Source organism: Physella acuta, unplaced genomic scaffold (assembly GCF_028476545.2).
Source record: "Physella acuta isolate Inbredline_101_S28 unplaced genomic scaffold, ASM2847654v3 ptg000694l, whole genome shotgun sequence".
In the NCBI taxonomy this organism is placed as follows: Eukaryota; Metazoa; Mollusca; class Gastropoda; family Physidae; genus Physella; species Physella acuta.
In genome coordinates this window covers 140,001-419,602 of record NW_026732213.1, presented here as the reverse complement: position 1 = coordinate 419,602, position 279,602 = coordinate 140,001, and the positions used below count along the sequence as shown (strand labels likewise).

Sequence of the window (279,602 nt, the reverse complement as noted above, 5' to 3'; positions counted from 1 at the left end):
ATACTATATATATATATATATATATATATATATATATATATATATATATATATATATATATATATATATATATATATATATATATATATATACATATATATATACATATATATATATATATATATATATATATATATATATATATATATATATATATATATATATATATATATATATATGCATGTATATATATATATGTATGTATATATATATATATGTATGTATATATATATATATGTATGTATATATAATGTATATATATATATATATATGTATGTATATATATATATATATATATGCGTATGTATATATATATATGTATATGTATATATATATATATATGTATATATATATATGTATATGTATATATATATATATGTATATATATATATATATGTATATATATGTGTATATATATATGTGTATATATATATATGTGTATATATATATATATATATATATATATATATATATATATATATATATATATATATATATATATATATATATATATTTATACTCTCTCTATGGTGCTCTGGAAAAAAGAGGGAATGCTACATGAAGTTGACACTGAATAATTGATGAGATGTGGTGTGAAACACAAACCTCGACGGCACAAGACTAAAAGATATCTAAATAATTTAGGTCCCAAGTAGATGCTGGCAGAAGACATAAGTATATAATTGTGTACATGTGTTTTTAACATATAAGTATATAATTGTGTACATGTGTTTTTAACCGTCTACATTTCTTACAATATGCCCCCAAAGCTTACACTTTTTTGAAGTTTTTTAAATTTTTTTTTTAAATAAGGAAAATTAGTACCTTGTGCGTTACTAGATCCAAAGTAAATAACTGCAGCTGGAGCTAGATGATTCTGAAGAGAAAAAATAATTAACAAATACGTGTGTGAGTTAATGTGTGTGTATGTTTATATATGTATAAAAATATATGTATGTTTGACGTTTATGCATAACAATATCATTTTTCTAATTACATAAAACTTAAGAAAGTTGTTGAATACAAGTCAGTAGAGTTTTTTTACATGGAAATTATTTAACTACTGCAAGTGCTGAGCATCTTGCACAGGGGTCAGAGGTGCTTCTTTAATCAATGTTCAAACTGCTATTGAGGTGTTCTCTGGAGTGCAAGTTCAAGTAACCTTGAATGTTCAGGGTATAGTTTCCCTGATAAGCCGTGAAATTATTTTATGGTTTACTATTTAGTAACTAATAAGTATTTATTATTTAAATTAAATGGATTGTTGCTATGGATGCTAAGAGCTTTTCTGTCTGATTAATTAACTACATTCTCAAGCATCCCACTTTGTATTTCTAATCTAAACACTAAATTTACATTCAGCAAAATACAAAGATAGGGAGGGTGACAATAGTTCTTTTGCACATTTTGTGGAAAAGTGATGTTTATTTTCCCTGTGCAATTTTGCTGCTATTCTTCAGTGATCGTTTTAATTGTTGGCTTTTAGTGTAAGATGAATAATTTTATTTGATCGCTTATAATATAATACTACAATAAGCAGATGTTAGCACAAAAAGAGAACCCTCCCCATTGAAATGACAACAGTTTCTTAATTATTAAATGAGCTGAGGCACAATTAGGTATGTTATATTAATCAAATTTTTAACACTGTTGAAAACAGTCTTTAGAATGTGCAAAACAACCAAAGTTTGTTTCAAAAATTTTTTTAAATGCATAAATGTGATGTCACACTTTCAGAACTACTATTCACACACACCTGCAGAAAACCCAGTTTCCCCTTGACTAGCAGTCTATCAGCTGCAATGCACAATACAAAGCAATAGCCCACTACACCCACCCTAACCTATTAAACCTCTTCACCCCTAACCACTCCCTCATCTTAGCCCCAAATTATCTTATTTTCATCAGGTTATCCATTTGTGACATTCATGCAGGTGTTCATAAAGAAGTTGATTTCTGTGAGGGGTTGAGGATGACTTAGTACTACCTTCACATACAAAATTATGAAACAACAATCCTAATATATACATTTTATTCAACAAAACACCATTTTAAATTCCTTAACCGATTCATTATCTTAAATAATTTGGTTGAAAACCTGGTTACTTTTGGATTTTTATTTCTTTTAGACTAATAGCTCTCTTCTTTTTGCCTGATGAGAAAAATGTATTCTGGGTGGTCTGAGACCTCATAAGTAAATAATATAAGGAACACAGACATTAATTTCTTTGACCTCATAAGTAAATAATATAAGGAACACAGACACTAATTTTTTGACCTCATAAGTAAATATTATATGGAACACAGACATTAATTTTTTGACCTCTTAAGTAAATAGTATAAGGAACACAGACATTAATCTTTTGACCTCATAAGTAAATAATATAAGGAACACAGACATTAATTTCTTTGACCTTATAAGTAAATAATATAAGGAACACAGACATTAATTTTTTGATCTCATAATTAAATAATATAAGTATAACAGTGAAATATTGGTGGATTGTATCTTGGGAGTGTGTTTTGTTGAGAGGGGCGAGATTGCATCAGGGAGACAGTGGCTGTGCGCATGCGCGAAAGGAACAAGTGAGAAAGGAGGCAAGAATATGGCGTAGCTTGAGTGAACATGCTGCCTGTGTGAAAACAAAATAAATATGAAAAACTGCAAAAGAAGGCTTGTCTTTTGATTCTGTATATGTAATGTAAAAGGTAGGAGAAAGGCCTGTGACATTTTGGTGTCAGAAGTGGTCGGTGCTCTACACCGTACAAGAAAGAATTAAATCTAGATTTAGTATTGTAACTGAATAACTGTTCTTGCATCATTATGATTGAGTTCGAGTTAGATCTATATGCCAAATACATTAAGTTGGCTGATTCGTTAGGATACACTGGGGCAGAGAAGGCAAATTGGATAGAAAAGAAGGTAGCTGATGAAATGGAAAGGGTAGACAGAGCGTTAGAGAGGGAATTCACTGAATTTATAATGGAGATTGAGAAGAAAAGAGTTAAAAGGGAGGCTGAGATGGATAAAATTAAAATGGAGGCTGAGCAAGAAATAGTTGAAATAAAGGCTGAGGTGAAAGAACTTAAAATTGAGGCTGAGAAAGAAAAAGTTACAAGGGAGGCTGAGAAGGATAAAATTAAAATGGAGGTTGAGCAGGAAATAGTTAAAATAAAGGCTGCGGTGAAAAAACTTAACATGGAGGCTGAGAAGGACAGAGTTAAAATGGAGGCTGAGAAAGAAAAAGTTACAAGGGAGGCTGATAGGGAACTAGATCTAGCAGAAGTTAAAATTGAGGACAAAGACAAACAGAGACAGCATGAGTTAGAGTTAGAAAAAAGTAAAAGTAACCAATCTCAAGCAATGTTCCCTCTAAGGACCAAGAATGTGTGTGCAAAAAATATGTTGTGTGCGCGGTGCTAAAAATGACTTGGGCAAGTTAATATGTATGTTTAAGCTTGCAATTAAGCAGAGTAATGAAAAGGCATGCATTTTGATAAATTAATAGTATAATGTGTAGGACTAATGAAACGTATGCTATTAAAAGAAGATACAAATCCCATCTAAATAAAATAAAATACACAACAGAAACTTTTAGAGTTATACTTAGACAACAGGTTATATGGTCGACGTACTATGTTAGTGTAATGCAATCGTATGTTAAAAATGTTAATACCATAACGGTAATACAAATACAACAGTTTAACATGTAAACCATTTTAAAGAGCTGACTTGAAAACAAAATTAGCTAACCTTTCAGTGGCATTTATTGCAATTTCTCGCGTCTAACCTTGCCTTGCTTCCACACCTTATATGATTTGTTTAAATCCATATTATTATCCTCTCCAGCATTTAGATATATCCAAATGTGTGGCTTCAAGTCTATTTCGTGCTTGTACTTTAATGCTGTTCATAAGACTAAAACCTCGCTCGGATACTTGAAAAGTACAGCATATATCAATTAACTTTGCCAATGAGCTAATTTGTTCATCATTTAAAGCAACTCCTGCGTTTTCAGTTAGTGCATTTACTGAACCTGATTTGAGTTTTTCACTGATCTGAAATTTGAAGTCATTTATTGTGTGATAATTGACTCTTCATTTGTTGTTTGTAACACGTCTTTGTACTTTACGCACAGTTCTTTGATATCTTTGACGCCAAACTCAAATGCGCAATTTCTAAAACCAGTAGGATCCAAAGCTGAAGAAAACTGCAGTTCATCTCCTGGAAACCTTACATTTAAATGATCGCAGACCGATCGTATAAACTGTGTGATTTGTCTTGTGTCGATTCCTACGTTTTCATTCAAAATTTTCTTGGCTTTATCATTCCAATAAACATCTTCACTCAGGTATTGTGCTTCTAAATTGCGTATTTTAGAAATGCAAAATTGATGTGCTTCAATCGATGATAAATTATTTCGCTGTAACAACATTGATAGATTAGCTAATTCATTAACGGTATAAAGCGCAATTTGATACAGTGGATCTTTTAATGATTTCAAAACATAACAACAAACAAGATCATTGTAGTATTGGACTTGTTCTTCACAGTAAGCAGCTAAAGCATCAATATTTCTAACAAAAGCACTGACAGCAAAGTGACGTGACAACCATCGAACTTCATAAATTGGTCGAAAAGAAATTACATCCATATCATGCACCTTTGCCAATTCTTCAAATGCGCCCTTTTTAACTGAAGATCGAACTCAGTGCTGTTCAACAAGATGGGGGACCTTAGCCTTCAATAAAGCAGCTAATCCCTTCCTACGGCCTAACATAACCGATGCCCCGTCTGATGTTATCATTACCATGCAGTTTCATTTCAAGTTGATGTTCAGTGTAGTACTGTGTTATGGCTGCCTCCAGAGCTGAGGCATCACATGCGGTAAGCTGAATTATTCCACCAAAAACGGTTTTGTAGAATAAAGAATTGACTGAACGAAATTTAAGATAAAGGATTAGCATTTTATGTACAATTATGTCAGTACTTTCATCAACTATAAGCGTGTGGAACGATGCTACTCGAAGTTCTGTCAGTGTGTTCTTTACAACCACCTCGTTGATTGGTTCAACAAACTCAAAGGCGTAATTCTTAATTCGCCAACTGTCTGATATAGAAACATACTTCCCCATGTTGTTATGAATCAGTTGTACCGACAGCATCGAGGCGTGTATTCTAATGTTCAAATAGCAACGAGTAGTAAACTTTTATTCCTATTTACCAAACCAGTCTGTGAACACTGAAACAGTTCGATCCAGGTGCACGTAATAATCCCAAGAATTGGATATATAGTATATGAATCCTTAAACCAAACAGCAAAAACACATGCACCTTTAGTAAAGTAGATTTTGCATCTGACTTGGGTAAACCGTCATAGTATCAAGGTGATGGGTGGGGGTTGGGAGATGGGGAGGGGCAGTGGCTATAGAAAATAAAACCTTGCATGGTCAGCTAGTAGCCACAATCCCTTTCAGGTATTAGGTCAGTTTTGGGGTAAACCATTAAATCAAGCAGAGGGAGTGTCACGCAGACATCCCATCTGTACCCGCCCCGCTCAGTTGAGAGTTTCCATTAACTAGATCTGTGGTATGACAACCGAGGTCACCCCCTCCCCCAAGTCAATGATACCCCTTGGTTTCTGCACCAAAACACAAAGACTGTTCGTTTAACAAAACAGGTACTAAAAATGTCGCTTCATTCAAGCCACTGGCCACAATTGTTTAGTGAATTAGGCTTGCCCGACGTTCTGATAATCTGTGCGCGGCATCAGAAAATGTCTGCGCGGCATATTTGTAAGTGCTGCGCGGCCGCGCAGCCGCGCAGCTTAGAGGGAACACTGATCTCAAGTACTATTCGCAAACAGAGAGACTAAACATGAGTCAACAGGTTTTTCTCCTTTTGAACTTGAATTATTAAAAAAACAGGAAGAGGAATTTTATCCTCATGAACTAGTAAACCAGACTAGAGAGATAATTTTTTATGGTGTCCAGCCAGCCCAAGAGAATGCACAGTTGGCCAGTGAAAGGCACAGAAATATAAAAAACAAACATAGCTATTTAAGAACTTGTGAAAGAAGAGATTTAGTTTTTGTCAAACTGCCAGACAAAGAAAACATAGAAGCATTTCAAGGACCTTTTGAAGTAATCAAGAAACTATCTGATGTAAATTATGAAATAAACATAAAAGGAAATAACACTCCTATACACATAGACAGAATGAAGAAATTATATGTAGAGCCAGAGAAACTGATAGAAGAGGAACATATGGCCTGTACTATAATAAGTGAAAGCTGTAATACACAAGAAATTAAGACTTATCATATCCCAGTGAATGAGAAAAACATAATGGACAAAATAATAAATGACTACAAGGATATGATTACAACAGAAATGGGTTTTACTGAAACAATTCAACACAAAATAGAATTGACTGATTATATTGCTATGAAAGGGAAGCATTACCAAGTACCAGTTGCTTATAGAGAAGCTGTTGAAGCAGAACTGGATTTTCCACTTGAGTCTGGGCAAATAGAAAGAACAGAATCAGCATACTCATCACCCATGGTATCAGTAAGAAAAAAGAACAACAAAGTAAGAATATGTTGTGACTATCGAGAGTTGAATAAAAGGACTAAGATAGATGCTGAACCCATGAATGATCCTAAAGACATTTTGGAAACTATCGGTAAATCCTCACTTTTCACCACTTGTGATTTGAACAGAGGCTTCTGGCAAACAGGACTGGAAAAGGAGTCAAGACAATACACCGCCTTTACATCAAGCAAGGGTCTATGTCAATGGAAGGTGATGCCATTCGGACTGGTGAACAGTACCGCCACATTCCAAAAATTCATGAATAAAATGACAGAGGGAATGAAACACCTGGTCTTCTTTGTTGATGATATATGTATACATAATAACACATGGGCAGAACACATAGAAACACTAAAAGAACTATTAGAAAGACTTAGAAAACATGTGTTTACCATAGCACCAGAGAAACTGCATGTGGGAGTGGATACAGTAGAATTCCTAGGATTTAAGGTTGGAAATAAAGAAATTAGACCTACTGAAGGAAATAAGGACAAAATATTAAATATCAAAACTCCTAGTACAAAGAAAGAAGTGAAATCATTGTTTGGACTATGCAATTTTGATAATATTTTGTGGATAAATATGCTGAACTTACTATTCCTTTAAGATTTTACTTTCAAGCTTTAATATATAACATCAGTTATCATGCATATAGAACCTGGTTTGGTGGATGTAACAATATAATTTTTAACCACTTTAGTGTATCACCAACCTCAACAGTTTAAAAAATTTATTTCATTGATTAGTTCTACACATTCCTTTTTGGCTAACAAAATCTGTTACTCTATATGTTGTGTGCAGTGGTACTTAAGCATCAGTGATATAAAGTATAGCTACCAACACTGAGGACTACTAACATACATTATTTTACATGTTATTGACTTTAGGAAAATTTATAAGTTAGAAAACCATTTAAATTAAAGCATGGAGTTTGTTATCATAATTTGTTAACAAATGTTTAGTTTGTTATTGAGCCTTGTATTTTGTTAACTGATGTTTATGAACATAACAGTTGTGTATTTCTTTTACACTTTATATGGTAATGCTGATGGATTCTATTGTGGTTTCAAGTTGTATTCAATTAACAGAGCTTAACTATGTGTTTGGAGTTTTGACTTTAACATATTGCTTTCATAAGGAAAATGGATTTGTCTAGGAAAATTATGTCAAGGAAAGCTAATCTGTAAAGGGACAGCACAACACACTAGCTGATTTCTTATCAAGACATATTGAAGATGGAAAAACAAACATGGAACTGACTAAAGAAAATAATGACCTGAGACATATCAGCCAATTCTTATAAGGAAATTTTGAATAATGTAGTATGTGTTGTGTACTTCCAGAGAACATTAACATTTTACAAATGTGAGCAAGATAGGAATAAGTCATAATATGACTTGTATAAATATGTTTTACCACTATTTTAATTTAGTAATGAAAATGAACATACATTTTGTTGTATTTTTATGATTTGTATATCTTGTTAAGTAATGAACATGATTAGGGCAGTATGACCTGACAGATGTGGTAATTTACATGTTATGATGAGGAGTGTACCTCAGCCATTGAAGTAGGGAAATCAAGGATATGATTTGCCCATAGGAGCTATTGCATAGCTATGATTTTGTTCTACTAAGAGAGAGTTTTCCTTAGTTAGATTTATTTTGAGATACACTAAGAGGTAATATTCCTTAGTGAGGTTTAATGATTTCTTTTTTTGTTACACTAAGAGGAGATGTTCCTTAGTTAGAGTCATTTGTTCTTACTAAACTAAGAAGGTTTACCTAAGTTACAATTTTCCTTAATGGCGATACTTGTTAGATAAGTGAAACTTTACACTTTGCCATGTATTTTATGAATATCATTGTTTTAATTTAAAAAGTGTACATATAAAATAATTTAGGATGTTCATTAGCAAGGTTCTTTTTCAACATGATTTTCATTTCACTGTTACATGTATCATGAAGATTTTATAGTGAATGTGATCTATATAACAAAAAAAATTAATAAATTATTTTTTTTTCAACTGGAGAAAGGGCGTATAACAGTGAAATATTGGTGGATTGTATCTTGGGAGTGTGTTTTGTTGAGAGGGGCGAGATTGCATCAGGGAGACAGTGGATGTGCGCATGTGGGAAAGGAACAAGTGAGAAAGGAGGCAAGAATATGGCGTAGCTTGAGTGAACATGCCTGTGTGAAAACAAAATAAATATGAAAAACTGCAAAAGAAGGCTTGTCTTTTGATTCTGTATATGTAATGTAAAAGGTAGGAGAAAGGCCTGTGACAATAAGGAACACAGACATTAATTTCTTTGACCAAATAAGTAAATAATATAAGGAATATGAACATTAATTTCTTAATATTCTTGAAATTGAAAATCTGTCAAATGTGTCCTATCAAAAATTGATAGTATTATTGGCACCTAATAAGAATAACACATAAATAAATCATCAAAGCTGATGTTGAAATAATAACAATACATTACAACCATAGGCATGCATTGAAATTTGCGACAGTAGACCATCATTCTAGTTTGTACCCATGTATGCACTAATATTAAACACATTTTTTAATCTTCCCAATTATGATGGTCTACTGTCGCAAATCTCAATGCATGCCAATGGTTGTAATTCACTGTTATTATTTCTGAAATTTCAACATCACGGGGCGCCAAATTGCACGTTGCTGGGGGGCTGCTATTATTATTGAGAATAAAAATAGGAGTCGATCTAGAATAAAGAGTATGGCACTTTTTTTTAAACCTAATATTTCTAAGACTATTGAAACAATCTTTAGAACGTGCAAAACTACCAAAGTTTGTTTCATACATTTTTTAAAATGGATAAGTGTGATGTCACACTTTCAGAACTACTTTTATCACACACATCTTCAGACAACCCAGTTTCCCCTTGATTTTAGGCATAAAAATTAATTTTTCATTCAAATAAGTTTGAGTTTTAAATAAAGGAATAATAAGTAATTATAAAAAAAATATTTTTATTAGTATAGAGTAGTTTTTTAAAACGGTGTGGTAAAAAACTCAAGATTAAGTTAAAAAGTTTAAGTAATTAAAAATGGATTCAAAATAATGTCTATATCCCGAGTTGCCATCCCCCGTAGTGTTATATAAGAATATTCGTGAAAGTTTAGGGGAGATCACTCCCAGTTTATTTTATAAAGTTTAAGTCATTCATGTAGTATATCTCACAATAATTATGTGTAAAAAAAGGAAATAAAATCCATAATATGACATTCAGTTCAAAAATGTTAAAATTGACTAAAAATAACCCTAAATACTATAAATATTTGTCTGTGAGATATTTTGTCTGAGATCATTTGTCCAATTTATCGCTTGTCCTCATCTATTTTGTCCGTGAGATCATATGTCCTTGTGATCAGTTATCCTGAGATCATTAGTCTGTGAGATATTTTGTCTGGGATATTTTGTGTGAGATCATATGTCCTGTCACCGTTCCATTTACCCATAATATTAATATCACGATTACACTTGTGATAAAAAAACTTACTAAAGGTTAAAGTTATGTGAAAAATTTTCCCACAGAATATGTATACTTGCTGTGAGTTTTTTTTTCTAGTATACATGTAGCAAGAGTAAATGGGGTATAACATGTATAGATACCAGTAGGCGAAGTTCTTCAAATAGTCATAAAAGTTAACAGTGTTTAAACATATAATAATAATATAAAGATATTTATACCATTTAAAAAAAAAATTAATGTAGAGTCTAAATAGTCAAAATAATATGTACAATAGCAGATAAAAATACTTACAGAAGCCAATGATGTGTTTTTATCTTTAATTATCTCTTTTGGTGGAGATGTGTCTAAAAAAACAGATAATACATCCATATATATATACATATAAATGAAGGTATGTCTGTCTGTCCTGTTTGCATTACTACACCATTCATCTGATCATAATAAAACTTTGAAAGGTTGTTGAGTACAACAGAAAAGTGTGGCCTTTAAAAAAACTTTTAATACCTGAGCGTAGGGTGTTGCCTAAAATTTTAAACTTCAATTTTGTTCAAGATAACTTAATTAAAAACTGCATTTATTTACCTTTAATTTGATACCAATTTTAATTATCAAATTTAATTGGTAGCCTAGAAAATAATTTGTGAAAAAACGCGTTTTAACTGGCTATGATAATATGACTGATACGGTGCATTAGTTTTTAAGGAGTGTTGTTGTGGCGCCATTGACCGCTCACTGTAGTTCAGCAGAACTGTGTTGTCTGCTAGATTTCTCCCCATTCAAATACACGGTAGGCTTAATTAGCTGTTGTCTTGATCAATTTATTTTTTGAAGATTTTGATTTTACCCTTCATGATTTTAAAAAAATTAATGAAATTAATTTAGTAGGACGCAATATATAATAATTTTCTATAGTTGACAGTATTTTTGAGTATGTTTACAACAATATTAAATAAAGCAATTCATGTTTTGCTTACTTTTATTATGTTCTGCTTGATATTCTAAGTGATTAGACAAAAAAAAGTACAAATGGCAAATTTGCATCAAACACTAATTGTCCATTGTTAAAACTAGATCAGTATGGTTGAATAATAATATGCAAAAATAATGATTATAAGTATATATTTCTGAAATGACCATGGAACATTGTTAAAAAACGGAATAACTGTATCGTCCATTTCATCAGCCATCATTACCATGACGACAGTAAAAACAAGTAGGTCAAAAGACAGGATACCTGAGGAGCATTACCCCATCAGTATTGCGCCGTTGGCATCCTCTACAAAAGCAACTTCACAGTAATAATATTTTTATTTCACATCAATTATTCATGGAACATTACTAATTTTTCAAGTAACGAGCCCTGACTCATGTCTAGACTGTATAGTGACCTATTTTAATATCACTGTGATTACTAGATGACGGAGTTTCCCATCAGAAAACTGTCAGCTGCACTGTGCAACACAAACCCATTAGGACCCACCCCTATTACACATAACACATATTCCATCCAAATGGCTCTCTCATTTCACAACCGAAGTCCTGCCTATTCCTTCCTGGTTATCCATTTATGACATCCACGCAGAAGGAGTGGTGTGTGAGTGGTAAAGAATTAGAATTTTGTGAACAAATATGGAAGAGAAACGGTTGCTACGTGTTAACTTCACACATAAAATAGACAATCCAAACAAGAAAAATAAAAAAACATTATTAGATTTAGAGCTAGATTCTAGATCTAAATATTAAATAAATCTTACAATTAAATTTTATTATTACTTTTGACTTTGGTCTATTGCTATTAATATCTATGAAGACCAAGCATATTTGTTTTATTAACAGTATTAAAAAAAACAGTGTCATATGCAAGGACTCTCTCTCTCTATATATATATGTATATATAGGCCCTATATATATATATATATATATATATATATATATATATATATATATATATATATATATATATATATATATATATATATATATACACATATATATATATATCGATGGTCTCGGTCGCAAACCGTCTAACTCAAAAAAATTCGATTTTCTTTTTTTTACATAAATCAAAAGCCAATATGATTTCCCATAATGCCTGAAAATATTAGAGAAATCTGTAGAATGATTATTGAGATATAATCATTTGAACAAACCGCCTATTATTTCTAGCGCTAAAAATCTCGGCGCAAAACGAATATCGCTATATTTGTCAGTACACTTTTGATCGGGAACGCAGTCGCACGCCGCAATCACACAATTTTACAGCACAGCAGTCACAGTACTTATAGGTAAGGCTATTTGATTAATTATGTTAAGCTATTCTATTACATTTTATAATTTTAAAGAATAATAAACAAATAGTATTTGTTTAATATAGCCTATTTCCAGATTGTTAATAACCAAACTGATTTGTTTACAATTGTTTAGGCTAACACAATGCTTTGAAACTAGATCTTCATTCTAGAATCTAAATATCAATCAAAACATTATAATTCGAATTATATTTCCACAAGAATATGCAATAAATTTAATAATTGTTAATTCACTACTAGCTTTAGATTGAGGGCTTAGATACGTGTTAAGAAATGTTTATATGGTAGGTTACAAAATGTTTGGCTTACATGTTCAACGACATGGTTAGTTGTCTTTAGTAAATGCTTTTATGATTAATTTTTCAACAGACAAGCCTATCTCAACACACCAGCCTCTCCCAACAGACCAGCCTCTCTTAACAGACCAGCCTCTCTCAACATACCAGCCTCACCCGACATACCAGCCTCTCTCAACACACCAGTCTTACCACATAACAGACCGGCCTCTCTAAAACAGACCAGCCTCTCTAAACAGATCAGCCTCTCTCAAAATACCAGCCTCTCTCAACAGACCAGCCTCTCTTAACAGATCAGCCTCTCTTAACAGACCAGCCTCTCTTAACAGACCAGCCTCTCTCAACAGACCAGATTCTCTCAACATACCAGCCTCTCTCAACACAACAGTCTTACCACATAACAGACCAGCCTCTCTCAACAGACCAGCCTCTCTCAACAGATCAGCCTCTCTCGACAGACCAGCCTCTCTCAACAGACCAGCCTCTCTCAACAGACAAGCCTCTCTCAACATATCAGCCTCTCTCAACAGACTAGATTCTCTCAACATACCAGCCTCTCACAACCGATCAGCCTCTCTCAAAAGACCAACCTCTCAACAGACCAGCCTCTCTCAACAGACCAGATTCTCTCAACATACCAGCCTCTCTCAACACAACAGTCTTACCACATAACAGACCAGCCTCTCTCAACAGACCAAATTTTCTCAACATACCAGTCTCTCTCAACAGACCAGCCTCTCTCAACAGATCAGCCTCTCTCAACAGACCAGCCTCTCTCAACAGACCAGCCTCTCGACATACCAGCCTCTCTTAACAGATCAGCTTCTCTTAACATACCAGCCTCTCTCAACATATCAGCCTCTCTCAACAGACCAGCCTCTCAACATATCAGTCTCTCTCAACAGACCAGTCTTACCATACAAGACACCAGCATCTGTCAACTGACAAATCGTAAAGGCACCAGCATCTCACAACAGACCAGCCTTTCAAAACAGACCAGTCGTAACATTAAGGCACCAGTAACTCACAAGAGACCAGTCTCTCTCAGCAGACCAGTCGTAATATACAAAACACCAATCTCTCTCAACTGACCAATCTTACCCTCCAAGATACCAGCCTCTCTCAACAGACCATTCTTACCATACAAGAGACCAGCCTCTCTCAAAAGATTAGTCTTATCTTACAATAGACAAGCCTCTCTCAACACACCAGTCTTACCATACAAGACACCAGCCTTTCTCATCAGATCAGTCGTAACATACAATAGACCAGCCACACATAACAGACATTAGACACCAACCACTCTCAAAAAGACCAGCCTTACCATACAAGAGACCAGCCTCTCTCAAAAGACCAGTCAGACCTATCAAGAATTCAAAGCGACAGATATTCGTGCACTTCAGTACAAGCCTGATGCTACTGTCTACTTCAAAGTGAATTAGCAGATAGATCTAGCTGGCAATTGCTAAGCTAGGTTCGTAAGCTTATGATCTCATCTGTAGCCCCTGTCAAGTTGTACAAGAGCAGAAAAAAAAGATAAAAGCTGTCATATTTGAGCACCTAAAAGCAAGTCAAAAACACACCTTTTTATGATGATTTCTCTGATTTTAAAAATATGTTGCCATTTTAATTTTTCTTTATGTGACGTTTATTCAAAGAATAAATTTTAAAAATAAACACATTTTTATGTGTTACATTTTTGTAAAATAATTAAACATTAAGTCATTATTAATGTGATTAATGTGTTATGTCTCATTCATAATATATCTGACAATAAGGTTTCTGTTTTTACTATTATCATTCTATAAACCCAGCACCCACCAGATTTAGTAAAATAAACTGTGAGAATAGAAAGATGTAATAAATAAAGCATAACCTTCAACAGTTAACAAGTCTAGTGCTAAATACAGACATAATGAATACAGTCGAAAGCGATAAAGCCATACTAAAACATCTCTACTAAAAATTAAACTGACCCCATAATGTAGAATAAACTCAAATAATTAAAATATGAGCCCAAAACTAAAATCTAAATATTATGAAGTGTTAATTATAACTTAAAAACATAAATATAACTAAATCACGTTCATTGGACAAAACGAACGAACGCGGCTGAGACCGAAATTCTCGGCTCAAAACAGCTAAGTCTGCGCGCGCACAGATAGACGGTTTGCACCGAGAATTTTAGACCGAGCAAACCGTCTATCTTTTTAAACATGCTATAATTTTGTAAATATCAACAAAACCCATTTTAAAACGCTACAGTATAATCGGTGGAGAGTTTCTTCGGAGATATCTTTAAAAAAAATTTGTATTAGAGCGATCGAGAAGGAAATAATCAGTTTTTTGTCTCTCCTGTAAAATTTACATTTTCGGAGTTAGACGGTTTGCGACCGAGACCATCGATATACATATATATATATATATATATATATATATATATAGGCCCTATATATATATATATATATATATAGGCCCTATATATATATATATATATATATATATATATATATATATATATATATATATATATATATATGTATGTATTTATATATGTACTTATATATATATATATATATGTATTAATATATTTATAGATATATGAGTATTTTTCTTTTTTTCTTACATATATTTATACATTTCTTTATTTTTCAAATTTTGCAAAGAGTATACTGTGCAGAATGGACACTTTTTTTGTTTGTACACTGCCTTTGAAACAGAAGGTAGGGTAAAAATTACCATATAAATAGTGGGTTTTTTGTGGATGTAAAACTGGATAACCCATTTCGTTATTTATTTTGAAAGTTGATTTGTTTACTTTTAGACTAATATATAAATATCATACTTACACAGGTAAAAATTAAGGTCCTTAACTTGAAGATGATCACTCACAAAATCATACAGAGCTGAAACTAAACAAGGGTTGTTGTTTTTTACCTCTGTAATAGGCAGTTTTATAAATACATTCTTTTTATGGGTTCTTAAAAAGTAATACAAGAGAAAAAAATTATTTTAAAATATTCTATAAAGAAAATTTTCTTACATTTTAGTAAAGGTATTCAATAACTAATAAAGTGACCAATGCTTTTCTTTATAGTTATTTATAAAGTGGTGCATTATTATATATTTCAAGAATATCTTTTAAGGAAAATAGTACTTTACATAGCAAATATCAATTAACTAGCGTAACGTCCTTGTGCGATGCTGGGGGGTTAAAAGAAAGTCCCTGGAGAGCCCGGGGCAAATCACATCATGCCAGAGCGCAGTCGGACGCACCTGATTCTGTTTAGTGATGGATTATAATACTACTTCTTATCCATATTCTATCACACTTTTCAAACGAACGTATGCCGGAACAGCCCTGGGCGCCAAATTGCACACCGCCAGGACGTCACCCATGCGAAATTGAAATTTTGTTTTTGCAGAAATCTCCCCAGAAGTATTCTCAACAACTTCCCAAAGTTTCATGGCGATCAGATGAAAGGTATAGCAATGCATAAAAGACAAATAAAATCTGACGAAATATATTAGGAGGGTTTCATCAATGCTTTACCAATCCTATATTCTTAGACTTGCTTTCTAAAACAGAGTTATTTAAATGCAAACAATGCCTGCACTTGGATCATATTTATCGGGGCACTGGTTTACCTACACTACCGCCCAATAAAGCCCAGGGCATCAAATCACACCCTGCAGGGGCGCCAGCGGACGCACCTGATTATGTTTATTGAACCCATTCTTATGCATAGTCTTTCGAAATGTTTAAAACAGACAGAAGCGCCATATCGCTCACGGGATAGCCAGGGGTGCAAAATTGCACCATGCTGGGGCGCCGGCAGACTCGCTTAATTCAATTTATTGAATGACTATAAAGCCCCATTTTATCCATAGTCTATAGCACTGTTTAGAACAAACCCAGGCACCACAGCGCTCACAGGAAAGACCAGGGCGCCAAATCGCACCCTGACGGGGTCGCCCCTGCGAAATTGAAATTTTTCCTCAAGAAACATTCTTGGGAGTATTCTCATCAGCTCCCCAGAGTTTCATGGCAATCGGATGAACAGTGTGCAATTGATTTCTATTTTTATAAACTGTATATAGAGTAAAAACAAATGCCCCTGCCAAAGCGCCACCCCTGCAAAAAAACGCTAGAAGTTTTTTTTTTAAATTTTAGAAAAAAAAAAATTATGGTGAAATACAGTTAAGTTTTTAAGGATCTTTCACCATACCAAATTTTGAAAATTCAAAAGGAATATTTCTAGTGTCTTATGTTTAAAAAAAACTAGCCAGCTGACTCTATTAGCCTTAGTAAAAGATGAATGAATGATTATATGGGCAATTAATATGTTAGTTTGTGAAATTTTAGAACTCCACAAAAGGTTGTTTTTTTCAAATTAGTCCCTGATGCCCGCAAATATTTTCCTTTAAGTACCCTAACTTGGATATACACAAATAAATAAAACATATTAATTAAGAAGTTGGTTTTTTCTGGAGCCTACACCCTTAACATGATACATTACACGTTAAAATAATGTGAGATATTTGTAGTTTAAAAAATAATTTTAGTGTTATAAATGCATGCCTACATTATGAAAATACCTGGTTCTCTGGGTTTAAATAGTCCCTGTAGGGTAAGTTTTTCTGGAAAATGAATACGTATCACAACATGATCATATTGATCATATAATGCTTCAGTTTGGGCCTGTTTCATAGCTTTAGTCATTAACGGCTGGTCTTCAAGTTGTTGGCTATGTAAGTTAATACATAAAAATGAAAACAGATTTTTTAAAATTCAGTTCCACACAGAAGGTGGCAAATATAGAAGCAAATACAGCTTATTTTGGTTCAGCTTACCAAAGCACTGTGTATATTCTTAATGTTTATAGATTTAAGAATTTAAGAAACAAAATACTAACAATCTAAAAAACTAAATTAACAATGCAACAATTAAAAATTTGACATACAGCTGATACTGATACAGTCAAATTAGTGTATTTGTTAATTTATGTTATATAGATCCCTTTTATTAAACATCTACCTAAGTCATTAGTTATGCAAGTTAGCACTTCACAATAATAATGCTATGTACCTGAATAAAAAGGAGAAAGTAATAGTAATTGTAACCTTAGCTTACATATAATACCCAGTTTATATAAGGCTGTATATAGTATATTTTTACTTTCTCGTATACGAAGTATAGAAAAAGTATTGTAATCGTGCAAAAAAAAAAAAAAAGTCGGAAAAACATAGTTTTGCAATCTTGTCCATATGTCTGCGTGTGTGTGTGTGTGTGTATGTTACAGCTAGGTTGATGAAATTTCATATATAAATATTATATCAAATTTGTAGTTCTATATCAACTTTTCAGCAATTTCCGGTAACCAGAAGTGGCACTTATTCTACTTTAAATTTTTCAAAAGCCTTTAACTTGAGTACTGTTTCAGATAGATAAATGAAATTTCACATATAAATAAAAGATCTAATTCTCTGCTTTCTGTCAAATTTTGAATAATCTCCATTGACTGGTAGTAGTAATTTACACTATTTCTGATTTTTCAAAAAAACTCATGTGAATTTATAAAGTACTAATATTCCACACTATTATACACAGATTGTTTTGGCGTTCACTTGGTGCGCATTTTTTTTTCCTAAGAGATTCTATTCTATTTTAAAAAGTTTAAGTAAATAAAAAATGGATTAAAAATCATGTGTATATCCCGAGTTGCTATCCCCCGTAGTGGTATATAAGAATATTCGAGAAAGTTTAGGGGAGATCACTCCCGATTATTTTATATGTTAACTTACACAGCATTCTGTAAATCTCTGTATAGAATTTGAATATCTGACTTTGTTACTTCGAAAAAATCATCTGGAATATCTGTCATGAGATAATAACAATAATTATAGGTAGTAATCACCCCAGAAAGTGATATAAACTTATTTACTTGGAATTTATTCTAAGCTTTTAAATATTAGTCAATTATTATTCATCCAAATAATTTAAAATACTTTGCTATTAAATATTGTTATATGCATGGATATGTTGCTTGCCACTACAACTAAACTCTACTGTTAGCTCAATACTGTATCAAGGTCAAGCTATTTTTAGTCAATGAACTAGAGTAGACTGCCTTGTTGTTTATACCTGTTATGTTATAAGGTGTATACTTGTAACTGTGAAGATGCCAATATAGGAATATTCTAAATTCTTCTAATTAAAAACGATAAACAGAGGAGAAATTTGTGAGATTGGTGGATTGCAGTGGTATTACCCACCAGCTATGTGCCAAGAGGAAATAATTTAAAAAAAAACACATTTAAAATGATAATATGGGTTCCAAATCAGCAACTAACTGGATAGGTATCATCCTCACCACTCAGCCTCATCAAAATTTGCCTCTTAACAGTGTTTTCTTTTATTAATTTCAATTGCAGCTCAAGATATGCATTTGTTCCTTCAGTTGTATGGTTTTCTAATTAATTATTAAAATAAACTAATCATTTATTTGTATTTGGTATTCATGTATTACATCCACTAGAGCAGGGGTTCCCAACCTTTTTTACTCTAGAGCACATTCCAAAATATCGGTAGGGTGGCGGGCACCACCTATTTTAAATCGACAAACTCCTTCCAGAACTTGTCATTTTCCCATATATGTACATGAGTTATGTGCCTTGTGATTTGGCGCCTTCTGCGTTTATCGGATCAGTTCGTGGCGTTCGTTCCATTCGGGTTTTCTGCGTGTACAAGGTGTGATGAGCCAATGGTACTAGCCGTTCCAGGCTAGCGTAAATAGTCCAGTCTGGCTCGCCGCTAGACAAGTTGGGACAAGTATCAAACATATTTTATAAACCTAGCCAGTCAAAAAAAAAAATTAAAACTGTTACAAATGAATAAAAATAAATCATATTTAAAATAATGTTTATGAAAAAAATTCTGTCTCTGTCGAATAGTGAGAGGCGGGCACATATGAATAGTTCAGTGGGCGCCATGGCGCCCGTGGGCACAGGGTTGGGAACCCCCGCACTAGAGTATAGGTGTTCTGTTCCACATTAGTATTACTTAATGAGCATAATTGGTCAACACGCTAAAAGTGACTGACTCCAGCCAATTTGTAAAAATAGTTTTTCTTTAAATCAATTCAGCTTCAAATAACAGAAACAAATGGTACTTACTCTCAGAGGAGCTGTTAGATTGCATTGTTTCATCAGTATGGTATATAATAACTTGTCTGTCACACAGCTGCTAATACGAATATTTTAATGTTGTTTTTTATTGATTTTAAAAAAATAAAGGTAGCAAAATATCTAATTGTTTTATAACATTTAGTTAAAATAATCAAACTTAAAAAAAAAAAAAATTATTTTGAAATAACATAAAACTTACTAAATTTTCAAGTTTTTTACTTTCGCTGTAAAAAAAATAAGAAAGATACATTAAAACACTATGTGATGACACAATGTTATGCAAGTTTAGAAATAGAAATGAGAAAATGTAGAAGCTAAGAAATATCTTAGGTCACCTAAACATTGGCCAAGCAGAACCAATAGCACTATGTGACTCACTGGCCACGTGTGATGGCAGCTGACCAAGCATTAAGAGTTGGTAAGTGGCAGTTGATTAAAGACAATGAAGTTGATCAGTCTATCATTTTAAGAGAAAGTCGAATGTTTGAAAGCAGTTTGAGTTAGAGTAAAGTTAGGAAGTCTGATGTGTGCATATATATATATATATATATATATATATATATATATATATATATATATATATATATATATATATATATATATATATATATATATATATATATATATATATATATATATAAACTAATATGAATCTGTGAACTGGACTTGTGTCACTTATTGTTAATTTCACACATGGTACAACAGTACAAGGGTCGGTGCCCTACACGGATCTAGAACTGATATATACACTACATTGATTTATAATAAATCATCTACTCTCTCCCTCACCACTAGATAGAAATTTGTGATTTTTCTTTAAAGTTAAGTAACTTTTTAAATATTAAGGTGTTAAAACTCCAATTTTACATCAGTTATATTTAAGATAAAAATAAAACTTACAAATTATTGCCAGTTAAATTCATCCCTCTGGTTGCTTCAGGAAACTGAAACATTTAAAATTATTGTAAAATTTAAGACAAATATTTTTCTTTACATGAAACTCTAAAATGATTTTTATAAATCCAATGCCTATTTCATTACTAATTGACTAGAACAATGAAGATAAAAGAAGTATGGGTTAGAAAGAATGAACATAGTATATATGACATTTGAAACAGATGACAACTAACCAATACTCTTGGAGTAACAAAAGAGGTTTTTTATTGTGAACTAATGATAAAGCATTATGAGATTGTAGACAAAAGTCTAAGGGTGCCCAAAAATAGTGTCCCTTCCAGAAAATTTAGCAAAAAGGAATCAAAGCTGACCAACAGCTGATTTTCTTTATCTAAATATAGCAAAATTTTGTGAAAAAATGAGGTGAATTACCAAAACATCATTTAGGGTATTTCTACTCTACACATGGGGCTTAGCTTTTGCTTTGACCTCAGTAATTTACTCGGCCAACTAGGAAAGTAAGGGTCAACCATAATGACCTTGCTGAGAGTTGAAAACTGACAGCAAGAAATCACCTCTATAAATAAATCAATACATTTTTAAAAAATGATAATCACAACACCCCATAAATCTTTGTGAGGTTATGGACAAGAGCCCAGGGATGTCAAAGAAATTGTGTTCCTTCTAGAAAAAAATTGTTAAAGGGAGTTAAAGTTGACCAGAGGCAATATTTAGTAATATAAATATAGCGAAAAGTCTACTCTATATATGGGCTTCAGAAGAAAACTCCCCAACACGGCGCTGAAGTGGACTCCGTCTAGAAAACGAAAGAGAGGAAGACCACTGGGAAATGGAGGAGGGAGATGGAAGGAGAAGTGCAGGCTACTGGCAAGACATGGCATGAAAGTGGCTCTCCCAAGACAGAGTGGAATGGCAGAGATTTGTTGCTGCCCTATACTCCACAGGGAGTGACGAGGATTAATTAAGTAATATACGGGCTTATCTTTTGCATGGATCTTAGTAATTCACTCAACAATATGGGAAAAATGGGGTCAGCCACTATGACATCGCCTAGAATTGATATTTGATGGAGTGTGACCACCTCCTTATAAAAGATAACACTTTTTAAGAATGTCTTGGACTAATTCCCCTGAAACTTTATGTAGTTGTAGACCAAACTATGGCTGTAACAGTCACTCGCTCTAGAATATCTAAGAATGGCAGTTTAGACAACTGGCTGTTTGCAGGGGATGCAACTACCTAAAATAGTTAACTTTTTAAAGGATTTTACACTATTTTAAGTTGAGCAAATGGAATGTTTCTTAATATTTCTTAGTGAAGTAATTACAATACAAGATAAATTAATCATCATTTTTATATCATAGAAATGTATTAAAATAATTAGTTAGACACATTTTTTGCAGTTCTTTTTATGTTTACCACATTAAATTGGTGCACAAATTTCCAATATCTCTCATATGAAAAGCATGCATCTTAATTTTACATGTGGCTTGCAACAATTTAGTAGGCCTGCCTTAAATCAATATTTACTAATTTTTTTCAAATCTTTTAGAATGATTAATTAAAAATAACTTTCAAGAGCTGTTATATATAAAGTATAAGTTTACAGACCAATTAGTTCAGTTACATGATAAGTCACAAAATATCCCGCCTTGTCCAGAATAAAGATATTTTTTTTTTCAGATAAACCTTTTACTGTGCTTTAGTTAAGTTCTGGAGATGGATGTAGAGTTTGTTTCTGTGACCTCGACATATGGGAGTTATAATATAATAAGTTCTATGTTCAGCCATCACTGCTTTCCCTATCGTAAGTTATATAATGATCAGAGATGTCCTACAGACTTGAGTCCATGTTCAGAACTTAGGACTTTCTACCCACAACTATGCCATATTAGATTTATTTAACTGGTTTAATGTAACTGAAAAAGAAGGAGCGATCTTTTGTCAATTAGAAAATATTGATTTTTTATTTAAAAGTTTATTAGCAATTGTGTAAAGATTAGTATTGGTTAGTGTTAGTATTGGGGTTATCTACAGGGTAATATTTTAAGCATAATTTTATCGAAAACCTATGCAAAGTATTAAAACAAATGAAAATGTACAAGAACTTTGGTATTGAAAAAAATTATAAATGCTTCTTTCTATTAACTGGGAGAGCCTACTATTTTGACATAAATACTTTTGTTCGAATCTTACTGAAGTTCTACATGCTCATTTGGTGAGGAATTCTGATTTCTCCCTTTCAATAAAAATTAGACTTTTAAAAAAGTATGAATCTAAAACAGTGGTTCTTAATGTGGGTTCAATGGTGAGTCAGTTTCAGGGGTTCGGCTGAGGTCAAGATCATATGATTTGCAATAGGATTTTGTAAGTAGGGACGATAGAACTAGTGGTAGAGTAATAAAAGGAGCCATATGTACATTTGTGCTGTGATGTTCATACTTTTTAATTCTATATTGTAGCTCAGTAGTTAATTTGTGACTGTTTTGATGGTGTGATTTATATCTTAACCCTTTGAGCCCGCCAGGCCGGTAAACCGGCTTCAACATTAGGCATATATGTCCGAAAAGCCGGTTTTCCGGCCCTATGATCTAGCGTCATATTCCTAGCGGCCGATATACCGTCTAATTAAATATAATTAGCGGAAGACTGACTAAAACTGCGCAAATGTCTTTTTAGTGCGTGATTATGATTCTAAAAATAGATTTTAAGAAAAGTGAAAGTGTTTACATTTCGTAGCAATGCCGCCGAAACGAAAAGTTGAGCCATGGCCATCGACTTCAGCACATAAAGTTGGTGCAAAAGATGAAGCAAAAGACCGAAATATCAAAAAAAGAAGTAGAATGACTGCATCTCAGGCAATACAACTACTTATTGATTCTTATGAAGAAGATAATATTCCTGGTCTATATTATGATGATAGTGACGTTGAATTTGAGACTGAACTCAGTGACATTGAAATTGACAGTGACAATGAAACTGTTCAAGTACGTTATGATGCACGTGGTGCCAAGGACAAAGACTTGCCGAAACGAAAAAAAAACTGTTTACTGGCGCAAAACATGCTAAGTTTTTCTTTGCATCGGGTCCGGCAGTGATAACTGTTTTGAAAGTTATTACACAAAAGTGGACTTCTGGCGATGAACTAGTATGGCCAGGTATCAATAATAACAAAACAATTACTAAATGTAAATTTGTTTCTTCTATGTTCTATCAAAACAATAATTGTGTGTTCGATTTATATACATTGTTCTGTTCATACATTGCAAACATATAAAGAATTTCAGAATCTTTCTGCTTTGGGGTTTGATCCTGAGTCTGGATACCAAATTTGGCTTGATTATCTCAAACGGTTCAAAAGTTATAGGCAAAGTTAGAAGCATATAAGTGAAAATTGGTTTGGCCCTGGGAGCTCAGGAAATGGAAGAAACTAGGCCAGGGAGGCCAGGGCTCAAAGGGTTAATTTCAAGCAAAAAAACAGTGAAATGGTCGGACAAATATGTACAAACTTGGGAGTCAGTGTTCTAACTGGCACACAGAGATGGAAAATATAAGAGCACAAGGCTAAATGAATTCAAGGTAAAGCAGCACATTTCTAAACTGGTGTCTGAAAGGCAACAGCAGAGATCAGTAAATACTGATTATTATGATTTTATGTAAAAAAATTATGTTCTTTAAATACAGTGATGTTGATGTGCAGGACAATTTGTAACCAATAAAATATATACCTACCTGTTTTTTTTTTATTTTTTAAAAACCTTTTTTTTTCCTTCAAGCAAATGGGTGGGATTCAGTAACTTCAAAAAGGTTATGAACCACTGATCTAAATGTGACATGCTGTTTTATACCACTTTGTACTGTGTGTGGCTTCAACAAACAACTGTCTATTTGACATTGTACTGTTTCAATATGTCACATGAGCAATATATAACAAAAATCTTTTTAAAGTTTGGTGTTTTTAGGCAAAATTGTTGTTTCAAACAAAATATCCCACCTGCCAAGCATTGGCTTTATCTACAAATTTTCATTTACAAGCCAATATCAAATAACATTGATCTCTCATTCCCTGACTACACTACAAGCATGTCCACACACTGGGTATTAATTACATGTCACCTCAGCTTGTACTGCTGTCGTGAAAGTCAGAAACTACCCAGAGGTCACATGACAAGGGAAATACTGGTAAAAAATCTCTTGCAAGCAACCAAATCTGATTATGATTAATACCCCTAGGATGGTAACACTATGGTATGTGCTACAAATGTAAATGCTCTGGTTGTATTTAGGGCTAATATACCTTTCTTGAAAGCCTATAAAAAGCTATGCTTTAAGCCTAGTATGGCTATAAGGAAAAATGATTAATGATATACCTTGAAATGAGAAAATAATGATGTGCTCTGTTCTGCAGCAGGAGCTAAATCTAGAGAAGAGCTGGTGGAGAGTAGCTGAGATTGTGGTGTGACTTGAGATGTTGAGTGATGGGCCTTCTGAAATATAAATTACTTCATGATATTTTTGTTTATAACTGATAACTAAAGTTATTAACTGGAATAGCAGGTTTCAATTAAAAATAATTTATCAGGAATGTGACTAGGCCATGAAAAATGTTTTTGAACTAGATTCACTACATTTTTTGCAGCTATTGTTTTCAACAATGTACTCACACCCTATTCTTGTACTACTAAATGGCTTAAATAGTTAATATCTTAAATAAAAGAAGCTACTGTTACTCCAAATAGGAATTTTAGTCACTTTTTGGTTGCAACTTTACCTTTACAAACCTTTTTTTAATTTAACAACTTTAAAAAAAATATATGAAAATATTTTTACGCAGTGGTGTCACTAGGTCAGGTGTCACCCAGTGCGGCAATTCTTGGTGTTTCCCCCCTCCAAACAAGAAACAAGGTGTGTATATATATATATATATATATATATATATATATATGTGTGTGTGTGTGTGTGTTTGTGTCGGTCTACATAGGTCTATAATTTAAATATATGCCGCATACACGTACATGTATGTGTATGCTTTTTTGCCTTGGTGTCACCCCCCCCAAATGGTGTTACCGGGTGCGTTCCGCAGCCCCCGCCCCGCCCTCACTACGCCTCTGTTTTTACGCAATATTAAACTAATTTTAACTGTTTTCAATTAAATGAAAATTGAAAGTGTGAGAAGCATGTTGATTAACTTAATAAAATTATGCAAAATTAATTTAGAACTACTCTACTAAATCCAAGCAATCACTTTTTCAAGTGACTTATCACACCCCTCTTTGCCATACTCCTTCAAAACACCTAAACCATGTCTTATTCTCTAAAGAATCAACATTGTTGTTTCATGAAGTCTTTAACAATAAGCCTACACTACCTAACTTCATTGAAATTTAACTTAGTTAATGGGATGGAAAATGCTGGAATCTGATCAGAAAGCTGAAATAAGACTTTAGCAATTAAAATATAAAACACGAGCCGACCCGCGGCGTATCTTACGCCGCTATTTAGTTGTTTTATTTTCTACTTTTCAGTAATCCATAATTTGTGAATTCGACAGTACCAATGCTGCCATTGAAAATATTTGCTTTAAAACACTATCAGTAGCTCTAGGATTGTAAACATTTAGCGTGAACCACAGCTCACCAGACCATGTAGGGGTAGGGAGCGCGCTTACAGCTTGGTGTTTTCTATCGTCTCCAAGAAGAGAATTATAGATTATATATAGATAGATTTGATCCAAAAATAATCATATCATTCTAATGGTAAGTACATCCATCTTTTAGCATTTAGAATAGTCATAGTTTGCTACTAACAATTGCTAGTATCACATTTACTTTTCCAAAGCAAGGGGTCCCTATGACTTCACATGAACTAGGCCTATCATAGGTCAAGACATAATCAATTATTAAATGAGATGCAGTGCGGACGCCAGTATATATTTTGAGCGGGGCGGGTGGTAGCATGAAGGAAACTCTGCACGCAAACCACTTTAAAGATTAGACAAATGAATTAGGCGGTAATGCCAGTGTTTTTATTATAGAGTATCGATGACGTCAATACTATTGTGTATTTTTTCTGCACTGGCTTTTTAATTCATTGTTTACTCGAGAATCAATGAAGTCATCTTATTGTGTGTACTTTCCCGACTTTAGACTATTTCCAACTATATGTTCCATGTGACGTCACGTTTTGTTTACCGTATTACTGTGAATGTTTTAACTTTGCTTGTGTTTTCTCTATAATAAAAGTAAAAGCGATCCCAACAGAGTGACAGACAGCGAAACTATTATTATAGATTAAATTTTGAATTAAACCATTTAACCCATTTCATTGCAAAGTTTATCCATCATGAGACAACAAACCATACAAAGTTAGGTTCAAACTCATTTCTGGTCTTCCATTCATTTTTTCTTATCTAAACCTTGATTCAATCAAACCTTAGGGGTTCAGTGGGTCAGTCTCAGGGGTTTACCGGAGCTCTAGACACACAACTGACTAGTGTTTCTATCAATTAATAAATCAATAAATTAATTAACGTCTTAATAAATTTGTATTAACAGTTCGGTAAAAAAGATTATTCTCTACAAAAATACATATTTTACAGTTCTACACATAGTGTAGATGCTCTCATGTAACCAAACAGACAAGAAAAAAAAAATACAAACATGTAAGCAGCTTAAATTTTAGTAGAATATAGATTCTTTGGTCTTACTGCATCTCCTTGTATACTCACATCACTGTTATCATTGGTAATATCCTCTTCTTTAGTGTTATCATCAACATGGCTTTCTTCTTGGTGCTCTGTCAGTAAATGTTTTGTAAAACTATATTACTTTTAAATACTTTTTATACAATATTAATTACAGTTATAGATAAATAAACTTACATGAATTGGGCATAACCACTTTGGAAAATTAATTACAATGAAGTAAGGAATGAACATGGATGATGGCCAATTAGCGTTTACTGTCATTTTCTATACAATAGATCCCTATATTACTGTTTTTTAGAATTTAAAACTAGATACACAACTATTCTCTGTAGTAAATTTAAATGTTAATGCTTTCCTAAAAATAATCTTGATAAAAAGAAATGAAATAATTTTTACCTTCAGTAGCATTCACTGTGTTGCCCTCTGTTTCTGCCCACATTGTAACAGCAGAATTGACTGATTCTTTAGTCTCTTCAGTTTCCATTAATTCTTCTGCAAAACCATGAGTTTTTCTAAGTTTTTCTATTTCATCCTTTAGTTGAATTTCATTCTTTTTCATTGCAATTTCTTCTAATTTAGCTTGCTTCAGTCTCTCCTTTTCAATATTGTCTTTTATTTCAAGTAAAGTGGTTTCTTCAACTGGTCTATGAAGGAGCCTTAAATATAAAACATTTTATCAGCTATAAATCTATATTAATTTATACCAAAGATTTGAGCAGTTGAAAAAAGTTTTAGTATATACGCTGAAACTCATTTCAACGTTTTTCAAACTGCTTTGAGTATTAATAGACATTTATTAAAAATCATTGTTTTAGTTAAATGATTTTTTTTTTGCTGTGTTGCATCAGATTGATCGGGTGGGTAAGCATATGGTTGCTAACCCAAAAGTCTATACACCTGGGGAAAGCAACCCATCTAGGAGAGAAACTCCAAAACCAAACAGGAGTGGAGCCCCTTAGGCAATATGATTACCAATTCTGGTTTCCTTTGGGCAGCTCCTGCGATACAGCCGATTCCAAGTTGTACAGGTTACGTACTTTCTGTTGGGTCCATGATCTGGGTGGAAAGATGATACATGGGCAACATCTAGCTCATCTCACCTTAGTGCCCAGGATTTGTGCTTGGATTTCCAATGCACAATCATCCAATGATCTATTAGATTATGGAGCCATACCATTTTTGTTTTATTTTTCATCTACAGAAGGTATCCTCTTAGGAGGATGAGAAGAGGGGAAAGGGATTTGATTCTGAGTTTAGGGATGTGAAAAAGAAGGGGGTTATAGGCAACGTTCCCTCTAAGGGGAATAAAAGTTGTGTGCAATGTGTATTTTGAGTGCATGGTGTTCTAAAAGTTTTATACAATGATATATGTATTTTAAAATGACTGCACGGCAGTTGAAAATTACTGCGTGGCAGCGCAACCACGCAGCTTAGAGGGAACATAGGTTATGGATCCTGTATGTAGGAATAAGATATGGGCAGATACATAAACAGAGTAGTCAAATTAGTATATAAATACAATAAACCTTATAATTGCTTTTCCTGCTGTCAATCCAAGTTTTTTTAATGTAACTGCTTGCAGAGCGAAACTACCAATAATCTGCAAAAGTAAATATATTTGGTTTATTTCATCTATAAAAATATATAGAATGAAGTAAAAATAAAAATTGAGATTCACTGTATTGTATGTGTATTTTTATGTGTGTGCAAGCATGTATGTATGTATGTATGTATGTATGTCTGTCTATCTATCTATCTATCTATCTATCTATCTATCTATCTATCTATCTATCTATCTATCTATCTATCTATCTATCTATCTATCTATCTATCTATCTATCTATCTATCTATCTATCTATCTATCTATCTATCTATCTATCTATCTATCTATCTATCTATCTATCTATCTATCTATCTATCTATCTATCTATCTATCTATCTATCTATCTATCTATCTATCTATCTATCTATCTATCTATCTATCTATCTATCTATCTATCTATCTATCTATCTATCTATCTATCTATCTATCTATCTATCTATCTATCTATCTATCTATCTATCTATCTATCTATCTATCTATCTATCTATCTATCTATCTATCTATCTATCTATCTATCTATCTATCTATCTATCTATCTATCTATCTATCTATCTATCTATCTATCTATCTATCTATCTATCTATCTATCTATCTATCTATCTATCTATCTATCTATCTATCTATCTATCTATCTATCTATCTATCTATCTATCTATCTATCTATCTATCTATCTATCTATCTATCTATCTATCTATCTATCTATCTATCTATCTATCTATCTATCTATCTATCTATCTATCTATCTATCTATCTATCTATCTATCTATCTATCTATCTATCTATCTATCTATCTATCTATCTATCTATCTATCTATCTATCTATCTATCTATCTATCTATCTATCTATCTATCTATCTATCTATCTATCTATCTATCTATCTATCTATCTATCTATCTATCTATCTATCTATCTATCTATCTATCTATCTATCTATCTATCTATCTATCTATCTATCTATCTATCAATCTATTGTTGAATATAAATTTAGTTTGGGGGGGGGGGGGGGGGTAATTACTTTGGGAGGGGGATTCTGTTCCCATATATATATATATATATATATATATATATATATATATATATATATATATATATATATATATATATATATATATATATAAATAATTTCTTTTCCACGCATTAAAGAAAAAATCCAGTTCATTGAATGACGCAATCAGCATCATTGTTTCAGGATGCCATTTGGCGCTCTGGGTTATCCTGTGAGCACCAGGGCGCTTATGTTAGTTTTAAACAGCAAGGGACCGTACACTGCATTCCTGCGGTATTGTAACCCGGGGCTCTCGCGAGCCTCCCTCTACGACCCTGACACCTAGGTGGTCACCGAATTGTGTTCTACCTCACTATTACGGTGAATGATTAAAGTACACTCAAGGCTTTCATGCAGTGGGTAAACCCGTGTCCCGATAAATATGATCTACGCCATTGCTTTCATTTTAATTAAACTCAGTTTTAGAAAAACAGGTCACACGTCTAAGAATACAGGATTGGTAACGCATTGATTAAACGCTTCTTATATATTTTGTCAGACTTTCTTGAGATTGGCACGCAACTATAGATACATATATATGGATCCAGCCCCCAAATCGCCTTCAAAGTTTTTCTTTCTTTTAAAATACATTTTGTTGATTTTTATATAAGAAAAGTGTATTGTGACATGACAAATATCGCTTAGTAACTAAATAAACCGGGAGTGATCTCCCCTAAACTTTCTCGAACAGGAGATGGCAACTAGGGATATAGAAATGGTTTTTAATCCATTTTTAATTACTTAAACTTTTTAAAATAGAATAGAATCTTGTAGAAAAAAGAATTGCACACCAAGGGAACGCCAAACAAAATGTGTATAATAGTGTGGAATATTATTATTGCTTTATAAATTCACATGAGTTTTTTGAGAAATCGGAAATAGCGTAAATTACTACTTCTGGTCAACTGAAATTACTCAAAATTTGATGGAAGGCAGAGAATTAGATCTTTTACACGTGTGAAATTTAATTTATCTATCTGAAATAGTACTCAAGTTATAGACTTTTGAAAAATTGAAAGTAGAAAAAGTTCCACTTCCGGTTATCGGAAATTGCTGAAAAGTTTATACAGATCTACAAATGTGATATAATACTTGTATATGAAATTTCATTAACCTAGCTGTAACGGTACTCAAGTTATCATGTTTACATACACACACACACACACAGACAAGACTGCAAAACTATGTTTTTCCGACTCAGGGAGTTGTAAAACGTTGAGATTTGCAAAAATCTCGATTTTTTTTGGACGATTACAATACTTTCTCTATACTTCGTATACAAGAAAGTAAAAAGTATAAAGAAAAGAAATAAACTAATTTGAAAATCAGCCGAATTGAGCCTACAGAAAATGCTGGTTGTGGTGTAGGCTAAACTTTATCCCTAAACTTAATTAACAGACTTTAAACTTCATTGAACACAAATGAACCTAATTGTTACTATTAATGTTTTGGTACTTAGGCTTAGTTTTTAACCTAATTTCCTTTTCACCTGTCTTTGCTTTCTTCGTCCCCACTTTTCCATGCAGGTGATTGAAATTAACCTGTCCGATGAGCTTCGTTTATTTCCTCTATTTTTAGAATGTTTTAGAAATGAGCTTTTGGGGTGTCTATTTCCACAAACTGTTAAACCCAGTTACTTGTATCTCAATTTTTGTTCGTATGTCAAAGCAAGTTTTCACTCGCTTGACAGCTTTATTACAAAAATTATGTATGCCAGGGTACTCAAATGTTGAGGTACCACTGTATATATTTTATATATTTAAATATATGACCTAAATCTCTCTCTCTCTCTCTCTCTATATATATATATATATATATATATACATAAAATATATAAAAAATATATAAATATGTATTAAAAATATTTATATAAGTTAGAAAACAAAATTGCTATAAACTCGTCTTCACACTTCCCCTCCATACACCAGCCTACTGTGTATGGTTTTAAAATTTAATTCAGTGCATTTATTTTTTTATTGATTTAATTTATTAAAGCTTAGATTTTATATTTTACCTCTTCTCTCATAAAAATGCAAACAGGATGAAGGGCAGGCACTTTACTGTTGTCTATTTGAGTCAGGATATCTTTATAATCACTGAAACAGTTTTATAAAAATCTGGTGTATTGATAAAATATATTTTAGAACACATGGTTTTTTAAAGGAATGTATGATATAAACCATTGATATAAAAGAATCTAAAGTAAAACATACAGCTCTATTAAGCAGAAATTAATTAAGCTATTAATGATATTGAAACAGAAAATATTTTTTTAAAATTGAACTCTCGATGTAACAAATTCCCTATACTTTTACTGAAAAAGCTGAAAGTGCATCCTTTATTTAGAAGCTCTAAAAACAAAATAAATTGAATTTTATATAATGTACTTTAGTTGTTCTTACTACATAATTAACATATTAATTTTGTAAGTTTTAATTTAAAAATATTGCAGTTTTTATTTTGCATTAAGACGAAGTTAGTCGATTCAAGTTCTTAAAATATATTTTTTATAAAAATCTACCAGCATTGAAATGCTTATTCTTCTTGTTTTAAGTGTTGGGAAAATTGAATTAGGTTAAAATAATTATGTCTGACATACATGTCTGCTAAATAGTTACCCAAATTTGGTTTCAAGCTGCTTTAACATATCCCATATTGTAACATTTGGCTTGAATGAACCTTGCAGCCTTTCACCTGAACTCAGCTTTAAAAAATATACAAAGATTAATGATGTAATAATAGTTTAAAAATGCATGTCTCACAAAAGCATATAATCGTAAAATAAATCAACATTTCTTTAAGATAAAGGCAGTTTCCATTGTTTTTTTTTTATTTACACTAGTGTTACACTTTGCAATTGTTTGCTTTTACAGTGTATTAAAACAAATTTAAAAATACCTTTCTAGTATCAAGCTTTTAAATGCACCAAAAAAAAACTAATTTGCTTTCTTTCATAAAAGCTTTGGTTACAAATTTTAGCAACCAAAGTTTTTTATGAAAGAAAGAAAATTGTTTTATTTTCTACTTTTTAGTAATTCAAATCTATACCTTCCAATGTGGCAAATAAAAATATTTGCTTTACAAAACTATCAGTAGCTTGTGGAAGATGATTATCCTCCTCCCCCCCTCCCCCCAGTGAAAACAGTTTACAGCAACCAGATTAAGTAGATCTTGTTACCTCCCCCTAATTTCAAATCATTTAAAAAACTATATTATCTGCCCCTAATAGCCTTCACTAGATCTTCCGGTTCTATGATTGTTAACATTCTCATGAACCACAGCTCACCAGACTGTTAGGGTGATCAAGTCTAGCTATTTATCTCCCCTTGTGTTATTGAATAAATTAATCTATTGAGTGATTTAATTTGGTTATTGACCGTTTAATTAATTTTTAATGACTAATTAATAACATTTAATTAAATTAAAAACTGATAGACTTTTATTGTCATCGAAGTGGAACATATTTGGAAGGTTTAAACAAAATAGCTGCATTGGAAGTGTGACAAAATAGAGTTACAAGATTTGCCACAAACCCGCAAAAAAAAAAAATGTTATGAACTAAATAAAAGCTATATACTCTTACAAGATACTACTTTGATATTTTATTTTTGTATAGGAGAGGAAAATTATTAATAAGGGGTTTTTGTTTAATGGTTTGTCTCTGATGGTTAGTATATTTGTAAGAGCTTAAACTGTAAGCTGTAGTCTTACCTAGAATGAATTTAAAGTTAATTTTGAAATGAATTATAATCTTCCATTAAAAACCTTAAACAATAACTACACTAAAACTTGAATCTAAAAATATACCAAAACCTAATCAAAATCAAATAAACCTACAACCTAATCCACAGATTCACTGGGTCGCATCCACCATGAGAATCAAATTAAGTTTTCTTGGGATCACCAGTTTGTAGACTAAAGAAACAAAACATTCACTAAAAGGCTATTTTTAGCGCAATTTCCATACTGACAATGGCGATTATTAATTCGTTATTTCTGGATGGATGGATGTGTGTCCGCAGCTTTAAGTCGTATCTCCTCCTCAACGAAGCAATATCGAGGACTTGTTCCAAAAGCAAATACGTTAAGCAAGTTCAGAGGATGATTGTGGGCCAAAAGAATTCCCGGAATTCCTTCCTGGATTTCCCGGAAAAGCAAAAAAACCTTGAAAAAATGCAGTTTTTGGCCCATATCTCGGCAACCAGACCACTTAGCGACTTGAAACATTTACCAATCGATTCCTGCCATAATTTAGACCAATATTGCCGAAGAAAGTTTTCAAAAATATCCTTTCGGTCACATAAATTTTTTTTATTAAAACTACTTGTGTTGCATTATTTATTTGCTGAATATATGATTTATCTCGATTTAAAATTGTTATGGATAACATAAGGAAATTGCGCTTAAATTGTCACTAGACTTTTTATTAACTTGTTTTTATATTTCTTAGTGGTGTCTTGAAGTGAAATAATTTCATATATCTAAAAAGAATGTAAGCTATATATGGTGTTGTCCCAGTTCATTTAAAATCCTTACACAACTGGAGAAAAACTTATAAAATCCAACATAATGAAGATGGTGTTATTAATTTTTGGGGATTCTAATGAATTGATTTGGAATTAAATCAAGCTTTCACAATTGATTGCTTTTCAATTTGATGAAAACAGATAAAGTTCTGATAATCTCAGTTCCAACAAAGATTATAACAAAGAAGGTTCCTATTTTGTAGTCACTTTGAATCCACTGTAAATGACTGTAAATAAGAAGATAGTACAAAGATTTTTTGAAAATGTAAAATTAAAATTTTTGTAAATAGTGCACCATTTATTTTAGTTTTTTAGTTCCCTTTTCAAACCTGACGGTCTATAGGGCAAGTGAAGTAGAGTTCACTTGTTTCTGTAACCTCGGCATATGAAGAGATAGTGTGGTCAGCACTATGCCCAGCCGCCTTTTACTTTCCCTAACATGAGTTAGGTACCCATTAGAGTTGGGTGGACTCAGGGACGGTCTAGAGACTTGACCCGGATTTGAACTCGAGACTTACGGGTTAGTAGTCCAGCTCTCTACCGCAAGACCACTCCGTCACCATTTATGCTTGGGCCAAAATCATTTTTTCAGAAAGAAAAAAAAAAGATGTAGCTCCTAAATTAAGGTTTATCGACTACATGATTCACCAGATGCACATGACAAGATTAAACAGGTCATTACAGAGACGTAAGGGGAGATGTTGAAGCTGAGTCCCTTGACAATGCTAGTGGATTATCACCACCACCTAAATTGGGGCTGGTCATAACTTGATATGAGGTAGAACCAGTTGCCTGGCTGTTAACCGGAGTTCCACCCAACTGACCTGATATGTAAATGCGAGGAAACACTTAATGATATAGCCTGTTGTATGCAAGGTTAAGTCAAGATATAGACCTCAGGCTGGGTGGTAACGGCGAGAGAGATACGTAAGTCAGTCGAGGCTGAATGGTAGAACAGAAAGGATGGAGACCAGAGTAGAGTAGGAATCATTTGTGTAGGGCCAATAGTTAAAGTTAACATTGAACTGTGGTAGACCTAAGCCAGACAGTTACTGTGTAGTGAATTCTAATTTCAATGTTGTATGAAGAAATATTGTTATATAATTATTCATCAAGCATATCATCATTAAATGTTGAGTGTAAAAAGCTTATCTTCGAGTTTCATCCAAGGAAATAAGTCTGATCTCATCCTCATCACAGATAAAGTCTGTACGTTTGGAGACTGCTAGTGTTTGTTCATATTTGTGAAAATAAATAAATATAGAGAAAGAATCCCCGCAACATATTGGGTGAACCTGCCTTTCATCCCCCCACAACTATCCTCAAGACTCTTTCAACTCTTTTGCAAGAGGTACTTGATTCTATGATAAAAATCATTAATTACATCAATTTGGAGCTCAACGAAAGGAAACGTTAAACATTACGTTGAATTGAAAGATAAAATCATGTTGTTCCTGCAAGAGAAACTTGACTTTTTTGTTTTACTTTTAAATGACAGAGGATTTTTGGAGAGAGTGAACATACCTGGCAGATATATTCGAACAGCAAAATAGGCTAAACCTGAAACTTTAGGGAAAGGAAACAAATATCCCATTTCACAATAAACTCAAGGCATTTATAGCCATGCTGCAAAATTGATGAAGAAAATTAAATAATGGAAACATTGCCATGTTTGAGAAACCCTGCTGTGTGATAGAAGTATATGAAAATTTAAAACTCTGCTGTATACCTCTAATGAATGGGTACTTTGAAGAATTGCTGTCGTGGTTCTACTGCACTACACATAAACAGACTTCCTCAATGTGTATAGCCTTAATTGTCCCTGGTTACGCCCTTTTCGTGAATTCCTATTCAACTAATTCAAGGTTAACTAATAACCACACATATTTCTCATTTGACCTATATTTGAAGGGCTCAGTGGAAAAAGTACTTAAGTGTATTTTGAGAGTTTTGAGAAAAATGAGTGCAAAGTTTTTAAATTGAAGCTGAAATTGAAATACCAAAACAGCTGATGCAAAGTATTCGAATTAAGCTACTTCGGTACATTTTCCATGGCCCAAATTTACAGGGATGGTTAAGGGTAGGTAATCAAATAATATACTGGTCTTAACTCATTTTTGAAAAAATGTAACTTAAGTACTTTTTCCACTGAGCCCTTCATTTGCTATACACACACAACACATGAAAAAATACTGTCCTAAATGACAGCCTTCAGCCATTGTATACTCTTCCATGCTAAATGCAGCTGCTGTGGGTACTTAGTTTCACTGCTGTGGGTACTCAGTGCCACTGATGTAGGTACTCACTGCTACTACTGATGGTACCCAATGTTTCTGCTTTTGGTACTACATGCTACTGCTGTTGTACTCAAATAATACTGCTATGGATTACCAATGACAGTGATGTAGCTACATATTGCCACTGCTAAGGGTACTCAGTGCTGAAACAGTGGGTACTAAGTGCTGAAGCTGTGGGTACTCACTGTTGAAGCTGTGGGTACTCAGTGTTACTGCAGTCGGTTCTTGGTGTCACAGAGTGGATACAGTACACAGCACTGGCTCTGTTAGTATATGATAACATTCCTGTGGGTATTCAATACTCAGTATCACTGCTGTGGGTACTTAGTGCTGAATCTTTGGGTGCTAAGTGTCACTGATATTGGTGCTCAGTGCTGAAGATGTGGGTACTCAATAACACTGCTGTCGGTACTGAATGCCAGTTTAATGCCACTGATGTGGGTACTCAATAGCACTGCTGTTGGTACTGAATGCCAGTATAATGCCTCTGATGTGGGTACTCAATAGCACTGCAAAGGGTTTTTTTGTCAGTTTTCAACTTTACTGTATTTATCAAGAGGCTTAGGTCTATGCTCAGTGTTATTATTGTCATGGTCACTGTGAAGACCAATCTTTGGTGGTATCCAGGATAGTGGTCCATCACCTCACTTCCTGTTGTCTATCTATTTTTATTTTTATGTTCTCCTAATATTTTACAATGCTATTTCAAAACTAAATTCATTATATTGTACCCAGCAGCATGATTACAGCATTGCTCTCTCTCCATATGCCAAGGTCAATGAAACAGGGGAACTCTACTCCATCTGCTGCATGGACCATCACGTTCTAAGGTGTACTTTTATACATAGGCGAAGACTATATTGTAAATCCTTTACTTATTTATAATCATACTTGAAGAAATGACAGCTGGGCGAGGCATCTTATTTATTAGCAATGTTATGTCTTGTTGCCTGATGTCATGAAAACGCAACAAACCTTAGTCAGAAGATAACTTTCTTAAGTATTCTCATATGTAATTTACTGTTTTTATACATAAAAGAGTGAATAATATAGCTATTAATATTTTTTGTAGTAAAAACAGACTATCTATTTAGTAATAATAATCAATGTAAGTAGGCCGAATTCACTAAGTCAAAAATTTACGATGCGCATGAGTCATGAGAGTGTGACGTCATAAATTTCGAATTGACAACGTGACCATTGGTACCTATATGACCGTCTGGATGTACCCAATACACAACGACTGACAGCAGTAGGATAAATGTACCTATGCGCATATGCTAAGATAGCGGATTTTTTTCTTCACTTCTCCATTTATAAACAAAAGAAATAAATTAATTCAATGAATTCAAGAATGACATGAGGTTCGCGTTTATAAAACCTCAACTGTGAATTTGAGGCTAGTCAATAGCATGCAATTTCAATCTTCGCACGAAGTTAATTATAAAACAGAATTTTTAAACAAATGATACTAGAAAATAAGGTGTTGGTATTTTTAATTACCTTATTCAAATTGCCTTATATTAATGGTATGGGAGTCGTGGATCCTTTGGCTTTGATAAAAAGGGTTGCCACTCAAACAAGTTAATTAAAAAGTCTAGTGACATTTAAGCGCAATTTCCTTATGTTATCTAAAAATAGCTCTGTCGTAGCGTAAATCAAGAGCAGGGTTAGTAAAACCATTGGTTAGTTATTAAAACGTTTTTTATTAATTTTTTTCTTCAGTATTTTACATGTTTTATTTACAATAGAGTAACATGACTAAAAACCATTGCGCGCCTACTGAACGTGATGACGCAGCCATTGAACGTGATGGCGCAGCTATTGAACGTGATGACGCATGTGGTGTGGTTGGATAAATATGCCTACTGATTCTGTCCAAATTTTAATTAATTCAAAAAAAATTTTGTGACCGAACGAAAGAATATTTTTGAAAACTTTAAAATGAACATAGGCGCCATAGCGCTCACTGGAAAGTCCGGGGCAACAAAAAGCACCCTACGATTTCGTGAACGACTATACTAACACATCGTATCCACAGCATATTGCACTCTTTATAATAAACATATAAACCATAGAGCTCACAGGATAGCCTGGGGTGACAAATTGCACTCTGCTGGAGCGCTGGGCCTGATTCGATATAGTCAATGATTATTGATGACAAAAGTGCATAGCCTTTTTTTTAAACTAGTGTAGGGGAGCACAAGGTTATTTGGATCACACTGAAGCACAGCTGAATTTAGTAGTAACCCTTACCTGCTGTGCATTATGCCCAATTCTCATCTACTCAAAGTTTCATAGCACTCAGATGAAGTGTTGAACCGCATCAGACTTTTATTTTTTATATACAATAAATAGAGAAAAATCGCACCCTCCAAGGGCAGCACCATTGCCGCGGGGAATTTGATCTGATATCTATATGAAAAGTGTATCAGAGGTCCCAAGTTATCTTTATCCACCACTTAAAGTGTTTGTTAAGTTAATAAACACAACAAAAATTAAAATCTTGAATTAAGTAGAAGTGCACAAGTATCTTATGGGACATCATCTATTGTCATATCAGAGTGACCCATTGGAACGACTTACTTTAACTATCCTCTTCAGTCTTTTTACTGTTTATCTTATGTATTAAAAAGATTTAAGTAGGAATTAGAAAACATGGAAATTCTTTTAGATATTCACCTGCAATGCTATAGTAACTTCTTTTTCTACCCTAACTGTATGTGCTTTGATTAACTCCAATTTGGCATTATTTGAAAGACTTGAAAATCTTACTGACAAACTCAGATCAAGCTCTTGTTTTCCATGTCTGTAAAAATAAATGAACATATACTAGACTACCTGTTATCATTAGATAACTGTGGGTTTTGGGGGTCATCCATAAATGACATCACGTCTGTCACTTATCATCACAAAATAACCAGATCCCACATTCAAAAAGACGACACACCTCAGATGTTTTTACATTTAAAAACACAGATTTTGGCTGAGCATGGACCTGACCACACTATCCCTTCATATGCTGATGTCACAGGTGACCTCTACACCTACCCAACTCTACTTCACCTGCCCAGTGTCCCTCCATGTCTCAGACATGTTTTTATCGTTGAAAAAAGATTCCGGCCGAGAATGTCTCTGACCACACTATCCCTTCATATGCTGAGGACACAGAAACAGGTGAACTCTACTTCACCTGCCCAGTATCCCGCCAAGTTCCCATAGACAACTTTATCATTCACATCTTAAAAAAAAATTGTAAAAAAAAAATTAACATTGACATGATGTGTCTCGAACCCTTGCCAACCGCATGGGAACCTAATACACTAACATCTTAGCTATCTAGGCTCATAGAATCAGGGACGTAACTACTGATATATTTTATTTTTATTCTAGACATATAACTTTTCCTTCCTTCTACAGCTGATTTGTAGATTCTAGATCTAGAAAAATTTATTGTATACTAATATAAAAAGAATGTTGAAAATTGTAAATAGTGTTGGAACCTAACAAAAATAGCAAATGGACGTATCGTTAAAGCTTTAGCCGACAGAAAATTAGCTTTATAACGCGTAAACTTTTGAATGGGCACCAAAATCTTCAATGGAAGCCGCCACTATAAGTCACTATAATTATAAGTAAAGTTATTGTTCTGAAATTTTATAATTAATGTGCTTAATCTACTAATGAATATATCAATAAATTAATGTCTTTAAATTAATTTGTTCTTAACAGTTTGTTTAAAAAAGAAAATTGTTCTCTTCCTAATTACGTATTGTACAGCTCTACACATAGTGCAGGTTCTCTCCTATATACAAACGGACAAACAAACAAAAAAAAATATTCAAAAATGTAAACAAAAATGTAGAACTAGAACAGTTTTATTTTTACTTCATTTCAAATTCCCGACCTATATCAAAACCAGTGCCAAAACTAGAGATCTTTAGGTTAGGGTTAAATTTTCTAGACTTTCCACAATGTGTAGGAACACAGGGGGTTAAATGTAATAAGAATCAAGAAGGGAATAAAAAAATTATACATTAAGTTATACATTAAGTTATTACAATGCCAGTTACTTTCAGGTGTTTTAAATAAGATGGAGAAAAAGTAAAAAATCTGGATTTTTAAATATAATTGTCAAGGCCATAAACACTTTTCCGGGAAGCATGATTAAAGATGAGTTTATAAATTCAAATATGCCTTTAATATATCCAACATATTATTTTCAAAAAAATTCTGTATCTTTAAGTACACATTTTATTGTTAAAGATACTGATCTCATAGCCTCGCAGAGAGGAGGTGTTTGTTGTTAAAACAACTGTAACTACACTGGATTTAACAATGTATTTAGTTAACTATTTTAAATTGCACAAAACATTTTTTTAAATATGAGGATACATCAAAATTTTGACTTTTCGACTAAACAGTTTCTTTGGTATCGACTTCTAAATTTTATTATTTTCCCCCATATTTTGCATGAAAGATTTTTATACTTTTAAAGGAAAATAAAAAAGACCGGCCCCATAACAATTGGGAAAAAAAATATCTGATATGTATATATATATATTTATATATATATTATAATATATGAATTTAAATATTTAGGCCTAACTTTTTTATTGGCTTATTGTTGCATTTTCAACATTATTTTGAAATTAACGGTAAAGATCACATAATAAAAGTTAATTCTGTATGTCTATTAAAGCATTTGATTTGGTTAAGGCATAAAATTTTTGGTATTTATCAGTAGCCCCCACCATTTTAACAACATACTATCCTGCCTTCATTTTATTTAATTTACTCACACAAGTTTGTATTCTTCTGGTGGTATGAAGCCTTGCCTCTGACAAACTTCTTCTAATATCTGAAAATAAAAACTTTAAAATGCATCTGATAGAAGCTTTCATAATTTAAAAATCTTCTGCTGAATCCTGATACAACTTATCTTATTACATCTAGAACAAAATTTTTTAAAATATTCACAAAAGTTTCAGCAAAAGCAACATTTTGTAATAACAGTTTGCCAACGTTACTACATCTTTATTCCTTATCCCCATTATTTAATTTTTTTTATTAAAAAAAAAAAACATTCTTTTTTTCTAATTACTTTTTAAAACCCAATTTCTGACACTAACATTAAACTTGAGATTATAATACTTCAATTTTTTGAAGTGTTTAATTTTGGACACTGGTAATAACTTCTTTAATTGATATATGGCAGGAAACAGATTCAACCCTCAAGCATCTACTATTAGGGTCAATTTTCGCCAATTTTCAAAGTAACAAATATTGACATATTATATATCAATTTTGTTGCTTAACAATCGAGGAATTCAAAAATATAAAAATTAATAGCACTAGACATTTACATCACGTTCAAAATGTAGATTAACCACACTCACTCAACTGAGATTTTTTTTTACATCTAAATGTAGTGAGGTCTAAAAATTCTATGGTGTACTCGATCCCTATCCCAAAACGTGCCAGCCATACCGCATGCGTAGTCAGCTACTCGGCCGAAGTAAAAGTTATATTACTATTGATTAGATAATACTATTGACTTTTATTAGGGAGCTAGTAGAGAGTCAACAGTATTAGAAACTGTAAGAAAATCACGGCGCCCCATGTTTTTCATCGCTTATAGTAGAGTGATCGCTTGCATTATTGTGATGTATAGCATTTATTTTCTACTTTTTAGTTCAATCAGAAAACGTGGGTTTTTAAAAACTTTTTTAATGATAATTATTTTCTACTTTTTAGTCTTTGTCTGTTTGTTTGCATTAAAATCTTGCTATTGATTTTATCTTTTCGCATTCACTTTTTTTTTGGGTAAACGAAGACAACTCGTAAAAAACACGTGCCTTGAACCCGTGTCGAGTGGGTTAGCAATCGTGTGCCCCACCACTCGACCATATCGTATCCCCCATACTGGCCACCAGTTGTTCCAGTTGTTTGTACACAAACACCACGTGAACACTACTCAGTAAGCAAAAAGAGGGAGAGTACCGAACCTTGTTTTCATCAAATTACAATTACTGGGTTATGTCCCTTTTCCCCCACGTTTTTTTGTACAATTATATAGCGGTCTAAAATGATCAATAAAATGTTTCAGGGATGTGACCAGACCAGGAAAAAAAATTAGGAAATTTTCTTCGGATAATAACTCAATGTTTTATCTACTTTTTATCGCGGTTAAGCAGATTCATACTGTTACTGTACTAATTAATTGTTTAATGAAGTTAATATTTTAAATAAAAGAAGTTTATGTTACTCTAAAATAACATTGAAAGTCTTGTCTAATTGCAATTTAATGTTTACCTTATAAACAACTTTTAAAAAATTACAATGTAACAAAAGTAGCAATTAAGTTTTATTTTACCATTAAGCTAATTTAAACTGTAGGCCTACTAATCTAGTGTAGATTCTAGATGTACTCCTGTTTTCAATTTTAAATAAGGGGCCTAATACCCTATATTCTTTTACAGATTGGATTGGTAAAAATATTTGTCTTCAACTGTAAAGAGCCTAGATTAGTTATAATATGAACGTTTTAGGTTCATGTGATGGAAAAAATGAAATGGACCAGGTTAGCTAAGATTAGAAATGGTCTGATGTGTGAACCAAAGTTAATCATCGATATTTATGTTTTTTTTGGAATAGCTGTAAATTGTTAGGGGTCATCCACGTTTTTTTGACTATATTTACCTCCCCTCTGTCCTACAAAATCCAGACCCCCCCCCCCCCCCTATAATGACGTCACACCTCAGCCCCCCCCCTCCTCGAATTGAATTGGAATTATTTTTTAAACATCGATTTTTTTTTTCTAAAATATTGACTGAGGTCGACCAACATAGGGTATTTTATTCAATTTCTATGTTTTACAACAGTTTTCCAAAACGCGTAAAAGCGGCTAAAATGCAGTCGTTTCTAACATAACTTTTTTTAATGCTAAAATATGACGTTACACTATCTTACGAGTGTGACGTTATTTATGGAAGACCCCTTATTAAAAATTTAAAAACAGTCTGTACGTATTTTTTCGTCCACAAACAAGACACGGTCCTAGTCACGACGAGTTTAGTATTTTTTTTAATCTGTAGGCCTACGAAGCATACTTATTGCAAGAACAGCTATTTGAAATTGTGACGTCATTTTTTTTTCCCCACAAGCAGTACCGAACACATACTTGGGGTCAAGGTGAGGTCACAAGAGACACCGTTGCTACGAGGTGGGGTGGGTTACTGTTAGTCTAGTCCTCATAGTCAATTTTAGCAAGGATTTCCATATTAATTTTATATTGCGAAATAAAATAGAATCAGAGAGAAACTGTAGATTTAGTCGGGTTAAAATACCGATAGATAAATTAGGCTATATCGATGAGATGTAAGTTTCATTTGAATAACTGCATTATTTTAGATTACCTTTTCCCGTGTTTTTGATAAATAGTTAACTAAAAATATCAGCGGAAAATTTGGACTAAAAAATTGTGCTTTGAAAAATCCGCCGAAATTCCGAATCTTAATCTACATTTAATCTTGATCTAGCACCGTCATACCTAGCGCAATCGACCAATCGAAAAGAAATGCGCATATTCGAGTGTCCGCTTGACCCAAGTACAGTAGTTGTCGATTTAAATTTAAATACGAATAAGTGGAATGAGCATGTCGGCCCTTTCCGTAGAAGACATTTCCGTTTTTTTTTCCTAATTTTTAAAACTTCGTAAAAAATCGACAAAAATTGAAAGTCGGCGAAAAAATTCGGCGAAAATTAAATCAGCGGAGGAAAAACGCAACTGAAACGGAAAAATCGGATTTCCGCTAAAATTCGGAAAAGTCACATCCCTGAATGTTTACATGGATCAATTTAGTAATAATAACAATTGAATATTCTATTGTCATCGGAAACAAAGCTTCCCTGAAAATTTCAGCGCGCTAGCTAACTGGGAAGTGCCCGAAATTTCGATCGCAAGATTTGATTGGAAAGACGCGAAAGCAAGTTAAAGAAAACGTGGTAATTAGTAATGTAAACTTAGACCCAACGCTAAAATTATTTAATTTATCAGGCCTCTAAAATCGTTATAGTATTAACATTATTAAGCCTAATTTATGTATCAACGAAGACCAGTGCAAATAATATTATATTTAGCCTAATCAATAAGAATTAAGCCATTAATTAAGCTATAACAAATTTGAAAACAAATAATTAGGCCTAAATATTTTTACTAAATAAGCACACAAAGACCAATGCTCACTACTAGATCTAATTCCAGGGAACAACAAAAAAAATAAAAAAAATAACAGATCGTTGTGGTTTTAGAGTCATAGTATAATCCAAAAGCAAGGTGAAATATCCATAATTAGGCTTAATTAGTCTAATTACGCTAGCAAAATAAGCTGAAAAAGAGTGTCAAGCGAAAAGAAAACACGATTATATAACAGCTTCCGTAACAATAGCGATGACGTCACAATAAAAAATTACGTGCTTTCAGTGACCTTTTTTGGATGCCGATTTCTTAAAATGGATTCAAAATAATTACAATATTTTTTCACTAAACGATCAATCTAATAATACTCAACCTTACAGTGCCATTTAGACACCTAACAGTCCTTTATTTAAAGTTTTTAAACAACTCAAACTATACCCATGTTTCCGTTTGACCTCCATGGTCGGAAGCAAATTTTTAAAAAAAAATTCTGCCAAAAATAGCTTTGTCATCTTCAGATAGCTTAAAATACGCAAAAAAAAAACGCCATTTTTCGCGTGATAATTATTTTTAAACTTAATGTTAAGGTGGTCTCTCGAACAAAGCAGAAAAAATTGCCCAATCGTAGGCCCAGGTGAGGTAGCCATGTTCTGGTTAGCAACCAAGGACGCTTTCAAGTTAGTGAGCCTCGCTAATATATCCAAGTAGACTGGCAGAGAAATAATATAATTAAAATTAGGAATGTTGGGATATTTTTCCTAATTACCATAGAATGATAAAATGTACACAGATTAATCCTATAATATACCCCATTGATAAAAATACCAAATTTATCATTCTAGGCCTAATAGTTTTTTTTATATGAATTTTTAAAGTTATGTATTAAACCTGTTATATATCACTGTAACATCGGATTTAATTGTGTGATTGGCTTTAGGCTTGCATACCACTGCTGCTATTTGAGATATAATTATAAAATTTTGCACGTTAGTGCTAGAGAGTGTGGGCAATAGAAATATGAAAGTAAAATCAAAATTTGATGAAGGATAATTAGAACTAATCAAGTCAAATTAAAGTGAGGGGTGCTGTTCTATATAGGTCAATATGCAGACTGAAAGTCTATGTTTTTTTTTAATATTAAAATTGAAACTTTGCTAGAGGGTGGGGGCAATAGAAATATAGAAAAAAATTATATTAAGTATGACTGCATATAATTAAAAAGTCCTATGAAAGGGTGTTGCACCCTTTTATAGTTATTATAGTGACTGCAACGGACATATGTCCAGAATGTTACCATAATAGATAGGATACATTTTGGTTATTGATACTGAAGCATGTAATAAGAAGAATGCTGAAAAATAAAACTAGGGATGGTGTGGTAAAGCACTCAACTGCTAACATGCAAGTCTTAAGCTCAGATCTCAGACGAGTCTGTCTGTGCAGCATCCACCAAGCTCAGATGAGTACCTGACCCAAGGAAAAGTAAAGATAGCTTGGCAGAGAGCTAACCACACCATCACTTCATGTGCATGGGTCAAGAAACAGATAAACTCTACTTCAGCTGCTTTATGGATGATGGATTGACAGGTCCAAAAGGGAAACTACTTTAAATTAAATTAATATACTAGGGCCTTTATAAATATAATGCCCTATTGATATTTTGGTACAACTAAATTACTAATCAATAGAAAAACCTTAAATTCTTGTAAAAGTTTATTAAGCTAAGTGTTAATTTGTACCAAATCAGAAGTTACAGCTTCCCTGTCTATCTGCTTATATGAATATATATATTGGCAACATGCAGTGATTTAAATCCGTATTGTTTGTTGTTATTTGATTTTGTTACTTTTTATTATTAAATGTAAAAATTGTATCCTAAATTATTATGAATAATAATTATCATGCCTTTTTCATGTCATTCTAAATTCACTGCCTTATTAATTAGTACCCCCCCCCCAATGTCAATTGCTGCACCTTTTGTTTATTATTTACTAATGTCATAAGCATAATTATTACAAATAATTAAATAAGTTTATCACCAAGTTTCTTTACTTATCATAACCAATAATAGGCCCAGACTTACTTTATCAATCGATACATATAGATCTAGTATATAGCATTAGTTATACTAAGAAATAGGCCTATAACTTATTTAAGTTATTTATAGTATAAAGTATAATAGTATATTAAAGCCTTTAATATACTATTATACTTTATAAAGGCTATTAGTACTAGCCTTAAATCTAAGTAAGTAAATATGTGTGAAATGCTTGACATTAGTTAATGTAAGCCTAAGCTTCTTGCCTGTCGTTTTTAATAGATAACTTGATCAATGTATTTTATCTAGTTTTAACAATGCCACCGACAATTTAAATTCTTTCCAACTTCGAAAACTACGCCATTGGCATTAGTGCGCATATTTTATCGATAATAGGTAATGCGATGCTAAACCGACGCCATGGCGTTGTCAAGGCCGAAGCGCTAGCTTGGGGATTTGACATGTATGATAACTCGTAAGCAGAAGTAGTAAATGCCATAAAACCGTTATTATAATAATATTTGTTTATTTAATGGACACTTAAAACTAATGGCAAGACACTTATAATGTGTTTAATACGTAAACTTATTTAAAATGTGACAGCACCGTACGGGACATGTTCGCGAGATAAACTCATTAGAATCGTGCGATCGATTTTGGCTTAAAGATTGTCATAATGGCGGTAATTTTCTAATTGAAACATATAATACGACTACACTATAGCTAGTCTCATAACGCGAGTTGAAATGGCATTTTATAAATTTATATAAACTATTTACTTTCACCTTGGTGTAAAAAAATGTAGGTATAAGCAAACTGATTTCAATAGTAAGAAAGAATCATGTCTTTTCTTGCTTACTAGCTTTAAAACAAGTGAATTTGACTTTTTACCTGCGTTTTTTGGTCGCGTTTCTATATATTTTATTTGCGACACTAAAAAAATTATATTTAATCAACCGATTATGCTAAATTAATAAAATTGGTACTGCTGGATTGCATTTTTAAAGCTCTACAATTATATGCTATTCTTTTTATAATTTGAAGAAAATTGAATTTATATGAGACTAACTAAAACTATACACTAGAATATCTATATCGAATATTTCTAAAAACTCGATTCCAACAGTGAGATTCTGCATTCTTCGGAAAAGGGCGAGTTTTTATAAAGACTGCATCAAAAAGTCCGGATGTTGAATACCGAATCGAAACAGCGGAGGTCGGAATGCCTAAATTAAAATATAATATAGAATCTAGTACTTTGGGTTTGTTTCTGTGTTAAACGGTTACAAAATAGCGCCCGATAAAAGTCGGGAGTTCGCTATGTCACAGTATGTGTGATCGGCTGAGGAACTTCACTCTAGAATTCTAGATCTAGATCTAGATCTAGATATCTAGATCTAGATTCTAGAGTCTAGATCTCTAGAGTACTATTCTACTTCTAGACTTCTAGACATAGATCTAGTCTGACATAGCAGATGAGATCCCCTTCTATGTGCATTTTAATATTAAAATGTATCATAATGTGATTGTGATAATTATTAATTAATTAGGCTTATGTAAAATTTACCACAATGCCTATTAAAAAGGACAACAACTTACCTGAAGTAATTTTGTGTTAGCATTTACTTTTACGTTTTGTCTTCTTCCATTTGGACAGAGAACCAGAAAAGAGGCAGCCATTTTTGTACTAAAAACTTGTCTAGTTCGCACAGTCATAACAAACACACAGTTTAAGTCAAAAATTAAATCGCATTTTTAAAAAAAAAATTATTATAAACTAGGATTCGCTTTAGTAGTAGTAGCCTATATGTCGTCCATGAATCGTGTCGCATTGATGTGTAACACGACTAGGCAAATGAGCTTTCTATCTATAACTAGACTGGTAGCAATCTTATTCTTAACATTTTTACTTGGCCATGGCTATTCCCAGCCGGTTGGGAATAGCCGTATTGGGGCTATTCCCAGCCGACTGTGAATAGCCCCAATACGGCTATTCACCTTCTGGCATGATAGCCTAACCCTATGACCACTCGACCACACATCTTCTTACCCAATTTGATATTTTTAACATTAAATCTATCAAAAACGGTCACGACTGTGAATAGCCCCAATACGGCTATTCACAGCCGGCTGTGAATAGACACTTCGAATAATAAATGCAGATGTATCAAAATTTCAGAGTTCTATGCGTAATCGAGTCGGAAAAACTATGGAATTAGTATGTGAACACGATAACTTGAGTACCGTTACAGCTAGGTTGATGAAATTTCATAAATAAGTATAAAATCAAATTTGTAGTTCTGAATCAGCTTTTCAGCAATTTCCGGTTACCGGAAGTGGAACTTATTCTACTTTCAATTGTTCAAAAGACTATAAACTATAACTTGAGTACTGTTTCAGGTAGCTTAATGAAATTTTACATGTAAGTAAAAGATCTAATTCTCTGCCTTCTGTCAAATTTTGAGTAATTACCGTTGACCGGAAGTAGTAATTTACGCTATTTCCGATTTCTCAAAAACACACGTTAATTTATAAAGTACTAATAATTTTCCGCACTATTAATTCATATTGTTTGGTGTACTTGGTTCGCAATTCTTTTTACTACGAGATTCTATTCTATTTTGTAAAAGTTTAAGTAAATAAAAATTGATTAAAAATCATATCTATATGTTGCCACTCCCCGTAGTGAATATTCGAGAAAGTTTATAGGCTTGAATGAACAGATATCCAGTGTTTCTTCCAGACTTTTTTCTCCGGGGGGGGGGGGGCACTTGAAATCTTCGGGGGGGGGGGGCGGTAAACTTTCTTCGGGGGGGGCGGACACTGTTAAAAGTATATATTTTCTATATAAATTATATAAATTTCATTTCGTTCGGGGGGGGGGGGGCGGTAAAAATTTTTTCGGGGGGGCTTCGCCTCCCCGAAGAGATGCCTGGAAGAAACTCTGCAGATATCTTTCACCTAACAACCCCCCCCCCCTCCCGCTAGTAGCGTACGCAGGGGGGAGCAGGGGGAGCGGCCGCTCCCCCTCTGGCCATTTTCAGCAAAGTGGCGCCTTTTTGGAAACTTTTTAAACTCAAGGTTTTAAACAATGATATTTGTTAACAAAATATTTTTGGTCGGCACATCTACGTAAATCACAAGATTTCTTTTCATGCAGCAATTAAGCATTATTGTACTAGTCTAGTAGTGTCTACGTTTACAACACGTATTAACAGCTGCATCAGTTTGCCATTCTAAAAATAACCATTACGATTCATTACAATGTTTAAAAAACCTCTACGGTAGTACCACTTGGCAAAATGGGTGTTAGGGTTAAGGCAACTGTATAATGTATTTGCTTACGAATAATTGAATTAGAAAATGTTATACATAAAAAATCACACATAATTACTTTGTAGCCTATATAGGGGGGCCTACAGTTTGAATCGTGTGATTAATTTTAAAAAATTACAATACTTAATATTATTACTTAGTATTCTTACAGTTTGGGCAATAATGATTACGATTACAAATTATATGAAACAGTTACAACCCCCCCTCCCCCATGGACCCCTCTGTACAAAAAAATATTGTCATAATACCACTGCTACTTATTTAAATCTATTTCTGTAATATATATTTGTGTAATATATTTGTGTAATATATATGTATGTTTAGAACATGCATCTAAAAACTGACGTTATGTTCACTCTGAGTTGGTTATCTCCCCCCCCCCCCCCCACACACACACATCTCTCCACCACAATTGTGTAGAGCGACATTAATGTCACACCTAGGTATACACTGGGTTGGATAATTGACCTAAAGTGAACGGACAGTGGTGAATGAAGTTAAAACTACCCCCCCCCCTCCCCCAACCCACCCCAAACTGATCTGTTAAGTATATGTAGAAAAACGCGTAATGATGTACCAAAGTACCATGCCGCCAGAAAATTAGCTTTTTAAACGTAAAACTCTATGAATATTGTTTTTGCAATTACCAGTAAAAAGGTGTGTGAGCAATACAGTAATCTAACCCATACCGATCACTATAATAAAAAATGATCTTTAAAAAACACAAGAAGCAGTACATAATTAAAATATATGATCTCAACTAAAAGACAGATATTTAGTTAAATGTAGGCTGTTATTCCGAATGTTATTCTATTATATCGAAAAGCGTGGTTTTATACCAACTCTGATTTTAAAAAACTTTCATTATGCTGTAATACTTTAGCATTTATGATGACGATATTTTAAATTCTGATTATAAACAAATACATTTTGTAAACACGAATAGTGTTAAACAATTTCATTATATTCTAAAGTAATTATTTATTTGTTTTGACATTTATAATTAAATGTGTAGGTATATAGTATATACATATTTATATTAAGAGAGTGATTATTTCTCCTATTTCACTTGTTAAATAATTTCCCAGGAATTATTATGTAAAAAATTTTTTTTACAATAATTACAAAAAAGATTGTGTTACGTTCATTGTTTTTAGTTGTAGTGTGTTTATATATATATATATATATATATATATATATATATATATATATATATATATATATATATATATATATATATATATATATATATATATATATACTAGCCGTCCCGGCCAGGCCCTGCTCTGGCTTCTGTGAAAAACCCTTCTGTTAAAGACCATCACCTGTGTGTTTAGTAATCATCATAAACCCGGCATTGCCCACCCAAACCACAACCAACCAAAACCAAAACAACAAAACGCAAACATAACGCTAACACAATTACAAATACAAACGAAAACAAAAACAAAAACTTACAACAAACCAACCACAACCACAAACACCAATACGAACACAAAGAAAAAAGCAAACGAAAACAAACCAAATCCAAACACAAAACCAACCACAAACACAAACACAAACCCAAAGAAAAAAAACAAACGAAAAAGCAAACGAAAACAAACCAAATACAAACGCAAAACCAACCACAAACCCAAAGAAAAAAAAACACAAAAGAAAAACAAACGAAAACAAACCAAATCGAAACGCAAAACCAACCTCAAACACAAATACAAACACAAACCCAATGAAAATAAAACACAAACGAAAACGAAAAAAGAAAGAACAAAAACGAACCAAATCAAAACGCAACCGCTAACGCAAACCCAACCTAAACACAAAGAAAACACTAACGCAAATATAAATGCAAAGTGCTCACGGGGCTGAATCGCCTACTTCAACTTAATAAACGACTATAGTACCCCAACTTATTCATAGTCTTTTGCACTCACTTTAATGAACGTAGGCGCGAAACCGAACACGGGAGGCCCGGGACCCCAAAAAGCACCCTGTCTGGGCGCCAGAGGACGCACCATGACGTCACCGCCTGATTGAACTTAGTAAACGCCTATAGTGCATAACTTATTTATAGTCTTTTGAACTCACGCGAACGTAGATACCATAGCGTACACCGGAAGGCCCGGGGCGCCAAATAGCACCCTGTCGGGGTGCCGGAGGACGCCCGGATTTGATTCACTTAAAGACTATAGTAACCTTTCTTATCCATAGTCTATCGCACTGTTTAAAACAAAATTATGCAGCATAGCGCCCACATGATAGCCCAGGGTGCCAAATCAAATCGTGCAGGGGCGCCGGCGGACGCGCCTGTTTCAATTTAGTGAACAAAAATGATAATACTCCAAGCTTATCCGTAAATGGAAAGAAATAAACGTATATGATTTGTAGGACCTGGCTTATTAAATGTTATTGATTTAAAAAAAAATAAATAATTATTGAACAGTATGTTCAGTGTATAGAATAAATAAAAGGCACTGTTAAAAATACCTAACGACATTGCACTTAATCAATCCCCGCTAATTGTGTAATTATTTTTTTTTTCTTAACACCAAAAACAAAGTAATAAAATGTTAATTCTCTCTTCTTAAGGATTTATTTTTCATTAAAGGGAAGTAACTGTGCAGTCAATACATTTCCGAAACAATTTTAGAAATTTTATAAACGTCGATACACTTTTTAAAAATTTTATGTCGCGTTCATAATTGAAAATTATTCTTCTAAGTAAATAGAATGAAAATTGTTTTTAAAGACTTTCAATGGTAATTTTTTGACTCGTAAATTTAGACTTGGAGCACGATAAAAAATCTAACACTTAAATCCGTAGAACTGTCAACGACAAACTTTTTTTTTTGCCACACGTTACAGAACTGAGCTTTATATATTAGATATATATAAATATATATATATATATATATATATTTGTTTAGATTGATACAATTTTTGTTTTGTCTGCCTACATTGTGTGATTTTACTTATTTCTTCAGAGTACTACTTTCAATTTATTTTACATCATAGCGAAGTAATGACATACAGCTAGTAATTATATATATATATATATATATATATATATATATATATATATATATATATATATATATATATATATAATACACGTATATAGAACGTGTTAAAAATTCGGCGCCTGTTTTTGCTCTTTCGCTCCCCCTACAGCGAAAACCTGGATACGCCTCTGCCTCCCGCATACACCACGCCCCCAACCCCACCCCTATACGGTGTCCAAGCGTCCTTCTCACGCGTTTTTTTCTTTTGGATATCGTGGCTAGCAGACAAGACGTGTTTTCACTGTCGAGCTAAGTCAAAAAATGTGTTACTGTTTGTCTTTATTTGTCTAATCTGTAATCACACTGTTGTGTGCTGACGAAGACCTTGGGTCGAAACGTCCATAGTACTTGTAACTGTCTTTAACTTGTGAGGTAACTAATACTATCTGTTTTATATAGGATATCCTCCCGTTTTGTTTTTCTAGGCATATAAGCGAAAATATTATTTGTCGTTGACATTGATGTGGCGTTTACGGTTAAGGTTCCTTAATCTAGTGATGACGGAATGACAGACGGACGGACTGACTAAAGGACACACTGTAACCCTACCACCAGCCTTATTATTAATACTAATAGTTTCGTTGTCTGTGTATCTATCTGTGTATGTAGGTATCTGATAAGAACGCTCTAGAGAAAACACAAGCAATTTAAAAACATGCACAGTAAGACGGAAACGAAATATGACGTCACATTTAGCATGTAGTAAAAAATAATCTCAAGCCGGAGAGTGCACACAGTAATATTACGTCATTGATTCTCGAGTAAACATTGAATAAAAAGGCAATTTTGTCTAATCTAAATGGTTTGCGTGAAGAGTTTCTTTTATACAATTCTTTGGGTAAGAGCGTCTGGGTTCCCCCCCCCCCCCCCCCCCCCCTCCCCAACTCAAAAGAAATTTCTTCATCGATACTCTTGTCTAATCTAAAAAGTGGTTTTCTTGCAGTTTCTTTAATGCAATTCTTCGGGTAGTGGCTAAGCGCGACACCTGTGTTTCTTTCAGACTTTTTCTCCCCGGAGGGAGGAACTTTTTCTAATCTAAAAAGTTTTTAGCGTGCACAGTTTTTTTTATGCATCTCTTCCGGTAGGGGCGAAGCCCCGCCCAGGTTCTTCCTTTAGTTTGTATGATCTACAAATGCGACCAGTGTTTCTTTCAGACTTTTTCCTCCCCGGAGAGGGGTGGGGGGTACTTGAAATTTTCGGGGGCGGGGGTAGAATTTTCTGGGAGGGGGGCGGACACTGGAAAAAGTATATAATTATATTTCGTTGAATGGGACGGTAGACATGTTTTTTTTTGGGGGGGGGGGGGGGTGTGGGGGGGGGGGGGGTGGTTTTAGTTTAGAGAAAATAGACAGCCAGCATTATCAACCTAGCGCCCGTTGTATCCTTCCTCAACAGGCCATTTTTCTCGTGTTAAAATATTTTTGCGGGAGCCTTTTAATTCTATATTTATTTAATTTAAAATAATGGCGTAATTTTACTCTCTTACGGAAACTAAGCAAAAGAAATAAAAATATTTTCACTAATGCTAGGCGACACTTGTAACATTATATTGTCCTAAGACTGGCAGACTAAGGTTTGAAAACGAAATGACGACCCAGTTTCCAGTTCGTAAATGGTCTGTCGGCTGCACTGCACATCACAAACCAATATTTCATTATGCCAAACCACTCTTTAAAGTCTTTAAATCTAATATATACATTTCAACTATGTATGTTTGTGCCAACAAAACGCGGATTCCAAAGAAATATAAGAATTTAATAGACCCCATTCTCATAACGTAGTGAGGTCGGGAGTCATCCGGTGCGACACCTAAGGTGTCACCCCCCATCCCATACATGGATTAACACATAAGTTATTACGATTCTCAACCAAACTGTTTTCCTCAGGCATATTTTGCAATGTTGAGTTGATATAACTACCCCCACCCCCGCTTCACCCCCACGGTGATTGCTTTAAACTGTGCTCATATAATACTAATGATTTATATCTATATTCGGTTATAAAGCTGGATGTAGCGTGTTTTCTCTATCATTAACAGGTTTATGTCATGGTGTCACCCCCCCCCCCCCCCCCCCTTTCCACCCGTGTCGGGATTTGTCAACTTTGCTATTTAATTCACTCTAACAATCATTTAATTACGTGAAATTATCATTTTTCTGTATATATATTGCTATTTTTTTTTGCCTTTGTGTCACCCCCATAAATGTTGTCACCCGGTGCGGTCTTTAGGTGAATCGAATCCTGGCGTTCTCCGGCGCCCGACAGGGTGCTATTTTGCGCCCCGGGCCTTCCCGTGTTCGCTATGGCGCCTACGTTCGTTTAAGTCAGTGCAAAAGACTATGAATAAGTTAGGGTACTATAGTCGTTTACTAAGCTGAAACAGGCGGTTCCGCCCGCGCCCTAGCATGGTGTGATTTGGTGCCTCGCGCTAGACTGTGAGGTTTTTGCGTTTATGTTTGCGTTTGCGTTTTCTATGTGTTTGGGTTGGCGGGTTTTCGTTTGTGGTTGGGTTTGTGTTTGCGTTTGGATTTGGTTTGTTTTCGTTTGTTTGTGTTTGCGTTTGTGTTATGTTTGCGGTTCTTTTTTGTGTTTTGGGTTTGGTTTTGGCCGGGTATATGCTGATTACTAAACACACATGTCATGGTGCTTTACAGATAGGTTTTTCACGGATGCCAGTGCATGGCCTGACCGGCTAGTTCCAAATAAATCCTTGCTCTTATACCCGAACTCCAGTCCGATTCCTTTTGGATATCAATGTAAGAAGTCTATTCGGGATAGAAGAGGGGAGATGGGGACATAGTAAAGTAGAGTTTTTGAGGTTTTTTTTAGGCGGGGGAGGGGGGGGGGGTGGGAGGAATGGGCTTAGCGGTAACTTTCACACGTGTAATAGAGCATTCCGGATTTTAAAAAGTAACCAATATATATATATATATATATATATATATATATATATATATATATATATATATATATATATATATATATATATATATATATATATATATATATATATATGTAACGAGTCCCCGAGTCTATCCTGCCGACAACGCCAAATGTAACGAGTCTCTGGCTACCCTGCCGACAACGCCAAATGTGACCTTCCCGAGTCTAACCACTCATTCCACACAACATTGACCACAGCATAGATACTCGAAGATGCAGGTTCATTATTGATCCTTTTATTACATGAATCAAAGAATGCTTCACAATAATATAATGAATCAAGAGAGATGTTTCACAATAATAGTCTGAATCAACTGACCCCCAACAGTCCTCACTAGGCTTCATATAACTGAATACACATGTCTATCGTCCTTCTTAACACAATACGGCTAACCCGTTCAATAACCAACTTGATACTGCCACACTGACTGACTGATCGAGAGCGGGCGAGAGAGAGAGCGAGAACCAGCGAGCTCAGCCGTCGCCTTCCCATATATATCCCCTTCATAATCGTACTCATATTCGGTCCTATCATAATCGTAATCGTAATCGTTGCATTACGCCGCTTCTGTTGTACAGTCCGATTTAATAAGCCATCTGCATCCTGTCACATCAAAGTTGACAGACCGTTCTTATCGTATCGCTTCCCGAGATACTACGCCTTGGCTTTCTGATCGTTATCAGCCACCACCTGTGTTATTACATCAGTCGTGTCAAAGTTGACAGCGCTGTACCGCTTTCTTATGTCTGGTAACTTCCCCTAGTTACATCCACCCCTGCCTTTTTTTGTGTGTTATCAACCACAAACAACGCTTGGCAGGTGCAGTCCTTCAAAGTCAATCGCACCACCGTAAAAAAATTTATTGTTCCACTCACTGTCAATGTCGTCACATTCGTATAAGATTGACCGTTATCCCTATTTCACATATCAAATGTGTCTACATCATCTTCCTCAGACACAAAACAGTTCTAGAATTCACATCCACCTTTTTTCGTCTGGTGCCTTCACCAGTTCACTTTTATGACTTTTTGAACAGTCTGTTCTCATACCAGCGCGACCATGAAAGAATTGATGGTTGCTGACAAAAAATTTCGTATTCTTTCTGTTTCTCAAACTTCTCCGCGGACCACTTATGTGATGGTCTACTGTCTCTCTGCTTTTGGAGGGACCGGGATCCTCCTTGTTGCCGGTATCCTCCCCTTGTGTGTCGCTGATGTTCTGTTGATGGTGACATGGTTCCGGGATGGGTATGTGAATTTCCGTTATAGTTTCCGGTTCCCTAATTGTCTTGGGTTTCCTTGTGTGTAACTGCTCTTCTTGACTATGACAATATTTCTTTAATTGAGCAATATTCGCCCACCGATCCGGTTTGGTGTGATCGATGGGTCTTATCTTAAAGGGGCCACCTGCTACTTTAGGCATCTCCACGACTTGCCATATCTCCTGTCCCCAGAGGTCGTGGATTTTGTTTCTGCCTAACGGGTGGCTACGCAGTAATACCCTGTCGTTCAGTTTGAGTGGCGGGTCCTTTGTCTGTACCGGCGGTTCCCTTCGCCGTGCTTCATGTTCTAGTCTTTCCTGTACTACCCTGTACATTTCTCTAATTCGTCTCATATGTTCATTCACATATTCCAGTGCAGTGTATGAGCCAGTCATACTCTCCTTTTTTCCTAGGAACAAGTCAAGGGGGAGTCGAGCCTCCCGTCCGAACAGCAACATGTGTGGCGAAAAGCCGGTTGTGGCATGGGGGGTGCAGTTGTATAGATATACCAACTCTGGGAGAAAATCAGGCCAACGTTTTTTCTGTTCAGGTTCTAGGGTACGCAGCAAATCATGCATGCTGCGGTTGAACCGCTCGCACTGTCCGTTTCCTTTCGGATTAAATGTGGTTGTTCTAGATTTGTTGATCCCGTAGTGGCTGCACAGTTGGTTAATTACTTCTGACTCGAAGGCCCTTCCTTGGTCAGAGTGTAATTGTCTTGGTATGCCATATTTGATGAACCAATGTTCTATTAAGACCTTTGCCACTGTTTTGGCAGTCTGATCTCGTGTGGGCACCGCCACAGTCCATTTGGTGAAAACATCAGTCATTACCAACACATGTTCCGTCCCATCCGATGATTGCTCCAACGACGTAAAGTCCATAGCCACAATCTCTAGTGGTTTTGTCGCTAATAGGTGTCCCGATGGCTGTCTCATTTTGACAACTGGCATTTTCGCATGCTGACACCTCACACAAGCCTCACAATGGCGTTTGACCTCCATTTCCATATTGGGCCAGTAACACCTTCGTCGTAATATTTTGTGCGTCCTGTCCTGACCCTGGTGTCCTGCCCTGTCATGTGCCAACCTTAGCACTTCTTCTCGTAATTGTCCAGGCACCACCACCTGGTGTATTGTCCCATCAATTTGGTCATGAATTCTCCGCATGAGAACACCATCCTTTATACTGAGACGGTCCCACTGACTCAGTATTTTCTTTGTTTCTCGACCAAATTGTTCTCTTTCCCTTCTTCCTGGGAATTTTTGTTCCTGTACGTGTTTCAACAGCGGCTGTAAGCCACTATCCGTTCTCTGGGCATCTCTTATCTCTTTGTGATTAAGGCAACTAAAATCACCAATGTCCATATGTCCGGGCTCTGTGGAAATGTGCTCCACCCCGGTCTGTCCGTTCTGCCTCACTTGCACCCCGTGAGGGATATCTGTTGACGCTCTGACCTCACATATTCCTGTCAGCGTTTCTTCCTCATCGCCCGGTCTCTCGTAAGGATTCCTTGATAAGGCGTCCGCATTGCCATTGGACCGCCCCGGGCGATATTTTATCTCTAGGTCAAAGAGTGCCAATTCTGCTGCCCATCGCTGTTCGATGGATCCCAACTTTGCTGTCTTTAGGTGACTCAAGGGGTTATTGTCAGTGTATACCACACATTTAGCACCTAATAAATAGTCCCTGAATTTTTCCGTCACAGCCCATTTTAATGTCAAAAGTTCTAGTTTCATGGCGCTGTAATTTGTCATGTTCTTCTCTGATTCCTTCAGAGCTCGACTGGCATAAGCAATAACCCTGAAGCCTTGCTTTTGTTGTTGTGATAGCACAGCTCCCAGACCTTTAGAGCTGGCGTCAATTTCTAGCCGAAATGATTTGTCAAAGTCTGCGTATCCTAATATCGGCGCCTCTGTCAAAGCCTTTTTCAATAGCTTAAACGAGTTCAGGCATTCCTCAGTCCATAATTCACCTATCAGTTGTGTTTTACCTTTCTTTTTCTCCTTACTGTGTTTCTTTGTCATTTTGTTTACCAAGTCATGCAATGGTGCGGCAATTTTTGCAAAACCAGGCACAAATTTTCTATAATAGGAAGCAAAGCCCAAGAATGATCTGACCTCTACCGTAGTTGTTGGCTGTTTCCATTCTTTAACAGCTGCAATTTTATCTGGGTCAGTGGCGATGCCATCCGACGAAATCACGTAACCCAAAAAATGTACCGATTTCAGACCGAAGCAGCATTTGTCTGGGTTCAGCTTTACTCCTATCTCCCTAAGACGGAGAAACACTTGTTCTAATCTTTCTAGATGGTCCTCCCAAGTTTTTTAATAAACCAGTATATCATCCAAGTACACCAACATTATTTGAAATAGAAAGTCACTCATAGCACTCTGCATTACTCGCTGGAATGTAGCAGGTGCATTAGTTAGACCAAACGGCATACGGGTCCACTCGTACAGTCCCAGTGGAGAAATAAATGCAGTTTTATGTTGATCGTTGGGGTGCATGGCCACTTGGTGGTAGCCACTAGCCAAATCCAAGGTAGAAAAAAATCTTGCTCCCCCCAACGCATCAAGACATTCATCAATACGAGGCAAGGGGAATGCATCCCTTCTTGTGATATTGTTCAATTTCCGGTAATCACAACACAGTCTTATCTCCCCTGACTTCTTTTTTACCACTACTATCGGTGCCGCATACGGGCTCGTGCTGGTTGTAATAATTCCCTTTTTTAGTAGATCGTTCAGGTGTGCCTTCACCGCAGAGTAGTGACTTGGTGGTAATCTTCGATAAGGTTGCGCCACCGGCTTGTCTTGTAGTAAGGGTATCTGGTGTTTTATTACTTCCGTGTAACCCAAATCACCCTCGTACGAGGCAAATATATCCCTGTACTTATTCAACAATTCATTTAGTTTTGGGTCCTCAGTTTCCGGGAATGTGTATGATCGGCCATCCTCTTTCTTCACCTCGGCCGTCACATTGACCGACCTAATTGTTACTTCATTACTGCTGGTATTGCTCAGTTCGATGCACTGTGCCGACCTTTGTACCTCGACGTTCTGTGGTACTCCTACCAGAGTATTAGGCGGTATAAAAATTTCCTCATCCAAAACATTTGCCACTAATCCTTGAACTAGTCCATTTTCCGCTGATGTGTATGTCCGCAGTAACACGACGCCTGCCCTCAGTGCGGCGCCACATGGTTCTATCATCACATCACCATTCACGCTTCTATCACCAATTTGTAATGTGATTGCCTTGACCGTGTTTGCCGGGACTGATATCCTTCCTCTGGTCTTGGCAAACCTGGCCAACTTGGATCCCCGACCTGGTGTGGTCGATCCGACAATATTTGTAAGAAATTCTGGCAACTGGCCAAGAATATTCATGCCCAACAGGCAAGGTATATTTGACACATTTGTCTCTAGGTTGTGTTTCGTAACGAACACCCCAACCTGCTTCAACCTATGTCCCGCCACCACGACATCCGCCAGAAAATAACCACAGTATGGAATGGTTAGTCCATTAGCTGCCGTCAGGCGCATGCATGTGTCAGACCTCAACCTATGGTCTTTTCCTTTCATCCATTTGGTGTAAAAATTTTCCGTAATTGTCGTCACCTGGGAGCCTGTATCCACAATTGCCTTCACCGCGATGTCCCCAATCGTAATCACCATTTCGGGACAGACTCCCATCATTTTGCTTCTTGGGCCATAACCTCGCCCCTCTGTAGCCTGGCCCTGCCTTACAGAGGACGACCGTTTCCCTGGCAGTACCGTGCCATATGTCCGGGTTGTGAACAGGACAAGCAAATTGGTCGACCGTCAGCCGTCCACCAGAGCAATTGACCGGTGGGTCGCGGCCGTCCAACCTGTCTCTGTTTTGTCCCGTTCTTTTCCTGATTCTCAGCTGTTGACCTGCTTTCTAACCTCTCCAATCTTTGGTTAACCTTATCCAGGTGGGCCAACAGTTGAGCCATCATGGTTTCCACCGTGCCGGTCCCCGTGGGTGGGGATTGTTTCTGTTCCGGCACAGAGACTTTGTCCACCGAACAGTTCGATTGGTCCTCATCCTCGGACTTGCGGATCGCTGAGTTCCTGACCTGAAGGAAGGTCAACTGCGGGTCTTTGTGGACCTCCTCTTTCAACTCTCTCCTTAAGATCGGGGTTGCTAGCCCCTCGATGAACTGGTCCCTCAGTAGGCGTACATCAATGTCAGGTGTTTTGCCCTTTACCGAATCAAAGGCCCTGTTTATTCGGTGTGAATACTCCATCACACTCTCCGCCATTCTCTGCTTTAAGCCTACGAACCCCGATAGCAGTTGCGATCCCGACCGTCTCTCCCCAAAGGTCTCCATAATTAGATCCAGCACCTTATCTGGATCTGATTGGACGGTTTTATCGTGGCATTTGACCTCTGCCCTAACCGTCTCTCCTATACTGCCCATCAGCAGTCTTAATCTTTCCTCTGGTGACATGTATCTCGAGGCCCAGGCCGCTTTGACCTCCTCACTGAACCTGTTGGTTAAAGCTGGATCACCGTCCCCGTAAAATTTGTTAATGTGGGACTCTCTGGGCAGGACCACAATATGGGTCTGCTTTTCGTCCAGAGTAGACATTTTATTCCTTTAGTAAAAAAAAAAGAGTTCTTTCTTACCGTGTGTGTATGAAAAAATTTTCCTCGTTCCTCAATTTTCACTGTTCCTGAATGTCCGAATTCACACACACACTAAACACAGTTATGAACTAGGTTGACTATGGGTGCCTCAAGCGGCAAGTCTCGTTGAATTCATCCTGGTCGCAGCGCCAAATGTAACGAGTCCCCGAGTCTATCCTGCCGACAACGCCAAATGTAACGAGTCTCTGGCTACCCTGCCGACAACGCCAAATGTGACCTTCCCGAGTCTAACCACTCATTCCACACAACATTGACCACAGCATAGATACTCGAAGATGCAGGTTCATTATTGATCCTTTTATTACATGAATCAAAGAATGCTTCACAATAATATAATGAATCAAGAGAGATGTTTCACAATAATAGTCTTAATCAACTGACCCCCAACAGTCCTCACTAGGCTTCATATAACTGAATACACATGTCTATCGTCCTTCTTAACACAATACGGCTAACCCGTTCAATAACCAACTTGATACTGCCACACTGACTGACTGATCGAGAGCGGGCGAGAGAGAGCGAGAACCAGCGAGCTCAGCCGTCGCCTTCCCATATATATCCCCTTCATAATCGTACTCATATTCGGTCCTATCATAATCGTAATCGTAATCGTTGCATTACGCCGCTTCTGTTGTACAGTCCGATTTAATAAGCCATCTGCATCCTGTCACATCAAAGTTGACAGACCGTTCTTATCGTATCGCTTCCCGAGATACTACGCCTTGGCTTTCTGATCGTTATCAGCCACCACCTGTGTTATTACATCAGTCGTGTCAAAGTTGACAGCGCTGTACCGCTTTCTTATGTCTGGTAACTTCCCCTAGTTACATATATATATATATATATATATATATATATATATATATATATATATATATATATATATATATATATATATATATATATATATATATATATATATATATGGGTTCATCCATTTATGGTGTCCACAAAAGTTTTGAAATTTTTACCCCCCCCCCCTCCAAACAAGCTGCAAAAACACTGATTCATTAACATGTAATGTGTATATTGCTATATTATAAACTGATAATGTTATATAGGGATTTGATATTTTCGGTAACATCTATTACTAGGCCTAAATAATAATTTTTTTATTTTAGATTTTAATATATGGGAGTTCCAACTTTTCCAAGATGTCCGTAAGTCTACGGCGTGTACATTTACTGTGGTTGTGTGAATGTGCTAAGACCAGGGGCGTAGCGAGGGGAGGGGGCGGGGGTGCGGACCGCACCGGATGACACAATTTAGGGGGTGACACCAAGGAAAAAAAATTAACAGCAAAATATATACAGAAAAATGAAAATGGTAATTCCACTTTGAAAAGTGGTTAATTAGTGTGTTAAATAGTTTTTAAAGAGCACATTTGATAAATCCCAACAAAGGGTGGAAGGGTGGGGTGACACCATGACGTAAACCTGCTAATGATAGAGAAAACATGCTACATCAAGCTGTATTTATAGACTATAGAAAAAATCTTTAGTATTATATCTTAGCACAGTTTAAAGCAATCGCCGTGGGGTGAGTGGGGGGAGTTACATTAACTCAACGTTACAAAATATGCCTGAAGTAAACATTCATATGAGTAAATACATACTTATATTAATTCAAATTTGGCAAGCAATAGAACACGGGGGCCGGTACGGTTGGCTACAAAGTCCACGAAGAAAGGGTCAAAACTGACCTCGACTGACCGGCAGTAGCGTAGCGAGGGGGGGGGGGGGCGGGGGGGGGGGGGGGACATATGTCCCCGGGCGCCGACTTTAGGGGGCGCCAAAATGGGTTGGAAAAATAAATTGAAAGGTTGAGGGGGGTGCAAATTGAAAGTTTGAGGGGGGGGGGGTGTGCAAATCGAAATCTCGAGGGGGGGGGGTGCAAATCGAAAGTTTGAGGGGGGGGGGTGTGCAAATCGAAATCTCGAGGGGGGGGGGGTTGCAAATCGAAAAGTTTGTCCCCGGGCACCGGGAAGGGTCGCTACGCCTCTGCTGACCTGCGCCTTATATGAACTTTTTTCGACCCCCTTGATATTTTGTGAGGTCTTAGGCCGACCCTGGAGGTTAACAAAAAAAACATTATTCCCCATCGGATAAACCCCTTAGGGTTATTAGATTTGTCCAGATACTTTATTGTCTTATATAAACAATAGTTTGTGAAAAAGTATACAAATACTACGTCACTAGGCATGCTGCCCAGCTTCGCTTAGGCTTTCGAAAACATTGAGAATTTGAATGCTTAATTAATTCGCCCGAAGGTCGGTCTACGACCTCAAGAGTTATGAAGAGGTTCCTCCGTGGACATTTTTTTTCGATTTATAGCTCATATAAGGTACCGGTCAGTCGAGGTCAGTTTTGACCCCCACATCGTAGACTTTTCGGCCAACCGGCCCCCGTGTTCTGTCGCACCAAGGCAAGATCATGCCAAATTTGAAGCGCCTGCGGCGCCGGGAAGTGCCCTATCGGACACCCGACAATCTAGATCTAGATTCCTAAAAGAATTTTTTTTTTAAGTTTAGCCCGAGCATAATAAAAAAGAATACATTAACCAAGTTGACTTGCTGTGTCTCGAACCCACACCACCTGCGTGGTTTAATGTACACTAACATCTCCGCTATTTAGAATGAAACACGTATTTTAAAATCTTAACTTACGCGAATATGCCTATTCTTTCAAATTAATTTTTTATCCCAAATTAGCCAGTTCATAACAAAGATTTTGTATAAAATAAATAAGTCTTGAAATAGTTTAGTCCTAATATAGAAATTTATTTTTGGAATTGATTTTAGAGAAGTTAAGAGTCTAAATCTAGATCTTAGCGTCTACGTCTAGATCTAGTTAAAGTAGATTTAGATTTAGATTTAGTCTAGATCTAGAATCTCTAGATCTAGAATCCAAATACATAAAATAAATTTTATGAGTTTAGGCCGGAAAAATTGTATTGTATACATTTCATAGTGTACGTAGATCTAAATCAAATTTGAATGAAATAGTTCATTTCTTTTCATTCAACACAGCAGATGACGTCATTAGTTAATGTATAAGCAATAGCGACGTCACAGTTTTATGCGTTCTTTTTCACATGTATTAATGCTTTTCCGGTTGCATAAATAATACTGTTTCTCTACATTCGAATACGCCTTTAATTTTTATTTTTCTTCTTTAAGTAAAATTGTGGTTATACATTTAAAACATCTAACATATTATTTTCAACAAAAGTCCGTAAAAAGTTCTCCATATATCGCTGCCGATTCTGACGTGATGTCCGGCGAAAATTTTTTGCGGACAGAGAAAGAGAGAGAGAGAGAGAGAGATGTGCGCACATTGGGCTTTTATATATTAGGATTTGGTATGTGTACAGGGGAGGTAACTTTTTAAGTAATAATTTTTAAATAATATTTTTACTATTTTAAAGAAAAAACAAACATCACCAAATATAGCATTCGTTTAAATAAATATTTCGTTATAGATTAAATTATGTATTGTAGTAAAATTGTAAAAGTTAACTTCGAAAGTAAATTTAATATCATATTTGATTTATACTTTGAAGGAAGCCTTTGCAGTTCTAATAACCTAGCGAGTAATAAGTTTGCGAATACTCCACCTTTGGCAGCATGACTTAAAACTACTCTGTTTAAGCATAGGCCCTCAATCACCAATTACTTAATTATTGAATTTCTCAAAAGTTTTTTTGAAAACTTAAGCGAAGCAAGGCAGTATGCCTAATGTGTATATATATATATATATATATATATATATATATATATATATATATATATATATATATATATATATATATATATATAATTTTTTGTACGGGGGGTGACACCATTAAGTGCCGCACCGGGTGACACCCAACCTCGCTACGCCACTGGCTAAGACTATCTAAAAATAAATTGTTCTTAATTGAAAGAATGATGATCGCGCATGTCTCTCGATTTTAAATCTTTGTTATCCACTATTTTTCATAAAGAGTCAGAGATTGCAGGCAGTCATAAAATATTTTTTTTTTCTATTGAAGATGCTGTAGACCAAACTTTTTAATGCTATTTTGTAGCGACTAGATCTATATAGGTTAAGCAGTGCCGGCGCCAAGTTATTTAGCACCCTAGGCGAAACGTATTACCACCCCCCCCCCCCCAGAGGCGTGGCTAGGGTGGGGCGGCCGCGACAGTCGCCGACCCAATGCCATGGGGGCGCCAAATTACATAGTGAATTATATAGCCTATGTCGAAATAAAGAATGGTAACTGCTACTTGGCATTACGGACTGAAATCGATCGCAACGCCATTGAATATTATCCTCTATAGTTTATCTAATATAATCAGTTATTAATTATTAGGTACCCTTTTATAATGTCGATTACACATTTAGCGCCCTAGGGGGGGGGGGGGCCTAGGCGACCGCCTAGTTCGCCTTATAGGTAGCGCCGGCCCTGAGGTTAAGGTAAATCAATATGACTTCATTATATTACTTTTACTCAACTTTACGTGATACGTGTTTCCATAACAAACCACTTCTCCCCCTATTATTGTGAATTCGCTCTACACACCTGAACTCTGAACAAGCGAGCACATTTTTTTATACACCCGCTGATTTTTAAATTAAAAAAAAAATATTTAAAGACATGTTTTCATCAGAGAAGTTACAGCATTCTTAAATAAGATCTATTTAAAATATTTAGAGTTTATTTATTACTCACGGACATGGCAGATGAAATAAGCCAATATTTTTTTATTTTATAGCTCATTTTATTTAGGTAACAGCGCCTTGAACTTTACGCGATCGAAACACTGTGTTTTTGTTTTTCTTGACAACCATTTTCATTGGGCAGTAAAATTTATGTCAACCAATCACTAATCTGAGAATACGGACATGTAGCAAGAATGAGGTGTCGGTTGATATAAAAACAATAGATCTAGGGGTCTAGATCTAGATCTAGATTCTACTACTGAATGATAATGATTCTATATATATAGACCTAAGGTTAATCGATCTCAACGTATGTTTTATTATCCTGTTTAATATAATATAGGCCTTGGAGTTGTAGATCTTCTTAGCTAAAACTCGGGTATGTTTTTGTTTAGTTTATACTTTTTTATAGTTTTATTTTTAGTATATTTTTACTCATTTATTAGATCTAGAAATCTAGAATGTAGAGAGACTACTGTGTAAAGTCATGTGTGGGCCTGTCATGAATCTCAGAAAATGTGCACATATGAATATTGGGATGATTATAGATACCAGTGTCCAATAATGGAATCTTCTTTAAAAAAGGGGTGTTGGGTTGTTAGTAGTATTGTAATCTCGACTAATTTTATGGTTAGAAATTAGGGTTAGACGTATGGTTGGACCAGGGTTGGGGTTAGGGTTAGGCCTTAGGGACACTGGTTAATTAATACTAGCAATAGCATTGACATTGGTCATTAGCCAGCCATGTGTGTATTATTTAGTTAAGTACCAGTAACCTAACACCCCTTTTTTAAAGAAGATTCCATTATCAGACACCGGTGTAAACATTCTCCCGAATATTGAATATTGGGTAATCTATCGTTTTAGGTTCGTAAAATCGACCGAGGCTAGATCTAGAAGGCCTAATCATAATAAATTAATAGGCCTAAGGCCCTACGAAGTAATAAGGCGCCTAAGGCCTAATGTGGAAGAAAAATAGGCTAACTCATTCCATTTAATTTAAATTAATTTTGGAACTTTTCACATTGCTGGGGCACTACAACAGTTACAGTCAGTAGTAGATCTAGTAGGAGGATTATTGTTTTTAAACAATTTTACTAAAACTTTTCAGTAGGCCTATTAAATAAATATTACCGATGTTTTCATCAGATGCAACCAAGCTTGTTTACTTTAACAGCCATCTTGAGTTGTATTTTTTTTGTTAAATTATAGTTCTAGATCTAGGCCTAAGTACTAAGTAGCAAATCTTGCTCTCAAACACTCACACTCACACTGCATTTTAAAGTTGATTTCTGGCCTATAGCTTATAGAATAGATATATTGATAATTGTGTTGATATAATTAATATATTTAGGACTAGACATTGCTTTTGGTTTATTATTCAAGTAGGCCTAGCCTACTTGTATTAAAGCCATATTGATGAGTCACCTTTCTTTCATGTTACTAGCCAATTTTACATACCTAAAACGATAGATTACCAAATATTTTTATATTGTCAATAATAATTTTAGATTTAGAGCATTACCTAATTAAAGGCCGCATTTGCGTGGTTCGCTCCACGTTACGCTTAAGGAGGCACCTGCGCAGTTCCCTCTTCGTTGCGCTAAATCTTTACCCTAGGTGGCACACGATCCAAAAAAATGGATATCAGGACTGCCCGACTTTTTTTCCCGTTTTAGCAATTTAATGTTGACCTAGATCTAGTTTAAGTGTATTTTCAACACCTAAGAATCTAGTCTAGTACTTGTAAAAAAAAACAGTACAGTGTCAGTAGTGGGTCAGATGATAGTCCTAGATCTCGCAGCCATCTAGCTAAATCAAACTGCCCTTTAGTAAATAGTTTTTACAGCTATCTAGCATGCGTGATAGTAGATCTAAGTCTATATTATTAATCCTATGTGAACTTAAAAAACTTTCAATTTGCTTGAGTGGGAGGGGGGGGGGGAAGAGAGAAGTGAAGACATAGACAATCTCGTGAACTTGTGTTCATTCTATGACGTATGCTTTAGGCCTGCTGAACTCACAGTGACCCCGCCGACTGTGGGCCGTGGTGGGATGTTTTACTCACATGATAGTAAACGTAAGCAAGCAATCACACCAGTGACGATGTTTGGAAATTTTATTTAAAAAAAAAGAATAACATGTCATGTTTTCAATATGAAAAAAAAACAAAAATGTAAAAAAGAAACCAGCATCGGTCGTGCAAACACCGGGTTCGAACTCGGTGCTCCTGGTCTATGAACTACTGTCTACAGCTGGCACACTGTTGACTCAACCACACCGGATGTGTTGGAAAAGGAAAAAGTAAGCATTTTCAATCACAAGATGGCAAATCAAACCTGCGAGACGCGTAGTCACTTCGCTAATTATGACCAAGTTGATGAGATTGAGAATCCTTCCTATCATATTAAATTAGTTATTGAAACACTGTTTATCATATTAAATTAGTTATTGAAACATTGTTGAGATGAATAGAAAATAAAAATAATGTTTTTAGATTTTGCAATCAAGGCGAATGTAAAAGAAAAAAGAAAAAACAACTCTTAAGGCCTAAGCATGAAAATGTTTCAGAAATTTAATATTTAGAAGCAAAATGATTCAGAAATGTAACAATTTTAGAATCAATGTTATAGTTTATGGTGTTATAGTTATAGAATTTACACATCCAGAGCACTTAAAAATCATTTTTTAAAAAGTTAATTTAAGGCTACATTTCTATTTATTTATTAGTAACAACTTATTTCATAAGTAATAACCTGAAGTTTCACTTTCATAAGACAAACATTTGTTGGCTCCACAGGAACTCAATCATTGATATTCTGAAAACCCCACTTCATTAAGAGCTCATAGTTATTTGTACTTAAAAATTTGCCGATTTAATCGGAAAATAATAAAAAAGGCTTATTATTTTCTATTAGTCAGTACAGAGATGAATGTAACAAATTTTGCTATCCTATAGATAAATACTCAATACATATTTGCTTTTACCAATATTTGCCTATTTTGCTGTACTGTAATAGTTAAAGTGCGATGGTTAAATTAGATTTCAGAGTAAGATTATGATATTTGCAATAATCAGCCTTAATGTTTTAGTGGCTAAATCATTATGAAAACCACAAAAAAAATTGTGTTTAATGCGTTTAGGTTAAATCTATACTATTCTATTGTAGGTAATTATTCACAATGATAGACAGAATTCTGGCAATTACCTTGATCGTATACCCTGTTTTTATTACTTTATAGGATCAAAACCTGTAACTTAACTGTATTATCCTAACAGTGGTATTTATAAAAGCTTATTGAATATCTAAACAAATCTGAGTATTCAATAAACTGCATCATGGAATGGATATTTTTTTAGGTCTAAATAAACTTTACTGTGCCATCGCAATTGTCTGTATTATTAAATAGTTTTTATTGAATTTTGAAAATGGAACTTGCATCAGATCACACTTTTAAATGCATGTATTGATATGTGAAAAATGTACATTATGGAGCATGCTGGTGTGGAGTTTAGTCTACTCTGTATTGTGTATGTGTGTGAAGGTGCAATAGTATAAAGCGGTCTGTTTGGTGTAAGATAAATTATTGTGTGTGGATCCTAGGGTAAGTTGGTTCCAGTTGCTTGCATTTGGGGTGGAGTGGTGTGGTTAGAATAATGGAGTGTACTGGTGTTGCGTTTTGTTCCGAGTGTTGTTGATGTGTCATGAGAGTTGGATGTGGAGTAGTGTGGTTGGGATGCGTTTTTTTTTTAAATTCCTTCTTTTATTTTCCTGATTCCTTAATTCTTTTAATATCTGATTTTGTGAAACTAACATTTATTTCACAAAAATTTTAAAAGAACAGTAATGTTTACTGCCATATTTTCCTATCCTCCAAATCTGAGTTAAGAGGGTAGTTTGTAGTAGGTGAAAATTAATTTAGTCGTTTTTTATGTTCTATTTGTCTAATATGATAAATTACATAGTTGGATAAAAGTTCGTAATAACAAGCTCTTAAGAATGATGCACAATAGAAAATAATGAGAAACAGTTATAGGACAAATTGGAGTAAGACAAGTGTATTTGGTTGACTTGATAATGAAACTACAGAAAACAAACTGGAGTCCAACAAACTCAACAACAGTGACTGGGATATTGCTGATGTGCTTTGCTTTCTAGCCCATGTTCAACGACATATGCACATCAAATATTACTGGTTAAGAAGGAGAAAAAGCTGTTTAAATTACATATCAAGACTTTCATATTAGAATATGCAACAATAAATACTTTTACTTTCTAAACTAATGTGGAATTCATATACATTGTCAAAAACATAATATTGGGATTAACTAAAATTTGAAAGTCTGTTTTACTGTATGGTAGCTAGTTGCACACAATTTTTTAAAATAATTAAAATGACAAAATAATGACAGGGTTGTATTAAGAGAACTAAATGTTGCAAAATGATACCAAATTTATGTTTATAGGATAAATGGTTCTCTAGATATGACGGTTTTAGTGTAAAAATTGCAGGGACAACTAAGCCTATGGAAAATGAAAACAAAAATAAACCGGGAGTGATCTCCCCTAAACTTTCTCGAATATTCTTATATAAAACAACAGGGGATGGGAACTCGGGATATAGTTATGATTTTTAATCCATTTTGAATACTTAAACTTTTTAAAATAGAATAGAATCTCATAGAAAAAATAATTGTACACCAAGCAAACGCCGAATAAAGATGTGTATAATAGTGCGGAATATTATTAGTACTTTATAAATTCACATGCGTTTTTTGAGAAATCGGAAAGAGTGAAAATTACTACTTCCGGTCAACGGAAATTACTCAAAATTTGACAGAAGTGAGAGAATTAGATCTTTTACTTACATGTGAAATTTCATTTATCTATCTAAAATAGTACTCAAGTTATAGGCTTTTGAAAAATTCATAGTAGAAAAAGTACCACTTCCGGTTATCGGAAATCGCTCAAAAGTTGATATGGATCTACGATTTTGATAAAATACTTATATATGAAATTTCATCAACCTAGCTGTAACGGTACTCAAGTTATCGTGTTTACAGACACACACACACACACAGACATACGGGCAAGATTGCAAAATTATGTTTTTCCATATCAGTGAGGTGTAAAACGTCGAGATTTGTAAAAAAAACTTGATTATTTTTTTTTGCATGATTACAAGACTTTCTCTATACTTCGTATATACAAGAAAGTAATAAAATAAACATTCCTAATTCCTAGGTAAATGGTATCATAGAGACAGCTCAGTACAGTGCAACATATATGAGTGTTTTTGAGTTATTGGAAGCATGTCAGTTAAGAGATAATCTTTGGGTTTCGTTAGATAACTGTACATAGCTAGCGCGAAACAAACAGCAATGTCATCAAGATTCGAGCATTTCACAGAGCTACGCAGATAGACGCTAGCTAGACACGAGGGTTTCTGTCCAACTTTTGCCTCCAGTTTTAAATATGACATCTTACCACCTGGTTTTAAACATGAGGGACAGGTTGGTCGTGGGATGACCTACCTAGAAAAGCAAAAGGTACCCCAGGACTACATAGCTAACTTATCAACCATACTTTACATACTTTCAACTTTGTTTTTAGATGTAGTATTCGAAAAAATCAATTACACTAACTTAACAAAAGCAACTCAATTAGCACCCGACTCAAAGGTCTTTAACTCAGAAAGTCTTCCTCCACCCTATACAATAGTTATTTGAGTGTGAGTGGGTAATAAGCAACTAAATATAGGCCTTTGTTTACAAGGGTATGTTTTATTCTTTAGCAAGATAAACTAATGGGATATGAAATAAATGAAGTCTATCAGTGTACACATTCAGCTTGTTACAATAGAATGAACACACTTGTAAGATGTTGTGTTTTTAACTAATAATTCTTATATTAATAAGATTTTGGATCCCGCACAGTCTACTTGGTGAATTTAATCAACCACTGTTCAATTAATAATTTCCACCTTTGGCTTATAATGCTTAAGACAGCTTAGATACATCTTTATTTTACATTTTAAACAGACCTAATGGCCTAATAATATAATACTAATATAACGGAATACGAAAGCAGAGAAAGGAAGTATCAATATCGCTAATACTTAGGCCTACAGGGTCTATATTGTTAGTCGGGTTTTACAGCTTGTGAATGTCTGAAGTAGAAAGTAAAAACATTTGTGAAAATAACATTAAAAATGTACCGACTCACACTAAATTCAAATTAAGTCTGAATTTTAGTTTTAAATCATTCTATGTATAACTTAATTTCAACTTTGTGTTGAGTTATCGTATGCCTAATTCAATCATTAGTAGCATGCAGTACAGGCTGCAACATGTTAGCTCAACTCATACAATTTTTACTATTTTAAAAAGGTTAATTTATTATCTTTGAATCTACTCATTTACTAGTTTAATTATTAACATTCTTTAAGAAAAAATTGTATAAAATTGTATGCCTAATTCAATCATTAGTAGCATGCAGTACAGGCTGCAACATATTAGCTCAACTCATACTATTTTTACTATTTTAAAAAGGTTAATTTATTATCTTTGAATCTACTCATTTACTAGTTTAATTATTAACATTCTTTAAGAAAAAATTGTATAAAATTCCTATAAAACGAAGGAACATGAAAATGGGGTATCGATACCGCTAATAGGGTACCTAGTTTGTGAGACATTTTGCATTGTCTGCTAAACGGATAAACCTAAAATAAATATGCTAGTTAGAAAGCTTAATAAAAAATGAAGATAATCCACTAAAAACAGTTTATTGTAAATGTCAAAACAGATCAATGTATATATGCGTGTATATATATATATATATATATATATATATATATATATATATATATATATATATATATATATATATATATATATATCTAAATACTAATAGTTTTGCTGTCTGTGTATGTATCTGTCTATCTATCTATCTATCTGACAAGAACGCTCTAGAGAAAACACAAGCAAAATAAAAACATGCATAGTTAAATGAAAATGAAACATGTCGTCACATTAGAGCATATAGTAGAAATTAGTCTACAGCCGGAGAGTGCACACAGTAATATGACGTCATTGATTCTCGAGTAAACATTGAATTAAAAAGCCAATGTTGTCTAATCTTTCAAGTGATTTGCGAGCAGAGTTAATTTCATGCAATTATTCAGGTAGTGGCTAAGCGCAACATCAGTGTTTCTTTCAGACTTTTTCCTCCCCAGAGGGGGGAACTTTTTCTAATGTAAAAAGTGTTTTGCGTGCACAGTTTCTTTCATGCATCTCTTCCGGCAGGTTCTTCCTTTAGTTTGTATGATTTACAAATGCGACCAGTGTTTCTTTCAGACTTTTTCCTCCCCGTAGTGGGTGTGGGTACTTGAAATTTTCGGGGTCGGGGGTGGAATTTTCTGGGAGGGGGCGGACACTGGAAAAAGTATATATATTTCGTTGAATGGGAGGGTAGATGTGTTTTGAGGTGTGTGTGGGGGGAGGGGGGACAAGTAGAGTCGCCTAAAAGAGATTCTAAATGCGACTTTTGTCATGATTGAGATTATTTGGGGTATCTTTTATTTATTTATTTATTCAATAACGGTAACATTAGTATCAATGTGCAGTAACTACGTAGAGATCAAGCTTATATCCTATTAAAGTACCGATTCTGGAAAAATCCGTTTCAATGTTATTTTTCGTTTCGGGTTAAATAGAATTAAGGTGGTGATTTTGGTTTTGGTTTTAGTTTGGAGAAAATAGACAGCACTGTCAACCTAGCGCCTGTTGTATCCTTCCTCAACGGTCCATTTTTCTCGTGTATATATATATATATATAATGCTGAAAAAAATTTGAACCCCCCATGAGACAATCCTGGCTACGCCACTGAACACAATTGTCAAGCTCTTTTATTGATTACCTAATTTTAGCAATAAAGTAATCCTAACGACCACAAAAATTAGGTTTAGCTACATTTTAAACCATTTCTAACTCTAAAAATAACAGTTTAATTATAGTCTTTGAATTTGGTCATGCATTGGTAATTCTTGGTGGTGATTGAGGCCCCAAACTTCTAAATGGGGGTAAGGCACTAGGAGGTTGCCTTTTATCAATAGAAAAATGCAAATCACAACTTCAGGCAGAATTCTAGCTTACTAGGTTTTTAAAATTTAAACGAATTTCTTAACAAAAGTTCATATGAAGGACATAAAATCATCATACATACTATTTATTCTCTAACAGTATCTTCTTGTTTTCAAGTTATTTAGTAAAAATTGCTCAACTACCCTGTATAATTCGAGAATAAAATTTTTTCCATAGCGAGCTATTGGTCCGTATAGCCCCATAATTTAGACAGGAGGTATGGATACACATTCAGGACTTCCAAGTTCAGCAAGTAAGAAAATTGCATTTGAAATTAAAATTAAAGTGATTTGTGATTGTACATGTTGTTAAGATATTTTTTTTCCTTATGTGCTTAAATTAGTTCTATTGACTCTATTTAGATGTATAAAAGAAATAAATTTTGGCTCAAAATATTAAGACTTCTTAATGTTTTTGTACTTTTTGCAGTTTGTTTATTATTTAAACATAAAATCACATTACAGGTGTTGTGAGCTTAGCAAACAATTTACTAGCTGAATTCAACATTCCAAGAATAATAGAAGAAATCAGTGATATTAGTGCCTCTCTGTTTGTTGTGCTGTATGAAAGTTTATTTAGTGATAAACTTCCAGGTAATTATATGTCTGCTATATTTACTAATTGTAAAATATTAATTTGCTGTTATACTATTTTATACATTAAACTTTTTTTAATCAACCAGGTATAATCCGTAATCCAACAACAAAGGAAGATAATATAAAAAATTGTCAAACTGTTATAGATGTTCTTTCTACTGATGTAGTCAAGGACAATCTAAGCCACATTCGTGGATCTGACATCGTCCAAGGTGATGTGACTGCAATTTCAAATCTCTTGGATATTTTTCAGTGCCTTCTTGAATATGTGATAAATAAAATTGAAACTGACTTTGATAACAATGGTAAGTCTGTTCCAGATTATTTAAACGACTAAAATGTTATTAAAAGAATAAAAGATAAATATAGTTGAGATCAGTGGCGTAGCGAGGTCGGGTGTCACCCACACTATATTTTGGATTTATATCGCCTTTTTCTGAAACATACTCGAAACATGCATTCACCTTACTCACCTTACATTTAACTGTTACAGTGGACAAACTTTCAAATGTTCCCCCTCAAACTTTCGATTTGCACCCCCCCCTCAAGTTTTTGATTTGCACCCCCCCCCCCGCCCCCCCGCCCTCTCAAACTTTTGATTTGCAAAAGTTTTTCTCTGTTTTACTATTTTTTGCCTTGGTGTCACCCCCTAAATGGTGTCACCCGGTGCGGTCTGCACCCCCGCCCCCCCCCCCCCCCCCCTCCTCGCTACGCCTCTGGTTGAGATTAACAAAATAACAAAACTCCTTGACCCAAATTTTTTAAAACTAACTTTACAATTACTATTATTATTACATGTCGAATAAATATATTCAAAACTAAAACATAGTTTGAGAAACTCCATTTTTAAAAAAAAGTTCCTTTTTTAGGTGGGTGGTTATACATGATTTAGAAGTAAGATACTGGTCTAGATTACTAATACTAATATTATCGCTGCACATTCTCTTTTTATGGGACGGCATGGCCAGGCAGAAGAGACTGCTAACCTGAGTTTCTCGAGTTCGAATCCAGTGGTACGTCCCTTTAGGGAAAGTAAAGGTATAGTGCTGACCACATTATGCCTCCATGTGCCGAGGTCAAGAAACATGAACTCTACTTCATCTGCCCAATTGGATTGTTATGGCTAAAGAGGAATCTTTTTACTCTTTATGTTCACTTTTGATTTTTAAATCAATGTTTCCGAATTCCAAAAAATGCTAACTATTTAAGTGCAGTGGGTCAAAATCTATGGCTTTCTTGAAGGAGATGGCATTGTGTTGCAAACAGACACTATATCTCAGAGTTACATCAGGGCCTCCTACTTTTATGTGACAATGCCTCAGTGGTGGATGTTATGCAATGGTCACCCACTGAGGTTAAGTGCATTTAGCGGTTGATCCTGAAAGAAAACACAGAACATCTACTCCTCACACTGGTAGACTTGAAAAGTCTATGCAATCATCCTAAATTTTTTTTTAAATCTTTAAAAATATATGGCAAATAATACAATTATAGTTACATTTTTTAAAACTTAAAGCTGTTTGGGAACTATCAATTGCACTCATTTTCAGATTTTTGTATTGAATATAAGCCATAGAAAATAATTTTAGATTTATTTTATCAATTCAAATATTTAAAAAAAACGCCCTCCACCTCTCCTTGATGTCATGTAAAAAACTAAATAAATGTTAAAAAACATTGATGTGTACTTCCAGACACAAGATCTGTTAACTCTGTGGAAGTGAGGACCCTGGCACAAAAAAACAGACAAGACACTCCACACAAAAATCTGCAGACTAAAAGTAAAAAAAAAAGCCATTCTCTTTCCAATAGGTAAACTCATTTTCTAAAAGTATTAAGACTGGATAATTTTCATGTGAAAACTCTTAAAATCTAAAGCTTTCTATCAAATTCTATTAAATCTTTCAATTTGTTGATTAATTGGGTAGATTTTTTTAGAGGGGGCTCAGAAATCCTAATGCTCAAGAGCATTGATCCATTTCAGGTAGAATGCTGTTGGTTTCCATTATGGTTGTTGTTTGTATTTATATATCCAGGGATGTGACTAATTTCATTTTCTGTTAAATTTTCTGCTAATTTTCAACTTCTGCAGATTTTTAAAGAATTTTTAAAAATTCAGAAAAAACCAGGATAAAGACCTCTACAGAAATGGCTGACATGTGAATGCCACACATTCCTATTTAAATTGAGTCTTACACTTGCTCTACCTATACTAGATCTAGGTCAAGATTTTATACACTATTTTTTAATTTTTCAGAATTTGTGAGTTTTCTGTTAGAAATTTCTGCTAATATTTTCATTCAAATATTTTCATAAATTTAAATCAGAAAAACAGATTGTATAATTTGGTCATTCTTTAAATGAAAAGTATATCTCCCGAGCTCAGTTTCTGTAGTATAGCTATAATTTATCTACATGTATTCACCCTCTATTTTTATAGCTACCCCCTCTACCATTTAATTCTGCTTCCCAAACTGATTTCAAAACTTATGTGAACTTAACGCGACATCTCGACAGTGTCTTGTTTGTGGGAGAAAAATGCAATACTGGCTATTATCATGGGGTGAGACTGCTTTAACTGCGATAAAACATTGAGTCTGGTCCTCTTTTTTTATGATTTGGTTACATCTCTGTATATTGATCTAGTAGATCAGCTGAGTGATGAGCTAATGTACTATCATCTTGTCTAGGAACTCTCATATCATATCAATTGGTGAAAATATTTTTTTATTATTTAGCATACTCTCATAAAGTAAATTCTTGTTTTAATTAAAAATCTTAATTTAACCTATTCCAAGGTTAAGGGGATATGCGCATTTTTTCCTCTATTTTTTACAATTTAATATCTAACCCTTTCAGGACCATAAGAATTGTGGGCATAATTTTAATTATCTAGGCACACATTTGGTAGTAAAATGACATGTAGATTCCAAAAATGTTAACGGTTTATTGATATCTTTAATAGTTTTTGAGATACTCAAGGGAAAATTATCGATAATAGGTGAAGATGCGACTTTATCAAAGTTTTTTATTTCAAAAGTTATCAAACGTTAACATAAAGTTTCAGAACATTAGAAATTGACAAATAACAGTTATGATAATGTATTTATGTCTTTTCTGTGTATATTGTCCTCTAGGAATGGAACTTGAGGAAGCAATTACGAGATGTTGTGTAGCATAAGTGACCATGGCAGACCTCACACCTATTGTCCGGTGTTTTCTATCTTGTCTCTTGCACATTGTGCACATCTCTGGCGTCGTTCTACTTTTACCAGGCTTGGCATTAATCTCTTGCTGCTTCTAACAGGTTCTGATGGGATACTCCTTTTCCTGCTTGTATAATTTCCAATAAGATCTCTTGCTCTTATTTGTTTGTATTCTAGTTGGGTTACCCCTTTGCAGCTAGGATTTTATTGTTGTCTCATTTGCGTATAAATGCTTTGAGCTTTGTTTACAGCTATATCCAACAAATCCAAAAATATTCGGAGGTAGTATTTCACGGTTGACTTCCGATCCACTTCATGTTATCTTCTTCTGATCCATAAGATCAACACAGCCCATAAAATTGTTGTAGGCAACGACATTTCAGGACACGGCACTTGAAGCTTCACGGAACTTTTGTTTTGCCTCCTGAACACACTTTTTGATTTGGTGGAGTGCAGAAAGTTTGACAGCATCAGAACTGACCTGTTGTCCATCCACTTGACACAAGTTAATCCATTTGCAGACAACATATGACTTTCTCCACGTTTCATGTCAATGTCTTTTTTAAAGATTTTTTGACATGTATTTCCTATTGGCACGCACAGTTCCTCAAATATAAATGTCATTTTCTAGTGCCTTTATTTGAAGCAATGGTGAATTGAAGAAGTTATCGATGTAAACCTCACAGCACAAATGCTCAAGTGGTTTAGTCAGTAAAACAACTCCCTCTCCCAATCCATATTCAGTTTCAGTTTTCTTCCCTGTGTACAAGTCAAACTGATACAAGTAACCGGTCTTTGAATCACATCTACACCACATCTTGAACCCCCATTTGATTGGTTTTTTTTTTTTTTATGTACTGCTTCATTATGTTGTGTCCTTTGAATTTGATCATATGTTCATCAATTGACTGTTGTTTGTTTGGGGCTGGTGCATTTTGAAAGCAACGATTGAAATGAGTAATCAGTGGCCGACCTTTGAAAGCTCTATCAAATTCTGGATCTGTTCGAGGAAGCATATCTTCATTGTTCGAAAAGTGTAGAGCATTTCTTATCACTTGAAATCTATATCTTGTCATCACATTAGCAACAAACGATACTTGTAGATCAAGTTCGGTAGACCAGTAGTCTTTCAATCTTGGAAGAACATGATATCCCATCACAAAATTCACTCCCAAAAATGCACATATTTCTTGTAAATCAGTTTGGAAAGGAATCCCCTTTTGTTTCATATACAATTCACTTTGGGCGACGATCAGATCTAACAAATTATCAAAATCACTAGAGTTTTTGAAAACTTGAAAAGCATTGGGTTCTTCTTTTCGATCAACATTTATTGTTATTTTTCCATAATCATAGTCAATAATTTTCATTTTAATATGAGTTTTTCTAGGCCCCCAGTCGAAAACAATATCTTTCTCCTGTCCCCTTTTTCCAACCTCACGTCGTTTGGTTGGTCTTGTTTGGTCTATTGATGATAAAGATGCACTATCAGCTTTCTCTGTCTGAGAGTGTTGTGCTAATACAGAAGATGAAACTGATGATATTTGCAAAACAGATTGACCAAAAGAAGGAGTAGGCATTATCACAGTTGTGACCTTCTGTGCAAATATTGGGACAGGAACAGGCCGTTCGATAATGACTTCCTCACCTGTTTTGTCAACATCTTCCTCCAGAAAATTAACATCTTCTTCATCGAGAAGCAAGCTGTTTTCATCGTCACTGTTGTCTGCAAACAGTATTTGTTCAATATTTTTTTCGATGATTGTAAACAAATGATCCGACGCCATCTTTATTCTACTGCGAAAACACGTGGTTAGTGCGAGCAATAAAAAAGTTAGCTCCCTTCCAGGCCGTAGGGATATATGTCCCAAGTTAAAAAATGAACTATTTTTCAAAAACGAGCAAAAATAATCTGAAAGTTAAATATTATTATAATTTCTCAATAGTATACCTTTAAAAAACCACCGACAATTTATCTATGTTGCGCTTATTTTTTTTTATATAAAAATTTAAAATGTAGTTTTACGAGTGGTCTAAAAAGTGAAAGTTTCCATAAATATTACAACAAACGTATCACATACATTATAAAGCCAACTAATTTTCTATGAAGGTTATCATGTAATAAATGTTTTAAAACAAATTCAACAGCTCTAAGTAGTTTCATTTAGTTATGGTGACAATTTGAAATGTTGGGACAAATGTGTCCCTTGGTCCTCAAGGGGCTAAAGCCTTTTGAATACTTTCATCATGTTTGGCACATTACAGTAAGTATTAAACAGAAAAATTCCCTCTTGACATAGTTGTACTTTCACATGAAGAACAGTTACTGAAAATATGGTGGGCATTGTTTAATAAATAAAAAAGTAGTAGGCTTTTTAGTGTTTAAAACCTGCAAACTGAGAAAAACAGCCAAAAGTAACGTAAAGTAGGTCACGAAAATACCATATCTGTGTAAACTGCAAAAACGATTTAAGCTTTGGGTGTTTCCAAGATGATGGAAATTACGATTATCAAATAAATGAGAAATCCAGCGTTCGAATGATGCCAAATACAATATGACGGATATAAAACTTTTCATTGGGAAAAATTGATTATTTTTTAATTAATAGGGTCATCAAAATGGTAATTTAAAGACATACACATTTTTTTTCTCTTTAAAGTAATTATTTTCTTAATACAAAAGTGGACAAAGTATCCAAATTAGGTAATTGATAAGAGTGTTTAAAACTAATAGAAACAACAAACAATTATATCATTAAAGCTATAGCATTAACACTTAAAGCGCGCACCACGTGGCCTTATGCGTTATAAGTTATGTAACAGCAAAGCCACGATCGTGGCTTGGCGTGCTTTCAGGGTTAAGCATTGTAAGTTAGCACATCGGACAGCCATCTTACTTTAAAGCGAAGCAGGCTTGTGCAGTGATGTCACTAAGTTTAATTTGACTTCTTATGGCTTCTTACACACTGTCCTTAAAAATAAGTAGATGCATTCATACTTGTTAACCGTTTAAAGAGCAGTTTTAAAAGTAAAAAACTGCAGTATAACCATTTATTAGTTCCTGATCAATTCAATGTTGAAGTTAATGCTCATTAAAGTTAAATTTAATCAAAATAGGCATGAAAAGTCCTTGTAATCTTACTAATTTTTAAATAAAATCTTTAAAAAAATATGGGAAGCGATAAAATTATAGTCTCTTTGGCTGACCCACTTTTTTTTTGCAATATTATCTTTTTCCCTTCTTAGCGTGTGTCCAATTCATCCCCATTTGCGGGCCTTGATATCTTTATCTATTGGCTGCTATTTTGTATTTTGCCACAGGTCTTTGATATTTTGTCTGGTCATCTTATTTTAAGTTTATTTCATAAGCATTTATTTGTAAACGACTGTAGCCAATTTGTATTTGCCTTTGTAACCCTCCAAATCTCCGAGCCATAGAGCAATACTGCCTTGACATTAGTATTGAAAATTATCTTTCTCTGGAGTGACAGGGCTGTGCACTTCCATATTGGGTGCCGTGAGTTGAAAGCATATCTTGATAGGACATTTTATATCCTCGTCTGCTCCCCCGTCCTTATTGATCATGCTTCCCAGATATGTGAATGTGCTTGTTCCTCGTATATCTCCTCCATTCAGCTGTATGGGCAGGTCCTGGTTGTTATTGATTCTGATTACCTCTGTTTTATTTTTATTGATTTTTAGTCCAACTTAGGAGGATTCTTCAGATAGCCGATTTAGTTTGGCTTGTGCATGTTGCTGCTTGTGAGATCAGATGTCATCAGTAAAATCGAGATCTTCCAGACTTTTGGTGGAACTCTACTGGATTACTGTGTCATTTTTTGTAGTGTGCAGCATGATCCAGTCGATTACCATCAAGAATATCATTGGCGATAGCATGCATTCCTGTCTCACTCCCTGTGAAATTATAGTTATATTTGTAAAATTTAAAGCTGTTTGGGCACCATTAGTTACACTCATTTTTGTATTGAATATAAGCTGTTTTGAATTATTTTATCAATACTGATATTTAAAAAAAACTGCCCTCAACCCCTCCTTGAAGTCAACCGAAAGACAGAATTGTTTTCTCTGATAAAATAGCCTAGCAATTTATTTATATAAAATAATATAACATCCCTTATCACCAAAACACCTTGACTCTACAAATCCAAATTAAAAATAAAATTGTTTGATAAATTACTAGTAATTATTTGTTTGAATATTTCTTCTAGCCTTAATAAAAACCGGAAGTCGTTTTGTACTTATTTTACAAATGTTATAAAATATTCAATTTTTGTCAAAAAATATGCTTTCTGGCAACAACCTTTTGGATCCAGCTTTTCAAGCCGGTTGTTAATAATAAGCTATTTGTATATCATCTATTTTAAAAAGGAAACTAAGCAGATAATTTATTTACAGAAGTTTAAGAAAATTGATATTAATTCATTCAAAAGTCTATTACTTTGTGGTTTCTCTTTATTTTTTTAATGATAATTCAAAGTTGACTTGTGTGAAAGATATGTATTAAAAGAGAAAATTTTCACTGTACATTATTGATTCAACGCCATTGTTTATCTCTTGCAGCAACAACCAGAATAGCAAAAGAGTCTATCCAAGATCAATGTTATTGGATTCATCAAGAGCAGCTAGCTTAAATAAAAATGGTATTTTGCATGTAAAATCATAATTTTTAATACTTTTGTATGTTAATTTCAAGTACCTAAGCCAATGTTGCTGCCAAATTGTGCTCTTTTAAAAAAATTATGCATTACGAATTTTTTATATACATGTTGAGTTTACACACTACAGCAATGAAATTAGGCAGAATAGATTAAATGTAGACATAATTATTATGTTCAGGGTTCATGGTCAAGTTAGACTTTCGGACCACAAAGTCGAATTAAGTTTCCAGGGCTATTTAAGTTTAGATTTTAAATTTAAACTTTGAACTGCATTACTGAAATCTCTGATGTTTATTTATATGCATGATATTTATTATAACACCACCTCCACACCCACACCCCCACCTTAACAAAGCATCTATGCTTTTTAAAATGGACCAAAAATATAAGTTAGTGCAAAGTCTGCTGTCGGCCTGAACAGTTCTGCCATGTTAATCTACACACTTTGTTCCACAGCTGGGTATTTGGTCATGTGATGTTAGCTGGTTGATCCAATTGGATTACACTATAAACTATTTCTATCAATAGATAATGACTAGGCAACTTTTACTGTTTATTTTTTCATAATTTTGTTCTAGGCCTTAGAAAAGGAATAATAAAATAGGTATAAATATTTACAGCTTAAGGTTAATCTTAAGAATTAATCTTCTTTTGAATGAATCCGAATGTTTGCTGTCTGATCAAACAATTTTGATGTGATATGCGTAACATAATTTCAGTATTTATTATTTAGTACTTGCAAAAAATCGAAATCAAGATTTGTCACAACTCTCGACCTTTTACACTCTGTGTGTATGTATACAAGATAACTTGAGTACCATTTTCATCTAGTATAATGAAATGTGATTTATAACTTTTTTTTATCATCATATACAAGATAACTTGAGTACCATTTTCAGTTAGGATAATGAAATGTGATTTATAACTTTTTTATCAAATTTGTAGTTTTCTATCAGCGATTTCTGGTAAACAGAAGTGGCACTTATTCTAATTAACATTTCTCAAAAGCCTATAATATGAGTACCATTTAAGTGGATGAAATTTCATACATAAGATCTTATTCACTGGATTCAAAAAATTTTGAGTGCGATGTTCTGATAAGTTTCTGGACTTTTATAAAAAGCCAAACTCCACTGGAACTTGTTAGGTCATTCACAGATAGTGGTTTTAATAATACAACTCACAATTACTTCAACTTCTTTGCCATTTAATGAAACAACTTAACAACTTGCAATGCGATGATAGGGGGAAAAAAGAATTATTATAGAACAAGGAGCAAATGCTTACAGTTGTTTTTGTCTTTGATTCCACCCATGTGCCATTAACTAAATCATTGAAGTATTTATGTGTGATGATTTGAATTTTAATGTTGTTAGTCTATCATATTACAATGGATTAATCAATGTATTTTCACTTAAAGATAACAGGAAAATATATGAAGACCACACAATTATTGCCCATGAAGACTATTTTGCCATGACCCAAAAAAGCATGAATTTATCAAAGTCTTTGTGCCCACCTTCACCAATCATACCTGATCCAACTTTGTCACTGTTAGAGCGTATGTATAATCATTATTGTTCTTGTAGATTATACCCTCAATAAGATATTATGAAGAATTAGAGATTGGGTAATTTGTTGATAGATACAAAAAATTAAATTTATAGTCAAGCCTGTTTTTTAAAATATCTCTTTATACTCTTATTTTAAGAATTTTTGCTGCTTTGCTAAGTCTGAAAATATAAATGTCTATCCAATGTTTATAATGAATTTGGTAACCAAGCAACATGCTGGGTAAAAAGCCAAAACAGGTTTATTTGTTAATATAACTTAATTTTATGGAAGTTACCCACTAATTTTAACTTTTTATAATAAAGAAAATTATTTTCTTTTGATAAGGTTTATTATCAAAAAGTCATAGATGTACCTTTTCCATTTTTGAAGGAAATCTACCAATCCATCTGAAGCTAATTTTCTGCTTAAAAAAAGATTTGTTTTATCTTTGAAAGAAGTATTAAAGCTTTTCCTCCATTTCTATTTCCTGAAATTAATTCCATTATTTTACTTACAGCTCATTTTTAACTGAAGTTACTTAATTTTTTTTTTTTAAATTGAAGTTACTAATGTTTTCATGCCTCTTTCCTGGATACTTTTACTACATGTGTCTCCACAACCAAATTTAGTAACAGGGTTGTCCATAGTTAATATCATCACAAAATTAATGTTTTTATGAAGTATCTAGCTAAATATACAAATTTTATTCTCATTCAAACAGGTTTCAGCTTTTCTTTAGAAAAAGTCTTTCTCAGTTTTAAGTATTACAATGTTAGTTTTATTTCACTTAGATTTATTAATTTTATTTCAGAAAAGGACATAGATCTTGATAGTGATGCAGAAAAGTTGCTGGAAAACAGTTTTGTGTTACAAAGAGCTCAACCAGATGTATGCCAATCACATAATGATAAATAAATAAAAGAACAAACATATCAAATATAATTTGCTTTAAAAAATTAAGTTTATTATTTTTATAATCCTTTTTTATTTTTAAATAATTACATTTTTTTTAAAACCCAGATAAACATGTAATATGCTAATTAAAAAAAAAATGCTAAAATCATGGAAACATAGGTAATCTTAGCTAGGACAAAGTACTAAGGTTTATAACTTTTACAGCCTGAAGATTTTATTGAAAGAATATTATAGGCACCATAGTTGAAGAGAAATGGTAACATGTATGTAAACACTTAAAAATGTACTTCTCTTTCTAAAATAAGAATGACATATTTTACACACACAACATGCAAACACACACAACATGCAAACACACACACAAAATTTTGAAAAGTAACATTATATTATAGATGACTTGGAGGAACAGCTTAAGTGCAGCAGACTGTCTACACCGTGAACCAATATTGGAAGAAAAACACGCTGGTTTGGAAACTAAGTCTTCATATGAAAATAATACAGAAGCTAATTTTCAAAAGAGTAAAAAGACTGAGCCTTGTACTGAAAGAATACCTAACGGTAGCAATCATTACATTTTTACCCATCATCTTTATCATCATTATGATAAACAACTTTCAGATCACCTCCCAGGTTAGAAAATTTTTATGATACAAATTCTTTGCTATCATTTTTCAACATTTGAAGTTCAACTATTATTACTATTGTTGGAATCTATTTCCCCCCATTAATATCCATGCAAAAATCCAAGCTAGTTTTTGTCTTTGTTTCCAGCCTTTTCCTCATCCTTACCATTAAGACGTGACATAACTGTTTCTAAAAAGCAAAATACGTCAACCATTGTGGGACCTATTAATCATCATAAATACGCCACTGTAGAAAATTCTGCTTTTGAAAAGTGAGTAGGACATTATTTAAATATTACAATGACATTTTATGCTAAAAAAAAGTGTGTTAAGGCAGTATAATTCTAACAATTATGAGCATTTATTTGTTTTTTGTAAATCTCTTTGAATGATATAGACCAGTTGAGATGAAAGATCTGTCCAGTACTTACAAGGATTTACAAAATATGGTTGAAAAAACAGCAGCAATGACAAGATTAGCTGTAAAATCTAACCCTCTGAGGTTCAGCAATGGTTCCAACACTATGTAAGTATTCAATAGGAGCAATTTAATCTTAACTGAACACATCTGTACCACCCATTAAGTCATAATTATGTTGTGGCTTGTAGGTTGTTGAAAACTTACCTCATTGCTTTGTTATTGAAACAAAAAAATAGGCAAAGTGAAGCAAAAATAACAACTATGGATTAGCAAAAGCAATGTTAGTGACCCCACATTTGACATCAAAATACAAAGTGCAGCAAAAGGGTTTAAAAGCAAAATATATTTTTATTTATATTTCAGAATAGTTATAATAGATCTGTTATAGTAAGCATATTTAGACATAACTTTGTGGCATTAAAATACAAAATTCACACAAACAGTGATTGTTTCCATGCTTCTATTTGCTGCTGTTGAAAGTATCAGTTTATCCCATTATCCGGAATCTCTTATTCATCGACACAAACACATCTATTGCTATATTTTGCTTTTTGTGTAGACCTTGAAACCTGAATTTTATTCACATGCTTCAAATGGTTTACTGAAACTAGATATCCTGTTCACATTCATAATCAAATAGTAGAGTTGTTTTGTAATGATTAAGAAAATGTATTACTCACATTCAGAAAGGATTATCAATTATCAGAGGAGATACATGAAAAAATTAACAAGAATCCATGCCAGAAAGATGTAAGTTGAATTTTATATTTATCAAGCAGCTATATATAAATGTCATTCACATTTTAAGAAATCTTTTTTTATTTGAACTTTGTTTGAAATTTAATTTTTTTTCTAAACACATACATTGTCTAAAAGTTAGTTACAAATTATTTAAAAAAAATAAACAGTTGTTTTTTGTTTTTTTTTTTAAATTTTTTTTGTTTGTTTGCTTGTTACAGAAGGATAAACATGTAGTGTTTGCTTCATCTAAGACACGGCTGCCTGATAGGTAATCCATTTATTGTGATGTTATTTTTGTACTTATATTCCCTACTATTTCATTACTCATCTGTCAACTACCCCCAGCCATCTCATTATTTACCCTGTTCCTAAAAACAAGAAAACATTACTCTGTAAATTACTTTCTCTCCCATACACACACAACTATTTCCATGTTTATTATCATTTCCTATTACTTATAATAAAATTAAATTTATATTATTTCCCAGCTTTTTACTTTTTGAAAACCATAATTATATAATTAGACGCAAAAGAAATTTGAAAAAGTTTTTTTTTTTAGTTTCCATTTAAAGTAACAATGTTAACAGTGAATAATACTCTGATTGAACCATGTCTCTTGTTTCATTTATTTATTTTTCTCTAACAAGTCTATTGCAGGATAGTTATTTTTGTTAAGCACTAACATTAATATGGTAAATAAAAAATTGTAGATACAGTGATGAACTAGAGACTGCACAATCAATGTGTACTAAAGTTCCAGACCTAAAAAGCAACATTCTTTTGGACTCCATTTTTAGGCAATTAGAAAATAGGAGGTATCTTTATAAATTTTGAAAGTTCTTAGATAAAAAACATGGACCATCTATTTTTTTCTATTACTTGTTAGTAAAGAACTTTTTAAAATTAAATCATTGCTCATAAAATAGTAAATATTTAATATTTTTTAAGGTGTGTATTTTTGTGTATGCTAGATTTGATTTTTTCAGAGTTTTAGGTTTCATAATTGTTTTATTATACAGAAAATATATCAGTAATAATTTGGTCTAAGTTTTTTCAATGTTGTGTTCAATAAAATGTAAATAGTTCACAATTTAATCACCAGTTTATATTTAAAGTGCAATACCATTAGTTATTTCAAACTGATGTATAAATATATCCTTCAATTTTATTAGTGATTTGTTTAATGTAATTTTTTCTCTTTATAGACAAATTCCTGAAGCCAGTAATGGTAAAGTGAAAAAAGTAACTGACAAACCAAATGGTAAAACCAAAAAACCAGCTAAGAGCTTAATTTGTAAGAGAAAATCAGCATTGGAGACAGTTAGGGTGTGTCTAAATGAAGAAGATCAAGCCATCAGAAAGAAACACAATGTAGGAGTCTAAATTAGGTTCCTGTTGTTTAGTATTCTTTAATAACCAGTATTTTTAAAAGTTTCTCATTGCAACTTTTTATATTTATAACTTGCAGGTTTTGCGCAAGTTTTATGAAAAAGATAATCAGGAATTTACTGATGATGTTGATTATGTAATTGGAAGAGATTTGCAAAATGCTCTTATAACAGTAAGTGAAATTTTTTACTAACAATGGATTGCCTATGAATATGTAGAATTTTTAAGATTCAAATTTTCTTGATAACCATAAAATCTGCAGCTTTTTTCTATTTTACTTTTGATTTTAAGGAGGAAGAATTTATTAAACAGTGTAAAGATAGGTTTACAAAAAAGAACAAGAAAAAGTCTAAAGGTTAGTTTTCAGACTAAAAATTGTGTACTAAACTATCATAGCTAATCCAATATTAATAATCTTATGATGCCATGGCATGACTCTGGCAGGAACTGTAAAAGTTAACAGATATTGGTGGGATTTTTAGTGAGGCCAAACTTGTAAAATTCATTATTGATATTTTAATTAAACCATTTTTTCCAATGCCAAATTCCATTGTGGCAATCCATCAATTTTCATATTAATAATTTAAAATCATCTTCTCTGAGGCTGACCCAGCTCTATAAAGCCCAACTTTTTGATATAAAAATGATTTTTAAGCTACAACTTCTCACTCCTGCATTATCCATGAAAATTAGTCAAACATATTTTTACACCCCTTACAAAAAACTTTAAAAAGTGCCCATTTAGAAACTTGAGCATCTATACCCACCATATTGCTTCATTTGAATGGAGGCATTTTGTGTGTCACTTCATAAAAAGTCATACAAAAAATACATTGTATAATACAAAAATCTAAATTACTTTGACAGGCACTCTTCCATCTTCTACATTCAAGAAGTCAAGAATTACTTTTAAAAGCAAACCAAGGCAAACTTATGGAAAAGAATCAACCTGTAAGATATGCTTAAGAATATGTTAACAGTTTACCAATAATTGGTTAGCTTAATTTTTATAACAGCATGAAATATAAATCTCTTGCTACAAAATGTTACAGTTAAGGTGATAATCTAGATCTGAAATAAGTTTTCACATTTAATTCTCATGCAAGGATTTAAAAATATAAATTAGTACATATCTAATAAAAGACTTCCCTCACTCCCATACACATTTAAACATTTTATATTTCTATAGACCTTTCACCCCTCCTGATAGTAAAAAAATGTGTCTGGAACATTACCCCTCTGTTATTAGCCCCATTGAAAATACCTGTTATTCATGAACTTTTGCAAAAGAGAACCCAGCATTTTATAAAATGACTAGGCATTCTTTAGAAATTGGCTGACATAATGCAAAATAAATTGTACTATCTCTGGGAATTCTATGAGATGTTTTTTGATCACAGCATATAGAGGAGGGGAAAGTGGTCATTTCTGTGGCAAGTGTCTTATACTTTCTTTACACAAGTCTATAGACATCCCATGGACTCTGCCTGGAATCTAAATCTGAGATTTTTCAGCTGGTAGTTATGGCTCTACTACACTGCCACACATCCCATATTTTATTATATCTAAACTTAACTATTTTCTTTTATGATAAAACAGTCTCATTGAAAGATGGGGAGGATATGGTTCCATTCCTGCTTGAAGAGTTTCCTCACCTAAATCTAAGTGAACATACTTGGCATGAACTTTGGAGGAAAGGCTTACAACAGATTGAAACTTTGACAAAAACCTATCAAGAAAGTCAACACAAGAAAAGTAGAGCACAAAATCAGGTGAATTCATGAGTTCATATTCACACCATTTAAACTTCTTCTAGCTGATAATCACCTGAAATTCAACCAACATGAAATACTACATTAAAAAGTATTTACATGAGAAAAGTTCTTTCCTTCTAATTTCTGGTTATTCCAAAAAGAGAGTACCTCTAAACATAACTCAATTTAGTTACATTTTACAGTTTGAAAAAACAATGTATACAGAAGTAAAACCCTTTTTCATGGTCATTAACGTGAAATAATCTTAAAAAAGAGTGTATTGAAGGTGTTAAAAGAAATCACTAAGGTGCATTATTTTAAAAGATATAGACTAACCTTCAACTTCACTTTGATTTTTCAGTTTTTGAATAATATTGCTTCAGAGATCTTTCTATTTCTTGCTAAAAGAAAAATATTAATCAGGACTTATTATTGTCTTAGTCAATCTGATCTTTCTTGTTTAATGCTTGCTCATGAAATATATTTCTCTGTAACCAATGTTTTCAGTTTCATTTTAATGTCATGATCATTTGCAAGTAATAAAAAACATTTTAAATTACATAATTTTTTTAACTTAATTTTTTTTATAGAATAATAATAACTATATCTTAGCAGTAAGCTGTTTTTAAAGCAAAATGTTCTCTAGTCATGACTTGACTTCTCGTTAATGATTTGCAGATTGAAAATGCATCTGCAAGACATCAACTTCTTGTAGATGCCTTGAGAAAGCAAATGGAGCATACTAAACGTTTGGTTAGTTCTGTTTATTATAGTTCTGTTGTATTCTTGCAACCATACTGTAATATTACATTATTAATTAGTTGATTTTTGCAAGGAAAAATTAGATTAATGTGAGAGGTGTAGAAGGAAATATCACATTAAAGTTATCTAATAAAAAAACTAATAAATTTAAGCGAGAAATCAGGGAACAGAAGAAGTTACAAGCTCAGATGAAAAATAGCATCCATGAAAAACGCATTCAATCAGCTAGAGCTCGCAGATATTACAATGAGTATCAAGTAAGAGCTAGAGCAAAGCAGTTGAAAAGAAGAACTAAAGAGGAAGTGGTTAGTGTTTTCTGTTTTTTACAAGCTTTTATTTAACTCACTTCCTAAGTTGTCAGTCTGTCTAGATCAAAACGTCCGAGTGAAACTGCAGGCACTTCTAACTGACAGATACGGTTCGTAGTTAGTATGTGGGTCAAGACATGATGACAATGCAACATGACATTCAATTTGACTTAATTTGTTGTCTAATTAATTTTTTATGAATTAATTAAAATTTTGTCCAAATTAGTAGGCTGTCTCATCAAACTGTTCCGCACTATTAGAAAGCGTCGTTACGTTGTTACATTCATTAGGTGCGCCATGATTTTTAGTCATGCAACGTTATTGCATTAAAAAATTTAAAGTGCGTAAAAAAAATTCATAAAAAATGTTTTAATAACAAGCTTTTATTTACTAATGCACTAAAAAGTAGAAAATAAATGAGTTTCTTTAAATATATTATATATTAATATAATACACTACTATTTATATAACTATAAAGAAAAGCGTGGGTCACTATATTATCTATTGGATACTTTTACTAATAGTAATATTTAGGAAGTGACCCAGGCTTTTCTTGAGCATAACTTGGAGATTGAGGGAGGGGGAGGTTTGGCATGCAAATCTGTCCCGCATGGTCCCTCTATGAAGAGAATTATATATATAGATTACAACCAATAATTATTTATTATTTATCATTTTATACTTATATATATTTATTATTAGTACCCCTCTATTAAATACATCCATATCTAATCTCCACTAGATGTAATTGAAGTATACATTAATAATGCCTAATAACTGGTACTAGTTATACCATGGGTTCCCAAACTGGGGTCGCGAAGGGCTTTCTGGGGGGTCGCCAACTATTAGACTAAACACTAGCAATGAAAAAAAAACAACAAATATTTAGAAGAATATCTGAAATTTGGCTTTACTAAATCACAGGAAATGAAATAGAGATAAACAATGCATACTGTGCAAAGTTGTTCTCGGTCATGAGTCTATAAAACCTTCAAAACTTAAACGTCATTTTGATATGAGTCATTCGGAACACATTAAAAAGATGTTCTTTCCTCTGCATGAAGGTAGTTGGAAACACAACATTATTGCAAGCATCAAATGAAGTCGCATTAGAAATTGCCAAGCAAAAACAACACAATTGGATAAAATCTCATCAACCCCTGCATGTTGAAGATGGTGCAATTAATTATTGGGGATTCCAGTGCAGTAAAGATGCATGCAACATATTTCTGTCTAATAATACTATTCAGTGGCTTATAGCAGAATTTATTTTGAATGAAATTAAGCTTTCACCATGGTTTGCTTTTCAAGTTGATGAACCAACTGAAATTAGTTCGTGTTCGCAGTTGCTTATCTTTGTGAAATATATTCATTCAGTTGATAGCAAAGAAGAGTTGCTATTTTGTGAACTTAATATGGAGAAAATAAATATGTTTTTTGAAATTGGATTATTAAATGGGAAAACGTCTGAGGGGTTTGTACGGATGGTGTGCCATCTATGTTTGGGTTAAAATTGGGCTTTCAGAAAACAGTAAAAGATTTAGCTCCCTAACCAAGGGAAATCTACTGCATGATTCACCGGTATGCCCTCGCCAGCAAGACTCTTCCGACTCCATTGCTTTTAAAAGTCGTAAATTATACTAAATCTGGAGCCCTAAACACTTGTCTGTTTCAAGAACTGTGCTAAGACATGAATAAAGATCACGAGACTTTTGCTTTTCTACACTGCAGTATGCTGGCTGTCAAAAGGAAAAATTGTGTGAATCAATTTTTTTAAATTGAAAGATGAAATCAAGTTGTTCTTGAAAGTGCGAGGGAAACAAGACCTTTTGATATACTTTATCGACATGGTGTTGTTGGAGAGAGTATCATACCTAGCAGATATATTCGAACATCAACATACAAAATGAAAGAATATTATCTCTTTTCAGAGCTGCAAAATTGGTGAATAAAAATAAATCTTGGAAATATTGCCTTGTTTGAGAAACTCTGCAGTGTGGTAAATGCATCTGATTGTGAGATAAATAAAAAAATTGAAACAGATTTCTGAAATAAGAAGAAACTGCCCTGACACGTAATCCATTCTCTGTGTCCCATGATGTCCCAACATTCCCGATGAATTACAAGATAAATTCTTATATTTGCTAAATTACTCAGCGTCAAATGAAAAATTGCTCACATTTTTGGTGTAGTATGCACCATTTATTAAAATTGATTGCCTTTCGAGTTTTATTTTTTTTTTGTGTCTACATATCTTTACAAGAATAGATTATCAACACTTTTCCAATAAAAAACAAACATAGAAATAAATTAAATGTTGAGAATGACATGAGATTGGCGTGTACAAAAACTAAACTGCGAATGTTGAGGCTAGTTAATAGCATGAAATTTTACTCATCACATTAAAACAGTTATCACAAATAATTCATTTTAAAAGTCTACAAGAAAATCTTTATTATTAATTAATTTCCTTATTAATTTTGACTTTTTAATTCGATGGGGGTCACGGGTCACTTACTTTTTTTAAAAGTGGGTCACCACTCGAAAAAGTTTGGGAACCACTGAATTATACATACATAACAATACATTACTTTATTAATATGTAAATGATATTTGAAAATGTAATTCACTAGTTAAATAAAGATGTTGCTCAATAAATTCCTATTTACCACACCGATATACTGCCTTTAGATCTAGATCTAGTATTCCTTTGCATAAATCCAGGTGTTTTCTTAAAACGTTAACACTAATTACAAGTTTGCTGTAAAGATTGGGTTACCTAGGAGGGAATTCTACAGACTACTGACAGCTAAGAAAAGATTAGTCTACCTTTATGTTCTGTTCTAGACTCAATACAGGTGCACATTTGAACTTTGAAGATAGGCTTAAAAATTACTTTATTAAAGATATATTTACACATGATGCATACTTTATTCACACTCAATCATTTGAACTTCAGGTTTTTAAGGAGCTGTTCAATGATGCCTTGAAAATTCAAAAGGAGAGACTCAAAGATATACGCCAGTATGCTAAAGATCAACGCCAACGACAGGAAGAGAACAGACAGAATGAAATAGATTCCATGGAAAATTTGTATCCTATATAATATCAGTCGTACTAGCATTCACTTGCAGTAATTATTAACTCAGAATCTATTACTCTCTCTTCTTTTAATTAATTAAAAACTAAGTCTGTTTACATTTAATTTGATGCAATTAATTAACAAAATAACTAGCGTAACATTTCTTCAGTACCATATTATTTTAGGATCTTAACTATCTCTGCATTTAAAATGTTTATATATATATATATATATATATATATATATATATATATATATATATATATATATATATATATATATATATATATATATATATATATATATACACAGTTATATTTTGATATAGATATAAGGGCTGAAGTTAAATAATTTTTTGTTCCAGTTGGACAAAGTCCATTTCAACTTTTAATATTAGACATTTGATTTATTCATATATTTTATGTGATTTACAATTAAATGGCTCCATAATCAGATAGAAGAATGGATAATTGCACCTTGGAAACCAAAGCACAAAGAGCCATATGTTGCCCATGGATCAGGCTCCCTCTCTCCACACTGTGTCACAGAAGCTACAGTAGGAAACCAGAATTGGTAATCCACTAGCGTATAGGCACTACCCCTATTTTATTTAGAAGCTTTCTTTCTTAGCTGGGCTGCTGTCCCAGCTATTGAGCCTCGTCTACCTGATGGTTAAAACCAGCAAATGGGGCACACCCTGAGAATAGATCAAAGGAACTTTGAGGGAAACAATCCTTGAGAAGGACTGTGGCAGGAGAAGAAAGGATTGCAGGGCTTTTGTGGGCTCAACTAAACAGCTGCTCAAAACAGAGTTAGGTGGAGAAGTGTGGCTACAGCTCTTTGCTCCTAAGGGCTCCAAAGGATTAAGTCAAATTAAGTCAAGTCATTGTATGTATTATAATCTATGTATCTACATAATTGTCACATATAAAGTATAGGGCCTTAACCCTAATTAGCTACCGTGACCAATTTGTTATGCTAGCTGAGAGACTGACTAATGAACAATTTGAAACAGGTGTAAGGGATACAGCACAACAAAGGGTAAGGTCATTGTTCATTTTTTAATACCAAGATACATACACGTGTGTATATAATTAGGTATATTTATGTATTATAATTTCTACAAAGACATAACTTTGAAAGCAAACAGATTTAATTTCCACTTGTGCATTGTATAACTACAATAATTTATTTGCTAATTCACATCCCATGATGAGACAGCATTCATCTTAATCCATTGAATATAGTGATAGGCCAATAAGTTTTGTCAATTCAAACCAAAAACAAAATTGAAAAACTAGGCTTTATTTTAAGTATTTACTGTTAACTTAAAAAAACCATTACAGATGATGGAGAGAATGAAGAAGGAATTGCGTCATAAAATGGAGGAAGAAATAAGGCTGTATCAAGATCAGATTTTTTATGATGATGAGGATGATGTACACTTTCGTCAAATTGATGCAAATAGAGTCAAACAGCAATTACACTTGGCAAGTTAATGCAAATTTTAGTGACTACCACATATGAGTTTAGACATAACCATTTATCAAGTGATTTTTTTTTTTCAGTATAAATGTATAGTTTTTTGGAAGTTTGTATGCCTTTTGCTAAGCTATGATTGATATTAAAGTTGAGTTTTGAAAGAAATATATGATGGAGTTTAGAAATTCGTTAATTTGTAGCAGGCATTAATATGAGAAATGAAAGTCATTGCTTAGCTCTTTTTGTTAATAATTTTTAGCACTTACATTACAATGACATAAATGATAATAATATGTTTTGTAATAGATAAAACTTCACATGTTTAGATTTTTTTATAACAAATTCAGCCACTTTTCTTATACTGGCTATCTGCCACAATATTTGTGATGTCTGTTCAAATATTTTAATTACTTTTTAATCTAATACCTAAAAAATCTATTATAATACAAGAAAGGTCCTACGCCATTTTGTTCCATCAACACCAGCTTTGACTCTTTGGTAGTACAGTTTTTAACCTCATTAGAATTACAAAATCTTTTCAAACTTGTTTCAAGATATATATATATATAAACAACAACTGATGAATACTTAAGAAAGAATCATTATACAATTTTTGAAAACATCATATTAATATGGCTTTACATTTTGCTATATTATAACTAATTATAGAGAATAAATTTACTCAACCGATCTCAAAACATCAATGTTAAGATTGAAAAATCATCTGAAACCTGCATGTACTACCATCTTAACATATTCAGGCAAACTTAAAGTTAACAGCTTTAAAAAAAAAAAGTTTATTTGTTATCATTTTACACAGTTAATTTTTGTGTGTGTAGAGAAATAGTACACTTACAAGTACAATTTTATTACAGGTGTATAACAGACTATAAATTATTAGTTGCTTAGGTAAAAATTTTCATTTAATGTTGAATAATGAGTTATGACTTATATATTAAAACTAATTCTATAAATAGAATTTGTTTTGTACTTTTGTTCCTGAAAACTACAATTTTACAATTCCAGTAAATAATGGGTTTCTATATCATTAACATGTGATCGGTCAGTTCTATGCTAGGCTGCCTCTAGTCTGGCAGCAATTATCGGAAATGGGCATTATATGTGCGCATGTGAATCCAGCTTTAGAAGCATTATATATACACAGCCCTGTGAATCAGGGGCGGACCAGAGGCGTAGCGACCCTTCGGCGCCCGGGGACAAACTTTCGATTTGCACCCTCCCCCTCGAACTTTTCATTTGCACCCCCCTCAAACTTTCGATTTGGCACCCCCTCCCCTCGCTACGCCTCTGGGGCGGACCCACAATCAAAGCTCATGAGGCCGCCGGACATTTAGTGTAGACGACGTCCTGGGGTGTTGGGAAATTGCGGGGCGCGAAAACCGTCGGTCACGTGACATATTTACCTCGCATTTTACCACAACCCGATACTTACGCAGGGTGGTGGTAGGATGCGAAGCTATCTGCGAAAATTTTACCGCGACCGATTTACAGTGATATTTGTTGATGCAGACTTCATCAAAGACGTTTCGTTTACACTGTCGCTAGACATTCTGATGATTTGCCAACTTCACCATATTTTGTGTCGACTTAAAATACCACCTTGTTCGAAACCGTCCGAAATACCACCGACGATAGATCAACTTATTTCTTTTGTGCAGAACATCTTGGCCGCCTGCCGCCACAATCATATATTTTATTGTTGCAAAGTAATTTTGCTTTATTAGGTAGCAGAACGAACCCCCGGTGTGGCCTCAACCAACCGGCGTGTTTATTACATTGAGTAAAATATAATCTCAAAACAATAATATATTTAACGAAGTGTCTACTCGGAATAAGATTTTTCGGCAAAAGATAGTTCTGCGCATGCGCAGTGACCTATGGCTAGGGTTAGGGCTAGAATGAGGGGTAGGGTTAGGGATAGGGTTAAGGATAGGATTAGGGTTGGTATTAGGGTTTATTTTCTTTAGCGATAATTATATTAACTACTAATGAGATTACACATTTTCTGTATAATTTATTTATATTACTATTTAAAAAAATGCGGTGGGAAAAATCAAGGTAGTGTCTTGTCACGATGTAGACTTAAACAACAAGTGAATTAAAGAGACCGAATAAATTGATCATTTACAGTGTAGTGAGTAGGTGAAAGAAGAAAAATTCATCCGCTTATCTCAACCCTATACTTCCGCCAGCATCTTCAGTAAGTGGTCATCCATACATGACGTCGCGCTTTTTTGGACGATTTTTACCTCACCCCCTCCCCTCCGTCACACATCGTCACACAAAGCCAGACCCCCCACCCTAAAATGACGACACATCTCAGCCTACAACCCCCTCAAAATAGCATTTGAATTTTTTTTTTAAACTCGATATTTTTCCAAAATCTGGCCTGAACTCAGACAAAATAGAGTATTTTAATCATTTCCTATTACAATTTATTAAAACAGTTTTCTAAAAAGCGAAATAACGTCAAATATTCGTTTTCTAACATTTTTACTTTCTCGTATATACGAAGTATAGAGAAAGTATTGTAATCATGCAAAAAAAAATCGAGATTTTTACAAATCTCGACGTTTTACACCTCACTGATACGGAAAAACATAATTTTGCAATCTTGTCCGTATGTCTGTGTGTGTGTGTGTCTGTGTGTCTGTCCGTGCGTAAACACGATTACTTGAGTACCGTTACAGTAGGTAGTCCAAACTGGCGAAAAAGTGCGTTTTAGGGTCAGTTTTTGCGGTTTACAAAAAAAAAATTTCACTACTTCTAGTTGTCCTATAAGAATAAAAATTATATGTCAATAAAGGTTAAGTCTTTATCTGTCGTAATCTGGTATTTTTATATCTGTAACACATGTCTGAATGTGTTTTATATTTGTTTGAAAAGTATCAGTTACGTCAACAAATTTCACCGTTTTGCGTGTACCGATCGATCCCACACTGTTTTATTTGGTCGCGGCTTCGCGACGAAGCATCGTAGAAGCATAATCTTAATGTCATTTTAAAGATCGAATTCTAGGCTATCATTTGATGTATAAATTGAAAAAATAACTTGTTTATTTCATTTAAAAAATACAGATTTTAAACTTTAAATGACGATATATACACGGAAACAAACTAATTCTGTTTCAATTTTTACACCGATGTAAAGTTCAGTTTTATAACTACTTTGTGTTGTAAATTCAAGTATTTCTGATTTACGGTCGCGAAGCCGTACCCCCAATAAACATATAACCCTCGAGTCGACTTTCAGCCCCGAGTAAGTTGCTCGCCGAACGGTTTTAAAGGTTGACGACCGATGATGCTAAACGGATTTTACCCTTGCTAGAGCCTTCAAACAAGTTGTAAGTATCATTTTTAAAGTTTCATTTCCATTTTAATAAATGAATTTTAAGTTTGAATATCAGTTTGGTTTAATTAGTACACGTTATTAATGTAAATTTGAACGCTTCAAGTCCACGGTTTTAGCGTGTGAATTACGCTTGTACACAGGGTGTGTTTAGACGTGAAGCTATTTAATTCAGGACATTCTAGGGACTTAAAATATGGATGCACTTAACTATTAGATGCTAGTGTTTACTAATTCTTTAAAATCTATTGACTGGGATCAATGATAGGGTCGTATTACTACAGTTTATCTGGACTATCACGTCAAAATTATGAATCGACAAATTCAAAATGGCCACCAGACTATCTTGGTTACTATGTGGACGAACTCAATTATTTACAGGGAACGAAGGTTAAATACTTATAAAATATTAATGAAACACAAAAGAAATGTATAATTATAATAACTATACATTTTTATCGATTTATTTAAAACAAAAGACACTAAATTTTAAGGACTAATGTGATTAATTTTTTTTTATTTTCTGTTGTGTGCTCTGATTCTGATTCCCCTGCTAAATAATGTGAAATGGTCTGCGCCAGTCTCCGTAATAAAATGTACCAGATCAATTTTTAGATGGTGGTGCAATTTATTAAGATTCTACATGTTGTGACTTAGTTTTAAATGTTATATTAGTTGTAAGTGTAAGTAGTACTAGTAGTATTTCTCATTATTTATTTATTTTATATGCATATAATAGTAACAATGAAGGACAGTTAAGTTGTCCTATAGGATGTTGAGAACCACAGTATGGCATCTTCATTATTGGATATCTCAACCAGTGTGGCACAAGCAACGAATGTTTCAAATTTCATTCAGTAGAATTACTCTTAAAAATATATATAAAGTATAAATTACTTTTAACAAAAAGGTGTTTTCAGGCTTTTTCATATGTTTCCAGTTATAGTCATAGGACAAATAGTAGGCCTACACAATAGGCTGGTAGTAAATTTAATTCTATTTTATTAATCACTAAATCAATTGTTTATTCCATAGCTGGAGACATTTACAGTGGCCTATCCAGAACTTTCCTTACAAGGGAAGGGAAGAAGGCCAAGACCCCACTCCCCCCTACAATTCCCAAAACATATTACTTACTCTTGATGCTCCACAAGATCAAGGTTGAGGGAAACAAGACGTACAAAGATGTAGAGTTGTAGTTTTAAAAACTGTTCCCCCAAAGCAGTTATCAACCGTATAGGTTTGAAAAGAAACCAAAGCATGTGGCATCAACTGCTGCATCACTTGTAGGCATCACGTCTTTATTAAACTACATTACATTACATTTACTCTACTAAATTTTGATTCTGTTTCTCCTGCACTAGATAACTGTGGTATTTTTTAAAATAATATTTTAACTCATGTGATTTTTGAAAATAATTAACACATTTTTCCACGTTGATGTTACCAACACAATAGTTTTAGAGTTATTCCAAAGCAAAAAAAAAAAAAAATTGAATTTTTTTTTAATGAAAATAAAAGTGACCAAAACGCATTTTTGTCATTTTCAATTATTTTTTTACCTTAGAAAGACTCATTTTAGATGACTGAAAAAAATTGGGCATATATATTACAAACTTTGCAGCAACTTTACCAATTTCTACACTTCTATGTTATTTAGTTTAAAAAATATGGGTTCTCAAAAATGGCACTTTTTGAAAATCAGTTTTTTACCAAATTTTGCTTTTTTAAAAATCGCATAACTTTTTTATTTATTGAGATATTTTTATAAAATTTGTGGCATAGACCTTACAATTAAAAGTTCTTTCATGACATACTCACTCCAGAAGTCTGCAATCAATAGTTAATTTCAGTTTGATGAAATTTCATATATAAGTATTATATCAAAATCGTAGATCCGTATCAACTTTTGAGCGATTTCCGACAACCGGAAGTGGTACTTTTTCTACTTTGAATTTTTCAAAAGCCTATAACTTGAGTGCTATTTCAGATAGATAAATGATATTTCACATGTAAGTAAAAGATCTAATTCTCTACCTTCTGTAAAATTTTGAGTAATTTACGTTGACTGGAAGTAGTACTTTACGCTACTTCCGATTTCTCAAAAAACTAATGTAAATTTTAGAAGTACTAATAATATTGCGCACTATTATGCGTTTTTTATTTAGCGTTCACTTGGTGTGCAATTAATTTGTCTACGAGATTTTATTCTATTTTTAAAACTTTAAGTATTTAAAATGGATTAAAAATCATTTCTATTGCCCGAGTTCCCATCCCCTGTTATTTTATATAAGAATAAAGAATATTCGAGAAAGTTTAGGGGAGATCACTCCCGGTTTATTTATAATGCAAAAGTGTGACGTCGCACTCATCACACACCGTCACACAATTACGGACCCCCTCCCCCCTACGAGTGTGACGCCATTTAGTTTATTTCTTTGCACTCTCCTTTATTTTTTATACATCATTGTTATTTATAAATACAATTTTCTTATTAAAAAACAACACGAAAAATAAATAAATAAAATAAACAACTGTGGGTGGCATTTTTGTAAGTGGAACGGATTAATAGCTTTGAGATACGAGCAATCTAACATGCAAGCAATTATACGGAACGTATTAAACTCGTATCTTGAGGTACCACTGTTTGTGATTCTGAATGAGCTACTACCATTTATTCAACACACAATTAAAAAGAATATAGATCTAGTACCAGTAGTTTCGAATTAATCTACGTATATTTGTTTTCGTTTTCACAACAAAAATATTATATTAGACTGGTATACAACTAAACGCTTTAAAATCGGCTTCGAGGTCTTCTGCTAGAGTTCTTCACATTCAAATATTTGGCGAGCAAAATAGTCGGGCTTAGTTGGCTGTTGTCTCGATTAAGTTATTTTAAATAATTTTTTCTTTACCCTGATCAATTTTTGAAGTTAGTTTGGTAGACTATAGATAAAGGTAAACATAGAGGACTTTTAGGAGCTTGCTTCTAAACTGTTATTGATTTAAAAAAAATATTTGTGTTCATCTAATGGAAACTTTGAAGCTTTAAAACATAAACATAGCTCTTAAAAGAAATGTTTTCTTCGATTTTGCCTATACAATCGAGAACGTAGTAAAACTTTACACTGCTAAATGTACTGTTAAAACGTCTGCTTAAAAAAAGGTACGCACTATGGTGAGGTAAAAAAAATTCCTCTTTGTGCGCAAAAAATTGACAGACAAAAACCAATCCCCCCCCCCCTCCCACCCCCAAAAAAGACACAAAAAATAACCTGCGGGAATTCCCGTTCCCGAATAAAAATGTCTTTTGTTACTTCACCTGTCTTTGATTAAAAATAATTAGAAGAAAACAGTACGTTTAGTGCATGGAATAAATAAAAGGCAGTATTAAAAATACCAACAACATTGCTCTTGATCAATCCCCGCTAATTATGTAATTATTTTTTTTCAATACCATATTTATCTTCTTGTAGTTTGGTGCAGGTGTGTATAAAAGAGCTTTCTGGTGCGATCGACAAAAATGAATTCCCATTCGTGCGCAAAAAAGGACAGACAAAACGAATGCGCAAAAAAAGACACAAATAATAACCTGCGGGAATTCCCGTTCCCGAATAAAGATGTCTTTTGTTACTTCACCTGTCTTTGATTAAAAATAATTAGAAGAAAACAGTACGTTTAGTGCATGGAATAAATAAAAGGCAGTATTAAAAATACCAACAACATTGCACTTAATCAATCCCCGCTAATTATGTAATTATTTTTTTCCCAACACCAAAACAAAGTAATATAAAGTAAATTCTTTTCTCCCCGATGGTGGTGTTTTAAAGGGAAGTAACTGTGTTTTCCCAATCAAGGGACGTAATGAGCGCTAAAGGACTAAATGCAAATACTTTTCAGACACAATTAGAAATTTTATAAACGTTGCTACATTTTAAAAAATGAATGTAATGTTCATATTGAAAATTATATATATCCAATATTGCAATTCTCACTTCACGAAAACGACAAAATCAATGGGACCCTCATATGGGTACCACCTACACTTAACAATGCTACACTCATACAAGCACTACGTCCTTATAGTAACAAAGAGCCATCCATAAATACAATCCCACACACTAATAATCGCAGCTTCTCTATCTACACCGATAATCCAACAACTATCCCACGCTACATCCAAATAAACTACAAAAACAAATCACTCACTATCCTCATCGCAATCGCCGGGAGAAGACAAGCGTGTCAAATATGTTCCTCCTCCCTACACTGGACGAACCATTGCCAACAAACGCCTTCAGACACACCACTGCAAGAAGACCCAACAGAACGTTCAACAACGCAAGCAACAACAGGGAATGCAAGCGCTCCATTGCTTGACACCGCAAGTTTCAAACTTAGCAACGGAGCAGCCAACACCAGCACACAACAGCAAAACGCCTTAAATCCCAATGACAAACCACCACAGACCCTTATGGAAACAGAAACAAAAGCCAAAAGTAAGAACGAAGACAGTCCAGCCACACTGCAAGAAAGAAAAACGAAACCGGCCAAAACAACTTTAGAAACAACTGCAACAAGTCCATCAAGCACTATAGAAACCCAGCCGCAACAAGAAACTACCACCGTATCAATTCAAATTTCCAAAACTATAACTCCTGGAAAAGACAAGAGCTGCGGTTATTGCTTTCACAGTTTCAGTACCGCCAGCGAGTGTAAAACTCATATAAAAACTTCCCATCATGAAACGAGTAAATGCCCGCATTGTAACAATCTGATCAAAAGCAGAGAAGCAATAAAGCACCGCATACTAAAACACCCAGACACCTCCGTCTTCCAGTGCGGATACTGCCTAACAAGTCTATACACCAAATACGACATAGAAAAACACCTCAACGACCAGCACCCCGACAACGACCTCTGCCACAATCAAATATTCTACATCCTCAACCCAGACAGATCCATTTCTTACATATATGCAGATGACAGAACATAAACAGACAGACAACTACAATAAAAAAAAGGAAGAGGACAACTCTTCAATTAGGACACGCTGTACTCACCCCATAAAAAAATCTATTTAAATTTGCCATCGTCATTTAGTTTTTGTTTTTAAATTAAAAGTTAAATAAATAAATAAATCGGGTTATAAAATTAATCTTGTTTTCGACTATTTATCCTTATGTCATACCTTTTCACCCACGTTTATTGGCAAAAGTTTCCAAACCAGCCTCTGGCCAGTTTTTGAACCAACATGCTTTAAACCCGATGTATTTTATATACTTATTTAGCTATTTATTTATTATACTCTGTACATCAATGTAACTACCTTGTAAATATCCACCCAAACGGAATGGGATGTTATTGTATTTGTTTTAAAATTGAAAATAAAAGCAAAAAAAAAATATATATATTAGATATATAGGTCTAATTTAAGGATGGTGCGCAAAATTGATAGTTCGTCCAGGGCACCGAAATAGATCGCTACACCATGTCTATAGTTTATATAATATAATCAAAGTTCTTAATTATTAGATCTAGGTACTTTTTACTTTCCCGTATGTACGAAAAATAGAGAAAGTCTTGTAATCGTGCAAAAAAAAATAAATATAAATTAAAAAAAAAATCTCCCTGAATTGGAAAAACATAATTTTGCAATCTTCTCTGTGTGTCGTGTGTGTGTATGAATGTGTGTGTGTGTCTGTAAACACGATAACTTGAGTACCATTACAGCTAGGTTGATGAAATTTCATATATAAGTATTATAACAAAATCGTAGATCCATATCAACTTCCAATAACGGGAAGTGGAACTTTTTCTACTTTCAATTTTGCAAAAGCCTATAACTTGAGTACTGTTTCAGATAGATAAATGCAATTTCACACGTAAGTAAAATATATAATTCTCTGCCTTCTGTCAAATTTTTAGTATTTTCCATTGACCAGTAGTAGTAATTTTCTCTATTTCCTATTTCTCAAAAACGGATGTAAATTTATAAAGTACTAATAATATTCCGCACTATTATACACATTTTGTTTTGCGTCCACTTGGTGTGCAATTCTTATTTCTACGAGATTCTATTCTATTTTAAAAAGTTTAAGTAATTATAAATGGATTAAAAATCATGTCTATTTCCCGAGTTGCCATCCCCTGTTGTTTTATATAAGAATATTTAGAAAATTTAGAGAGATAACTCCCGGTTTATTAATAATGGCGATTACACAGGTGGTTGATCGGGCAGTTTCCAATACATATTGGCCTTTACCACCCGGCTTCATAAATTCTCCATTGGTAGATCCATTCTTCCCCTGTTCCGAGCTGTCTGTAGTTCTCTTTGTCTGCGTTTTCGTAGCGAGTTGTTTTTTACGATATTAGTTTGTCGACCTTATACTCAACCAGTGGCGTAGCTAGGATTTTCGGGCCACTATGCAAAAATTATCATTGGGCCCCTTTATCAACCGTTAGGGTACAACGGAGTGAAACGAAGAAATCAACTGCTACTTCCGATGTAGGGTTTTAAATAATATGGATATTTAAAAAAATATAAATACATTTTGTATTTTATGCAACCTGATTGTTTATGTATACATATTCTTATGTAGGCCTACAACCCCGTAGTTTTGAAAAATGTTACATGCTTACAGTTAATTTGTTTTTGTTTTTCAAGTAACCAAGCACAGTAGGGTCACAAGACGGGGGCAGAGGTGGGTTCCGCATCGACTGACAAGATTAAGGCGTGACACCATAACGAAACATTGTAAAATTTTTAACAAACAAAAAACTGCTCGTGATTCATTTAGATCTGTTTCTTCTCATGCTTTTAATTTTGAAAAATAAATAATAAGTTCCATGAGATATATTTTAGCTACTTCTGTATGTTAGATACTTAGGATGGCTACGTTACTGACCCAATGGGCATATCTATTATTTGATAGCACTCCGTATCCTTAGTGAATGGCGCTCATTAAAACGAATATAGGCGCCGTAGAGCTCACGGGGGGAGCCCGGGTTACACGACCGCCAGGGCGCCGGCTGACGCACCTGTGCAAATTAGACCGCTGCGCCGGACTTTCAATAAACGGACCCTAGGTGCAAAGATAGCCGCTGGGAAACTCTGGGTGGCAAACAGCACCGCCTTACTCCTGGGGCGCCGCCATAAAAAAATAAAATTTAATGCTAGAAACTGTCCCAAATGTCAGAGTTTCTTTCAGGCACGTTTACAGAAAAATGTCTGGAAAAAAACACTACCTGGAGTATTCTCAACGACTTTCCAAAAATTTTCTTGGCAACTGGATTAAAACCAATGGGATTAGTATCGCCATATGAGCCCTGTTCGCCAACCCTCCCCCTCCCCACACACACTGAATGCCAATGCCTGTGCAGTATAGAGGGGACTAGGGGCCTTTTTGGAACTTGTAATTATTTCTACAGTAGAAAAGAAACTGGATTTTCTTTTTCTTTTTGACATTATTTACATAAAACCAGTATTAAAATTCCAAGTTTTAGTAGTTTTAAAGAGGATAAATGGCCCCTATATGCCTTGGGCCCCTATGCCTCGCTGTCGCTAGCTTTACGGTAGCTACGACTCTGTGCTCAACCCCCAACCTGGAGGACCGGGGTGCTAGCTTTCGTCTGACCACTACCCGCGCAGACCTTCCTAGATTGGTTGAACCTGCCAGGAGTTAATACTCCCGCTGCTATAGCTGTGGCGTTAATTAAACGGATGGTTAAATTAGAGAATATGGAAGAGGCTCTCACTCGGCGCGGACGCCAGGAAAGCGTGTTGTTCGGTGTACGTAAGAGCATTTTTATACACGGCCGTTTGTTTCATAAAGCTATTTGATAAAGCGTTTGCCTGTTGCGTTTGCATTTGTGTTTGGGTGATGCATTAGCGTTTGCGTTTGCATTAGTATTTTTTGCGTTTGCTTCCGTGTTTGCGTTTTCTATTGTGTTTGTGTTTGCGTTGTGTTGCTTTGTGTTTGTGTTTGCGCTTGTGTTTGCGTATTGCGTGTTTCGTTTGCTTAGCGTTTGTGTTTTCTTTTGTGTTTTTATTTGTGTTTGTGTTTGCGTTGTTTGAGTTTGTGTTTGCGTTGCATTTGTGTTTGCGTTTCCGTTTATGTTTTCTTTTGTGCTTATGTTTGGTTTTGTTCTGTTCACAAGTTGGTTCACTAAAAAAAAGATTCACCGTAGCTTTTTATGGATAGAAAAGTATCTCACTAAACATAACTCGTGAAATAAATATAACTGTCACAAAATCAGATATTAAAAAGAATTATGGAGAGGGAAAACAGAAAAGGAAATTTAAAAAGAACGCACACCAACCCGCACGACACTGTGACCTACTTAGGTCGAGTCAGGTTCTATTTTTATTTTGAACGTCGTGAGAGAGTGCCTGGTATGTTTTTGCAGCTTTCCCAGTAAGGACAGAGCTCAATAAAGCAGTAATGGAAGTTTCGGGCCATTCACATGTCTTCGCTAAACTCTCAAATGAGTTAAAGAAAACGACCAAATCTGTTTCATCAAACTTAGGAACTAATTTCCCAAATTTGGCAATCACTTGCCCTACCGACAACTTTTTTGGATCTACCGGAGAAGTGACATCACTAACTTGACCAAACTCTAATTCCAACCTCCTCTTATCTAAAGCAATTTTAGCCTCTAACTCCTTTTCTTTTAATGCCTTCTCTAAAGCAATTCTAGCTTCTAATTCTATCTTCTCTAGAGGTTTCTCCTCGCGGAGTAACACACCAGCCAACAAACTTTCATCAAATACCCCTTCATTAATAAAATGAACAACAATTTTATCTCTCAACACCTCTGACTTCTGCGTAACAGAATAATCCAATTTCAATTCCTTAACAACACTAATCAAAACTTTTCTACTCAACTTCTCGACCTCTTCAAAAGTAGGATTAGCCAAAAAAGACTCCATAACACTAACTTTCAAATCACAACAAGCCTAGGTTCACTAACTTAACACGGTGCGTTGAGCCGTGTACTTGACCTCTTCAATCTAGGACGACACGTCTGGCTATTGACCTAGATACCTCTATGCGTTAATCAGCGAACACAGTTGTGGCAAAACTCAAGGTTGAACTAGTTAAAATATTTAATGTATAAAATATCAAAACACAACTTACAAAATGTAGGAAAAACACTATCACAGATTTCTACACTGTCTAAAAAACTACAGGCCACACAACACTGCTATAACTTCTAGAATAACTCAGCGACGAGTAATATTATACTAGAAGCCTAAATCAACTTAAGAAAGCAAGGCACACACAGGACTTAAGTTCTCTCACGTTCAAATGGTCAGAGTCTATAGCCGGACAATATGGACGGCTGCCTGACCAAGGTAAAATCGCCCTGTAGACTGCCTGTAGACTGCCTGCGACAAGTCTCAAATGGAGACTCACAGATCACTCAAGGCCACCTGAGCTACTGTTAACGTGCTGGTTAGTTTGGTCAAGACTGCCATTTTGAAGGCCTACGCACTGACGCCCGAGGCCTATCGGACAAAATTCCGAACACTCCGCAAGTCACCCACTCAATCATATGTGGAATTTCTCTTTGAAAAGGAGAAAATATTCTCAAGGTGGCTACACTCTGAAGAAGTTTCTGAGTTTGAGAAACTCAGGTCTCTTATCCTAAGGGAAGAATTCCTATCGTCCCTGCCTGAAGAGATACGACTACACATACTGGATAACAAGATAACTGACATCCAGAAGGCTGCTGAGTCGGCTGACACATATATGTTGGTGCATAAGAAACCACCAGTGTCAGGAAACCGCCTCAACCCCGTGCTTCCCCTTTTTGGCAGCAATCCTCCTGTTGGCCAACACTTGAAGGCATCACAGTCCAGAGAGAACCCAAGATCAACTCTCAATCGTCGAGCAGTATGCCAGTTCTGCAAAAGACCTGGTCATCTTGTCAAGGACTGTTACAAACGTCGTCAATATAACAGAGAGGTGGTGCGTACTTCCGCGCACTATGCTCTATCCCCTCAAGCAGCCAGTTCAACTATGAACTCTAGAATTCTAAAGGACTCTAACCCTAAGTGTCCTCAAGAAGGTAGTCAAGTCTCCACACATTATGTGCAGTCACATTTTGACTGTTCTCGCCACCATCCAGTTTCTTCCGAGTCTACCGATCTCGAGGGATCGAGAAAAGTTGACTTTTCATCTTTTATTGCCGAAGCCATCATTAGCAAACCAGGTGATCCGTTGTCTCAGCGGAATATCACCGTCCTAAGAGACACAGGAGCGTCACAATCACTTCTTTTGAAAAGTTCAATGGACATTACACCAGAGACGAACACCGGAAATATTTCCATTATCCAGGGAGTGGGGACAAAATCTACTGTAGTCCCTCTACACAAGTTTGCCCTGAAACATCATCTCGTCGAAGGTGAAGTCATTTTAGGTGTGATAGATAGTATTCCAGTCCCAGGAGTACACCTACTTTTAGGGAATGACCTTGCGGGAAGCAAAGTATACCCCTGTACGGTTTCAGACCCTTTGTCAACAGTTCCAGATAATGATAATGAACTGTATCCTGCATGTGCGGTGACAAGAAGCCAGACCAAACAATTGGCTGACACAACGTCTGAACCACACCCGCCATCATCGTCAAGAAATTCGACTCCCAAATTGGAGTCTATGCTTCCAGAAAACACAAGTCTGGGCTTACCCCTGAGGATATCTCAGGAAGACATCATTAAAGCTCAACAAGTCGACGCGGAACTCAAAGCAACGGTCGAAAAATCTCTATCATCTGACGATGGAGAATATTTCTCCGAGAACGGCCTTTTCTTTCGTCGCGCTATACCAGTGAATGCCTCACCAGCCGAACCATGGTTGGGTAAAAACCAGCTGTGGGTCCCTCCACCTTATCGGCATGAAATACTTAAGCTGGCACATGACCATCCAATGTCAGCGCACCCAGGAGTCACTAAAACGACGGCGAAGATCAAAGAACTGTTCTTTTGGCCCAAAATGAGAAAAGATGTGTCGCGTTACTGCAGAAGTTGCTCGAACTGTCAGTTGGCCGGAAAGCCAAACCAGACAATTCCTAGGGCCCCTTTGAGTCCGATTCCTGTATTAGAAGAACCCTTTTCAAAAATCGTCATGGACTGTGTAGGTCCCTTGCCTAAAACCAAGGCGGGCAACGAGTACCTACTTACCTTTATGTGTTCAAGTACCCGTTTTCCCGTGGCGATTCCCTTACGGAACATTAAGGCAAAGACTGTAGTCAGAGCCATGACCCGGTTCTTCACTACCTTTGGATTACCTAGAATCGTGCAAACAGATCAAGGCAGCAACTTCACCAGTCACCATTTTCAGGAAGCACTAGCCAAGCTAGGCGTTACCCACATCACCAGCTCAGCCTACCACCCTCAGTCTCAAGGCGTACTTGAGAGGTTCCACCAAACCCTCAAAACCATGTTAAGAACGTTCGCTAATAGTAACACCCAATGGGATGAGTCTGTTCCTTGGATTATTTTCGCCGCGAGGGACTGTGTCCAGGACTCTTTAGGCTACTCGCCTTTTCAACCTTGAGTTTTGCCACAACTGTGTTCGCTGATTAACGTTGTATGTAGATTGGATGAGTGTTAATTACAATAGTATCACTAGTTTACCCTAGACATTGAATTCGAGCCCTAGTGTGCCGTTGTGTTAGTGTTCATCCACTTAGGCCGTAAGGCATTTGCATATGACCCCGAAAAAAGAATCCGGGGACGTTCACCGTCTATTTGGCTGATAGATAGGGGACGTTACAAAGTGGGGGCTCGCCGAGATTTAATCTGTCGTTCCAGTTGTTGGTTATATCAGTAAACACTAAGTTTAGTTGGATTTAGTTGTTTTTATATCCAGTAGCGCAGTGTTCTGACAACGCGCGCAAGCATAGAGGTATCTAGGTCAATAGCCAGACGTGTCGTCCTAGATTGAAGAGGTCAAGTACACGGCTCAACGCACCGTGTTAAGTTAGTGAACCTAGGCTTGTTGTGATTTGAAAGTTAGTGTTATGGAGTCTTTTTTTGGCTAATCCTACTTTTGAAGAGGTCGAGAAGTTGAGTAGAAAAGTTTTGATTAGTGTTGTTAAGGAATTGAAATTGGATTATTCTGTTACGCAGAAGTCAGAGGTGTTGAGAGATAAAATTGTTGTTCATTTTATTAATGAAGGGGTATTTGATGAAAGTTTGTTGGCTGGTGTGTTACTCCGCGAGGAGAAACCTCTAGAGAAGATAGAATTAGAAGCTAGAATTGCTTTAGAGAAGGCATTAAAAGAAAAGGAGTTAGAGGCTAAAATTGCTTTAGATAAGAGGAGGTTGGAATTAGAGTTTGGTCAAGTTAGTGATGTCACTTCTCCGGTAGATCCAAAAAAGTTGTCGGTAGGGCAAGTGATTGCCAAATTTGGGAAATTAGTTCCTAAGTTTGATGAAACAGATTTGGTCGTTTTCTTTAACTCATTTGAGAGTTTAGCGAAGACATGTGAATGGCCCGAAACTTCCATTACTGCTTTATTGAGCTCTGTCCTTACTGGGAAAGCTGCAAAAACATACCAGGCACTCTCTCACGACGTTCAAAATAAAAATAGAACCTGACTCGACCTAAGTAGGTCACAACACCATGTACCACAAACCAAACAAAACCCCGTCTTTCCCTCCCAGCCTCCTCCCTACACTTTATCAACGCGAGAACATTCCACTACATTACCCTGTGTGCCCATACTAAAAAAACCGAGACTTTCTCATAAAAATTAATTTGAGACTTTTTGTTTTGTTGTAATTACCTTGGATGGTGTCACCTAGTACGGACTACACCCCCGACCCCCGTGACTGTGAAGACCTACAAAATCATGTTAGTTACATTTCATGACATTTTATAATTGCAACTAATTAAAGCAATTAAACAAAAAGTTCGTACATCAAACAAAAGGGAAAAAAGATAACAAAACATTATGTCCGTTTTTTTTTGTTCCTAATGTGTAGGCTTTTAATATTTGTTTAGAACCAGAGGCTTAAAGGTTTACTAAATGAAGCAAATAAACCGCCTAATAGCTTCATTTCCTTTGTTTCTGCAGTACCGATTAGATTGTTTCATCTGTATTTTGCCGTAGTCTGCAGTACTTGGTAATCAACATCGTATGATATGTTCTGGAGCTCACAATATCTTTTGCACAAGAATAAGGTCAGAAATTTAGACTAAATCATTTTTAATTTACAAGTTATATTGGGAAGAATCGATGGTGAAAAATGTAGAAAATACAACATCGATCATTTAAATAAAACTTTAGAATTTATGTCAATATTTTCTAATTGACAAATTAAGAATAAATATCGATTATTGAGGAGTGCTATTGTTAATGGGAGTTATTTACCACTAGTTAGATCACCACCAGTAGTGCTAATCAGAGGCGTAGCGAGGAGGGGGGGGGGGTGTGTGCCGCACCAGGTGACACCATTTAGGGGGTGACACCAAGGCAAAAAATAGTAAAATATATGGAGAAAAATTTGAGGGGGGGGGGTGCAAATCGAAAGTTTGAGGGGGGGGGGGGGCGCAAATAGAAGAAACTGAAAGTTTGACCCCGGGAAGAGTCGCTACGTCTCTGAGGGGGTGACACCATTAAGTGCCACAACGGGTGACACCCGACCTCGCTACGCAACTGGTGCTAATATTAGATCACCACCTGTAGTGCTAATATTAGATCACCACCAGTAGTGCTGTTAGATCACCACCCGTAGTGCTAATGTTAGATCACCACGAGTAGTGCTAATGTTAGATCACCACCAGTAGTGCTAATGTTAGAACACCACCAGTAGTGCTAATGTTAGATCACCAGCAGTAGTGCTAATGTTAGATCACCACCAGTAGTGCTAATGTTAGATCACCATCAGTAGTGCTAATATTAGATCCCCACCAGTAGTGCTAATGTTAGATCACCACCAGTAGTGCTGTTAGATCACCACCAGTAGTGCTGTTAGATCACCACCAGTAGTGCTGTTAGATCACCACCAGTAGTGCTAATGTTAGATCACCACCAGTAGTGCTAATGTTAGATCACCTACAATAGTGCTAATGTTAGATCACCAGCAGTAGTGCTAATGTTAGATCACCACCAGTAGTGCTAATGTTAGATCACCAGCAGAAGTGCTAATGTTAGATCACCACCAGTAGTGCTAATGTTAGATCACCAGCAGTAGTGCTAATGTTAGATCACCAGCAGTAGTGCTAATGTTAGATCACCACCAGTAGTGCTGTTAGATCACCACCAGTAGTGCTGTTAGATCACCACCAGTAGTGCTAATGTTAGATCACCACCAGTAGTGCTGTTAGATCACCACCAGTAGTGCTAATGTTAGATCACCACCTGTAGTGCTGTTAGATCACCACCAGTAGTGCTAATGTTAGATCACCACCAGTAGTGCTAATGTTAGATCACCACCAGTAGTGCTAATGTTAGATCACCACCAGTAGTGCTAATAATAGATCACCACCAGTAGTGCTAATGTTAGATCACCACCCGTAGTGCTAATGTTAGATCACCACCAGTAGTGCTAATGTTAGATCACCACCAGTAGTGCTAATGTTAGATCACCATCAGTAGTGCTAATGTTAGATCACCACCAGTAGTGCTGTTAGATCACCACCAGTTGTGCTGTTAGATCACCACCAGTAGTGCTGTTAGATCACCACCAGTAGTGCTAATGTTAGATCACCACCAGTAGTGCTAATGTTAGATCACCTACAATAGTGCTAATGTTAGATCATCACCCGTAGTGCTAATGTTAGATCACCACCAGTAGTGCTAATGTTAGATCACCACCAGTAGTGCTGTTAGATCACCAACAGTAGTGCTAATGTTAGATCACCACCAGTAGTGCTAATGTTAGATCACCACCAGTAGTGCTAATGTTAGATCACCACCAGTAGTGCTAATGTTAGATCACCAGCAGTAGTGCTAATGTTAGATCACCACCAGTAGTGCTAATGCTAGATCACCACCAGTAGTGCTAATGTTAGATCACCAACAGTAGTGCTAATGTTAGATCACCACCAGTAGTGCTAATGTTAGATCACCAACAGTAGTGCTAATGTTAGATCACCACCAGTAGTGCTAATGTTAGATCACCACCCGTAGTGCTAATGTTAGATCACCACCAGTAGTGCTAATGTTAGATCACCACCAGTAGTGCTAATGTCAGATCACCACAAGTAGTGCTAATGTTAGATCACCACCAGTAGTGCTGTTAGATCACCAGCAGTAGTGCTAATGTTAGATCACCACCAGTAGTGCTGTTAGATCACTACCAGTAGTGCTAATGTTAGATCACCACCAGTGTAGTGCTAATGTTAGATCACCATCAGTAGTGCTAATGTTAGATCACCATCAGTAGTGCTAATGTTAGATCACCACCAGTAGTGCTAATGTTAGATCACCACCAATAGTACTAATGTTAGATCACCTACAATAGTGCTAATGTTAGATCACCACCAGTAGTGCTAATGTTAGATCACTACCAGTAGTGCTAATGTTAGATCACCACCAGTGTAGTGCTAATGTTAGATCACCATCAGTAGTGCTAATGTTAGATCACCATCAGTAGTGCTAATGTTAGATCACCACCAGTAGTGCTAATGTTAGATCACCACCAATAGTACTAATGTTAGATCACCTACAATAGTGCTAATGTTAGATCACCACCAGTAGTGCTAATGTTAGATCACCACCTGTAGTGCTGTTAGATCACCACCAGTAGTGCTAATGTTAGATCACCACCAGTGGTGCTAATGTTAGATCACCACCAGTGGTGCTGTTAGATCACCAACAGTAGTGCTGTTAGATCACCACCAGTATTGCTAATGTTAGATCACCACCAGTAGTGCTAATTTTAGATCACCACCAGTAGTGCTAATGTTAGATCACCACCAGTAGTGCTAATGTTGGATCACCACCAGTAGTGCTGTTAGATCACCACCAGTAGTGCTAATGTTAGATCACCACGAGTAGTGCTAATGTTAGATCACCACCAGTAGTGCTAATGTTAGATCACCACCAGTAGTGCTAATGTTAGATCACCACCCTTAGTGCTAATGTTAGATCACCACCAGTAGTGCTAATGTTAGATCACCACAAGTAGTGCTAATGTTAGATCACCACCAGTAGTGCTAATGTTAGATCACCATCAGTAGTGCTTATGTTAGATCACCACCAGTAGTGCTAATGTTAGATCACCACCAGTAGTGCTAATGTTAGATCACCTACAATAGTGCTAATGTTAGTTCACCAGAAGTAGTGCTAATGTTAGATCACCACCAGTAGTGCTAATGTTAGATCACCATCAGTAGTGCTAATGTTAGATCACCACCAGTAGTGCTGTTAGATCACCACCAGTAGTGCTGTTAGATCACCACCAGTAGTGCTAATGTTAGATCACCACCAGTAGTGCTGTTAGATCACCACCAGTAGTGCTAATGTTAGATCACCACCTGTAGTGCTAATGTTAGATCACCTACAATAGTGCTAATGTTAGATCATCACCCGTAGTGCTAATGTTAGATCACCACCAGTATTGCTAATGTTAGATCACCTACAATAGTGCTAATGTTAGATCACCACCAGTAGTGCTGTTAGATCACCACCAGTAGTGCTAATGTTAGATCACCACCAGTAGTGCTGTTAGATCACCACCAGCAGTGCTAATGTTAGATCACCACCAGTAGTGCTAATGTTAGATCACCACCAGTAGTGCTAATGTTAGATCACCACCAGTAGTGCTAATATTAGATCACCACCAGTAGTGCTAAATTTTAGATCACCATCAGTAGTGCTAATGTTAGATCACCACCAGTAGTGCTAATGTTAGATCACCACCAGTAGTGCTAATGTTAGATCACCACCAGTAGTTCGTTAGATCACCACCAGTAGTGCTAATGTTAGATCACCACAAGTAGTGCTAATGTTAGATCACCACCAGTAGTGCTGTTAGATCACCAGCAGTAGTGCTAATGTTAGATCACCACCAGTAGTGCTGTTAGATCACTACCAGTAGTGCTAATGTTAGATCACCACCAGTGTAGTGCTAATGTTAGATCACCATCAGTAGTGCTAATGTTAGATCACCACCAGTAGTGCTAATGTTAGATCACCACCAGTAGTGCTATTAATAGATCACCACCAGTAGTGCTAATGTTAGATCACCACCAGTAGTGCTAATGTTAGATCACCACGAGTAGTGCTAATGTTAGATCACCACCAGTAGTGCTAATGTTAGATCACCACCAGTAGTGCTAATGTTAGATCACCACGAGTAGTGCTAATGTTAGATCACCACCAGTAGTGCTAATGTTAGATCACCACCAGTAGTGCTAATATTAGATCCCCACCAGTAGTGCTAATGTTAGATCATCACCAGTAGAGCTAATGTTAGATCACCACCAGTAGTGCTAATGTTAGATCACCACGCTAACAAGGAGGTTGTAGGTATTCTAAATGAAATAAGAAATTCAACCAATCACAACCCACTGGTTTGCTTGTAGAGCAGAGTACCATGGGCAAGCGTGGAACAGTCCAGCTTAATTCGATCAAACCGTTAGAGGGACACAGACCAGATTACTCCTCTTTGAGTGACATGGCCTGGATTTATCAGACTCGACCTGAATATTTAGAAAAGATGAAACTTCTACAGGTAATACATATTTTATTAGTAATTTTTACTTCCTGGTAGAATAGAGAATAAAGGATGTATTGTAATGGTGCGAAAAATTTTGAGATTTTGACAATTGTTGACGTTTTACAACCTTCTATAGCCAGCAACACAATTTTTGACGTTTTTCAACCGTCTATCTATAGCCAGCAACACAGTTTTTGACGTTTTACAACCTTCTATAGCCAGCAACACAGTTTTTGACGTTTTTCAACCTTCTATAGCCAGCAACACATTATTTTGCAAATCTGCCCTTCTGTATGTGCATGTAAAAACGATAACTTGAATGCCGTTTCAGTTAGGTTGACGAACTTTCATATTTCTAATCCAAACTAATTTTATATCAAATTTATAGTGTTCGGTCAACTTTGAAGCGATTTCTGTCATTCTTTGAACCGGAAGTCGTAATTTACCAAATATCCGTAAGAACCCGATAGCTTGAGTAATATTTGAGTTAGTAATATTTAAGTTAGACAGAATTTCATATATAAGTACTAGCCGTCCCGGTCAGGCCCTGCTCTGGCTTCTGTGAAAAACCTTTCTGTTAAAGACCATTACCTGTGTGTTTAGTAATCATCATAAACCCGGCACTGCCCACCCAAACCACAATCAACCAAAACCAAAACAACAAAACGCAAACATAACGCTAATACAATTACAAATACAAACGAAAACAAAAACATAACAACAAACCCAACCACAACCACAAACACCAATACAAACACAAAGAAAAAACAAACAAAAAAGCAAACGAAAACAAAAACCTAACAACAAACCCAACCACAACCACAAACACCAATACGAGCACAAAGAAAAAAACAAACGAAAAAGCAAACGAAAACAAACCAAATCCAAACGCAAAACCAACCACAAACACAAACACAAACCCAAAGAAAAAACACAAACAAAAAAGCAAACGAAAACAAACCAAATCCAAACGCAAAACCAACCACAAACACAAATACAAACACAAACCCAAAGAAAAAACACAAACGAAAACGAAAAAAGAAAGAACAAAAGCGAACCAAATCAAAACGCAACCACTAACGCAAACCCAACCTAAACACAAAGAAAGCACAAACGCGAACATAAACGCAAAGTGCTCACAGTCTAGCCCTGGGCAGAATCGCCTGTTTCAGCTTAATAAACGACTATAGTACCCCAACTTATTCATAGTCTTTTCCACTCACTTAAACGTGCCAAACTAAACCAAATGAACAATTATAATACTCCAAGCTTATCCGTAAAATACCTACAACATTTGCACTTGATCAATCCCCGCTAATTATGTAATTATTTTTTTCCCAACACCAAAACAAAGTAATAAAAAGTAAATTCTTTTCCACTAATGCAATGTTTTATAAAGGGAAGTAATTGTGTTTTCCTAATTTATCAAAGGGAAGTAAGTGCTAAAGGACTAAATATAAATAATTTTCAGACATAATTAGAATTTTTGTAAAAGATGATATTTTTTTGAAATTGTGTTTAATGAACATGCCGACAATTATTACTATCAGTTTGAAAAATGAAAATTATTTCCCAACACTTTCAGTATTAATTTTTTTAACTCATAAATTTAGACCTTGAGTACTATGATAATCTAACACTTAAATCCATTGAAGTATCCACGACAAACCCATTACATACAGAATTGAGATTTATGTATTAGATAAAATCTTAAACTATGATTACTCATTTGAGTTACCTTCGAAATCCGGAAGTGTTACTTTACTCTATTTTCCGATTCTAAAATTCTAATAACATAAGTAGGCCTACCGTTTCAGTTAGATGAATGAAACTTCATACCTTTTCTGATTTCTCAAAAAATATGACAGAACCCATTTGTTTCAAACTTTTCACGTAGGTTGCATTCAATGCACTGTGACATAAAATGTAACATAATTAGATGCTTAATAAGCTTTTCAAAGATAAATCAATGTGTCCTTTATAAAATACTAATTTTCCGTTCTATCTACTTTGTAAGCGTTCGTTTTGGTACGTAATTAGTTTTCCTACTCGATTCTATTCTGCCCGTGAAATCATTTGTCCTTGGGATCATTTGTCGTAAGATAATTTGTCCTGTTCAGTTACTTAAAGCTCAGGCTAATTAGTGTTTGATTAAATGATCATTTCTGCATATACCATTTGTTTTCGCATCGTGAAGGTAATAAGAGAAGGCACTACTGCGCAGCTTACGGAGATGATCGAATCTTCCAGCAGACCAGATGAGCTCCTTAACATCCAAGACGACATTGGTGTCGGAGTGCTACACATGGCGGCCAGATTCGACAAGCCGGATATGACAGCAATCCTTCTTAAGCACGGCGCTAGTAAGTTGTGGTCAGACTGACATTTGCTTGTAAGGTAGCTCATAGCATGTCAACGTGTGCACCGTGTCGATATGTCAATGTGTCGATATGTCAATGTATCACTATGTCAATAAGTTCACATGTGACACTGCCCACAATGTCATTTTGCCCACCATGTCAATGTTTCGATATGTCAATAAGTTTACATGTTAAATTGTCGAAAGCTCTATTTATATTTTTTTGCCCGATTATAACGCACCCGTTATATTCCATATATGTTAAAATAGGGAGGCTTAAAGCGGCGAAAACTCCATATAAACTGTATACGAGAAATTAAAAAGCACGATTACAATACTCCTTATAGACTGTGTAGGAGAAGTAAAAAAGCACGAGTGTGGTCGTGTGTTCTAGTGTAAAGCTACCCAGACAACAACATTTACAAACCCGTGTTTCGTCAAGCCGTACTAAAGTTGCCAGTTGTCGGATTATTGGAATAAGTTACCAGTAATATATATTATATAAGGTTTCAAAAAGTTACCAGTTGTAGTGATGCATAAGGTTTTAAAAAGTTACCAGTTGTAGTGATGTATAAGGTTTTAAAATGTTACCAGTTGTAGTGATGTATAAGGTTTTAAAATGTTACCAGTTGTAGTGATGTATAAGGTTTTAAAAAAGCGACCAGTAGTAGTGATGTATAATATAAGGTTTTAAAAAGCTACCGGCTGTAAAAATGTTTGAAATTTAAATCCCCCTCCCCCCTAGATCCTAACGCTTTCTTAAGCGTTCGACACACGCCGTTTGCAGTGGCGTGTCGATTCAGCAGCATCGGCGTCATTAAAGTCTTTCTAAAACATGGGGTGGATCCCCTCTTTCATGTGAAGGACCAAGGGAATGCCTTACACAGCATCGCCCGTTTCAGTTCTGTTGCGGTTGCCGAGGTAAGTAGGCCATAAATCATTCGGTTGCCGAGGTAAGTAGGCCATAAATCATTCGGTTGCCGAGGTAAGTAGGCCATAAATCATTCGGTTGCCGAGGTAAGTAGGCCATAAATCATTCGGTTGCCGAGGTAAGTAGGCCATAAATCATTCGGTTGCCGAGGTTAGTAGGCCATAAATCATTCAGTTGCCGAGGTTAGTAGGCCATAAATCATTCGGTTGCCGAGGTAAGTAGGCCATAAATCATTCGGTTGCCGAGGTTAGTAGGCCATAAATCATTCAGTTGCCGAGGTTAGTAGGCCATAAATCATTCGGTTGCCGAGGTAAGTAGGCCATAAATCATTCGGTTGCCGAGGTTAGTAGGCCATAAATCATTCGGTTGCCGAGGTTAGTAGGCCATAAATCATTCGGTTGCCGAGGTAAGTAGGCCATAAATCATTCAGTTGCCGAGGTTAGTAGGTCATAAATCATTCGGTTGCCGAGGTAAGTAGGCCATAAATCATTCGGTTGCCGAGGTTAGTAGGCCATAAATCATTCGGTTGCCGAGGTTAGTAGGCCATAAATCATTCGGTTGCCGAGGTTAGTAGGCCATAAATCATTCGGTTGCCGAGGTTAGTAGGCCATAAATCATTCGGTTGCCGAGGTTAGTAGGTCATAAATCATTCGGTTGCCGAGGTAAGTAGGCCATAAATCATTCAGTTTCCGAGGTTAGTAGACCATAAATCATTCGGTTGCCGAGGTTAGTAGGTCATAAATCATTCGGTTGCCGAGGTAAGTAGGCCATAAATCATTCAGTTGCCGAGGTTAGTAGGCCATAAATCATTCGGTTGCCGAGGTTAGTAGGTCATAAATCATTCGGTTGCCGAGGTTAGTAGGTCATAAATCATTCGGTTGCCGAGGTTAGTAGACCATAAATCATTCGGTTGCCGAGGTTAGTAGGTCATAAATCATTCGGTTGCCGAGGTTAGTAGACCATAAATCATTCGGTTGCCGAGGTTAGTAGGTCATAAATCATTCGGTTGCCGAGGTTAGTAGGCCATAAATCATTCGGTTGCCGAGGTTAGTAGGTCATAAATCATTCGGTTGCCGAGGTTAGTAGGCCATAAATCATTCGGTTGCCGAGGTTAGTAGGTCATAAATCATTCGGTTGCCGAGGTTAGTAGACCATAAATCATTCGGTTGCCGAGGTTAGTAGGTCATAAATCATTCGGTTGCCGAGGTTAGTAGGCCATAAATCATTCGGTTGCCGAGGTTAGTAGGTCATAAATCATTTGGTTGCCGAGGTAAGTAGATCATAGATCATAAATCATTCGGTTGCCGAGGTAAGTAGATTATAAATCATTCGGTTGCCGAGGTAAGTAGATCATAAATCATTCAGTTGCCGAGGTTAGTAGGTCATAAATCATTCAGTTGCCGAGGTAAGTAGATCATAAATCATTCAGTTGCCGGGGTAAGTAGGCCATAAATCATTCGGTTGCCGAGGTTAGTAGGCCATAAATCATTCGGTTGCCGAGGTTAGTAGGTCATAAATCATTTGGTTGCCGAGGTAAGTAGATCATAGATCATAAATCATTCGGTTGCCGAGGTAAGTATATCATAAATCATTCGGTTGCCGAGGTAAGTAGATCATAAATCATTCGGTTGCCGAGGTAAGTAGATCATAAATCATTCGGTTGCCGAGGTAAGTAGATCATAAATCATTCGGTTGCCGAGGTAAGTAGATCATAAGTCATTCGGTTGTTTAGGTAAGTAGATCATAGATCATAAATCATTCGGTTGCCGAGGTTAGTAGGTCATAAATCATTCGGTTGCCGAGGTTAGTAGACCATAAATCGTTCGGTTGCCGAGGTTAGTAGGTCATAAATCATTCGGTTGCCGAGGTTAGTAGGCCATAAATCATTCGGTTGCCGAGGTTAGTAGGTCATAAATTATTTGGTTGCCGAGGTAAGTAGATCATAAATCATTCGGTTGCCGAGGTAAGTAGATCATAAATCATTCGGTTGCCGAGGTAAGTAGATCATAGATCATAAATCATTTGGTTGCCGAGGTAAGTAGATCATAAATCATTCAGTTGCCGAGGTAAGTAGGTCATAAGTCATTTGGTTGCCGAGGTAAGTAGATCATAAATCAAGTAACGTGTTGATCGAATATTTAAAAGAGATAACGTGTCAATGTTGCTCTAACAACCCAATCCCCAGACGTGTGTTGACTTTAAAAATCGATGCATTTAAACTCATCATATTAGCTCGTAGAATTGAGTTATTTGACAATTTGCCCGTAGAATTAAGTTATTTGACAATTTGCTCATAGAATCGAGTTATTTGACTATTTGCTCGTAGAATTGAGTTCTTTGACAATTTGCCCGTAGAATTAAGTTATTTGACAATTTGCTCATAGAATCGAGTTATTTGACTATTTGCTCGTAGAATTGAGTTATTTGACAATTTGCTCATAGAATCGAGTTGACAATTTGCTCATAGAATTGAGTTCTTTGAACAGCTTGTGTACAAAAAATGCAAGCCACCAGTCGACTCACGAGGTCAGCTAGGAAACACACCTTTACACTACGCCGCCCAGTACGGAAATGACGCGATGTGCCGATGGCTGGTGAATGTGTTTTCTAATATTTTACTCATACACAAGTTTGTCACATACTTTATTCATACACAAGTTTGTCACATACTTTATTCATACACAAATTTGTCACATACTTTATTCATACACATGTTTGTCACATACTTTATTCATACACATGTTTGTCACATACTTTATTCATACACAAATTTGTCACATACTTTATTCATACACATGTTTGTCACATACTTTATTCATACACAATTTTGTCACATACTTTATTCATACACAAGTTTGTCACATACTTTATTCATACACAAATTTGTCACATACTTTATTCATACACAAGTTTGTCACATACTTTATTCATACACAAATTTGTCACATACTTTATTCATACACATGTTTGTCACATACTTTATTCATACACAATTTTGTCACATACTTTATTCATACACAAGTTTGTCACATACTTTATTCATACACAAGTTTGTCAAATACTTTATTCATACACACTGGTGGAAGCATTTATTTTGCATAAATATGTGAAAGGGGGGGGGGGTAGCCTTAGGTTTTTTGGGGTGAGTAAGGGGATAGCCGTGAGTTTTTTTTTTTTTTTTTTTTTTGGGTGGGTGGGGGGTGTGCCACCCCTAAAAGGCTAGCAGACAATACATGACCGGCTAGCAGATAATACATGACAGGCTACTAGCAGATAATATATAGTAGGCTAGCAGATAATACACGACAGGCTACTAGCAGATACTATATAGTAGGCTAGCAGATAATACATGACAGGCTACTAGCAGATAATATATAGTAGGCTAGCAGATAATACATGACAGGCTACTAGCAGATAATATATAGTAGGCTAGCAGATAATACATAGTAGGCTAGCAGATAATACATGACAGGCTACTAGCAGATAATATATAGTAGGCTAGCAGATAATACATAGTAGGCTAGCAGATAATACGAGACAGGCTAGCAGATAATCAATCTTAGAAAGTGTAACATTAAATTGTATTTTAATTTTTTTTATTCAAAATGAATTTTAGCAGCGATTAAGTAATCTTTAGATTATAAAACATTCTGCAACATTTTAATATAAAATCTGCTTAATACACACATTGTTTAATGCTTTAAAAAAATGCTGTTCTAAAAATATAAAATTACAATTGCGCGGGTATATTCTGAAGTTTGACATAAATTAAGGTGAAGGTGGGGGGGGGGGGGGGTGTACGATATGTGACTATAAGTAACGATGGGTAGGGGTGGAGGTTGTCGTAAAAAGCATGCCTTGAATTATGTATTCACTCACCCTAGGGGTGGAGGTTGTCGTAAAAAGCATGCCTTGAATTATGTGTTCACTCACCCTCTACAGCTCCAGCGTGGTGCTGACATCAAGGCTCGATGTACGCGCATGGCGACTCCATTTATGATTGGCTGCAAGCAGGGCCACATCAATGTCATGCACACACTGTTTCTTGCTGGTATCTTTTCACATACTAGTCATACTAGTCTTTCCTTATCAATATATATATATATATATATATATATATATATATATATATATATATATATATATATATATATATATATATATATATATATATATATATATATATATATATGCGGGCGAGTGTATGTGTGCGTGCGTGTGTGGTGAGATACATATGTATGTGCGCGTGTCTATAGAATGTAGACCTCATGAGTTTATGAGATTTGATGACATTAAAATCCTTATCTGTAAATCGAGTCTAAGAGAGTTGATCTAATGTTTGTTTAGACACCGAATCAGGAGAGGTGAGCGCCCTGACTGATGTAGACGATGAATGGATGGGATGTCTACATTACGCTGTCTCAGAGAACCAATATCAGGTCATTCATTCCTTGGCATCTGCTTCAGCCCATTCTTTATTGTATCAACATTTTAGAACGCAATTCTAAAAAATTAACCTAACAAGGCTTACTCAACCAGATAATTAAGTGTTCTTTTAAAATTATCAGTGATTATAATTAAAATTTGTCATTAAATCATTAACCCTGAGTTAAACCATTAGCCCTGTGTGTGTTATTAAAGTAAAATTAGCCCTTTGTGTATGTGGTATAAGTTAAACCATTAGCCCCAGAGCCGGCGTTAGGAATACGCGGGGCCTAGGGCCAACCATCCGCGCGGGGCCTTACCATTATATATATATATATATATATATATATATATATATATATATATATATATATATATATATATATATATGTATAAAGGCCTATATAATGTAATGTACACATAATAACACAAATGTTTTGGAGTTTATAAGCTAATGTCAAACTTTCCACTATAATAACAGATTTTTATCTCTTCCATGTATTAACCCAATGTTCGTAGTTTTTTTTTTTCCTTTGCTAAGATATTAAATCACTTTTAACAGTTATGTAATTCATACCAAATCACTTAAGAAAATTTAATCACGTGCCGAATAATTAGGAAAATAAGGTTTACAATACAGCGAACTCGGCCTGTATAGACTTCAAAATTTGTTTAGAATTCATACAATATTTTAAAACCAAAAACATTATTGTCTTAATTATTGAACGGGTGAATCCTTAAGGTGACACAACATAACAACAGTTTTAACTTTCTTCCAAAAAATAATAATAAATCACTCTGTTTAATGCCGCCTGATATAGATCCTAAGACCCCCCCCCCCTCCTCGTCGCCCTCCTCCCACCCCTCTGCACGCAACTGAATGTTAATTTTGTTATACCAAGACAAGTAGGCCTACATATAGAGTAGCCCCCCCCCACCCTAAAAACGAAATGAAATTTATATAATTTATAGAGAAAATATATACTTTTAACAGTGTCCGCACCCCCCCCCCCCCCGAAGAAAGTCTACCGCCCCCCCCCCCCCCGAAAATTTCAAGTGCCCCTCGCCCCCGGAGAAAAAAGTCTGGAAGAAGCACTGTACATATACGACATTTAATACGACATCTACAACAAGAAAGTCAGGACTAGAGTTCATCAGGTTACTAACTGTCTACTATAGACATCCCGTCTGCCAGAGCCGGCGTTAGGAACACGCGGGGCCTAGTGCTAACCATCCGCGCGGGGCCTGTTTTTTTCCATTATATAAATAGCCTATACATATATATATATATATATATATATATATATATATATATATATATATATATATATATATATATATATATATATATATATATATATATATTATACATGCACACATAATAACAGATAAATGTTTTGGAGTTTATAAGCTAATGCTTAACTTCTCACTATAAAAACAGATGTTTACCTCTCCCGCGTTTTACCCAATGTTCTTAGTTGTTTTTTTCTTGCTAAGATATTAAATCACTTTTGACAGTTATGTAATCCATACCAAAAAATCTCCAGGAAATTCAATGGCATGCCAAAAACTTAGGACAATAAAGTTGTTAAAATTGTTTGTTGATGACCAATAGTTAATATAAAAGTCAAGCGTTTTAGGTGTATTTAAAAAAAAAAAGACTGTACCGCTAGTAACTTAGTAAGCGCAGAATTTTAGACACATTTTAATATCAACAAAACAAGAGTAATTAATTAAAAGTTAAAACAAATAGAAAAATATAGCTTTTGGACTTAGCTCGAATCGTGAATTAACAATTGTTACGAATCGTGAAAACCCACTCTATGTTTATGGATATCCAAAAGAAATCATTCTCAAACGTAATCACTGACGCTCAGTGTAGGGTGGAGCTTTGGGGTGGGTGGCTACTGGATCTCTGACCGAAGAAGGTTTGTGTTTGTAGAGCGTACAAGTATTACATTACCGGTCATGATCGAGGTCTCACAAGAGAAGGTTCGTGACTATAATTAGGGAGAAAACGACGTGACAGCCAGCTACACCTTATTTATGAGTTTCCCGACGGCATGTTCGGGCTGCCGTGAATGCCGGTATTTTAGACGTGTGAGAAATCAGGACAACTTTACAATAAAGCAAACTCGGCCCGAGGTATCAAAACAGTATGGACTTCAAAATTTGTTTAGAATCCATACAATATTTTAAACCAATCATCATTATGCTCCAAACTATTGTAAAGGATATCCTACAATAAAAAAAATGTGCGTTTATTAATGACTACCATATCACTGCCCCTCAACGATGCCCATTCCTACATAAAAGTTGTGCGACGCGGACAATTCGATGACTATATTGTCTCAGCACCATTGGAAACTATTGTATATAACAATTTGAATGAATTCGGTAAATTAATAATTATGTTTGGGAACACATGAATCTTTAAGATGACACAACATAACAACACTTTTACTTTCTTCCAAAAAATAAATAATAAATCACCCTGTTGGATTCCCCCCCCCCCCCCCCCCCGCCCCTATGCCCGCCAGTGAATGTTAATTTTGTTATACCAAGACAAGTAGGCCTACATATACGACACCTATCTACAACAAGAAAGTCGGGACTAGCGTTCACTAACTGTGTACTACAGGCATCCCGTCTGTTCACTACAAATCTTCATCGGCCCGCATACAATAAGGTATCTGATTACGGGGTTTCCAAATTTTCCTCCCTGGTCAGGTCGGGCGCTAATTCGAGTCCACCCATCTCCATCACCTCAGGTCAAATGCGAGGTGACCGTACCCTTCACACAGGGAGGTGTGTGACACTATAATTTACGGCCTGTCCCAGTTTAGGTGGGTGATAACTCACTAACATCAACCAGGGCCTCAGTTACAACAATCAACAACGTCGGCATTCGACCATTTAGTTTTTCACGTGAATTCAGCAACAATTATTTAAGTTTACGAACTAATTCAGATAACTGTGACGATGCTGAAGCGCGGGGCCCCTCCAAGCGCGGGGCCTGGGGCGGCCGCCCCGTTCGCCACCCCCAAACGCCGACTCTGCCGTCTGCTCACTCAAAGGACGTCTTCATCGGTCCGCATACAATAGGGTATCTCTTTACGTCATGGGCTAATTCTCGACCGCCATCTCCAGTCAGCTCAGGTCAAATGCCAGGCGACCGTACCCTACACAAAGGGTAGGTGTGACACTATTTTTGTATCGAATTACGGCCTGTCCCAGTTCAGGTGGGACTCACCATTATCAACCGTGGCCTCAGATATAACAATCAACAACGTCGGCATTCGACCATTTAGTTTTTCCCAATTGAGTTCAGCAACATTCTTTTTTAAGTTTACGAACTAATTCAGATAACAATGACAGTGCTGAAGCGCGGGGCCCCTTCAAGCGCGGGGCCTATGGCGACCGCCCCGTTCGCCACCCCCTAACGCTGGCTCTGATTAGCCCTATGCTGTTGTACAAGTTAAACCATTAGCCATGTGTGTGCTGTACAAGTTAAACCATTAGCCCTGCGTGTTGTACAAGTTAAACCATTAGCCCTGTGTGTGGTACGAATTAAACCATTAGTTAAACCATTGTACAACACAATTAAAAAGAAAGCTCTGTTGAAATGGAATGTAATTGATCCAACAGGCCTCACTAGAACTGCTACAGTGGGGAGCCAATCCCAACACACAGAACGTAAGTTGACACAAGCTGATGACTGATTGCTTTCTTATCGCTGATTGCTGCAACAGATGGCTTAGATTAGTTGCCTCTCTCCAGGTGTACTTGATGACCCCACTCCACATCTGTGCTGTGGACGGCTACAGCCAGCTAGCCACGCTCCTGCTGTCCTATCACGCGGACCCCGAGATCAAAGACAAGGTTGGGAGAACACCGCTCTACAGGTGAGATCTTTGTTGTTTAGGTTGGTAGAACACCGCTCAACAGGTGAGATCTTTGTTGTTTAGGTTGGCAGTACACCTCTCTACAGGTGAGATCTTTGTTGTTTAGGTTGGTAGAACACCGCTCAACAGGTGAGATCTTTGTTGTTTAGGTTGGTAGAACACCGCTCAACAGGTGAGATATTTGTTGTTTAGGTTGGCAGAACACCTTTGTACAGGTGAGATCTTTGTTGCTTAGGTTGGGAGAACACCTCTCTACAGGTGAGATCTTTGTTGTTTAGGTTGGCAGAACACCTCTCTACAGGTGAGATCTTTGTTGTTTAGGTTGGGAGAACACTTCTCTACAGGTGAGATCTTTGTTGCTTAGGTTGGGAGAACACCTCTCTACAGGTGAGATATTTGTTGTTTAGGTTGGTAGAACACCTTTGTACAGGTGAGATCTTTGATGTTTATGTTGGCAGAACACCTTTGTACAGGTGAGATATTTGTTGCTTAGGTTGGGACAACATCTCTCTACAGGTGAGATATTTGTTGCTTATGTTGGCAGAACACCTTTGTACAGGTGAGATCTTTGTTGCTTAGGTTGGGACAACACCTCTCTACAGGTGAGATATTTGTTGCTTAGGTTGGAAGAACACCTCTCTACAGGTGAGATCTTTGTTGCTTAGGTTGGGACAACACCTCTCTACAGGTGAGATATTTGTTGCTTAGGTTGGGAGAACACCTCTCTACAGGTGAGATATTTGTTGCTTAGGTTGGAAGAACACCTCTCTACAGGTGAGATCTTTGTTGTTTAGGTTGGGACAACACCTCTCTACAGGTGAGATATTTGTTGCTTAGGTTGGCAGAACACCTTTGTACAGGTGAGATCTTTGTTGTTTAGGTTGGCAGAACACCTCTCTACAGGTGAGATAATTGTTGTTTAGGTTGGGACAACACCTCTCTACAGGTGAGATATTTGTTGCTTAGGTTGGCAGAACACCTCTCTACAGGTGAGATAATTGTTGTTTAGGTTGGGACAACACCTCTCTACAGGTGAGATATTTGTTGCTTAGGTTGGCAGAACACCTCTCTACTGGTGAGATCTTTGTTGTTTAGGTTGGGACAACACCTCTCTACAGGTGAGATCTTTGTTGTTTAGGTTGGCAGTACACCTCTCTACAGGTGAGATATTTGTTGCTTAGGTTGGGAGAACACTTCTCTACAGGTGAGATCTTTGTTGTTTAGGTTGGGAGAACACCTTTGCACAGGTGAGATATTTGTTGCTTAGGTTGGGACAACACCTCTCTACAGGTGAGATATTTGTTGTTTAGGTTGGCAGAACACCTTTGTACAGGTGAGATCTTTGTTGTTTAGGTTGGCAGAACACCTCTCTACAGGTGAGATATTTGTTGTTTAGGTTGGGAGAACACTTCTCTACAGGTGAGATCTTTGTTGCTTAGGTTGGAAGAACACCTCTCTACAGGTGAGATATTTGTTGTTTAGGTTGGCAGAACACCTTTGTACAGGTGAGATATTTGTTGTTTAGGTTGGGAGAACACCTTTGTATAGGTGAGATATTTGTTGCTTAGGTTGGGACAACACCTCTCTACAGGTGGGATCTTTGTTGTTTAGGTTGGCAGTACACCTCTCTACAGGTGAGATCTTTGTTGCTTAGGTTGGGAGAACACCTTTGTACAGATGAGATATTTGTTGTTTAAGTTGGGAGAACACCTTTGTACAGGTGAGATATTTGTTGTTTAGGTTGGCAGAACACCTCTCTACAGGTGAGATCTTTGTTGTTTAGGTTGGGACAACACCTCTCTACAGGTGAGATCTTTGTTGTTTAAGTTGGCAGAACACCTTTGTACAGGTGAGATCTTTGATGTTTATGTTGGCAGAACACCTTTGTACAGGTGAGATATTTGTTGTTTAGGTTGGCAGTACACCTCTCTACAGGTGAGATCTTTGTTGTTTAGGTTGGGAGAACACCTTTGTACAGGTGAGATCTTTGTTGTTTAGGTTGGCAGTACACCTCTCTACAGGTGAGATATTTGTTGCTTAGGTTGGGAGAACACTTCTCTACAGGTGAGATCTTTGTTGTTTAGGTTGGGAGAACACCTTTGTACAGGTGAGATATTTGTTGCTTAGGTTGGGACAACACCTCTCTACAGGTGGGATCTTTGTTGTTTAGGTTGGCAGAACACCTCTCTACAGGTGAGATCTTTGTTGCTTAGGTTGGGACAACACCTCTCTACAGGTGAGATCTTTGTTGTTTAGGTTGGCAGTACACCTCTCTACAGGTGAGATCTTTGTTGCTTAGGTTGGGAGAACACCTTTGTACAGATGAGATATTTGTTGTTTAGGTTGGCAGTACACCTCTCTACAGGTGAGATCTTTGTTGTTTAAGTTGGGAGAACACCTTTGTACAGGTGAGATATTTGTTGTTTAGGTTGGCAGAACACCTCTCTACAGGTGAGATCTTTGTTGTTTAGGTTGGGACAACACCTCTCTACAGGTGAGATCTTTGTTGTTTAAGTTGGCAGAACACCTTTGTACAGGTGAGATCTTTGATGTTTATGTTGGCAGAACACCTTTGTACAGGTGAGATATTTGTTGTTTAGGTTGGCAGTACACCTCGCTACAGGTGAGATCTTTGTTGTTTAGGTTGGGAGAACACCTTTGTACAGGTGAGATCTTTGTTGTTTAGGTTGGCAGTACACCTCTCTACAGGTGAGATATTTGTTGCTTAGGTTGGGAGAACACTTCTCTACAGGTGAGATCTTTGTTGTTTAGGTTGGGAGAACACCTTTGTACAGGTGAGATATTTGTTGCTTAGGTTGGGACAACACCTCTCTACAGGTGGGATCTTTGTTGTTTAGGTTGGCAGAACACCTCTCTACAGGTGAGATATTTGTTGTTTAGGTTGGCAGAACACCTCTCTACAGGTGAGATCTTTGTTGCTTAGGTTGGGACAACACCTCTCTACAGGTGGGATCTTTGTTGTTTAGGTTGGCAGAACACCTCTCTACAGGTGAGATATTTGTTGTTTAGGTTGGGACAACACCTCTCTACAGGTGAGATATTTGTTGCTTAGGTTGGCAGTACACCTCTCTACAGGTGAGATATTTGTTGCTTAGGTTGGGACAACACCTCTCTACAGGTGAGATATTTGTTGCTTAGGTTGGGACAACACCTCTCTACAGGTGAGATCTTTGTTGTTTAGGTTGGTAGAACACCGCTCTACAGGTGAGATATTTGTTGCTTAGGTTGGGACAACACCTCTCTACAGGTGAGATCTTTGTTGTTTAGGTTGGTAGAACACCGCTCTACAGGTGAGATATTTGTTGTTTAGGTTGGTACAACACCTCTCTACAGGTGAGATCTTTGTTGTTTAGGTTGGCAGTACACCTCTCTACAGATGAGATCTTTGTTGCTTAGGTTGGGAGAACACCTCTCTACAGGTGAGATCTTTGTTGCTTAGGTTGGCAGTACACCTCTCTACAGGTGAGATCTTTGTTGTTTAGGTTGGCAGTACACCTCTCTACAGGTGAGATCTTTGTTGTTTATGTTGGCAGAACACCTTTGTACAGGTGAGATATTTGTTGCTTAGGTTGGCAGTACACCTCTCTACAGATGAGATCTTTGTTGTTAAGTTGGGAGAACACCTCTCTTCAGGTGAGATAATAAGCGTTGAATGATTCGATTATTGGCGCATCAAAATGAAAAAAATCTGACAAATGCTTTAAGTGTACAGTCTTCATCATTGTCGTAGCGAGGTCGGGTGTTACCAGGTGCGGCACATAATGGCGTCACCCCCAGAGGCGTAGCGACCCTTCCCGGCGCCCAGGGACAAACTTTCAATTTACGATTTGCACCCCCCCCCCCTCTCAAACGTTCGATTTGCACCCCCACTCAAACTTTCAATTTCCACCCCCCTCCCTCAAATTTTCGATTTGCACCCCCCCCCCCCCCTCAATCCTTGTCGGGATTTGTCAAATTTGCTCTTAAAAGACTTTTTAACACTCGAAATAACCACTTAATTAAGAGGAATTATCATTTTTCTCTATATATTTTGCTTTTTTTTGCCTTGGTGTCACCCCTCTCCCTGTAAATGGTGTCACCCGGTGCAGTCCGCACCCCCCCCCCCTCGCTACGACACTGGTCTTCATCATTACATATCCGATATGATGTTTGACCAAACCAGATATAATTTAAACACAATTTGATAGAACAAATAACACAATTTGAAAAAACAAATAACACAATTTGATAGAACAAATAACACAATTTGATAGAACAAATAACACAATTTGATAGAACAAATAACACAATTTGATAGAACAAATAACACAATTTGATAGAACAAATAACACAATTTGAAAAAACAAATAACACAATTTGATAGAACAAATAACACAATTTGAAAAAACAAATAACACAATTTGATAGAACAAATAACACAATTTGATAGAACAAATAACACAATTTGATAGAACAAATAACACAATTTGATAGAACAAATAACACAATTTGATAGAACAAATAACACAATTTGATAGAACAAATAACACAATTTGATAGAACAAATAACACAATTTGATAGAACAAATAACACAATTTGAAAAAACAAATAACACAATTTGATAGAACAAATAACACAATTTGATAGAACAAATAACACAATTTGATAGAACAAATAACACAATTTGATAGAACAAATAACACAATTTGAAAAAACAAATAACACAATTTGATAGAACAAATAACACAATTTGAAAAAACAAATAACACAATTTGATAGAACAAATAACACAATTTGATAGAACAAATAACACAATTTGATAGAACAAATAACACAATTTGATAGAACAAATAACACAATTTGATAGAACAAATAACACAATTTGATAGAACAAATAACACAATTTGATAGAACAAATAACACAATTTGATAGAACAAATAACACAATTTGATAGAACAAATAACACAATTTGATAGAACAAATAACACAATTTGAAAAAACAAATAACACAATTTGATAGAACAAATAACACAATTTGAAAAAACAAATAACACAATTTGATAGAACAAATAACACAATTTGATAGAACAAATAACACAATTTGATAGAACAAATAACACAATTTGATAGAACAAATAACACAATTTGATAGAACAAATAACACAATTTGATAGAACAAATAACACAATTTGATAGAACAAATAACACAATTTGATAGAACAAATAACACAATTTGATAGAACAAATAACACAATTTGAAAAAACAAATAACACAATTTGATAGAACAAATAACACAATTTGAAAAAACAAATAACACAATTTGATAGAACAAATAACACAATTTGATAGAACAAATAACACAATTTGATAGAACAAATAACACAGTTTGATAGAACAAATAACACAATTTGATAAAACAAATAACACAATTTGATCAAACAAATACCAGCATCTTTTGTTTATTTTTCAGGGCTGTTGAGCATAGGAAAATAGAAGTTATATTGGCTTTAATTAAAGGGGTAAGTTAATCATTCATTTGGTCTCAGGAAAATAGAAGTTATATTGGCTTTAATTAAAGGGGTAAGTTAATTATTCATTTGGTCACAGGAAAATAGAAGTTATATTGGCTTTAATTAAAGGGGTAAGTTAATTATTCATTTTGGTCACATGAAATTAGTAGAGTTGTTATCTTTAATTGTAAGAGATAATAATTGATTTGAACATAGTTGTGTAAGTAAAAAAGTAAGCTAGTCGTTGATTCTCACACAAGTAAATATTTCCTTTTTATTATTAACACGTTTTTCTTAACTCAGCTTCGCGTTTGTTTGTTTGTGGGTTTGTTGTTAAAATTGACAACAAAAATTAGCCCACTTCTGATTGCTCTAGACATCTGAAATTCGGCATGCAGGCTATTTTCGCCTAACAATTTCAGATGCAATCATAAAAACTAGCAATTAGAGACCTAAATTAGCATAATTAAATTACGCCCCAAGGACCCTAAAATTGAGGACATGATTTCTAAAGATACCGACAAGACTGGAGGCCTATTGACACAGTTACTTCGGCCCCAATCAATGTGAGCGCGCTGGCCGTGATCGTATAGTGGTTAGTACTTCGCGTTGTGGCCGCGACAACCCAGGTTCGAATCCTGGTCACGGCATGTAGGCTGCTGTGGGTCTCGCACTGCCAAGCAAGTTTGCGATATCATTGGGAAGGCGTTTATCTTGAAAGATGCTATTAGAAATCAGTGAAGTTTAAGTTACGAGTTTTAACTTCAAAACACACCCACATAGAATTTATTTTGATAAAAAATACTCAAATTTTTTTGTATTTAAAAACACTTAGTCAAGTCATACTTAATCAAGTAATTAGATAAAGTAGAAAATAAACTATATAAAAAACTTTTTAAAAACCACGTTTTTCATGTGTAGCAACGGACTAAAAAGGAGAAAATAAAATACTTAAAAAAACCTTTTTAAACAACCACGTTTTTCTTGCGGACTAAGAAGTAGAAAATACATTTTTCTTCCTACCCTAAGGGGTCTACCAATGACTGCTCGTAGATTTTGTGCTTCCTCGAGCTGTGCAGGTTCTTGTGATGACTGTTCATACATTTGATGACAAAAAACGTGGGTCGGGCAGATGGGTCGGTAAATTTGATGGTGAACGTACCCACGTTTTTTGTCATCAAATGTATGAACAGCCATCACAAGAACCTGCACAGCTCGAGGTAGCACAAAATCTACGAGCAGTCATTGGTAGACCCCTTAGGGTCGGAAGAAAAATTTATTTTCTACTTTTTAGTCCGCAAGAAAAACGTGGTTGTTTAAAAAGTTTTTTAAAAGTATTTTATTAGTTTATTTTCGTCCAGGGAGACAGCACTCTTTCTTCGGGGGAGGGGGGGGGGTTTGCGGTGCCCTGTTTGGAGAGTAAAGAGGTAGAAACTCTGCTGACATAAAGTCTAGTAGTTGTCAGTTCTCTAGCAGAAAGGTCCAGAAATTATCATTTTCAAATTGATCCAGGCAAGCGGTCGATAACTGTGTTGACGTAATTAGACTTTAGCAAACAGCGCTACCAACCGTTGGTGGTTAACAAGACCGACTGTACCGCCGGCCGTTAACAACTTAAGCTGTATCAGTCGTTAACAAGCCTGACTGTACCTGTCGTTAACAAGCCTGACTGTACCGGTCGTTAACAAGCCTGACTGTACCTGTCGTTAACAAGTAATACTGTACCGGTCGTTAACAAGCCTGACTGTACCTGTCGTTAACAAGCCTGACTGTACCTGTCGTTAACAAGTAGGACTGTACCTGTCGTTTACAAGCCTGACTGTACCTGTCGTTAACAAGTAATACTGTACCGGTCGTTAACAAGCCTGACTGTACCTGTCGTTAACAAGCCTGACTGTACCTGTCGTTAACAAGTAGGACTGTACCGGTCGTTAACAAGCCTGACTGTACCGGTCGTTAACAAGCCTGACTGTACCTGTCGTTAACAAGCCTGACTGTACCTGTTGTTAACAAGCCTGACTGTACCGGTCGTTAACAAGTAGGACTGTACCAGTCGTTAACAAGTAGGACTGTACCGGTCGTTGATGGCAAATGATTCAAACAAAAGTGGCCAGCTATTTGTTTGGCTTCCTACAAGTTAAATGCACTTCAAACCGGTTTAAGTTATTCATTTATTGAACGATGTTTCTGAACAAACACATGAAGAACTGTTTAAATGTTTGAGAGATGGGCCATACTAATATGTTTTTCAAATGACAGTTTAACTAATGGCTTTTCAAGAGATGGGCCAAACTAATATGTTTTTCAAATGACAGTTTAACTAATGGCTTTTCAATGATATCTATTTGCATAATGCCGAATGAGCTCTTTGATTTTTAGATGTTAAACATCAATCATATCAAATTATAAATAAAAAAACAACAACCTCACATATGTTTCAATTCAATTAGAGTAGAACAATTAATGGAGTCACCAAGCACAACATTTCTAACGTTAATTTTAATTTCGAATGTTTTGGACAACTAACATAATAATAAGTAAAGCTAATAGATAAGAGAAGGGTGGTGAATATATTGTGAAAACTAATATGATAACAAGTAAAGTTTATAGATAAGAGAATGATGGCGAATGTATTTGGACTACTAACAAAATAATAAAGTTTATAGATGACGGATGGTAAATGTATTGGGACTACTAACATAATAATAAGTAAAGTTTATAGATGCGAGAAGGATGTTGAATACTAACTTAATAAAAAGTCAAGTTTATAGATAGGAGAAGGATGGTGAAACTACAACCTGACCAGCCATCTGCAACGAGTGGTCTACATGGGAGTGTAAGTTCTTACTGCGATGAAAACTGTGTGCAGTTGATGTAGGCTGTCGGAGTTGCTGGTAGTTCGTTACACTAGACTACCTGTTATCCTTGGATAACTGTGGGTTTCGGGGGTCATCCATACAGGAAGTCACGATTATTTGACGATTTTGATCTTTCACTTCTCCTCCATACTGTCACACATCGTCACAAAAAGCTAGACCCCCACATTCAAAAAGACGTCACACCCAATCATCTTTTGTCTTTTAAAAACACCAAATCGGCTGAGCATGACTCTGACCACACTATCCATGAGGTCACAGAAACAGGTGAACCCTACTTCACCTGCCAGTTTCCCGCCAAGCCTCAAACAACATATTTTTGTCTTTTAAAACACAGATTTCGGCTTTGGTTGCTCATGAGATTGTTTATAAATAAAGTGATTAATTGTTCTGAACTTTTTAAATTAAAGTGGTGTTTCTACCAATGAATATATTAATAAATTAATTAACGTCTTTAAATGAATTTTTGATTAACAGTCTGGTAAAAAAGAACATCATTCTCTACATGAATACATATTTTACAGTTCTACACATAGAGCAGATGCTCTCATGTAACGAAACAAACAAAAAAATAAAATAAATAAAAAATAAATTAATTAATATACAAACTTGTAAACAAAGTCGAGTTTTTGTAGAATATAGATAGAACTGGTGAGTCGTGACATGTTGTGTGGCAGGTGGAGACACATTGTGTGGCAGATGATGAGACATTTGTGTGGCAGGTGGTGACACGTTGTATGGCAGGTGGTGACATGTTGTATGGCAGGTGGTGACACATTATGTGACAGGTGGTGACACGTAGTATGGCAGGTGGTGACACGTTGTATGGCGGGTGGTGACACGTGGTATGGCAGGTGGTGACACATTATGTGGCAGGTGGTGACACGTTGGGTGGCAGATGGTGACACATCGTGTGGCAGGTGGTGACACATTATGTGGCAGGTGGTGACACGTTGTATGGCGGGTGGTGACACGTGGTATGGCAGGTGGTGACACATTATGTGGCAGGTGGTGACACGTTGCTTGGCAGGTGGAGCTAAACGAAAAAAAAAAACTACTAATGTGTCATCACATGATTCCTTAGGGAGCGGACTTGAACACCACAGACCAGAATCAGGAGACGCCGCTGATCATGGCCTGCAGAAAAGGTTTTGAAGATGTTGTCAAGTTTCTGTTAGACAACGGCGCGGACCTTACGGTGAAAAACTTCATCAGCAATAACTGCCTGCACGTCGCCGCTAAAGAAAATCGTCTCGAGGTCTTTAAATTATTACTTGAGGTCAGACCTTTTGTTCACATTAGAAATATTTAAAAAATATTACTTGAGGTCTGACATTTTGTTCACATCTAGAAATATTTAAATATTACTTGAGGTCAGACCTTTCGTTACATCTAGAAATATTTTAAAAATATTACTTTAGGTTGACATTTTGTTCACATCTAGAAATATTTAAATATTACTTGAGGTCAGACCTTTCATTACATCTAGAAATATTAAAAAAAATATTACTTGAGGTCTGACATTTTGTTCACATCTAGAAATATTTAAATATTACTTGAGGTCAGACCTTTCGTTACATCTAGAAATATTTAAAAAATATTACTTGAGGTCTGACATTTTGTTCACATCTAGAAATATTTAAATATTACTTGAGGTCAGACCTTTCGTTACATCTAGAAATATTTTAAAAATATTACTTTAGGTTGACATTTTGTTCACATCTAGAAATATTTAAAATATTATTTGAGGTCAGAACTTTTGTTTACATCTAGAAGTTTATATTATTTGAGATCAGACCTTTCGTTACATCTAGAAATATTTAATGCATTACTGAGGTTTGAAGTATGGTTTATAATGATCTAGAAGAACTTGATAAGCAAAAATGTCTTATAAAAACAATAAGGCCGGATAAATCATCCTGGTATAGACTTATTTTAAAAAAAATTGTCATATATACTGATTAAATATGTTCAAACTTTTAGAATATGCCATTGAATATAGATTTTGATTTGAAATACTTGATTAAAATAAATCAATTACAAATGTTGAAAACGCTGGAAGTGCTTATATCGGTCAACGGTGGACGAAATGACCTGCTTGTTTCGGTCAAAGTTTTTCTATATTTAGCTTCTATTTCTAGGCAAATCTATTTAATACTTTTTGAATAACTAATGTTTATAAAGAGCTGTTTTCAATGGGTTTGAGTATCGACGTGCCAGTATTGTGAGGCGCCAGGTGAAAGAAGGCTACGTGTTCCCAGACCGTTATAGCTACGGTGTTTTTCTTTTGCTTATTGTGCTAATGGCTTTAACAATATAATGTGAACGCTTTACACTGGTACCTCGACATTTGAGTGCTCCGACAAGCCAGAAAAGTTTCAACTGATTGTACCTCGCATCTGTTTAATCTCATCGGCCTCACTTCTATAACATTCTAAAGAAAAAGAGGTGGGGGGGGGGACGACAACCATCCATAAAACATTTTGTTTGAAGCGGCCTGCACGTGAAGCGAGTACAATGAAAAAATACCAGTGTAAAGAAAAGCGGTCAAGAAAATTAAGCAAATGTAATTTTAATTATCAATTAGCATTACAGTTCAACTATGTTCAGTAAATTTCAGTTGTTCCATTAAGTTTAGGGATAAAGTGTGGCATTATGAGAGTAAGGTGTAGGCGAATTAAAGTGGTAGAAAAAGTTGAGCACTAATAGTGTAGAGAGTAGAGAGTAGGTGAACGAAGTCACGTTCCCCCCCCCCCCCCCCCTTCCGTCAGCATCTTCAGTTAACTCAAGTCAGCTGATTTCCAAAAATAAAATACTGTGGAAAAATGTTTGTTTCTTTATATTCTCCTTTATTATGCTTTAATAAAATATTTGTTTTTTTTTATAACTACATTTTGTTATTGAAATACGTTACACAAACAAGTGGGTTGCATTTTAGTGTCTGGAACGGATTATTGAGATTTGACACAATTTCAATAGAGAACGTTGCTTTGAGATACAAACTTGCAAGCGATGGTACGGAGTTCTTTCACTAGATACCAATGTATTTCTATATTAGGGTTAGGTGTTGGGGTGAGGGGTTGGGGTTAAGGTTTTGGTTAGTCTATGAAAATAATCATGATTTTTATCAGAGCAAAGATTCAGAATTTTAATTGAATGAATTAAATTAGCATCTTTCTATCAACTACAGTAAGAGAATGTAAGACAAGGGTTTATTTCTTCAAAAGCCCAGTGTTTATTTCTTCAAAAGCCCACTGTATATTTCTTCAAAAGCCCATCGCCGGAAATGAGTTTATTTCCTTAAAAGCCCATTGGTGGGAAAAAAGAGCGTTTGCTTTTTTCGCATTCCATTGTCCGCTATAAGCACTGCCGAACAAACTAAACAAAAAGTTATTTGTGTATCAGCAGAAAAGTGATAGAAAACTTTTATCAGCGCTGGACATATTTGACCAGACTGTGTTCCATCATGCCGCCAGACAAAAGGACATTCGAGTGAGTTGACACTATGTGGACATTTAGAATTGTAGGAGCATCTCCTTAGCTCGGCGGACTAACGATCAAATTTGATTGATAAACATAAAAGCGCTGAGATTTTTTCGTTTAGCTGTGCTGTGTACGGCTGTTTTGTACTGGGCTGTGTTATCTACAGCACGCTTTTATAATTGTTTTATTTATAAACGCAGTTAATAGACCAGCTCATCTACAGGGGTTGTTGCCCAGAAACACAGGACGCTCTGGGATCTACTCCACTTCATGTGGCAGCTAAGTAGACGGCATTTTCCTTTCAATTCTTTCTTTTAGTCGGATATATTTTCTTTTCAATTCTTTCTTTTAGTCGGATATATTTTCTTTTCAATTCTTTCTTTTAGTCGGATATATTTTCTTTTCAATTCTTTCTTTTAGTCGGATATATTTTCTTTTCAATTCTTTCTTTTAGTCGGATATATTTTCTTTTCAATTCTTTCTTTTAGTCGGATATATTTTCTTTTCAATTCTTTGTTTTAGTCGGATATATTTTCTTTTCAATTCTTTCTTTTAGTCGGAGATATTTTCTTTTCAATTCTTTCTTTTAGTCGGATATATTTTCTTTTCAATTCTTTCTTTTAGTCGGATATATTTTCTTTTCAATTCTTTCTTTTAGTCGGATATATTTTCTTTTCAATTCTTTCTTTTAGTCGGATATATTTTCTTTTCAATTCTTTCTTTTAGTCGGATATATTTTTTTTTCAATTCTTTCTTTTAGTCGGATATATTTTCTTTTCAATTCTTCCTTTTAGTCGGATATATTTTCATTTCAATTCTTTCTTTTAGTCGGAGATATTTTCTTTTCAATTCTTTGTTTTAGTCGGATATATTTTCTTTTCAATTCTTTCTTTTAGTCGGATATATTTTCTTTTCAATTCTTTCTTTTAGTCGGATATATTTTCTTTTCAATTCTTTCTTTTAGTCGGATATATTTTCTTTTCAATTCTTTGTTTTAGTCGGATATATTTTCTTTTCAATTCTTTCTTTTAGTCGGAGATATTTTCTTTTCAATTCTTTCTTTTAGTCGGATATATTTTCTTTTCAATTCTTTCTTTTAGTCGGATATATTTTCTTTTCAATTCTTTCTTTTAGTCGGAGATATTTTCTTTTCAATTCTTTGTTTTAGTCGGATATATTTTCTTTTCAATTCTTTCTTTTAGTCGGAGATATTTTCTTTTCAATTCTTTCTTTTAGTCGGATATATTTTCTTTTCAATTCTTTGTTTTAGTCGGATATATTTTCTTTTCAATTCTTTGTTTTAGTCGGATATATTTTCTTTTCAATTCTTTCTTTTAGTCGGATATATTTTCTTTTCAATTCTTTCTTTTAGTCGGATATATTTTCTTTTCAATTCTTTCTTTTAGTCGGAGATATTTTCTTTTCAATTCTTTCTTTTAGTCGGATATATTTTCTTTTCAATTCTTTGTTTTAGTCGGATATATTTTCTTTTCAATTCTTTGTTTTAGTCGGATATATTTTCTTTTCAATTCTTTCTTTTAGTCGGAGATATTTTCTTTTCAATTCTTTCTTTTAGTCGGATATATTTTCTTTTCAATTCTTTGTTTTAGTCGGATATATTTTCTTTTCAATTCTTTGTTTTAGTCGAATATATTTTCTTTTCAATTCTTTCTTTTAGTCGGATATATTTTCTTTTCAATTCTTTGTTTTAGTCGGATATATTTTCTTTTGAAATCTTTGTTTTAGTAGGATGTGTATTTTTCTTATTAGTTCTTTTAATCAGATGTTTTTACTGTCTCGTGTACGGACTATAAAGGAAGTATTGTATGTAGTCCCTGAGTCGGAAAAAAAACTTTGTCCGTATGTCTGTGTGTGTCTATGTGTCTATGCGTGTATCTGTGAACACGATAACCTGATTACCGTTTCAGTTATGTTGACGAAATTTATATAAAGGTATTATGTCAAAATTATAAACGGAAGTGGTACTTACCCTACTAACGTTTCTCAAATGCCGCTTAATTGAGTACCCTTTATGTTAGGTGAACGAAATTTTAACTAGGTACATGAAATTTCAATTAAAAGTAAACGATTTCACTTTTGAATTACTTTCAATTTTTGATGGACCTCGGGAATGCGGAAGTGGTACTTTACTCTATTTCTGGTTTCTAAAATACAGATAACTCAAGTACCGTTTCAGTTCGGTGGACAGAATTCCATACACAAGTATAAGATCGTATATATTGGTTTCTCTCTAATTCTCAGTGAAAATGGAAGTAGTAATTTTTTTCGATATTTCAGATATCTCAAAAAATATCATCTCTCTACCGGACCAATTTCTTTTAAACTTTTCTTTTTAAACTTTTGACGAAGACTATATGACAAGCAGACATAAAATGTGAGTTAATTAGATGTTTAATTAACTTTTTCAAAATTAGCAATGTTTCTATTATAAAATACTAATTTTCATTGTGTTTATTGGGGCATTATATTATACCTTTGTTTGAATTCAAGAAGCGACCCATGATTTTATTTTTAGCTATTTAAGTAGTAGTCAAGTATTATCTTAATTCTTCCATTTGCAATTACAAATGCGTTTTTAAATAAGAATATTTTCCTGAATTTTATCAATTTCCTTAAAGAGTTTTTGTGTGTGTATATTTGGCATTCTAAACATAGCATAATTAACATTGCTAATTTCAATTTGCTAAATATTGATATTTATAACAGAACTTCCCTATCAGACGTGGATAAGTTGACTTCCCACAAATTGTGTAACACACATGGCTAAATTCACTCCAGCCAGTATAGTGTAACAAACATTGAAGAGTGAACTCGAGTTGTAAAGTTTGTTCAATCAACCCCATCCCTGTCTATTGTGTCAACACAACTGGGTCCCTAATGCAGCTAGCGGACCGATGTGGACAAATACCCAACCAGCCGTTGTCGGTTTCAAACACGTATTCAACAGCACTTAATTTGACGTCAGTTCTCGAATAACAGGAGCTCAGTCATAGAAGCATTCCAATGTTACCGCTCATGAGTAGAATCCATTTGTATCTATGGCAACGTTTTTAGTTTCACCAGCTCTAAGTCAGACATGTTGACAGACTAGAAGCTAGACTACATGTGGGCTAATGATCGACAGACTAGAAACTAGACTAAATGTGGGCTAATGATCGACAGACTAGAAGCTAGACTACATGTGGGCTAATGATCGACAGACTAGAAACTAGACTACATGTGGGCTAATGATCGACAGACTAGAAGCTAGACTACATGTGAGCTAATGATCGACAGACTAGAAACTAGACTACATGTGGGCTAATGATCGACAGACTAGAAACTAGACTACATGTGGGCTAATGATCGACAGACTAGAAACTAGACTACATGTGGGCTAATGATCGACAGACTAGAAACTAGACTACATGTGGGCTAATGATCGACAGACTAGAAACTAGACTACATGTGGGCTAATGATCGACAGACTAGAAACTAGACTACATGTGGGCTAATGATCGACAGACTAGAAACTAGACTACATGTGGGCTAATGATCGACAGACTAGAAACTAGACTACATGTGGGCTAATGATCGACAGACTAGAAACTAGACTACATGTGGGCTAATGATCGACAGACTAGAAACTAGACTACATGTGGGCTAATGATCGACAGACTAGAAGCTAGACTACATGTGGGCTAATGATTGACAGACTAGAAGCTAGACTACATGTGGGCTAATGATCGACAGACTAGAAACTAGACTACATGTGGGCTAATGATCGACAGACTAGAAACTAGACTACATGTGGGCTAATGATCGACAGACTAGAAACTAGACTACATGTGGGCTAATGATCGACAGACTAGAAACTAGACTACATGTGGGCTAATGATCGACAAACTAGAAGCTAGACTACATGTGGGCTTATGATCGGCATTATACGGAAACAAACCAAATATTTACATGACACTGTAGGACCATGTTTTACAGGTACGGCAGCTACGAGACCGTGAAGCGTCTAGCCGGGGTGGTCAGTGACATCAATGTGCAGAATTACGACAGCAAGAGCGCTTTCTTCTGTGCTTGCGAGATAGGGAACAGGGAAACCATCTCAGCTCTGATTAGCTGCGGAGCTAACGTAAAGGATGCGTAAGCTTTACTAGTCATTTTTAAATACAATTTGCGTGATATATATATATATATATATATATATATATATATATATATATATATATATGAAGGAGTGTATGTCTGTGTGCTTGTCTTTCTTTAATTTTAATGCATTGCAACACCTTTCATCCATTTGCCATAAATGTTTGGGAAGTTGACGAGAAATTAAAAGAAAAAAATGTCTGCTATTAAAAAAAAATTCTGATGATTTAAAAAAATGTTTTTTTGCTAATAAACACATTTTCGGAGATGCGGCGCCACAGTGTTAGTTATATTGCAGTTTTGCGCCCAGAGTTCTGTAGCGGCCACCTTAAAACCTAGTATCCGTTGATTTTGGGCTTTCTGCTCATTTGATCAGGGATACTAGTTGATTCAGAGGTCAACCTGCCCCTACTTTCTTTTTAAAAACGCCATACACTATGTATAAGGTGAGCTACTATAACGGATGACTAAACCAGGCGCGTCCATCGGCGCACAGCGGTTGTGTAACCCGGTGCGCCTCTGGCTTTCCGACCAGCATTAAGGCGCCTAAATTCTTTTTTTAAGAATCTTTACATCAATCTTGTGGGAAAATATGTTTTTAGAACAAGGCTCTTTACCAGCTGTAAATAGGTCTCAGAGTAAAGTTGTATGATCTGGCTATATCATCTCGATAGGTCTCAGGGTAAAGTTGTATGATCTGGCTATATCATCTCGATAGGTCTCAGGGTAAAGTTGTATGATCTGGCTATATTATCTCGATGGGTCTCAGAGTAAAGTTGTATGATCTGGCTATATCATCTCGATAGGTCTCAGAGTAAAGTTGTATGATCTGGCTATATCATCTCGATAGGTCTCAGGGTAAAGTTGGATGATCTGGCTATATCATCTCGATAGGTCTCAGGGTAAAGTTGTATGATCTGGCTATATCATCTCGATAGGTCTCAGAGTAAAGTTGTATGATCTGGCTATATCATCTCGATAGGTCTCAGGGTAAAGTTGTATGATCTGGCTATATCATCTCGATAGGTCTCAGGGTAAAGTTGTATGATCTGGCTATATCATCTCGATAGGTCTCAGGGTAAAGTTGTATGATCTGGCTATATCATCTCGATAGGTCTCAGGGTAAAGTTGTATGATCTGGCTATATCATCTCGATAGGTCTCAGAGTAAAGTTGTATGATCTGGCTATATCATCTCGATAGGTCTCAGGGTAAAGTTGTATGATCTGGCTATATCATCTCGATAGGTCTCAGGGTAAAGTTGTATGATCTGGCTATATCATCTCGATAGGTCTCAGGGTAAAGTTGTATGATCTGGCTATATCATCTCGATAGGTCTCAGGGTAAAGTTGTATGATCTGGCTATATCATTTCGATAGGTCTCAGGGTAAAGTTGTATGATCTGGCTATATCATCTCGATAGGTCTCAGGGTAAAGTTGTATGATCTGGCTATATCATCTCGATAGGTCTCAGGGTAAAGTTGTATGATCTGGCTATATCATCTCGATAGGTCTCAGGGTAAAGTTGTATGATCTGGCTATATCATCTCGATAGGTCTCAGGGTAAAGTTGTATGATCTGGCTATATCATCTCGATAGGTCTCAGAGTAAAGTTGTATGATCTGGTTATATCATCTCGATAGGTCTCAGGGTAAAGTTGTATGATCTGGCTATATCATCTCGATAGGTCTCAGGGTAAAGTTGTATGATGTGGCTATATCATCTCGATAGGTCTCAGGGTAAAGTTGTATGATCTGGCTATATTATCTCGATAGGTCTCAGAGTAAAGTTGTATGATCTGGCTATATCATCTCGATAGGTCTCAGGGTAAAGTTGTATGATCTGGCTATATCATCTCGATAGGTCTCAGGGTAAAGTTGGATGATCTGGCTATATCATCTCGATAGGTCTCAGGGTAAAGTTGTATGATCTGGCTATATCATCTCGATAGGTCTCAGAGTAAAGTTGTATGATCTGGCTATATCATCTCGATAGGTCTCAGGGTAAAGTTGTATGATCTGGCTATATCATCTCGATAGGTCTCAGGGTAAAGTTGTATGATCTGGCTATATCATCTCGATAGGTCTCAGGGTAAAGTTGTATGATCTGGCTATATCATCTCGATAGGTCTCAGGGTAAAGTTGTATGATCTGGCTATATCATCTCGATAGGTCTCAGGGTAAAGTTGTATGATCTGGCTATATCATCTCGATAGGTCTCAGGGTAAAGTTGTATGATCTGGCTATATCATCTCGATAGGTCTCAGGGTAAAGTTGTATGTTCTGGCTATATCATCTCGATAGGTCTCAGAGTAAAGTTGTATGATCTGGCTATATCATCTCGATAGGTCTCAGGGTAAAGTTGTATGATCTGGCTATATCATCTCGATAGGTCTCAGGGTAAAGTTGTATGATCTGGATATATCATCTCGATAGGTCTCAGGGTAAAGTTGTATGATCTGGCTATATCATCTCGATAGGTCTCAGGGTAAAGTTGTATGATCTGGATATATCATCTCGATAGGTCTCAGAGTAAAGTTGTATGATCTGGATATATCATCTCGATAGACTCGCAGTAAATTTATACCCACGCCATGCTTCCACAACGGTACAACTTGCTATGGGGAGTAGTATACTGTTACTTGTTGAATCAAGGGAGCTCCGCCCCCCCCCCCCCCCACCCCGAAGAAAGTCTACCACCCCCCCCCCCCGAACAAAATGAAATTTATATAGAAAATATATACTTTTAACAGTGTCCGTCCCCCCGAAAAAAGTCTACCACCCCACCGAAAATTTCTAGTGCCCCCTTGGAGAAAAAAGTCTGGAAGAAACACTGTCCATGGGCTTCATGAACTTTTATTTCCTATTTGGTCGATCCATAGGCTTCATGAACTTTTATTTCCTATTTGGTCGACCCACGGGCTCCGGGTTCTGTAAATCCCTACTTTACCGTTTCTTTGTCTTGTCTTTCCAGAGACATCCAGTTCAGGGATACCATGATTGTTGCCGCTATGGGAGGGTTTACCGATATCGTTCGTGACCTCATTGAACTGGGGGTTCAAGTCAATAGCAGGGACATGGAGAAAGTAAGTCAACTTTAAAGAGAGTTAGCAGAGGAAAAACATGGAGAAAGTAAGTCAACTTTAAAGAGAGTTAGCGGAGGAAAAACATGGAGAAAGTAAGTCAACTTTAAAGAGAGTTAGCAGAGGAAAACAAAGTTTTATACAACAAATAATCTCACAGTTTTAACTTTTAAATATTTGAGCACACATTTAAGTACCCTGCATCTAAGCCAGTTATTTAACTACAGAACACGCCTTTGCATCTAAGCCAGTTATTTAACTACAGAACACGCCTCTACATCTTGCCTGTGACAACGGCCACGCCTCTACAGTCAAGGTCCTGTTGGAGCACCAGGCTAGCGTGACAGCCGTCAACATCCACGGCAAGAGCCCCCTACACGTGGCTGTTGATAAAAAGAAGACTGAGATTGCAGTTCTGATGATGGAGCACGCTAGGTCAGCAGAGTTTCTTCCAGGCATCTCCCCCCCCCCCCGTAGAAAGTCTACCCCCCCCCCACCCCCCCCCCCCCCACCCCCCGAACGAAATGGAATTTGTATAGAAAATTACACTTTTAAAAAATTCCGTCCCAGGGAAATTTTAGTCCGACCCCCGAAAATTTCGAGACCCCCCCCCCCCTCGCGGAGAAAAAAATTCTGGAAGAAACACTGAAACACTAGGTCAGTCAGCTGGTCAGTGAAAGAGTGCACAAAATGGTGGTCAACTTTTGGAATTGTCTGTACACAGTAAGAAAGTACATGGACATCATAATGTGTGGAATTGTGTGTACACAGTAAGAAAGTACATGGACATCATAATGTGTGGAATTGTGTGTACACAGTAAGAAAGTACATGGACATAATGTGTGGAATTGTCTGTACACAGTAAGAAAGTACATGGACATCATAATGTGTGAAATTGTCTGTACACAGTAAGAAAGTACATGGACATCATAATGTGTGGAATTGTCTGTACACAGGTAGAAAGTACATGGACATCATAATGTGTGGAATTGTGTCTGTACACAGTAAGAAAGTACATGGACATCATAATGTGTGGAATTGTGTGTACACAGTAAGAAAGTACATGGACATCATAATGTGTGGAATTGTGTGTACACAGTAAGAAAGTACATGGACATAATGTGTGGAATTGTCTGTACACAGTAAGAAAGTACATGGACATCATAATGTGTGAAATTGTCTGTACACAGTAAGAAAGTACATGGACATCATAATGTTGGAATTGGCTGTACACAGTTAGAAAGTAAATGGACATCATAATGTGTGAAATTGTCTGTACACAGTAAGAAAGTACATGGACATCATAATGTGTGGAATTGTCTGTACACAGTAAGAAAGTACATGGACATAATGTGTGGAATTGTCTGTACACAGTAAGAAAGTACATGGACATCATAATGTGTGAAATTGTCTGTACACAGTTAGAAAGTACATGGACATCATAATGTGTGGAATTGTCTTTACACAGTAAGAAAGTACATGGACATCATAATGTGTGAAATTGTCTGTACACAGTAAGAAAGTACATGGACATCATAATGTGTGAAATTGTCTGTACACAGTAAGAAAGTACATGGACATCATAATGTGTGGAATTGTCTGTACACAGGTAGAAAGTACATGGACATCATAATGTGTGGAATTGTGTCTGTACACAGTAAGAAAGTACATGGACATCATAATGTGTGGAATTGTGTGTACACAGTAAGAAAGTACATGGACATCATAATGTGTGGAATTGTGTGTACACAGTAAGAAAGTACATGGACATAATGTGTGGAATTGTCTGTACACAGTAAGAAAGTACATGGACATCATAATGTGTGAAATTGTCTGTACACAGTAAGAAAGTACATGGACATCATAATGTTGGAATTGGCTGTACACAGTTAGAAAGTAAATGGACATCATAATGTGTGAAATTGTCTGTACACAGTAAGAAAGTACATGGACATCATAATGTGTGGAATTGTCTGTACACAGTAAGAAAGTACATGGACATAATGTGTGGAATTGTCTGTACACAGTAAGAAAGTACATGGACATCATAATGTGTGAAATTGTCTGTACACAGTTAGAAAGTACATGGACATCATAATGTGTGGAATTGTCTTTACACAGTAAGAAAGTACATGGACATCATAATGTGTGAAATTGTCTGTACACAGTAAGAAAGTACATGGACATCATAATGTGTGAAATTGTCTGTACACAGTAAGAAAGTACATGGACATCATAATGTGTGGAATTGTCTGTACACAGTTAGAAAGTACATGGACATCATAATGTGTGGGCCAGTACGGCTGACACTTTGACTCTCTATTAGGACAAGTGTAAATATTTGGTTTCTACTTCACGGAGAAGTGAAATGCTAGAAATTATTTTCTACTTGTGGTCTAGATGTCAGACAGCAGTGGTAGGGGAGGGGGAGGGTATTCGGAATTTTTAGTGGCGAGAGAGAGAGATGTGAGGAAAAGGGGGAGGGGGGTGTCCAGAAAGTCACAACTTTAAAACGGAATAGTTGCAGTGATTTCAATATTTTTAGGTAAACATTTATCTTTATTACCCCTTTACGCTGGTGCCCATGACAGAAAAAAACTTGTAAAGCTTACGTCCCCTTTACGTTAGTTCCACATTTAACCACAACTGAGCTGGTTTCCAATGAAGGAGTAAAAAATGGAAAATAAATATCACTTTTAAAACAATTTTAAGGAAAAAGACTTTTATTATATTCACAAATCACAAACAAATCACAAATGAAAAAAAAGCAGCAAAAGTAAAAAAATAAATAAATGTAGTTTAGACGCCCTCTTATGGAGAATATATTCCCCTACAGACCGAGTTCAATAAAAGATTCACGTTCTATAACATAAGACCTATGTTCGATTATCGACACTGAGCGCCCAGGCTTTTATTTTTTGTCACACCATCATAATTGCATACTTTTGTAAGGTTACGCCAAACTTTATTTAGTTATTTTTTAGTGCATTTTTGCATTTTTGATTTGTTTATTATTTGTGAATAAATGTGAAACAAAAGCCTTTTCCATTCTATTTTTATTCTTCTCCCCATGGACGTCTAATTTAACGCCAAGTTGTTGTTTTATAATTTAAAATAGGAAAATATTTTATTTGGCCCATGTCAACAATATTTGTCGGGTTCCTCAAGACCCTGAATACACTATCATTCAGAACTTGTAGAAATGTACCAATCGCGAAACGTTTTTGTCTTGCTTGTAAATGTCGTGTAAATGTTGCGGTCCAATGTTTAAATTATGGATGTGCAGATTTGTGCACTTAATATAATGAAGAGGAAAGTCTCATGAATTCAACTAACCTTCGCGGAACATATGAAAGTCAAGCGCATCCTTTGTTTGACATTTCAATGTCTTTTAAAACAGAGCAATATGTCCAATATATTATTTGATGTCATGACCGATTATATTTCTAAAGAACCACATTAAAGCAGCGCTCAATATTCAAACTTAACATTATGTGATGTTTTATCCCTCACCTAACGTTTTGTATGTGATGATTTACCCCTCACTTAACGTTTTGCATATGATGTTTTATCCCTCACGTTTTGTATGTGATGTTTTACCCCTCACGTTTTGTATGTGATGTTTTACCCCTCACTTAACGTTTTGTATGTGATGTTTTACCCCTCACTTAACGTTTTGTATGTGATGTTTTACCCCTCACTTAATGTATTGTATGTGATGTTTTACCCCTCACTTAATGTTTTGTATGTGATGTTTTACCCCTCACTTAATGTTTTATATGTGATGTTTTATCCCTCACTTAATGTTTTGTGTGTGATGTTTTATCCCTCACTTAATGTTTTGTATGTGATGTTTTAACTCTCACTTAACGTTTTGTATGTGATGTTTTATCCCTCACTTAATGTTTTATATGTGATGTTTTACCCCTCACGTTTTGTATGTGATGTTTTATCCCTCACTTAATGTTTTGTATGTGATGTTTTATCCCTCACTTAATGTTTTGTATGTGATGTTTTATCCCTCACTTAATGTTTTGTATGTGATATTCTCCCCACAGCTGGGAGGGGAGCCTGTCTGTGAGGGACGGAGATGGGTTTACGTGTATGGACAAGATGATCGCCAACACACCCGAGGCTGTCAAGGTAAACTTCATTATAAAACAGTCGTTATGACGTCGTTCTAATGCTGGCTAAAGTTTCAAATAGTCTAAGTTGTTTCGGGCTTGTTTAAAAGGCACAATTAAAATGTGAACAGATAGTTTTAGAAACATAATTTTAAATCTGCACAAACTGTTTTAAAATTAATTTTTAAACGTGAACAGATAGTTTTAAAATCAAAATTTTACATCGGTACAGATTTTTTTTAAAACTATTTTAATGTGGACAGATAGTTTTAGGAAAACAATTTTAATTTGATCAGATTGTTTTAGAAAGAATTTTAAATATGTAGAGAGTGTTTTAAAAATAAGTCTATGTGAACAGATTGTTCTAGACAAGTGCGTGAAAAGGTCAAAGCATGACCCAACAGAAGAGAATTACACTGTAAGTCTCACGTACAAATATCTTGCTATGAACTTATTTAATACAATTTTAAGTTCTCCTATTTGTCAATTTTTCCTTCAAGTGTTGTCTACAGATTGTTAATGAAACTTTCAGATTGAGTTTAACTACCGCTACATTGACCCTGGACCTAGAGATCCCATGTCCAGAAAAAACAACTATAACGCCATTTTAGTAAGGTGTTTTTGTTATGATTTTTGTAAGGAATTTAAAATGATTTTTGTAAGAAATTATTTATGAAGATATTAAAAACGCCGCTTTGTTTCATAAATACAAGAAATAAAATGCACGCGTACAATTTTTTCTAGAAAATGTTGGCTCATGAGAGGGAGGAGCTGTTGTCACATTTGCTTTGTCAGAGTCTGTTGGCCTACAAATGGTAACTACGTGTTCACTAACTGATAGTTCACGATTTATTCAGAATATGTTGGCCTACAAATGGTAACTACGTGTTCACTAACTGATAGCTCACGATTTATTCAGAATATGTTGGCCTACAAATGGTAACTACGTGTTGACTAACTGATAGCTCACGATTTATTCAGAATATGTTGGCCTACAAATGGTAACTACGTGTTCACTAACTGATAGTTCACGATTTATTCAGAATCTGTTGGCCTACAAATGGTAACTACGTGTTCACTAACTGATAGCTCACGATTTATTCAGAATATGTTGGCCTACAAATGGTAACTACGTGTTCACTAACTGATAGCTCACGATTTATTCAGAATATGTTGGCCTACAAATGGTAACTACGTGTTCACTAACTGATAGTTCACGATTTATTCAGAATATGTTGGCCTACAAATGGTAACTACGTGTTCACTAACTGATAGCTCACGATTTATTCAGAATATGTTGGCCTACAAATGGTAACTACGTGTTGACTAACTGATAGCTCACGATTTATTCAGAATATGTTGGCCTACAAATGGTAACTACGTGTTGACTAACTGATAGCTCACGATTTATTCAGAATATGTTGGCCTACAAATGGTAACTACGTGTTCACTAACTGATAGCTCACGATTTATTCAGAATATGTTGGCCTACAAATGGTAACTACGTGTTCACTAACTGATAGCTCACGATTTATTCAGAATCTGTTGGCCTACAAATGGTAACTACGTGTTCACTAACTGATAGCTCACGATTTATTCAACATTGGCTTATCATATTAATTCAGAAGACAGAGTTAAAACACTGTGTTGATTCAATTTATTTGATACGAACTTTTCACTTGTAACTCTGTTATAAACTGCCCATGACACGAACTTTTCCCAGGGGAGGCACTTGAAACTTCCATGGGGGTGGGGAGGGGGCACTGGTTAAAGGATATATATATATATATATATATATATATATATATATATATATATATATGTATATGTATATGTATATATAATATAATATAATATAATATAATATAATATAATATAATATAATATAATATAATATAATATAATATAATATAATATAATATAATATAATATAATATAATATAATATAATATAATATAATATAATATAATATAATATAATATAATATAATATAATATAATATAATATAATATAATATAATATAATATAATATAATATAATATAATATAATATAATATAATATAATATAATATAATATAATATAATATAATATAATATAATATAATATAATATAATATAATATAATATAATATAATATAATATAATATAATATAATATAATATAATATAATATAATATAATATAATATAATATAATATAATATAATATAATATAATATAATATAATATAATATAATATAATATAATATAATATAATATAATATAATATAATATAATATAATATAATATAATATAATATAATATAATATAATATAATATAATATAATATAATATAATATAATATAATATAATATAATATAATATAATATAATATAATATAATATAATATAATATAATATAATATAATATAATATAATATAATATAATATAATATAATATAATATAATATAATATAATATAATATAATATAATATAATATAATATAATATAATATAATATAATATTAATATAATATAATATAATATAATATAATATAATATAATATATATGATATGATATGATATGATATGATATGATATGATATGATATGATATGATATGATATGATATGATATGATATGATATGATATGATATGATATGATATGATATGATATGATATGATATGATATGATATGATATGATATGATATGATATGATATGATATGATATGATATGATATGATATGATATGATATGATATGATATGATATGATATGATATGATATGATATGATATGATATGATATGATATGATATGATATGATATGATATGATATGATATGATATGATATGATATGATATGATATGATATGATATGATATGATATGATATGATATGATATGATATGATATGATATGATATGATATGATATGATATGATATGATATGATATGAATGATATGATATGATATGATATGATATGATATGATATGATATGATATGATATGATATGATATGATATGATATGATATGATATGATATGATATGATATGATATGATATGATATGATATGATATGATATGATATGATATGATATGATATGATATGATATGATATGATATGATATGATATGATATGATATGATATGATATGATATGATATGATATGATATGATATGATATGATATGATATGATATGATATGATATGATATGATATGATATGATATGATATGATATGATATGATATGATATGATATGATATGATATGATATGATATGATATGATATGATATGATATGATATGATATGATATGATATGATATGATATGATATGATATGATATGATATGATATGATATGATATGATATGATATGATATGATATGATATGATATGATATGATATGATATGATATGATATGATATGATATGATATGATATGATAGGATATGATATGATATGATATGATATGATATGATATGATATGATATGATATGATATGATATGATATGATATGATATGATATGATATGATATGATATGATATGATATGATATGATATGATATGATATGATATGATATGATATGATATGATATGATATGATATGATATGATATGATATGATATGATATGATATGATATGATATGATATGATATGATATGATATGATATGATATGATATGATATGATATGATATGATATGATATGATATGATATGATATGATATGATATGATATGATATGATATGATATGATATGATATGATATGATATGATATGATATGATATGATATGATATGATATGATATGATATGATATGATATGATATGATATGATATGATATGATATGATATGATATGATATGATATGATATGATATGATATGATATGATATGATATGATATGATATGATGATATGATATGATATGATATGATATGATATGATATGATATGATATGATATGATATGATATGATATGATATGATATGATATGATATGATATGATATGATATGATATGATATGATATGATATGATATGATATGATATGATATGATATGATATGATATGATATGATATGATATGATATGATATGATATGATATGATATGATATGATATGATATGATATGATATGATATGATATGATATGATATGATATGATATGATATGATATGATATGATATGATATGATATGATATGATATGATATGATATGATATGATATGATATGATATGATATGATATGATATGATGATATGATATGATATGATATGATATGATATGATATGATATGATATGATATGATATGATATGATATGATATGATATGATATGATATGATATGATATGATATGATATGATATGATATGATATGATATGATATGAATATAATATAATATAATATAATATAATATAATATAATATAATATAATATAATATAATATAATATAATATAATATAATATAATATAATATAATATAATATAATATAATATAATATAATATAATATAATATAATATAATATAATATAATATAATATAATATAATATAATATAATATAATATAATATAATATAATATAATATAATATAATATAATATAATATAATATAATATAATATAATATAAATTGTGTATTTTAAGTTTGTCATGGGGAAGAGAGACGCTGGAAGTACTCTGGGGGCTGGGGGATGCTTAGAGTGATATCTGAAAGAAACTGAGTTTTTCCACCTTCGTGTTGAGTTATCTATATATATATAATTTTCTTCTTGGAGACGCTAGAAAACAAGCCGTCCTTAACGACCTTCTGATAGTGTTTTGAAGCAAACATTTTCAGTGGCAGCATTGGGACTGTCGAATTCACAAATTATGAATCACTGAAAAGTAGAAAAATAAAACAACTAAATAGCGGCGTATGATATGCCGCGGGTCGGCTCGTATAATTGAATTGAAATGTTTGACCGCTCTCATGATGTCACCATGATGTTACCATGATGTCACCATGATGTTACCATGATGTCTCCAGGCGATGTTTTGGGAGATTTACTTTCGCCGTGGACATCTCCATACAGACTGGGTTCGCTTTGTTGCTGACCATTTTTTACGTGGTCATGATCAAACCGAACCAGGAGGATTATACCTGCAGCTGGACTAACGACACTAGCAACAACAGCAATGAGGAGGTGGGTTTGTCTTAAGTAGATTCACGTGACGTTTATGGTCATTGACTCGGTAAAGTTAACAAGTGATGAACACTGAAACGGCTAGCGACAAGGAACATAAATTGTAAGTATGACCTTACTTGAAACGCTCAAAACTAGTTCAGTCAATGTTATATATATATATGCACCATCTCATAGTATATGTATATGTTTCAGGCCTATCCACACGGCCCCCAGTACAGACACAGATTTATGTATGCTTTACAATATGCTATTTATGGCTTCCTTTTGGCCCTTTTCTTCAAGGAGATGAAAAATGCCATATCAGTGGTAAAGTTGTTTTTATTACATACAAAAAGGTTTGTCGTGTCTAGAGATTTTTGTTTTACCAAGACCTTCAATAGATATTTAGTATAGTATAGTATTCATCACTTATTTAGCAGGCCTATATGATACTGGTCTACATTGATATTATAACTTATTTACATCAGCCCTTGAATGTTTTATCTTGGTATGTTGAACACGAATTTAACCTCATGTTTTGTTATTAGCTCTCTTAAGTACATTAAGAGAGAACAAAACGAGAGAACTTCAATACTTACAGCAGATGGATCGCCTCACAAATCAAAATGCATAGATAAATACACAAACCTCACCCACACACACACGTCACACTCTGGTAGATACACAAACCTCACCCACACACGTCACACTCTGGTAGATACACAAACCTCACCCACGTCACACTCTGGTAGACACACAAACCTCACCCACACACGCCCCGCTCTGGTAGATTCACAAACCTCTCCACACACGTCACACTCTGGTAGATACACAAACCTCACCCACACACGACCCGCTCTGGTAGATACACAAACCTCACACACGCACGTCACACTCTGGTAATAACACAAACCTCACCCACGTCACACTCTGGTAGATAAACAAACCTCACCCACACACGCCCCGCTCTGGTAGATTCACAAACCTCACCCACGTCACGCTCCGGTAGATACACAAACCACGTCACGCTCTGGTAGATACACAAACCTCACCCACACACGTCACGCTCTGGTAGATACACAAACCTCACCCACGTCACACTCTGGTAGATAAACAAACCTCACCCACACACGCCCCGCTCTGGTAGATTCACAAACCTCACCCACGTCACGCTCTGGTAGATACACAAACCACGTCACGCTCTGGTAGATACACAAACCTCGTCACGCTCTGGTAGATACACAAACCTCACCCACACACATCACGCTCTGGTAGATACACAAACCTCGTCCACTCTGGTAGATACACAAACCACGTCACGCTCTGGTAGATACACAAACCTCGTCACGCTCTGGTAGATACACAAACCTCACCCACATACATCACGCTCTGGTAGATACACAAACCTCGTCCACTCTGGTAGATACACAAACCACGTCACGCTCTGGTAGATACACAAACCTCACCCACACACATCACGCTCTGGAAGATACACAAACCTCGTCCACTCTGGTAGATACACAAACCTCGTCCACTCTGGTAGATACACAAACCTCGTCCACTCTGGTAGATACACAAACCTCGTCACGCTCTGGTAGATACACAAACCTCACCCACACACGCCAACCTGGGGTTTAGATCATAATGAAAAACATTGCCTGGGTGTGACCAGCTTAAAAAAAATCTCCACTCATGTGACCAGCGACTTTGGTCCCTCTAGACCTAGATCTCAATGTTTCCTTCTGAGTCTAAACAAAACTAAAGTAACCAATTTCCGCGACTTTTATACCGAGTCCTACAGTTGCTTGGATAGTGGGAGATTGTTTATCTGATCCTTTTACAGGGCTGCAGGTACGTTTTATCTCCTCCTTTCTTCATGACCAATATTGCCGTTATACTTGTCGCGTTCAGCATTCTCCCACCGGGGTTTGAACCCTGCGATGCCCAGTGGAGATCGTTTGCCTATGCTACATTGATATTTCTTTTGAGGGAGACAATCATGATACAAAGGTAGTACTTGAAGTTGTTTTTGTGGTAACTCTAAATGGTGTACTTGGGTTGGTCAGTGGTGTGCATTTGTTATTGATAAGTCTGGTTTTTTTATTAATTGCTATATGAATATCACATATCTCAAAAATGAAAACATTACATTATATATATATATATATATATATATATATATATATATATATATATATATATATATATATATATATATATATATATATATATATATATATATATATCAATTGCTATATGAATATCTGTATCTCAAATAATTAAAACATTACATTCTATCTCTCTGTTTTTAGATTCGAGACTGTTGGTTTATACTTTACAATGTTCTTTGAAGTATTTAAAACGATGTTGAAGGTTAGTGAGAGATGTTTTTGTTTCACCTAAATCATTTCTCCACCTGTAGATCGAGTTTGAAGGAATCAGTCACCTAAAGGTATATGTTTAGTACACATCAATATTTAACCTTTATTTTCCAGATCTTTATTTTGATGCTGTTTTTCATCGTTGCCTGGACTGTCCCACTGTCAATAATGTTAAGACAAGTAGGTTTGATACTCTTTTTTTTCTGTAAGGGGGCCTAATCCCTTCTGTATTGTATGGTTATAATGGGGCCTAATCTTTGTTATACACTAATGGGGTCTACTTACTGTTATACAGGATTGCTATAATGGAAAGTACTATCTGTTATACAGGATGGTTATAATTGGAACTACTTACTGCTATACAGGATAGTTATAATGGAACCTAGTTACTGTTATACAGGATGGTAGATATGGGACCTAATTTCTGTTATACAGGATGGTTAAAATGGGGCCTAATTACTGTTATACAGGATGGTTATGATGGGGCCTAATTACTGTTATACAGGATGGTTATAATGGGGCCTAATTACTGTTATACAGGATGGTTATGATGGGGCCTAATTACTGTTATACAGGATGGTTATGATGGGACCTAATTACTGTTATACAGGATGGTTATGATGGGACCTAATTACTGTTATACAGGATGGTTATGATGGGGCCTAATTACTGTTATACAGGATGGTTATGATGGGGCCTAATTACTGTTATACAGGATGGTTATGATGGGACCTAATTACTGTTATACAGGATGGTTATGATGGGGCCTAATTACTGTTATACAGGATGGTTATGATGGGGCCTAATTACTGTTATACAGGATGGTTATGATGGGGCCTAATTACTGTTATACAGGATGGTTATTATGGGGCCTAATTACTGTTATAAAGGATGGTTATGATGGGACCTAATTACTGTTATACAGGATGGTTATGATGGGGCCTAATTACTGTTATACAGGATGGTTATGATGGGACCTAGTTACTGTTATACAGGATGGTTATGATGGGGCCTAATTACTGTTATACAGGATGGTTATGATGGGACCTAATTACTGTTATAAAGGATGGTTATAATGGGGCCTAATTACTGTTATACAGGATGGTTATGATGGGGCCTAATTACTGTTATACAGGATGGTTATGATGGGACCTAATTACTGTTATACAGGATGGTTATGATGGGACCTAATTACTGTTATACAGGATGGTTATGATGGGGCCTAATTACTGTTATACAGGATGGTTATGATGGGGCGTAATTACTGTTATACAGGATGGTTATGATGGGACCTAATTACTGTTATACAGGATGGTTATGATGGGGCCTAATTACTGTTATACAGGATGGTTATAATGGGGCCTAATTACTGTTATACAGGATGGTAATTATGGGACCTAATTACTGTTATACAGGATGGTTATGATGGGGCCTAATTACTGTTATACAGGATGGTTATGATGGGGCCTAATTACTGTTATACAGGATGGTTATAATGGGGCCTAATTACTGTTATACAGGATGGTAATTATGGGACCTAATTACTGTTATACAGGATGGTTATGATGGGGCCTAATTACTGTTATACAGGATGGTTATGATGGGGCCTAATTACTGTTATACAGGATGGTTATAATGGGGCCTAATTACTGTTATACAGGATGGTTATGATGGAGCCTAATTACTGTTATACAGGATGGTAATTATGGGACCTAATTACTGTTATACAGGATGGTTATGATGGGGCCTAATTACTGTTATACAGGATGGTTATGATGGGGCCTAATTACTGTTATACAGGATGGTTATGATGGGGCCTAATTACTGTTATACAGGATGGTTATGATGGGGCCTAATTACTGTTATACAGGATGGTTATGATGGGGCCTAATTACTGTTATACAGGATGGTTATGATGGGGCCTAATTACTGTTATACAGGATGGTTATAATGGGGCCTAATTACTGTTATACAGGATGGTTATGATGGAGCCTAATTACTGTTATACAGGATGGTAATTATGGGACCTAATTACTGTTATACAGGATGGTTATGATGGGGCCTAATTACTGTTATACAGGATGGTTATGATGGGGCCTAATTACTGTTATACAGGATGGTTATGATGGGGCCTAATTACTGTTATACAGGATGGTTATGATGGGGCCTAATTACTGTTATACAGGATGGTTATAATGGGGCCTAATTACTGTTATACAGGATGGTTATGATGGAGCCTAATTACTGTTATACAGGATGGTAATTATGGGACCTAATTACTGTTATACAGGATGGTTATGATGGGGCCTAATTACTGTTATACAGGATGGTTATGATGGGGCCTACGCGCTGTTGTCGACCCTGGCCATGACAGTTGGAGAACTCAATTTCAGGGATAATTTCATCAGGGGAGACAACACACCATTCACTTATGATCTCTATGGGTTGTTTCCCTTCTTCTGTATCCTTATGAATCTGTCTTTGATGAATCTGATGGTACGTTCTATTTAAAAATCTCGAATTCAATATGGCTCTAGATAAACAGCTAACTTTCACAGGCACACTTCCACCCAGCAACATACGGCACAAATAAGCTCAATCGATCATGTACACTCACGCTGCCTGGAAGACCATGAACTAATGTAAAGCCTCAATCCAATAAAAGAACACACACGCTAATGTAAAACCTCAATACAATAAAAGAACACACACGCTAATGTGAAAACTCAATACAATAAAAGAACACACACGCTAATGTAAAACCTCAATTCAATAAAAGAACACACACGCTAATGTAAAACCTCAATCCAATAAAAGAACACACACGCTAATGTAAACCATCAATCCAAGAAAAGAACACACACGCTAATGTAAAACCTCAATCCAATAAAAGAACACACACGCTAATGTAAAGCATGAATACAATAAAAGAACACACACGCTGATGTAAAGCCTAAAAAATAACCCTTTAATTAACCTTTAATTAACGTAAAGGCTAAATAGAATAGCAAAAAATGCCCCCCCCCCCCTGTCAAACACACCAATGTAACTTGTTTTATCCCAAAAAAGGTGGGTGTCGCTGTAGGTGATATCTCAAAGGTAGAGAAAAGAGCTTACCTAACTCGCCTACGTACCCAGGTTAGTGGTTGGTCCGTGTTCTGTAGCTACTTTAGTTGTATAAAGTGGGTTGGTCCGTGTTATGTAGCTACTTTAGTTGTATAAAGTGGGTTGATCCGTGTTCTGTCGCTACTTTAGTTGTATAAAGTGGGTTGGTCCGTGTTCTGTCGCTACTTTAGTTGTATAAAGTGGGTTGGTCCGTGTTCTGTCGCTACTTTAGTTGTATAAAGTGGGTTGGTCCGTGTTCTGTCGCTACTTTAGTTGTATAAAGTGGGTTGGTCCGTGTTCTGTCGCTACTTTAGTTGTATAAAGTGGGTTGGTCCGTGTTCTGTCGCTACTTTAGTTGTATAAAGTGGGTTGGTCCGTGTTCTGTCGCTACTTTAGTTGTATAAAGTGGGTTGGTCCGTGTTCTGTCGCTACTTTAGTTGTATAAAGTGGGTTGGTCCGTGTTCTGTCGCTACTTTAGTTGTATAAAGTGGGTTGGTCCGTGTTATGTAGCTACTTTAGTTGTATAAAGTGGGTTGGTCCGTGTTCTGTCGCTACTTTAGTTGTATAAAGTGGGTTGGTCCGTGTTCTGTCGCTACTTTAGTTGTATAAAGTGGGTTGGTCCGTGTTCTGTCGCTACTTTAGTTGTATAAAGTGGGTTGGTCCGTGTTATGTAGCTACTTTAGTTGTATAAAGTGGGTTGGTCCGTGTTCTGTCGCTACTTTAGTTGTATAAAGTGGGTTGGTCCGTGTTCTGTCGCTACTTTAGTTGTATATAGTGGGTTAGTCCGTGTTCTACTTTAGTTGTTTCTACTTTTTCATTTATATTGTCGTTCTTTTGTTTTTGCAGTATAAGCTTACAATAGAATCACTGCATGTCTCCCTTCCCCAATTCCCTTGTTCCAGGTGTCATAGATATCTGTTCCCCAATTCCCTTGTTCCAGGTGTCATAGATATCTGTTCCCCAATTTCCTTGTTCCAGGTGTCATAAATATCTGTTCCCTAATTCCCTTTTTCCAGGTGTCATAAATATATGTTCCCCAATTCCCATGTTCCAGGTGTCATAGATATCTGTTCCCCAATTCCCTTTTTCCAGGTGTCATAGATATATGTTCCCTAATTCCCTAGTTCAAGGTGTCATAGATATCTGTTCCCCAATTCCCTTGTTCCAGGTGTCATAGATATATGGTCCCCAATTCCCATGTTCCAGGTGTCATAGATATCTGTTCCCCAATTCCCTTTTTCCAGGTGTCATAGATATATGTTCTCTAATTCCCTAGTTCAAGGTGTCATAGATATCTGTTCCCCAATTCCCTTGTTCCAGGTGTCATAGAAATCTGTTCCCCAATTCCCATGTTCCAGGTGTCATAGATATCTGTTCCCCAAGTCCCTAGTTCCAGGTGTTATAGATATTTGTTCCCCAATTCCCTAGTTCAAGGTGTCATAGATATCTGTTCCCCAATTCCCATGTTCCAGGTGTCATAGATATTTATTCCCTAATTCCCTTGTTCCAGGTGTCATAGATATTTATTCCCCAATCCCATGTTCCAGGTGTCCTACCTACTTCACGCAGAGATCCTGCCAACAATGAGACTACGAGAATGGCTCCACAGCAGCAAACTTGTTGTACAACCTAACGCACGGCCTAGCACTAAATGGGACCGGGTACACTTTGTATATTTTAATTTCTTGTACATTCATCAGATCAGGTACACTTGGCTTACGTTATATTGTTGTACATTCATGAGATCAGGTACACTTGGCTTACGTTATATTGCTGTACATTCATCAGAACAGGGGACAAACTTTCAATTTGTTCTTTAACAATCATGTAAAACAAAGATTCCTATCAATATAAGTAAACGTTTCTTTAACAATCATGTAAAACAAAGATTCCTGTCAATATAAGTAAACGTTTCTTTAACAATTAGCTAAAACGAAGATTCCTATTAATATAAGTAAACGTTTCTTTAACAATCAGGTTAAGCGAAGATTTCTAAACGAGGAAAAAATATATTTCATAAAAAATAAAGTAAAAGAGAAGGAACTAGGGGAGACAAGAGTTGACATTCACAAAGAGATGGAGAACCAAAGGAAAAAGTGAGTATGGGAGGCAATTTATGCAAGTCTTTTTTTGAAACAGAGCCATGCGAAAGTTATTGAGGTTTTTTGTGCAGTTAATCAATAGTAGGTTTCTTGCATTTTCATGTATATACATAACTTAGTATTAATGTAGTATAACTGAAAGATTATACTAAACAATGTCCCCACAGAATTGACAACTTGACCGTCATGATGCAGTCAGCCATGGAGGTACTGACCAGGTTAAATCAAGTTGTACTCAATAGGCAGCTCTCCGACTAGTCGCTGAATGTAAAACATGAACACAATGTATTTGAACAGGATTTACTTGTAAAATATAAGAAAACATGAACACAATATATTTGAACATGATTTACTTGTTAACTATCAGAAAACATGAACACAATATATTTGAACATGATTTATTTGTTAAATATCAGAAAACATGAACACAATGTATTTGAACATGATTTACTTGTAAACTATAAGAAAGCATGAACACAATATATTTGAACATGATTTACTTGTTAACTATCAGAAAACATGAACACAATATATTTGAACATGATTTACTTGTTAACTATCAGAAAACATGAACACAATATATTTGAACATGATTTACTTGTTAACTATCAGAAAACATGAACACAATATATTTGAACATGATTTATTTGTTAAATATCAGAAAACATGAACACAATGTATTTGAACATGAATTACTTGTAAAATATCAGAAAACATGAACACAATGTATTTGAACATGATTTACTTGTAAAATATCAGAAAACAATGTATTTGAACATGATTTATTTGTTAACTATCAGAAAACATGAACACAATGTATTTGAACATGAATTACTTGTAAAATATCAGAAAACATGAGCGAAATGTATTTGAACATGATTTACTTGTAAAATATCAGAAAACAATGTATTTGAACATGATTTATTTGTTAACTATCAGAAAACATGAACAAAATGTATTTGAACATGAATTACTTGTAAAATATCAGAAAACATGAACACAATGTATTTGAACATGATTTATTTGTTAACTATCAGAAAACATGAACGAAATGTATTTGAACATGATTTACTTGTAAAATATCAGAAATCTTAAACAGCAACTTGAAAAGCAACAAACAGTGACCCCCCCCCCCCCCCAAACCGCTAACTACTTAGATACAATGTTTAAAAGTCACTGAAACGAATACATTATGAATGTTACTGATATATCACCACTACACATAAAACCCTTGAATGTATAACCAAAACCAGAACATTTAAAACGCTGTTTAACAGTGGCGGAACTAGAAAGATAAGGCCACCCGGAAACTTTTTAATATATAAATAAATAAATAAATATATTGGCCTACATATAATTTACTATACTGCCTCACTTAATTTTAGATTAATCTAGATGAATTATTTAATCCATTTCCAAATTTAGTAATGTAACCTATTTCATTGCAAAGTATATCACGACACAACAAATCACAAAAAAATCTGCGCATTTAAAATATTTCATTTCTCGTTTATACATTAAAACATATATAAAAAAAAATTTCAATACCGCATTTACACACGCATAAATTGCGAACAAATTTCGTATTTGGCAAGCCGGTCAAAAGTATTAAAACACAGAGCTTTGATATGTGTTATGGTTTCTTTTGTTTTTTACTTTTGAATACTTTTTTTTACTGCTGTGTTATTATTAAGTATACCCTGATTAAATAATAATCAAGACAAGAAATAGGTTTATAGGTTGCTTAGTACAAAATTATTAAAGCGAGCTTTTTGGGTCCCCTAATTAGGGTATTTAAAAAAGGGCGATAAGTCATGGAAGAAGTTTGAAGGTTTCCCTGTTTTTCACACTACAGCTCATGCAGTTTTTGGTCTATGAAACAGTTACTGGAGAACAATCACTACTGTAGTATCTCTTTTCTTTTGTTACAAAACAACAAGTCTATCAAGGTACACACAATTTATTTGTTTTTTTAGGCCCCTGAAACGGCCTGACCCCCCCCCACCCCCCCCCCCCACCCCCGTATTGTCTGGCGGTATGGCAGTTCCGCCCCTGCTGTGACAATCAATCGTTAAAATCAATTTTGTTGTAATCCTCCCCCCCTCTCTATGACATGCGAGCGCTCACACATATACACACGTAAAATCATACACACGCACACATATACATCTATAGGCATGCCCTTGGAGATATGGCGGAGAAGAAAAAATCAATTTGAAAGTACGATTTTGAGTTTTGCTTTGTTTTTGTTTTGTTTTTTTTTTAATTAAAAATAAACAACAACAATTATCCCACTTGTCTTAAATGATTGATGACTTAAAGCTCCGTACTTCAGCTTTCAATAAAATAATCAATACTTCACTTCGATTTTTTTTATTATCAGTCATGGTAGGAACGAGTTTTATACCAGTGACTTTTATTGAAAGTATGTGTTTCATTGTAAACAATCCAGCATTGAAAGTATGTGTTTCATTGTAAACAGTCCAGCATTAAAAGTATGTGTTTCATTGTAAACAGTCCAGCATTGAAAGTATGTGTTTCATTGTAAACAGTCCAGCATTGAAAGTATGTGTTTCATTGTAAACAGTCCAGCATTGAAAGTAGGTGTTTCATTGTAAACAGTCCAGCATTGAAAGTATGTGTTTCATTGTAAACAGTCCAGCATTAAAAGTATGTGTTTCATTGTAAACAGTCCAGCATTGAAAGTATGTGTTTCATTGTAAACAGTCCAGCATTGAAAGTATGTGTTTCATTGTAAACAGTCCAGCATTGAAAGTATGTGTTTCATTGTAAACAGTCCAGCATTGAAAGTATGTGTTTCATTGTAAACAGTCCAGCATTGAAAGTATGTGTTTCATTGTAAACAGTCCAGCACTGAAAGTATGTGTTTCATTGTAAACAGTCCAGCATTGAAAGTATGTGTTTCATTGTAAACAGTCCAGCATTTCACAGCAGATTCTCATCAGTCAGCCTGGTCAAGATACAGAAAGAAAAAAGTGCCATTCGAGCCTGATGGTGAGACATAGGCCTACTGGCCTACAAGAGAGATCTAGCCTGGGTGAGACATAGGCCTACTGCCCTACAAGAGAGTCAGACCCAGCCTGGGTGAGACATAGGCCTACTGTCCTACAAGATAGATCTAGCCTGGGTGAGACATAGGCCTACTGCCCTACAAGAGAGATCTAGCCTGGGTGAGACATAGGCCTACTGCCCTACAAGAGAGTCAGACTTAGCCTGGGTGTGACATAGGCCTACTGCCCTACAAGAGAGATCTATGCTGGGTGAGAAAGTCGTTCACGTTTAGCTTTGAAACAACTGGTGTCCGTGATGAGTACCTCGATGAAATCTTTGAAATGCGGTTAAAAGATTCATTGCATAAATATGTTATGTGGAGAACTCCCCCTCCCCTCACAACCTGTTTAATGTGTATATATTGTATAATCTCAAGGACATTTTGCTGCGGATCAACAATGAACTATGTATTAGTCCCCATACAGTATTAACCCCTCTTGGTATGCATAAGTTAATGTATCCGTGTGATGAGCGTGTAACGTGTTTGTTGCTCTGTGTAAAGCTAAACAAACTTTTCCACGTGCGAGCTGCACGAGACGAGAGAGGGCGAGGTTTGGGATGGACTAGTGCTGGGCCCAGTCTAATGTTCACTTCGGCAGAACGGAGAAAAATTGTCAGCGTATAGCGACATCGATGGGAGACAAGCCAGGAGACAAAAGCCGACCTCATACAAACGGCGTGCTGCGCAGTCAAGCGACCTATTTAGGAGCACGCGCTCAGGTAGTTTGATCGGTCCAACTCACCTGGCTTTGTGCGCACACTGGGATAACTGGCAGGGTGTGGTTTCATGGGACGACAGCAGCTTGATTTCTTCTGTCACAAACACACGCTAGAGAAACACATGGTTTTATAACGAGCGGGCAACTAACAGAGGATGAGTAACTTTCTTTAAGGTAAGTGCTTTTTTTTTTATTTCAGCGTGTGTTTTTCTCTTTGTGTCTCATCAGCATTAAACCATTGGATTGTTTTTAAAATGATATCGCGTTTTTCGTGTATCGGCATTTTTTTATAATCAGTCGCACAGAGTTTCACAATAATAATTTTCTAATCACCGTTCTAATTTCCCCACTCTTCAAATTTCCCCACCGTTTAAATTCAATTGTTAAAATTACCAGTCACCCAAAAACTCACTCACACACTAGATCTACATCCCTAAAGAGATGGCTCGCTATATTCTACGCGATATCCCCCCCCCCCCTAAAACTCCGCCTTAGAAAGTACTAGGGGACTATGCTTAACCTGTTGTCAGGTTGTCTTCTCCTGTCATCGATCTAGTGCTGGTTGGTCTAGGCGTTTTGTGACACAGTGTTAAAGATAGATGAGAAATAGGTAATTGGTTAAGGGATATGAGACGATGTATGTGTAGTGGTGCAGGGATATGAGACGATGTATGTGGTGCAGGGATATGAGACGATGTATGTGTAGTGGTGCAGGGATATGAGACGATGTATGTGGTGCAGGGATATGAGACGATGTATGTGTAGTGGTGCAGGGATATGAGACGATGTATGTGGTGCAGGGATATGAGACGATGTATGTGTAGTGGTGCAGGGATATGAGACGATGTATGTGTAGTGGTGCAGGGATATGAGACGATGTATGTGTAGTGGTGCAGGGATATGAGACGATGTATGTGGTGCAGGAATATGAGACGATGTATGTGTAGTGGTGCAGGGATATGAGACGATGTATGTGGTGCAGGGATATGAGACGATGTATGTGTAGTGGTGCAGGGATATGAGACGATGTATGTGTAGTGGTGCAGGGATATGAGACGATGTATGTGTAGTGGTGCAGGGATATGAGACGATGTATGTGGTGCAGGAATATGAGACGATGTATGTGGTGCAGGGATATGAGACGATGTATGTGTAGTGGTGCAGGGATATGAGACGATGTATGTGTAGTGGTGCAGGGATATGAGACGATGTATGTGGTGCAGGAATATGAGACGATGTATGTGTAGTGGTGCAGGGATATGAGACGATGTATGTGGTGCAGGGATATGAGACGATGTATGTGTAGTGGTGCAGGGATATGAGACGATGTATGTGTAGTGGTGCAGGGATATGAGACGATGTATGTGTAGTGGTGCAGGGATATGAGACGATGTATGTGGTGCAGGAATATGAGACGATGTATGTGGTGCAGGGATATGAGACGATGTATGTGTAGTGGTGCAGGGATATGAGACGATGTATGTGTAGTGGTGCAGGGATATGAGACGATGTATGTGTAGTGGTGCAGGGATATGAGACGATGTATGTGGCGCAGGGATATGAGACGATGTATGTGTAGTGGTGCAGGGATATGAGACGATGTATGTGTAGTGGTGCAGGGATATGAGACGATGTATGTGTAGTGGTGCAGGGATATGAGACGATGTATGTGGTGCAGGGATATGAGACGATGTATGTGTAGTGGTGCAGGGATATGAGACGATGTATGTGGTGCAGGGATATGAGACGATGTATGTGTAGTGGTGCAGGGATATGAGACGATGTATGTGTAGTGGTGCAGGAATATGGGACGATGTATGTGTAGTGGTGCAGGGATATGAGACGATGTATGTGTAGTGGTGCAGGGATATGAGACGATGTATGTGGTGCAGGGATATGAGACGATGTATGTGTAGTGGTGCAGGGATATGAGACGATGTATGTGGTGCAGGAATATGAGACGATGTATGTGTAGTGGTGCAGGGATATGAGACGATGTATGTGTAGTGGTGCAGGGATATGAGACGATGTATGTGGTGCAGGGATATGAGACGATGTATGTGGTGCAGGGATATGAGACGATGTATGTGGTGCAGGGATATGAGACGATGTATGTGTAGTGGTGCAGGAATATGAGACGATGTATGTGGTGCAGGGATATGAGACGATGTATGTGTAGTGGTGCAGGAATATGAGACGATGTATGTGGTGCAGGGATATGAGACGATGTATGTGTAGTGTTGCAGGGATATAAGACGATGTATGTGTAGTGGTGCAGGGATATGAGACGATGTATGTGGTGCAGGGATATGAGACGATGTATGTGTAGTGGTGCAGGGATATGAGACGATGTATGTGTAGTGGTGCAGGGATATGAGACGATGTATGTGTAGTGGTGCAGGGATATGAGACGATGTATGTGGTGCATGGATATGAGACGATGTATGTGTAGTGGTGCAGGAATATGAGACGATGTATGTGTAGTGGTGCAGGAATATGAGACGATGTATGTGTAGTGGTGCAGGGATATGAGACAATGTATGTGGTGCAGGGATATGAGACGATGTATGTGGTGCAGGGATATGAGACGATGTATGTGGTGCAGGGATATGAGACGATGTATGTGTAGTGGTGCAGGGATATGAGACGATGTATGTGGTGCAGGGATATGAGACGATGTGTGTGTAGTGGTGCAGGGATATGAGACGATGTATGTGGTGCAGGGATATGAGACGATGTATGTGGTGCAGGGATATGAGACGATGTATGTGGTGCAGGGATATGAGACGATGTATGTGTAGTGGTGCAGGGATATGAGACGATGTATGTGTAGTGGTGCAGGGATATGAGACGATGTATGTGGTGCAGGTATATGAGACGATGTATGTGTAGTGGTGCAGGGATATGAGACGATGTATGTGGTGCAGGGATATGAGAAGATGTATGTGTTGTGGTGCAGGGATATGAGACGATGTATGTGGTGCAGGAATATGAGACGATGTATGTGTAGTGGTGCAGGGATATGAGACAATGTATGTGTAGAGGTGCAGGAATATGAGACGATGTATGTGGTGCAGGGATATGAGACGATGTATGTGTAGTGGTGCAGGGATATGAGACGATGTATGTGTAGTGGTGCAGGAATATGGGACGATGTATGTGTAGTGGTGCAGGGATATGAGACAATGTATGTGGTGCAGGGATATGAGACGATGTATGTGGTGCAGGGATATGAGACGATGTATGTGGTGCAGGGATATGAGACGATGTATGTGTAGTGGTGCAGGGATATGAGACGATGTATGTGGTGCAGGGATATGAGACGATGTATGTGTAGTGGTGCAGGGATATGAGACGATGTATGTGTAGTGGTGATGGGATATGAGACGATGTATGTGGTGCAGGGATATGAGACGATGTATGTGTAGTGGTGCAGGGATATGAGACGATGTATGTGGTGCAGGGATATGAGACGATGTATGTGGTGCAGGGATATGAGACGATGTATGTGGTGCAGGGATATGAGACGATGTATGTGTAGTGGTGCAGGGATATGAGACGATGTATGTGTAGTGGTGCAGGGATATGAGACGATGTATGTGGTGCAGGTATATGAGACGATGTATGTGTAGTGGTGCAGGGATATGAGACGATGTATGTGGTGCAGGGATATGAGAAGATGTATGTGTTGTGGTGCAGGGATATGAGACGATGTATGTGGTGCAGGAATATGAGACGATGTATGTGTAGTGGTGCAGGGATATGAGACAATGTATGTGTAGAGGTGCAGGAATATGAGACGATGTATGTGGTGCAGGGATATGAGACGATGTATGTGTAGTGGTGCAGGGATATGAGACGATGTATGTGTAGTGGTGCAGGAATATGGGACGATGTATGTGTAGTGGTGCAGGGATATGAGACAATGTATGTGGTGCAGGGATATGAGACGATGTATGTGGTGCAGGGATATGAGACGATGTATGTGGTGCAGGGATATGAGACGATGTATGTGTAGTGGTGCAGGGATATGAGACGATGTATGTGGTGCAGGGATATGAGACGATGTATGTGTAGTGGTGCAGGGATATGAGACGATGTATGTGTAGTGGTGATGGGATATGAGACGATGTATGTGGTGCAGGGATATGAGACGATGTATGTGTAGTGGTGCAGGAATATGAGACGATGTATGTGTAGTGGTGCAGGGATATGAGACGATGTATGTGGTGCAGGGATATGAGACGATGTTTGTGGTGCAGGGATATGAGACGATGTATGTGTAGTGGTGCAGGGATATGAGACGATGTATGTGGTGCTGGGATATGAGACGATGTATGTGTAGTGGTGCAGGGATATGAGACGATGTATGTGGTGCAGGGATATGAGACGATGTATGTGGTGCAGGGATATGAGACGATGTATGTGGTGCAGGGATATGAGACGATGTATGTGGTGCAGGGATATGAGACGATGTATGTGTAGTGGTGCAGGGATATGAGACGATGTATGTGGTGCAGGGATATGAGACGATGTATGTGTAGTGGTGCAGGGATATGAGACGATGTATGTGGTGCAGGAATATGGGACGATGTATGTGTAGTGGTGCAGGGATATGAGTCGATGTATGTGGTGCAGGGATATGAGACGATGTATGTGGTGCAGGGATATGAGACGATGTATGTGGTGCAGGGATATGAGACGATGTATGTGTAGTGGTGCAGGGATATGAGACGATGTATGTGGTGCAGGGATATGAGACGATGTATGTGGTGCAGGGATATGAGACGATGTATGTGTAGTGGTGAAGGGATATGAGACGATGTATGTGTAGTGGTGCAGGGATATGAGACGATGTATGTGGTGCAGGGATATGAGACGATGTATGTGGTGCAGGGATATGAGACGATGTATGTGTAGTGGTGCAGGGATATGAGACGATGTATGTGTAGTGGTGCAGGGATATGGGACGATGTATGTGGTGCAGGGATATGAGACGATGTATGTGGTGCAGGGATATGAGACGATGTATGTGGTGCAGGGATATGAGACGATGTATGTGGTGCAGGGATATGAGACGATGTATGTGGTGCAGGGATATGAGACGATGTATGTGTAGTGGTGCAGGGATATGAGACGATGTATGTGGTGCAGGGATATGAGACGATGTATGTGGTGCAGAGATATGAGACGATGTATGTGTAGTGGTGCAGGGATATGAGACGATGTATGTGGTGCAGGAATATGAGACGATGTATGTGTAGTGGTGCAGGGATATGAGACGATGTATGTGGTGCAGGGATATGAGACGATGTATGTGTAGTGGTGCAGGGATATGAGACGATGTATGTGGTGCAGGGATATGAGACGATGTATGTGGTGCAGGGATATGAGACGATGTATGTGTAGTGGTGCAGGGATATGAGACGATGTATGTGTAGTGGTGCAGGGATATGAGACGATGTATGTGGTGCAGGGATATGAGAAGATGTATGTGTAGTGGTGCAGGGATATTAGACGATGTATGTGGTGCAGAGATATGAGACGATGTATGTGGTGCAGGGATATGAGACGATGTATGTGTAGTGGTGCAGGGATATGAGACGATGTATGTGGTGCAGGGATATGAGACGATGTATGTGGTGCAGAGATATGAGACGATGTATGTGTAGTGGTGCAGGGATATGAGACGATGTATGTGGTGCAGGAATATGAGACGATGTATGTGTAGTGGTGCAGGGATATGAGACGATGTATGTGGTGCAGAGATATGAGACGATGTATGTGTAGTGGTGCAGGGATATGAGACGATGTATGTGTAGTGGTGCAGGGATATGAGACGATGTATGTGTAGTGGTGCAGGGATATGAGACGATGTATGTGTAGTGGTGCAGGGATATGAGACGATGTATGTGGTGCAGGGATATGAGACGATGTATGTGGTGCAGGAATATGAGACGATGTATGTGTAGTGGTGCAGGGATATGAGACGATGTATGTGGTGCAGGGATATGAGACGATGTATGTGTAGTGGTGCAGGGATATGAGACGATGTATGTGGTGCAGGGATATGAGACGATGTATGTGGTGCAGGGATATGAGACGATGTATGTGGTGCAGGGATATGAGACGATGTATGTGTAGTGGTGCAGGGATATGAGACGATGTATGTGTAGTGGTGCAGGGATATGAGACGATGTATGTGGTGCAGGTATATGAGACGATGTATGTGTAGTGGTACAGGGATATGAGACGATGTATGTGGTGCAGGGATATGAGAAGATGTATGTGTTGTGGTGCAGGGATATGAGACGATGTATGTGGTGCAGGAATATGAGACGATGTATGTGTAGTGGTGCAGGGATATGAGACAATGTATGTGTAGAGGTGCAGGAATATGAGACGATGTATGTGGTGCAGGGATATGAGACGATGTATGTGTAGTGGTGCAGGGATATGAGACGATGTATGTGTAGTGGTGCAGGAATATGGGACGATGTATGTGTAGTGGTGCAGGGATATGAGACAATGTATGTGGTGCAGGGATATGAGACGATGTATGTGGTGCAGGGATATGAGACGATGTATGTGGTGCAGGGATATGAGACGATGTATGTGTAGTGGTGCAGGGATATGAGACGATGTATGTGGTGCAGGGATATGAGACGATGTATGTGTAGTGGTGCAGGGATATGAGACGATGTATGTGTAGTGGTGATGGGATATGAGACGATGTATGTGGTGCAGGGATATGAGACGATGTATGTGTAGTGGTGCAGGAATATGAGACGATGTATGTGTAGTGGTGCAGGGATATGAGACGATGTATGTGGTGCAGGGATATGAGACGATGTTTGTGGTGCAGGGATATGAGACGATGTATGTGTAGTGGTGCAGGGATATGAGACGATGTATGTGGTGCTGGGATATGAGACGATGTATGTGTAGTGGTGCAGGGATATGAGACGATGTATGTGGTGCAGGGATATGAGACGATGTATGTGGTGCAGGGATATGAGACGATGTATGTGGTGCAGGGATATGAGACGATGTATGTGGTGCAGGGATATGAGACGATGTATGTGTAGTGGTGCAGGGATATGAGACGATGTATGTGGTGCAGGGATATGAGACGATGTATGTGTAGTGGTGCAGGGATATGAGACGATGTATGTGGTGCAGGAATATGGGACGATGTATGTGTAGTGGTGCAGGGATATGAGACGATGTATGTGGTGCAGGGATATGAGACGATGTATGTGGTGCAGGGATATGAGACGATGTATGTGTAGTGGTGAAGGGATATGAGACGATGTATGTGTAGTGGTGCAGGGATATGAGACGATGTATGTGGTGCAGGGATATGAGACGATGTATGTGGTGCAGGGATATGAGACGATGTATGTGTAGTGGTGCAGGGATATGAGACGATGTATGTGTAGTGGTGCAGGGATATGGGACGATGTATGTGGTGCAGGGATATGAGACGATGTATGTGGTGCAGGGATATGAGACGATGTATGTGGTGCAGGGATATGAGACGATGTATGTGGTGCAGGGATATGAGACGATGTATGTGGTGCAGGGATATGAGACGATGTATGTGTAGTGGTGCAGGGATATGAGACGATGTATGTGGTGCAGGGATATGAGACGATGTATGTGGTGCAGAGATATGAGACGATGTATGTGTAGTGGTGCAGGGATATGAGACGATGTATGTGGTGCAGGAATATGAGACGATGTATGTGTAGTGGTGCAGGGATATGAGACGATGTATGTGGTGCAGGGATATGAGACGATGTATGTGTAGTGGTGCAGGGATATGAGACGATGTATGTGGTGCAGGGATATGAGACGATGTATGTGGTGCAGGGATATGAGACGATGTATGTGTAGTGGTGCAGGGATATGAGACGATGTATGTGTAGTGGTGCAGGGATATGAGACGATGTATGTGGTGCAGGGATATGAGAAGATGTATGTGTAGTGGTGCAGGGATATTAGACGATGTATGTGGTGCAGAGATATGAGACGATGTATGTGGTGCAGGGATATGAGACGATGTATGTGTAGTGGTGCAGGGATATGAGACGATGTATGTGGTGCAGGGATATGAGACGATGTATGTGGTGCAGAGATATGAGACGATGTATGTGTAGTGGTGCAGGGATATGAGACGATGTATGTGGTGCAGGAATATGAGACGATGTATGTGTAGTGGTGCAGGGATATGAGACGATGTATGTGGTGCAGAGATATGAGACGATGTATGTGTAGTGGTGCAGGGATATGAGACGATGTATGTGTAGTGGTGCAGGGATATGAGACGATGTATGTGTAGTGGTGCAGGGATATGAGACGATGTATGTGTAGTGGTGCAGGGATATGAGACGATGTATGTGGTGCAGGGATATGAGACGATGTATGTGGTGCAGGAATATGAGACGATGTATGTGTAGTGGTGCAGGGATATGAGACGATGTATGTGGTGCAGGGATATGAGACGATGTATGTGTAGTGGTGCAGGGATATGAGACGATGTATGTGGTGCAGGAATATGAGACGATGTATGTGGTGCAGGAATATGAGACGATGTATGTGGTGCAGGGATATGAGACGATGTATGTGTAGTGGTGCAGGGATATGAGACGATGTATGTGGTGCAGGGATATGAGACGATGTATGTGGTGCAGGGATATGAGACGATGTATGTGTAGTGGTGCAGGGATATGAGACGATGTATGTGTAGAGGTGCAGGAATATGAGACGATGTATGTGTAGTGGTGATGGGATATGAGACGATGTATGTGGTGCAGGGATATGGGACGATGTATGTGTAGAGGTGCAGGAATATGAGACGATGTATGTGTAGTGGTGAAGGGATATGAGACGATGTATGTGGTGCAGGGATATGAGACGATGTATGTGGTGCAGGGATATGAGACGATGTTTGTGCAGTGGTGCAGGGATATGAGACGATGTATGTGGTGCAGGGATATGAGACGATGTATGTGGTGCAGGGATATGAGACGATGTATGTGCAGTGGTGCAGGGATATGAGACGATGTATGTGGTGCAGGCATATGAGACGATGTATGTGTAGTGGTGCAGGGATATGAGACGATGTATGTGGTGCAGGGATATGAGACGATGTATGTGGTGCAGGGATATGAGACGATGCATGTGGTGCAGGGATATGAGACGATGTATGTGTAGTGTTGCAGGGATATGAGACGATGTATGTGTAGTGGTGCAGGGATATGAGACGATGTATGTGTAGTGGTGCAGGGATATGAGACGATGTATGTGGTGCAGGGATATAAGACGATGTATGTGTAGTGGTGCAGGGATATGAGACGATGTATGTGGTGCAGGGATATGAGACGATGTATGTGTAGTGTTGCAGGGATATGAGACGATGTATGTGGTGCAGAGATATGAGACGATGTATGTGGTGCAGGGATATGAGACGATGTATGTGGTGCAGGGATATGAGACGATGTATGTGTAGTGTTGCAGGGATATGAGACGATGTATGTGGTGCAGGGATATGAGACGATGTATGTGTAGTGTTGCAGGGATATGAGACGATGTATGTGGTGCAGGGATATGAGACGATGTATGTGGTGCAGGGATATGAGACGATGTATGTGGTGCAGGGATATGAGACGATGTATGTGTAGTGGTGCAGGGATATGGGACGATGTATGTGTAGTGGTGATGGGATATGAGACGATGTATGTGGTGCAGGAATATGAGACGATGTATGTGTAGTGGTGCAGGGATATGAGACGATGTATGTGTAGTGGTGCAGGGATATGAGACGATGTATGTGGTGCAGGGATATGAGACGATGTATGTGTAGTGGTGCAGGGATATGAGACGATGTATGTGGTGCAGGAATATGAGACGATGTATGTGTAGTGGTGCAGGGATATGAGACGATGTATGTGGTGCAGGGATATGGGACGATGTATGTGTAGTGGTGCAGGGATATGAGACGATGTATGTGGTGCAGGGATATGAGACGATGTATGTGGTGCAGGGATATGAGACGATGTATGTGGTGCAGAGATATGAGACGATGTATGTGTAGTGGTGCAGGGATATGAGACGATGTATGTGTAGTGGTGCAGGGATATGAGACGATGTATGTGGTGCAGGGATATGAGACGATGTATGTGTAGTGGTGCAGGGATATGAGACGATGTATGTGTAGTGGTGCAGGGATATGAGACGATGTATGTGTAGTGGTGCAGGGATATGAGACGATGTATGTGGTGCAGGGATATAAGACGATGTATGTGTAGTGGTGCAGGGATATGAGACGATGTATGTGGTGCAGGGATATGAGACGATGTATGTGTAGTGTTGCAGGGATATGAGACGATGTATGTGTAGTGGTGCAGGGATATGAGACGATGTATGTGGTGCAGAGATATGAGACGATGTATGTGTAGTGGTCTATTTTCTCTAAACTAAAACCAAAACCAAAATCACCACGTTAATTCAATTTAACCGGAAACGAAAAATGACATTGAAAACGGACTTTTATCCAGAATCGGTACTTTAATTTATACAAAATATAGTCATAGGCATATCCCTAAACCATGCACCTAGTCTCATTCATGACAAAAGTCGCATTTAGTTTCTTTCAGCAGGCAACTCTACTTGGGAGGAGGGGGCTCCGCCCCCCCCCCCCCACACACCCCAAAACATGTCTACCGTCCCATTCAACGAAATATAATTATATACTTTTTCCAGTGTCCGCCCCCTCCCAGAAAATTCCACCCCGCCCCCCCCCAAAAAAAAAATTCAAGTACCCCCACCCCTCGCCGGGGAGGAAAAAGTCTGAAAGAAACACTGGTCGCATTTGTAGATCATACAAACTAAAGGAAGAACCTGGGCGGGGCTTCGCCCCTACCGGAAGAGATGTATGAAAAAAACTGTGCACGCTAAACACTTTTTAGATTAGAAAAAGTTCCCCCCTCCGGGGAGGAAAAAGTCTTAAAGAAACACTGGTGTCGCGCTTAGCCACTACCCGAAGAATTGCATGAAAGAAAATGCAAGCAAACCACTTTTTAGATTAGACACATTAATTACGCGGTAATTTTTATTATAGAGTATAGATGAAGAAATTTCTTTTGAGTTGGGGTGGGGGGGGGGCGGCTTAGAGGATGAATTGTATGAATGAAACTCTTCACGCAAACCACTTAGATTAGACAAAATTGCCTTTTTATTCAATGTTTACTCGAGAATCAATGACGTCATATTATTGTGTGCACTCTCCGGCTTGATACTATTTTCTACTATATGCTAAATGTGACGTCATATTTCGTTTCCGTCTTACTGTGCATGTTTTTATTTTGCTTGTGTTTTCTCTAGAGCGTTCTTGTCAGATACATAGATAGATAGATAGATACATAGACAGACAGCGAAACTATTTTGATCCGTTTAATATGTTTTAGCAATGTGCGTGTATTTAATATTTTATTTACGTTATGTGAAAAAGTAAAAACATTGCCCACTACACAATAATTTTTATTCGTTATATAAATAAACCCTACTCATCTTCTTTTTCGTATAATAAGACAATGCGATACAAGTTAAAAGCACGACATGTGGTGTGTTTACTTTTATGTTTCCAAAATCTATAGTGGTGAAGGACTGACGCACTACCAGCAGCGTTATATTACAGAATATAGATATTCTCCTATTTGTATGATATAGGCCTACTACGTCGTCGGAAAGCATGTATTTTTTATTCTAAACAACTTCGTATGTATCTACAGATATGTCATATGTTCATGCCTTTTAGCACATTTAAATAATGTGTTCTGTTTTTACATTTTTATAATGATCAGAACATCTGCGATAAATGCTGATGTGATTTTAATAATTTTGCTCAGTTTTTAGTTTATTGATAAACAAGATATCCTCTGTGCGAAAGTTGACTCTAAGCAAAAATTTAACCAACCAAGGATCAGACCCCAGTTGTAGCTTCATTATTTAACAGAGCCTGTTGCCATGACGCTGCCCACCTTAATGCCAGTGAACGTCTGTACAGTGCAGACAATGGGCTGGGCAAATCTTAAATAAGTTATGGCTAATTAGGGCGCCGGACTGTTGACCCGAACTCCACGGTTGGCTTGCCTTAGCAATCACATCGACACACGCAAAGGGGGTGGTCGAAGGAAGGTTAATCATAGTGATTCATTCTAAAATCAGTCGAAGTGATTGATTCTAAGATTGATCGAATGATTGACTCTAAATCACCCAAGAATTTGACCACTCACACACGTGAAACTGCCGATGTTGCACGCGACAACTCCACCAGCTGTTGTTGCTACAGCTGCACGTGTTGACTCACTGTGACAGCCGCCCAGTGAACACCAGATATATGTTGACCCGCGCAGTTACATACATCATAGATCGTTTGTTGTCCTTGTCACTGGCTTTAGTGCGGAGTTTATCAAGCAGCCATTTATTTAGTTATACCGCAAAGTTTATTGTCGACATACTGTAGAAATTAAATTTCATTTCAAAATACTTGACACATACATTTGTTTAATTCAATATGGTATTTTGTTGATATAACAAGTTCATTGTCAGTAAATGTTAATTCCAATAGTTGATTGTCAGTAAATGTTAACTCCAGTAGTTGATTGTTACTAAATGTTAACTCCAGTAGTTGATTGTCAACTAAGGTAGTGATTGATAACGCGTCTTATTCTTCGCTTTTTATTGCTACCAGAGGCGTGGCGGGGGGGGGGGGGGGGGGGAAGGGGGGGGGGGGGGGGGCGCCGACCTTAGGGGGGCCAAAATGGGTTGGAAAAAAAATCGAAAGTTTGAGGGGGAGTGCAACTCGAAATCTTGAGGGGGGGGGGGGGGGCAAATCGAAAAGTTTGTCCCCGGGCGCCGGGAGGGAAGGGTCGCTACGCCTCTGATTGCTACCATCCATTTTACATGATAGAAACCCTATACCCACCAGTTCAATGTGGTCTAGATAGGAACCCTATACCCACCAGTTCAATGTGGTCTAGATAGGAACCCTATACCCACCAGTTCAATGTGGTCTAGATAGGAACCCTATACCCACCAGTTCAATGTGGTCTAGATAGAAACCCTATACCCACCAGTTCAATGTGGTCTAGATAGGAACCCTATACCCACCAGTTCAATGTGGTCTAGATAGGAACCCTATACCCACCAGTTCAATGTGGTCTAGATAGAAACCCTATACCCACCAGTTCAATGTGGTCTAGATAGGAACCCTATACCCACCAGTTCAATGTGGTCTAGATAGGAACCCTATACCCACCAGTTCAATGTGGTCTAGATAGGAACCCTATACCCACCAGTTCAATGTGGTCTAGATAGAAACCCTATACCCACCAGTTCAATGTGGTCTAGATAGGAACCCTATACCCACCAGTTCAATGTGGTCTAGATAGGAACCCTATACCCACCAGTTCAATGTGGTCTAGATAGAAACCCTATACCCACCAGTTCAATGTGGTCTAGATAGGAACCCTATACCCACCAGTTCAATGTGGTCTAGATAGGAACCCTATACCCACCAGTTCAATGTGGTCTAGATAGGAACCCTATACCCACCAGTTCAATGTGGTCTAGATAGAAACCCTATACCCACCAGTTCAATGTGGTCTAGATAGGAACCCTATACCCACCAGTTCAATGTGGTCTAGATAGGAACCCTATACCCACCAGTTCAATGTGGTCTAGATAGGAACCCTATACCCACCAGTTCAATGTGGTCTAGATAGGAACCCTATACCCACCAGTTCAATGTGGTCTAGATAGAAACCCTATACCCACCAGTTCAATGTGGTCTAGATAGGAACCCTATACCCACCAGTTCAATGTGGTCTAGATAGAAACCCTATACCCACCAGTTCAATGTGGTCTAGATAGGAACCCTATACCCACCAGTTCAATGTGGTCTAGATAGGAACCCTATACCCACCAGTTCAATGTGGTCTAGATAGAAACCCTATACCCACCAGTTCAATGTGGTCTAGATAGGAACCCTATACCCACCAGTTCAATGTGGTCTAGATAGAAACCCTATACCCACCAGTTCAATGTGGTCTAGATAGGAACCCTATACCCACCAGTTCAATGTGGTCTAGATAGGAACCCTATACCCACCAGTTCAATGTGGTCTAGATAGAAACCCTATACCCACCAGTTCAATGTGGTCTAGATAGGAACCCTATACCCACCAGTTCAATGTGGTCTAGATAGAAACCCTATACCCACCAGTTCAATGTGGTCTAGATAGGAACCCTATACCCACCAGTTCAATGTGGTCTAGATAGAAACCCTATACCCACCAGTTCAATGTGGTCTAGATAGGAACCCTATACCCACCAGTTCAATGTGGTCTAGATAGAAACCCTATACCCACCAGTTCAATGTGGTCTAGATAGGAACCCTATACCCACCAGTTCAATGTGGTCTAGATAGGAACCCTATACCCACCAGTTCAATGTGGTCTAGATAGGAACCCTATACCCACCAGTTCAATGTGGTCTAGATAGGAACCCTATACCCACCAGTTCAATGTGGTCTAGATAGGAACCCTATACCCACCAGTTCAATGTGGTCTAGATAGGAACCCTATACCCACCAGTTCAATGTGGTCTAGATAGGAACCCTATACCCACCAGTTCAATGTGGTCTAGATAGGAACCCTATACCCACCAGTTCAATGTGGTCTAGATAGGAACCCTATACCCACCAGTTCAATGTGGTCTAGATAGGAACCCTATACCCACCAGTTCAATGTGGTCTAGATAGGAACCCTATACCCACCAGTTCAATGTGGTCTAGATAGGAACCCTATACCCACCAGTTCAATGTGGTCTAGATAGAAACCCTATACCCACCAGTTCAATGTGGTCTAGATAGGAACCCTATACCCACCAGTTCAATGTGGTCTAGATAGGAACCCTATACCCACCAGTTCAATGTGGTCTAGATAGAAACCCTATACCCACCAGTTCAATGTGGTCTAGATAGGAACCCTATACCCACCAGTTCAATGTGGTCTAGATAGAAACCCTATACCCACCAGTTCAATGTGGTCTAGATAGGAACCCTATACCCACCAGTTCAATGTGGTCTAGATAGGAACCCTATACCCACCAGTTCAATGTGGTCTAGATAGGAACCCTATACCCACCAGTTCAATGTGGTCTAGATAGGAACCCTATACCCACCAGTTCAATGTGGTCTAGATAGAAACCCTATACCCACCAGTTCAATGTGGTCTAGATAGGAACCCTATACCCACCAGTTCAATGTGGTCTAGATAGGAACCCTATACCCACCAGTTCAATGTGGTCTAGATAGAAACCCTATACCCACCAGTTCAATGTGGTCTAGATAGGAACCCTATACCCACCAGTTCAATGTGGTCTAGATAGAAACCCTATACCCACCAGTTCAATGTGGTCTAGATAGGAACCCTATACCCACCAGTTCAATGTGGTCTAGATAGGAACCCTATACCCACCAGTTCAATGTGGTCTAGATAGGAACCCTATACCCACCAGTTCAATGTGGTCTAGATAGGAACCCTATACCCACCAGTTCAATGTGGTCTAGATAGGAACCCTATACCCACCAGTTCAATGTGGTCTAGATAGGAACCCAATACGTGTTGTCCCATCACATTAGGCTACACATGTGTTGTCCCAGCTACACATGTGTTGTCCTAGCTACACACGTGTTGTCCCAGCTACACATGTGTTGTCCCAGCTACACATGTGTTGTCCCAGCTACACATGTGTTGTCCCAGCTACACATGTGTTGTCCCAGCTACAAATGTGTTGTCCCATCACATTAGGCTACACATGTGTTGTCCCAGCTACACATGTGTTGTCCCAGCTACACATGTGTTGTCCCAGCTACACATGTGTTGTCCCAGCTACACATGTGTTGTCCCAGCTACACATGTGTTGTCCCATCACATTAGGCTACATATGCGTTGTCCCAGCTACACATGTGTTGTCCCAGCTACACATGTGTTGTCCCATCACATTAGGCTACACATGTGTTGTCCCAGCTACACATGTTATGTCACAGCTACACATGTGTTGTCCCAGCTACACATGTGTTGTCCCAGCTACACATGTGTTGTCCCAGCCTCAAATGCGTTGTCCCATCACATTAGGCTACACATGTGTTGTCCCAGCTACACATGTGTTGTCCCAGCTACACATGTGTTGTCCCAGCTACACATGTGTTGTCCCATCACATTAGGCTACACATGTGTTGTCCCAGCTACACATGTGTTAACCCAGCACACCAGGCTTTAAGCTATGTAGAACATGTAAGAACGTGTTTTATTGATACCCACTGATCTGATATTTGTATAGTAGTATCCATTGTTGCGGTTTGAATGGCCTACAAATGTAGTTAAGTAAATAATTGATTTTTGTAATTCTGTTTACATTTCCTACAGAAATACTTAAGTGAAATATTGATTGTATGAACGTCCTGTCAAAATTATTGTCTAAAGTATTGTTTATGCATAAGTGTCCTACAATAAATAGTAGAACTAAAAACTGCATCGCCTGTAGTAGTGCACGCTTGAGAACATATTACAATTCAGGCGATATTCCACTTTTTATGTAATCTCTGTATGTGTCATCATAAGAAGATGATATGTTGGGCATTGCAAGTATAAAGTATTTAAATTAACAAGTAATTCATGTAGGAGCAGCATACTCTTTCCTAATATTTGAGTGGAGAAAACATGAGCCAAAACATTGTTTAGAATGGTCTAAAGCAGGGGTCTCCCAACTACGGCCCGCGGGCCGGATTCGGCCCGCGAGGTCCTCTCATCCGGCCCGCGGTGATCTTTTTGTCCACGGAAAAAACGTTTGTCGGAGTTGGCTGAGGAACTTGCTCAGAAAGTCACGACATGCCTGGAAGAAACTGGCCACCGAACTGAAATTTGATAGTTAATGCGGCCCTCGGACTGAAAAGTTTGGAGACCCCTTGTCTAAAGGATCCACCAACAATGTGTTTAAAATGGTCTAAATTAAATTATCCACCAAAAAATTATTATAAATGGTCTAAATGATCCACCAACAAAGGTTTAGCCGATCCGTCAAGATATTGATAAACGTGGTTTAAACTATCTACCAACCAACTCAGTCACGCGTGAAAATGCCCCTCCCTTCCCTCGTATTCATCAGACTAGATGAACTCAGTTAGTGGACCCAAATCTTAATCGCTGCTATATTTAAAGAAAAGGTCTAACTTTGATTTGAAACCCACTGTTGGCCATAAAGCTATAGTCCAAGAAAAGTGACCAACATTCGTTCCATAAAGATAGAGTCCAAGAACTGACCAACATTCGTTCCATAAAGCTAGGGTCCAAGAACTGACCAACATTCGTTCCATAAAGCTAGACTCCGAGAAAAGTGAGCGCCCGTTGGTCCCGTGGGAAAATTGTTCTCTCCCCCTAGCGGTCGTCAGATCGTTGACAAGAGCAGACAAACACGGCATCTAGATTTGATGCTGTCGGTGTGGTAAGGTTACAAAAAACTGAAGCCGACACGATCACACAAAAAACTATTGTTATTTCGATCAAACAAAAATTATAGCCATTCGATCAAACAAAACGCCACGACAAGCCGAGTATTGCGACGAGCGCAATGATGCGAGGTATTGATGTAATGTAGGGAGGGGTGGGAACGTCTTAGCTGAGCGCGTCACGAACTCTTGCCCTCCTTTCTAGGTTTGTTGACGGGAAATATTGCTCCATACATGTAACTTTTGTCGTGATTTCTACTTTGTTGACGGGAAATATTGCTCCATACATGTAACTCTTGCCCTCCTTTCTAGGTTTGTTGATGGGAAATATTGCTCCATTCGTGTACTATATCAAACCATTTAAATGTTATGATTTGATGTAATCAAGAAAATTCTTGAATCAACATATAAATTCATGTACACGAATGTAAACCAGTTTTCCGGTATTCAACATTCTAGTGACAAGGTCAACAAGTGCAAAGTTTGTAACAATTACGTAACTTCATGACGTCATACACTACATGTCTTTTTTACGTCAAATCGCTAGTAGCTAACTAAGGTCCCAGTTTCATTTTCTTCTAATACTACAACCCTCCTCCCAAGGGGGGGGGGAGGGGGAAGAGATGGGGGTGATCTGAACTCATCAGTTTTACAAGGATGTGGATGTGGAGAGCGAGATGGGTACAATTAGTGAGCCTGTAGGGTACGGATTTATTCAATCCAAAGGTTTAATTCTGTAGCCTGTAAGGTACGGACTTATTCAATCCAAAGGTTTAATTCTGTAGCCTGTAAGGTACGGACTTATTCAATCCAAAGGTTTAATTCTGTAGCCTGTAAGGTACGGACTTATTCAATCCAAAGGTTTAATTCTGTAGCCTAGTCAGCTCACAGGTGGAGGGGTCAAACGTCACTTAAGTTTCATCTGGCCCCGCCCCCTAGAATGCTTATAAAACACACACACGAACACTGACACGCACAAAATCTTTACAAACATACAAAACCAAGGCTAGCGTACATGACACGTGCACACACACACACATATTGACTCACTCATTGCCGTTGATTGAGCAGGAAATCAAAAGTAACTAACGGAAGGTGAATAGAGAAACACGTGGTCCTCACTTCCCTTCCGGTGTGGTCAGTGATGGCAAACACGAACCAAACAATGACACGCGCCAAATGCACATTCCAATTTGGCCTCTAGTCAACAGCAGACAAGTAGATCAAGTTTGTCCAGGACACGACGTGATAGCCTGGCCAGCGCCAACACAACACATTGTGTTTGGTGTTCAATTGTTTCTATACATCCAGCCAGGAAACATTAAAATATTTAGCGCCTGACCATGTTTCTCCTGGAATTCTCCTTACAACGTCTCTATCGTATTTTAACACGATCTGCTTGGTGGAGAAAATGGTTGAAACTTAAAAACATGTGTTTGTCAGTTCATTGCTGTCACACAACTGACACATACATGTCACATAACTGACACATACATGTCACACAACTGACACATACATGTCACACAACTGACACATATCTGTCACAAAACTGACACATATCTGTCACACAACTGACACATACTTGTCACACAACTGACACATACATGTCACATAACTGACACATATCTATCACACAACTGACACACATATCTGTCACACAACTGACGCATACATGTCACACAACTGACACATACATGTCACACAACTGACATATATATATATATATATATATATATATATATATATATATATATATATATATATATATATATATATCACAACTGACACATATGTCACACAACTGACACATATCTGTCACACAACTGACACATACATGTCACACTACTGTCCTGCTAAGCTGTGCAGTAAACAAAAAGAGCAGTAACCCTGAAAGAAGCTTAAATATGAAATAATCGATGCATACCGTTGACAATTTTGACTGGTTTATGCTGTCGATAAACTAGACATGCAATTAATCACGTTATTGATTTCGTCTTATAACCGAAAGTAATTGTACGCAAAAATGTAAAAAAAGTAAGTGTTTTTAGATTAGGAAGATATTGGCTGTAAAAATAGGAGGCTCTAAAATATGACGTCTCGATATAAAAGACAAACCAGTCATCATTGCATGCATGTTTTAGAACAATTAGGACACCATTTATTGGTAGAACAATTAGGACACCATTTATTGGCTGAACAATAAGACACCATTTATTGGTTGAACAATTAGGACACCATTTATTGGCTGAACAATAAGACACCATTTATTGGTTGAACAATTAGGACAACATTTATTGGTTGAACAATTAGGACACCATTGATGGGTTGAACAATTAGGACACCATTTATTGGCTGTTAGTCATCAAATAAAATGTGCCGAATCTGATAAACCATTTAGGCGAATCATTGATTTGTTTGTTAATTATTTCACACGTGACCTTCATGCTCTCGTGCCAGCGGCACACCTGCACATCTGTCTGCACACCTGCACATCTGAGAAATACTTAGTGCACGCGCTGGACACGTGATGGACGTTAGAGAGCCTGTCACGTGATGGACGTTAGAGAGACTGTCACGTGATGGACGTTAGAGAGCCTGTCACGTGATGGACGTTAGAGAGACTGTCACGTGATGGACGTTAGAGAGCCAGTCACGTGATGGACGTTAGAGAGCCAGTCACGTGATGGACGTTAGAGAGCCTGTCACGTGATGTCACGTGATGGACGTTAGAGAGCCAGTCACGTGATGGACGTTAGAGAGCCTGTCACAAACGAATGACTGTATGAATCTAACGAAGTTGGCAATAAAACAACATACAAACAAGAATCTAATGAAGTCGGCAATAAAACAACATACAAACACGAATCTAATGAAGTCGGCAATAAAACAAGATACAAACAAGAATCTAACGGCGCAGTATGACGAGCGTCACGTGATTTCCTGCAGCCGTTACCTGTGTTTACCCGGCCAATATGACACAATGACTCACTTGTCGGTCCTGGCTCAAGGTCATCAGACAGTCGGTAGATCGAGGCGACAAGGTCATCAGACTGTCCTTAGATCGAGGCGACAAGGTCATAAGACTGTCCTTAGATCGAGGCGACAAGGTCATAAGACTGTCGGTAGATCGAGGTGACAAGGTCATAAGACTGTCGGTAGATCGAGGCGACAAGGTCATAAGACTGTCGGTAGATCGAGGCGACAAGGTCATCAGACTGTCGGTAGATCGAGGCGACAAGGTCATCAGATAGTTGGTAGATCGAGGCGACAAGGTCATCAGATAGTTGGTAGATCGAGGCGACAAGGTCATCAGATAGTTGGTAGATCGAGGCGACAAGGTCATCAGATAGTTGGTAGATCGAGGCGACAAGGTCATCAGACAGTTGGTAGATCGAGGCGACAAGGTCATCTGGCTGTCGGTAGATCGAGGCGACAAGGTCATCAGACAGTTGGTAGATCGAGGCGACAAGGTCATCAGACAGTTGGTAGATCGAGGCGACAAGGTCATCAGATAGTTGGTAGATCGAGGCGACAAGGTCATCAGATAGTTGGTAGATCGAGGCGACAAGGTCATCAGACTGTGTGGAGATTGAGGCGAGTATTAGAAACATTGTGTGTGTGGGGGAGGGGTGATATTGAAATCATTGAAACCAGGAGCCAACAACAACTAAAGCTAATTGGACGGGGCTGTGTAAACAATCACCGTGACACAGGGCTCGTGCACGTGTGGCTATAAGTCGTGTTTTGGGGACGTTTGCAGGGGAGATGAGGTTGAATTAGTGGTAACTTCCAGACATCAAATATAACATTCGAAAATTATTACGAAAAATAACAACCAAAATATATACACTTAAATTAACAAAACAACATATTACTTTATTAAATACCCAAACTGACCCATTACCTAATAATTCAGTTCAACCCTGATTATTTACTGGTATGTGTTTCAACCATTTTTTTTTCTCCGTTCTGTTTTTTTTCCCGACAAAACTAAAATGATTTCCGGTGGGCCGTACCCTCAGGAGAAAATAATAGAATTGATTCAAACATAAATTGCTTCATATTCTCGATTTGAAAAGTCTGACAAATGTATCCTTTCGAAAATTGATAACATTGTTGGATCCTCATCGGAATTACAACTGAATAAATCATCAAAGCTAACGTCGAAATAATAACAATGAATGACAACATTGGCGAGCGTTGGAATTTCACGCGGCTGGCCATCCATGTGGGTAGATTTTAAAAAAAATGTTAACTCTGACTGCACGGGTACCGAACCTGTAACTTGACAGGTTTTATAGCACACGGCTATATATAATACGTATAATAAAAAATATAAGCATCGTGTATTACTACGCCTAATCATTAAATGAAAATTATGCCAAATATTATTTTGAATAATTTGAAATTATTCAGTGTGTTTTTATACTTTTTTGTTTTTGTTTTTAACTAACAACTTTTCATTTTGTCAACTTTTTCTCTGACCAAACACATATGGACGCCATTTTGATCTGACCAAACACATATGGACGCCATTTTGATTTCTATTATGGCTCCCTTTTCCTTCTTTCATCTAGGCCTTTACATTTCTGTGTCTACCAATGTGTCTACCATTTCTGTGTCTACCAATGTGTCTACCATTTCTGTGTCTACCAATGTGTCTATCATTTCTGTGTCTACCAATGTGTCTACCATTTCTGTGTCTACCAATGTGTCTACCATTTCTGTGTCTACCAATGTGTCTACCATTTCTGTGTCTACCAATGTGTCTACCATTTTTGTGTCTACCAATGTGTCTACCATTTCTGTGTCTACTAATGTGTCTACCATTGCTGTGTCTACCAATGTGTCTACCATTTCTGTGTCTACTAATGTGTCTACCATTGCTGTGTCTACCAATGTGTCTACCATTTCTGTGTCTACCAATTTGTCTATCATTTCTGTGTCTACCAATTTGTCTACCATTTCTGTGTCTACCAATGTGTCTACCATTTCTGTGTCTACCAATGTGTCTACCATTTCTGTGTCTACCAATGTGTCTATCATTTCTGTGTCTACCAATGTGTCTACCATTTCTGTGTCTACCAATGTGTCTACCATTTCTGTGTCTACCAATGTGTCTACCATTTCTGTGTCTACCAATGTGTCTACCATTTTTGTGTCTACCAATGTGTCTACCATTTCTGTGTCTACCAATTTGTCTACCATTTCTGTGTCTACCAATGTGTCTACCATTTCTGTGTCTACCAATTTGTCTATCATTTCTGTGTCTACCAATTTGTCTACCATTTCTGTGTCTACCAATGTGTCTACCATTTCTGTGTCTTCCAATGTGTCTACCATTTCTGTCTAACATTTCTGTGTCTACCAATGTGTCAACCTTTCTGTGTCTAACAATGTGTCTACCATTTCTGTGTCTACCAACGTGTCTACCATTTCTGTGTCTACTAATGTGTCTACCATTGCTGTGTCTACCAATGTGTCTACCATTTCTGTGTCTACTAATGTGTCTACCATTGCTGTGTCTACCAATGTGTCTACCATTTCTGTGTCTACCAATTTGTCTATCATTTCTGTGTCTACCAATGTGTCTACCATTTCTGTGTCTTCCAATGTGTCTACCATTTCTGTCTAACATTTCTGTGTCTACCAATGTGTCAACCTTTCTGTGTCTAACAATGTGTCTACCATTTCTGTGTCTACCAACGTGTCTACCATTTCTGTGTCTACCAATGTGTCTACCATTTCTGTGTCTACCAATGTGTCTACCATTTTTGTGTCTACCAATTTGTCTACCATTTCTGTGTCTACCAATTTGTCTATCATTTCTGTGTCTACCAATTTGTCTACCATTTCTGTGTCAACCAATGTGTCTACCATTTCTGTGTCTGCCAATGCGTCTACCATTTCTGTGTCTACCAATGTGTCTACCATTTCTGTGTCTACCAATGTGTCTACCATTTCTGTCTAACATTTCTGTGTCTACCATTTCTGTCTAACATTTCTGTGTCTAACAATGTGTCTACCATTTCTGTGTCTACCAACGTGTCTACCATTTCTGTGTCTACCAATGTGTCTACCATTTCTGTGTCTACCAATGTGTCTACCATTTTTGTGTCTACCAATTTGTCTACCATTTCTGTGTCTACCAATTTGTCTATCATTTCTGTGTCTACCAATTTGTCTACCATTTCTGTGTCAACCAATGTGTCTACCATTTCTGTGTCTACCAATGTGTCTACCATTTCTGTGTCTACCAATGTGTCTACCATTTCTTTGTCTACCAATGTGTCTACCATTTCTGTCTACAGATGTGTCTATCATCACCAATATGGTGTCTACTTATGTGGTGCTGTTGGCGTGTCCTGATGGTGTCCTATTAGGGTATTATGCTAGGGTGTCCTGTTTGGGGTGTTATGCTAGGGTGCAGTGGCGTAGCGAGGTCGGGTGTCACCCGGTGCGGCACTTAATGGTGTCACCCACCCCCCCCCAGAGGCGTAGCGAACCTTCCCGGGGACAAATTTTCAATTTTCGATTTGCACCTTCCCTCAAACTTTCGATTTGTACCTCCCCCCCCCCCAGCTCAAACTTTCAATTTGCACCTCTTAAAACACTATTTAACACTCGAATTAATCACTTAATTAAGTGGAGTTATCATTTTTCTCTATATATTTTGCTATTTTTTTTGTCTTGGTGTCACCCCCCCCCCTAAATTGTGTCACCCGGTGCGGTCCGCACCCCGCCCCCCCCCCCTCGCTACGCCTCTGCCAGGGTGTCCTGTTGGGGTGTTATGCTAGGGTGTCTTGTTCAATTGAATTCTATTTAGCTTCATACTTTGTACTTTGTTTTTAGATGTAGACTTTGCACTTTGTAAAAACGAATAAAACGAAATAAGCTTTTATTAAGAAAAAATGCTTTTAAAAAATGTGCGTACAATTGAAAACCAATTGAAAGTTGAAACCAAATCCTAGTATTTGGTGACAAAAGATTAGCATGTCACGCAACATACCGAGATATCTCGCGTGATTTGGGTGTAGCGAGAAGTGGACCAACCACTCTACTCGAGCAAATAAAATCTGACCACCCGGCCAGTAAATGTGTTTTGATACTGTGGTGACGTAGCAACACTAGCCACGGGGATTGGTTTCAAACCATTTGCCAGCAGACTCAACAGCCAATGTGTGATTTGTGTTGGCATCAAAACTTCAGACTGTGTTTGTAAGAGCCATATACGTGTAGTGTTTGTATTAGCCATATACGTGTAGTGTTTGTATTAGCCATATACGTGTAGTGTTTGTATTAGCCATATACGTGTAGTGTTTGTATTAGCCATATACGTGTAGTGTTTGTATTAGCCAGATACGTGTAGTGTTTGTATTAGCCATATACCTGTAGTGTTTGTATTAGCCATATACGTGTAGTGTTTGTATTAGCCAGATACGTGTAGTGTTTGTATTAGCCATATACCTGTAGTGTTTGTATTAGCCATATACGTGTAGTGTTTGTATTAGCCATATACGTGTAGTGTTTGTATTAGCCATATACGTGTAGTGTTTGTATTAGCCATATACGTGTAGTGTTTGTATTAGCCATATACGTGTAGTGTTTGTATTAGCCATATACGTGTAGTGTTTGTATTAGCCATATACGTGTCTCCTTGCATGACACAGTCCTGTTTGATTGTTTCACTTCACGCATGAATAATCGACTTGAAATCTGTGGTCACGCTTGAATGAAACGTTAACGGTAGCCACTCATGCATTGTTGGGCTGTCAAGTACAAACAAAAAACCTTTGCCTAAAACAAAGAGATAATCTGTAAGGATACATATCGTATAATGGACATCAACGAGTTCACGAATAATGTTCTATGAAGCAGGGTTTTCAGAAGATCGATTTCTGAGTTTCTGTACAGCCAATCAATGTTTGAAAGTGAAGCTTCAGGTTATAACTTAGGCTTAATAAAAATAAATAGAAAAGTAGCCTTAAACTCGAAACAATTATTTTAAAGTTCTCTGGATTTCAACGTATGGATTCTAGAAATATTACATTTCTGGATTACATTCAGGTTTAGGGTTTTTATATTTTAATTTTACCCCTGCTTTGATAGCAAAATCTGAAAAGAATCGCGTTATTTTTAACAATGATCAAACCCAACTCAATAAACCTGGCCTTCTCCATTTAACAAATTATTCGCTTAGATGTGTTGGAAAATGAAAGGCATTTGGCTGTTATTTAAACAACAGTAAATCAATCTATTCTTTAATTGGGTATTTGATGGGGAAGAAGACACCCAAAACTATGAAGCACTTGGAGAAATCGAGGGTGTTTATGCGGTACTAAACAGTCCTTACGATTCGTACCGTCAGCTAAACCAATCGCTACTCTCTATATCACCTGGCCCAAAACTAAATCACGTTTGGGTCTACTGCCGCCCTGGGTCTACTGCCGCCCTGGGTCTACTGCCGCCATGGGTCTACTGCCGCCCTGGGTCTACTGCCGCCCTGGGTCTACTGCCGCCCTGGGTCTACTGCCGCCCTGGGTCTACTGCCACCCTGGGTCTACTGCCGCCCTGGGTCTACTGCCGCCCTGGGTCTACTGCCGTCCTGACATGGGTCTACTGCCGCCCTGACATGGGTCTACTGCCGCCCTGGGTCTACTGCCACCCTGGGTCTACTGCCGCCCTGGGTCTACTGCCGCCCTGGGTCTACTGCCGCCCTGGGTCTACTGCCGCCCTGGGTCTACTGCCGCCCTGGGTCTACTGCCGCCCTGGGTCTACTGCCGCCCTGGGTCTACTGCCGCCCTGAGTCTACTGCCGCCCTGGGTCTACTGCCGTATGTGGCGACAATCGTTGGCACCACCCGCCCCTTGTAATGACGTGTGACTTGCATATTGTCTAGTTGGACCATAAAACTGTCATATTTCAACCAACTTTCGGCCAGTATTCTTACAATAACTTAACTTACTTGTCTTCTTGTCTGAGCTATCAACACAGCCACTTCTCTTATCTTAACTTCGGTGATCGCTTATCTGCGTGCCGTAAAATCATACGCTCCATTGGTTTACAGGTCCTTCTTTAAGAATCACTGTGTATACATTACTACACCATTGTGTGTGTAAAACACATTGGCAATATGGAGTACAATTGGGAAACACACTCTAATAATACAGAGTGTAGTTCACACTCTAGTAATACAGAGTGTAGGCGACGGGGTGCATGTGGTGACACTCTAGTAATACAGAGTGCAGGTGGTGACACTCTAGTAATAGAGAGTGCAGGTGGTGACACTCTAGTAATAGAGAGTGCAGGTGGTGACACAAGTAATGCGGAGTGAAGGTGACGGAGTGCGGGTGGTGACACTCTAGTAATAGAGAGTGCAGGTGGTGACACTCTAGTAATAGAGAGTGCATGTGGTGACACTCTAGTAATGGAGAGTGCAGGTGGTGACACTCTAGTAATAGAGAGTGCAGGTGGTACACTCTAGTAATAGGGAGTGCAGGTGGTGACACAAGTAATGCGGAGTGCAGGTGACGGAGTGCGGGTGGTGACACTCTAGTAATACAGAGTGCAGGTGTAGACACTAATAATACGGAGTGCAGGTGACGGAGTGCAGTGACACTCTAGTAATACGGAGTGCAGTGACACTCTAGTCTTTTATCTTCAATGAGCCTTCATCCCACCAGACACTACGTCATTTCCGGCTCCTGAAGCCCACATAGGATAAGTTATTTCACTGAAACAATCTGCTGTGCTCACGTGATAGGCATCGCTTGATGTCGGTGTTTTCCGTATGGTTCCGCCTCCTTTCTTTCCTCCCCATCGTATTTCCAAACGAACCATATTTAGCTTCCTGGCTTGATTACACTAAAACGGATGGGAATAAAAATACTTCTGATTTACTCCAACATTATTTGCTGGATAGTTGCGCTATAAATAACATGGTTGTCTATTTCCTTCCTGGTGGAAATGTTGAACACGTCAGTTGTAAAGCAATGGTTGAAAACTTTGAGTTGACCCCGGCAGTTGTAGCCCCCCCCCCCCCCCCCCCCACATGACACCTGTTAGGTGTGGGGAGGAAAATAAATGTTGTGTAAGAAGCTGTGCTAACTTTATCCTTGACCTTTAACCTAGGCTAGAGAGACCTTATGTTTAACAGACACCCAACAAACCGTATGTTTTACCTTGGCATCTTGTGTTTGACCAGGATTGGGTGGTCAGTTTTCTAATTTGATGGTCCCACAATCACCCTGTGCTTTCTGTGTACTGATGCTTTACATCGACACGGACAACAAGCTGATACACTGAACGCACACACATACACCCACACACACACAATGCACACACAATACCCACACAAAACCCACACAAAACCCACACAACATCCACACAAACCAACACAAACCCACACACCAGCTACACAAAACCCACACACCAGCTACACAAAACCCACACAGCATCCACACAACATCCACACAACATCCACCCAAAACCCACACAACATCCACACAAAACCCACACAACATCCACACAAACCAACACAAACCCACACACCAGCTACACAAAGCCCACACAGCATCCACACAACATCCACACAACATCCACACAAAACCCACACAACATCCACACAAACCAACACAAACCCACACACCAGCTACACAAAGCCCACACAGCATCCACACAACATCCACACAACATCCACACAAAACCCACACAACATCCACACAAAACCCACACAACATCCACACAACATCCACACAAAACCCACACAACATCCACACAAAACCCACACAACATCCACACAACATCCACACAAAACCCACACAACATCCACACAAACCAACACAAACCCACACACCAGCTACACAAAGCCCACACACCAGCTACACAAAACCCACACAGCATCCACACAACATCCACACAACATCCACACAAAACCCACACAACATCCACACAACATCCACACAACATCCACACAAAACCCACACAACATCCACACAACATCCACACAAAACCCACACAACATCCACACAAACCAACACAAACCCACACACCAGCTACACAAAGCCCACACACCAGCTACACAAAACCCACACAGCATCCACACAACATCCACACAACATCCACACAACATCCACACAACATCCACACAACATCCACACAACATCCACACAACATCCACACAAAACCCACACAACATCCACACAACATCCACACAAAACCCACACAACATCCACACAACATCCACACAACATCCACACAACATCCACACAAAACCCACACAACATCCACACAACATCCACACAACATCCACCCAAAACCCACACAACATCCACACAACATCCACACAAAGCCCACACACCAGCTACACAAAACCCACACAGCATCCACACAACATCCACACAACATCCACACAACATCCACACAAACCCACACAACAGCTACACAACGCACACACATGGCACACAAGCCAACACCGTGACCACGCCCACCCCGATAGCCCCACCTGACCCGACACCCACACCCAGCATGTTGTCAGTGTATTAAAATCTCAATCATTGAAGATTAAAGGATCAGGACTAATCCGCTCAGCGGAGGCACTGGTTGAGACTTACTTTAGAGCGCACGCGGGGTTTGGTGTAGCGTGTGACTCAGTGGATTAATCTAATACTCTTACACCTGGCCTGAGAACAAGCTGGCTAATCACTTTGATGGTGAGTACCGCTGTTGGTCGTTAAATAATCCAAACTTTGATCTTTTAATTTCAAGTCACCTGCCCATGGGCTCAGCTCTATAGCGATAATTCACGATTATAAGACCTATCATTTCTTTAAATGTTTTTAAATCCTTCTTTTTCTTATAGATTTATTACATTTTTTAACATAATCCAGTGGCAATTAAAGTTTGATAGCACTGTATACTGAAATCAGTTAATCATGCAATTTACCATCTTTACTTCTTTACTAATGTCTGAGTGTGTCGGTACTAATGTCTGAGTGTGTCGGTACTAATGTCTGTGTGTGTCGGTACTAATGTCTGAGGTTGTCGGTACTAATGTCTGAGTGTGTCGGTACTAATGTCTGAGTGTGTCGGTACTAATGTCTGAGTGTGTCGGTACTAATGTCTGAGTGTGTCGGTACTAATGTCTGTGTGTGTCGGTACTAATGTCTGAGTGTGTCGGTACTAATGTCTGAGTGTGTCGGTACTAATATCCGTGTTGTCACAAAGCATGGTACTTATGATCCCTGCCCCATTAGTAGCCATGTTGTTTGTTGAGATCCTAGATCAATCTCCGGCCATGCTTGACGAATGTAACACGATCTATAAATACATGATCTCTTCCAGCCCGATCTGAAATAACACAGGCCTTTGATCACTCATTGATATTGTTGGAGATTTTTCAAGCCAGATCTAATGTTCCAAATTATTCTTAATCAATTACCGATTGATTTTCCCACTTTAATTAATTATTGTTTTTTGTGTGTGTTTTATTTCTATTATGTAATGATTGACCAAGCCTGGTCAGGCAGCCATTGAATCTGGCCTGGTTAGCTAACGACTGCAGGTTTTGTTGCCATCAGTTGGTCAAGCAGCCATTGAATCTGGCCTGGTTAGCTGACGACTGAAGGTTTTGTTGCTATCAGTTGGTCAAGCAGCCATTGAATCTGGCCTGGTTAGCTGACGACTGCAGGTTTTGTTGCCATCAGTTGGTCAAGCAGCCATTGAATCTGGCCTGGTTAGCTGACGACTGCAGGTTTTGTTGCCATCAGTTGGTCAAGCAGCCATTGAATCTGACCTGGTTAGCTGACGACTGCAGGTTTTGTTGCCATCAGTTGGTCAAGCAGCCATTGAATCTGGCCTGGTTAGCTGACGACTGAAGGTTTTGTTGCTATCAGTTGGTCAAGCAGCCATTGAATCTGGCCTGGTTAGCTGACGACTGCAGGTTTTGTTGCCATCAGTTGGTCAAGCAGCCATTGAATCTAGCCTGGTTAGCTGACGACTGCAGGTTTTGTTGCCATCAGTTGGTCAAGCAGCCATTGAATCTGGCCTGGTTAGCTGACGACTGAAGGTTTTGTTGCCATCAGTTGGTCAAGCAGCCATTGAATCTGGCCTGGTTAGCGGACGACTGCAGATTTTGTTTTCCATCAGGATCTTCTACACAGTTTATAAAGAACTCGCTTCCCGCAAGATCAATGTAATCAGCCATTTGTGTCTTGAAATTAAAAAAAAAAACTTGCTTACTAAATTGCTTAAACGGCACATTGGCTGCGAGGGTGTGTGTGTGTGGGGGGGGGGGGGGGGGGTCGCTGGGGGTGGAGGGGGGGGGGGGGCAGGAGAGAGAGAGAGAAAGAAGGAGAGAGAGAACGTGTTAAGTTAATATTCTGTTTTTTCCCCTCGTAGGGTTTTTGCTTCAAAATTTCACAATGTCATTTTCTCTCAAGTGCGGTTGGTGATGATAGCTGGTGGATAAATGTTTAATGGTGTCCTCAAAATGTTTCTTTTTAACTTTGTAGCGCCAATGGATGGGAATTAGGGGCCGATTATTTTCTTTTGTCAAGGGACGTAAGCTGTACTGTACAAGGGAGGTAATTATTGGAGACTTGTGACAGACAATCCACCGTGAAATGAATGGAACATCAGTCGTGCATAGATAAACAGTTCCATATTTATAGAGTCCCACCATAGATGATGGCATTAGATTGACCAGAGAGATAAAGTACATGCAAGTAAGCTTAATATGACCAGAGAGCTTAGAGTGACCAGAGAGCCTAGAGTGACCAGAGAGCTTAGAGTGACTAGAGAGCTTAGAGTGACTAGAGAGCTTAGAGTGACCAGAGAGCTTAGAGTGACCAGAGAACTTAGAGTGACCAGAGAGCTTAGAGTGACTAGAGAGCTTAGAGTGACCAGAGAGCTTAGAGTGACCAGAGAGCTTAGAGTGACCAGAGAGCTTAGAGTGACCAGAGAGCTTAGAGTGACCAGAGAGCTTAGAGTGACCAGAGAGCTTAGAGTGACTGGAGAGCTTACGACGCAAATGTTATTGCTATGATCCCGTTAGATCAATGAACTACAGCTGGTGAGAAGTGACTTTCTTACCTCAGGTGGTTCTGGCCGTTGGGTAGCCGAGCCACCTGAACCAGGCTCTCATAATATTAAGTAACTACACCGGCGGTAGTTAGTCACCAGTTTACTGATCATAGGAAGGACTTTAAAACTTTTATTTGCCTTCATTTCTATTTCTAGCATCCATTCATCTCTGATGTAACAATCACACACGCACACACACACACACACACACACACCTGAAAGCATTCCATTTCACTAATGTCACGTGAGCTAGTACTTTGATGCTTAAGCCTCACCCATTGAATACATATAGACCTTAACCTTAGACACCGACTCGAGACATTGACTCGGACATTTACACCCAGACACGATTGACTAGTCAGGGAGGTATCGGCTGTATGATTACATTTGTATCGTCACACGTCTGTATGCCTACATTTGTATCGTCACACGTCTGTATGCTTACATTTGTATCGTCACACGTCTGTCTGCTTACATTTGTTGAACTAGTCTGTCGGAACCTCTAGAATTACATCAAGCACAGCGATAGGTTGAAGAAAACTTGTTTGTACAAGCCACTCAAATAACAATCTTCTGTAGCCCCAGGATAGCCGATGGTTTCCTTCACAGAACAAACGAAAATATTATAAGATCGCGTATTGCATAAACAGCCATTGAACTGATAATTGATTAGCCATCTCTTTGTACAGCATAAAGACACCTTGCCAACACATTACCGTGTCTACTAGCCTACGTGTTGTTATTTATGCTAGATAAGTTAAAGGTTTTAGAGCGTAATTTTTTGTGGGTTCTAGGACATTTTTGTTATCGCTGGATTGTACATGCCATTTCTATATCTAGTAAAATGTTAATGGCAGGATACAGCTGACTAATGATGTCAACATCACTTAAACTAATGATGTCATCACAGGCGATCGTTGATTATGACGTCACTAGGTTTTCCCCACAAACTCCCCACCATAAAATGCCCACAGCATCTGTTGAATAAATAATAGGCTTGCTGCGGTATGTGAATCAAGTAAGGGGAAGGAATATCAAATCAAGTGGAGTTACCAGGAGGAAAAATACGGCTGGTTAACGTAAGGTTTTTTCTCTCTTCTTTTTATAAACCACAATGATTTCAAGAAAATCATATTTTTTTTAAATGTTTGCTTTACTTCCATGTCCAAAGGTTATCTCCCTCTTCCCCCATCCATCCCGTCCCCCACCACCCCATCTCTAACCCTTCACTACATCCACCCCGTCCCTAACCCTTCCTCTTAACTAAATGGGAAAATCATTACAAATAAGAAATTTTATGTTGAAATATTTCTCGTACAGATTTAAATTGTGGTGTTATTGTGGTTGCTAGGCAACTAACGCGGCCATGTCTAAAGGAAACACGAGTAGAGTCCATGCAGTTAAGAACAAAGCTTAACACCAGGACTGATGGGACTCAATGGCTGCCTTGTGTCAAATGGGAAATTGGATTTGATCATGTCGATAAATTGGACATGGCGGCTCGAAGGTTTTCTACTTTATTTTTGGATTCAAAATGGCTGCTATTCATGACGTCATTAGTCACTCGAGGAATCAGACATAGCAAAGTCATGTTGTGAAGTTAATGGAGTGATCAGTGTCTTGTTGTTACAAGAAGTTACTTTAAAACCAACAACTTTCACATGACGTAACAAAAGGACATATATGATCGTACAGTAAGGACAGACAGATATAATCGTTATGTGATGCACGTATCTCCAAGCTTTTATCTTTTGTTTTTCTATCCGTCCAATTGAATTGCCAGCTGATCAATAAAACTTTTTTGTCAACCCACCGCGATTAACAAAACTTCTCTCATTACCTTCATTAGGTCGACGTCTTTTTAGGCCTAGAACGTGTTCAGACATTTTCTTAATTATTTCAATATTGGGAGAGAACATCATCGCTGTTCGGTTCTCTTACAAATAATAACACACATATTTTCACACAACAACACACACACACACAGCTTCACACAACAACACACAGCCTCACACAGCAACACACACACACAGCTTCACACAACAACAGACAGCTTCACACAACAACACACACACAGCTTCACACAACAACACACACACACAGCTTCACACAACAACACACACACAGCCTCACACAACAACACACACACAGCTTCACACAACAACACACAGCTTCACACACCAACACACACAGCTTCACACAACAACACACACAGCTTGACACAACAACACACACACACAGCTTCACACAACAACACACACACAGCTTCACACAACAACACACACACAGCTTCACACAACAACACACAGCTTCACACACCAACACACACAGCTTCACACAACACACACACAGCTTCACATAACACACACACAGCTTTACACAACAACACACAGCTTTACACAACAACACACACACAGCTTCACACAACAACAACAACACACAGCTTTACACAACAACACACACACAGCTTCACACAACAACAACACACACAGCTTCACACAACAACAACACACACAGCTTCACACAACAACTCACACACAGCTTCACACATCAACCCACACAGCTTCACACATTTACTCACACACCCTCATATAACCATAAACATCCTAACATAACCACAACCATCTACCCACACATGTAGCAACCATTTCAATTTAACTCTTCAACTTTCTAGTCTTGTTATGTCATGTGGCACAAATATCTCAATTGTGAATGGACAGGAGATGTTATTGTGGTGGCTTAGAAACCTCCCCACTACCTCCCACACCAACACCAACTGTAAATGGACCCCAAAATCAATGCTGTCTCGCGTTAAGCTTAATCTTTTTACTTTGTCATATACAGCGTGTGGGGAGCCGGACGTTTTCCCGAAAGACACTTGCCCGAAGGCCGATTTCCCGAATGGACACTTGCTCGAATACGACAAATGCCCGAATGGACACTTGCCCGAATGGGACAAATGCCCGAATGGACACTTGCGCGAATGCGACAAATGCCCGAATGGACACTTGCCCGAATGGGACAAATGCCCGAATGGACACATGCCCGAATGCGTCCATTCGGGAAATCGGCCTTCGGGCAAACGGCATTCGAACAAGTGTCTTTTGGGAATTTGTCGTAGACCCCAGCGTGTGTATGTGTATGTATATATGTAAGCACGATAGCTAGAGTACCGTTTACGTTAGGTTAACTAAATTTCATTTACAACATCAAATTTGTAGTTTTATGTTAACTGTATAGCGATTTCCAATAAACGGAAGTGGTACCCGCTCCACTTCCGGTGTCTCAAAATCTATAAGTTGAGTATGCTGAAAAAAATATTTGACCTTTGAATTAGTCTAACAGTATTCGTGTTGACAATGTTGTAATTAAGGTTGATTTCTTGATTAGCCTGCACTACAACACAGGACGGGTGCTCCATTACATCTTTTGTTAAAAAATGATTGGATTCTATTTATAGAAAGGGCAATAGCAATTGTCAAGTTGCCCCAAATTTTAAATGTTGTCAAGTTGCCCCAAGTTACAAAAGTTGTCAAGTTGTCCCAAGTTCATAGTGTAGCCTACAATTTAAAATTACTTTTCTCCTATTGATTTTTTTATCTTGAGGGTGAGACCTTACTTCAGGCGCGATGTAATTGATGTTGGTTACACATCTGTTTATATACAGCTGCATTTTCACTAACCATGCAACATCTGCATTGTTGAATATATCACATCTACAGATTTTAACTGACCACGCATGTAGTTTGATGAATTCGTAGCACCTGCAGATTTTCAATGTCTAGCGTCCCACCTCAGTATAGGGGGGGGGGAGGGGAATGCCCCACCCCTTCCATTTCCCCACTGTCCATGTTATTTCTATAGCATCCTAACTACACTGTTGAAAGAAATGGTCGTATATCACCAGTCAAATCGTTAGCTCCAGTACTTGTCAGGGTGGTCCCCCCCCCCCCAGCCCAGGACACCAGAATATTTGATACCAAAAGATAAATGCCGATAGGATGAACGCTGGAGGTCTGGTCGGTGAAAGAAAATTACAGACTATCTTCACAGTGCCAGATTTTCGTTGGGGGGGGGGGGATAAGGCACCAACACCAGCCACACGGATTGAGGTGGCGTTGGAGGATGGAGGAGGGGGGGTGACGGTAATCAAGGGTGTTAACTCTCAACAAGGAACTCCGTGTACTTAGCCTTTCAGTGGGATTTTCTCCTCTTGTTCAGCGGTGTCAATTTGAAACGCATCTTTTGGTTCATCAAGCAATCAGGAAGTGAAGGCGGTCAGGACAAGTGGAACACATTGATAGAAAACTGGAAGAATTGTAGGAGAATTTGTCTTTTGGAAAGGAAAATACGCAGGGAAATATGTCTTTGAGTTTACCCATTTCTAATGGGGACCTTATATATATATATATATATATATATATATATATATATATATATATATATATATATATATATATATATATATATATATATATATATATATATATATATATATAGGGTTTCCTTAAAACAAGGAATTGGATTGGGGATAAAATATAATTATTGGATCTCCCCCCCCCCCAACCCCGCTCTGTTGCCGATTATGCATTGTTTTGTATATGATGCACCTTGGTTAGACGTGTGTATTTAATTAATTTAAATCATTCTATTTTCTAACTTCTAATGACACAGAGTCTCAAGAAAATCACTTTCTGCCCAGTGGCACTGATTTTCCTCTAGACAGAATACAGACAGCACTTTCTGCCAAGTCCACACAATAAATCCCCTGATGATTGTTTCCAATAACCCCAGCAAGACCAGCCGATATTGGACTCCTCATTTACATAACAATGTGCTGTTTGAAAGTATTGATTTCTTTAGTCATACTACATTTAATTGGATGGTTGAATTTTTTCGAACATTTTGTTTTTATTAAAATTGTAATTGTTATTTATTATTCAAATAATTATACACCCGCCGTCTTTGTGTACAGTGGTGTACTCACTTTCTGCTGGCAGTGTACATGCTGTGTTCATGTCCAGTCCTTGAACACTTGCGCCAATAGTCCGTTACATTAGTAGGCCCTACACATGTTGGGACAGTGCTGTCTTATTAGCACCTTGAATAGATGTGTTTTAGTCAATGTTGAATTAGCACCTTAAATAGTTGTGTTATAATCAATGTTGAATTAGCACCTTAAATAGATGTGTTTTAGTCAATGTTGAATTAGCACCTTAAATAGATGTGTTTTAGTCAATGTTGAATTAGCACCATAGAGATAATTTTTGGTCAACGTTTAATTATCACCATGGAGATATGTGTTATAGTCAATTTTTAATTAGCACCATGGAGAGATATGTTTTGGTCAATGTTCAATTAGCACCATTAGGCTTGAAAAGACGTAATTGTAAGCGCTAAGTACCTGTTGTAAGGATTTGTATGACTATAGTGGCTACACAGAAAAATTAAGGAATCAATCGTTACAAATCGATGAGGAAATATGGAAGAGTGAATGGCCATCGATTAAACAACACCATCCAATAAAAGGGTACATGATGTGTTCATTTGACATGACGAGAGAGCTTGTGGCCAGGTTTCTTGTGTCGATAAGGCCGAACCAAATGTCGTTGATTTGGTCTGAAGCAAATGAGAGAAGGGAAGCTTGTGAAGGATGGGGGACGTGGGGCCTTGAATCACGTGGTATAGTGAGATTCGATCGAAGCGGCTGGGAATTGCGATTCAGTTAGGAATGTGCCAAATGTGATGTGGATTCTATAATAACAAGTGTCTCTGTGGAAAGATGACGATTAGTTTTGCAGGAAGAAAACTTTTACCGGAAAAATGTCTTTAAACGAAACTCAGAATAAAAAAAAACGTTGAGTGCTTGTTGGTATTGCAGGTAGCTAGTTCGTAAAGGGCTGTTGAAGGTTTGTATGCTATGTTATTGTTTACTGTTAATGTGGAGAGTAAATTAATGTTGTGTAGATTAGGGTTAAACTTTAAGCACTGAAAGATGAGTCGTTACATAGCCTTTGATCGTGGCTTTCTAACATCTAGAACTTACATTCAAATAACACATACAATTATGTTTAGCTCATTACGTGTAATTATGTTTTAGTAGCGGTGATGAGATGCTTGGAAGAAACTCTGAAGAGAAGCCATAACGTACACTCCGCCCTGATGTAGTGTAAGAGAAACCATAACATACACTCAGGGTATAAGCTAAAACCTAACCAAGGATTCTATTTTTTCCTGACCTGAATACACATGACATCACCCCCGCGTTTCTCGCTAGGTCAAACCTAAAAAAACTCCTAATGACTAAATGATATCAATCGCTCAAAAAACTCCTAATGACTAAATGATATCAATCGCTCAAAAAACTCCTAATGACTAAATGATATCAATCGCTCAAAAAACAACAGGGCTGGTTTAGGTCATCGATTTTCTCAGTGATATGTTTTGTGAAGTTGATTAACATCAAAGTGTCTCCTAGCTTTAATAATTTTAGAGCCACAGGTCTTTCAGTGTTGACACACGTGATGTTTTGAAAGTTGACTCACATACAACAGAGAGTACTAGCTAGTACTAGCTAGCATGGCGTCAAATATCTGTTCTCACTGTACGATCATATCTGTCTGTCCTCTTGTGGGGTGTATCCTTATGTGGGGTGTGTCCTTGTGTGGGGTGTGTCCTTGTGTGGAGTGTATCCTTGTGTGGAGTGTGTCCTTGTGTGGGGTGTATCCTTGTGTGGAGTGTGTCCTTGTGTGGGGTGTGTCCTTGTGTGGAGTGTATCCTTGTGTGGAGTGTGTCCTTGTGTGGAGTGTATCCTTGTGTGGGGTGTGTCCTTGTGTGGAGTGTGTCCTTGTGTGGGGTGTGTCCTTGTGTGGGGTGTGTCCTTGTGTGGAGTGTGTCCTTGTGTGGAGTGTGTCCTTGTGTGGAGTGTGTCCTTGTGTGGGGTGTGTCCTTGTGTGGGGTGTGTCCTTGTGTGGAGTGTGTCCTTGTGTGGAGTGTATCCTTGTGTGGAGTGTGTCCTTGTGTGGGGTGTGTCCTTGTGTGGGGTGTGTCCTTGTGTGGAGTGTATCCTTGTGTGGAGTGTGTCCTTGTGTGGGGTGTGTCCTTGTGTGGGGTGTGTCCTTGTGTGGGATGTGTCCTTGTGTGTGGTGTGTCCTTGTGTGGGGTGTGTCCTTGTGTGGGGTGTGTCCTTGTGTGTGGGATGTGTGGGGTGTATCCTTGTGTGGGGTGTATCTTTGTGTGGGGTGTGCCCATGTGTGGGGTGTGTCTTTGTGTGGGGTGTATCTTTGTGTGGGGTGTATCCTTGTGGGTGGGTGTATCCTTGTGTGGGGGAAGTGCGGGGTGTGTCCTTGTGTGGGGGATGTGTGGGGTGTGTCCTTGTGTGGGGGATGTGTGTGGTGTGTCCTTGTGTGGGGTGTGTCCTTGTGTGGGGGATGTGTGGGTGTATCCTCGTGTGGGGTGTGACCTTGTTTGGGGTGTGTCCATGTGTGGGGTGTGTCCTTGTGTGTGGGAGGTGTGGGGTGTATCCTTGTGTGGGGGATGTGTGGGTGTATCCTCGTGTGGGGTGTGACCTTGTTTGGGGTGTGTCCATGTGTGGGGTGTATCCTTGTGTGGGGTGTGTCCTTGTGTTGGGTGTGTCCTCGTGTGGGGAGTGTCCTTGTGTGTGGGAGGTGTGGGGTGTGTCCTTGTGTGGGGGATGTGTGGGGTGTATCCTTGTGTGGGGTGTGTCCTTGTGTGTGGGAGGTGTGGGGTGTATCCTTGTGTGGGGGATGTGTGGGTGTATCCTCGTGTGGGGTGTGACCTTGTTTGGGGTGTGTCCATGTGTGGGGTGTGTCCTTGTGTGTGGGAGGTGTGGGGTGTATCCTTGTGTGGGGGATGTGTGGGTGTATCCTCGTGTGGGGTGTGACCTTGTTTGGGGTGTGTCCATGTGTGGGGTGTGTCCTTGTGTGTGGGAGGTGTGGGGTGTATCCTTGTGTGGGGTGTGTCCTTGTGTGGGGGATGTGTGGGGTGTGTCCTTGTGTGGGGGATGTGTGTGGTGTGTCCTTGTGTGGGGTGTGTCCTTGTGTGGGGGATGTGTGGGGGATGTGTGGGGTGTGTCCTCGTGTGGGGTGTGTCCTTGTGTGGGGCGTGTCCTTGTGTGGGGCGTGTCCTCGTGTGGGGTGTGTCCTCGTGTGGGGTGTGTCCTTGTGTGGGGCGTGTCCTTGTGTGGGGTGTGTCCTTGTGTGGGGGATGTGTGGGGTGTGTCCTTGTGTGGGGGATGTGTGGGTGTATCCTCGTGTGGGGGATGTGTGTGGTGTGTCCTTGTGTGGGGTGTGTCCTTGTGTGGGGGATGTGTGGGTGTATCCTCGTGTGGGGTGTGACCTTGTTTGGGGTGTGTCCTTGTGTGGGGCGTATCCTTGTGCGGGGTGTATCCTTGTGTGGGGCGTGTCCTTGTGTGGGGGATGTGTGGGGTGTGTCCTTGTGTGGGGGATGTGTGGGTGTATCCTCGTGTGGGGGATGTGTGTGGTGTGTCCTTGTGTGGGGTGTGTCCTTGTGTGGGGGATGTGTGGGTGTATCCTCGTGTGGGGGATGTGTGTGGTGTGTCCTTGTGTGGGGTGTGTCCTTGTGTGGGGGATGTGTGGGTGTATCCTCGTGTGGGGTGTGACCTTGTTTGGGGTGTGTCCATGTGTGGGGTGTATCCTTGTGTGGGGTGTATCCTTGTGGATATCAACAAACCCATCAATTTCTGGGTAGGATGTGATGGAGGGCTGTGGTATCATGCTATCACGAGAGGAGACTCGAGATTTTAAAACTAATTCACAGTTCCCATAGCACGCGCTATTGCCCCCCCCCCCCCCCCATTATGGCGTGTCTGAGACAATGGCTGGATGTGTTTACCAAACTACAAGCAACCGTAATCCATATTTTGATATCCTTATTTTCACTGGTAGATCTAAACTGCTCCAATAAAAAAAAACGTGTGTATCAGCTATAATGTGGGACGGACTGCGTGGCGTAGGGGTAGAGAGCAGACTAACAGCCAGAGTTCGAATCCCGTTTCATGTCCGTAGAAAGTCCAGTTAGCTCTGTCAGGGAATTTTCCCAGCTATAAAATTATTCGGTCCCGGCTCTCGTTAATGTTCGGCGTGGTCGAGTAGGTAAAGCACATGGGTGTTAAAGCGGAAAACACCGAGTTCGAACCCTTATGCAGATGAGGTTCAATAGCTGGGTACAGCAACTCCAAAATCAAACGGGAATCAACGGCCTTTATGGCGCATAACAAGTTAATTGTGTTGGAGGGAACTTTCAACATTAAAAATTAAGAAGAAGAAGAAAGAAGGCTCCGATATTTTGATGTAATAGCTCCAACAAGCTGGGGTACCAGCCATATTGAACAGCCTACATACAACGACCTAATTTTTATGCCATCAACATCTCTATAACTCCCACAAAACGCATGAGTGAGCAGCTCAGCCCTAGATTGTATTTATCCTATATATCCTAAATTGTATTTATCCTATTAACTCTGCGACGACCTGACACGTTGTGTGTCGGCTTGACATGCACATGGTATCGTCTCTGTTGTCACATGGTATCGTGTCTGTTGCCACATGATATCGTGTCAGTTGTCACATGGTATCGTCTCTGTTGTCACATGGTATCGTGCCTGTTGCCACATGTATCGTGCCAGTTGTCACATAGTATCGTGCCAGTTGTCACATGGTATCGTGCCAGTTGTCACATAGTATCGTGCCAGTTGTCACATGGTATCGTGCCAGTTGTCACATAGTATCGTGCCAGTTGTCACATGGTATCGTGCCAGTTGTCACATAGTATCGTGCCAGTTGTCACATGGTATCGTGCCAGTTGTCACATAGTATCGTGCCAGTTGTCACATGGTATCGTGCCAGTTGTCACATAGTATCGTGCCAGTTGTCACATGGTATCGTGCCAGTTGTCACATAGTATCGTGCCAGTTGTCACATGGTATCGTGCCAGTTGTCACATAGTATCGTGCCAGTTGTCACATGGTATCGTGTCATTTGTTGTAGGTAGTGTCGTGACATCATCGCTAGAAATAACATCAGGAAACATTTGCTTTCGTTTGTCAGTTGGTCATATAGTCAGTCAGCTTTAAGAATTGTCGGTCTTTGGTTGACAGGTTAAATGAGTTTATTTTAAAATCCCATCATGGGCCAATAGCTGTAACCCCGCTGGACTACCCGTTAAATGTTTGTCTACTAGAGCCTGTTCTCAAAAGTCGATGAGCTCCTTTAATTAATTCATGGCGCAAAAATCGAATCAAAAATTAGCGCCGCATTTTGGCAAACACCCGAGTTTGTTGCCTTGCCATTGTGTGTACGTTCTGGATAACTTTTCTTTCTTTCCGTTGTCTTGTCATTGTGTGTACGTTCTGGATAACTTTTCTTTCTTTCCGTTGCCTTGCCATGTATGTACGTTCTGGATCACTTTTCTTTCTTCCGATTCATTATTCTCGCCCTCTGGCTTACACTTTTTTAAATAGTTCAAATTGTTTTCTACTAAAGCAAAACACACACGCACATGCACATGCACACAGACACACACACACACACATGCAAACACACACACATATAAGTAACTAAAAGAACCAATCTATTGAATGAATTTTGACAAACCAATATAGAAGCCTAGCAGAATAAACAAATGGTCAATTCCACGCCTTGTCGCACAAGTCGAAATGTGAAGGGCCAAGTTTAAAATCACATCAGTGAAAGAATCAATTGTCCTATCGCGTCAACCAGTGAATGGCAAACCAAAGTCAAAATGTGAAGGGCCAAGTTTAAAATCACATCAGTGAAAGAATCAATTGTCCTATCGCGTCAACCAGTGAATGGCAAACCAAAGTCAAAATGTGAAGGGCCAAGTTTAAAATCACATCAGTGAAAGAATCAATTGTCCTATCGCGTCAACCAGTGAATGGCAAACCAAAGTCAAAATGTGAAGGGCCAAGTTTAAAATCACATCAGTGAAAGAATCAATTGTCCTATCGCGTCAACCAGTGAATGGTAAACCAAAGTCAAAATGTGAAGGGCCAAGTTTAAAATCACATCAGTGAAAGAATCAATTGTCCTATCGCGTCAACCAGTGAATGGCAAACCAAAGTCAAAATGTGAAGGGCCAAGTTTAAAATCACATCAGTGAAAGAATCAATTGTCCTATCGCGTCAACCAGTGAATGGCAAACCAAGGTCAAAATGTGACCACGTCAAGAAAAAACTTGCTTCTTCTATTGTGGTTAGCTGTGTGCACAATCATAGCAAAACACTTCAACTGTTTAGCTTGAATACCTCAAGTATTCATATTGTGTCTTATGCATGTTTTATTTAAAAGGATTTTATTATCTATACACAATCGTCAGTTAACTTTAAGAGAGCTATTTTAGCCTGTCTGGGCAATTATTGCTATGTTTATACAGCATACAGATCAGTTCTTGTTATTTCTGAGAAGGTTTAGGCTGTATTGATTCAACTTGTGCGCCTTGTAAACATGGCGAGCACTGCAAGAGTCGATAACTCCTCCAGTCCCTGGCCATGTCAGGCGGTGTAAGCAACCATGACGTCACCACTCACGTACTACACGTGCAGTCGTGAGTATCGGCATGGCGCCACCACTCACGTACTACACGTGCAGTCGTGAGTATCGGCTGACATTTTCTGCATTCTGGTGACATTTTGAAAAAATAGATAACTAAAGAAAGCTGTACGTGGCATTGTTAAATCAATGTGTTGCAGTTAGACCATAGAGATGAGGGGGTGGATTAAGGTGGGGGTCGGCAGGGGTTATTAAAGGGGCGGTGGGGTAAGTAGTGAGAGGACATCCGTAAATAGTTTATTTTTATCCCGAACTCATTGGTTTTGTAAACAGTTCTTGCATTCGTTGTTTGCTTGTTATGGTGTGGGTGACTTTCTACAAATGTTTATGGTGTGGGTGACTTTCTACAAATGTATTTAAACGTTAAGATAATAAGGAAAAAATATATAAATGCGTATTTAATTACCGACGTGCGCCAAATTATTGCACAGCTGATTATAAAATCTATAAACAAAATATTTGATTAAACTTTTTAAACTATCAAACAATTTTTAATTAGTATTCAGAATAAAAATATTTTAATTGATAGCTAAAAGCTGTGTCAAGTGTTGACTAGCAGCTGTGTGAAGTGTTGACTAGCAACTGTGTTGACTAGCAGCTGTGTGAAGTGTTGACTAGCAACTGTGTTGACTAGCAGCTGTGTGAAGTGTTGACTAGCAACTGTGTTGACTAGCAGCTGTGTGAAGTGTTGACTAGCAACTGTATGAAGTGTTGACTAGCAGCTGTAGTTTTACTTCAACTCAGCAGAACTGTATTGTCTTAGAATGAACCACAACATAATCTAAAAGCTTTTACTTTTAACTGCTCGTCGATTTTAATGTGTTATCGATCTTTTCGTTTAATTCGCCTTTCATGCGTAGGCGTTTTTTATTATTTAAATACATTATCGACGGCTGTTCGACCATTATTACTTTTATATTTTCTTTTTTAATGCTTTTTGTAATATGTGTGTGTGTGTATTTGTGTGGGTGTATGTGTGTGGTGTAACGTGGAAAACGGGTTTCTATTTTAATGTTGCTGACAACAATACAAGAACTCCAGCTGTGTGACTTAAGTTATGGGCGTGGCTTGTCGACCATTGCTTTTATAAAACAATACAATATCACATGCTAGTGTGGGATGTCTTAACCACAGCTATAAAACATGCTAGTGTGGGACGTCTTAACCACAGCTATAAAACATGCTAGTGTGGGATGTCTTAACCACAGCTATAAAACATGCTAGTGTGGGACGTCTTAACCACAGCTATAAAACATGCCAGTGTGGGATGTCTTAACCACAGCTATAAAACATGCTAGTGTGGGATGTCTTAACCACAGCTATAAAACATGCTAGTGTGGGACGTCTTAACCACAGCTATAAAACATGCCAGTGTGGGATGTCTTAACCACAGCTATAAAACATGCTAGTGTGGGGATGTCTTAACCACAGCTATAAAACATGCTAGTGTGGGACGTCTTAACCACAGCTATAAAACATGCCAGTGTGGGATGTCTTAACCACAGCTATAAAACATGCTAGTGTGGGGACGTCTTAACCACAGCTATAAAACATGCTAGTGTGGGGACGTCTTAACCACAGCTATAAAACATGCTAGTGTGGGATGTCTTAACCACAGCTATAAAACATGCTAGTGTGGCACGTCTTAACCACAGCTATAAAACATGCTAGTGTGGGACGTCTTAACCACAGCTATAAAACATGCTAGTGTGGAACATCTTAACCACAGCTATAAAACATGCTAGTGTGGGACGTCTTAACCACAGCTATAAAACATGCTAGTGTGGGAACGTCTTAACCACAGCTATAAAACATGCTAGTGTGGGACGTCTTAACCACAGCTATAAAACATGCTAGTGTGGGAACGTCCTAACCACAGCTATAAAACATGCTAGTGTGGGAACGTCTTAACCACAGCTATAAAACATGCTAGTGTGGCACATCTTAACCACAGCTATAAAACATGCTAGTGTGGTACATCTTAACCACAGCTATAAAACATGCTAGTGTGGGACATCTTAACCACAGCTATAAAACATGCTAGTGTGGCACATATTAACCACAGCTATAAAACATGCTAGTGTGGGACATCTTAACCACAGCTATAAAACATGCTAGTGTGGGATGTCTTAACCACAGCTATAAAACATGCTAGGGTGGGGACGTCCTAACCCAAGCTATAAAACATGCTAGTGTGGGACGTCTTAACCACAGCTATAAAACATGCTAGTGTGGGATGTCTTAACCACAGCTATAAAACATGCTAGTGTGGGACGTCTTAACCACAGCTATAAAACATGCTAGTGTGGGGACGTCTTAACCACAGCTATAAAACATGCTAGTGTGGCACGTCTTAACCACAGCTATAAAACAACTACTATGACGCTACTGACAATAAATTATTTAGTAGGACGGGATCATGGGGCCAAGATCAATGTTGATAACGTTATTGCCTAGGAACGGTAACTCAAATAGCAAACACACCAGTCACGAAAGTTGTAAAACCAGCCAAATCTAACAATACTAGAAGGAAACTCGATCCCTTTCATAAGATCAATAAACAGAGTTTCTTATCTGCCATCGATAAACCCGCATTTTTAACAACTTGTTACATCTATATACAGGATTTATTTTTAAAAATACATTTTACACGATAAATGTTTTGTAATAAGGAAATTATTAACCATTGGTTTTTTACTTTCTCGTATATACGAAGTATAGAGAAAGTATTGTAATCGTGCAAAAAAAAATCGAGATTTTTTACAAATCTCGACGTTTTACCAGTGGCGGAACTAGAAAAAAAGGGCCACCCCGCAATAAAAAAAATGTGGGCCCTATACATACATATATATATATATATATATATATATATATATATATATATATATATATATATATATATATATATATATATAAACTAAATACGAAAAAAACAACAGAATACTCAATACAGGCTTCTTCGAAATTTGAAAAAAATTAAAATTCGTAGTTTTTATTTTTAATTAAACATTATTACCAACAACACATCATTTGTGTGAGTGCTATTAGTCTTTCTATGTTTGTCAATGTGCCAACTAGTTTACAAGGAAGTCAAAAGAATAGGAAGCATGAAATCTTTGTATGTAAAATGGTTTCTCGCCTTATGTTAATTTTTAAGTATTTTTGTTTTTATATTATTAGTTTTTAATACATTTCCTTTTATACTATGTCATTCTTTATTATGTATTTTTTAAAAATAATAATTAAAAGAAGTAATTGATTTTTAATTTATTTAGTGCAACAAAAAAATTCTTAATTAAGAGCACACATATTTGACTATTTAAAAAGGGGAAATAAGTCATGGAAGTTGTTTGAACGTTTGCCTATCTTTCACACTACACCTCATGTAGCTATGGGGTCATCCATAAATGACGTCACACTTTTTTTGACGATTTTTACCTCCCCCCACCACTCCGTCACACGTCTTCACAAAAATCCAGACCCCCCCCCCTAAAATGACGTCACACTTCAGCCTACAATCCCCCTTATAATTGCAGTTAAAAAAATTTAAACCGATATTTTTCTATATTCTTGTCTGAACTCTGTAAAATAAAATACTTAAAAAAACTTTTTAAAAAACCACGTTTTTCTTGTGGACTAAAAAGTAGAAAATAAATTTTCATACATTTGATGACAAAAAACGTGGGTACGTTCACCATCAAATTTCCCGACCCATCTGCCCGACCCACGTTTTTTGTCATCAAATGTATGAAAATTTATTTTCTACTTTTTAGTCCACAAGAAAAACGTGGTTTTTTAAAAAGTTTTTTTAAGTATTTTATTTTCTCCTTTTTAGTCCGTTGCTACACATGAAAAACGTGGTTTTTAAAAAAGTTTTTTATATAGTTTATTTTCTACTTTATCTAATGACTTGATTAAGTATGACTTGACTAAGTGTTTATAAATACACGGACTAAAAATCTTGAGCGACCAGGATTCGAACCTGGGTTGTCGCGGCCACAACGCGAAGTACTAACCGCTATACGATCACGGCCAGCGCGCTCACATCAATTGGGGCCGAAGTAACTGTGCCAATAGGCCTCCAGTCTTGTCGGTATCTTTAGAAATCATGTCCTCAATTTTATGGTCCTTGGGGCGTAATTAAATTAAGCTAATTACGGTCTCTAATTGCTAGTTTTTATGATTGCATCTGAAATTGTTAGGCGAAAGTAGCCTACATGCCAAATTTCAGATCTGTAGAGCAATCAGAAGTGGGCTAATTTTCGATGTCAATTTTAACAACAAACATCCAAACAAACAAACAAACGCGAAGCTGAGTTAAGAAAAACGTGTTAAAAATAGAGTATTTTAATCAATTCCTATTACAATTTATTAAAAGTTTTCTAAAACGCGAAATAACGTCTAAAATTCGTTTTCTAACATTGCTTTTTTATAATGCAAAAGTGTGACGTCGCACCATCTGACTCCCCCACCCCCTCATCACACACCGTCACAAAATTACGGACCCCACCTCCCCCCTACGTGTGTGACATCATTTATGGACGACCCCTTATATATGTTTTTCCTTTATGAAACAGCGTGTGTTAGCTGCTGTAGAACATCACTAATGTAGTAGATCTGTTTGTTGATGTTTTTTTTTTTTTTTGCAAAAAAAATTATTTTTTTAACTATAAAAAAGTTTATTCTGTTCGGCTTTGGGCCCCTAAATGGCCTGCCCCCCCCCCCCCCCCCCGCGTTGCGGGGTCTGGCGGCACTGTAGTTCCGCCCCTGCGTTTTACACCTCACTGATACGGAAAAACATAATTTTGCAATCTTGTCCGTATGTCTGTGTGTGTGTGTCTGTCTGTCTGTCTGTCTGTGTGTAAACACGATTACTTGAGTACCGTTACAGCTAGGTTGATGAAATTTCATATATAAGTATTTTATCAAAATCGTAGATCCGTATCAACTTTTGAGCGATTTGCGATAACCGGAAGTAATACTTTTTCTACTTTGAATTTTTCAAAAGCCTATAACTTGAGTACTATTTCAGATAGATAAATGAAATTTCACATGTAAGTAATAAATCTAATTCTCTACCTTCTGTCAAATTTTGAGTAATTTCCGTTGACCGGAAGTACTAATTTACGCTATTTCCGATTTCTCAAAAAACGCATGCAAATTTATAAAGTACTAATTATATTGCTTGGTGCGCAATTCTTTTTTCTATGAGATCCTATTCTATTTTTTAAAGTTTAAGTAATTAAAAATTATGTCTACATTCCAAGTTATATAAGAATATTCGAGAAAGTTTAGGGGATATCACTCCCGGTTTCATGTGCATGTTGTGTGTTCATGTTCATGTTTAGAATATTTATTTGAGTTGTCCTGTACGTTGGCTTTTTACAAGTTTTTATTTAACTCACTTTCTCGTCAGTCTGCCGTCAGTCTGTCTGTCTAGATCGAAACACCGGAGCGAAAATTCGGACACTTATAACAGACAGATACGGTTCGTATTTGGTACGTGGGTCAAGACATGAACACAATGCATTATGACATTAAATTTGACTTAATTGGATGCCTAATTCATTTTTTATGAATTAATTAAAATTTGGACCGAATTAGTAGGCAGTTCTATCCACACGAGTCATGACGGCCGTGTTGGGCGTGCATCGAGGGAGGGCTCTACGACAAAAACGCGTCATCACGTTCGATGGGCGCGCGATGGTTTTTAGTCGGGTCAGCAGTCTAGTTCTTTACCACTAGACTACGCCATCCCATAATATTTTACCGAAACTTTAGCTATAAACTTGACATTGACAATGGACAATAGTCATATAAGTATTGTAAATAAAACATGTAAAGTACTGAAAAAAAATTCATAAAAAAACGTTTTAATAACAAGCTTTTATGTAATAATGCTCTAAAAAGTAGAAAATGAATTATACACCACTATTTAAATAACTATAAAAAAGCGTGGGTATCTTCCTAAATATTAGACACTACTATTTAAATTACTATAAAGAAAAGCGTGGGTCACTTTAGTATCTATTGGATACCTTTACTAATAATTAGGAAGAGACCTATGCTTTTCTTTATAGTAATTTAAATAGTAGTGTATAATTTATTTTCTACTTTTTAGAGCATTATTACATAAAAGCTTGTTATTAAAACGTTTTTTAAAGAATTTTTCTTTAAATATGTTTCAAGCTGAATCGTTTGATTTCACTACAATGAACATGAGAACACATTCACACACAAAATACATATTAAAACAAGATTGTTTTACAATGCCTGACTAAGAGATATATGCGAAATTTATTACCTACATACAAATACATACAGTTTCAAGTTTTTTTCAAAACGTTTATGTATCTTCGATTTCATTGCAATTGAAAAAGATACAGTATTAGACTATATAAAAATAGAAATTTGTATTTGAAAAGAACGTATTTGAAGACTAAAGTCTGTCAATAACATAGCTATCACTCCCTTCATATCTCTGAAACAAATTGGTATACCAGGCAACCAGATGTTTGTTGAGCAGGAGAGTTCAAATCCTGGAGACCCGCACAATCTTAATAGCTTCATTTCTATTCCACAGTTGCTATGAAAATACACCATGAAATTCCATAAAGAAAAGTTGAAAAATCAAATTCTTATAAGAAGATATCTGTAGGATAGACACGATCCTGGAAGGTGAGATTCACTTTCATTTGCTTGTTTCTTTAGTTCACGTACATTATCAATATTTTGATCCAATCAGTGCTGTTAACGATTTTACTGTATATATTGGGCTAATATATATATATATATATATATATATATATATATATATATATATATATATATATATATATATATATATATATATATATATATATATATAATATATATATATATATATATATCCATATATCCATATCCACATCCACATCCACATCCATATCCACATCCACATCCACATCCGCATCCGCATCCTTAACCACAACCACAACCACAACCACAACCACAACCACAACCATAACCACATACTCATACACATACACATACACATACACATACACATACACATACACATACACATACACATACACATACACATACACATACACATACACATACACATACACATACACATACACATACACATACACATACACATACACATACACATACACATACACATACACATACACATACACATACACATACACATACACATACACATACACATACACATACACATACACATACACCTACACCTACACCTACACCTACACCTACACCTACACCTACACCTACACCTACACATACACATACACATACACATACACATACACATACACATACACATACACATACACACACACACATACACATACACATACACACACACACACACACACACACATATACACATACACATACACATACACATACACATACACATACACATACACATACACATACACATACACATACACATACACATACACATACACATACACATACACATACACATACACATACACATACACATACACATACACATACACATACATATACATATACATATATACTACATATACATACATCGATATGTGGTATATAGTAAATACCTAATAGTAACCATACACATACATTATGCTTAGTTAGACCAATGTTTAAGAGTCTTCGCTTATTAAGCTTTATGACATTAGGTTTGATCCAGCGCGGACGTCCTTGAGATCACGTGGCAACATGTAGCGAATTACAATTCCCAACCCTGGTGATTCCCCCTCCCTCAATTTAAACATGCAACAAAGTAAATTTCCTAACCACCCCGACAGTTAATTGCCAAAAATTAGAAGCCGACAAATTAACGTGTTTTTTTTTTTATAAATAAATTATGGCGATCCATGCTTTATTTTTATCCTTTTAGTTTTCTTAAATAGTTTTCAACGGTGGCATTAATGAAACATACCACCACATCTCAATACTATGAGAAATATGTGAGTTTTTGTAACCTATATCTAAGCTATCAACAATCAGCTTGTAGCTAAGACAACACGATGTTTCTACACACAAGATCTATACCATCAACTTGTATAACTGGAGTCTAGAAACATTTGTTTTGATGCGTATAATATTCACATTAGCTGCTGATTACTAATCGATACATAGGAGGCACAGGAGAGAAGTAAGCTAGAAGGTATCTGGAATAGAATACAGTGATACAAATCCGGTTTAGTAGATGATATGCGATTGATATGGATCTATATCGGTCAGCTACAAGCTAGTTCTGTTTGTTATTTAGATTGTGATATCTGTTAGATTATAATGTAACATTTTATTTGCGAGTAACTGAAATCTGATTGTTGTGGTGTATACATGTTGGTCATGCAACACTTGTACAGATTGTGATCTATTTTAGGGCGTGGCCTCAAATACGGCACACTTTGCACCAACAGACATTCGGCTCTGCCACGATCCTGCCAGTTGATATTGTGTTGAAATATTGCAAATCATTGATCGGGCTGGAGACAATGCTTGGGACAGAAGCAGTGAATCTCAAACATTTTTAAATGGGCACATTATTTGATAACTTTATTCTTGATCGTCTAATCTTTTGACGGTTCACGCTTATACTTGTGTTGGGCTAAATTCCCTCCAAAATTAAAAGTGAGAACGAAGATGAAGACTTATTAAAAGGTGTTTATGTTTGAGATCAACTATAACAGATCCTTTTTCTAGTGTATAAGCTGATTTTTTTTCGGCTCATAATTGTAGATTGTTCAAATTTTACTGAGAGCAGAGTTTCGAGGGGAGGGGAGGGGGGGGGGGCGGCTAACGAACGAAATAGATTTTATATGGAAATATAAAGTTTTAATAGTGTCCGTCCGTCCGTCCGCCTCCCCCACCCCCGTCTGGAAGTTTTGACTGCTACCCCCCCCCCCCCCCCCCCCCTTCCTCGGAGAAAGAAACCCTGCAAGCACCCCAGACAAATCTCTTGCGGCTATAGTGTCGCCGTCAATATATCAAGAAATAGATTGTACACTCACATATGCGCCGCCCAATTTGACTACTTCCTTCTCACAATCTGCCAGTCTATTCGTTCGCTTGTATTTCAGTACTTAAACTTTTCAAATGTGTTCAGTACTTAAACGTTTTAAATGTGTTCAGTACTTAGACGTTTCAAATGTGTTCAGTACTTAAACGTTTCAAATGTGTTCAGTACTTAAACGTTTCAAATGTGTTCAGTACTTAAACGTTTCAAGTGTGTTCAGTACTTAAACGTTTCAAGTGTGTTCAGTACTTAAACGTTTCAAATGTTTTCAGTACTTAAACGTTTCAAATGTGTTCAGTACTTAAATGTTTCAAATGTTTTCAGTACTTAAACGTTTCAAATGTGTTCAGTACTTAAACGTTTCAAGTGTGTTCAGTACTTAAACGTTTCAAATGTTTTCAGTACTTAAACGTTTCAAATGTGTTCAGTACTTAAACGTTTCAAATGTGTTCAGTACTTAAACGTTTCAAATGTGTTCAGTACTTAAACGTTTCAAGTGTGTTCAGTACTTAAACGTTTCAAGTGTGTTCAGTACTTAAACGTTTCAAATGTTTTCAGTACTTAAACGTTTCAAATGTGTTCAGTACTTAAACGTTTCAAATGTTTTCAGTACTTAAACGTTTCAAATGTGTTCAGTACTTAAACGTTTCAAGTGTGTTCAGTACTTAAACGTTTCAAGTGTGTTCAGTACTTAAACGTTTCAAGTGTGTTCAGTACTTAAACGTTTCAAATGTGTTCAGTATTTAAACGTTTCAATTGTGTTCAGTACTTAAACGTTTCAAATGTTTTCTGTAGTTGAGACTTTCCCTTTTCTTAAAGTAACTTCTATATTATTAAAGGAAAAACGAAGAAGTACATCAGAAATGATCATTTAGAGTTCGAAACACCCTCATGTATCCAGTAGAGTTATCTTCATGCTACCAAGGCTGTATTACCTCACCCCTCCCAAACCCCCATCTCTCTTCCCAATACTCTACAGTGCAGCCGTCTGTGTTCTGAATAAACAGATTTACGACCAAGACAAAAAGATTGCAGTTCATTTCTTTATTTTCATCTAGCACGTACAATTCAAAGCATGCTTGATGCCGGCTAATGCGTTGAGTGGCGTTTACTTTGGTTTCCTGAAGAGAAGACGGAGTCCCGGAAATTTGAAACATTTCGTGTCTCTGGGGGATCGCGCTTGTTTTCACTCACCACACGATACTTCAAATACATGTATTCGATTCTGCTGGCCGCTAAAACAGCAGCGCCACATCAATATTTACATTGTTCGTCTCCCTCTCAGTTCATTTCTATGTTTGTGGTTCATCAATATCAACATCAACATCTTGATTTGTGCTGTGGAACATTTTTACGACATTTGCACTGTATGACATATTTTGAATTTTTGCGTCTTTTTTTAATGCTGTGGTGACTGTTGAGTATGGTGATGAGCTGAGAAAAGATTATATACAAGTTTTTTTTTGGCAAGATAAATCGGCTGAATATAGTGAGGAATAGATTTTTTCTTTTCTTTACCTACTGTGGTTACCTCTACGAAATTCAACTACACCAATTCCAGTCCAATGTTTCTTCCAGATTTTTTCTCTCGGGGGGAGGGGGGGGGGATGCTCACTAAAATTTCCGGGGGCGGACACTGGTAAACATATATATTTTCTAAATAAATTCTATTTTGAGATGCGGAGATGCCCGGAAGAAACTCTGCTCCAGGCGCCCACCTTGTATGCCCCCATGAAATCCTGATACTCCCCCGGCAACTCCCTCCGCCCTTGAAACTCAGTGCGTCGTATAAACAAACATGATATCATTAGCTGAGAGTGCGTCGTATAAACAAACATGATATCATTAGCTGAGAGTGCGTCGTATAAACAAACATGATATCATTAGCTGAGAGTGCGTCGTATAAACAAACATGATATCATTAGCGGAGAGTGCGTCGTATAAACAAACATGATATCATTAGCTGAGAGTGCGTCGTATAAACAAACATGATATCATTAGCGGAGAGTGCGTCGTATAAACAAACATGATATCATTAGCGGAGAGTGCGTCGTATAAACAAACATGATATCATTAGCGGAGAGTGCGTCGTATAAACAAACATGATATCATTAGCGGAGAGTGCGTCGTATAAGCAAACATGATATCATTAGCGGAGAGTGCGTCGTGTAAATAAACATGATATGATTAGCGGAGAGTTCGTCGTATAAACAAACATGATATCATTAGCTGAGAGTGCGTCGTATAAACAAACATGATATCATTAGCGGAGAGTGCGTCGTATAAGCAAACATGATATCATTAGCTGAGAGTGCGTCGTATAAACAAACATGATATCATTAGCCGAGAGTGCGTCGTATAAACCAACATGATATCATTAGCCGAGAGTGCGTCGTATAAACCAACATGATATCATTTTCTGAGAGTGCGTCGTATAAACAAACATGATATCATTAGCGGAGAGTGCGTCGTATAAGCAAACATGATATCATTATCTGAGAGTGCGTCGTATAAACAAACATGATATCATTAGCGGAGAGTGCGTCGTATAAACAAACATGATATCATTATCTGAGAGTGCGTCGTATAAACAAACATGATATCATTAGCGGAGAGTGCGTCGTATAAGCAAACATGATATCATTTTCTGAGAGTGCGTCGTATAAACAAACATGATATCATTAGCGGAGAGTGCGTTGTATAAACAAACATGATATCATTAGCGGAGAGTGCGTCGTATAAACAAACATGATATCATTATCTGAGAGTGCGTCGTATAAACAAACATGATATCATTAGCGGAGAGTGCGTCGTATAAACAAACATGATATCATTAGCGGAGAGTGCGTCGTATAAACAAACATGATATCATTAGCGGAGAGTGCGTCGTATAAGCAAACATGATATCATTAGCGGAGAGTGCGTCGTGTAAATAAACATGATATGATTATCTGAGAGTGCGTCGTATAAACAAACATGATATCATTAGCGGAGAGTGCGTCGTATAAACAAACATGATATCATTAGCGGAGAGTGCGTCGTATAAACAAACATGATATCATTAGCGGAGAGTGCGTCGTATAAGCAAACATGATATCATTAGCGGAGAGTGCGTCGTATAAACAAACATGATATCATTAGCGGAGAGTGCGTCGTATAAGCAAACATGATATCATTAGCTGAGAGTGCGTCGTATAAACAAACATGATATCATTAGCCGAGAGTGCGTCGTATAAACCAACATGATATCATTAGCCGAGAGTGCGTCGTATAAACCAACATGATATCATTTTCTGAGAGTGCGTCGTATAAACAAACATGATATCATTAGCGGAGAGTGCGTCGTATAAGCAAACATGATATCATTAGCGGAGAGTGCGTCGTATAAACAAACATGATATCATTAGCGGAGAGTGCGTCGTATAAACAAACATGATATCATTATCTGAGAGTGCGTCGTATAAACAAACATGATATCATTAGCGGAGAGTGCGTCGTATAAGCAAACATGATATCATTTTCTGAGAGTGCGTCGTATAAACAAACATGATATCATTAGCGGAGAGTGCGTTGTATAAACAAACATGATATCATTAGCGGAGAGTGCGTCGTATAAACAAACATGATATCATTAGCGGAGAGTGCGTCGTATAAACAAACATGATATCATTAGCGGAGAGTGCGTCGTATAAACAAACATGATATCATTAGCGGAGAGTGCGTCGTATAAACAAACATGATATCATTAGCGGAGAGTGCGTCGTATAAGCAAACATGATATCATTAGCGGAGAGTGCGTCGTGTAAATAAACATGATATGATTAGCGGAGAGTTCGTCGTATAAACAAACATGATATCATTAGCTGAGAGTGCGTCGTATAAACAAACATGATATCATTAGCGGAGAGTGCGTCGTATAAACAAACATGATATCATTAGCGGAGAGTGCGTCGTATAAACAAACATGATATCATTAGCGGAGAGTGCGTCGTATAAACAAACATGATATCATTAGCCGAGAGTGCGTCGTATAAACCAACATGATATCATTTTCTGAGAGTGCGTCGTATAAACAAACATGATATCGTTAGCTGAGAGAAAATCAATTAGAGCTGAGCTTCATTAGCGCTCTAAAAAAACATTATCTTGATGCGGTTTTTTAAAAGAGTTGTTTATTCGCAAATTTTTGTTTGTAGTTCCGCGTCAGACGTTTCTCTTAAATAATTAAATTGTCATTAGCTCGAGTAGTTGTAAACCTTAGGTTTGTACATACTGGGGCAGGGGTGGACAGTAGTGTCTTTATGTTTAGCCTGTTGGTCAACCATCGGACAGTTGAGATGTGTGTCCTGGTTGACTGTTGTGAACTGTCGAAGATTTGTCCACGACATCATGTAGGTGACCAATGCCAATAACACAAGTGGACATGTATTTAAATACATGTTTGTGACTAAGATACACAATTGAACTAAGGAGCTTACGCTTATGTCAACTGCTGGTGGCGCCACTGACGTGGTGACACATTTTGTCACGTGACGTGTAGCACGTGACGGCATGACGTGCACATCTTCCGCACGTGACGGCATGACGTGCACATCTCCCGTACAGCACGTGACGGCATGACGTGCACATCTCCCGTACAGCACGTGACGGCATGACGTGCACATCTCTCGTACGTGACGGCATGACGTGCACATCTCCCATACGTGACGGCATGACGTGCACATCTCCCATACGTGACTGCATGACGTGCACATCTCCCATACAGCACGTAACGTCATGACGTGCACATCTCCCGTACGTGACTGCATGACGTGCACATCTCCCGTACGTGACTGCATGACGTGCACATCTCCCGTACAGCACGTGACGGCATGACGTGCACATCTCCCGTACGTGACTGCATGACGTGCACATCTCCCGTACGTGACTGCATGACGTGCACATCTCCCGTACGTGACTGCATGACGTGCACATCTCCCGTACGTGACTGCATGACGTGCACATCTCCCGTACAGCACGTGACGTCATGACGTGCACATCTCCCGTACGTGACTGCATGACGTGCACATCTCCCGTACGTGACTGCATGACGTGCACATCTCCCGTACGTGACTGCATGACGTGCACATCTCCCATACAGCACGTGACGTCATGACGTGCACATCTCCCGTACGTGACTGCATGACGTGCACATCTCCCGTACGTGACTGCATGACGTGCACATCTCCCGTACAGCACGTGACGTCATGACGTGCACATCTCCCGTACGTGACTGCATGACGTGCACATCTCCCGTACGTGACTGCATGACGTGCACATCTCCCGTACGTGACTGCATGACGTGCACATCTCCCGTACGTGACTGCATGACGTGCACATCTCCCGTACAGCACGTGACGTCATGACGTGCACATCTCCCGTACGTGACTGCATGACGTGCACATCTCCCGTACGTGACTGCATGACGTGCACATCTCCCGTACGTGACTGCATGACGTGCACATCTCCCATACAGCACGTGACGTCATGACGTGCACATCTCCCGTACGTGACTGCATGACGTGCACATCTCCCGTACGTGACTGCATGACGTGCAAATCTCCCATACAGCACGTGACGTCATGACGTGCACATCTCCCGTACGTGACTGCATGACGTGCACATCTCCCGTACGTGACGGCATGACGTGCAAATCTCCCATACAGCACGTGACGTCATGACGTGCACATCTCCCGTACGTGACTGCATGACGTGCACATCTCCCGTACGTGACGGCATGACGTGCACATCTCCCGTACAGCACGTGACGGCATGACGTGCACATCTCCCGTACGTGATGGCATGACGTGCAAATCTCCCGTACGTGACGGCATGACGTGCACATCTCCCGTACGTAACGGCATGACGTGCACATTTCCCGTACGTGACGGCATGACGTGCACATCTCCCGTACAGCACGTGACGGCATGACGTGCACATTTCCCGTACGTGACGGCATGACGTGCACATCTCCCGTACAGCACGTGACGGCATGACGTGCACATCTCCCGTACGTGACGGCATGACGTGCACATCTCCCGTACAGCACGTGACGGCATGACGTGCACATCTCCCGTACGTGACGGCATGACGTGCACATCTCCCGTACAGCACGTGACGGCATGACGTGCACATCTCCCGCACGTGAGGGAATGACGTGCATATGTCCCGTACAGATCATGTCTGTCGGTCACGTGAGGACCAGCCCACACTTCCACCACACACGCAACATGTTCAGTAGAGATTTGTGCCCAGTCAAACAATCAACATGTTCAGTAGAGATTTGTGCCCAGTCACACACGCAACATGTTCAGTAGAGATTTGTGCCCAGTCAAACAATCAACATGTTCAGTAGAGATTTGTGCCCAGTCACACACGCAATAGGTTCAGTAGAGATTTGTGCCCAGTCAAGCAATCAACATGTTCAGTAGAGATTTGTGCCCAGTCAAACAATCAACATGTTCAGTAGAGATTTGTGCCCAGTCAAACACGCAACATATTCAGTAGAGATTTGTGCCCAGTCAAACACGCAACATGTTCAGTAGAGATTTGTGCCCAGTCACACACGCAACATGTTCAGTAGAGATTTGTGCCCGGTCAAACAATCAACATGTTCAGTAGAGATTTGTGCCCAGTCAAACAATCAACATGTTCAGTAGAGATTTGTGCCCAGTCAAACACGCAACATATTCAGTAGAGATTTGTGCCCAGTCAAACACGCAACATGTTCAGTAGAGATTTGTGCCCAGTCACACACGCAACATGTTCAGTAGAGATTTGTGCCCGGTCAAACAATCAACATGTTCAGTAGAGATTTGTGCCCAGTCAAACAATCAACATGTTCAGTAGAGATTTGTGCCCAGTCAAACACGCAACATATTCAGTAGAGATTTGTGCCCAGTCAACCACGCAACATGTTCAGTAGAGATTTGTGCCCAGTCACACACGCAACATTTTAAGTAGAGATTTGTGCCCAGTCACACACTCAACATGTTCAGTAGAGATTTGTACCGGGTCACACACGCAACATTTTCAGTAGAGATTTGTGCCCAGTCACACACGCAACATTTTCAGTAGAGATTTGTGCCCAGTCACACACTCAACATTTTCAGTAGAGATTTATGCCCAGTCACACACGCAACATGTTCAGTAGAGATTTGTGCCCAGTCACACACTCAACATGTTCAGTAGAGATTTATGCCCAGTCACACTCTCAACATGTTCAGTAGAGATTTATGCCCAGTCACACTCTCAACATGTTCAGTAGAGATGTGTGTCATACAATCAACACGTTCAGTAAAATCACCTTGAGCAGACTAAGATCAGTGTTTGTTGAAAAACTCATGTCGTTAATAAGTTGACTGTGTTTAATTACATCACCCGCGGCAAGAGGTCATCGAGTGCACTTATTGGCTGGGTCGTCTCCGTTGAATGACGAAATACAAACTAAACATTCCTTCAATATTTATACAAACTGTGTTGTCATCGTATGCTGCCAGTATGAAGGTGTGCACCTCTAAAATAGTGTGGTCAGCACTATGCCCAGGTGCCTTAGCCTCCCTAACGTCAGTCAAGTACCAGTCAGAGCTGGGTGGACTCAGGGATGTCCTACAGACTCGAGCCCGGGATCCGAACAGTTTTTTCCAGGCATCTCTTCGGGGGTGGGGGGGGGGGGGGGGGGGGGGGGGGGAACATGAGAACACATTCACAACACAAAATACACATTAAAACAAGATTGTTTTACAATGCCTGACTAAGAGAAATATGCGAAATTTTATACCTACATACTGTTTCAATTTTTTTTTCAAACGATTATGTATCTTCGATTTCATTGCAATTGAAAAACAGAGTTTCTTCCAGGCATCTCTTCGGGGGGGGGGGGGGGGGAGCGAAGCCCACCCCGAAAAAATTCTATCCCCCCCCCCCCCCCCCGAACGAAATGAAATTTATATAATTTATATAGAAAATATATACCGTTAACAGTGTCCGCCCCCCCGAAGAAAGTCTACCGCCCCCCCCCCCCCCGAAAAAACAAGTGCCCCCCCCCCCCCCGGAGAAAAAAGTCTGGAAGAAACACTGGTTCCGAACTCGCGACTTTAGTGTTAGCCCCACGCCGTCCCATATTATTTACATGGTATTGATGAAAATCCTTTATCTATAGCTTGACCTTGACCCTTGCAGCGATTCGATTAGCTGTACCAACGCAAAAGATAATAATTCTGAGCCCATGAAGAACGTGTTTTTTTTTGTTTCAGTTTTGATGGCTGCTCCGTGTCACAGCTTCATGTCACCTAGCAACGGTCTCTGGCGTCTCACAACAAAGGTCACGTGGCTGCTCCAGTTTCTTACAGTGGCGGTAATTGTATTGCAAGGTATGCACAAAATAAGCTAACACGGTGGCGTCGGCAAAGGGTTAGTGTTGGGGGGGGGGGGGGGGGGAGGGGTGGGCGTGGTTAATCCATGGAAAACCATAAACACCCATTGGGCCCACAATGTAAATATTATTCCATGGACATCTGTCAGCAGCAAACTTTATGTTTAGCTTTTTTTTTTAAGGCTTTCTTTTTGCCTTTTAAGCTGGTTTTTATTGTAAATTATTTTTAAATATCTAGCTCTATATTTCCTTGTCATTTCAGCAATACATAATTGATGCTCTTTTTGCTAATCTGATACCGTACTACATTGACGTGATTTTAACCATCGTTGTATTGTGTGTTAACAGTTGAAAATCTTTTCTTGTGTTTAGACTTCGTAGATAGCAGAATAGAAGGGGATAATTAAATGTTAAATACTAAATAAAGCCTACTGCTAAGACAAAACAAATTGACTTCAAATATACAAACTTTTGTAGGAAATGTAATAATTCTTCTTATTACTCTAATATTATTTTAGTAAATAAACGGCATTGTGTTGAATAGGAACTATGAGAACGCAGGCATTTCCCTATTTCTCCACACCCCCCCCCCCCCCAACCACAACTCTTTAGGGCCTAAAGGGACATAAAAGAGATTGGCCTACTAAAATAGTCAAAACAGGAAAAATAAAAAAGGAATAAATGTCTATCGCGGTAGTCATTAATAATTTATTCAAAATTCTTTTTTTTTTTTTTAAAAAACATTCTGGGCGACCTATTCACGTTGATACATAGGATAACATTTTTAAAAAATGAGACACATTTTTAAATTAAGTTCTTAAAACATAAGTCTTTTAAAACAATGAGGTTTAAAATCCCATATGTCAGGTGGATGTTTAATTATTCATAAATTAATGTAATTAACTACGAGTGCTAACCCAGGGTCTCGAATTTGAATACCGAACATCGAAATTGAGTACGTATGACTTCTTTGAGTCCACCCAGCTCTGAACTGGTACCTGACTCACATTTGGGTAAAGTAAAGGCATCTGGGCATAGTGTGCATACTGGCCACAATATTGTTTTATATGCCGTGGTCGAAAGGGTAACTTCTCTTTACGTAAATGTAAAGTCTAACAACCCCGCTGTATCGATGCAGCATGAATGTATTAATTATCACAGATAGCGGTAGCTTTTGTGGGTTGTTCGTTATTTTATTTTATAAAGAACTTTTTCTGCTTCACTTTGCTTTTCTGTGCTGCGAGTAAATTGTTAAGTTTATATTGTGTTAGTGTTGTCTAGACGAATAATATGGTCAAAAAAGACTGACGTCCTTTATGAACAGCTTCCCCCCCCCCCCCCCCCCCCCGTTTTCCCCAACTATCATAACCAAACTTGAGAAAATATTTTAAATGTGAATGTTGTAAAATTTATTTTCTTACTGCTATAGACTGATTATTATTCTTACCGCACCAATATGAACATGTTAATGTTGTTGACATTATATTTTATAAGGTGTTTAGATCTAGATCTAGATTCTAGTGTTTGGTCTGTGATTCGTGTCTGTCGATCGATCGTTTGCACGAAGTTATCGATACACGTGTATTCATATAACGACTAATGCAGCCACCTCTTTAACTTTGAACGCAAACCTAGTCATGTCAAACATCAGTAAAAAAAAAAAACTTTTTTTTCTCGGCCTCGGGTTTTAATTTTATGATTTTACTTTACTGTTGTTTGACATTTCAATTTAAATGTTGGCTAAGAAAAAAATGCTCACAGACATAGTTTCTTCCAGGCATCTCTTCAATTTTTCCGCCCCCCCCCCCCCCCCCGAAAGAAATGTAATTTATATAGAAAATATATACTTGTAACAGTGTCCGCCCCCCCCCCCGAAGAAAGTTTACGGCCCCCCCCCCGAAGATTTCAAGTGCCCCCCCCCCCCACCCCCCCAGAGAAAAAAAGTCTGGAAGAAACACTGCTCACAGAAACGTATAAAAATTCTACTGTCTATTAGAGGTCTACCCACAATGGCACTGGCAATTGCCCTCTTATTAATAGTGTAGTATATATATATATATAATTATATATATATAGAGTCTAGATCTAGATCTATCTGTATGTAATAATGTATCTAGACCTTTGATTTTTATTTTACTAAATGACTCTTTGGTAAACCAAGGGAAACAACTTATGAAAATTCAAAGTCTTATTTTTAAAAAAAGGTGCTTCCCCTTTTTAATTGTCTAACTATTTTTTAAGAAATCTAGATTCAAGAATAATAAGTTAGTAATAACAATGCATTTAATTACCATATTCATCCTGTTTAATTACTAATTAGACACAATTTCTCTCAACATTTAAAGTCTACTTTGATTTTTAAGTGATCCCCTAGTCCAAAGCTTTCACCGAAATATTTTTTAGTTGAAGGCCTTCTTATTTAAATTAATAAAATGTCAATACTCCTTTTAAAAAAATGGATAGATATGAACTTGTCTTAAATTCCTTACTTTCTAGATCTATCATTTCTCAATCCAATTCATTTTTTGTCACAAAACCTCATATCTTGGATTCATCTAATATTTGATTAATGATATAGCCTATAAAATACTATATTGGCCTATATTGTGATAGTGTATTAGTTTACTCTATTGCTGCTTGGTCTAATTCTGATAACTCTTACTTTGTACTACTATACTCATGTAGATACTGCTTATTCTCAAGGTAAGGATGTGCGTTAACCTTGAACCCCATTTTCTTTTCAGTCTTGATATTTTTATTTTGTTTTCATTTTAACTTTATTTTTATTAATATCCCTACTTTATAATCTGTTTTTCAATTTGAAAAAAAACAACAAAAAACAAGGTAATATTCATTCTATTGATATTGACTATTGAATTTGGTTATTTGTAACGAAACTGAAATTATTAAAACTTACTTAAAATTTATTAAATTTAGACAGATTTAAAATACTAATTAAAAGTTATCAGATTCTGCATATTACCAAAGTAAACATTTAATGATTTAATCTTAGAATTATTTTTCAAAATATTTTATTATTTAATCTAAAAACTCTTACACTACATCCACAAGGCTTTTTCCCAATAGTTTAGCAATATGTTTATCAATTTGAAAATGTGCATGTTATTTTTTTTTAGTTTAATATTCCAATGTTTTGTGTGAATACCAGATTTTTTACATTAACAGTTCTCACTTTTTTGTACTCTTTGAAAAGTATTTCACTAAACCCAGGGTAATGTTTTCAGTTGTTTTTTTTTTAAATCAGGTTAACAGCATTGTATTTTAACAACTTTAAAAATCACAAAAATTACATATTTGTATACAGCAATAAAAAATTAAAATTGTTTATAATAAGTAAATATAAAATATAAAAAATTATAATTATGTAAATATTTTTAATTTATCAATAAGAAGTTTCTGTATTTTTTTTTATAGAGTTGCAGAAAGAAAATAAATAATGGAAGTGATAATGCACATTTTGTTGAAATGAAATTGACAGTTTTAATTGAAAAAATCTAACAAGTTACTCCTCAATTAAAAAACTAATTAAATGAAATAGTTATTATTCTTTAAAATTTCAATATATTTGCAATGGAAAAATAATAAGTGTAGAAATCAGTTCCCAGAAAATTCCGAAACTAAAAAATGTGCAGCCGAAAATTGCACACACAGAATAACATAATATGCTAAAAACAGTTTTATTTGGTTATTTTTCATGGAAAAATGTTTTTTTATCTTACAATTTACAAGTACGTTTTTCTCTGCTTGTGTCGTTGAATTATTTATTTTTAAAAACAAATTCCAATGTACATTGTTTTATGTGCAATTATCCATTGCACACATTTCCATTGCAAATTTTTCTGATCACCTTAGAAATCATATAAATGTGTGTTTATATATATATACATATGTGTGTGTGTGAGTGTGTGTGTGTATATGTGTGTGAGTGCGTCCTTGTGAGCATGTGTGTGTGTGTGTATATGTGTATATAAAAATTTACATTACTGCCTGCTTATTTTTGTAATATTTTTAAAGCTATTTTGGTAATATTCAGCACAGATCACAACCTTAAAATTTTCCCTTTCATTATCTAAACATCTTTGCTATAGTATGTGCATTCACTTTATCATGTTGAGGCATGATTTGATTTTCACGATACAAATGAATGTTTTGGAACTACCTAGAAACCCTTGAAAATCATAATTTATATACTACTAAGTCAAGCAGCCTATTATAATGGTAGACGTTTTTCTCGTATAAGTTACAAGATATTTTAAAATAATTTGTCTTAATGTGTTTTAGTGACTGGCAATAGCCCTCCACAACCAGGCACCTTTGCTAGAAACTTAGTATGGCCAGAAGATACACCCATAGGTATGCCTGTGTAACTATGTATTTTATCATAACTATAGTCTATTTAAATTATTAATTAGTTTAGACTTTCTTTGTGGGTTTGATTTTCAAAATCACAGTAAAGAAAATATTATTTAATAATTATCATAATTTTCAAGAATAATTGATAGTTAATGCTTGATCATATATTTTTAATAAATTGTAAATAACAAATTAGCTCTTTGGTGCATTTCTTTTCCAACAAAACTTTTATAAAAACTATTTAAAATGTGCTTGCCGTAGGTACTGTAATAGGAAACATAACAGCATCTGATGCAGATGATGGCCAAGTGTTATATTTCAACATTGACACGGCTGATGCTAAAGACCTTGTCAACCTCAGTAGCCCACGTAGTGACCCTACCAACAGTAGGACTAAAGTTGTGGACATCATCCTAAAAAGTCAACTGGATAGAGATTATGTGAGCTTTTACATCTTTTTCTTCCACACACAGTTGCTAGGGGCATGAGCTTTAACCAAAAAGTTTAAAGCTTGGTTTTTGTGCTTGAGACTAGATAATAGAATCCAACACGTTATGATAGGTACATAAGCAAAGCAAAGATGGTTGGGCACAGTGATCAGTAGATTAAACAAACAACTAAATCATCTGCCCCATGAACCACAAGACAGCAAAAGGAAGTTTTTTTTCCCCTTACTCAAGTAGAAAATCTAATTGAATCAAATATTTTAAATTGCAGGCTCCCCCAGAGAGGAAACTCTACTTCAGTATATCAGATACCTACAGTTCTGTAAGTTGACTTTACTAGACTAGTTCTTATGTTCTACATCAGTATATCAGATACCTACAATTCTATAAGTTGACTTTACTAGACTAGATTTATGTTCTACATCAGTATATCAGATACCTACAATTCTATAAGTTGACTTTACTAGACTAGTTCTTATGTTCTACATCAGTATATCAGATACCTACAATTCTATAAGTTGACTTTACTAGACTAGTTCTTATGTTCTACATCAGTATATCAGATACCTACAATTCTATAAGTTAACTTTACTAGAATCTAAGTATTGTACTCTACTCTGCTACTATTTGCTCACCTAAAAGAAAAAAGGCAACAATGCATTGTTTCTCCTATTACAGATTCCAGTAGAAATTACATTGTTTATTATGGATGTGAATGATGTAGCACCCAAGTTTGTTAATCTTCCATACGAAGTAACAGTTAAAGAGGTATTTTTCATGGTTATAATTAATCTAAATGCAATATGTAGCTAACAATTTAGAAGTTGGCCATCATATGTTCTTATAAAATAGTTAAACTCAATATCCTATTGTATATAATAGAGCAACTGTTTATTTTATAAAAAAAGTATCACATAGGAAATCACCCTCGTCAATTATTTTTCCTACCATTTGACTACCTATTTGTTTAGCCAGACCCTAGTTCAGTTATTTTCTCTTGAACAGGATGTTACCAATGGTACAATCATTTTTACTGGTGTGTCAGCCTTTGACCCTGACAATGGACGAAACATTGTGTTTACAATGGAGGTAATATATATTATACTGTTGTCTCACACATAAGAATAAAAAAACAAAATAATTTTTTTTTGTTGCAACATTCTTACTAATATTGTTGTCATTAAAATTATTATACTCATTATAGTGTCTTTAATTTTTCACTGGTGAAAATTTTAAATAATTTTTTTGTACTTTTAAAATGACTGCAAAATAACCATATTATTTCTTATTCCAATTTTTCTTTTTTTCTCATCAGTCTAACGCACAAGTGAGTACAAATTTTTCTGTTATCCCCAATGTCTTATATTTGTTCTGTTATCCACAATGTCTCATATTTGTTCTGTTATCCACAATGTCTCATATTTGTTCTGTTATCCACAATGTCTCATATTTGTTCTGTTATCCACAATGTCTTATATTTGTTCTGCTATCCATAATGTCTCATATTTGTTCTGTTACTTACAATGTTTTCAATTTATACGGCTACAATCTTATTTAACAGCTATTTAGTGGTTTATATTGATGGGATTTAGAATTGTGTATTGTACCTGTTTCAGGCAGCTGATGAAGAATACATTAGCACATTCCGCATTGACCAGTTTACAGGGAAAATAACTTTAGAACGTCCCTTGGATTATGAGAAACACAGCTACTACCAGTTTAAAATTATGGCTGAGGTAAGATTCAACCTAATGCTTGTTTGAAAACATTAGGTGATACATAGTAACTCTGTGTGCAATTTATGGAATTCATTATTGTTCATTTAAAAATAAAATAAATATCTAGCAAAATATATAATTGTATGCTTGTTTTTACTTTTAAATTATTTCTTAAAATTAGAATGTGTTTTTACAAATAGTGCTAGTTAGATTTCCATCCACAAATGTCTGACCTTTCTCATGGTCATTTGTTAACAGGATGAAGGCCATTTGAAAGCTCAGCCAGTTGGTTTTGTTGTGTATGTGCTGGATGTTCAAGACACTGCACCTAATTTTGTTAATCTGCCTTACAGTGTACAGATTGATGAAGATGCCCCAATGGTCAGTTCGAATTAGCATTTTAGTTAGGCTAATTTGATAGTTAATGGTTGTTAAATGATTTAATAAATTATTTTGGGTCAGTTCATCCTTATGTTGCGCACTATTTTCTTAGGGTCAGTTCATCCTTATGTCGCGCACTATTTTCTTAGGGTCAGTTCATCCTTATGTATCGCACTATTTTCTTAGGGTCAGTTCATCCTTATGTCGCGCACTATTTTCTTAGGGTCAGTTCATCCTTATGTCGCGCACTATTTTCTTAGGGTCAGTTCATCCTTATGTCATGCACTATTTTCTTAGGGTCAGTCCATCCAGAAAGTGGTAGCAGTAGATGGCGACAAAGGGATTCCAAATAGCATCACATACAGCTTTCTCAGTGGTCAGTACAAATGTCATGGTTTTTGTGGTCAGTACAAATGTCATGTTTTTTGTGGTTAGTACAAATGTCATGTTTTTTGTGGTCAGTACAAATGTCATGTTTTTTGTGGTTAGTACAAATGTCATGTTTTCTGTGGTCAGTACAAATATCATGTTTTTGTGGTCAGTAAAAATATCATGTTTTTGTGGTCAGTACAAATATCATGTTTTTGTGGTCAGTACAAATGTCATGTTTTTGTGGTCAGTACAAATGTCACATTTGGAAAATAATTATACTGATAAGATATACTTTAGACTGTAGCCTATATATTTAATTTCAAAACTACACTATTTTAATACTCAACTTCAATTTAACAAAAATTAACATCAGATCCACAACACAATAAATCAACATAAATTTTACTTTTTTTTAGGTTATGACAGTTTACTTCATTTAATCAAAACAACTCATCCATTCAGTCAAAACAATTCCCTCATGATAGCCCAATAATCTGATAGCACAATAATGGTTTACTACTAGATAATTGAAATATGTATTCTGCCCCAATTAAAAGCAACCCGTTCTTCTGTTTCTTAAACGTTAGCATTTGAAAGGATTGTGGGGTAATATCTCTGCCAAGTCACATATGGAAGTAAACTCTAGATGTTGGTGTTAGCTGTGTACTCTACCATTGAACCACACTGTCCACACATTGACTCCACAAAACTTGCACATAGAAACAGTACCACCCCTGGCGTGTTCAGACTACCAGAGATATAACTACAGACCATTCAACTTCCAGCACTGTTGTCTTGGTTTTGATTGACGTTTTTTCTTCCTCGCAGGTGATTCCAACAACTTTAACTTAGACTCCACGACAGGCATCATCACCATCAAAAAACCACTAGACAGGGACTCTGACACTATGAAGGCAACTGGTGGAGTCTATGCCATGATAGTCCTGGTAGGTCGACTCTCCTCTCTGTTACCATGGTGAGATCTTCCATTGTTTGTATGTCCACCAATTGAAAACTTTTCTTGTCCTATACATGGTGAGATCTGCCATTGTTCAGAGGCGTAGCGACCCTTCCCGGGGACATACTTTCAATTTGGCGCCCCCCTCGGGAGCAAATTTTCGATTTGCACCCCCCCTCGAACTTTTCATTTGCACCCCCCCTCAAACTTTCAATTTGGCGCCCCCCCCCCTAAGGTCGGCGCCCGGGGGCATATTCCCCCCCCCCCCCCGCCCCCCCTAGCTACGCCTCTGCCATTGTTGCATGGCCACTCTCCTCTCTGTTACCATGGTGACATTGTTTGTATGTCCACCAATAGAAAACTTGTCTAGTCCTGTACATGTTTGTATGGCAGCCAATAGAAAACTTGTCCTGTATATGTTTGTATGTCCACCAATAGAAAACTTGTCTTGTCCTGTACATGTTTGTATGGCCGGCAATAGAAAACTTGTCCTGTACATGTTTGTATGGCCACCAATAGAAAACTTGTCTTGTCCTGTACATGTTTGTATGTCCACCAATAGAAAACTTGTCTTGTCCTGTACATGTTTGTATGTCCACCAAAAGAAAACTTGTCTTGTCCTGTACATGTTTGTGTGGCCGCCAATAGAAAACTTGTCCTGTACATGTTTGTATGGCCACCAATAGAAAACTTGTCTTGTACATGTTTGTATGTCCACCAATAGAAAACTTGTCTTGTCCTGTACATGTTTGTGTGGCCGCCAATAGAAAACTTGTCCTGTACATGTTTGTATGGCCACCAATAGAAAACTTGTCTTGTACATGTTTGTATGTCCACCAATAGAAAACTTGTCTTGTCCTGTACATGTTTGTATGTCCACCAATAGAAAACTTGTCTTGTCCTGTACATGTTTGTATGTCCACCAATAGAAAACTTGTCTTGTCCTGTACATGTTTGTATGTCCACCAATGGAAAACTTGTCTTGTCCTGTACATGTTTGTATGGCCACCAATAGAAAACTTGTCTTGTCCTGTACATGTTTGTATGTCCACCAATAGAAAACTTGTCCTGTACATATTTGTATGGCCGCCAATAGAAAACTTGTCCTGTACATGTTTGTATGGCCGCCAATAGAAAACTTGTCCTGTACATATTTGTATGGCCACCAATAGAAAACTTGTCTAGTCCTGTACATGTTTGTATGGCCACCAATAGAAAACTTGTCTTGTCCTGTACATGTTTGTATGGCCACCAATAGAAAACTTGTCTTGTACATGTTTGTATGGCCACCTATAGAAAACTTGTCTTGTCCTGTACATGTTTGTATGGCCGCCAATAGAAAACTTGTCTTGTCCTGTACATGTTTGTATGGCCACCTATAGAAAACTTTTCTTGTCCTGTACATGTTTGTATGGCCGCCAATAGAAAACTTGTCTTGTACATGTTTGTATGTCCACCAATAGAAAACTTGTCTTGTACATGTTTGTATGGCCACCAATAGAAAACTTTTCTTGTCCTGTACATGTTTGTATGGCCACCAATAGAAAACTTGTCTTGTACATGTTTGTATGTCCACCAATAGAAAACTTGTCCTGTACATGTTTGTATGGCCGCCAATAGAAAACTTGTCTTGTCCTGTACATGTTTGTATGGCCACCAATAGAAAACTTGTCTTGTACATGTTTGTATGTCCACCAATAGAAAACTTGTCTTGTCCTGTACATGTTTGTATGGCCACCAATAGAAAACTTGTCTTGTACATGTTTGTATGTCCACCAATAGAAAACTTGTCTTGTCCTGTACATGTTTGTATGGCCACCAATAGAAAACTTGTCTTGTACATGTTTGTATGTCCACCAATAGAAAACTTGTCTTGTCCTGTACATGTTTGTATGGCCGCCAATAGAAAACTTGTCTTGTACATGTTTGTATGGCCACCAATAGAAAACTTGTCTTGTCCTGTACATATTTGTATGGCTGCCAATAGAAAACTTGTCTTGTACATGTTTGTATGTCCACCAATAGAAAACTTGTCTTGTACATGTTTGTATGTCCACCAATAGAAAACTTGTCTTGTCCGCTACAGGCAGCTGAAGTGGTGCCAGCTGGACAAGTCAACAAAGGGGAAACAACTGCCACGACCCTGGTGACCATCACTGTCAGAGATGTTAATGACAACGCCCCCACCTTCAGCCAGAGCAACTACAACGCCACCATCTTGGAGAACATGCAGCAAGGTGTACCTGTCAGCTTCCAGGGGAACATCTTGCAGGTCTCAGACATTGACCAGGTCAGTGCCAGCTCTTCACTTTCACAACAAGCTGTTTAAAAGGGTTGCCTGTCTTGTGTTGAAGATACTGCATGCAAAAGTTTTACCATCATCATCAAGTGTATTGTCCATTGTTAAATCAACCTAAAACGTTAGTTAGATCATCACCATTGTGTCACTGTAATAAGAACAAGTATACTATCACCACAGTATCCCTATCATAGTATCATCATCTTAATATAACGTTTATACCATCACCACCATGCCACCATCATAGTATCATCATCATAATATAACATACCATCACCACTGTGTCACCATCCTAGTATTATCACATTAATATAACATTTATACTGTCATCACTGTGTCAAAATCATAGTATCATCATCATAATATAACATACCATCACCACTGTGTCACCATCCTAGTATCATCACTCTAATATAACATTTATACTGTCATCACTGTGTCACCATCCTAGTATCATCATACAACCACTGTAATGTCACCTAGTATCATCACCCTAAAGACTTTACCACAAGATATTTTGTATCAACCCACAGGGAACCAACAGTCACTTTGCCCTTACACTGGAGAAAAATGGAGCAGTCAACTATGATTTCTCTCCCCTGCCCCAGCAGATTTACTCCGAGTCCTCAGTTCTTATTCGTGTCAACAACTCTGCTGTGTTGGACTATGAAAAGAACAAGATTATTATTTTTCAAGTGAGTTAACCTTTGTTTATATAATTTTCACCAAGTGATTGGCATACATGCTATTTACATTTTGACTAATAAGTTTATAATAGACCTGTAAATATGTTAGTTATTTTAACAATAGACCTGTTAATACATTAGTTATTTTAATGCAAAAACGTAATCTGAACACAAACATTTACAAAAGCAATAATAATTATTTCTACTATTTCTAAATGAAAACATCATATGACCATGCATGTAAAATGAAAACTTTATGATATGACAATGAGTGTAAAATGAAAACTCCATGATATGACCATGTTTTTGGCCCACCAGATTGTTGCACGTGAAATGGAGACAAAGGAAAAACGTTCAAGTTCTGCCACTGTGACACTCTATATTGAAGATATGAATGACAACGCACCACTCTTTGCTCAGGCCAACTACACATTCAGTGTGTTTGAGAACACAGCCCCAGGGACACCAGTTCAAAACTTTACAGTCAGTTGTCTTTTATACTTACTCAATTTTTATGGATTCAAAAACAATTCAGTTGATACACTTTTTATCTAAAACAGTGGTTCTTAACCTGGGTTTGATTGTACCCCAGTTTCAGAGTTTTAGTGGAGGTCAGGACACACATCTGACTCATATGATTTATGATATGATTTTGTCAGTGCAGACAATAGAATTATTAAGAAAGGTTCAGGGAATGCACAAATGAAACTGGTGGGGTTCAGTACCTCAAAAAAGGTTAAGAACTACTATTCTAAAATGTCAAATTTGAATGAACATTGAGCTACTATATTGGATTACCAATTATTTGCAATTAGAAAGTTTAAGTAAAATTAATTATATATTGAAGTAATAAAAAACTGTCAAGCATGTCAAGGTTCAGTTCTTCTAACATTGATCTGAAACAAAGAAGGGAATAGACATATTTGACACAAATTAAAGTTAATATGTTATTGTGATATTTTATTAACATGCATAAGTTTTTAAATAATTTTAATATTATTTTAGGCCACAGATATTGATTCGGACATTTATGGAACAAAATCAATAAGATATTCCTTGCGTGGTGGAAATGGGAAGTAAGTACATCTAATGGGAGTTCATTTTACTGAGTAAAGGGTTTCTGTTAATTCTGAGATAAAAGCATTTTTTGAACATAATGACCAGAAAATTATGCATGGAAAATGTTCTTAGGTAATGGAATAAAATCTAACTGGATATTTTTAATCAGGTCAATTATTTTCTTTGATGCTGCTTTTCTGAACAGACAAAATCTTGTTAAAGAAATTCTTAGAACCAGCAATTTCACTGCAAAACTAGACTTTATATTTAGAGGCTGTTTGCACACCAGTTCCTCAGAAAACTTTTCAAGGAAAAAATGTTAAAAATGTTTTTGTTTTCAGGTTTACCATTGACCCAGTTACTGGCACACTGAAGGTGTCTGGCAGCATAGACAGGGAAGAAAACAACCAGTTTTACTTGAGCGTGGAGGCTAAAGATGGCGGAGGTTTGCGTACCCCAGCGGAGGTGGTTGTAACTGTTCTGGACATGAATGACAACAGTCCAGTCTTTGTCAGGGATGATTATGAAGGCATCATCAAAGAAGGCTCATTACAATTTATAAGACAACTCAAAGTTCAGGTATCTCCTTAAGCTTTTTACAAGATTTTATTTAACTTGCTTCTTCTGTCATCAGTCTGTCATCAGTCTGTCTGTTGACAGCCTTTCTATCTGCTGTCATAGGTCGAAGCAGCTGAGTGAAATTTCAGGCACTTCTAACTGACAGATTCGTTTCAAGTTGGCAAGTGGGTCAAGACTTGAGGACAATGCATATTTGACCTAATTGGATGCCTAATTAATTTTTTATGAATTAATTTAAATTTTCTCCAAATTATGTGATACTCTCCCTGCACTATAATATGTGTGTTATCATGTTATTTGGTGCAAAAAATAGTTTTTAGTCATACAAATCTATTGTAAATAAAATATTAATTTGTAGTACTGAAAAAAAATTGCATAAAATCATTTTAATAACAAGCTTTTATGTAATAATGCACTAAAATGGACAAAATAAAATATTTTCTTTAAATATGTAATAATATATCTACTATTTAAATTATTATAAAGAAAAGTGTGGGTAGCTTCATAAATATTAGTAAAAGCATCCAATAGATAATATAGTGACCCATGCTTTTAGACATCAAACATAAACATCTCACACTCACAGAGATCAAACCCCATTGTACATAAATCTCTGAGTGCATCAGAGCAAATAAAAACCTTTTGAAATGCTTCTATCACTGTTTCTCTCAACCTGCAGGCTTCTGATGAGGATGAGCCAGGCACCAATAATAGCTTAGTGTCATACAGAATATCACATACCCCTCCAAACCTCTCAAGCAACTTCACCATAGGGGCTAGTACAGGAGTTATAACTGTCACTAATGCTTTGGACTATGAGAAATTGAGTAAAGATTTGAACGGAGTTGTCACTCTTACAATTGAAGCCTTTGATGCAGGGAATCCAGTGCTGAGCTCTAGTGTGGCTGTCAATGTGACTGTTGAGGTTGGTTGTAGTTGATGTTGTGTGGTTAGTTGTAGCATGATGTTGTGTGGTTTGTTGTAGTCTGATGTTGTGTGGTTTGTTGTAGTCTGATGTTGTGTGGTTTGTTGTAGTCTGATGTTGTGTGTTTTGTTGTAGTCTGATGTTGTGTGGTTTGTTGTAGTCTGATGTTGTGTGGTTTGTTGTAGTCTGATGTTGTGTGGTTTGTTGTAGTCTGATGTTGTGTGGTTTGTTGTAGTCTGATGTTGTGTGGTTTGTTGTAGTCTGATGTTGTGTGGTTTGTTGTAGTCTGATTTTGTGTGGTTTGTTGTAGTCTGATTTTGTGTGGTTTGTTGTAGTCTGATTTTGTGTGGTTTGTTATAGTCTGATGTTGTTGAGGATATTGTGGAGTTTGCTATTGGGGATATTGTGTAGTTTGTTATAGGATGATGTTGTTGGGGATTTTGTGTAGTTTGTTATGGTCTGATGTTGTTGGTGATATTGTATAGTTAGTTATTGGGGATATTGTGGAGTTTGTTATGGTTGATATTTTTGGCTATATTGTGGAGTACACTGAAATGTTACTTTTGAGAATTGTTATATTCTTTTAAGAATTGTTATTATATTCAGTGAAAATTAATTGAAGTAGATTTACTTTTTTTAAATTTCTGAAGTACATAAACCACTTTCCTTGAGCTTCCAGCTCTATACTTGGCCACTTGACAAAAATTTACTGTGTGGACTTTTGCTAAACTCTGAGTAGTTAGATATTTTTAGATTAAGCATACATTACTCACACACCTTTAGTAGAAGTGTTGTTTAGTGGTTATTGGTCAGAAATCTATGTTTCAAATTGCATGTTTTCCTTATTTTTGATGTAACATATTTTTATATTTCTCCTAGGATGTAAATGATTTCACACCTGTGTTCTCTAAATCTCTCTACACACAAAGTGTACTGGAGAATGTTACAGAGGGTAAGTTGCTAAATCTTTCTACACACAAAGTGTATTGGAGAATGTTACAGAGGGTAAGTTGCTAAATCTCTCTACACACAAAGTGTACTGGAGAATGTTACAGAGGGTAAGTTGCTAAATCTCTCTACACACAAAGTGTACTGGAGAATGTTACAGAGGGTAAGTTGCTAAATCTTTCTACACACAAAGTGTACTAGAGAATGTTACAGAGGGTAAGTTGCTAAATCTCTCTACACACAAAGTGTACTGGAGAATGTTACAGAGGGTAAGTTGCTAAATCTCTCTACACACAAAGTGTACTGGAGAATGTTACAGAGGGTAAGTTGCTAAATCTCTCTACACACAAAGTGTATTGGAGAATGTTAAAGAGTATCCATTGCTGAAATCAAACTGCAATGGGATAAAAACATATTTGCTGATGACAATGAAAGAATGCTTCTATCTTTATAATGCTTAGTTAATTTTTCTGATTAACAAATGCTATAGATATTTTTTTTAAATGCATGAGACCTAGTAGGCCTATATATTATAAACACCATTCCTTTTCTTACAGATTTTCTTGTGATAACTGTCAATGCCTCGGACCTTGATGGCACCAGTCCAAATAAAGACTTTATTTATCGCATTGAGAGCGGTGCTCTTGATAAATTCAAAATTAACTTTGAAACAGGAGAGCTTAGAGTGGATAATGGGGCTGAGTTAGACAGAGAAACAAAAGATGAGTACACCCTAGTTCTGTCTGCCATAGATAGGGGGACACCACCTCGAACTGGCTCTTCTACTCTTAAGGTATGTTTCTTTTTCAGCAAATGTCTGCACTAGTTTTATGCTATCAATATCTGTAAGAAATTCTTAAAGGTTATTGCCAAAAAAAAAGTCACTTTATCAATTGGTTCATTTTATTAATCAATAAGATTTCCTGTGTAGCTAAACAAAGCCTTTTGTTGCGCATTGATTTCAATAAGATAAAAAAAAATGGTTCTTTGGTTTTGGAGTGATCGCAAGGATCACAAGTATCATTTATGTCTGCTTTTACAAACATGATCTAGATATACTTTTACTCCATCATCTTGAAAAAAACAACTAAATGTTACATGTACACGTCTTACTTTTCTCTAAAAGATGACCTTATGTGATGTTGCTGAATGTACACATCTTACTTTTCTCTGAAAGTTCACATTGCTTGATGTTAATGAATGTACACATCTTACTTTTCTCTAAAAGATGACCTTGTGTGATGTTGCTGAATGTACACATCTTTCTTTTCTCTGAAAGATCACCTTGTGTGATGTTGCTGAATGTACACATCTTACTTTTCTCTGAAAGATCACCTTGTGTGATGTTGCTGAATGTACACATCTTACTTTTCTCTGAAAGATCACCTTGCTTGATGTTGCTGAATGTACACATCTTACTTTTCTCTGAAAGATCACCTTGCTTGATGTTGCTGAATGTACACATCTTACTTTTCTCTGAAAGATTACTTTGCTTGATGTTGCTGAATGTACACATCTTACTTTTCTCTGAAAGATGACCTTGTGTGATGTTGCTGAATGTACACATCTTACTTTTCTCTGAAAGTTCACATTGCTTGATGTTAATGAATGTACACATCTTACTTTTCTCTAAAAGATGACCTTGTGTGATGTTGCTGAATGTACACATCTTTCTTTTCTCTGAAAGATCACCTTGTGTGATGTTGCTGAATGTACACATCTTACTTTTCTCTGAAAGATCACCTTGTGTGATGTTGCTGAATGTACACATCTTACTTTTCTCTGAAAGATCACCTTGCTTGATGTTGCTGAATGTACACATCTTACTTTTCTCTGAAAGATCACCTTGCTTGATGTTGCTGAATGTACACATCTTACTTTTCTCTGAAAGATTACTTTGCTTGATGTTGCTGAATGTACACATCTTACTTTTCTCTGAAAGATGACCTTGTGTGATGTTGCTGAATGTACACATCTTACTTTTCTCTGAAAGATGACCTTGTGTGATGTTGCTGAATGTACACATCTTACTTTTCTCTGAAAGATCACCTTGCTTGATGTTGCTGAATGTACACATCTTACTTTTCTCTGAAAGATTACTTTGCTTGATGTTGCTGAATGTACACATCTTACTTTTCTCTGAAAGATGACCTTGTGTGATGTTGCTGAATGTACACATCTTACTTTTCTCTGAAAGATGACCTTGTGTGATGTTGCTGTACACATCTTACTTTTCTCTGAAAGATGATCTTGTGTGATGTTGCTGAATGTACACATCTTACTTTTCTCTGAAAGATCACCTTGCTTGATGTGAATGATGAAGTCCCTGTGTTCAAGAACCCGTCAGTCACCATAGAGCTGAGTGAAAACACAGCTGTCTCTACCACGGTTTACTCATTCACTGCCCTTGACCCTGACCTGAAAAACAAACTCAAGTACCGGCTGGGTGAAGTAGCCGCTGTCAGTAAAGACAAAATAGATGACAGGATAAATGTGACATCAACTGGTGTCAAGGTTTGATTTTGATCAAAATTATGTTGTGCACATAAATATTTACATTTTTCAAAACATACAGTACACCAACAATATAATGTTGATTCAACTCTTGGGTAGAGTTTTCTTTATGTATGTAAGTGTTTAACTCAGCACGTAAATACAAATGCAAAGTTTCAATGTGATAAGCAGTTTTCAATACCTTAGTGTTTTGATAGATATAATAAAGTGCCCATCATTTAATAGAAGTGAAGATTTATCACAAGGCTTGTGTTTTACTATCTGTTGATTACTGTGAGCAACTGTGGGTAATAAAAACTTTTTTTCTGCAGTATTATTTTGGTATCAATGCAGAGACTGGGGATGTGTTTGTTAACAGCACTCTAGACAGAGAGACAGCCACAAAAATTGTCCTGCAAGTCATTGTAGAGGACGTGAATGCTGAGACAGGGAAACAAACTGCTACAGGTAGCCAGTGATAGGACATCACACATTTAAAACCTTTGAACATGGAGTTCTCGCCCTTATAACATGGAGTTCTTTCCCTTTTAACATGGAGTTCTTTCCCTTTTAACATGGAGTTCTTTCCCTTTTAACATTGAGTTCTTGCCCTTTTAACATTGAGTTCTTGCCCTAATAACACTGAGTTCTTGCCCTAATAACACTGCTGAGATCTGTGTTTCTGTCCTTATGGCTTGAATGTCATGGATATTTTTAATTCAAGAAACATTTCATAACACAGGGGTTCTCAGACAATTTTTCTATTACTTAATGTTGGACAAATGCCTTCATGCCTCCCCTCTACTGCACCATTTCACACTAATAAATAGCAAAGCTTAATTACTGATCATCCCGTCTCTATGAAAAGGAATAGGAGTGTAAATCCATGAAAAAAACATTGCAATAGCATAAAACAATCAGTTTACACACTAGCACAAAAGATACTTAAAAAGATAGCATATTCTTAATACATAATACTCAAGTATACATTACTTTTGAATTCTATTACTTCATTTTATTTTATTTTTTAAAAATAGGTAGGTCTACATTTAAACATGTAAACTAAAAAATATATAACTGAAGTCTAAATATAGAATTATTATCACTCTCTTTGGTTCAAAAGAATAACATAATAATAAAATAGTGCTATCTAACATGAAACAACCTAACATTGGCAACTCTTTGACTACTATAGTCTGGTTTTGTTCATGTTTTGTTCCATTTTGTTTTGTTTATGTTTTGTATGAATAGATTAGGCTAGGTGTTGGTTACATTTGTGAATTTGTTTCTTTTTCAATTAAAAGATTGGTTCCATTTCCATATTTTGTTTTTAATGTAATAAAAGTTATGATTAGCTGATGATTTTTGTTTATCTAGATTAAGGTTAGGGATTAACCACCTGGGTCATAACATCCTCCCCCTTCCCCCCCCCCCCCCCCGCTAGTGCTTACATATAGGATTTTGTCGTGTATAATTAAATCATATTATATGGCTTAATCTATTCATGCTAGATATTATAAGGCAATTAAAGCCTACATTGTATTTAAATTTGTCAGCAACACTGACAGTTATCCTCCTTGACTACAATGACAACCCACCAAAGTTTCTCCCCTCATCTAACTACACTGCTGAAGCCAATGAAGATGAGGAATTATTTTTCATCGTCCTTCAAGTCTCAGCCACAGATGCAGATGAAAGCCAGACCATTAGCTACAGTATTGGGGCATCAACAGTTGATGCCTTCACTATCAACAATGAAGGTAATGTATTGAATAAATTAAGATCTAAAATTAGAGTATATGAAATAAATCTATGGATCTACAGTCGAATGTCAAAAAAATGATGGGTCTGATGTATTTGAAAATTGGACAGATATCCCTCTTCTTCTTCTTCTTCATTCTTAATTTTAATGTTGGAAGGGATCCCCCTCCATCACAATTAAGGACGTGTCAACTGGTTATGCGCCATTGAGGCCATTGACTCTGATTTCAGCCTGCTTTTCTTTCTTGATTTGCTTCCATAGCCTTTGTCCAACCAAGAACAAACTACAAGGCAGCAGTTGTTTGATTTTGGAGTTGTCTCTCCCAGAAGAGTGGCTGTCCCCAGCTAACGAGCCCGAGGGTTCGAACTCGAGACTTTTTGGTTCAGCAACCTTGAGCTTTACCAACCTGACCACGCTGACCCCCCAGATATCCATACTTTTGTTTAATGATTGTATTTATAGGCCATATACTGCAATCAAACCATTGAAGTGTAGTCACATACTAACTTGTACAAAATACACATGTCACTACAAGATATTAACACAATCCAGCATGACTTGCTAATAAAGAAATCAAAATAATTTTATAAAACAACAGAAATGATCAAGCTGACTTTTAGTAACATGTAGTTAATACATATTAAATCCAGATGATCATTTTAGTTTGAACACAAAAATTTGACCACTCAATCCTGGATTTGTAATTGTTACATATCAGCAAGGGCTTAATTTTAGATCAGCTTCATCATACTAAGACAGTTTACTATGAGATTTATTTTCTCATTTTTTAACACAGGAACTGTTCAGCTCAAGGCAAAGCTAGACAGGGAGAAAAATGATAAAGTCATTTTTCAAATCATTGCAAAAGACAACGGTGTCCCCCAGCTGACCTCCACAGCCACTGTAACTCTGCGTGTTCTGGACGCCAATGACAACTGGCCCATCTTTAACCCTTACAACACTACCTACACTGTCTTAGAGAGTGAAGCTGTGGGCTATAAAGTGGGCGTGGTTGTGGCAACTGATCAAGACATTGGAGATTATGGCACTGTGTTCTATACACTAGAAGGCATAGACAACGATGGCAGCTTTGCCATCAATGAGAAATCTGTAAGTTCTTTACATTTAATGCAAATAATACTCTTTGAAGCAGGCCTTTCCCAATAAATATTCTCTACCAATTGTCTGGTGGTTAGCTATATTCTCAAATTTTAAATTACTGTAGGTCAACAAAAAAATTTTTATTAATTTTAACTGGTATTTTAGTATTGTAGGCCTAGATACAAAAAATGTTATAAATACTTACTTACATTTTTTTTCTTACAGGGGGAGATCAGTGTATCAAAAGCTTTAGACAGAGAAAGAAAGGCAGCATACATCATTGGGGTCATAGCCACTGATTCTAAAGATGATCCCACTCAGCAAAAGAGCAACCACTCCCAACCAATCACAATCAAGATTGGTGATGTGGATGACAATCCGCCCCAGATTACAGCTGTCATCCCAGAGAGGCCGTCCATCACAGAGACCACGCCCACCAGTCAGCCCATCGCATCTGTTGTGGCAGTGGACGCTGATGACAAAAACACTGACAATGGCCGAGTGATGTGAGTGGACCTAACCTTGTGTGACTTAAGCTCTTCATGTGTGGCCCAAAAACTCTTTTAGCTCCAGTAGTCAATGGTGTTTAGAGTTAGTTAAAAACTTAAAAACAATTGGAGGTTGATTACTGTGGAGCTATTTCTTATGCAAAGTCTTTCTAATGAGTGACCAGTTTATTTCAATTTTCATATCATTGCTTGACATGTTTATAGATAGAAATAAAGATGTATTGAGTGGATTATTATTATGGATATGGATGCTATGTAAAAATGGATAATAAAACAATATGATGCTGCTGTAAAAACTGCTGAATTTACTACATGAATCTGTGATGTTCATACTTCATATCAAAAACTTTTATTTGACTACAATTCTTGGATTACAACACCACTAGTGATTTGAAGATTGGATTCAAGTACAGGATTTTGATATAATGAAAACAAATCTTCCTATGTTTGCCTTTTCTAAATAAATGTTTTGCATAAGATGCTTACCCATAAATCTTTGTTGACAAATTGTTTCAAATAAGTAGTTAAATAAAAATAGATATTTTCAAATTCCAAATGATTTCTAGTTTTATTGTGATGATAAAGTTAATTTACTTAGTAATATATTTTCCTTAATTATTTTAATTAAAAATTATCTTAAGATTTCCACCATTACTCTGAAATTTGAAATATGTTTTAAATTTTTTTTGTAGCTAAATAGTGAATTTTTTTCTTTTTTCAGTTACTCGCTAACTTCTGACACTAATGCTACGTCATCTAATGGAACAGCTTTCTTCAGTATCAACTCATCCAGTGGTATCATATCACCAGCCATTGTTTTAGAAAACCATTCTGGCACTTTCTACATCACAGTCAAAGTGACAAACATTGGCCAGATTTTTAATGCCACCAGGAAGATTTTTATAGACATCACTGATGTCAATGACAACGTGCCAAAGTTTACCAGACCTACCCCAGGAAACACAGCAGCATTTATTTCTGAGGTTTTTCTCCTGCTACTACCAATAATTTACAAGCTTTTATTAGTACATACATTTTATTGTAAATGGCAATTATATAAGATATAGAGTTCAATATAACAAGCTTCGCACAAACCAATATAAATAACCAATTTTAGTGATTACACTATATGGCCAAATGACTATTTAAAGCATTAGAGAGATTTTCTTTTAATTTTCTACATTTCAAAATGCTATCAATACATTTCAAAAACATACACATTTAGTTATTTATTTAATAAAAATTCATTTAAATCATCTACAAATTTTTGTACATATTTAAATTATTTTCTCACCAATTATTGTTGAATCTTCAGAATGTGGAGGTAGGAACATCAGTATTTCAGCTTGAGGCTGTTGATGGGGACACAGGCCCAAATGGAGAGATGAGGTTCTCTATAGTCCCTACAGGTGGTTCTAATGATGGCTCCAAATTGTTTGCTGTTCACAACATCACTGGCTTGATCACAACCAAAGCAGAAATCAATGCAGAGGACGGAAACATGTATCAGGTACTGACCTGCTGATCTAGCATTTTTAGTAGGACATTTTTTTAATGCTGCCTTCTGCTCACAATGGAAATCCTGTTTTATTTTTGTAATGCAATCAAATATCTGTGTTATCTTAGCAACCCTCCTTTTGTGTCCTTTATATTGATTACCATCCCACCTCTTTAACCTGCATGTTTTTAATTTGTTGACTTGAATTTTTCCTGCAGCTGAAACTTGTAGTCCAAGACCTGGGCACACCCATTCCATTCAGCAGTTCTGTCACCATGACAATCTTTGTGATGGACAAGAATGACCACAAGCCAGAGTTTGACGGGCTGGGTGTACCTTACCAGATTGGCATGGTAGAGAACCGGATGGGTTGTGTCAATCTCAGCCTAGCCATTGACAAAGACTTGAACATTAACTTCACTCTTATTTGCTATTACATCATTGGTAAGTTCATTTCTAGAAATCAAGCTCTAATAATAAAATATTAAGAGTTTGTCAATTTTTTTTACAACAAACTGGGATAAAGAAAATTAAGAAACAATCATAAAATTAACTGCTAATACAAAAGTTTCTAAACAGCTTCCATCTAATCCAAACTAAACTTTAGAAGGACTCTACACAAAATACTTGATAACTCTGAAAACAATCTGTTTTTTTTATGATAATATAGTCTAATACTCATATATATAACTGTTAAACTATTTTGAGTAGGTGTGACCATTTATTCATTGCTACTAATTTCTCAGACTTAACAGACCACTAATGTGTATATTAATAAATTAGAAAAACTAAAAATACTTAACCCCATAAAAATATTTCCCCTTTTCCAGTTATGAACTTGGACTATGGATAACTGTCGAGTATAAAATTAGACACTGACATTCTAAATTAAACAGTAATCTGCTTTCAATTTGCTGGGAACAACTAGACATATCTAAAATATTCTATTAGTGTTAGCAAACAAGGCAGAAAAATATACAGAGAATATCACTATCTTTATTTGTTGCAGTTAAAATCTGATTGTTCTTAGTTTATTGAAGTCATGGACAACCTCTGAAGTTAATTTTTCTGTTTAAATCTGTATTTTCCTAGTCTCTTGACTTAAATTTCTTTTCCAGGATCATCTTTGATGGACACTTTTCTGATGGACACACCATCAGGGAAACTTTGTCTAAACCAGACTCTGGACAGGGAGAGCACCATGTTTATCAATATTGTAATTCAGGCTCTGGATGACTGTTACAAGTAAGATGGCTTGACATTTTATATCATATTTTTATCATATTTGATATCATATTTGATATAAAATTTTCTGGCACTGGACCACAGCTTTTTTCTTTTGACAGTGACATTTTCAAAATAATAAAAGGCTATCCATAAAAAACTGAAAAATGAAGCATTATGATACCAAGATAATTTATAAGGCGCTTTTTGAAAATCATAATATTCATGTAAGGCTAAATTTGAGCAACACATGAAATGAATTATGAATTTAACATTCTTCTTTATTATTTGATTTTACTTAATATTTTACATCAATTTTGAAGAGTATTCACTTTTAATAAAGATGTTTATTTAAAAGTTTTTCTATTCATATATGGGATGGCCTCAGCGGTAGAGCGCTAGGCTGATAACCCGAAAGTCTTGAGTTCAAATCTGAGTTTAAGTCAGTAGAACGTCCCTGAGTCCATCTAGCTCTGATGAGGAACTAACTCATGTTAGGGATAGTGAAGTTGGTTGGGCAAAGTGCTGACCACACCTTTGAGATCAAGAAACATATGAACTCTACTTCATATGCCCAATGGCTCGCTAGGTCTAAAGAGGATTGTTTACTTTATGTTTATAACAGGTTTCTTACTTGACAAATTTTACAGCAAACACATTACTACTATCAGATATGAAAAATTATGCTGATCTTTTTATTTGCTTCTGGTGTTAAATCAATTGCAGGGACCAAGTGATTGAGAAAATTTATCCTTTTGAGAATGGCCAACAGTATCCATCAATGTATCGTCCCTCGCAAACTGACAAATTATGGGTTGAAATTGAGGTTTGTTCTTATTTACTACATCAATTTATAAGTTTACAAGTCTTTGTCATATCTAAAGTGATACATCTAATAATAATTTTAAAAAATATGTGGTAGAGGCTTTTCAAATTTAATATATAATTCTCAACCAAGTATTATGACTTTCCATTAAAAATTAATTAAATAAAAACATTTATCGCATTATAGGAGAAAGGTATTGGTGGTTGGCAAAGGGGGGGGGGGGGAGGGGGGTATCAATTTAAAAAAAGAAATTTTATATCCTTGTGTAGGCCTGTCATGCCTAACCCAGACATTTCTCTGCTACAGGTGCAAGATGTAAATGATAACCCACCTCTATTTAAAAGTAAAGAACTGACCCTGGGGGTAACGAGGGTGACACAGTTTGGAAAGTTCATAATGGAGTTGAAGGTAAACTTTTTAGCCTTTATGTTATATACTAACATATTATCATCCTGGAACTATTATTTACTTCTGTGGATCTTTAAATGAACTAACAGGAATCGCAGAGTAATTTGTTTTCATAAATTAATCAAATGCTCAAAAGGTTTCTATAATTGTTTTAGATCTCTTCCTGTTGTTGTGAACCAGCACCTTTAAATAATCTTTTAATTTGATTGATATTCAGGATGATGTGGAAGACAAGGACTCATCCAGATGGGGTGTGGACTACTTCAATGCAACATCAGCATTCACAGCACACCCAGAGGCATTGAAAAATGAGCTGCTTGGGTTGGGTGTCATTGAGCCGTTTAAACTTTTCCCCAATGGCTCAGTGAAGACCAACATGTACTTTAAGCCTCAAATGACTGGTTTTTTCACTGTAGATCTCGTGGTCTATGATAAAGGTGGACTGTATGATACTGCAAAACTTCGGGTAAAATTTTAAATCCTGGACTAACTTATATATTAAGGCATGTCTCAGTTTTATTCTAAATATTGCTCAAATGTATATTTTAGTTGATTATCAAACTACTGCTTTACACAAGTAGCTATCTGCTGGCTGTTCAATGGCTTATACCTTTATTGGAAATGATAACATCTGATGAAAGTTGTAATTGCAGTTTATGTAATGTTTTATATAAAATACGACACAGAGATCATCAGATGTTTTATATGAAAACAAATTAATATAGCATAAAACATTACCCAATACTATCATCTGTAAATTGTTGTTCAATGGGTTAAGTGGTTAATGACATTGTATTTAGATTGATACATTTGAAGTTTACACATACAATGTAAGATGAATTTCTTATAGATATCATTGATCAATGATGACCAAAGACTGATCATTATATTCAGAAGAACAATTGATACTGTAGGACCAATCAAAGAGGCTGTCATCAGGTAGGTCTCATATGATTTTTTTAATAATCAATCATTTTTAGATAAAATTTGTAAAACAATAAAAATAAAATGAAAAACTATTTTTTTATTAAATTGTGTACATTGATAAGAACTTGAAGTATAAAATTCCAGTAGCAGTTTGATTTTTAAAATATGTAAAATAGAACTTAGGTCATCCATTTAAATCTAATTTCTAAATTGTGATAGTAAATTTATTTAGAGTTAAAATTTTAAAGCTTTTAATACAGTTTCTACTTTTTTTTTTCTTTATCTCTTTTCTTTTATAGTTCTCTAAGCAAAAAGATAGGTGTTAGAATAATTGCAGATTCCATCCAGACTCATGAAACTGATGAGGGTGTTGCAGATCTTGCAAAGTAAGGTCTACATTTATTTAAAAAATAATTATCATAAAATTCCAAATGTTAACAGTATTTGTCAATAATTTTTTATTTTTCAAATTATACATTGTAAACATAAACCTGCAGTGAGGGAAAAATAAAATAAATGTATTTTATTTGTACAGAACAGACATGTTTATCCATGGAGAAGACTATGAGACAAATGAAGTTGTGCCTGTTAACAAGTTACTAAGGTAGGAAATGAAGAGTAAAATTTCAGTAAACATTTCTAACATTTATAAAACAGTGAATAACTGATGAATCATAACTGATGGTGGGTGGTGGTAAAATAAAAGAGTAAAAATAAATTGTCAGCATCATTGTGGCTATTTAATGTTCTAACACTTTAAGACATTGCTAGGATTTTTTTCCTTGCAATTTGAATTCATAATCAGCCAAAAACAGTTGTGAAATAAAATTAATAATTAAAACAACATAAATAAAGATCAGTAAATAAAATTCCAAAATGAACAAATAGTATCATAATAATATGCTTTTTACTTTGATATGGTTTAAAATTACTATGATAAAAATATCAAAGAAAATACAGTATACAAATATATTTTTATGTCTTCATTTTACAGCATAGATTTATATTTTTTAAAAAAGGTAGAAATCAAACATGAGCTAAAATTTACTAAGCTGAGTTCAAAAAGTAATATTACATTTTTAGGAATCTCAAAAGTATAAATAAAACAAACAAAAAAACTTAAATAGCTGTCAGAAAACAAAGCAACAAACAATTTACAACTCACTGTATTTGTAGTGATGAAAGGGTTAAAGTAGAGAGAGTAAAGGGTGTGGCTTGTGCAGGCTATACAGTGATATGGTGTGTGTGGACATTCCTGTTCATTTTTCTAACACATCATCTCACTGATCTATTTATCTTTCTCTGTTCTTACAAACACTGGTGCTTATTCCAGGTTCATTACATACATACAAGTAACTCAACATGATTATCATAAATAGAAATAAAACTTTAATTACAGCCTCTTTGATCAAAAGAATGCCTTGTTAATTGGACTTCTTAATGAGTACAATGTTTTACAAATTGTGGTAAGTATGTTTGTACATTGACAAAATATTTGTTACTTTAACTGAACAAATGCCTGTATATTAAATTGGCTACTATATTGGTCAACTGAATGTAATTGATTTTATTTAATGTGTTTTTGTCACTACCCTGATCCAGAACCCACCACTGACTCCAGTATTGAGTCTAATATTAAGAGGATGCTGGCAGACAAATACCTTATAACAATATTGTCTTTTGTCCTACTGCCAATTTTTATAAGAACAACAGCTTACTTACATTTTGTTATTTGAAATCCATCAGGTTTTGGGCTCATTAAAAATGTTTTTTTTTTCCATAGCCTGCAGTAAGACAAGTAGTAGACAGTGGCATTGAAGACAAGTTAAAAATGGCCATCATCCTCATCTCAGTGGTGCTAGGCATAACTTGCATTGTACTATCTATAGTCCTGTGGTATGTCAACAAAAGGTAAGTTAAGGGCAGCAAGCTTCAGTCTGTCTATAGTCCTGTGGTATGTCAACAAAAGGTAAGGGCAGCAAACTTCAGTCTGTCTATAGTCCTGTGGTATGTCAACAAAAGATAAGGGCAGCAAGCTTCAGTCTGTCTATAGTCCTGTGGTATGTCAACAAAAGATAAGGGCAGCAAGCTTCAGTCTGTCTATAGTCCTGTGGTATGTCAACAAAAGATAAGGGCAGCAAGCTTCAGTCTGTCTATAGTCCTGTGGTATGTCAACAAAAGATAAGGGCAGCAAGCTTCAGTCTGTCTATAGTCCTGTGGTGGTCAATAGAAGATAAGGGCAGCAAGCTTCAGTCTGTCTATAGTCCTGTGGTATGTCAACAAAAGGTAAGGGCAGCAAGCTTCAGTCTGTCTATAGTCCTGTGGTATGTCAACAAAAGGTAAGGGCAGCAAGCTTCAGTCTGTCTATAGTCCTGTGGTGGTCAATAGAAGATAAGGGCAGCAAGCTTCAGTTTGTCTATAGTCCTGTAGAGAATACATGACAAAATAATCTTTACTGAAACAATGAAATTAATATTTGCATATTTTGCTTTTGTTGCAGATACAAAAGAAAACTGAAAGCCGCCACAGCCATGGCCTACAGTGAGTTTTTCTCTTCAATGTTTTTTGTGGTTTACAGCATATATTTTTTGTACATTTAGCAGTTTTAACATAGATGGGGAGGGGGGGGGGGGTGGGGGGGGGGGGGTTAGATGGTCATCAATGTGTAATTTTTTTTTTTCTAAATGTAGCTTTTTTTTTTATCTTAAAATAAATACAATCACAGTGTAAACATGGAAATGTAGTCAAATAAAATTAATGAGATAAGTCCCTGGGAACTCTAATATTGTTTTTAATTTTGAGTTATTTTTTTTTGTTTTTAATCTTTTTCATCTGCTCAGTCAACTCAGGAGTTGGTAGGATGTAGTTTGAACTTGTTCATGTTTCATGTAGTTAGTTGACAAACCCAAACTAAGAACAGAAAAAATACTGTTGACCTGTCCAAAACAAACCCTTGATAAGTTTCACACTTCCCTCATTAAGGCTTACTATCTAACAGAAAAATAGACCAGAATTATCACTCAATAAAATGGTGATGTTCAGATTAAAACACCTTTTATTTTGTAGTTGTCCTTTAAAGAGGAAGGATTTTCTTAACCTTATTTAGCTAGAACTAGTTTGTCTAACATCACCTTGTTTGCTTTTATCTGGTATATCCCACACAAACATTATTAGTTATATCCTAATCATAACGTATTGTATGTAGTCTATTCATTGTCTTAGATCTATCACATTGGCTTACTGATTATCATATAAATTAATGAAAAAATAACACCTTTTTCTCTTTTGTTTGATTGAGATCAGTGGCGTAGCGAGGTCGGGTGTCTTCCGGTGCGGCACTTAATGGTGTCACCCACCCCCCCTCGCTACGCCTCTGATTGAGATTACAACTTAAATAGTGTTACACTTTTTGATGATTGCAATAAATGAAATGTTACTAGACGAACTTTTCAAGTTACTGCGGTTGTTTATCTGAATATTAAAAGTTGACATATTTTCTAATTAAACTGAGTTTACAAGAACTCTGGATACAAATGGTTAAATAAGTTGACAAGAACTCCTAGTTATAAATAGACTTCACTTCTGCTTGTAATGCCTGTTTTTTCTTAGTAATCTAATACAGTGCACTATTATATTCTCCTTTACAAATTTTGCTACTCTGCTAATTTAGGAATGCTAAAAATTAAGTCATACTCACTTAAAAGTAGACCTATAGTATGTGCACCATATATATATATGTATTAATAAATAAAATAAATAAATAAATAAATATATATATATATATATATATATATATATATATATATATATATATATATATATATATATAGGCCCCTATTATAGCCAATATAAACTCATGTATATCTATATGTAAACCAGTAAACAATAGCAAATATAAACTTATATATATATTTATATGAAAACAATGCTAATTATTGTATTTTTTAGTTCTTGTGTAAAATATAGTACTTCCAATCCATAAATTGTGAGAATATTTGGACCACATTAATATTAGCCATAACAGGAACTGACTCAAAATGCCACTTTAAGTTTAAACTTTGCATATGTTATGAGAGGCTATAATGGAATATACATTTCTATTTGAAGGTTATTTGAATTAATTAATGTACTTAAAGGAATTAAAACTGTCTAAAAATATACAAACTAAAATATTCTTTCTCTATTTACCTCTAGCCCCCAATGATAGTGACCTCTATAAAGCAGATATTCCTGGAACACATATTCACTCTTATGAAAAGTAAGTTATTTTATATCTCATTCCATCATTTACTGTCTAGTTAGTAGCAATAGTAAAGTAAGAAATATTGATTGGTATAGATTTTTTTTTCTAATTCACTTTATATGTCAATTTTTAAACTAAGAATATTAGAATAAAGTCATTTTATTTATTTACATAATAGTGCAGTATTTGATATGGTCATAACTCATAATTTCTTTTGCACACTAGATCTACTAACAAAACTTGAACCTACTAAATAAAACTAATTTTTATAAGCTCTGTTACTGTTTTATTGTTCAAACATTTAAACATTTCAATCTTTGTGTTCATTTATATTTAGTAGTTGCAACTATATCTAGTTTATACTTTAAAAATAGACATTTTTGGTTTTGGGCTTTGTAATACCCAGTACCAGCTACATCAGTTTTTTTTTTTTTTGCTTATAAACAGCTTATATTATGCTCTTAATATCTATTTTGATTTACTGCTTGTTAATAAGCATTTTATAAAGAAATGTATGTAGATACATTTCAACTTAACTTAGCAGCTTTTTATTTGACTTACCTGTTTTCGTCTAATGCATAGTGTAATTCCCCTCTTATTTTATTTCCCTATTTTTTGCCACCTAATTGCCTTTAACAGGCCAAGATTGTTTGAAGGACAAACACGGTTTTGATTGTATGTATTTTATGTTATGTTTGACTATTTTACAGTTTTTGTTATGTCATTCTGTATGTAATTCTGTTCTGTTTATTGACTTTTTGTTTTCCTGCAACATCACCATGGTGATGAGATGTTCTGTTATCTGTTCTCAGCACCCTCACTTCTGCCCATGTTGTAAGCTTACTTCTGCTGTTATTTGTAGCTAACTTTACACCAGACCAGTCAAAACATAACTTCTGCTGTTATTTGTAGCTAACTTTACACCAGTCCAGTCAAAACATAACTTCTGCTGTTAATTGTAGCTAACTTTACACCAGTCCAGTCAAAACATAACTTCTGCTGTTATTTGTAGCTAACTTTACACCAGTCCAGTCAAACCATAACTTCTGCTGTTAATTGTAGCTAACTTTACACCAGTCCAGTCAAACCATAACTTCTGATGTTATTTGTAGCTAACTTTACACCAGTCCAGTCAACCCATAACTTCTGCTGTTAATTGTAGCTAACTTTACACCAGTCCAGTCAAAACATAACTTCTGCTGTTAATTGTAGCTAACTTTACACCAGTCCAGTCAAACCATAACTTCTGATGTTATTTGTAGCTAACTTTACACCAGTCCAGTCAAACCGTAACTTCTGCTGTTAATTGTAGCTAACTTTACACCAGTCCAAGTAACTAAATTTTTTACATCTTACCAGCCAAACCGTAAACTCTTGGCATGTTATAGTAAAGTGTAATTTAAAATTTAAAAAAGTAAAGGTTCCTTCAAAATAGATAAGACTTGTTAGATTTAATCTTTCATAGATGCTTATTATTTAATACAGCTTTGCAATCTGTACATTTTGCCATAAACGGTATGAGAATTTAAAGAAAATATTTTTAATTTTAATTCTTTTCTGAAATATAGATTTACAACTGCTAAAGATTCTATTAAATCTTTAAGAAGTTTTATTTACTTCAAAGCGAAAATATACATTTCAAAAAGAAATATACCAAAATATTTCAAACAACAGAAGTACCAAGCTAAGGAGTCCTATTTTTTAAACAAATGTAATTTGTAACAAGAAGCAACACTGGCAAAGTTGGACCATTATAAAATAAATGAACATCATGGGCTACACTAAAAACTGTGGTGTTTTCCAGCCAAAATACAACCCCCATTTTTAACATTTCAGTTATATTTCCTACCTAAGTCCACCTAGGCCAGCTTTTTCCACAGGTATGGGTATGACTTCTCATTTTTATTACTTTTGCCTTCATCTGGTGTTGTGATACTAACATTAACAAATAGATGGCTTTTATTCTAAACTTATTTTTATAAAAAGACATTCGCTTGCTCATAATAAATAGTTGATGAAAGTATCGGATCATAGCATTATAATCAACCCTACTACTAACTATAGACTAACCCTATCAGAAACTTGTTGGTATTCTCTTTTTTTTAAATTGTTTATTTTTACAACAGGTTTTTTTCAAAATTATATTATAAATTAGTAAGCTATCAATAAAAATTTATTTCATCACGGACTGTTAGAAAATTAAACATTTTAAATAAAAAATCTCTTATAACATATATGTGTATAGGCCATAAGAATAAAATTAATTCTGCTATTTGCTGTTGAAATAACATCAAAAACTATGGAAGCACTGATATAGCCTTTTGCAGTGAGTAAACTGATCAAATCTTCTTCTCTAAGTGTTTGATAAGATGATATAAATATTGTGTGCACTTCCCTTTTCTGCAGTGCCAACCCCATTTTCTTAGAGAAGATAATGTTGGATAGTCATGATGATGGGTAGGTGACGAATAGTAGCCTATGTTTTGTCTGTTTTCAAATATCTTTGTTGTGTAGTTTGTGCATTTTATCCACTGAATGATTTCCTACATTAATACTCTTTATTAGCTAAACTTTAATTTTCATGTAAAAGTCTTGGATCAAAGTTTAAAATTATTTTGTTGGCTTCAGATGGTAGTTTTATTTCAGCTTTTAAAAATAAAATTAAAGATTAAAAATTAGCTGTTAAATTTTGATTTGAATATTTTTATTTGCCAGTACACTATAAATCCAAAAAAGATTTAAAACGATTTTTTAAAATAAACAAAAAATAAAATAAAACAAAACAAAACATAAAATAAAATAAACAAAACTGAAATAGGGGTCCAAATATTATGGCAATATTTAAGCAAGAAAACTTTAAACAGTACAACAAACTTTAAACACAATGTTTGAATCACAGGCGCATGCAAGAAGTGATACTCTTAAATAATGCAAGAAGTGATACTCTTAAATAATGCAAGAAGTGATACTTAAATAATGCAAGAAGTGATACTCTTAAATGTGGTTGTTGCATGTTGTTTGACCTAACTCATGGAATTGAACCACATTAAAATAACATTAAAAAAACATAAAAGACCCAAATTATAATTTGGAAATAATATTGGAAATAATAGTTTCACGTTCAACTTTTATTGATTAAATTAAATGAGTTTTTGCTTCTTTATATTGTTTTCATTCAATTCAAGCTGATAGAATCTAGGTAATGTTTATTTAAAAAATGAATTTGGGTCTTTGATGTGAGGTATGTCCTGCATGTGAATGATTTATCTTTGCAGTGTTTTAGGTCACATATTTATAGTAGTAGTAGACGTGTACGTTGTTTTTAAACATTTATGTGTCACATCATCAAATATTAAGTTTAGTTCATCTTCACTTCGTCTCATTTTTCCTATGCATCACCTAGGACAACAACAATAGCCTAAAGGTAGGATTTTTTCTCATGGAATTATCAAAACCTTTCTGGAAGTACAAACTGTACCAACAAGCCTTGCTTTGCTGCTATATAAGCATAGGGCTCTGCTAATTATTTATTGCTTTAAGAATTTAAGTTTTGAAAGGTTGCTACATCAGAATCAACCAGCACAAAATAATTTAGGTAATCTAATTAGGTGGGATTTATATTGACCTAATTAGGTGAGTTTTATGTTGGCCTATTAAGTGGGGTTTATGATGGTCTAATTAGGTGGGGTTTATGATGGCCTAATTAAGTGGGGTTTATTATGGCCTAATTAGGTGAGTTTTATGTTGGCCTAATTAAGTGGGGTTTATGATGCCCTAATTAAAGTGGGGTTTATGATGTCCTAATTAGGTGAGTCTTGTGTTGGCCTAATTAAGTGAGCTTTATGATGGCCTAATTAAGTGGGGTTTATGATGGCCTAATTAGGTGGGGTTTATATTGGCCGGATTAGGTAGGGGTAAACGATGGCATAATTAAGGGGGTCTTATGTTGGGCGGATTAGGTAGGTGTTTGTGATGGCCTAAGTAAGTTGGGGCTTATGTTAGCCTAATTAATTAGGTGGGCTTTATGTTGACCTAATTAGATGAGTTTTATGTTGGCCTAATTAAGTGGGGTTTATGATGGCCTAATTAGGTGGGGTTTGTATTGGCCGAATTAGGTAGGGGTTTATGTACGCATAATAAGGTGGGTGGGGTCGCTTTCTATGCTCCCATCAAACTGTTGTTAAGTTTTGCTAAGCTATAAAAAAGTTGTCAACCATTTACTAAAGATATTTTTGCAGAAAATAAATGTTATCAAAATCCAACTTATTTATGTTAAAGGTGGTTCACAGGTGTTAATTTTATTTTTATTTTTTTTTCTCAACTTTTTATGATTAATGGTTTATTTTATAAATACTACTAGAATGACATCCAATAGTTTCCTATTTACATTTTCTTCAAAAATATATTTAATATATTTAAAATAATGTTTTAAAATGGTACACACCTGCTAATAGTTTTTGTTTCTTTGCTACTAACAAAACCATATACATGGCCTAGAATTTATGCTGCTTAAAACTAATAAACACAGCTAAAGTAAATAGAACTGACAGCTCATATTCATATATGCTACAGTGTTGTCACTTGACTAGGTTCAATAGATCTGTTCTTAAATCTTAAAAAAATTTACAATTAGCTATAAGATGAACGATTTCTCAACTTTCTACATTATCTTACTCAATCTTAATATTATGGGTTTTTCTGTTACAAATATATTGCATGTTTGTTATTATATTTTTAAGAGCTTTCTATTGTAATATGAACTTCTTTTAAATAAGCATTAAATGATATGATATTGAGAATACTTCATTAGCTCAATCATTTTTTATTGATTCTAAATCCTGCAGTAGTTTTTATTTAAAACATTGAGTTAAATTTCTATATATATTAAAGATGCCTTAATTGAAATACTTTTTGCTGTTTTAACTCAAATAAGCCCCTAATTTTATGAAATAAAATTAGACGTATATTATTTTTTACTATTTTCTTTTATGACATTAAAACTCCATAACAAATCTTGTATTTGTTGAATGAGCTGTGTCTTGGTGCCGTTGATAAGATCCTATGTTTTCTCCTCCACCACAGCCTGAGCCTGAGTGAGTTGTATGACCCAGCCTTCACCAGCCAGAGTACAATAGAGGATCATGAAATGCCAGTCTCTCTGGCTAATGGTCGGCAGGAAACCAAATTTACTGCTGGTCCATCCATTACAACTGACCCGTACATATCACGATGTATGGCGCCAGCAAAAACTAATTCAACCCTGAGCTCAGTACGTAATGACCGTAGCACAATGAATTTGATTGAAGAGATAGAAGATTCTACCAGGAGGAGAGACAGTGGGATTGGGGAGAGATCAGGGACGTCTGGACCTTCAGACAGGTCGGAGTATACCATCTACAACCACATCTACACCAACCCCAAGCAGGTCAAAGCCGTCCCTTCTAGACCAGCACCTTTGACCCGTCCAAACAACACAAGCACATTGAAGAATGGCAGCTCTGGGTCAAAGGTTGCCTGCACCAATGGTTCAGCTCATTACACCATCAAACCAGCACCACACTCTAAACCCTGGCAACATACAACAAACAATGGGCAAGCCACCAGGGGCTCTCTTCAGAAAGAAATGGATGAGATGGCTTACAGGCTGTCAGTGTCTTCTGATGAAGTGTCTCAGGCTTATTCAGATTTCAGGAATGGCTTGCATGGCAGTCACTATGGCAGCAGTGTTGATCTAACAGACTTATAGCATTCCAAGAATTGTTGGTTTCAATGAGGCTCCTGGCACTTCATCACAGGTGAAGTATAGCATTACAGCTGGATGATCTATGATCTTCTCTTCAAGTTATTTATACAAAACAAAAAAATAATTAGGCTATCAAATTTTTGTTTTATCCCATGCAGCTTCACAAGACTAAAATAAGGCTAAAATGGAACTAATGTCAATCTGTAGATATTTTTGTCATTTGAAATTATTGTTTTGCAAAATTATCAATTTTTGAATGGGCTGAAAAGGTTTCCACTGCATAATCTTAAACACATCATCACTCATTTCTCACTAAAATAACTTTTGCAAATATATCTTAGATACATTTTATCAGGCTAAATGTCCTTTCTGGGGTTTTGAATTTTAATTTTGTCCTGACTTCACGTTCACTCTCAAGTAAAATGATGTCAGAAATTAGAAAAATCAATGAACTATTTTTTAGAATTTTAAATATTCTGCTTCACAATATTTTTGATGTTCTGCATCACATAGCTGCCTTCAAAACAAAGATAAAATTATACTAGAAGTTATGACAGTTGTAACAGTCTTAGTTTTATGTCATTATCTCACATATTGTCATCAAATCAAAAGAACATTATGTACAAGATATTTATTTGTGAATTTTTTTTAATATGATCACTGATTTTTGCTTGACTTATTGTATTTTTCTAACATAGTTTTCTGAAAAAAAAAGTTTGAACAACTCTCTTGTTGGTTCAGAAATTATCAGCAATTTCCAGTGGTGTCTTGTTTTTCTTTTTTTGTTGTTGTAAATAATTGGTTCACCATTTTGTTGTTGTAAAGGTAAGCTGTATGAAAACAAAAAAGATTGTAAATGATGTTCCTCAAATGGTGTATTAGCTCACACATAGTGCTGTATAGTGCTGTATAGCGCTGTATAGTGCTGTACAGTGCTGTTGGCCCTATTTACTTGACCATTTCCTGCTGCATTTATTTATTTCTGAAGCTTTGCAATGCAGTCAGTGACTGGTAATTGACTAAATCATTTATTCAATTTTTTAAATATTAATTTTTTATCTAAACATTCCAAATATTAAAAAAATGCATTTGGAATCTGTGAAAATGATTTCATACGCCAATTATTTATTAATATAAATCGTGTTACCTTTGGATGAATTTATTTATTGTCATCATTGTTGTATTTATGCAAATTCAAACGACTTTTGATAATGTTTCTAGTGTAAGTTATTTTTAATTAAAATGATTGTATTGATCCTATAGAATAAAAAGATACATTAGCCAATGATTGAAGCAGGACCTTCCACAAGGTATGCCTACAACTAAAAGGCACTGATTGTGATACCTGTTATATATTTCATTCAGGGTTCAAATGTTTTAAATTTCTTATATTTCAAGTTCTTGCCAATAGTATTTTTAAACTTGACACAAAGTTGTGTGTGATAAGAAATGTTTCAAATGTTTAACCTGTTCAGAATATTGTATACTATTTGGTCATTCACTTGCATTTAAGACAATTGTAAAAAAAATTAATGTAAATAGAAATAAGACATTAATTAATTACTAAAGTATGAATCCCTAGGGATGAGTCTTTAACATAAGCTACATATTGTATATCCAAATATTTGTTTATTAGCCACAAAATACACATGCATTTTTTAAATTGGGTTTTGTTTTTAATTATAGATTTTTTTAGATTGTTTTAAATTTTAACTTCCATAAAAATAAATATTTTTTACTAGGCCTAATTATGTTAATTTAAAATCAAGTTAGAACACAATTTTAATCAACTCACACATATTTTTATAACCTCTAGTATATCTACATGTAATTTATTTAGACAAACATTGTAAGTTGTAAATTTCTCTGATTTTTATTCTCAATGTGTACATACTTTTTTTTAAAATTTAGGTTTTTCAAACAGAAAATATTTTGTTTAGCAAATTGTTGTTAGAGTGTATATCACACTTGTAAGAGTGGCATTGCTGTGTGTATGGGGTCATCCATTAATGAGACCCCCAAATTTGTTTTGGATTTTAACCCCCCCCCCCCCTTTCCACGTCCACATACGTCCGCTTTTGAAGACCCCCCCAAAAAAAAAAAATTTAGTAAATCTCTCAAACCATGCTACCAAATTACTAATTCAATATCATGTGTTCCTTGATAAGCTATAAATTAGATATTTTTGGCTAATCTTTACTGGGCCTAAATATTAAAAGTAGAACCCAGAATGTGTTGAAAAAATTAGTATATTTTAAACAACCTATTATAAATTAGGTCCTATATGTTGAGCGCTTGGTCTAGATCTCATTGTTTTTAAACTTATGTTTCAATTCTTTGAAATGTTTCAAGCTTAACTTGAAATACAGTGAATTGCATTGCCGCTATCAATGCCCCCACCCCCCCCCCCCCCTCCAGCGCCTGTAAAAATGTGCAAATGTGCTGTTTTTGTTTTAGTTGGGTTGTATACAGTTACATCTCTGATACATTTATTCACCAATTCAGCTGTTTTTTAACACAAGAGCAGTAGATGTTATTCATACATTTTTTATGCAGATTTATTTAACTCAACATGTGGATGTCCACATTTACTCAAATCACCCTTTCCCCCTCCCCCCCCCCCCCCCCCCAGTCCACACCCATCCACAAAAGTCGGCTTTTCCGGACCGCCTACCATGTGGATGTCTTAATAGGTGACCCCTATCATACTTATAAGAGTGGCATATATGTGTGTATCATACTTGTTGAAGTGGTATACATGCGTGAATCATATCTGTTATCTATACATTTCATTGGCTGGACTGATGAATCTACTACTTATACCTATCTATTTCCATTGTCTTTCGCTGATGAGACCATCAAAGTGAACAAAACACGCAACACAATAATACACACACTTATTGCATCTTGTGAACCTGAACATTTAACTTATTGTATCTTGTGAGACATTGTTAATGTTTCTTGATTTTTTTTCCTTATGAATTCTGTATTAACATCAGCTTAGCTGTATTGTATGATGTTTTTGTGTTTCACTATGTAGATGTATAAACATATCAGTTTAGCAAAGAAAAAAAAAGGTCTTAAAGGAATGTCTATATGACCACCATTAACAGTTGTGAATGATTTAGCAGGACGTTATCCTGGAGGATTTTCAAATTTAAAACAGAAATATTTTTTAAAAAACCAATTAAAGCTTGCTTCTTTATCTTGGAAGCTAGTTTATATACCTCTTGTTATTATTAAGTATGAAAAAAAAGTAAAGTTAAAGCAATTTTTTAGCAGATCCAAAGTGAAATAATTGTGATTTTCCTGGGGTCTTAGAATCTTAACTGTTGAAGTTAAATTTCTGGTGGAATACATCACAACCTGGTAGTCCATGGGGCAGGTGGAGTAGATTAGATCTGTTTCATTGACTTCACATTGACATATGAAGGAATAATGTGGTCAGTATTGTACAATGTTGCCTTTACTTTCTTTAATATGGGCAGAGGCGTAGCGAACCCTTCCGGCGCCCGGGGCGAACTTTCAGTTTGGCGCCCCCCATACATACATATATATATATATATATATATATATATATATATATATATATATATATATATATATATATATATATATATGCGTGTGCGTTTGTGTGTGCGACAGTCTGGAAAAGAATTAACAATGACGCTGATTGTCGTTCCCTAAAACTTCACTTGACGCCAATTAATTTCCCCTTAAGATGCCGAAACGAATAACACGTAGAAAATCATAAGAGCTTAGAACAGTGGGCTCCATCGAACCCGAGAGGTTCGGTAATTCAGTCTTAGTGCTTCCGCGGAGGTCAAGACACACACCCGACTGATAGGATTCACGATCGAATTTTCTCATTGTGGACGATACAACTATTAAGGAGGGTTCAGTGATTGCGCATATGAAACTGGTTGGGTTCGGTACTCCAAAAAGTTAAGAACCACTGCTTTAGAGTGTATTTTGTAGAAGGTGCAAGCCTTATTTGGTCAACTTTTGGTCGTATCTTTAGAACAATTTCGATAATAGTAGGCCAATATTGCAATTTTGAATTATCAGTTATGTTGAACAAAGTAATAATCAGTACAATATACAAATTTTCTTCTCTCTTAACATTTTGGCAAAGAGTGTCGCTTCCCATCCACCCGCTCCGACAGTCTGCTAACTCTTTTTTATGTTACACAATCTTAAAATACGCTTTAGTTCAATGGGTTTCTTTTCTAGGCGATATCGGTTTATTCCTTAATCCGGTGTGAATTTTTCCGATTTTAGTCTTCGAAAAAGCGCCCCCCCTCCCCATCTAGGAAAGCTGGAAAGCGGTTTTTGCGGTCACTGTTTCTTAAAGATATACGTTTTACAGTTACACAACCAAGGTAGAAAACAGTTAAATCAGTATGCAAAGGCTCTCAGCCGTTACATTTCTTTATTTTAACTGTTTATAATTCAAAACTGCAGCTTAAAATGAGCTTTTAATTTTTTTTTCTACCCCTTTTGGCGCCCCCCTAGGGTCGGCGCCCGGGGCGGCCGCCCTCCCCGCCCTCCCCTAGCTACGCCTCTGAATATGGGTCAAGTACTTACCTTGGTGGCCTCAGGGAAGTCCTATGGAAACTGCACTCTATCATACAGAAAATTCTTAGAATCTTTTCAGTTGAATTAGGATCTTTGGTGAAATATTCAAGCACTTTCTCTTGATCTCTTTAAAGAATAACAAAACAAATGCCATAAAGAGAACAAATTAAAACCCAATTTGCAGACATTTGTTTTTCCTGACACATTTAAAGTCATGTTCTAACAAAAGAGTTTTCACTCACAGATTTACATGTATTCATACATGGTGCCTTTTCTATTCAAAAACACAACTTCTTAAAGCTAACTTTCTACTATTAATATTTTTTTAAATAAAAATCTTTTACTAAGCATTATAGTGTTTGTTTTTGAGCAACTTATACATAGAAAAAAAAAAGAATTTTTATTTAATTTAACCCTGTAGCACTTACAATATGAATATATATATATATATATATATATATATATATATATATATATATATATATATATATATATATATATATATATTATGTTTAAATTGTTTTTTAAAATCATTTATTTTGGATGAGACAACTTTGATGAAATATCTGATTGAATTATTGATATTGTATACATAGGTATGTGGTTTTTCTCTGTTAAACATGTCATTTTATTATTTTCACATAGAAAATATTTGTATTGTTTTTAAAGAACATGATGTTAGTAGATTTACCAGGACAATATTATGTTAATACATTCTCTAGATGAATAGAGGTCTAATGTTAACATTTTGACTTGAAAAATTGAATGTTAACAGATTGACCTAAATATAACAGATATAATGTTAACACATTTACTTACCTACAGCACTGAGCAGATCACATTCACACAAGCAAATGACAGTCATGTAGTTGTATTCACTGTAATTTATTGAAATGTGTCATACCATGTCATGCTATATCTCATGTCATGGTATATCTAATGTCATGGTATGTAGAAAACCTTGTCATGTCATGTTATATTATGTCACTTCATGTGATATTCCATGTCATGTCATGTTATATTATGTCACTTGATGTGATATTCCATGTCATGTCATGTTATATTATGTCACTTCATGTGATATGTCATGTCATGTCATGTGATCTCTAGTTGCTGTTGATGTCATCTGTTTGACCTGCTAATGTAGGTTGACATTAAGGTTGATGAGCCTGGTCTCCCTTACCTTCTAGTCAATACTGACCTACTTTCTCCCGTGCTGACGTCATGTCTCTCTTCTCTGACCTAAACTTTCATTAAAAACTTTCAATTGAGATCAGCCTAAAAATAACATGCTTCACTGGTGTTTTTATTTTAAAAAACATTTTTATTTTTAATTGTATAGTTTTAGGACTACACTGAACATTATTTTAACTATTTCTTTGTTGTTTTTTATATTTTACTGTTAATTTTTTATTTTAATTTCTTGAAAATTAAATGGTCACAGATATAAAAATAGTTGAATTTGTTGCTTATTTTCTGGAGATGACAATTTGTTTGATTAGATTTATGTGTCTATCATGGTCTGTAGTCTCATTAATGTAAGTGAACCCCTATATCTGAATGATCACAACTACTATTCTAAAATGCCTATTTTTACCACACCATTAGTCAAGGTAAACATTGTATTGTTGAATTGATGATGACAGTCTCAAGCATGAAGTCATGTCATGATAAATTAAATGAAAACATAGCTAGCTCCGAAAGGGCTCCATTGGAAGCAATTCTACCTAGATATAATAGATACAAAAGTTCAACCGAAGATACAAATGTGAACAGGTTTTATGAGCTATGTTAAACCTAACACTGTTGTAAGAGTCATGTTACACTTTAAATTGTTGTAAGAGTCATGTTACACTTTAGTTGTTGTAAGAGTTTTGTTACACTTTAAATTGTTGTAAGAGTTTTGTTACACTTTAAATTGTTGTAAGAGTTTTGTTACACTTAAGTTGTTGTAAGAGTCATGTTACACTTAATTTGTTGTAAGAGTTTTGTTACACTTTAGTTGTTGTAAGAGTTTTGTTACACTTAAGTTGTTGTAAGAGTTTTGTTACACTTTAGTTGTTGTAAGAGTTTTGTTACACTTTAAATTGTTGTAAGAGTTTTGTTACACTTAAGTTGTTGTAAGAGTTTTGTTACACTTTAAATTGTTGTAAGAGTTTTGTTACACTTTAGTTGTTGTAAGAGTTTTGTTACACTTAAATTGTTGTAAGAGTCATGTTACACTTTAAATTGTTGTAAGAGTTTTGTTACACTTTAGTTGTTGTAAGAGTTTTGTTACACTTAAATTGTTGTAAGAGTCATGTTACACTTTAAATTGTTGTAAGAGTTTTGTTACACTTTAGTTGTTGTAAGAGTTTTGTTACACTTTAAATTGTTGTAAGAGTCATGTTACACTTTAAATTGTTGTAAGAGTTTTGTTACACTTTAGTTGTTGTAAGAGTTTTGTTACACTTAAATTGTTGTAAGAGTCATGATACACATTAAGATGTTTTAAAAGTCAAGTTACACATTAAGTTGTTGTAAAAGTCAAGTTACACATTAAGATGTTTTAAAAGTCAAGTTACACATTAAGTTGTTGTAAAAGTCAAGTTACACATTAAGTTGTTGTAAAAGTCAAGTTACACATTAAGTTGTTGTAAAAGTCAAGTTACACATTAATTTGCTGTAAAAGTCAAGTTACACATTAAGTTGTTGTAAAAGTCAAGTTACACATTAAGTTGTTGTAAAAGTCAAGTTACACATTAAGTTGTTGTAAAAGTCAAGTTACACATTAAGTTGTTGTAAAAGTCAAGTTACACATTAAGTTGTTGTAAAAGTCAAGTTACACATTAAGTTGTTGTATAAGTCAAGTTACACATTAAGTTGTTGTAAAAGTCAAGTTACACATTAAGTTGTTGTAAAAGTCAAGTTACACATTAAGTTGTTGTAAAAGTCAAGTTACACATTAAGTTGTTGTAAAAGTCAAGTTACACATTAAGTTGTTGTAAAAGTCAAGTTACACATTAAGTTGTTGTAAAAGTCAAGTTACACATTAAGTTGTTGTAAAAGTCAAGTTACACATTAAGTTGTTGTAAAAGTCAAGTTACACATTAAGTTGTTGTAAAAGTCAAGTTACACATTAAGTTGTTGTAAAAGTCAAGTTACACATTAAGTTGTTGTAAAAGTCAAGTTACACATTAAGTTGTTGTAAAAGTCAAGTTACACATTAAGTTGTTGTAAAAGTCAAGTTACACATTAAGTTGTTGTATAAGTCAAGTTACACATTAAGTTGTTGTAAAAGTCAAGTTACACATTAAGTTGTTGTAAAAGTCAAGTTACACATTAAGTTGTTGTAAAAGTCAAGTTACACATTAAGTTGTTGTAAAAGTCAAGTTACACATTAAGTTGTTGTAAAAGTCAAGTTAAACATTAAGTTGTTGTAAAAGTCAAGTTACACATTAAGTTGTTGTAAAAGTCAAGTTACACATTAAGTTGTTGTAAAAGTCAAGTTACACATTAAGTTGTTGTAAAAGTCAAGTTACACATTAAGTTGTTGTAAAAGTCAAGTTACACATTAAGTTGTTGGCCTAAACAACAGGCACCACCAGAACACCTTAAACCTGGGTTGTCTTTACATAGGGTTCTGTAGTTTAACTCTATCCCACTGTTCATTCATACACAGATACACGTACAAGATACATGACACACACACACATCACACACACTCATCTCACACACACACACACACACACACAAAATACATGACACACATAAGACACATGTCACACACAAATATCACACACACACGTAAGACACATGTCACACACACACACATCAACCACCCACACACAAAGACAAAACCAGTAACATGAAAACCTCCCAGGCAGATACCAGCAACACCTAGGATAACTAGGTGACCACCCGGATCTCTTTTACTAAACAACAAATAAAAACCTTCTTATGACCTTCGTGTGACATGATCTTGACCTTGAATGACCTACTCGTAAAGCGCTGGATGGTTTGCAATTATTTAAAACTCAATCAAAATGAGGATTATAAATTAAATGTTAAGCATCAACTTTATTAGCAGCTAGAATAATTGTTAAGATAAAACAACTGTTTACTAAAAGCACAGAAACTGATAGCAGTATTTTTTTGTTCTGGTCTAGTTAGTTTAAAAAATAAACAAGCCTGTAGACCTTGTAGGCTAAGGTTTATTTCATTTAATAACATTTAAAGCCACACGAACAGCACCAGGATATTGAAGCATGTCAAACATGTTGTTTACTCTCGAGTAATGAGAAACTCAAGGCCTTGTACGTTTCGCAGGGGACGTGTATGTTATTGGGATTAATTCGGGCTAAATTATTCTATATTTGTCTACCTTCTGTGTGTAGGGGGGGGGGACTCGTATTTGTTTAAGCTAAGTTAATATTGTCTTTTTGTTTGTTTGTTTGTGTGTTTATTTGTGGGTTTGTGGAGGAAAAAAGATGAATTAAAATCCGATCCAAATATCACATAACCTTCAACCCCACTTTACCCTCTCAACCCCCCCTCTCCGTATTCCAGTTTTGTTACTAGAGCGACAGTTTACAGGGCAGTCAAGTCACGTAATGAGAACCCCTGTAGACTGTATGAAATAACTAGATTAACCTACACAAATGGAATGAGACGTAGACTGTGTGAAGTAACTAGATCAACCTACACAAATAGAATGAGACGTAGACTGTATGAAATAACAAGATCAACCTACACAAATAGAATGAGACGTAGACTGTGTGAAGTAACTAGATCAACCTACACAAATAGAATGAGACGTAGACTGTATGAAATAACTAGATCAACCTACACAAATAGAATGAGACGTAGACTGTATAAAATAACTAGATCAACCTACACAAATAGAATGAGATGTAGACTATAAAGTAACTAGAACAACCTCTACAAATAGAATGAGAAGTAGACTGTATAAAATAACTAGATCAACCTACACAAATAGAATGAGACGTACATTTAGTTTAGCTATCAAAAACCGTTTGTCGTTTCATTCAAACAACTCTTCGTCCTGCAGGTTATGATAGACATTGACGGATCCTTGACCTGCTTAACAGGTAGGTGTGGGGAGGGTGGGGTTTAATTACCTCACACCGTCAAAACAGTGATCTAGATATATATATATATATATATATATATATATATATATATATATATATATATATATATATATATATATATATATATATATATATGTATATGTATATATATATACATATATATATGTGTGTGTGTATTTATGTATGTATGTATGTGTGGTTGCGTGTGTGTATGTGTGTATACCGTACTTTAAACCTGCCTCATATTGTGGTGTGGGTTGTTATTAAGTACGTTAGCGTCAATTAAAAACATTCTTGAACCGTCACTCCTTCACCCACATTTTAACCCTGTTTGGAGCTCTAAACCTAGTCCTATCTCTGAGATGAACAGTTATAATAATGAAGCTCGGTCCACTACTGTTGCCTTACAGTCTTGAACTTCCTCTACTTCTTAACAAATTAATAATTTAAATATGCACTTTCTTATGCTTGGTAACTCTAGACAGAAAAGTGAAGTAGAAGGGAAACCGGACCTTGACTGGGTTACAGCTTGAGTTGTCTTATACCTGTTCAAAAATGTACGGTACACAGCAGAAAGGGATCGCCGCACTTGCCCATCTAAGAACGATAATCACTGACAAGTAACGTTCATTCATAGGTTGCGCCGCCTGTGTTTATTTTATTGTGTAGTGAAGAAAAATATGAGTTGATAATTCATAAACATCGCAAGTTACTTAACATTACTATCTATTCTGAACATTGTTAACTGACGATTAAGGTAAGTTTTTGTTGATATTTCGACAAGAAACTATCGGACAAAGTATTATATTGAGGATTTGTAAACTTAAAATTCTGAACACAATTGTTAATGTAAAGTTTAAAGATGTTTGTGGATAGGTTAACGTAAGGTGAAGATCAAAGATTTTTGTGGATAGGTTAATGTAAGGTAAAGTTTAAAGATGTTTGTGGATGTAAGTGTAAGGTAAAGTTTAAAGATGTTTGTGGATATGTTAGTGTAAGGTAAAGTTTAAAGATGTTTGTGGATAGGTTAATGTAAGGTAAAGTTTAAAGATGTTTGTGGATGTAAGTGTAAGGTAAAGTTTAAAGATGTTTGTGGATATGTTAGTGTAAGGTAAAGTTTAAAGATGTTTGTGGATAGGTTAATGTAAGGTAAAGTTTAAAGATGTTTGTGGATGTAAGTGTAAGGTAAAGTTTAAAGAAGTTTGTGGATATGTTAGTGTAAGGTAAAGTTTAAAGATGTTTGTAGATAGGTTAGTGTAAGGTAAAGTTTAAAGAAGTTTGTTGATGTAAGTGTAAGGTAAAGTTTAAAGATGTTTGTGGATATGTTAGTATAAGGTAAAGTTTAAAGATGTTTGTGGATAGGTTAGTGTAAGGTAAAGTTTAAAGAAGTTTGTGGATGTAAGTATAAGGTAAAGTTTAAAGATGTTTGTGGGTAGGTTAGTGCAAGGTAATTAAAGATGTTTGTGGATAGGTCAGTGTAAGGTAAAGTTTAAAGATGTTTGTGGATAGGTCAGTGTACGGTAAAGTTTAAAGATGTTTGTGGATAGGTCAGTGTAAGGTAAAGTTTAAAGATGTTTGTGGATAGGTTAGTGTAAGGTAAAGTTTAAAGATGTTTGTGGATAGGTCAGTGTAAGGTAAAGTTTAAAGATGTTTGTGGATAGGTCAGTGTAAGGTAAAGTTTAAAGATGTTTATGAATCTGTTAGTGTAAGGTAAAGTTTAAAGATGTTTGTGGATAGGTTAGTGTAAGGTAAAGTTTAAAGATGTTTGTGCACACGGAACGAAAAGTTCCTTAAGTGCTAATTATAAAGGTCACCGTGAACCGTCACGGACAGACATAATTTAGCACACAACGTATAGAATTACAATGTCCTGGTATTTCCATGTTTCCTCTCTCGATATATATATATATATATATATATATATATATATATATATATATATATATATATATATGTATATATATATAATCTTAAATGGTTTATCTTTTGTTGTGTTGTCTGATATAAACTGTAAACGATAACAATGTTATTTTAATTTACTGATGGTGATGGTAGGTCTAATAATTTTATCCTCATTGAGAAAATATCGAATTTTATCTGACAACACCAGAGTTTCTTTCAGACATCTCTTCCCCCCCCCCCCCCTCCGAGCGAAATGGGATTCATATAGAAAATATACATTTTAACAGTGTCCGCCCGTTCCCCTCGCCCCCGGAAATTTTAGTCCACCCACTCCCCCCCCCCCCCCCCCGGGAGAAAAAAGTCTGAAAGAAACACTGGACTGGACAACACCTACAACATGTAACACACTGAAGCAAGTTAGTGCAATACACAAACTATCAAATGTTAACATGCGGAAATTACCGATGTTGTTATTTTTAACCAACTCGCAGTATGGAAGTAGTTTCGTTTTTATCTAAGGAACTAGGTCACATGTTGAGCGAGTTAGATAATAGTTGTATTTTTGGCGTGCACTTCTCAAAAACAAAGGGCAACAACCTTACTCCTTAATACTTGCATGTGTATTTGAATCATTACACGCTGAATATTAATGCTAAAGGAATACGTTATTCCCACAATAATGCGTGACGGAGTTTATAAAAAGCTTATTTATGTTTATGTAGAGAAGACAAGACTTCTGCTTTGGTTAACTATCAAGTTTAGTACACACAGGTGAACAAAAAAAAAACAAGATATTCACACGGAGACGGAACTGCTTGTTATGATTAAATTGAAGTCAGAGAATTTTCTCTTTAAACTAAATCGGGAGGGATCTCCCCTAAACTTTCTAGAATATTCTTATATAACACTACGGGGGGTGGCAACTGGGGATAAAGAAATTATTTTTAATCCATTTTTAATTAGTTAAACTTTTTTAAATAGAATATATTCTCGTAGAAAAAAGAATTGCGCACCAAGAGAACGCCAAACAATATGTGTATAATAATGAGGGGGACTTACAACACTTGAATATAATTTTTAAGTTGACCCATTTGTTTTTAAATAAGCGTGCGCTGTTTCTACCTTCTCTTAGAAGATTTTTTTTAGCTCAAACCAATATTTTTAAATCTGGCCTACATTCCGTGTTGGCACTTATTTCATGTTGGAGAAAACTGTTTCACAGCTGACGTAGGTAGATAGAGCTTACTTTATGTTAGGTGGGTAGATAGAGCTTACTTTATGTTAGGTGGGTAGATAGAGCTTACTTTATGTTAGGTGGGTAGATAGAGCCTACCTTATGTTAGGTGGGTAGATAGAGCTTACTTTATGTTAGGTGGGTAGATATAGCTTACTTTATGTTAGGTGGGTAGATATAGCTTACTTTATGTTAGGTGGGTAGATATAGAGCGATGGGTGGGGTGGATGGAGATAAGGTTCAACTGCAGACACTTTAGTACGGCACACTTTTGGTACCTGCATTAGCTGACTGACACACTTTTGGTACCTGCATTAGCTGACTGACACACTTTTGGTACCTGCATTAGCTGACTGACACACTTTTGGTACCTGCATTAGCTGACTGACACACTTTTGGTACCTGCATTAGCTGACTGACACACTTTTGGTACCTGCATTAGCTGAATGCTACAATTTTGAACTCGTACTTAGAAGTCCTATTACCCACTTTTCGCCTCCAACCACAGCTCCAATGCTTTTATTCAATCACAATCAAGACAAGGATTTTCGATTATCAATTTTTATTTGTGGTCGGATTTTTTGGACCACCAAATGGCCTCCCCCCCCCCCCCTCCCTACTGATGGTTTAGCCACTGATTTCAAGACAAGCCAATAATCTGACAGCTTTTAAAATAAATCCATTTTCAGTTACCTACGTCATTTGTTTACTTTCCGGGATATATAAAGCACTTGTATTTTAGAATAGAATTTAATGCTTAGCCCTCCCCCCCCCCCCCTCCAATTGCCCCCACCCTGTAAAAGTTCCATAAAATGGCGAATGTGTCTTGACACTGTAATTTGAGATAAGAGTGTAAAAGCATTGTGTTGAAAGGAGCTTAAGCTTATAAGTGTTACGTCTTTTAAGATCAATATTTGGATAAATCTGGACACACAGGGTATTTTGTTAACCCCCCCCCTTCCCCAACACCCACTGTTTTGTAATCTATAGATACGGTTTTAGTTTCGTTTTTTTCCGGGTTCAGATACCAGCATGATTAGCAAAACAACATAAATCCTTGCAGTTTTTTGTCATAGTAAATCTGTAGGTGACTGAAATACCTTCGTCTTGATAAAATATACTTCAAGAAAACCAATGTCTTACAGTTTTATAAACTGTCGACACAGTTGTCTACATAGTCTAGTGTCGATACATCTTCAAAAAGATTATTATTATTATTTTATTGTCAAAAGATTAACAAAATTAAATGGCCTATCAACAAAAATAACATTTCTGATTGAAATCTTCTATGGGGTGTCAAACTGTAACTATCTTAGATCCTGGTGGACAGCC

The 279,602-nt window shown here is 36.4% G+C and overlaps 6 protein-coding genes and 1 non-coding gene across 20 annotated transcripts; 6 read left to right on the top strand and 1 right to left on the bottom strand.

Annotated features, from left to right (window-relative positions):
* Positions 1–825: 825 nt before the first annotated feature.
* LOC131949416 (tether containing UBX domain for GLUT4) lies at positions 826–49,007 on the bottom strand (the record flags this gene model as incomplete). Of its 3 annotated transcripts, none has more annotated exon segments than XM_059311316.1 (17): positions 826–877; positions 10,390–10,442; positions 15,553–15,615; positions 17,303–17,451; positions 18,509–18,581; positions 19,880–19,949; positions 20,091–20,115; positions 20,792–20,835; positions 25,180–25,293; positions 27,537–27,604; positions 27,912–28,171; positions 29,042–29,115; positions 32,181–32,262; positions 32,785–32,870; positions 39,672–39,798; positions 41,792–41,850; positions 48,827–49,007. In XM_059311316.1, coding segments are annotated over 17 exon segments (1,516 nt in total), but the record flags the coding sequence as incomplete, so codon positions are not given.
* An 18,350-nt stretch (positions 49,008–67,357) lies between these two features.
* LOC131949406 (uncharacterized) lies at positions 67,358–96,951 on the top strand. Of its 3 annotated transcripts, none has more exons than XM_059311292.1 (24): positions 67,359–67,589; positions 75,535–75,610; positions 75,822–75,950; positions 76,040–76,258; positions 77,648–77,765; positions 83,741–83,820; positions 85,259–85,399; positions 86,204–86,280; positions 86,700–86,865; positions 87,079–87,202; positions 87,328–87,456; positions 88,038–88,101; positions 88,311–88,360; positions 88,803–88,907; positions 89,298–89,463; positions 89,561–89,653; positions 89,773–89,836; positions 90,349–90,432; positions 91,081–91,253; positions 91,914–91,988; positions 92,150–92,302; positions 95,265–95,398; positions 96,344–96,428; positions 96,734–96,951. In XM_059311292.1, the coding sequence occupies exons 2-24, from the start codon at positions 75,577–75,579 to the stop codon at positions 96,884–96,886; spliced, it is 2,616 nt and encodes an 871-aa protein (XP_059167275.1). In that variant the 5' UTR covers positions 67,359–67,589; positions 75,535–75,576; the 3' UTR covers positions 96,887–96,951. The 3 variants fall into 3 exon arrangements, with proteins under 3 accessions (XP_059167276.1, XP_059167275.1, XP_059167274.1); XM_059311291.1 differs by having other exon boundaries at positions 86,700–86,937; XM_059311293.1 differs by lacking the exon at positions 88,803–88,907 and having other exon boundaries at positions 67,358–67,589; positions 86,700–86,937.
* A 7,319-nt stretch (positions 96,952–104,270) lies between these two features.
* On the top strand, positions 104,271–105,237 carry LOC131949412 (uncharacterized). Its single transcript, XM_059311299.1, has 2 exons — positions 104,271–104,274; positions 104,543–105,237. Exons 1-2 carry the CDS (start codon positions 104,271–104,273, stop codon positions 105,235–105,237), a joined length of 699 nt encoding a protein of 232 aa, XP_059167282.1.
* A 12,558-nt stretch (positions 105,238–117,795) lies between these two features.
* LOC131949411 (ankyrin-1) lies at positions 117,796–129,338 on the top strand. The gene is made up of 7 exons (XM_059311298.1): positions 117,796–117,933; positions 120,116–120,281; positions 121,023–121,198; positions 123,695–123,802; positions 125,151–125,259; positions 125,556–125,647; positions 129,282–129,338. Exons 1-7 carry the CDS (start codon positions 117,796–117,798, stop codon positions 129,336–129,338), a joined length of 846 nt encoding a protein of 281 aa, XP_059167281.1.
* Positions 129,339–129,422: 84 nt separating this feature from the next.
* On the top strand, positions 129,423–165,824 carry LOC131949410 (transient receptor potential cation channel subfamily A member 1). Its single transcript, XM_059311297.1, has 22 exons — positions 129,423–129,538; positions 135,012–135,060; positions 139,012–139,206; positions 141,336–141,419; positions 141,611–141,693; positions 145,407–145,565; positions 148,541–148,652; positions 148,915–149,084; positions 152,708–152,792; positions 153,132–153,191; positions 153,306–153,383; positions 153,518–153,588; positions 157,761–157,917; positions 158,113–158,226; positions 159,743–159,909; positions 160,212–160,272; positions 160,395–160,460; positions 162,606–162,776; positions 163,350–163,418; positions 164,933–165,046; positions 165,363–165,481; positions 165,655–165,824. The coding sequence occupies exons 1-22, from the start codon at positions 129,423–129,425 to the stop codon at positions 165,743–165,745; spliced, it is 2,391 nt and encodes a 796-aa protein (XP_059167280.1). The 3' UTR covers positions 165,746–165,824.
* Trnah-gug (transfer RNA histidin (anticodon GUG)) lies at positions 135,630–135,701 on the top strand. Its single transcript has one exon. It is a non-coding gene; the product is annotated as a tRNA-His (tRNA).
* A 3,387-nt stretch (positions 165,825–169,211) lies between the features above and the next one.
* LOC131949413 (cadherin-23) lies at positions 169,212–267,490 on the top strand. Of its 10 annotated transcripts, XM_059311307.1 has the most exons (45): positions 169,213–169,452; positions 219,127–219,221; positions 229,866–229,982; positions 232,670–232,687; positions 234,287–234,358; positions 234,620–234,798; positions 235,076–235,126; positions 235,483–235,572; positions 235,810–235,893; positions 236,120–236,131; positions 236,421–236,540; positions 236,781–236,903; positions 237,201–237,279; positions 238,104–238,222; positions 240,320–240,523; positions 241,066–241,227; positions 241,537–241,701; positions 242,224–242,294; positions 242,619–242,856; positions 243,536–243,781; positions 244,661–244,733; positions 245,287–245,522; positions 247,025–247,243; positions 247,555–247,690; positions 248,779–248,982; positions 249,781–250,094; positions 250,311–250,591; positions 251,316–251,577; positions 251,910–252,104; positions 252,311–252,536; positions 253,211–253,337; positions 254,043–254,142; positions 254,449–254,550; positions 254,768–255,016; positions 255,401–255,489; positions 255,777–255,863; positions 256,013–256,081; positions 256,877–256,943; positions 257,261–257,388; positions 257,978–258,018; positions 258,318–258,332; positions 259,672–259,735; positions 262,127–262,177; positions 263,124–263,144; positions 264,803–264,935. In XM_059311307.1, the coding sequence occupies exons 3-44, from the start codon at positions 229,871–229,873 to the stop codon at positions 263,140–263,142; spliced, it is 5,499 nt and encodes a 1,832-aa protein (XP_059167290.1). In that variant the 5' UTR covers positions 169,213–169,452; positions 219,127–219,221; positions 229,866–229,870; the 3' UTR covers positions 263,143–263,144; positions 264,803–264,935. The 10 variants fall into 10 exon arrangements, with proteins under 10 accessions (XP_059167283.1, XP_059167286.1, XP_059167290.1 ...); XM_059311300.1 differs by lacking the exon at positions 263,124–263,144 and having other exon boundaries at positions 169,212–169,452; positions 264,803–267,490; XM_059311308.1 differs by lacking the exon at positions 258,318–258,332.
* The last annotated feature ends 12,112 nt before the right edge of the window (positions 267,491–279,602 follow it).

What these genes read in the sequence shown, in the direction of transcription:
- LOC131949413 (XM_059311300.1), top strand. Translation starts at nt 229,871, where the DNA reads ATGGCTGCTCCGTGTCACAGCTTCATGTCACCTAGCAACGGTCTCTGG. An exon ending in TTGATGAAGATGCCCCAATG is followed by an intron (nt 236,904 to 237,200) that starts GTCAGTTCGAAT and finishes CTATTTTCTTAG; the next exon opens with GGTCAGTCCATCCAGAAAGT. An exon ending in ACAATGTTTTACAAATTGTG is followed by an intron (nt 256,944 to 257,260) that starts GTAAGTATGTTT and finishes TTTTTTCCATAG; the next exon opens with CCTGCAGTAAGACAAGTAGT.
- LOC131949410 (XM_059311297.1), top strand. Translation starts at nt 129,423, where the DNA reads ATGACCCCACTCCACATCTGTGCTGTGGACGGCTACAGCCAGCTAGCC. An exon ending in ACACACCCGAGGCTGTCAAG is followed by an intron (nt 152,793 to 153,131) that starts GTAAACTTCATT and finishes CTATGTGAACAG; the next exon opens with ATTGTTCTAGACAAGTGCGT. An exon ending in AGTCTGTTGGCCTACAAATG is followed by an intron (nt 153,589 to 157,760) that starts GTAACTACGTGT and finishes TGATGTCTCCAG; the next exon opens with GCGATGTTTTGGGAGATTTA.
- LOC131949406 (XM_059311291.1), top strand. Translation starts at nt 75,577, where the DNA reads ATGGATACACATTCAGGACTTCCAAGTTCAGCAA. An exon ending in AAAGTAGAGCACAAAATCAG is followed by an intron (nt 91,254 to 91,913) that starts GTGAATTCATGA and finishes AATGATTTGCAG; the next exon opens with ATTGAAAATGCATCTGCAAG. An exon ending in TGGAGCATACTAAACGTTTG is followed by an intron (nt 91,989 to 92,149) that starts GTTAGTTCTGTT and finishes AATAAATTTAAG; the next exon opens with CGAGAAATCAGGGAACAGAA.
- LOC131949411 (XM_059311298.1), top strand. Translation starts at nt 117,796, where the DNA reads ATGGGCAAGCGTGGAACAGTCCAGCTTAATTCGATCAAACCGTTAGAG. An exon ending in CCTTCTTAAGCACGGCGCTA is followed by an intron (nt 120,282 to 121,022) that starts GTAAGTTGTGGT and finishes CCTCCCCCCTAG; the next exon opens with ATCCTAACGCTTTCTTAAGC. An exon ending in TCTCAGAGAACCAATATCAG is followed by an intron (nt 125,648 to 129,281) that starts GTCATTCATTCC and finishes TTGATCCAACAG; the next exon opens with GCCTCACTAGAACTGCTACA.